Genomic DNA, 288,358 nt, shown 5'->3' with positions numbered 1-288,358 from the left:
GTGGCTAATATCTCACTTGCAATTTTCAAGGTTGAGGGTGGAACAAATGCCAATTGTAGAAGAAAGGCAAACAAAGGCTTCATATAGCAGCTAATGTGTGAGGCGCCTATCAAACAATGTCCTTAGTTACATCTCCCAAGTGATAAGCTTGGGTACCATTGGAAAATTTGTGCATGAAATGAGTAATAATAGATAATCCTTATTATACAAACGGAATTACAATATGCGAGGGCTCATCATCTTGGGAGGAAGAAGAGTGACCAAAAGCCTCTTTTGATTGGCTTGCGGCCGGACGAAATTCTGGTCCGGGTGCTGGATCTCAGAGGGGTTAGGTAGAATCGCAGGAGTCCACTCTGTTCGGGAGAGATCTTCACCGTTCTTGAGAAGTAACGGGCCGCGTCAGCCCCGCTCCGCCCATCGGGCGGTATTGCTCTGCCGGACAGCGCCGTCGGTTTGGCCTTGTTGATCGGACCAGGACTGTAGTAGGGCTCCCATATTCGATATTCCGGCAGTTTCTGTTGATGACGACGCCCGAGATTTGCCGGAATGGAGGTGGAGTTGCAGCTGAGAGATCGCCAATAGGATACTGTTGTGTTGCCGGCATCGAGGTGGGCTGTCGGAAGAAATTCTGTTGTCGTGATGGCTTCCGGAAGGTCATCCGCTGTGATTCGGGTTGCCTGCTCCTGGGCTGTCGGCTGACGAAGATTTGGTGTTCCTCGGGCTGCCGGACGAAGCTCTTTTTCCGCTGCTCCAGTGCGATCATCATTGCATGTTTGAGAACTGGACGGAATCATCGCCGGCTGTTCTTCCGACGGCAAAGCGGGCGGGAACTCGAACGCTAGCGCGCGAGCGGTTAGGTTGAATTTCCGTTCGGATCTTGAATCCACAACAGAGAGCCCATGATCAGTAGGCCATTGTGGTGTTGGCGGCCTGATTGAGGCCGCGTTAATCTCTTTGCTTCTCCACCTCCTTTCATGGCCTCTAATTTCACTTGCATTAGCAGCTCTAATCTCGCCTGGAAACACACTTGTTACTTCACCAGCTGCAACCCGTGATGTCGTCGTGATGCCAGGTGAGTTGCCACGGCCACCGTTAATCCCACGCCTCTCTCTCCTTTTCTTGCATAATAGGGAGTTAAACGTCCACAATGAATGCTTAATCCTCTGCGGCAGAGCTGGACACACTGAAGAAGAAGACGAAGAAACACATCCATAGGTATAATTAATAGGTGTGTTGCTCTTTTGCTCGATTGATTGCCTGGAAACTGATCTCCTAGACTCGTCAATTTTATTAAAGCCTACCCTCCCTTCCCCATGCGCTACATTAGTGTTACTATTAGCCTCCTCTTTGAGGTTTTTAAATTTCTCTTGATCATCTATGGCAAAAAGAGCACGCAATGTCACCTTCTTTGCACAAACCTGCCCTTCTTTTATAGTACTAAGTCCATAAGCTGTCTCACTAAAAAGCTCTCTTCTTTCACAGAGTGACTTGCTTCTCCACTTCGTAGGCTTTTCTGCATATCCTCCAGCAATAATCTCTTTATCACTGCTAATCCCCTGATCATTGCTAATGTCCAACTCAACATTAATCTCATGCTTCTTTGCAGATTCTTCAGCAGCAATAGCCTCGTCATTAATGCTAATGCCCTCATCAATCTTTTGGTTAGTAGAGGGTTGGGGCTCTTCCCCAGCTTCATCTTTCTCGACCTGTAGAGAGGAGATTGTGCTTGCAAAATGGCCTACATCTGCAGGGGAGGTCTCTGGAGAATCTGAAGAGCCCACATATGTAGAAGTGAGAGAGGCAAGTTTGTCTTTCAAGCAAGAGCCACACACACCCACAACTCTCTCGAGGGGATGCTTGGGACATGGCGAAGGTAGGATAGTCATTCGGGTGTGGCCCAAAATCCTCTTCTTTTTCTTGTCTTTGTGCTACATATTGTTGTATGACCATTTCCTTGTTTGCTGGTAAAACAATTCTATTCAAACTAAAGCTAGAAGAAGAGCATTTAAAACAAGCAAAGAAAGCAAGGGTCTAGAGAGGATCAAGGCATAATTCAACATAGAATGGACCTTTTACTTAGCTGCAAGACGAGACCACCACCCACCACCAGCACTTCTTCTTTGTGGGGAATGAACGCGTCTTCTAGCCATCATCATCACTGAAGTGAAATTATGAAGAAAATGCAGTTGATTTTTGCTTGCTAAACACACGGGGGGAGGGGGGGGGCTAACAACAACCAAAAAAGAAAAGGAAAGAAGAAGAGAGTAAATAATCTCCATTCCCCTAGGATAGATAGATAGCTAACTCAAGCGCGCACACAGCACTAGAGCACATTGTAACTTGTAACGCGTTACGCAAAGCGTCCTTGCCTTGCCTTGGACGGCAGTTCAGTGCATTACAGTGACTGACTTACATACTACAACCTACATGTTGGAGAAGGGTAGGGGGGCTACTACTAACCTACTTCATGTAGCTCGATATATATATATATATATAAAACTTTGGGCGAATTTCAATTACCCCACCGTAACCGGGGGTGTCAATTGAGGTTAAAACTTAGTCAAAGGAAATTTCAAAGGACGCCGGCAAAGGCAGGATGGATAATAGATAGATAGTCAAGCAAGACTCGAGACGGCAAGCTAATAATAAGTGTGTGTTTTCTTTCCATGACAGGGAAAGGACAAAGAGACGGTAAGGGGGCCAAGAAGAAGAAAAATCATGAGTGTTGCCATCATCCATGGAGGCTTTTTTCTTTAGTGAGGAAAAAGACCACCCACCCGCAAAGTGCACGCACACGCTCACCGGGCCCCTAGACTTCATCCTCATATATATATAGAGTATAATAATAATATTTTTACTACTTATTTTTATTTTATGGCAAGAAGCAAGCGGGAAAATGAAGGCGTTTGAAATTGGGGGCCGATTTCGGCCGTGCAACGGCGTGCAATTTGTGTGGAGAAGAAGAGACGAGACGCAAACTTCAAAGTTTCAAAGTCCTTTTTGGTTTTGCTAACCTCCGCGATCTCTATCAAATCCATCGGATTTCAAGTTTGAACCAAATGCTCTCTTTTTGATTCTTTTTGTGAGGGGCCTTACACAGACTATTGCCCATTGCCGTCACTTCCTAAGGCTCCAAAATTCAAAATTGATTGCCACCCGCGAGTCGCTTGTCCTTTTCACATTACGCACTCAGCCTTCTTGGCACTCTTATAGTTAACTTAACTCTAGGGATTTAGGCCTCAAATCGGAGCCCATTTCACCGGTTTGTCTCAACAATACTAGAATCCATTTTTAAGGTACACTAAAGCGTCCCCACACACTTTTCCAAGACTACCATTCAAGTCAATGATGAATCCTACCCCACAAATCTTGTGTTTCCCTCCCCCTCCGGCCCCCCCTCCCTCTATATCTAATTTAATCATTAATATGGCATAGAGTTTTTCTAAAGAGACCACAAATCCCCCCCCCCTCTCTCTCTCTCTCTAATTTAATTATTAATATGGCATAGAGTTTTTCTAAAGAGACCACCAATCTTGTGTTTTCCCCTCTGTCTCTAATTTAATCATTAATATGGCGTAGAGTTTTTCTAAAGAGATTGTAAGGTATATATTTTTCTCCTTTTTAAAAGAAGCTTAATTCAAAATTAGGGAGACTTGGAATACCTATCATAACAAAAAAAAGGTATAAATAGTGGTCATATATTGCTTGTAAACATTCATGAATTTTAGAGCTAGAGGTCCCTTTTGTCTTAGGCTTAAATATTGTTTAAAAAATATTATAAGATAGCACTATGATCCTTCCCAAAATCAAGATTTGTAGGTAGTTCTTTAAACTTTGACTTTTAGGTTAAGTGATAGGATTCGTTGGTGACCATGGCGTGTATGATGACGGTTTCAAAACCTACTTGTCAAAGGAAAATTTTGAAAAGTATTAACAAAAATTTACATCAAACTTTATGGTTTACATTGACAATCCATGACCATGTATGTCTTATTCTAGAAATGAAAGATCAAGACATATAAGCATGAAAGGAGAAACTAGAAAAGAGTCCTACCCTTTACTCATTGTCTCCATATAACAAATAGAACTTACTATCTTGAACTTTGTTTTTATGTATCAACATTATGAGGCATATAGTCATCAAACCTAGACTCTCACAAAAGTCAATAAAGGCTACTTAAACATCCACTCATCTAACATAAAATACCAAGATAGTGTTATGAATAAGTCATGAAATGTAGCATAGCATTAATTAAGCATTTAAGTTGTAAAATAGCAATATCAATCCCCCTTTCTTCCACTTCTCTCCCCCTTCCCTCAAGTGTTCATACAAGCATACTTACTACCTTTAGCACCACCTTTGCATGTGGTTAAATTTATGGAAGTTGGAAACCAAATATTTTGGCGTGCATTAAAGCAATACCAATCCTTGAATGGATAACTTTTTTTTGCACTTAAAATTGTTAGTCATAGCCTTTATGGGGATTACCATTATTTTATTTTGGGATATTTTATTTATATCATTTACTAGGATTAATGTGTTTAATCAGTTGTGTATATTGGTATGATATAGTCAAAATTAATGTTTAATTAACTGTGTTGTGCAGGTGATAATTGATAATTGAGTGGTAGATTATGTGTTAATCTCACAGGCAGAACATGTGTTGGACCACTATGAGATATTTTGGAAGACATGCAAATACCTGTCATGGCTTTTTTCTAAGAAGTGCCATGTGGTAATGTATGGCACTCGTATGAGTAACAACATGCTAAAGTGTCAACAGATGGGTGGTTAGTTTATGGGTGAAGTTGCAAACAACATGTATTTTTGAATGCATTTAGAGCACTTAATTGCATTTTCTTTCAAAGGAAGGGCAAAGAAAGGCATACCTTGTTTTATGTGGTTTCTAACTATTGTCTTATGCTTTGCAAGAATGTTTCACTTGCCACCATGAGGAGCTGAATGAGATAGAGAGACTTGGGATTTGCATATAGAGTTTATTAGAAATGGATTATCTTAGCATGCTAGAAAGCAAGAAAAAGATTACACTAATGATAATGCTAATGAAAAAAGTGAAGCATAATGACAAGGCAAGAGGTTAAAGGCTATCCATTAGATAGAGTGTCATTTCATAGGCTTAAGTACATCTCTATTAGCCATTAAACATGGCCCATAATCTTGATTAAGTATCCCCCCTAATCATTTTTTTATCTGAGCACCATTTCTCTTGAAGTGAGTACCTTTTTGGCATCCTTTCACACTTCTTTTCTAGGCGCCTACTTTTGGCCTCCACATGTGCCATTACACATTTTCCTTATCCTTTGGGTTCCCTTTGAACCATAGTCTATGACTTATGGAACTCTTATAAATTTGGGAGAAGCATGTATCACTCCCCCTTGCTTCAAAGATTTACCCGCCGACGTCACTTACTATTTTAACACTCCCCCCCTCAAGTGATGAACTAATATCACCATACATACACTAGACCTATACTCTTAGTTTGCTAGAGTGGTCACATCATAAGTGCCTCATGGGCTCCAATGGTTTCTTAGAGCATGTAGTTTACACAAGGGTAGGAATACAATAATAAGTGGGTATAACACAAGGTGACAAGGGTGACCTCTTCCACCAACTAGAGGAGTATTTCTGATGATTGACTTTCTTGGGAAGCCCCTTCATTTGGCTCTTTTTTCGTCATGATGTTTCTTTGCAATGGGATTCCATTAGATAGAGTGTCTTTTATAGGCTTTATATCTCCATTATCCATTAAACATGATCGATAAGCTTGATTAAGCATCCCCTAATCTTTTTTAGATTTAAGCACCATCTCCCTTGAAGTGAGCCCCCTTTTGGCATCCTTTCCCACTTCTTCTAGGTGCCTACTTTTGGCCTTCATCACAAGGGTTGGCCATTCCACATTTTCATCAACCTTTGGGATCCCTTTGACCCTTTGAACCATAGTCAATGACTTATGCAACACTTTTACAAATGTTTGAGGGGCACATATCACTCCCCCTTGCTCCAAAGATTTACCCCACATCACTAATGTGTAAAATAGCACTTTTAACATCATACTTATCACTACAACTAATATTCAATTGAAATTTATGAATATTCTCCACTCTCATTTCATCACTTTCTATCTCATTCTCAATCCCATAATTCAAAATTGATAATGCGTCCTCGTCCATGTTATCCAAAATAGCATTACCATCATCTAAGTGAAGGCCTGAATCTATCGAGGATCAAGATTTTGCTCTAGTGACATAATGTGAAGTTTGAATACATTTACTAAATAAGGTGTATTTATTGTAAGTGAAAAATCATATACTATAATATCAACATCATCAAGAATAAGAATTGGTGTTATCTTTTCTTGTAGACTCTACCTTCTATTTGACCTTTCATCTTTGATTATATTTACCTTTCATCTCTGTCTGTATTTACCTTTAGATGCATAAGGTGTTCATCTTCAATTGTATTTACCTCCTCTTTGAGCTTTTATCTCTAATTATTTTACCTTTTAATGCATTATGTGTTCCATACCAACATTACCCCTTGAAAAATTAACTACATTAGCAATCCAAAATAGATATCCCAAAGGATCATCATGTGCCAATGTTATAAATAAGTGAATGTTCCTTTATACGTAGAGTGTTTCCTCTCCATATCTTCTTTAACTACTCTCTTTACATCTCCTTTAACTATTATCTACATGCTTTTAATCTTCTCTCAAGATACATTTCTTGAGGATTGACTTAAATAATCCTTTCTATCTCATCTAGAATTAAAACATCATCTTCATCCTATGGTTCTTGTGCATTTAAAGGTGGCCAAGCAAAAGTAATTTATAGACATCACCACTAACATGGTTTCACCCACTCGACCTATCATAAGGCGCTTTGTCATCTTATTCACTCGAATGGGCATGTATCTTTTGTAAGACGGCATTGGAACATATAAAGCAACCTTACCATGTGTTTAATATCAAGTAGGGAAAGTCTACAGAGTCCATGTACATACTTGCTTAAGACTAGTAATAGAGGTCATACCATTTTTAAGTTTGTTGGCCAGCCTAGTGTAAAACTACTCACTTGTATTATAAGTCATTTTTAAAGTTTAGCTAGCCTAGTGTCATTTGTAAAGTTTGGCCGGCCTAATGTAAAAACTACTCACTTGTATTATAAGTCATTTTAACAAATAAGCAATACACAACAACCATTCCCTTATAATAGCTTACTTATTATGTCCCTTCTTTCCTCTTCTTACTTGCATGTATGTTATTTAATCCCTCATGTTTGATGGATGCTTGCTAGATAGGATTGGTTTTAGGTTATCTTATTGCATTAGATTCCTCTTTATTACCCACATTTGTGAGAGAGAACCATAGTAAAGGACTATCTCTTGTTACCTCTGTCTAGGAATTGAGAGATCTCCCTTTATATTATATTGCCCTATGTTTAGGCGAAGCTCTAGTGAAGGAGCGAGACTGGGACGACCAAGAACCTCAAGGTTCATTCACACCAGAACCGATCAAACTGTATGAAACATCATACAATCTAACCTCATAATAAGGCAAGAGATCCTATACCCAAAACCTGAGGGTTTCGCATAACCACCTCCTTACATTCCCCTACCACGTGAATACACAAAAGACATGATAAGAATGGCCTTCAAAATGGTAAGGGGGGTTGTGATAATATAGGACCTAAAGGCTCATAGTTGAACAAAAGCAAGCCAATTCCCATCTCAAGGATGATGACAAAATTTGAGGAATTGGAGATCCCATTCAGTATCTAGAGAAGTGTGATCAAATTAGTGAGACCATGGGATGGATTAATGATCCCACCAAGATCTATTCATACAAACTTTGAATGGAAGGCAAAGTAGACTAGTGGCTTAGATCATTAAACACACTTGAAAGGGCCAACTATATGAGGTCTTGAGACACACTTTCATTGGAGGATTCATTGTAGGATTCTTGCCCATTATTGGAGCTAGATGGAGCCCCATCTATAACCTCAATTCAAGATACTCTCTAGACCCTCTAAGTGATCTTTAAGACTCTCATTTTTATGATCAAAGACCCTAATAGAAAGATGGGGTTATACCCTTAGAAATATCTAATTGTTGATAAAGACCCTAGAACCAAGTAGCTCCATATGAGATGCAGCACAGACTGGATGACTATCACTCGTTTTATGATTATCCCCTTAAGATCAAGAGGCTTCATGAGACCATTAGGTCTAGGCACTACATCTTCAATGAGTGCTGCACTTAAACCAAGATATAGGGGATGCATCACCCAAAGCCTCATCAATCAAGGGAGCTTAACTGGTACCACCTAGAGTCCTATTCAAGGACATGAGCATGGATGAGTTGGTGGATAATAATCTACTAAATCATTTAGGCCAGCCTCTCCAGCAACTTAAGCATGATGACACCCACACTTATTCCCACAAAGAGATATGGTTTGGTGCACAATCTGTCATTTTAAACATACAAGTATGAAGTGTCCAATGTTGAGGCCTAAATAGCAACAATTTTGTGCTTATTGCCGATGCCATGGAAACCATGACATAGCTCATTATTGGTGCCAAGAATACCTAGTGTGGTGGACTCTGGCACCACCAAAGATGCTCCCCACACTAAGGCAACCATTGGCCTTGCCACCCCACCGGGGTCATCAACAGTTCGAGTTTTGAGCTTCAAGCTTTTGAGCAAGTGACGTCAATTTGTGCAGATTTCAACACACAATGACATCACACAAGAGAGCAAGACAATATGGTTTTTCTACCGCAAAACTCTCTAACCATACCACTTATGAAAGATAACAAGTTGTAGTAATACACAATGACATCGCATATAAGAGAGCATGATGATATGGTTTTTTCACAAAACTATCTCACCATACCACTTAAGAGATAACAAGTTATGGCAATCTAGTTATTCAACACAAAACTATCAAACTAGGTTGCCACCAAATAGGTGTGATAACCTAGTTATTAAAGATAAAACAATTAAACCAGTGACATTTGATTGAAAATCAACCATTCGATGACATAATCTCTTTCTTAGTCAATGCAATCAACGTGTGATAAAACAATTAAACCAGTGACATTTGATTGAAAATCAACCATTCGATGACATAATCTCTTTCTCAGTCAATGCAATCAACATTAGTAATAGTTTAATCCACTAGATGACTATCACACGTTATCTCAAAAGTACTCATACTTTTCTTTCCCAAAACAATTAAAGTAGTGTGGCAAGTTGGCTATTGGATTGAAAATCAATCATTCATGATAACATAGTCTCTTGCCTACCTAGCAAGAGTAATCAACTAGAGCAGTCATTGAATCCACAAGAGAAAACCATCCAATTAAAAAATATTGAATAAACCACAACAGGTATCTATTATGAATAACGAGAAATTTATCTACCATAGGACACTACCTCATCAAAAAGTAATTTATCAACCAGAGTAAAATAGAGTCTCATAGGGTAGAACCATCTAGTATGTAGTATTGTATCATCCATCATGTGCCTCATCATCCAATAGAGGGCACAGTCTCATCAAAATATGGAATGACCAAATAATTATCATAACTAAAGAGTAATGCATCTACTAGGAGACACTGCCTCATCACAAACTTAATGTTTCAACTAGAGTATAATAGAGTCTCATAGGGTAGAACTATATAAATTGCAGTATTGTATCATCCATTGTGTGCCTCATCATCCAATAGAGGACATTGCCACATCAAAATATGGAGTGACCAAACAAGTAACATAAATAAAGAGAAATGTATCTTAGAGGACACTCCCTCATCTCAAAAACCAATGTAAGAAACTAGAGTAAAAGAGAGTCTCCCAGTGCAAAAACATCTAGTAGGCAACACTATATCATGCCTCATGTGCCTCATTCTCTACCACTAGAGGGAACCGCCTCTTCTATTGCATACTGCTATAGACGGAATGACATATGGCATGTGTGCTAGCCTATAAGCAACCACCTCTGCATACATAGGTAATAACATACATTAAAGATATTTCAAACCATTTTCTTTCTAAATTTATGCCAACCACGCTATGTTGTGTAAACACCATATTCAGCCCCATTTTCTTTCTAAATTTATGCCAAGCTATGTTATGTAAACACCAAATTGATATTCAACCCCATTAATATTAAGCATGTGCAACCAAGTATCAAATGGTAAACATTGCCACAATGTCGCTTTTGCAATTATATGTGCTCTTGGAAACCATTGCCATAGTATCACTTGAGAGAATTTGTTGATGAAGAGAATAATTGGTGCCGATCTCCCAGCCATGCCTTCCGACCCCTTTACCAAGTTTGAAAATCCAAGGCAATATTGGGGCCATTTCTTCACTTTTGGGTACCTAATCCTCCACCTTACTGCTTTCCCACAACACTTCGGTAAGGTGGATTCAAGATGCACTCCCCATTGGCCTCTCCTGTGAATGCCAAGGTCATCCTCTTCCTATTCTAGATTTCTAAGAAAGAAAGAGAGTTGATTATAATGTAAATTTTAATAAAAATTACGTCGTAAGAGAGAAAGCACTTACACATAGGCATGAACTCATGCTAGCTCTCTTTTTACAATGGGGCTGGCCGCCCATTTAACAATTGGGGGCCTAAAATTGGTTCTCTAGCTCTATGTACACCTTGGCTTATTGCTCATGGCCGACGTTACACATGTCGTAAGCTCGATCATTCCATACATCTTTTACATAAAGTGCTCAGCGCGGTTTTGCATAAAAATGGATTACATGAAGCGTAACCATGCTTAAAATAATGTTAACCATTGTGGTTAACATACCCCCTCCCTAATTCAGGTATGTCTTCAAAATTGGCAAGAAATCTCAGTGGTAGTAGAGGGATGTACCACGATTTGAGATATTGGGAGGATCGATGGAAGGCCTTGTAGCTTATCCTGAATTTGGTCTCCATCATGTCTTCTAAGGTTTGGAGATGCCAAGCAAGAATCCACTAGATGCGCTTGTAGTAGCCAAAAAGCTACATACTTGAGAGTGGGGCCTTTATTGAGGTTGAAAGTGAGGCCTTGGGATCCATCATGGTAATGGTGCCATTGGGGGAACTCCGCCAAAAGGGTGGTGATGAGGTTAAAGAAGCAGATTGTGGCAACTCGCAGGATCCGACACTGATCGTATTTAGTGATGAAAGCATGCATTTGGGCCAACATACTTTCCTTCGTGCATGAGTTCTGGGGATGGAGGAGGGGTGAACCATGGTGGGAAGTTGAACTATAGCTTAGGTTTTCTTTCTGTTCGGTATAGAACAGGTCTCAAGCCCAGCAACGACGACGATGGATGGGGAGGTAAGCCGGGTTGATGCAGAGATTACAGGGGGCTTTGCAGTACTTAGCCCAGATGTGTGGCTTGAGTAGGAAGGGTCACCCCACGAAACCAGCTGCTTGCCCATCAGATCGAACGTGATGGGTTGAGTATCAGAGTGGGGCTTGTTTTTGTAGCCACCGCGTTATTGGTTGTGGATGCTGGCACTACCATGCACCTTGCTTGGCATCAATGTAGAGCCGGAGGACATGAATGTCCATGCAGTCTGTTATTTGCGAGTGGCACCTATTGGAGTTGTCGGCCTAGCAGGATGCATATTGCCTGCTCGAATTTGGTGTGGTCCAAGGGATTGTGCACCGTTTGAGGGGATTTATGGGGGGATCCACCTCCTCATGCTCCTGTGGGGGTTGGGGTGGGTTTTCTCCCTCCTCTAGGGGGGTGGGTGAAGGGAGTTAGGCGGGTTGGGGTTATGGGGGCAGAGTAGTTTTGGAGGTAGAGGGGGTGGGGCCGAGCGAGGCATTGAGGAGAGGAGATGGGCATGCCAATTTTGGGGGTGCAATAATGGGGGCTTGCCCAATCTTAGATGGAGGGAGGAGGGGGTGACGGTGGTGTTGGCAAAGGGGGTGGTGAGGGAACATGAGGAGGGGTTGTATGAGGTGAGGGAAAGAGGGGTAGGGTGGTGGGTGAAGAGGATGGAGAAGGGAAGTTGGTGCCCGAGGAGCTTGGAGGGTGGGGGTGCAAGAAGGTGTTAGTGGGCACACCAGTGGGGGGGTGCTAGGTGGTGGTTGAGAATTGGAGCCAGGATGGGAGTGGGAGTGTGGGTAAGGTGTAGAGTGGTGTGGGGGAGATTGGGAGGCAGGGGGATCATTGCCTTCATCACCGCCGTTGTTGTTGTCTCATGGAAAGGGTCTCACGTCGAGCATTTGGAAAAGAAGAAGGCTTTGGCCTCTCTCACCCCATTTCAATGGTGATGTTGTGGGGAAAGGCAATATGGGAGTCATCAAAATGGAGGATGACGGTGGCAGCGATGACCTCCAGTTGGTAGTAGACGTGATGGTAGAGAACATGCTCTATCTCATGAGATGAATCCGCCATCTATGAGTCACAATCGATTTCTTCCTGGACCATCTTGGAGTACTTGGGGTTCATAGGGTATGCTCTCTACTTCACTGGCCTGCTTCTTATACCGATTTGGGATGGTGTGTTTAACCACTTCAGGAGGTACACCCTTCATATCCGTATATTGCTAGGCAAAGCAATCCTGAAATTCTGTGAGAGGAGGTCAGTAAGGTCTTTCACTTCTTCTGCAGTGAGGTCTTCCCCAATGTAGATGGGCCTTAGATCTTCCCTTGGGCCTACCAAGTTGATCTCCTTAACTTTGGCCGGGGCAACTTCCCATCATGGGTTCTTTGGGCCTTTTTGTATTGTACAAAACAGTCTCCCACCTTGTAGACTTTGAAGTGTTCGGGGACTTGTTTGTTCTCCTTAGCTTTAGTGCTTTCCTCATCCAATCTTTTTTTGGCTTCCCACTCGGCTACTAGTGCCAAATTCTTTGTTTCGTGCTTTTGGCATGAAGCAGCAAAGCTTTTGGGCTTCGGATTGGGAATCAGCTGAGTCTATTTTTTTTGTTTGTTTGTGGTTATGATGTGAACTGGAATCTAAGGGGGTGCACTACTAAGAAACCCTTGTATCACGTGCCTTCAAAAGGTATTAAAAAAAACCATTTATCTGTGAATTTTTCATGAATAAAATGACCACTTTTTCTTTTTGGACTTACGGGTTTTTTTTAAATCGATAAAAAAACCCCTTTTGTAAATGTATTTCTATAAATTTACCTTAAAATTGTGAATTAAAAAACCCCTTCATTTGAACTCACGTGGTATACTTACATATTTTTAGGTGAACCCCCCCAAGACCGGAATGGGGAACTCCATGGAGCTCCTTTTGCTAGACTTGACACAAGTAGGAATGTGCATTAATAGCTTCCACATATCTCATCCAATGCTCTTTTGATTCTATTGGGAAGATGTAAGCCTCCTTTCTTGTGAAGCCATTTGTTTTATGGGTCTTGTGGGTGCGTTTTCTCATAATAGTCTTTCCTCTTTGATGCTCACAGGTTCGTGGCTTCTTGTAGCATTGGGCATACATGCTACGCTGAGCATGTAGAGGGATGTGATCTCTTGCCCATCATCCGTTGTAAATCTTGTACCTGTGTGTTTTGGAAGTGTGTCCATGGTAATAAAAGGATGTGCATCCAATTCTTAAAGTCTTCTGGCTTCGGGAGAGGTGTGAATTCTATGATATCCTGTTCATCATCCAACATCTTATGGCACGTTTGGCATAAGTGTACTATCGTGGATCTCTCAATATTCATCGAATCTTCTACCAAGGGTCCCCCACTCATTGGATGAATCTTCCAAGTGTGTAGGCTAACCTTTAGCGTTTGGTCCTTTTTTTGAATGTAAATGTGATCTGTGTCCTAGTTATGGATCCTCCTTGTTTCTCTCAAAAACAGTCCTCCTAAGATGCAATTATAGGAAACCGGCTATTGGCCATAGTTCATCACCACAAAGGTGTGTCGAAAATTGGTTCCGAGTATGTTGAGCTTCAAATCATGCAGACCTATAGGCTTTGCGATGGATCCATCAATCAATAAGTTTCACAATCAATGCGATTTCATCCATAAGAGGTTTTCCCCATTTTTCCTAGCATTTTTTAATAATAATGCTTACTCCTGCCCCATTTTCTAGGATGGCAGTGACTTGGAGTTCATCAAAAGTTAGGGGCAGTGCTGCATTGAGTTCATCTCCTTCAAAATACTAACCTAACTTATTTACTCAAACCATAGGAGCACTAGTAATTCCGTCTAATTCTATGGCTCCTTCCTTATCAGTCTCGTTGGAACTTCCCAGTTCCATCTGTTCTTCCATTCCTGCTCCAAGCCTTCCTTCCATCTAATCCTTCAAATCCTTCCATAATCTCGGGCTACCTTGGAGTAAGGTGCCAATGGGAATCTAGACTTGTGAAGAAAGAAAGGAGGAGAGACCTATAATATCTTTCAGAATGGGTGTAAGTTCATGAATCTAGTTATCCCTATTCATGCTTAGGCTTTTCAAGGTATAGGGTATAGGGATATGGAGTTTAGTGTCCGACCTTCTTGGGTGGTCATCCCTCAAATTCTTAAGATATGTAGCAATAGAGTCCACCTATTGTTGAGAGATTGTCGTAGCATTTTGGTCTACCTCTCGGGGGAGAATCTCAGGGAGTGCTTGGTGGTAGGGATCTCTATTAAGCTCTTGGGTTTTCTTGGTTGGTTGTAAGTTAGGCATAGAGGAACTTCCAACATCTTGAATTGCTTAAGGTTTCTCCTCCAATCGAGCTTGACAATCATTGACCAACTCCTCCAATCGAGCTTGACAATCATTGACCAACTCTTGAGTGGCCTTTAGCCTTCCCTTCTCCTCATTAGAAACCATACCAGAAGTGTCATCAAGTCGAGAAATGAGAAGTGAGCTCATCTCACAAGCTCATAGCGAGAGGTCTACACCAATTGACACCCCATTGAAAGAAGGTATTCTGCCACCACCTAGCCTTGCCTTCCCATGCAATGATGAAGTTATTGATGCTAACGAGGACATGGCAAATGAGATGTGGGCAGCAGTTCATGAGAAAGTTAATGAGAACATGTCCTCTAGTAGTTCACCTCCATTCTCTGAGGTGGATTTTACCAGGGGCACAGAAAACAATTCTAGATGCCCAGGAGGAAGTTTAAACAATTGTTTCTCCTAGAAGTAAGCATACAATGAAAACCTTACCATCATATTTGGGAGAATATGAGAACTGTTCTCAAACCTTGAGGATACCCTCCATGCATAGAAGGTTGACAAAGGAGATGGATATGGGTATCGTGCAAGCTATTTTGTCAGCACCAGTGGCTTGAACCTTACCTTTGCTTGATTTGATAAAGCTTCGACCTGAGTTGTGGAATAATATTTCCACATGTTTGTCAGAGCAGGTATTGCTACAAAAGGGTCACCATCATTGTACTATACACCCTGAGACAAAGCATGTTTTGCCAGTTCCTATCAACAAAGTAGGAAAATTTTGTGAGGACGATCAAGGAAATGCTACCCTCCCATTAGAAGTGCGAAAAGTAGCTTCAACTGCAATACTTGATAGTGGTGCAGGAGTGGGCATTGTGACAAGGTCCATTTGGGAAAAGTGGGGCAAACCAGCTATTAGGAGTACCAGGATGTGCTTGCAGCTAGCAGATGGAAGCTTAGAACATCCCCTTGGGCTGCTTGAGAACATATTGGTCACCACATGTGGGATTGAATATGAGCACACCTTTGCAGTAGTGGATTTTGGAAAACATCCAAACTATGAAGTGATATTGGGTAGACCATTCATGCGACAATTTCAAATGATTCAAGATTGGGGATACAATTATTTATACCTCCGACATGATTCTGTCATCACAAGGGTAAACCTAAGGAATCACTCCTATCGTGATGTAACAAGATCTCCAATAGATGAGTTTTATTCTGCTTCATCTGAGGGCTCAAGAGTTACATTGTCAGATGGGCAAGAAGATCTGTGGATGTGTGGAGCCTCATGTAGGGATTTCAACACAGAGAGACTTAAGGGTAATCGAAGTGTATCAAACGAGGCATACATTCCACAACCCTTCCCTGAGCATTTAATTGATCCACTAGAATGGAGTCATGTCCTTGCAACATTATCGACATGTGCTTTACCTAAGACAATTCAATTTTGTGACTCAGATGGATATGACATTATTCCTATACGAATGGTACAACCATGTGACCTTCTAGATGATTTGTACTATGGGGATGCATCCACAACAGCACTTCATGTAGAGGAAGTCTCAGTGGAGGATTTAACACTCGAATCTGCTAATGATGCTGATAAGAAAGATGGATGGGACTCTAATTTTGATAATAATGTGATAATCCCTGAGGAAGAGTTAGGAAAGGCACGCCTACTCTTGAGAGGAAGGGAGGTTCAAGTAGAGATTCCTCGAAACTGACCTAAACGTGAATGCTGTAAGAGCCATAAAAGAATCCGTAAACAAGATGAGAGGGAACGATGTGAGAGACTACAAAAAGAAAAGGAGGAGTCTAAGAATGAACTCTCTAGACCACCACCTCATTTCTCAGGAAAGAACGGATATCTATACTATGTCCAAGCACAAGATAGTATCAAAGACCAAGTAAAATGATCAGATGGATTCCAAGCAGGAGAAAAGCTAAAAACTGTTAGCAAAAATCGTAAAAAAAACGAAGAAACAAAAACCAAAACTCAAGTCTAAAACCGATTCAAAAGAGAGTGTCAGAAGTGCAAAGACAATGGTTGAACAAAAAAATCCGATGGAAGATGGCAAAGGAGAGCTCAAAACCACATGGTCTTCAATGAGTGACGACTCAAGTGGACAAGAACAAGGTCTCAATGTTCCCCCCAACTTCACACAGTACACTCTTCAAGATCGGAAGATTGTTCTTCAACAACCCATGCGGAAAAAGCCAAGCGTGCCAGGGATTTCATATGATGGTCCAGAAGATGCAAAAAAGATTGATATTGCTAAGCCAGGAGAAGAGCCTCGCTATGTGTGGATTGCCATAGACTTGTCCTTAGATGAGGAGAAGTTATTAATTCAAACAATAAAGGAGTATCGCGATGTTTTTGCTTGGAGTTATAAAGACCTCAAAGGAGTTGATCCAAGCATATGTCAGCATACAATTCCATTGCGAGAGGATGCAAAGCCTTCCAAGCAACGTCCTTATACTTACAATGAGAATTTTGCACGAAAGATAAAAGAAGAAATAGACAAGCTCTTAGAGGCAGAATTATGGAAAACTTTGAGTATGTGTAAACCTCAAGAAGGTAAATGCAGCTACTGTACGTGATCATTACCCACTTCCAATCACGGATCATGTTCTGGAACGAGTTGCAGGAAAAAAGGCATATAGTTTCTTGGATGGATTCTCCGGTTACAATCAAGTGTCAATTGATCCAAAGGATCAACACAAGACAGCCTTTGCTACTGAAGATGGCATCTTTGCCTATCGTGTTATGCCATTTGGTCTAACAAATGCACCAGCAACCTTTCAGCGGTTAATGAGTCATGTATTCAAGGAGTACCTTAGGCAATTTCTTGAGATCTTCATGGATGATTTATGTGTTCACTCACAAGAGCGTGATGATCACATAGAACACCTCAGACTTGTGTTTCAAAAGTGTCAACTTTATCGTATATGCTTGAATCCTGACAAGTGCAAATTCATGGTAAGACAAGGGAAAATTTTGGGCCATATTGTTTCTCGCAATGGGATTTCAACAGATATGGATAAAATTGATGTCATTGTCTCATTACCTCGGCCTATCAACCCTAAAGGGGTACAAACATTCATGGGACATTGTGGCTATTATCGTCGATTCATCTACATGTACGCTGTCCTAGCCAGACCATTATATGCTCTTCTTGTAAAGTTTAATTGGACTGATGAGTGTGAGGAATCCTTTGAAAAGTTGAAGCAAGCATTAGTGACTGCACCCATCTTACGAGCACCAGATTGGAACCAAATCTTTCATGTCCATATTGATGCTTCAAACTTTGCAATTGGATGTATTTTGGCTCAATCGGGAGAACATAATAAGGATTTTCCAATCTCATATGCTAGTCAACAGTTGAACAATGCTGAGAAGAATTATACCACAATAGAAAGAGAAGGTTTGTCCATGATATATGCAGTGAAAAAGTTTTGCCATTACCTTTTGGCAAACAAATTCATATTTTTTGTGAACCATCAAGCATTGCTATATTTGGTGAATAAGCCTTGTGCAACTGGAAGGATTGTGAGGTGGTTTATCATCCTACTTGAGTTTGATTTTGAAGTGGCAGTCCGAAAAGGAACAACTCATCTTAGGGCAGATCATTTGTCTCGAATCACCTCTGGCGAAGCTCCTGTGGGTGTGGATGATGATATGTTAGATTCAACACTTTTCCTTGTAGAGACAGCTCCTAGATGGTCTGAGTCCATCTTAGAAATTTTGACAAGTGGGCAGATACAACTAGCGGGTCCTAATGTGGACCTATGGCAACCATTGAAGTTAATCTCAGGGAGATTATATCGTCAAGGTAATGATGGAGTGTTGGACTTATACCTAACCCTGATCAATATGAGGAGATCTTGGAATGGGCACATGCGGGTATCGGTGGAATCCATGCATCAGCTACTACTTGTGTGCGACATATATCTCAGGATGGGCAATGGTGGCCTACCATGCATGCGGATGCTGAAAAATTTGTTTGTAACTGTGCTTCATGTCAAATTCAACAGCCAATTCATAATGTCACATTATTCCAAATTTCAACTACACCAAGTTGGAGTAAGTATATTGTGGACTACCTTCAGCATCCGGATCAAAAAATTTCTAAACATCGAAAGTGTGCTATTAAAGCAGCGGCCAACTATCTGCTGATAGAGAACCAACTCTACAGGAGGGGCAAGGATGGCAACTTACGCATGTGTGTATGTGAAGCTGACTATTTGAAAATCTTGACTCATGCACATGCAGGTGTCGGGGGTGGACACTTTTCGGGCAATACCACAGCTAAGTTGATTAGGTGGTCTGGGCTTTGGTGGCCAACCTTACAAATGGATACCAAAGAATATGTAAAACGTTGTGACGATTGTCAAAGGACTAAACCTCCCATTACTAAGGACAATATGCCATTGCGGCCTATGTTAAGCACACGTGCTTTTGCAAAATGGGGTATTGATTTTGTCGGTCCCATTAAACCTCCCGCTCGTCACACGCATGCAGAATATATTATAGTCGCAACTAACTATTTGACCAAATGGGTAGAGGCAAAGGCTACAGTCAAAAATGATGCCAGAACCACAGCCAAGTTCTTGTATGAGTACGTGTTTACACGCTATGGATTACCCATTGAAATCGTTAGATATTGAGGTGTGCACTTTGTGAATGAGGTCATAGAGTTTTTGCTTCAAGAATTTATGGTAATTCACAAGCGTTCTGCACCCTATCATCCCCAGACCAATGGACAAGCTGAGAGTACTAACAAGATTCTCTGCACAGCACTCACAAAGATTGTTGAGGGACATAGGACTGATTGGGAGCAAAAGTTGCACTCAGTTCTTTGGGCATATAGGACAGCCTATAAAACATCTGTGGGCACAACCCCATTTGAGCTTGCTTTTGGGCTAGATGCAATTCTTCCCATTGAATTTCTTGTACCTACTCTACGAGTTGCCAAACAATTGGATTGGACTGGTCATGAGCTTTCACAACGCATTGACGAATTGGAAAAGCTTGATGAGACCCGCTTATTGGCGGTAATGGGGATGTATGCCGAGAAGAGGAGACAAAAGCAATGGTATGATAGAAATGTAACAACTGGCCGATTCAAAAAAGGAGACCTTGTGCTCTTGTACACACTTAAGAAGCATAAGAGAAAGCTCAAGAAACGTGGTCTAGGACTGTTTGTGATTAGTGGTGCAGTGCGTTTAGAGACACTAGAAGGTGAGCAAATGCCTAACTTCATTAATGGAAGTCGTCTCAAGAAATACAATGAACCATTAACTGAAGCCATGCTTCAACAAATGCATGCTGCACAAACACGGAAAGAAGCACTTGACCTACTTAAACGTCAGGCTCAAGAAGAGGCTAAAGCTAGAGTTGCAAAAGCCAAGGAGCGTCACAAGGCTTCTATGTTGGCCCTACAGTTGGCTACTGATGAACCATATGTCGATCCTTTCAATATTCAAGTGTGCCTTCATCTTCATGAGACTACCTACTTTTTCTCTGCCTTAATTGACTCTGGTGCAGATTATAATGTTCTCTCGTTTGACACATGGAAAGCCTTAGGACAACCAACACTTGTGCACATTCCTGTTGACTTACGAAGCTTCTCAAGTGAAGATAACCCTATAGAGGGAAAATGTGTCATTATGATGTCCATTCAGGATCACCAGATGTCAGTGCCCTTTTATGTGGCAAGTAAGTCCAAGGCAGTGGTAGAGGCTGTTCTCGGTCGATCATGGTTGAGTGCTACCAATTGCTCATTAGATTGGAAGAATAGAGAATACAAATTGCAAATTGATTCTGGTTGCGTATTGGGATCTGCTACTCCACGAGCTTTATCATGTCAAAAGGGTGGTGTTTCTACCCTACACAACCCACTTTCAAAATCTGCTCTTGAAGCTCCAACACAAATGATGTGGATAATTGATGAGTACTCAAGTGAGGGCCATGGCTGGCATGTTCCAACTACTCTAGTCGCTGCTCAAAGAAGGCCAGGCAAGAAGGGATTATCTATTTGGCTACCCAAAGATGCGTACAAATTGGTACCATCTAGCCTAGTTGCTAAGCCTACTAAAAAACACATCTTTTCCAAGCATAAACCTCAGATTGTTACTCGTTGGGTCCCAAAGCATGTTCTTAAAGCACAAGGCTATTATGAGGGTGCAACAGCAATTTGGCTTCCTAAATGCCATGGTTTGCTAAGGAAAAAAGAGTGTATCAATAAGATTCCAAAAGCCACCCTCGGTTTTCCATATCAGTGGGTGCAAAAGAAATCAACACAATCTCTTCAAGATAGGATAGGTGGCTGTGATAGCACCTACAAATCTACTTGTGTTGACCTTCCCAAAACATGTATTGAATCACCAGTTGTCCCAATTACTCCTTGTTACACAATTCCACCATCAACTTGTGTACCTAAGACAAGTCCAAATGAGTCTCCTTTGAGCATAGATTCTAGCACTTCAATGCCTAAATCCTCTTATCTTGCTCAAATTCCTCGACAATTGCTAAAATTCCCACCTCTTAAGAAGGACATACCCAAAACCAAAGATAAGGCATTAACACTACAATTGAAGCTTTTTGGTAGATCAATGTTTGAATAGTGTGGTTCCTTATGCCTTTAGAGGATTGTGTTCTTTGAGATGATCTTATCTAAAATGTTTTTGATTGGGATTGTAATGATGGATATGAGTGTTCTAAATTTCATTGTTCTACGTCCAGATAACTCCTGATGGATATTTGGCGAGATACATGTCCACCATGCATTGACCCTGATAGTACTCGACCTGATCATCGCGGGGGTTATAGTGCTCCTCCTTTTCAAACTCATTCTAGGTACTTCTATGCTCCCTTAGGTGAAAATTGATGTGGGCATCACTTTGTCACATTATTCTATCAACAGCATCACCCATTTCCACATTGTCAAGAGTGTGCACGACTCGTATTAGGAGAAGCTTCACACATTTGTTGGATATGCCGCTCTTACTTTAGATGATATGGCACGGGCTTAATGAAACAAATTGTGGGAATTACACCCCAATGCCATAATCTTCTTAATGTGAGAATACCAGAGAGAGGACCAAATCAACGTAGATTACCTGAGGAGGTTCAAGCACAACAATGGAGGGATACATGCTTAAATGACTTGCAACCACCTATCTTGCAAGCCCTCCTTCCCCAAGCCTCAACATGTCAATATTGGATCAATATGAGTACCTATATTGCGCAGTTCCAAAATCGAAATTGTCTGCTTAACCTTCCCATAGAACCAATGCCATATTTTAGCGAGGAAGCACTTCTTCCTCTACCACCTTCTCCAGAGGCCGATTTTTGTGAAGGGTTGTCCCTGCATCCTGAGGAAATTGATACCATCTTTCCAGCAGACGTGGACACGGATCCACCACCAGCGCAAGGGTAAGCTCAGTGACTCCACAATAAGATCAACAAGCCAGGGCACTTTTCTCCCATTGGGTTTTTCCCCTCGGCTATATTCGGTGATTGGCACCAATAACAAATTTTATTCCTTTCTTTTCTTTTCTTGTTTGTTAATAAATATTTTGCAGAGATCTCAGCTAAACAAGAGCATCAACCACGCCCCAATAGTCCACCTACCGTGCACACAAATTAGGAAGGGGGGAGACATGCAATGCCTATAAGAAGCAAAAAGAAGCAATTAGCACCAGCAATGAATCAATGCAAACACACAACATCAACGAGCACTACAACAGGTGTATTCAAATCATAATCTTTTGTTCTTTATGTGCTTTTATCTTTTGGATACATTGTTTGCATGTTCACACACAGTTGGCTGGTTTAAGTTTTAGATTAGTTGTTAAAATATGGTGAGTGAATTCTAGATTCTTAGAGGACTTAGTAGAAGATATTTCTATTTAAAGACAGTGTAGGATATATACCAATGGAGTATGCCAAGTTCTTATGCTTTCAAGGTATATTAGTTATCCCTAGTGGTAGCTATCTCTTAGGTATGGGCTAGATGCTAGGATAAATAAAGAAATTTACAAAAAATATGCCCTAAAAAATATATACAAGTGAATCGAGACATGACGTGTCTACAGCCATGTGGAATGATTGGTAGGACCTGGGGTTGTCTTCGCACCTTGGGGCCGATGCCTTAGTTTCCATGAGGTGAACACTGACGTCTAAAAGCTTCAAAAAAAGACCTTCAAGGAATCTATCGCCTTGATAGATGTTGGTAGGACTCTGGGGTACATTATGGGCCCTCGAGACCGATGCCCTCATCTTCATGGGGTACTCCTTATGACAAAAAGAAAGAAAAGGGTCTGTCGCCTTTGAGATACTTAGCAGCCTTTAGATTCTCTTGGCGGAGGTCTCTTGGCCATTGCTTGGGTCTCATTGGGATCGAACCTTCATCTTTATCATCTTTTACACACACAAAGAAAAAATAAAAATAAAAACAGGAGAAAAGAAGAAGAGGTCCAATCACCTTTGCTCATATTTGGGAGTAGGTTTGCTACTTAGGAATAACTTAAATACTTGTAGGACATTGAGACTCCGGTCATAACCTGTGGTGTGCAAGCACACTTGCCTTTGCATAGCACTATCTACCACTTAGTCTCACTTTGACTAGTCTTTACTCACCTATTTTAGCACTCTTTAAAACTCTAATCAGCCTTTCACTTGTATGTTCATGTGTGAAATTGTCATTGCTGGTTTTTTTTCTTTCCTTTTCTTTTCTTTTTTTCAATAAAAGGCTTTACTTGTATCCATTGTTTTTTGCAGCTCTTGCTTCAACCGCGCTCGAGGACGTGCACAAAATAGGAAGGGGGGAGTGTTGCGTGACGAGTGAAGATCAATGCAAGGATGCAACAAAAAGACACTTAGGGCTCTTGTAAAGAGTTCCAAGTTTTAGATGAGTGTGGGAGTGGGCTTGACAATAATCCCACATGGAAACTTTTGGGAGTTTTAGAGTTTTTGTATAAAAAGTGGCTCATTTGAGAGCTTAGGGACACATTGGGCAAACTCATGTTTGAGCTCTCTTGAGACTAGCTCTCCCTCTTTTCCCATAGAGGTGCAAGCTCTTCTCTCTCCCCATCTACATTGTTGTAAGTTCTATTTTTTGTTAATTCAATGCAATGAGTTGATATTTGTCTCTCTTCTCATGTCAATTCTCTAGTGTGCATGTTTCTTATTGATAGCTTCAAGGATTGTGTGCATGCTAGGGAAATGAGTATTTGAGAATGAAGAATGCTTTGATCTTGTGTATGTAATAGCTAAGCTTTCTTCTTGTTTGGATGCATGGATGAGTGGAATGTGGAGTTGAGTGAGCAATAGCAAGATTGAGCTTGTGTGTGTGTTAAGTCTATGTTAATAGTAGTAGTATTCATAGCATTCTCTCCATCAAATGGATAAGCTTTTGTGCACCGGTACGGGTTGAATCCCTAGATCCGAAAGGGATGCAAATCCCATTGGATTGAGCTACATGTGGATCATACTACTCTTGCTACAAGTGAGAGAGTTTTCCGTCTCTCCAAAGACAATGACTTGAGCGTCTGTTTGAATGGGCTTGGAAAAGAATATAAGCCATTCAAGACCTCTATTACTGTAAAAGAGAATGTTCCTAGCTTTGAGGATTTGATGTCTGTTAATCATAGAAGAGAAGTCTTTGGGTAAAGACTCTCCCTCCCAAGAAGGAACATTTCAAAACAGGCCTTCTACTTAAATTCAGGTAGAGGTAGAGGTCGCAAAATTGAGGCCAAGGTGGTGGTGGTAGCTAGTTTAGAAATCATAATTATGGATAGTAGTGTAGTCTAACGATTCGCCACCAGCAAAGCAACAAACACACACAAAAGTGGAATGGACTAGTCTCAAGGAAGGGGGAGCCAGAGAGGCTGAGGCAATTGACAAAGACAACAACAATCGAGATTAGGTTCAAAAGATTATTTTTATTATGGAAAACCAGGTCACTTTGTAATAGAATGTCACAAGAAGAAGAGTGATATAAAAAATGAAAAGTTGCAACAAAATAATTGTGCATCTTCAAGGCAAGTAGGCTGAAGATACATGTGAGCATTTTATTGGTATGCATCACATGTTGAATTCAATGATGCAGATTTATTCATAAATGGTGATGATGTATTATGATATGTGGATTCGAAAGCCTCTAGCCACATAACTTATCATGGTGAAGTGGTTTAGAGATGTCAAAAATCTAGAAAAAAATGGTTATGTAGAGACAAGGTGTAACATGGCTCATCCAATTTCTCACATTGTGAATCTGCCCTTAGCTATGCAGGATGGCAAAATGAGGAGGCACTTGGCTGATGTACTTTATGTTCCTAATAAAACAAAGAATTCGGTTTCTATTGGGCAAATGATTGAGCAAGGTTTGTAGATACGCTTTAACCTTGAGGGATACTATGTTGAGAACTTCAACAAACAAATATCGCTTGGTTGTAAAGGGAAAAAGTGTGGGCAGAATGTTTACTTTGGATGTAAGCATGCCTAAGGTGAAAGCTGTCATGTTTGTACAAGATGCATGTGTTATGGCCGATATATATATCTAGCACAAATGTATTGGTCATGTGAATGCGAAACCAATTGAAGTCTACGTAGAATTCAAAAATTGTTACAAGTTTGCCAAAGTTTAAGGTGGATGGAATGCATAAACTATATGAAGCATGTTAGTTTGGAAAGCAAACAAAGAATGTATTTCCACATGATAGGAATGTAAGTAAGAGAGTACTCAATGTGGTGCACTCAGATGTATGGGGGCCGACAAAGACAACATCAATGGAAGGATGTCGTAACTATGTATCTTTCATTAATAACTACATAAGGAAGGTGTAGATCTATTTTATGAAAGAGAAAAGGAAAGGGTTTACTCACTTTCAGAATTTTGGAATGTTGGCTAAAAAGCAAACATGTTTGCAGGTTAAGTGCCTAAGGTGAGATGGAGGGGGAGAGTACTTCTCCAATGAGTTCAATGAGTGCAGGTACACTCTGTAGCAAAATGGTGTTGCTGAGAGGAAGAATAGACACTTTGTAGAGGTTTCTCATGCATTGATGTTGAGAAGAGCATGCCTTACCATTATGGGCTAATAGAAGTTATTTTTCAATTGCAATTTACATTACGAACAGAACCCCCATGGTATGACTCCCCAAAGGAGAATTATGCTAGTAGAAAAGTAGATTTGTCACACTTGAAAGTGTTTTGATACATTGCATATGTACATATTTTTGATGAGCTATGTAGGAAGCTGCATTTACAAGTTGAAAAATGTGTGTTCATTGGTTACTCCCTTGAGAAAAAGGGGTACATATGTTATAACCCTATCACACGCAAGATGAGGTGAGAATGGATGTTGTCTTTGATGAGATGTTACTATGAAAGATTTGATTAGGGCTGATGCACAAGAGCAGGTGGTTACGTAGAATATAGGTTAGGAAAATCACAATCATTGAGTGGATCGAGAGAGTTCTCTAGCAATGTGTCTATTTGATAGACCATGGAGTGGCAGTAGGCTGTATCAAAAAACCAGTCCTACAAGTTCAGTAGCAAGTACGCATCACATAAAGGTAAAGAGAAGGTTGATGAGTCTCTTGGTATGCCTAACATTTCAGAGTAAGGCATTCATATGTTGATGGAGAGTCTAGTGGCTCAGAGCAGAGTCTTGATGAGGAGTTTAGGATTCTAGCTACTCTCAAGACATTTGGTGCAAGGAGGCTCAGGCAGCTACAAGGACACAAAGTACAAATCCAGGACAATGCAGGTCTGGTAGGGTCAAAAACCCTATTCAAAGATTGACATATGATGGTTATGTAGCTCAATATTATGCACACATGACAAAGGTTGTGCAGGAGGTTGAACCCTCATGTTTTGAGTATGCTATTGGGCATGTACATTGGGAGAAGGCCATGGATGAAAATAAGACATGTTTTAAGGATGTTGTTGGATGTGTACCATAGAAGAAAGCCATTGGATGTAAATAAGACATGGGAATTAGTGCCTTTACCTAAGGGTAAAAAGGCTATTAGATATAAGTGGGCCTATAAAGTGAAGCACAACTCATATACTTGGTACAAGGCGAGGTTGGTTGCCAAAGGTTATGCTCAAATCTACGACATTGATTATGAGGAGACATTCAGCCCCATTGCTAAGATGGCAACCATGAGAGCTGCTATGGTAGTGGTGGTTGCATCAAAAGGTTGGGTTTGGCATAAGATGGATGTAAAGAATGTGTTCTTGCATGGGGAGTTGCAAGAAGAAGTATATTTGGTCTAGCCAACCTGGTTATGAGAATTTGAGTCACCTAGATTATGTGTGCAAGATATGTAAAGCCTTGTATGGGTTGAAGCACGCACCAAGAGCATGGCATGATAAGATTGCACAGTATCTTGTCATCATTAGCTTTCATATGGCAGGATGTTGATTATTCATTCTATGTGCAAAAGAGCGATAAGGGGATTGTGGTGATCACCATCTATGTGGATGATTTGATTGTTGGGGATGACAATGAAGAGGCGTTCTTACATGGTGGGTTGCACAAGAAGAAGTATATTTGGTCTAGCCTTCTGGTTATGAGGATTTGAGTTACCCAGATTATGTGTGTAGGTTATGTAAAGCCTTGTATAGCTTTAAGTAGGCACTGAGAGCATGACATGATAAGATTGCACAATCTTATCATAATTGGCTTAGTAGTCTAGCTATAGAAAATCCATCATATCAGTACCAAATGTGCCAGTGGTGTAAAGGTGGAACATTCACCCACCAGGCAGATCACATGAGTGTCATCTCATGTTGAGATTGATAGCTCAACACTCCCTTTCAAGCTCAACATCTCGAAGACATTTGGATGTAAGGGGACCAAAAAAATTTGGGGAGTAGAAAGAGCTTGAGCTCTTAAAAGTACACACACACCAATAATGGATAAGACACACATAGAGATGGAAGGTTGAAATCTTCTTCTTGTTACTCTCAAAAGAGGTCTACAAAAGATAAGTGAAAAGTGACATAAGTACTAGAGTACTACTATAGTACTATGTACAAGCGGTCCATAATGTGAACATGTTAAGTAGGTGAGCTGGCTAGATAAGTATGCCATAACTTGGCTGGACTAGGTAGGTGTAGTAGTCTAGCTATATCCATTGTATCAGCTAAGTAGGTGAGCTAGCTAGGTAAGTATGCCATAACTTGGCTGGACTAGGTAGGTGTAGTAGTCCAAATGTGCCAATGGTGTAAAGGTGGAACAATCACCCAGGCATGTCACATGAGTGTCAGCTTGTGTTGAGCTTGACATATCAACACTCCCCCTCAAGCTCAACATCTCCCAGACTCCACGCATAGTGTGGAATCTACAAAGCTTCTCTTCTCCCAAGGCCTTGGTGAAAATGTCTACCTGCTCCTTTGTGCTAACGTACTTGAGATCAACATCTTCTGCCAAGACCTCCTCTCTGATGAAGTGATAATAGATCTCTATGTGTTTGGTCCATGCATGAAACATTGGGTTCCTAGCCAATTGTATTTTACTAAGGTTCATTAATAGACGACAACACCTGCCTGTCCACCACATGTAGCCCCAAATCTCTAAATAGCTTACGTAACCAAGCTACCTCACTTGTTGCCATTTGCAGCACCCCTATACTCTACCTTTGTACTTGACAAGACAACTATCGACTACTTCTTGTTTGCTACTTCATATAAGAGCACCACTTTCAAAGAAAAACATAAACCCGCTAGTAGATTTTCTGTCTATAGGCCAATCTACATGAGTGTATCCATACACCAGTAACTATATACCAACTAGAAGAGGCCATAATCCAATGTAGACCTCATGTAACTTAGTGTGTGCCTCACACTATCCAAATGTGTCTTTTGAAGAAACTACACAAATTGGCTCTCCAACCCAACTATGTAGTTCATATTTGGCCTGGTGATCATCATGTCAAGCTGCCCCATTATCTTCTTGTACATAGTGGCATTCTCCAAAATCTCATGTGCATTTACACACAGCTTGCCATTCTAAATCCAATGGTACCAAAATGGGCTTATAGCCATCTATACCATATTCAGGCAACATATCCAATGCATAGTTTCTATGATAGCCATATGCCCTCAAGCATCCTGATGACCTCAATGCCAAGAAAGTATCGTAGCTCACCCAAAACCTTTATGTCAAACTTCTTCTTGAGGAGACCCTTTACATTCTGAACTTCCTCTTCATTTTGTCACCCCCAACAATCAAGTAATCCACATAGATAGTGATGACCACAATCCCCTTATCACCCTTTTTCACATAGAGTGAATGATTAGCATCGTCCACTCCTACCCACACCTACCCACTCCTCTTAGCGTGTTCATATTATGAACTGCTTGTATATACTCTATTATTATGTGTTAGTCACTTTTTCTTCTTTATAGGCCTCTTTTGTTGTGTGAAGAAGAAGAATTTTCAGCCTTTCAACTTGTGTGTTCTCTTCTAGGGCTTGTGTGAGTGTGTGTGTGTGTGTGCTTGCAAGAGGTCAAGCTCTTTTCTCCCCTGCATCTTTTCATGGTATCAGGTTCATGCGCTAAGGGCTGAGTGGCCAAGCAAGACAAGAACAAGAGGAAGCGGTATGAGGGTAAGAGCTTCCTTTACTCTTCCCCCTTTGCGTTGGCTACTACACCCTTGTCGGAAACTCTTCGGGAGGCACTGGCAACAAACGAACTCCAATTGAGGAGCTTTCTTCGCAGGAGCAGAGCTATAGGGCAATTTTACTTTTCATTGGACCAAAATTTTTAGGTCAAAATCATGTTTCGGGCGCATCTGGACCTCCTTTTTCAGTTCGCAGAGGCGTCATGGGCACTATGGGAAAGTTTCGATTCTTCACAGAACTCTGTTTTTGGAACTGCAGGAAGGGCGATTGGTTATGCAGACACTGTGTGTACTGCAAAGAGGTCTTAAAGTTACCATTGGGTGTATGTATGTAAATTGAGGTCACTGGTTGTGATAGTTTGGGTGCAGTATAGTACCGCTGCAGAGAATACAACAGTTTGTGCAAGTCAAACAAGAGTGCTATTTTTGGTAAATTTATGTTGTAGACAAGATGTCAAATGATGGAATAAACTTGATTGTTGCTATAGAGAAGCTTCACAAGAACAACTTCCATGCTTAGAGGTTTAGATCGACAAATTTCCTAATGGGAAAAGGTTACTGGGACTACATTGAAGGTGAACATGAGGAGACACCTGAGATACCAGACATTAATCCAACTATTGTAGATGTAAAATAATTCAAGGATTAGAATCAAGGAGCAAGAGAAGTTATGTATTAGCTTTCTATCAGCATACAGGACACTATGATTAGGCATATACAAGTTGCCAAGTCATCTGAGGAGGCATGGGATACCTTGGTGAAGCTGTATGAAACTAACACCAAGGCACGAAAGATTCAGTTTTTGATGAAGAATGAGCTTCATACTGTGGAGAAGAAAATTATGTATGTGAATGATTATGCCTTGAAGATCAAGGGCATTGTGGAATCCCTTACATCAACTGGTGTTTTTGTTGATGATGATAATAAGGTTGAAGTGTGTCTACGTGGTCTTGGGCCATAATACAATGCATTCAAGATGTCTATTCAAACTCGAGAGAACATTCCCAACTTCGCAGATTTAGTGTCAATGATGCTAATCATTGAAGGGAAGAATTTGGCTGAAGATCAATAGTCTTCACACGAAACAAAAACTGTTTCGAGTAGCATACCTTCTACACAAGTTCAGGTAGAGAAAGAGGTAGAGGTCGTGGATGTGGCCAAGGTGCTGGCCAAACAGGTAATTAGAATTATGGTCAGCAGAGCAGCAAACAGTCCCAGGATTCACAAACAACAACACACAGGTAAAAGAGGCCAGTTTAGAGGTAGGGGAGTTAAAGAGTTCGTGGTAATTGGCAAAGGTAGCATAATGATACAAAAGGTTGTTTTTATTGTGGTAAGCATGGACATGTGTAGACAGATTGCTATAAGAAGCAGAGTGACATGCGAAATGGAAAAGTGCAACAAAACAACTAGCAGAAATAATGAGGATAATGACAGGTTGTTTGTTATGCAACATGTGGTTAATGCTGTGTCTGGAAATGATGTAGATGCATGTAAGGATGATGTATGGTATGTTGATTCAGGTGCTTCGAACCACATGACAAGTCATGGTGTTAGATTACCGTAGCACCACTACAGGCGCTACCACAGGAGGGGACGGCCTCTGGCTCACCACACCCAGTCGTCACAGAGAAGAATGAGGATTGCCCCTCATCCCCCAGGCTATATAGTGTGTAGCTTGCCGTCCGCACTAGCCTGGCCACCCATGACTCTGCATGGGCGTCCTCTCCACTAAACCTCGGATGGCCACGTCCTCGGCCATCCGGTCTACCCCGCCGTCGGTCATCACAGGCGTTACAGCCTACCTGACATTACTCCCCCCTTAAGAAGAGTTTTTGTCCTCGAAAACAAACTGGGGAAACCTCTTGGAAATTACACTACAGCGTTTCCAAGTAGCTGTCTCCTCCTCATCCCTGTCTGTCCATTTAACAAGTACCTCTTGGTACACTTTATGCCGGGTTTGTCTGTCACACGATACCCTATAATCTTTTCAGGTTCATGTGGTATCTTTTGTGGCTCTATCAAGTCCACCAAAATCTCTGGAGAAACTTCATTCTCTAACCCGTGAACTGATTTCTTCAGTTTACTGACATGGAAGACATGATGGACTTGAGAACTCTCTGGTAACTCAAGTTTATATGCTACGTCCCCAATCTTCTTAAGGATTTTAAAAGGACCACAATATCTCGGAGAAAGTTTATCACACTTTCGCGTTTTCATGGTTTCTGACTGCACAGGAACCTTGAGGAATACAAAGTCACCTTCTGCAAAGGTCACCTTTCTACGTCCTTTATCCGCATAAGTTTTAGCGCGATCCTGAGCGCTACAAATGCTCTCACGTGCGGCTCTGAGCATATCATTCATATCTTCAAGGAAATCCTTGACAGATTGAATCTTCTCCTTTTCTAGGCCTATAGCCATCGGAGATCTCGGCTGGAATCCATACATTAACATGAATGGTGTAAATCCAGTCTCGCTGAGTGTTTGGAGCTGTTATAGGCAAACTCCATTAAGGGCAAGTACTCTTCCCAAATTAGATTGCTTCTTATTACTAACATAAGAATGCAACATATCCTCTAGAATTTGGTTAACTCTTTCAGTTTGACCATCAAACTTTGGATGATCTGCCGTACTCATACTCAGAGTAGTATCCAACTTTTTGAAGACTTCCCTCCAAAAATGACTATCTCTATCCGACACTATATCTGCGGGCAGGTCATATAGCTTGTAGAGATGTTCAATAAAGAGTTTTGCCAACTCTGGCGTTTTAACAGTTTTCTTTACCATTTTAGTTAACCTGTCCACTACCACCCACACCGAGTCATTCCCTCGACTCGTCTTGGGTAAACCGGTAATGAAATCCATGGAAATGCTTTCCCATTTCCCCTGAGGAATCTCCAGCAGATGGAGTAGTCCTCCAACCTTAAGACGTTCGTGTTTATTCACCTGGCACTTATTGCATTTCAGCACATAAGTCTGGATGTCCTTAAACAAACTAGGCCAATAAAACTGTCTTTTTACTAGTAGTGCATAGGTCTTCTGAATCTCCCGGGATGACCCGCACTTGGACTATCATGACTTTCTTTAAGAATTCGGGCCCGAAAGTCACCAATAATTAGTACACATACTCTGCCCTTGTAGAGTAAGTACCCATCGTCAATGGAGTAATTCGCATATTTCTCCCCCTGACGAAGTTTATCACCCCCCTTTGAAGCAGTGGCAGTCAAAGGTGATGAAGGGCCTACGTCAGAGCTCTCCGGCTCCAAACTATACCTAGAAGACACGGCTAGTCTCTCCGGACTAACTCTCGCTTCCCTTCCCGTTGCACCTTCGGCTAGTCTCTCCGGACTAGCAATCCATGCCAACGAGGGAGGTGGTCGCGTCTGTGAAGAAGTGCGTACGCGTACAGCGCGCCAGACCTCTGTAAAATATGGATCGTGCTCCCATAAACCACATAGTGACTCCAAGAAATCATTCTTGAAGACTGTGAAACTAAGTTCATTAATCTGTGGCATGCGACTAAGTGCATCTGCCACCATGTTATACTTACCTTTTTGGTAACGTATCTGAAGGTCAAACTCCTGTAGAATCTCCGCCCCCACCGACCTTTTCTACCCTTCAGTTCACTTTGACTTGAAAGCCATTTCAGACTTTCATGGTCTGTCCGGACCTCAAAAGAAGCACCATATAAATAGTGTCTCCACTTTTTCAATGCATGAACGATCGCTAGTAACTCTCGCTCGTAAGTCGAGTAGTAACTCTCGCTCGTAACCGAGTAGTGACGCTGCGCACAATCTAACTTTTTACTCTCAAATGCAATTGGGCGTCCCCTTTGCATAAGTACGGCCCCAATGGCCTCATTTACTAGCGTCTATTTCCAAGACAAACGGCTCATTTGGATCGACAATAGTCAAAACAGGTGCAGCTGCTATGGTCACCTTGAGCTTATCAAAGCTCTTCTGTTGGGCTCCCCCCAACTAATGTTTTTAGTTTTTGACCGTAACTAGTCAGTCAACGGGACTAGTCCTTCACATACTGTCGGTAGAACCCCAACATGCAAAGAAAAATCTGCAGTTCCTCGAGATTCTTCGGTGCTGGCCATTTAAGAATAGCCTCTACTTTTTTTGGCTTCATCCGCGTACCATCGGCGGATATAATATGGCCAAGGTAGTGAATTTCTATTTCAAAAAATTCACATTTGCTCTTCTTTGCAAATAGTTTGTGCTCTCGCAACAACTCAAACACTAGACGCAAATGCTCTATGTGTTCTTTTTGTGTCTTACTGTACACAAGAATATCATCTAGGAAAACTACTACGAATTTTCCCAGATATGGACGTAAAATACTGTCCATCAGCGTCATAAACATCGCTGGAGCATTGGTTAGCCCAAATGGCATAACCAAAAATTCAAAATGCCCAAAACGGGTCCTGAATACTATCTTCCCAACATCTTCTACTTTAATTCTAACCTGATGATACCCTGATCTCAGGTCTACTTCTTTAAAGTATCTCGATCCATAGAGTTGATCAAACAACTCATCCATGCGTGGCATCAGATATTTATTCTTAATCGTTATCTGATTAAGAGCCCTATAGTCTATGCACATCCACATAGATCCGTCTTTCTTCTTTACTAGAAGAATAGGCGATGCCCACGGACTTGAACTAGGCCGAATGAAGCCTTTGTTCAAATATTCTGTCAATTGTTTTTCCACCTCCTGTGCCTCGGAGTGGCTTAATCTATAAGCACATTTGCTTATAGGTTTTGATCCTAGCATAACTTTGATGCCATGGTCTACTTCTCTAGATGGTGGTAAGCCATCTGGCAAATCATTAGAAAAACATCCTGAAATTCCTCTAATAAATTCATTAAAGTATCTATGTACTTTTTCTTTAATGTGTCTTTCACCTTGGATTTTTTCTTGTTTGAATCGCATGCATGCCAACAAGGTTTTCAAATAGTGGGTCTCGTCCAAGGCTATTTTGTTTTCCTTGTTTGTCTACGCAAACATCATTTACAGTTTCATCCATGGAAATAGAATTTAAAAGAGGGTAACAAGCATATACCTCTGCTATCTGGCCTCTACGGACCGCTGTGGCACAGCTCCATGGAGGAAATAAGTGGTATGGCGGGGACAGTACGGTCGCCCTCCTGCAGGGTAATGACTCTACCTCCATGCTCAAAGCGTAGCATATTATGTAGGTAACTCCGAGCTAGACTAGGGCCCAAGCCATACAGCCACTCCATGCCTAGATATACGTCTACTCTGGCTAAGTGCATGACCTGAAAGTCAAGCGGAGCCTCGTAGTCCTGCATAGATAATGGGACTCCCAATACTACGGTATTCCATACCGTTTTGTCATACCCATTGGCTAGGCCAACAGTATACTCATGATCGCTCTGGGTCTCAATCAACCCCAACTTCTTGACTAATGAGTAGTTCAAGAAGTTGTGGCTAGCTCCATCATCGAGATAAAAACTGTGACTCTACGGCCACCTATGGTGCCATACATGCGTACCATGTCATGCGGACCTACAGTAGGCTGCCACATCGTTGGTGTCACCGAACAAGCGTGATGCTCATCATGATCGCTCTGGGTCTCAATCAACCCCAACTTCTTGACCAATGAGTAGTTCAAGAAGTTGTGGCTAGCTCCATCATCGAGATAAAAACTGTGACTCTACAGCCACCTATGGTGCCATACATGCGTACCATGTCATGCGGACCTACAGTAGGCTGCCACATCGTTGGTGTCACCGAACAAGCGTGATGCTCATCATAATGACACACTGTCACCTCTCTGAACTCTGCGGATCTGAGAGGGAGTCTCTGCACTGTATGCAACTACCTAGAGGATTTACCATCTCTTTTGGGCTCGTTGTCGCTTGTGCTGGCTTTAAGCTTTGGACACTCAGCCTTCGTGTGCCCTACATCGTTGCAATTAAAGCAGCGATTTTCCTTTTACGCTTTAATATACTCCTCTTTTTTTTGAACTTCGCTGTCTCTTTTCTTCCTGGATGGTCATGGTTTTTTAGACCAATGACCATTATGTCCTCCCTGGTCCATCCTATCCCCCTGCTTATCACTGCGAAACCCTTTTCTTTTAAGGCCTGACCTCCTCTTCTCACTGCCCTCGGCCCTGCTCGAACCACCACGCGCACTATGGCATTTGATGTCATCAAATGCCATCAAATATCTGCGCATACTTAATTGCCTTTACGAAGTCTTTAGGCTGTAAGGGCTCTACGTACTCAAGGTAATCATCTTTGAGGCCTCTTTTATAGCCTCGCAATGTCTGGAATGCATCGATTCCCTTTAGCTTGAGTACTATCTCCCTATAGTCTGAGATGTACTGAGTCAGGGATTGTTCTCCATCGAGTACTTGTCCCATAACTCCCAGCTTCTCTCCGCCTCATTAACAGGCAAAAACTCTTTTCGAACATCGTTTCAAACTCCGTCCAAGTGGCAGGACAAGTTGTCAAACTCATCCACCACTTGTACGCTTTGCCGGTTAATGAGAGGCTAGTCTCTACGGGCTGCACCTGGCTAGGCTGTTGTCGCAGCGCATGCAAGTCTGACCACTTCACTAGAAACATGTTGACCGAGTCCTTGTTTCTCTCCTTTTCCTCGCCACCAAAACTAGGTGGCTTCAAGTCTTTCAATAATGACGAAGCTGTCTCTACGGATGGCCCCACAGGCGCATCGGCCTGTACTCCTGCAACCACTGGCGAGGCTACGCTCACCCGTGCCGCAGGAGCTCATCTATCACGAGGAGTCGCTAGAAACATGTTGACCGAGTCCTTGTTTCTCTCCTTTTCTTCGCCACCAAAACTAGGCGGCTTCAAGTCTTTCAATAATGACGAAGCTGTCTCTACGGACGGCCCCGCAAGCGCATCGGCCTGTACTCCTGCAACCACTAGTGAGGCTAATCTCACCCGTGCCACAGGAGCTTGTCTATCATGAGGAGTCGGAGTACTAGCCGAGGCGGCTGTCAGTGCGTCTAACCGTGTGGAGATGCTCTGTAGCATCGTGGCTAAGTCAGCTTGGACTTTACCCATATTGTTCAGTTTTGCATTAAGATATTTAAAAAGTCCACTAGAGAGCTCCGTCTCTGTCAGGACGTCAGCAGGTCCAATAGGTCATAATCGTCGTCGTCATATTCCAAGAGGTCCTCCTCTGTCCCCTTGGCGACGTCGGTGTTCATATCATCTGGCTCATCGGCCAGAAAGGGGTCATCTGCTACTGCGGCCGCTCTGCGGGCTCGCTGGGTCCTAAGGCGGGGTCAACAGACGAGGAGGGTGCTGGCGGATCACGCATGATCGACGAGCGCACTCCGGACCGGACGACGGGCGTATGCGGCATGACAATTCGGTCGGGGTCAAACCCGCGACTTGAGGACAAGAGACCTGAAAACCTTAGAGAAGTAGAAGGCGGTGGGGACACACTACGCCTAGCAGACATATTTTAATTCTTGCACAAAGAAAAATACTAGAACTCAAAAATTACAAAAACGCTAATAAAATGAGCAGTGGTGGAGAGAGAATAGTCACCCCCCTTACGGTCACCTGCAACAACTGTCATCGACTGCCGATTTGTGTTGCGTTGCGAGCCTCTACAAGCGTCGCTACTCCGGGATGCTCCGATCCCAGAGAAAGGTGCTTGCAACTCATAAAAAAATTTAATCCTCGCGGGAACCTGTGCCTGAACCACCGTGGATTATCCCTCGCCGGGATTATCCCTCCACTGCCGGGAGAGAGGTGTTCGTTTGATTTTTTTTAATAAAAATAAAAATTAAAAAAATTAAAATTAAAATTAAAATTAAAATTAGATGGCCGCCTGTGGGGGCTGGCTGCCGGCTGCGCTGGCCTGGCTAGCTGCCTGTGGGCTGGCCACCACCGGCCTAGCTAGCCGCCTGTGGGCTGGCCGTCGGCAGCACTAGGTAGGCCTCCCACTGGGCAGGCCGTCGGTTCCCTCCACACACCAGACAGCACCAGACAGCTGCCTCTCTCTCTTCATAGCCGACCTCTCTCTCTACACCAGACGAAAGCTCCAGCCACCTCTCTCTCTTCACAGCCGACTTCTCTCTCTACACCAGACGAAAAACTCTTCTTTCGCAGACAAGCTTCAAAGCAAAAAAAAAAACGAAATTGCTTACCTGCAATGGAGCGCTTGGGTGTGTGCAACGGAGAGAGAGAGAGAGAGAGAGAGAGAGAGAGAGAGAGAGAGAGAGAGAATCCTTCCAGCTATGGCCGCCTCCCTCCACACAGTCGATTGTGGAGATAAGGATAAGATTTTTATTGAGTGGTTAAAAAACCATTGAGTGGGCTCCGGTCCCCGGTCACGCACGGACCCTGACCAAATGAAACCGACGCTCTGATACCAATGTTAGATTACCGTAGCACCACTACGGCGGGCGCACAGGAGGGGACGGCATCTGGCTCACCACCCAGCCACATAGAGAGAAGAATGAGGATTGCCCCTCATCCCCCAGGCTATATAGTGTGTGGCCTGCCGTCCACACTAGCCTGGCCGCCCATGACTCCGCATGGGCGTCCTCTCCCACTGAACCCCGGATGGCCACGTCCTCGGCCATCCGGTCTGCCGTCGTCGTCGGTCACAGGTGTTACAGCCTACGTGACACATGGTGAGTGGTTCAAGGAATTGAAGAGTCTTGAAAGACTAGGTTTTGTTCAAATAGGGGATGATATTGCTCATCCTATTGCCCATGTTGTAGATGTGCCATTGTCTATGTAGGATGGTAAGGTGAAGTACCTTGCAGATATACTTCATGTTCCAAACATTACAAAGAATCTGGTTTATGTTGGCCAGATGATTGAGAAGGGTTTGCAAGTCCGGTTTAACCATGATGGTTGTTATGTAGAAGACTTTATAGATAAGTACAGGTTGATTACAAAAGGTAACAGATTGGGCATAATGTTTACATTGAGAATGTAAATATGCTTGAAGTGACTGCTATAATGTTTGTAAAAATGGTTCAGGAGTTGTTGTAGATATAGACATTTGGCATAAGAGAATTGGGCATATAAATGTGCAAAGAATGAAGTCTTTGCAGACTAAAGAAATTGTGATAGGGCTACCTAAGTTTAAGGTTGAAGGTATGCAGAAAGTATGTGACGCATGTCAATTTGTAAAGCAAACAAAGCATGCATTTCCACATGACAGAAATGTGAGCAGGAATGTACTAGATATTGTACCTTCACAGATGTATGGGGTCCTGCAAAGACTATGTCTATGGGTGGCTGCAGGTACTACGTAACATTCATTGATGACCACACGAGGAAAGTGTGGGTGTATTTAATGAAGGTGAAGAGTAAAGTGTTCACTCATTTTTAGAATTTTAGAGTGATGGTTGAAAAACAAACAAGAAAGCATGTGAAGTGCCTAAGGTCAGATGGAGGGGGAGAATACTTCTCCAATGAATTCTTTGAATTCTTGCAAAAGAATGGCATTCATAGACAATTTACATGTAGATACACTCCGTATAGCAAAATGGAATTACTGAGCAAAAAAACAGGCACATTGTAGAGATAGCATGGGCATTGATGGTAGAGAAGAATATGTCATATAGCTATTGGGTTGAGGTTGTATCTGCAATAGTTTATATCATGAACATGACTCCTACTGCAGCCATACATGATGTAACACCAGAGGAGAAGTTTACTAACAGGAAACCTGATTTATCTCACTTGAAAGTTTTTGGATGTATTGCATATGTGCATGTTCCAAACGAGTTACGTACCAATTTGGATCCAAAGGTAGAGAAATGTGTGTTTATTGGGTATTCCCTTGAAAAAAAGGGATATAGATGCTATAATCCTCTTACATGTGAATTGAGGGTAAGCAGGGATGTTGTATTGGATGAGATGAATAGCTGGTATGCTACTAAAAAAGATGCTGTTGTTGGGGCTAATGTAAGTTGTTGGGGCTAATGTAAGTGGAAATGTGGTTGCACAGAATGCAAGTTAGCAATCACAATCATTGAGTGGACCAGGAGAGTCCTCATCCAACGGTTCTGTTGATAGACCATGGAGTGGCAGGCTACGTCATGATACCAGTCCTGGAAATGTTGTTGGTACATCACATAAAGGCAAAGAGAAAGTGGTTGAGCCCCTTTGTATGCCTGATATTTTTGCAAGGCATTCTCTTGTTGATGGACAGTCTAGTGGCTCAGAGATGAGGAGCTTGGGATTCCAACAATGAGGACACCTGTTGTGAAGAAGGCTATGAAAGCCATGAATGCAAAGTTACAAAGATCTGGAAGAGTCAAAAACCCTGTGCAGAGGTTGACTTATGATGGTTATGTGGCACATCACTATTATGCTTATATGGTAAAAGTTGTGCAGGTTGTAGAACCCACATGTTTTGATGTGGCTATTAGAAATGTGTATTGGGAGAAAGCTATGGATGAGAAGATGGATGCATTGTATGGAAATGAGACTTGGGATTTGGTGTTATTGCCTAAAGGCAAGAAAGCTATTGGCTGTAAGTGGGTGTATAAGGTGAAACATAACAGTGATGGTAGCATAAACAGGTACAAGGCTAGATTGGTAGCCAAAGGATATGCGCAGACACATGGGATTGATTATGAGGAGACATTTGCCCCAATTGCAAAATGGCAACTGTGAGAGCCGTCATTGTGGTGGCTGTAGCTAAAGGTTGGTTTTTACATCAGATGGATGTAAAAAATATGTTCTTGCATGGTGACTTACAAGAAGAAGTGTATATGGATTAGCCACCTAGTTTTGAGGATACAGGTCACCCAGACTATGTATGTAAGCTTCGTAAGGCTTTGTATGGGTTGAAGCAAGCTCCACGATGTTGAAATCCATGGATCAAGCTCTCCTACAAACAAAACATCTACCCAATCAAGCATAATCCTACATTAATGACAATCTTAATCTAAGGGATAGAAATGAAGAAAACTCATCATGAGTGTGTGCAAATTAAGGTTTAGACTCAAGTTCAGTTAAGTTACAAGATGGAAACTTGTACTCATAAAAAGACTTGAGATGTTGTGTTTGTTTCCATTGCTTGAAATGTCCTTTTATATGAGGAGAGTAAGGTTATCATATATTGTGACAATCTTAGTAGTATACAATTGGCCAAGAACCCAGCTTTCCATGCGTGGAAACACATTGAGGTATATTACCACTTTATCAGGGAGAGAGTCTTGGTAGTAGGCAACATCGACTTGGCCTATGTTAGTACACAGGATCAGGTTGTTGACATCTTCATGAAGACCTTGGGAGCTGAGAAGCTTCGCACATTTTGAGATATGCTTGGAGTTCATGAACTGGAGTTGAGCTTGAGGGGGAGTGTTGAGATGTCAAGCTCAACACGAGCTGACACTTGTGCATGATCGTTTGGCATTTACATCACTGGTGGGTTTGGTAGCTGTCACCGACATATCTTTGGCCACAGATTCTATAGCTGGACTACACCGAGTAGTCCACACCTATCCACTCCTCTTAGCGTGTTCACATTATGGACCGCTTGTATATACTCATGCGTGTTAGTCACTTTTTCTTCTTTGTAGACCTCTTTTGTTATGTGAAGAAGAAGAAGAATTTTTAGCCTCTCACCTGGTGTATTCTCTTCTAGGGTTTGTGTGAGTGTGTGTGTGCTTTGCAAGAGCTCAAGCTCTCTTCTCCCCTACATCTTTTCATGTTTTGGGTGCTTTTTCGTAGTTGAATAGTCGCCAACCATGGAGAGATTGGATGTTACATAAGCAGGATGATCTTATGCTTGTGTCCACGAGTGTGTTGTGTTACCTTCTTGTGGAGGATAATAGGTGGGTTGCAGAGAAGGCTAATAAAGAATCTCTCTCTATCTCTGTCTCTCTGTCTCTCTCTCTCTCTCTCACACACACACACACACACACACACACAATGTTTTGGGGAGGGGAGATACCCCAAGAATTTATTCACTTACATAATGCTTTGGGAAGGTTGACTCCAGTAGGTCGTAGATTCGATCTAAACAATGAAGTTGTATCGGTGGCAAGATGCTTTCTCTCTGTTGGTTTGTAGAGTCCCAATAGGTTGCATGGGGTTGGTGAAATTGTGCCTTTGTGGAATAACAAAGTTATATCGGTGGCGGGATGCTTTCTCTCTATTGGTTTGTAGAGTCCCAACAGGTTGCATGGGGTTGGTGAAATTGTGCCTCTGTGGAATAATTACAACATTGGAGAAGAGCAAAGTATATGGGGGATTGCTAAAATAGGCTGATTTGTAAACAACGGTTATGCCCTCATTATAAGTAGCTTATACTTTGCCACTTATTTTGTCAACAGTAATAGTCATTTAAATGGATGAGATCTTATAATGATGCACATATTGAGGTACGAAATCGAGGTTGGCATAATCCACATATGCCATGTAGGTTGGTTTTCTATGTGTAGTCTCGAATCTCAAAAATTACCGCAATAATAGTTTTGATTTAAAGCATCTTTATGTTTTTTTGCATTTTGCAAGCTTACAATCTCATACTATCCTTCTTTATGACAGATCCCTCGGTACCGTCTTATGCATACCCTGAGCTAGATTATTGGAAGGATGAAGGTGGAGCAGGGGACTGGGAAATAGACAGTTGTGGAGAAGCATATAGAGGTGGGTGTTTCATTCCTATGTTTGATAGATAGGTGTAGTTTGGAATCTTGGTGGTAGCTTATAACTTTCCTACGTGCATTTACAACATGGAAAAGCTTTTTAGAAGAAGCTGGGGTAAACCGTTTCGAGAGATGTGGTGCTAGACCTCTTTGCTTGTAGACTGCACGAAAGTTACGGAGATCTATGGAGAGACTTAGTCTATGTGGAACTAGCTTACTCTGTTAATGAGGTTTTAGTGCCATTGAGCAAATTGTAATGGATATAATGATGAACAGATGAAGCTCTTTTACTATATTCTTCTTGTGTTCAATGTGTAATATCAAATTGTAAAACATATAATCAACACAAAATTATGTTGGGGCCTCTCTTGTTCTCTCTCTCAATGGTTGCTAATATCCTCTTTGTGATGGAAATACTCTAAGGAGAGTTTTGAGCAATGACAATGAGTAAGAGGGAGTGATAGAGAGGGGGCGGTTGTGTGTGTGTGTGAGAGAGAGAGAGAGAGAGAGAAAGAGAAAGAGAGAGATAGAGAGGGGGCGGTTGTGTGTGTGTGTGAGAGACAGAGAGAGAGAAAGAGAGAGAGAGAGAAGAAAAAGAAGAAGAAGACGAGGAAAGCACTCTAAGGAGAGTTTTGTGTTTGCATAAAGGCAATCGGTAAAAGGGAGAGATAGAGAGAGGGGGGAGAGGGGGGAGAGAAAGAGAGAGAGCACATAAGGGGAGAGAGAGAGGAGATAGATAGATAGAGAGAGCATTGAGGGGTTGGGCAAACCGAGCTGGACTAGGTTGCCAATATAGCTGAGTATCCCTATACTCCAAGGTCTCTTGCAACCTATTATACTCTTTTGTTTCTAACACTAACACTAACGCTAACGCTAACGCTAACGCTAACGCTAACGCTAACGCTAACGCTAACGCTAACGCTAACGCTAACGCTAACGCTACTTTTTGAGAAAAATACACTATTTTTGTAATTTTTTTTTCAATCGGTTCAATCCCTTTTCCTTACAATCTCAATTTGCCATTTTTAATTTCAAGCTGAGGCACACCTGTCTGAAACATTGCTTCTATCCCTCTATCATGCTCATGGTAGTTGAAAGCACATATTAGGTGAAGTTCTCATAGAGGGAGCATCATTTAAACAACCCCCCCTGTTGCAAAGCATTAATAAATGTAGCTGAAGCACGAAAACGACCTAGAAAGGCCCCAAGGCTTTGTTTTCAAAGCAAAAACTCAACTCCGCCAAGTTTAGCAGAGTTGCAAACTCGAAGCTTTGTTACCTTCGAGCAATAAGGGCGTGGTTAATGTGGGAACTCTTCCTTATGTGGGCTACCGTAATCTTGATGAGGTTTGAAAGGAAACCAAACCTCACATGGATGAGAAAAGAATCTTGAGATAATGTCAAAAAAAAGAAATGGCCCATAGAAGAAGACGTCAAAGTCCATTTTAATTTTCAAAAGGAACGCACCTTTGAAAATAAGCCTAATAAGGTTTGGTTGATTAATCTGCGCATTGATTTTCACACATTTGAGAGAACACGTGAAGGGTCAAGAGTCAAAATAAGAAAATGAGAAGCGCCGTCGCGGAGTCGGTCAAGAAAACTGTGGCCCTCTTCGTTGAGATAAATATGTACTGTCTGTTTTTCACAGCAAACCTTCGCTTTGTATGCGAAAACACACACACTCTCTCTCTCTCTCTCTCTCTTCTCACATCGCAGAGTACTTCTCTCTCTCTTTGGAGCCCCATCCCATCCCTCACTCCACCCCACCCCAAAACAGAAGAAACCTTCCTCCAGAGTACTTCTCTCTCTCTCTTTGCATCCCATCCCATCCCATCTCATCCCATCCCTCACTCCACCCCACCCCACCCGAAAACAGATCTCTCTGTCTCCCCCATACCGTAGTAGTTTGTTTGTGTAGATCCATGGCTAACGCAACCCCTATGGCTTCAACAAGCTCTGCAGTCCCTCATGCCTTTTCTGCGCACCCTCAACGTGTGACACTTCGGAACCAAATGGCCCCTCTATTGCCACTTACGAAAAAGCCCTTTCCTACTAAGCTCCACACCTTACTAGTCCCTAATCGCATAATGAGGCGGCCACGCTGTGCGCACATCGAAACCTCCAAGAACACATCATTACCTCGAACATCACACAGATCCAGCAAAGCTGCAGGTGTAACTGAGAACTCTAAAGTTTTATTTTTGATGGGGCGGCTTTGATTTCTTCTGATGTGCAAACATATATTGTGTAGGAAATTAATATCCATGTGTGTGTGTGCGCGCGCGCGCTCTTTTTGATTTTTCATGTAAGTAAAATGCCTCTTGTTTAACCAGGGGGTGTGCAAGAGATGTGTGTGTATGAAATCAATGAGGGGGACCGCAACAGCCCTGCGTACTTGCCTTTCAGCTTGAAGGTTGACTTCAGCAGAGGCCTGCCTGCTGGAGCTTTGGGCGATCTTGTTCCTTTCACAAACAAGGTACACACCCACACATCTTCTTCTTCTTCTTCTTTTTTAAAAGAAGAAGATTTGAGCTTAATCTTTGGATAATGTAGCATTATGCGGTCCACATTTTCAAGAAGAAAGAAATTTGTTGGTTTTCATAAATCAGATCTACGATGGCTCCCTGCAAATGAGGCTTGGTATCACTGCGGGGATATGTATACTCATCAAATACTATCCAGAAAAGAAGGGGCATCGCTACGAGGCTTCTTATAGCTTCCATTTCGGTGATTACGGCCACATCTCGGTGCAGGTCGGTCGGATATCCTACAAAACATGCATGCAACTGTGTAAATAAAGTGGTCCAAGAGTACTTGTGTTAAATGCTCAGCATTCATGATTTTACTCACAAGGTGGCTGGCTCTTACACAGGGTTCTTACCTAACCTTTGAAGACTCCTTCCTGGCAGTCACGGGAGGTTCAGGCATTTTTACTGGGGTCTATGGGACAGTGAAGCTTCACCAAATCACCTATCCTACCAAGGTTTTCTACACTTTCTATTTGCAAGGCATTGATGAATTGCCTGAGGAGCTCACACGTACACCTGTCCCTCCAACCCCCTCAGCGAAGCCCTCCTCTGCAGCAGCACGTGCAAGACCAGGCTCTGCTCTACCTAATTACACGGATTAAACCCAGGTTAAGTACTCATCATCATGTGGGATTTTTTCAAAGCCAACGATGCTGATGGGGGTTGTTGAGAGTTGAGACTTCAGATGGCACCAACCCTCTTTTGGGTTATTGTGTTCTAAATTATTAAAGCTTTTTTATTTGTCATTCATTTTGTTAAAGTGGCCATTGGCAAAATTGTGATGGCACAGATTAGAGGCTTGCCCTAGGCCATGGCCTTTTTTTTTTTTTTTTTTGGGGAAGAGACTCTGAAAGAGTATGTGTATATATTTCTAAATAAATTTTGTACTGGTAAATGCCTAGGTCTCTCTTATATCCTTATGTTTGGAACCATTTAAAGCTACCTTAGAGGATTCCTCGGGAAGCTAGTGCTCAGGTGTTAGGGCCTTTGGGCACTCCAACTCAATCCCTCCACCTCAATGTTTAGGGTGGTGGCATCCAGGATTGGAAGTGGATAAATATTGGGTGCGCTGTCATGCGGAATATGGCTTTAGGCTTTTTCAAGGTAAGGTCTTCATGGAAAAAGGTCATGGTGATGCATTGGAAGTAATCAGAGATTAAGGACTTTGTGCGATTAATATGATTAATGATACATTGGAAGTGATTAGAGATGAGGGGCTTTGTGCAGTTAATATGATGTTATAGAAAAGATAGTGTTGGTGATGTAAAAGTAGGAGAATAAAATAAGTAATAGGATACTTTTCTACAGCTTAAATTGGTACTTGCTCCAACCTTTTTCTCGATCTCCTTAGTTCTCTCTGGTGCCTTGCTTAGTGTTATGGTAGTTAGCTCCTCTTTGAATTGGGCAATCTGTTCATCTATCTCTTTATGTGTTTTCTAAGCCACTTCATGTTTTTTCTAGGCCACTTCATCCCTTTGAGTACATTCCTTCAGGTGGCTAGCTACTTGCTCTCTTATTGTTGAAGCTCTATTGCACTCTTGGAAAGTTGTTGCTTGAGTTTCTCAATCTCATGTTAATGTCGTACTACCTCACGATCCTTGTTTAGCTTTTATAGACTTGTGTTTTCATGGTGGAATCAATATCCATGTTAAAAAGCATATGAGCTTAGGATATATGGGTCACAAAGGCCATGGGGCATGGATAAATGGTGTGGATATAGAGCAAAAGGCCACAAGGTTGACAATTAATAATGAAGTGTGAAATAGAGCTCTAGCATATAAGACAACTATGAGCTTAGTCATGCATCTAATATTTACTAATCAAACATTAATCATCTTCTTACTTCAAGTAAGCTTCCATGGTGGTACTCCTTCATAAGAGCAAGCATGTGGTACTCCATGCGTGAGAAGAATGTGGGCGAGAGGATGGCTTGAGTCCCTTGCAAGCAAACACACATACACAAGAGTAGACAAGTACTTATGAGAGATAGATGGTTGAATTTTTTTCTATTCTCTTTTATTCTCTACAACTATATCATAAAAGATAAGAGTACACTATAAGGGAAAGTACTCTTCTACTATAACTTACAAAGGTCATTTCATAGTATGAATCCGACTACATGAGTTGGTGCTATAACTATGCCATAACTATAGGACACAAAGTGGTTGTCACACAGCCTGTAAACCATTGACAGCATGTTATCCATAATCTCACCAACCTTGCTAGTGGTGTGAATGGTGAAGAAGCTAGCATTCAAGCAGATCATGAATGTCCATAGCACTAGTTGAGCTCGATACTTGAACACTCTCCCTCGAGCTTAGCTCTACATTTTACACTCCAAGTAAGCTTCTAAACTTGTGGAGCTTCTTTATATGCAATGGCTTCTTGAAGATGTTAGTCACTTGATTCTTTGTGTTGACATATATCGATCTCTCTTGGTCTAGATCCTTCTTTGTGACAAATAGATAATGTACCTGAATGTGCTTCGTCCTAGTACGATAGATTGGGTTACTGGCCAATTATATGTATAAACTGACTCACAAGTCCAACAACATAGCTCAAATTGGCCAAGAAAACTTCCTTGAAGAGAACAAATCCATGGAGTTAACATATTGGAGGTCCTAGTTATGTGGTTGTACCTTGAACATCCTTTCAAACAATGGATACATAAATGCTAATCAAAGATCTTGGGGGTTATAGAGGACCTTCCACCAATGATAGAGATTTCAATAGCATGGAGATGAAGAACAACCAAAGCGGGTGGCTTAGATACCTCTGTAATTCTTATTGCTAGGCTACGTACTATACTTGACGAGGTTTTAACCTCATAAATAAGTGAGATTTAATCACACAAGATAAACATACACAAAATATCAAAAATCACTTTAAGTATCCAAGCTTAAATTACACAAGAAAAAGTGAGAAACCCTTTTTTTTTAACAAGCATGAAAGATAAGCTTTTTTATAAGCTTGTAGTTTACATATGGGAGCTATAAACCTATATGAATCAAGATTAATAAAAACAAGAAAAAACCTAAGCTAACACTACACAAGAAATCCCATCACTAATGGGGTAGACAAAACATGTGGAGTAGATGCTCACAAGGGAGGGTACAATTTTGCATAGATTTTCACTAGGTTTGGGAAGGAATAAAAAATTAACTATGCTTGGCAAAAGGTTAACAACATGCATGGGGAGTGATTAGTACAAACATTAGGAGAAGCCAATGCACCTTACCTTCTTGAGGGATTTGGTGAAGGGTTGGGTTTGGACTAAGTCTCCCAAGGAAGTTAACTAGGAGAGCTTGATTATGCATAGGCTTTAAGCTAGGGATTTAGTCCAACGTTAATTTATTAGAAAATATTAAATGACTGGTCACATCAGTGAAGTAGGAACCTTATTTAGGGCATGTGCAGGGGCTCAACTATAAAAGGGACTCATGGACCTTCATTTGTATCTTTTGATCATTTGACATTTGAATGAACCTTGGAGTCTTGAGCTACCACTTTGGCTTATGGAAGGCTATTTCCATTCTCATGGTGGGAGATTTAATCACTTAGGCATTATGTGTGATATGTGTGTGATTCTTAATTGCATGCTAATCTATATAATGATTTATCCCATATCTTAGCTTCTTAATATTGCTTAATCTTACATTAGTGATTCTCCATTTCAATTGGTATCAGAGCTTTGATTTTGATTTTCGGAGCTTTCTTATGCATTTGGGCAAGAAATTTGTAAGAAAATAGGTATCTACATGTGATTTTTGGGGAATTCACTTTCCATAGAAAGGGGACGTTACTTGCATGCATGAACCTCATAAAAACCCCCTATTTAAGTTTCTTTTAAATAAAAATATACCCCTTTCTAAGCATATGAGTTCCAATTATGAACTTCAATTTAAGATTTAAAAATCAAATATCAGATATTGATGTTATACATGTGACACATTGCATCCCTTGTAAGTAGCATGGATGTAAGTTCTAGAAGCACAAAGACCTACATGTACGCTCCAAAAATTGTTCCATTTGTGGTTAGCTTAAAAGAGTAGTAAACTAATAAAGTTTTCAAACTACACCACTAGATCACATATTGTAAACTACAAGAAGAAACGAACCTCTACTTTCATTTTCCCTTACTCCCTTGTTCCCCCCCGGCCACCATAAATCCCCCTCACCCCTATCTTATAAGCTTAAGTCTCCCCTTCCAAAAACCCTTTCCCTTACACTCAAGTGATACCATAAGATATGGCTTGTGCAGGATATGATTTTGGTAGTTTCTTGGTTTCTTGCATCCCTTCTTCCTACATTTTCTTGGTTTTCTTGATGTTGATGGGAGAAGATGGTGGAATTGCAAGATTTTTGTTCACTTGTGAGGTTTTCAAAGGTTTTGGAGCAAACTTCGAGCACTGGACCAATTTTGGGTAAAATTTTGGTCAAGACTTGGGGAAAAATTTGTTGCTCACGTTTTCCCTCTTCTACGTCTTTTTGTTGATGTTTTCCCATGGCTATTTCTCACCACTCTTGCCTCTATAGCTTGACTTTACTTAGGGAAAGGATTGGGGAGTGGAAGACCTACACATAAATTAGCATACGTGCAAGAGAAGGGTGCCAATTTTGAGGCTGCGAATGTTGTGCACGTTTTTTGTGGAGAAGAGGCAACAATTTGATGATTTTCGTGCTCCAAAACAAGTGATAGTTGCTACTAATCAAGTCATTGAAAACTTTGGAGGAGTTTTGAAGCTTCTTGCGTGAGATTTGAGCCTCTTTCTTGAGATTTCATACACACACACACACACACACACACACACACACACACACACACACAAAGGCACTGGGCAAGAGAAACCGTAGAGAGAAAGAAGGATGGTTCAATCGAGGCAACAAAATAGGCACGTAGATTGGCTTTCGTAGAGCTAATACAAGGTAGTTAGGGTCATGGAAGGAAGCAATTTAGGTGACGAGTAGGCCTGTAGAGACTTTGGCACACAATAAGCGTCGTCGAAAATTATCAGTAGGTACAGTCAAGCTCACGAATACTGCCTCGTTGGAGACGTAGGGCTATGATAACTGTGCAACACACACACAGGCGACCTTTGTCTCCGCATACTCATATATGGTCGGGGCAAATAATTGAGCCTTCATAGATTGTGCGTCATTTGGGATATTCGTTGGCATGGAACACTACTGCTAATGCACAAGCAGACTTGATATTATAGTGAATAAGAGGAAAATTGTACCTTTGGAAGCTTGCCACTTGGCCTCTGCATGTGCGCTTGAGAATAGTGTAATACATACTCATTGCATATATTCAGTTTTTTTACCTCTTCTATTTTGGTCGTGGGATCAGATTGATGCCTTTATGTCAGAAATATTAAAGTTCTTTTGGAAATAAAAACATCATAAGAAATCACTCAGGCTATTGTCAATGGCAAATCAATGTACTAGTACCCCATATGCATGGTGGACTAAACATCCTCAACATACATATACATGTCCTTGCATGGAAAGCTACTCTATTGTCAGATTTCGTAGCACATCGGTAGCCTTAGTCATGGATGGTAGCGGCCATATGTGTTAGGATGAGATCCTCGGGCTTTGGTGAGATTGGACTACTACACACTAGGAGGTGGTGTTTGGTCATTTTGTTGGAAAGATACATGGCTACCTATACAACACGCACCTTATTCAAGACTAGAAAAAAGTATTGCAGCATGTAACATGGTGCAAGGGAATTTGCTGAGGGCTAAAAGCATACGTTGGACTGCGGCTCTTGTTTGCCCATTGGCTTTCACGCAGCCAAGAAAAGCTTTCTTCTTGGCAAAAAAGGGCATAATTGAGATCCATGATGTGGTGGACTAGGCTGGAAACATTAAGTCCTTCCCTATGGCTCGATGTAGCTTTGGATTGGGTATGCATTATAGACCTTTGTGGCATGAGATATGCGAGTTGTTGTCCCCCTTTATGCACCAATACCGCCACTTCATATGCATGATCGCCTGGCTGACTGGAAAGTCTTAGGGGTGCATTTGGATGCTATATCAACTAAGAATTTATATGTGAGGCTGCAGCCACCACCATGGATTACGTCTATATATAATGATATGTGGCACTTACAAAAACCATTACTATGGTGGAGGAAATGTTTAAGACGGATCTAGAGGACCATCTTGCCATTGAAATAACGCATGTTCCTTTGGAGATGCATGCTTGGAGTTCACCCAATGGGTGTGCTTCTACACTCCCAGCATATTTGTGCCTCATTATGCCCCCACTGTGGTGTGCAGATTGAGACAGTGTTGCACCTTCTTTGGACCTGTCCAAATTCCAGACTACTTCTGGATAGAGTTTTAGCTTACTTGAACATTAGATTTCCCACACACCTTTTTGGAAAACAGTTATGGATAATTTGGAGTGCCGATAGTTATGCTCTGGACTTATGCGATGTTCTTCTCTTGGGTACGGCTCTGGCCTTATGCTATGTTCTTCTCTTGGGTACGGTTCTGGGCTTTCTGGATAATTTGGAGCAGCCAGAACTGATTGATGTTCGGACAGCATATGTTGGACACCTTCTCCTCCTTCAGGCTCTTCTTGCAAGATAGACACTGCATTGTTGTTATGCGAGCCAGTATGTTGACTTGTAGACTTTCTCACTTTTCTTTGACTATTTCTGAGGAACTCTAGTATGGGTCCTTTTTTTCGGAATTGCCATTGTGTACAGTGCATATTCCTTCATGGGTTTTCACCTCGTAGTGAGGTTTCCCAATAATAATATATCATTACTAAAAAAAAAGGTGTGTGTGTGTGTGTGTGTGTGTGTGTGTGTGTGTGTGTGGAGGCTAGAGAGTATGAGGCATGATGATGGGTTAGGAGTGACTTATGTTGCAAGATGATCATAAATGCCACCCTTGTTGCATTCTTGATAAGAAATTAGGGTTTCTTGGCTACTTTGGATTTGGGATTTCTTGCCAAAATTAGGATTTTCACTTAAAAATTTTGAGATCCATGGTGCTATTTCTCCTCTACCCTCTCATATCATTGATTTGCAATAATGATCATAATTTTAGGGTTTCTTTTGAGAGAAGTAGGGTTTTGGGAATTGCCTTTAAAATAAGGGCTTATGGGGTGATTTCTTGAGTTTTCAATCTATAATCCTTCTCCCCTTGATCACTTATATTTAATCATGCATTTTTTTATCAATTCGGCCAAGGGCATTAGGGTTTTGGGAGAAAACTGGGTTTAGGAAAAAATTCTTGCTATCAGGGATTCTCATCATTCCCTTGCATATTGCTTGCATTACCTTGAACCTCTACCTGCTCTTTATCATTCCCATACATTTTTGTAATCATTTTAACTTACACAAAGAGGAGAAGAGTATGCAATCATTGATGCAACTCGCGGGGCACCAAAGAAAACTCCCTTCGCCACATGTTTTTTGAGGATGGATACTATCCACTTAGCCACATCTTAGGCTAAAGGTATCTTGTCATAGGAAAACAAAATGACTACATTTTGCACATATTGCTTCATTGTGTCCACCATGAGATCCTATGGTGGAATCTAAAATTTGAGGTTTGGCAAGGGAGCCTCCCATGTCTTCCTTGCTTGATCAAATTCTTCTGACAAACTCTCGAACATCGACCATGTTAATCTACCCGATTCCCCATCTCTTTCTTGCATTTGTAGGAGAAAATCTGCTTCGAAGAAGAAGTAGACATAAAAGGGAGACTGCTCACACAGTATACATAAAAGAAGTAGACATAAAAGGGAGACTGCTCACACAGTATATACACACACATACAATCTCTCTCACACCCAACTCTCTCTCTCTCTCTCTCTCTCACACACACACACACACACACACACATACACACACACAGAGGCACTGGTGGGTAGGAGAAAACACAGAAGACCATATTAGGGAGTTTGGGAAAATCACATTACTTTGGGAATTTTCTTTTCAATCTAATTTTTGGTGTATCTTGAGTATACAAATTCCAAATTTGTCAAAGAATGTGGATTTAGAACCTACTCTTCAAGAGCTTTCCAATGATATCACATGAGGGGATTTTTGACAAAATCTTAAAAGGATTTACCGTGCCCCCCAGTTTTTGATCTTGCAAAATGGGAATTGGGATTTTCCCAAACTCCCTAATATGTTCTTACAGAGAGGAAGAAGGATGGGTTAATCGAGGCAACAAAATAGGCCTGTAGATTGGCATCCGTAGAGCTGATGCAGGGTAGTCAGGGTCACAGAAGGAAGCAATTTAGGCGACAAGTAGGCATGCAGAGACTTTGGCAATAATAGATACATGCAACAAGTGTCGTCAAAAATTCCCAGCAAGTACAATCAGGCTCATGAAGAATACCGCCTCTCGCTGAAGATATAGGGGCTATGATGAGCGCGTAGTAGCACACACACGTGACCTCTCTCTCCACATGCTCATATATGGTCGGGGTAAATAATTGAGCCTTCACAGATTGTGCATCATTTGGGATATCCGTTTGGCAAGGGACACTACTGCTAATACATAAGCAGATTGGATATTACAACAAATAAACAGGAAATTGTATCTTTGGAAGCTTGCCACTTGGCCTCTGCATGTGCACTTGAGAATAGTGCAATCCATACTCATTGCATATATTCAGTTCTTTTTACCTCTTCTATTTTGGTCGCGGGATTGGATTGATACCTTTATGTTAGAAATATTAGAGATCTTTTGGAAATCAAAACACCATAAGAAAGCACTTATGCTATTGTCAATGGCAAACCTATGCACTCCCCGTATGCATGATCCTCAACATACATATACATGTCCTTGCACAGAAAGTTACTCTGTTGTTGTCAGATTTTGTAGCGCATCAACAGCCTCAATCATGGATGCTAGATGCGTGTTAGGATGAGATCCTCGGACTTTGGTGATTGGACTACTACACACTGGGAGGTGGTGTTTGGTTGTTTTGTTGGAAAGATACCTGGCTGCCCATACAACACACACCTTATTCAAGACTGGAAAAAAGTATTGTAGCATGTGACATGGTGCAAGGGAATTTGCTAAGGGGTGAAAGAATACGTTGGACTGAAGCTCTTGTTCGCCCATTGGCTTTCATGAAGCCAAGATAAGCTTTCTTCTTAGCAAAAAAGAGCATAATTGAGATCCATTATGTGGTGCACCAGGTTGGAAACATTAAGTTCTTCCCTATGGCTCGACGTAGCTTTGGATTGGGTATGCATTATAGATCTTTATGGCATGAGATATGTGACTTGCAGTCCCCCTTTGCACTAATATCGCCGCTTCATATGCATGATGGCCTCGCTATAACTGGAAAGTCTTGGGCGAGCCTTTGGATGCTATATCGGCTAAGAGTTTATATGTGAGGCTACAACCACCGCCATGGATTACGTCTATATGTAATGATCTGTGACACCAAACCATTACTATGGTGGAGGAAATGTTTAAGAGGGATCTAGAGGAGCGTCTTGCCATTGAAAGAATGCATGTTCCTTTAGAGATGCATGTTCCTTTAGAGATGCATATGTGGAGTTCTCCTAGTGGGTGTGCTTCTACACTCCCAGCATATTTGTGCCTCGTCATGCCTCATTGCGGTGTGTAGGCTAAGATGGTGTTACACCTTATTTGGACCTATCCACATTCTAGACTGCTCCTGGATAGAGTTTTAGCTTGCTTGCACATTAGATTTCCCACACACTTTTTTGGGAAATAGTTTTGGATAGTTGGAGTGCTGATAGTTGCGCTCCGACCTTATGCTGCGTTTTTCTTATAGATACAGTTCTAAGCTATGTGGAGAATTTGGAGCAACTGGAACCGATTCATGTTCGGACAACATATGTCGGACACCTTCTCCTCCTTCAGGCTCTCCTTGTAACGACAAACACTACATTATTGTTATGGGAGCCATGATGTTAATTTGTAGACTTTTTCACTTTTCTTTGAGTGTTTATGATGAGGAACTCTAGTATGGGTCCTTTTTGGACTCGTCGCCATTGTACAATGCATATTCCTTCGTGGGTTTTCACCTCGCACTAAGGTTTTCCAATAGTAATATACCATTACTAGAGAGAGAGAGAGAGAGAGAGAGAGAGAGAGAGAGAGAGAGAGAGAGAGAGAGAGAGAGAGAGAGAGGAGCTTTTTTCAGTCCTCATGAATGAAGTAATCACATGATTTTATTTTATTTTTCAAGCAATGAAAATTGTTTTCCCATTCTATGTAGGTTATCTAACTATTTCTTATTTGTGTGACAATTGTGAAGCATTATCTTTGCATACTTTATTAATATTCTATGGTCTTACTTGCAAGAATTGATAGTTACGACAAAATGTGTACAAGGGAACCACAAACACTTTGAAATTGTAAATATCAATTTTTGAATGTTTCAACATCATCACCAACCATCATTACCTTTTCACGTAATGAATATGATGTAATTTTAGGAGCAAGCAATTCACTGAGGTGCTAAAGGGCAACATGAGTTAGGAAATGTTGGCTTGTACTCTTGTCCTTAGAAGTTTGCGTGAATTGAAAACGTGAAACTCTCTTAATGCCAAACTTGTGGAAGTGGTCCAAGAGACCTTAGTGCTTGTGCCTTTCCTTCACGTTCACTACATTTTAAGGTGTCATGTTGTTGGTGGGGTTTTGTATTTGTTTACCCAACCACGGGTGGGGTGTGCGCGCGCACACACACACATTGACAATCAATTCAGTCTTCTACATGGTGCATGGCATGTACAAAAAGCACACTACTTCAGAAGCCGTGATTGAGGGGGAAAAGTTAAGCATCTAAGGGACCCCTAATTCGAGTCTCAATTCACATCCAAACTGTTTTTTTTTTTTTGACTCAAACAAGGCACCTTAAAGTTGAGTGCTTGTTAGCCTCACTTTCCCTGAAGAACGCAATTAGCATTACAAGTATGGTTTCCCTGAAGCGAATCCATTAATTGGCACCAAAGCGCTCTCTCTCTCTCTCTCTCTCTCTCTGTGCCTGTGTTTTTTTTTTTAACAAAGCACCGTTAAATGATAAATCCTTTTGCACGTTCTTTGTTGCAAATGGACTGGGAGAATTTAGCTCCATTTTGAACCTGTAAAAGCCCCCACCATCTCTACATAAAGGCGTCAAGAAATCAAAGAGAAACACTTCTAACCTTACGATAAATGAAGATGTGGCCTGTTTTTTAGAGGTAAAAATGGAAGGTTTGCGTCGATTATAAACACGTTGCTTTTTTCATGAAGCTCTTTAGAGATGTGCACTCTGCTAAGGTTAAAAAGGAATCAAATTATCTCAATGGAGAACGTGGGTTCTTCAACAGGTGAACAGGGAGTCGATGAAGATTTGGCCCCTTCAGAGTAAAAATTAGATTGGAGTACGTGGGTGGCAATGTGGGGTTCTTTAGGAACAGTCAAAATGGATTCGGGTTCTTTCGCGTGAATTCAATACGAGCTGAGCTCAAGCTGGCAATGGGTTCTTCAGCAGGGATAACAATGAAGTCGATAGAATATGTGGGTTCTTCAGCAGCAGAGGTGACAGAAGTGGTGGGTTCTTCATCTAAGGTGATAGTGGAGGCAAGAAAAAAGTGGTTCTCTTCATCCAAGGTTGTAATGGAGGCAGGAAAAGATGCAGATTCTTCACCAAAGGGGGTGACCGAGGTAAGAAAAGATGAGGGCTCGGTGAATATGGAGGCAGGACAAGATGTGGATTCATCATCAAAGGTTACAATGGAAGCAGGAAAAGATGTGGGTTCTTCATCAAAGGTGGCAATGGAGGAAAGTGAAGATGTGGGTTCTTCATCATCAAACGTGAAAATGGAGGCAAGACTGGATTCATCAATTAAGGTCGGAATGGATGCAAGACGAGATGTGGGTTCTTCATCAAAGATATTGACAATGGGGGGGGCAAGTACAGATGTGGGTTTTTCGACAGTAAAGGAGACAAGGGAGGCACTGGGTTCTCCATCAAAGGTGACAAGATCAACAGACGCGAGGTGTATGGGGGCAAGTATAAAAGTGGGCTGTTTATCAAAGAAGATCATCATGGAGCCCTCTTTGTATGACAATCTCCCAAGTGAACTGAGAGAGGAGATTCTAGCAAGGGTTTCTTGCGTGACCCAATTGTTCCGGCTGCGCCTGGTTTGCAAGGCATGGAATTCCCTCATAAGTTCACAAACCTTCGCCAAGCTGCAATGGCAAACAAGCTCACCAGAGCCATGGCTAATTGTAGAAAGGAGGGGCGATCAGAAGCTCTGCCTGTGTGACCGCTCGATGCAGCGATGGATTCTCCCGCCATTTCCATTTTTGAAAGAATTCCAATGTGAATTCTCCACTTGCAAAAGCCATGGAGGTCTTGTGTGCTGCATAGCCAGCCGGCGGGCCAAGCGAGGACCCAAAACAGTTCTGGTCTTCAACCCCCTCACAGGGGCTTACAAACTCCTCCCCACCCCTCCATACCCAGGCCTTTGGTCAAGACCCACCACCTTGGACCTAGCCTTGTGGAGGAGCAAAGACAATGGACAACACTTCAAGGTTGCCGTCTGTGATACACCCATGAGAGATGTTAGGGTCTTTGACTCAAGACGAGGGTATTGGAAAGAGGGTAGTAGGCCCCCTGATGTAGGTGATTTCAAACCACGCTTTGAAGGGTACAGGAACACGTCCAAGGAGAAGCTATACTGGTACGATGTAGAAGGGAATGCCTGGTTAGAAACTACTCTCCCATCCCTCCAGCCCATTGGCCTCACATGCCCTTCAGTCTTTAAAGGAGATGATGGCAGGATAATGCTGGCTGCAGTCTTGGCCATGGTGGATAGTGGGCGCCAAGCTTCTGTTCAAGGGTTTGGGGTTTGGGGTTTGAGAAAACAACATGGCCATAGCCCCGATCAGCAGCAACAACAAGAAGAGAAAGAGAAACATGTTGAGGCAGGTTGCTCAATGATGACCAACAGCAGGCACAATCATCATCAGGAGCAAAACGTACTTGTTGTTGGAGACAGAAAACAAGTGGGCCTTAAAGAAGCCAAGATCAAGCAATTAGAAGACAAAGGAAAACTTACTACTACCCTCCATCATCAAGAAGAAGAACCCAATGCAAAGCTTACCCTCCAAAGAGAGAAAGGAGGCACTTCATGGAATTCCCCTAGCCCTAGTAATAAAGTTCTACCTTCATCACGTTACTTTAAACGTGATCATCACCATTATCAACCCCTTGTCCTTTCTTCCCAACAAGAACCACCATCCCACACTCTACCACCCCAACAAATTCTCCCCAAGGAGAAAGTCCCCATTTGGATTGAGATCTCTAGAACTCCCCCTCACTTTCTTCGGGGCCCACGTGGTGTGCTCCATCGCCTCAGCGATTCCACCCTCATCTGCCACCACAATTATGTTTGCTTGACTGGCCTCCTCAGGTTTTCTATTTCTCCTTGGAATTGCTTCTACCCATGGCTTCTTGTCTTCAACCCCACACATGGTCGATGGAAGTGGTCATCACATCCCCTTGGTGATAAGACATGGGCAAAATGTAAAGTTGTCTGTGTTTTGGAGCCCAATCTTCAATCCATTTGATTGTTTTCATTCTCCAAAGATAGTATGCATTAAGTCTTTCTTCTATCTTGCTTTGTGTATGTGTGTTTAGAATTGTAGCTATTGACAATTGTAGCTTCTATCTTAGAGTGGATAAAGCTTTGTGTATGTGTGTTTAGAATTGTAGCTATTGACAATGTTCACCAACATTATAATAACCATGCAAGAACCTTAATATACAAGTTTTGAAGTTTGAAACTTAAAAATATAAAAATGATGCATTTCATTTTTACGATTTTCAAGGCCACATGTATAGTTTTTTGAACCTTGAGGCATAACTAGTACACATAAGGATGGTACTTTTTTGTTTGACTGGTTTTTATTGAATGTAAAAATAGGTGCAATTATTTATTGAACCTTTAGGCATAACTAGTACACATGGGAATGATACTTTTTTATTTAATTGATATTGATTGTAAAATCAAGTTGAATTATTTTTTGAACCTTAAGGCATAAGTAGTACACATGGGGATGGTACTTTTATGTTTAATTTACTATTGATTGTAAAATCATATTTAACTATTTCCTTTAGAGAATTTTGGTATCCCAAATTGTGTAAGAAAACACAATAGCAGAAACATGATCTTCACAATACAAAGCATAGAAGTTTTAATGGTAATTTAGACACACATGGTGCTCTAGCAAATCTTTCCCAAGGGCCTTTGTGAAAATATATGCATAATTCTTTATCATTGGGCAGTAGACAAGCTCCACCTCTCCATCCATGATAAGCTCCTGCACATAATAATACTATATCTTAATGTGCTTTGTGGGAGGATGAAACATCGAGTTCATCATACAACTCTAATTGTCACACAACAATAATGTTGCTCCATTTTGAGCAACACCTATGTCTCCTAAAATCCTTCTCAACCAAACTGCTTCACATGAACTAAAGCATGTTGCCTTGTACTCAACCTTTGTAGAAGAAAGTGTCTTTCTTGCAAATATATGATGTAATTCTAAACCAATAGGAAAACATTAATTAGATATACATTTTCTACTATCACAATCTCATGCCCAATTTGAGTCACAAAATCTGGCCAAGGTATTACTTGATGTCATACCCAATGGTACCTTTGATGTACTTTAACACCACTTACATCCTTGCCTTCCACTAGTAGTTCTCTAAGTGCTGATTTGAGAACTTAATAAGGATATCAACTACAAAGCTAGTGATGTCAGGTCGTGTACTACACAAAAAGATCAAACTCCCACCATCTTCCTTTACTCCTTCATATCCACAAATGAAGAAGCATATTTCAAAGAAAGCTTTACATTAACCTCCATTGGTGCAACCACTCATGCCAAATGTATTTAGAATTTCTCCTACATACTTTTAGTGAGAAATCAAGATTATATTTGACTCTTTCTAGAACTCAATCTCTAAATAAAAATGCATAAGCCCAAGGTATGCCATTTCAATCTTTGAACTCAACATCTCTTGTATCACTCCCAAGCCCCAACCCTAAGCACACCACACATGCTAGATTAGAGTTGCAAGAAAGAGGGAGAGAGAGAACACTCCACTTCTATTGCACAAATGGGAGAATCCCTTACAAACAATAGAAATTGGCTTTTATAGTTCCAAACCTTTTCCCACTAGGCCACCTGGGAGTAAGTGACTTGGGACACCCAAAACATAGTTACAAGGCTTTTCTCTATAGTTTAGCCAACTGACCAAGGTCCTCTTGTCTGTCCATCGAAGTTCTATAATTGGGAGCATCATTAGGGTGTTTCCCTCATCAAATGACATGATTTACAATATATAGTGTTAGCGTCCCCATTACATAAGTGTGCGGACATAGTTGTCGTAAGAATGTGTTAACCAATATGTGGTTAACATACTCCCCTTCCCAAAGTCAATCGCATTCTCGTGATCGGTGAGAGGTTGTCGACGCACAGTAGGAAGTGTCGCACTTGGTTGGTGCTCCTGTCTCTTCGAAAATGAGATGGGGTGGGGGAGTTAGCAAGGTGGAAAGAAGTCAGCCATGCCTGCTCACTTCCAATTTGAGAATCTCTCCAAATCTAATCCATTAATGGGAGTAATGGGCATTAAAAGATCATAAATGTTGTGTAGCTGACTGTATCAGGAGAATATTGAGAATCGGCTATTAGAGATACACCATTTCGGTGCTATTAAGACACATGTCTGCTAGTTTATGAGTGAACACCCTTTCCTTCACAAATGAACAACCGTTCCTCCATGAGTGAATGTTGTACCTAAGACTAGCCCACGACCATTCCTCCTTTGTCCATGCTATTCACGCCTGCACTTTTTTCAAATCGAATGTACGTTCCTTTGTGGAAGAATTCCCATTCCTCAAACTATCCCCAACGAATGTATCCTTCCAGAGACTAAAGAGCATCCGTCCCTGAGGGAACGTCCTTTCCTCAATCTACCTACATTCGAACCGTCACTTATGAACACTCGTTCCTTAGCAAGAGAACATATGTTCCTAAAATCCTATCCATAATCGTACCCCCATGTTAAAGAAGAACAGTCACATCACAGTTCTTGTTAAGCCATGCTCGTACCCACACAGAGAGGAACGTCCGTTCCTTTGAGAATGAACGATCGTTCCTAACTTCTAGAGGGCAAAAATCTCCCTATTCTAGAGTGTTATTCTACACCACTCAACACATTCATGAACGTATGCTCAAAGGAACATCCGTTCCTCTGAGAATGAACGATCGTTCCTAACTTCTAGAGGGCAAAAATCTCCCTATTCTAAAGTGTGATTCTACACCTTCACTCAACACATTCATGCACGTATGCTTAGGGAAATTGGTGTAAAACAACCCATTATTTGACAATATTGAACGCTCCTATGCACAATCTCTTGCTACATCTGATGCATTGGTTAGCACTGTGTGGAGCCAAACATTATTGGTCTTCAATAGCACCAATGAAAGTGAAGAGCACCCAAGCACAGGATGAACCACCCCTGACTTAGAGGTAGGTAGATTGATTACCTAGTGTTTAAACAAACCATTATCTCAAGAGCAATTCCCAGGATCCCTCGCACATTCACAGAGGAGTCTTGCTTCAAGATTAAGGAACTTTATCTTGCAAAAAATACAATAAAAAGAGTATCATTCCCGAATTATAACAACACAATCAAAAAATAATCAAATCCAAAATATAATCATACCCAAAGTAAGGATATTTAAATAGCTTTATCAAGCTGGCTTTTTTTTTTGTAGTATATCAAGAATGATCCAATTACTACAAAGAGAATGTGGCCACAATATACAGAATCTGGCAAGGAATAACGCACAAAAACTCTCAAGAATGAGTGCGATGACCGCCTAAAAGTTATGTAGACACTACCGGGACCAATAGTTATGATGACATTAATCGGCCACCCAAAAGTTATGTAGACACTACTAGGCCACCCAAGAGTTATGATGACCCTACATTCCTATCTCTTTCACCTCATCTTCCTCTTTGTACTGTTGTGCTCCCTTCTCAAGCAACTCTCTCCTCCATATATCGTAGCATTCAGGCACTCTCTCCTCCAAAGAGGACATCCGGGCTCTTCCAAAAGGTATTTTTTGAACCTCCCCTTTTCATTTAAATCACCTATTGTTGTGAAAAAATCAAAAGATCCTTGCATGCGCTAAACCTTCCCTTTGCTTGTGCGGAATCGACCCGGATTCTCCCCTTTGCATGCACTGAATCGCACCCAGATTTGGCATGGTTAGAAGCAATTTCTACTACATATTTGTTGCTCTTCAATTTAACAAAAGGGGCTAGAAGCAACCCACGCCAAAAGGGGCAGGAAGAAGCAGCCTGCGTGTCGACACGCAGGCCGCTTCCACCAGCCCTGTTTTTTAAAATGTTTGTTAAATTGTTTCTACAAATATATCTTGCCTTGTGTATAAACAACATGTCTTAATGCAAATGATGGGGTTCAAGGATGCAAATGTTTGTTAAATTGTTTCTCCAAATATATCTTGCATTGTGTATAAACAACATGTCTTAATGCAAATCATGGGGTTCAAGGATGCACATCATGGGGTTCAAGGTAGCATGTCTATATCCATGGTAGCCAAGCCATGTGTAGGCCAATAGTTCAACCAACTGAGATGATGATCCCTCTTGGACTATATAGACATGCTTGGTTGACCCTCTACATCACTATCTTCAAAACACGCTTCAAATAGTACATACCAATGGTGTGGCCTTGGCCTACACAAGGCTTTGGGGAGGTATGTACTATTTGAAGCATGTTTTGAAGATAGTGATGTAGAGGGTCAATCAAGCATGTCTATATAGTCCAAGAGGGATTGGTTGAACTATTTCCAATTGATTGAAGGAGATGTTTATGGACTGTTATCTACTCCTATAGCAAGATATAGTTCCACATGATTATGGAAGGTTTGCATGAGGCAAGCTAACATACCCTAAAGATTCATTGGTAGTAGGTAACACATTATTGGATATGGGCTCACAAAGTTTCACAATGCCATTCTACAAGATCTTATAGTTCATTGTACAACATGTGCAAGCACAATCAAGTGCAAAATGCATTTGATACAAGTGCTTTCAAGTTCTCATAGTTTTAAGCATCTCCAATGGTAGGGGAGATCTACCATCTATGTGAATTATATAGAGTGGGAAACATGGGGATCTATATCTACGGGTCAATTTTTGGTAGTGGCTTTTAAACAAAATTGGTAGAAGCTAATGTTTGACTCCTTGTAGAACTTTTGAGCAGCAAAAGAGATCCACATGGTATCCCTTCCTTGTCTATGTCCATGGGTAGCCCATCCATGTGTAGGCCAAGGCCATAACCAATGGGAAGCAGCCTGCGTCGACACAGGCTACTTCCCAATGTTGTGACCATGGCCTATACATGGCTTGGCTACCATGGATATAGACATGCACAGAGACATGCACCAATACATTTTGTGTGGTAGAAGATACATGCACATAGACATACATGCAAAATGTCTAAGGAAGAATACTATCTAAGCAAGAGTTTTAGCTTGTTTCTCGATGATGAGGGTTTCTATGTGCAAGAATTGTAATTGAGTTAAAGTTTATTTATTGATATGAACTTTGGGAAGCATGTCTATATCCAATGATAGCCTAGCCATCTGAAGGCCAAGGCGAAAAACATTGGGACGCAGCCTGCATCGATGTCGGCTACTTACCAATGGTTGTGGCCTTGGCCTTCAGATGGCTTGGCGTCCCAAAGTTTATTTATTGATATGAACTTTGGGAAGCATGTCTATATCCAATGATAGCCTAGCCATCTGAAGGCCAAGGCCAAAAACATTGGGACGCAGCCTGCATCGATGCGGGCTGCTTACCAATGGTTGTGGCCTTGGCCTTCAGATGGCTTGGCAACCCAAAAAGAAGCTGCAGATGTGAAGTCATGAATGGGATGGGCAGGCTTGCTGGATGGCAAGGAGGATTTGATTAGAGGCATGCTTATGCCACCAGATGTGAAGTCATGGATGGCTTTGCTAGGATTAGTCCATTTTATAGCAAGTCTTGGCTAGATGCTAAGCAAGGAGAAGAAGCAACATGTTTCTCGATTCAAGTTTCAAAAATAGAAGGACAAAAAATATGGTGGTTATGTAACAGATTGGGTTATGCATGACTTGACTTGGTTTACTGGCAACAGTGCCATGTTTTTAAAGGAATATTGGTCTAATGTATCCACAGTGTTGAAGGACTAATTAGACCGATTAATTACATGATTGCTAGGTGTACTCACTATCTATTTGGGGAGTGTATTCTTATTCAATTCAAAAAAAGCATGCTAGTATTTTTCATGTATTTTTATCACTAAGCAAGGAATGCTCAACTCTCAAGTTCTTTGTCTCTCGAGCAGGTCGTGGTACTCTAAGGTGGTTGATTGTTTTGATGGGCATGACCAGAAAAAAGGGTGGCCAAGCTATGTGTAGGCCAATGGTAAATCCAAGGGTAGCCTCTGTAGGCCATGGCCAAAACCATTAGGAAGTAGCCACGTCGACGCGGGCTACTTCCCAATGGTTGTGGCCCTACCCTTCATATGGCTTGGCTACCTAGAAAGAAGATGCAGCTATGTTATCCAAAGGCCAAGGAGGCTCACTGCTTGCAAGAAGAGAGGATACCTAGGTGAACTAATGTGATTTGGTGAGAGACTAGCTTCTTTTCTTCTCTCTATGCATGGATCTTCTCAATGTGCCTCCTACCCTTATTGGAGGCATGGCACCATGCATTTTGGGGGTGCCAATATAAATGCGCTGTGAGAGATGTGGCTTTGTGTTGCATATATAAGTCTTTTCTCCTTCTCTCTACTTCTCAATGTCTTTATTGTGCATGCGATTAGCATTAAGCTTTGTAGCATATTGTTAATCATCATCTATTAGCCATGCCATGTGTAGGCCAAGGATAAATCCAAGGGTAGCTAGGCCATCTGTGTGCCAAGGCCAAAACCAATGTAAAGCAGTCGGCGGCGCGGGCTTCTTCCTAATGGTTGTGGCATTGGCCTTCAGATGGCTGGGTTCTACAAAATCAAAGAGCATGCCACCATGTATACATACATTACACAAGGCTGGGGTTACGTCTCGATGGTAGTTCTGCGGGGTGGTTCCAATTTGTGGTAGACAAACTTCATTATTTTAATGTTATGGCATTGGAGTATGATCATCATCTTTGTGCAAGAGCCTTGGCTGCATGGCATCATAAGGACCAATGAAGCAACAAATGGCTTGTCTCATTCATGGATTTAGGTTGGTAATCATGGTTGTCTTAAGCTTTGATTATTCCCTAATGCATGCTAACTTGAAGTGTTATGTCATGAGCTTTTTTATTGTATGGATTCTCTTAGGAGTTCTTATGTTGTAGTTCCTCCGGCTATTCATAAGTTGAAAGAGGCTTCTAGAGATGGCAGTGGAATGGATGAAGCAGGGGGAAGAGCAATTGGATGAGACTCAAATTGCAATAGAGGCTTCCCTTTAAATCGTAACATATGTATCCACCTCTGAGAATGAGCCAGGGGCCTATGAGGAAGGTTACATGACCATGATTTGTGGTGAGGACATCATAAGGAGGACAAAGATTATGAGCTCTACAGTTTGTCCAACTATCCCTTTATGTCGCTTGATTCTACATGCCAAAGTCCGTTTATGTCGCTTGATTCTACATGCCAAAGTCGCTTGATAATGTTTCTTCTCTAAAGGCATGGATTCTCTTAGGAGTTCTTATGTTGTAGTTCCTCCGGCTATTCATAAGTTGAAAGAGGCTTCTAGAGATGGCAGTGGAATGGATGAAGCAGGGGGAAGAGCAATTGGATGAGACTCAAATTGCAATAGAGGCTTCCCTTCAAATCGTAACATATGTATCCACCTCTGAGAATGAGCCAGGGGCCTATGAGGAAGGTTACATGACCATGATTTGTGGTGAGGACATCATAAGGAGGACAAAGATTATGAGCTCTACAGTTTGTCCAACTATCCCTTTATGTCGCTTGATTCTACATGCCAAAGTCCGTGGATTGCGGGATAATGTTTCTTCTCTAAAGGCAACCTTTCAACATGAGGGTTACATGGAGGAGAAAGGGTTTTTTATAGTGTCCTTGTGTACATCACTTAGGGACATTGAGCAGAGTTGGGATGAGTAGTGGAGGGCTTTCAATACAGAGTTTGAAAATGACATTGCACATAGTGAGGAGCTGAAAATCTTATCCAAACACATGTTTTATGTTTGGGAGGGAAATCATAGGACAGTGGCATGCTCATCAATCATAAAAGAAAAGTTCTCTGACACAAAGAGTGGACATGTGAGAGTGTTTTGCACAGTCATTGATCCTAGGAAGGTCAGTGAGATTGCTTTATTAATAGGACTTCAAAGAATGAATATGTAAGTCTCTTGGCACAATATTTTTTGTTATGTAATATTTTTAGAGTTTAGTGTGTCATTGGGATTCTTGTTAAAAATTTAGCCTTCCTTTTTGTTTTTATATTTAGTCTCTCGGTGCATGCCCTTGTGGTTCCCTCACTCAAAGACGAGATTGTCAACATTGCAAATATTTGCTCGGCTAACTCTCAAGATTTTTTGAGAGAGCTTCCCGACTTGAATGTGAAGACAATAGATGCCATCCATTGGATAAACACCAAGGGAGTCAAGCCATGGTTCCCCTTGACACGGGGATACCTTGGAAAGCTTGTTTATAATGTAGGTTTCCATGCACATGTTGGATAGCTAATGTAGTGTTGTTCTTTTTTAAAAGTGTACATAATGTGGTCTGTGTAGGTGCAATTTCAAAATGCATTGGAGAAGAGGCTTGGTCCTCTCAAAGGTCAATTGTCCAATGAGGAGTTTGCTAAGTTGGAGAAGAAAGAAATTGAAAACCTTACTCGCGAAAGTATTCCCGCAGAATAGGCAAGGTATAGAATTGGTGTATTCATTGGCTTCTACCATGCAATGTATGTCTTAAAAGTATTCGGACAGAATAGGAAAGGTATAGCATTGGTGTATTCATTGGCTTTTACCCTAGAGTTCAAGATTGTTTTGGCCTTGGAAGATCTTGAATATTTTGGATCCAAAGTTAGGTGATGAATGGAAGAAGGTAGTACTCTCTTTGAAATGGAGTGAAGATAGTTTTGTTTCATTGGGGAAGCTTAATTTACTTGCTTTGTGTGATGTGTGCACGAATGTGAGGTTGCGATGGATTTCACTTTTTGAAGCAAACAAGACTACAAAAGCTATGTTTGCTCTTCTCAAAGGTGACCACGAGTACAGAATGTGATCTTCCAACTTTAATGGCTATATGAATGGTATCTTTTCATGAATGCGTCTTGGCTTCGTGTGTTTTTTGGTGTGGTGTCCTCAAGTGGCTCCTAAGGGAGCTCCTTCTAGACAAAATCTAGAAACGTGCTCTTGATATTTGGCGGACTATGTGTCCATACTGGAGGGCATTGTGTTGCCATCCGATTTTACCATACAGGATTACTATAAGAAAGTGAAGATAGAGGCAAGGAGATACATATTTCTGTTGGTGAGAAAGACTGAGGTGAACTTGGAGATTTGGCGACAGATTGTGGTCTTCCATCACTCTACATATGGTTACATTGAAAGAGAGGGCAGCATGATAAAGGTAATGTGACTTGCCCTTTGTCAGTTGTGTCAATGTTTCTATAGTGTTAAGTAATTGGACTCTATTGCATGGTTGAGTTTATACTTGTTTCTTTATTTGAAAACGTGGTTCCGTACTTCTATGATGTGTTTGCACCCACTTTCGCTTCAGCCACAACAGACCATTGTTTGAGGCTTTGCGCATGGGAGCCATGGACTCATGTGTTATGTATTACCTGCGAGTGAGTGAGCGCACTGTCAGTGGTGGAGGATTGGAGCTCCGAGGTGGGTTAGAGATGAGGAATAGATTTCTGTCATGCTTCTTAGAGCTGCTATGTCATCCACACAGGGTATTGTCTTGGAGCTAGGGTGTGGCACAGCACCCACTCTAAAGGCATGCTTCCAATCAGGGAGATCATGTGTTTCATTGAACATAGATGATGACATCATCTCTAGACATGTAGATCCATACTTGCACAGCTACACGGGTGCACGTTCTTCTTCGAGGATGATAGTGGATGAGCACTTGGAGGATGAGGTCGATGCTCATGTAGGGGTGAACCCCTATGATGACTAGTAAGCTTTGACAGTCCCTATCTGACTTCTTTTGCTCCTTTTTGCTACATTTGATGTGGTTCTTTTCTACTAGACTGACATTCCCATCATATCGAGTGTTCCTTGTTCACTGTATGTGAAAATGGGTGACTATTTTTATCTTGGGTATTTGTCTTGTCCATAGCACATGTAGTTTGGACACCGGCACTTAATTTCATGTTTGAATTCACCATGTCCTTTCTATCACTCTCTATTTGGTTGATGAGTTGAAATGTGGATATCAAATATATCCTTAACATTTTGGGGTTCAATGCAGGCTTTGTATTTTTGACACGTGTGCTTTTGTTGTCTCGCTGTAGTGCATTGCCTTCTTATGCGGAGGCTGAGGCTAAAAGAATGGTTTCTAACAAGAAGTATGAAAGGATGACACAAGCACGTCATCAACACTCGTGCTTTTATGTGGATGATAAGTGTGAGGAGGGTTAGATAGTGTGCTAACAACCATCCACTCCATCCTCTCGAATGATGTGTTTGTTATCTTTGATGTCATGATATTTACACTTTGAATTCTATTTGGTTTTTTTGGTTCGTGGCTATGATGAGAGTGACGAGGGTTGGATTGTGTGCTAACAACCATCCTCTCGAATGATGCGTTTACTATCATTGATGTTATGCCATGAACACTTTGATTTCCATTTGGTTTTTATTTGGTTCATGGCTCTCACATGTACTGGTAGATTGTTGATATGAGTCAGTGCTTGAAAAACACATGCTTGTAGGGTGAGAAAGGGTTGATTGCTTCGTCCTACATGTAAAGAGCTACTATAAAAAGAAGAATGATGTCAAAAGTGTAAAGATTTAGTAAGGCAACTATGCATCATCAAGTAAACATGGTGAGAGGTCCCATTGTAATTATTTATGGCATGATGCCTGAATGAACTGTACAGTCATAAAACTAGATATGTCTCACTTGAAATTAAGGCAACCATGCATGTTTTTTATGAAGTGAGAACAAAGTTGGATTCAAAGGCAGAGAAATACTTCTTCATTGGTTATGCTTTGGAGCAAAAAAGTTATAGATACAATAACCCTACCACTCATGAGATGCAAGTAAGCAAAGATGTTATCTTTGATAAGACGAGTAGCTATTATGCACCAGTGAAGGTAACTGAAGATATAAATGTGAAGTAATAATGATGTCCATATGTAAAGCAACAATCTCACATATGCTTAGTGGATGTGGAGAGTCCTCTAGCAGTGGATCCAATGTTAGTCCATGGTCATGCAAGTTGAGCACAGATGCAAGGAATGTAGATGCATCATCTCGTGGTACTATGTACTGGTACACATATCACGCAAAAGGAAGGAAAAGATAGATCAATCTTTGTGTCTGATCTATTAGTTGAGTCTCTCTTATGTGGATGGTGACACTAGTGGCTCTGAGCAGATCCTTGATGAGGGGCTTGGCATTTACTCTTGGTGCACAAAGAACCAGGGATGAGAAAACGGCAGCATTGGATACAAATACAAGATGAAAATTAGTGCCTTTGCCCAAGGATAAGAAGGCAATTGAATTTTAGTGGGTATATAAGGTGAGCATAAATCAAACGGATCTATAAACAGGTATAAGGCAAGACTAGTTACCAAGGGTTATGAACATACATATGAAATTAACTATGAGGAAATATTTAGCCTGATTGTCACAATGGTAATTATGAGCACTTTCATTGCTATGACTACACGAAAGGATTGGTCTTTCTATCAGATAAATGTAAAGAATGCATTCGGTGGTTTGCAAGAAGTTTACATGATGCAACCACCAGGTTATGAGAGCGATGTACATCCAAATTGTGTATGTAGGTTATGAAAAGTTTTGTATGGCTTGTTGCACGCACCCAAAGCATGGTCAAAACAGATCAGGAAGTATCTTGTTACCATTGGATTTCAGATATCCAATGTAGATTTTTCACTTTATGTGAAAAAGGCAGATGGAGGGATCATGATGTTAGTCACTTATGTGGATGACTTGATTATCACTGGTGATAGTGATGGTAACATATATATGTCACGAAGCTTTTGAAGCAAAAGTTCGAGATGAAATATTTGAGAGAGCTGCGCTTTTTTCTTGGTATAGAGGTGGTGAGATCACATGTTAGCACTTTGTTATTACAAAGACAATATCGATTGGACATGTTATCCAAGTATGGTATGTCAAAATGTAAGCCTATTTTAGTGCTATTGGAGCAGACTACTAAGCTTTCCGTAGAACCCACTATGTATAGATGCATAGTGGATAGCGTGATCTATATAATCATTACTAAGCCAATTTAGGTATACTCTTGGCCATTCTATAGTTGTAATCATGGATCCAGGGCAAGTGGGAAAAGTCCTTTGGTATCTCTTCTGGTATTATTTCCTAGGCCTCAAACAATAAATCAGCATGTAGAGGGTCATGCACCCATGATGGAGTGGTTCTCTAATTTATGCAGGCAAGTCCTCTCTGCCTTCATGTAATTTTATTCCCAATGTTGGCCATGGTATGGCCTCGAAACTATGGTCATGGAGGTCTAGAAACTTTGTCTCATTAGGCTCGCCCTCTTGATTTAAGGCTTGAGTCTTTTGGGTTGCTCATCACAGTGGTGGTCCCTAAGGGTGGTTCCATGTCATTTTCATCCAAACCCATGATGGTGTTTCTAGCCTCCTTGTTTTCCCCTTCCCTTGGTCTTGTAGGATTGGAGCCGTATGAAATTGCCCATCCATTTTTCTAGTTCTTTAATGTATTCATAGGCCTCGTCACCCTCCATTCGGTCAAAGGTGGGATAGGCCACTTATAGAATTGTGAAAAACATTGCCATCTTTTGCTCTTCTATCTAGGCCATGGTACAATGGTGAGAATCACCACATCAATTAGGTCATATTTGGTGGCCCAACGGGATGGATCTTAAGGCTTTATAGGTAGCTCTCATGTTGGCTAGGCCCTCCTTGTTTGTGGATATGTGTCTCTGCATGGTCTAACATAGCATCATTCATTATGGCGGGCTTTGTAAATTGATCCGCATTTAAAATGAACTGCTCTACTTCCTCCTCTGCACATGGGTTTCTTAGGATTACACACCATGCCTGATAGTTTGATATACCATGGGATGGATGTACTAATAATGTCAGCAAGGTTTTCAAGGTAGATATCTCCCTTGAATATCATCATATTTACAAATTTCATGTAGTTTGTGAGCACTCTCTTGTAAAGTTTCATGAACAAAGTAGATTTAAAGGCTAGTGATGATACATAAACATTAGGGGCCTATAAAGTAAAATGGAGGTATTATGCAGCAGAGTTGTGGAGCTATAGCACTAGGTTAGGTTATTGAACAACCACCTCCCAAAATCAGTTGATCCTTCTTAACCTCCGCCCCTGTTGTTAACTCTGTGGATTCTAGGATAGTAGATATTTTTGTAGTCTCTTTGGTGGCTAGCTCTTGCAAGCTTTTGATAACATCATCCCTTTTGTAAGCTTAGCTACATACAAGGTGTTGGTAGCTTGTTTGTTGGCCTCTAGGCGGCTAACTTTATCCTGCTATATTCGTAGACACTCTCTGTCCCTTTCTACTTGGAGTGCCCCAAGTGTCTTAATCTTTTTTATTAATGTGGCTTGATTGGCCATAAGATGCATCATCACTCTATCTAGCTCGACACTCTATCTAGCTATGTCATCACTCTATCTAGCTCAACAATAGACTACAACCTTTCCTCTGAGTGCATTCTTTCCATATCCATGATAGTGGCCTTGAGAGCCTCTTTTGAGTTCACCGCTTCTTCTATCTATGCTTCCCATAGTTTGCAAAAGTGAGATTTTCCCTTCTCTGCATCTACCACCTTTTGTGCACGGGATTGGTGAAGGTGGGCTAGCTAGGCCGTAAATGCTAGACCAACTCAACCGCTTGGATGTTTGATTGTCAAGTGGTTAAATCTTAGCTTGCACAACTGCCTTGCTCGCATTTACGTTTTTTATAACAAAATCTATAAGCACTTTAGTAGCATTTGGTGATAGAAGTCCCATGGGTTGTGGCATTTTCTGCTCTCTTTTATAACAAAATCTACAAGAACTTTAGTATCATTTGGTGATAGAAGTCCCATGGGTTGTGGCATTTTCTACTCTCTTTGTGATGCCCATGTATATGTGTTGTTCTTGGTGCTTGTACATAGGAGTCTTTGCACATGTGCCAATGGTGGGCAGGGCCATCAGCCTCCTTTTCCTTACCCTTGTCTATTGATTGTGGTCATGGGGATGGGGTTCTCTCTTTTCCTACCTCTGATTTAGCATCATTTGGTGATAGAAGTCCCATGGGTTATGGCATTGTTGCACTCTTTGTGATGCTCATATATATGTGTTATGCTTGGTGTTTGTACACAGGAGTTTCTGTATGTATGCCAGTGGTGGTGGGGCCTTCTGTCTCCTATTCCTTACCCTTTTCTATTGGCTAAAGTCATGGGGGGATGGGGTTCTCTCTTTGACTACCTCTGATTTAGAGGTCTTAATTATGTCTATGCCATGTGATGGCTGCCTTTTGTGAACTTAATCTTTGGTCAAACCAAATCAAACCCTATCCTTGATAATGATTTTTAACGTTCCTTGACTCATGTTCTCTATTGTTGGTGATGTCCCCCTTTTGTGGACTTTATCTTTGGCAAAACCATATCAAGCCTTGTCTTTGATAATAGCCCTGGGCCTTAGGGAGCGTTCTATCCTTAGGTGGTTGGACCAATTCTGCCAATGTTTCTCCCTTGCTTTGGGATCCATACCAGCTTGTTGGATGCTATCCTTTTTATAGGTTAGTATACTGGCCTGTGAGATGATCCACGCCCATCTTGGCTGGTTTACTCTGGCTTTTGGAGAGGCATGGGGTACATATGTTAGGGTGCATCTACTGGAATTGTTGGAACTTTTGGTACCCTGTGGTTCCTCCTTGGTTTAGGCTTGGGCTTCTCTACTTTAGGTTTGGCTTTTGGCTTGCTGGGGTAGAGTTGGGAGAAGGGTTGGGTTTACTTCAATGAGGTTTAGAGTTTTTGAATAGTCAAACTTACCGGCTCTATCGGACTTGCTTATAATAGAGCGATCAATTTTTGGGTCTCTAAAGAGATTTGTTCTGGTTCCCCTTTTGCAAGGACACCCACCATTTTTTTTCGAACTTCAGAGTTGTGGTCCTTATCCTCCAATGAATGTTGCAATCATGTTAGTAATCCATTCTCTTCTAAGGATGATTTCTTCTGGTGCATACTTCCTATAATCATGAGAAAGAAACTACCTTTGAGATAAGAGTTCATGTGGAACTTAAGTTTTACAACACCTTCACATTCATTGTATAGTCTTGAGACAATTTCCACTAAGGCCTTTGTGGGATCAAGGAATAGTTTGCCTAAGGTTTCTCATAGGACATAAGGACATAAGGTTTCTTCCCACTTCTCATAGGACACAAGGTTTCTTCCCACTCCAATATCTAATAGAGGAAGCTTGGCTATATACTCTTTGTAGTGGTCGAGAAGTCCATACAAAGCCTTGTGGGCTTCACATCTTCTTCTCCATCGTTAGCGTTTACCTTAGCTATGTGGGCTTCACATCTTCTTCTCCATCGTTAGCATTTACCTTAGCCTTGTGGGCTTCACATCTTCTTCTCCATCGTTAGCGTTTACCTTAGCTATGTGGACATGTGCCTCTCCTCAAGTTAGCTTTCTCCTCACGAGTGTGGGCTTCTCGTCAAGCCTCTTTCTTTCTTTTTGATGTCCTCAGCTAGATGGATGCCTTCAAGCTATTCATTGGAGAGAGGTCCATAAAACTTCCTAAGTTTACTCCCGTACAAGAATCCTTCCATTTGGATTCCATCCAATGTTTCTAGGCAGATGGTTCCTTGTCGCAAAATCAATTCATAGATCCTAAAAGGAACCATCCCTCCAAGTTTGAGTTTTTGTTTTGTGTTTCTTGATGTTATAGAGTAGGACCAAATCCCCTACTTTGAACCTCTTCATCTTTATGTTCAAATTGACCTATCTTAAGGTTATAGAGTAGGACCAAATCCCCTACTTTGAACCTCTTGGTCTTTATGTTCAAATTGAGCCATCTTTTTCTCCTTTTCTTTTCGGCATACATGCCCACTACTGAGGGCAGCCTAGCCTTATCTGGCTTTTCAAGTTTTATGAGTCATTCAGAAAACTCATTGGTTGGTCCACTCCATCTATTTAGCTTCTCTAAAGTTGGGATCATGAACTCTAGAAGGTGAACTTCATCTAGTTCAAAGACTAAGTTATTAGGTGTATTTCCTATTGACATTTTATAGGCAGTTCAATATGCCCATAGTGTTTATAAAAGCTTTTATTCCCAATCTATCCTAGAAGCTTTAGTTGTTCGAGAGCACTACGTATAAGATGTTATTTGTGCTCTTATCTTGTCTGTTTATCTTTGTAGGATAATAAGGGGATGACTTACAGCGAGAACAACCATAATTATGAGTCCTAGGGGATATCCAAAGTTGGTGATGACATATTATCCTGGTGCGTAAGCCTTGAATATTACCCTAGCCTCAACCTATTTAGTTACGTATAATCTTTTCCGAGTGGTGATTTCATCTTCAAAGTGACCTCCAATGACTCTAGCATGAGCTTGTTCAAGAATATCTATGTACTGATCCTCCCTCACACACACATTCTTAAGACATCGTTCTTTCCTTTTTTGTAAAGTCACCTTGAGATGAGCATATGGGGTGTGGTATTGACCAATTGTCTCTTTCTTTTTAAGGAAAGTAACTCCTCCAATGGGAATCTGTGGTTTAAGCATTGAGTTATTTCATAACTCCATCTTGGCACTAAACTTATTTGGAACACTGAAGTTCTTGGAAGGTCATCTTCCACTCCTATTGGTGGTTCTTCACTCAAAATTATTGACAGATGGTTGGTCTTGACATGCATAGATCCCTTCCATAATGAGATAGTAAAATTACACAGGATACACCTGGCTCCTATGGTCCCTCCCTTTTTGGTCTTGGGGTACATACCTCATGGTTTTCAATCTTGTAGTTCTTAAAATGTGAGGAAACTTGTCTCCACTCCTCTTCTTAATCAATCTTGGGGTACATACCTCATGATTTTCAACCTTGTAGTTCCTGAAATGTGAGGGAACTTATGTTCGGTCCTCTTCTCGAAGGGTCCAACAAAATCTAACCCCCATTTAGCAAATTGTCTAACGGACAAAATAGGTTATAAAGGGATTCTATCACTTTGTTGAGGTATTGTGAAGCATTGACACACATCACATCATTTGACACATTCCATGGCATCGCCAAAGAGCGGCCTCTTGAGAATCTTCCCTCTTGTATGGCCTTATTTCATCTTCTCTGTCATCATAGTATACACCTAGTTCCTATGGTCTCTCCCTTTTTGGTCTTGGGGTATATACCTTATAGTTTTCAATCTTATAGTTCTTGAGATGCGAGGGAACTTGTCTCTGGTCCTCTTCTTGAAATATCCTCTTGATCACTCTCCTCATCAAAACTAGCCTCTTGATCAATCTTCTCAAAAATTATCTTTGGTCCTCTTCTTAATCACTCTCCTCAAATCTAGCCTCTTGAGAATTGTAAACCACAATGGTTAACATATTACACCTACTATTTTTTATGAAAGCATGATGGCACTTCATGTAATTCATTTTATGTAAAACCGCGCTAAGCACTTCATGTAAAAAGATATGGGATGACCAAGCTTGCAACATGTGTAATGCAGGCCATGAGCTACACCTAGGTCTACATAGAGCTAGAGAGCCAATTTTGGGCCCCCAATTGTTAATGGAGGCGGCTGGCCATTGTAAAAAGTGAGCTCTTTTATATAAGTGACTTAATGAAATATGAAAAGAATACCATCCCATTATCACATTTGAGTCTTCTTCTTCTTCCCTCTTGCTCCCTTGTGTGGTTATGTGCTGAGCTTATGTGTTGATGCATGCTTGCTTGCTTGATTGCAAGTGCGTGCTTGTAGGTGATGCTCTCTATCTTGTCTCCATCCCCTTCTTCTCTATATATTGCTTTCTCCATCCTTGCAAATATGAAGGCATTGAGATAGGAGTTGAGCTTTCCATACCTCCTTCTCTCATTGCTCTCTACCTAGCACATGGACTTGGGTGACACAAGTGGTGGTGGAGTAAGCCTCTAGTGGCTCCATATAGAGGAGTTAACCCTCAAAAGGTTGGATGACCTCTCTTCTCTCCTTCTCCCCTCTCATGTAAGGTGAATGTTCACTTAGGTGAACATCTTTGGCACCGCTGCCTAGGATAGTCGTTAGCTTAGTGTCCTTCACAATATTTTCCTAAGTTAGAGAGTTATCTTGCCTAGATGGAATGCAAATCCACTAGTTGTATAAGCTTAGTATGAGTTTCTTGTTTGATTTGTGTTTCTATTTGTTTTTTTTCTTAACAATGGAGTTGCAATAGAGCATTGGGAGTGATAGGAGCTTCATAGGTTACATCGAAGGTGGAAGCAACAAGTGCGTGCTCTAATTTTGCCATTGATTTTTGGTTTTTTCTTTAAGTAGATAGAATAATTACATGTTAGCTTAATTACACCATTAATACTAAGATATTAGGTTAAACTAGGCATTCCTAGCATCATTAGATAGCTTAGGACTAGCACCTATGCATAAAAAGAAAACCTCAAAAATCATCACCAACGGAAAAAACCCAAAAAAAGGAGAAAACTAGGCGCAACTCACTCTCGAGTTGCATTTCTAAGAAGTGAATTCACGTTCCTTCATTGACCATGCACATTTACTTCCAGTTTGAGAATCTCTCCAAATCTAATCTATAAATGGGAGTAATGGGCATTAAAAGAGAATAAATGTTGTGCAGCTAACTCTGTCCGGATAATATTGAGAGGCGGCTATCAAAGATACGTCATTTTGGTGCTATTAAGAACCTTTTTGCCAGTCTGTGAGTGAATGCCCATTTCTTCACAAATGAACGACCGTTCCTCTCCATGAGTGAACGACTGTACATTTCGGTGCTATTAAGAACATGTCTACCAATTTGTGAGTGAACGTCCGTTCCTTCACAAAATGAATGACCATTCCTCCATGAGTGAATGGCTGTACTTGAGACCACCCATGAATGTTCCTCCTTTGTCCATGCTATCCACATCCACACTTTCTCCAAATCAAACGTATGTTCCTCTATGGAAGAATTCCCATTCCTCAAACTATCTCCATGGCCGCATCCTTCCAGACTAATGATTGTCCATTCCTCCCCAAGGGAACGCCTGTTCCCTAGTCTATCTACATCCAAACCGTCACTTGGTGAATGTTTGTTCCTTAGCAAGAGAGTGTTCATTCCCAAAATCCTATCCATGACTGTACCCCCATGTTTGAGAAGAGGAACGGTTTTCATAGCTCTTGTTCCTTAGCAAGAGAGTGTTCATTCCCAAAATCCTATCCATGACCGTACCCCCATGTTTGAGAAGAGGAACGGTTTTCATAGCTCTTGTTAAGCCACACCCATACCTACAGAGAGGAATGTTCATTGCTCTGAGAATGAACTATCGTTCCTAACTTCTTCCAGAGTGCAAAAATATCCCTATTTTAGAGTGTGATCCTTCACCTTTACTCAACACATTCATGCACCTATGCTTAGGGAAATTGGTGTAAAACAACCCATTATTTGATGATACCAAAGCCTCCTACATATGCAATCTCTTGCTATATTTGACCCATTGGTCAACACTGTGGAGCCAGACAATATTGGTCTTTGATAGCACCAGTGAAAGTTAAGAGCACCCAAGCATGGGACAAACCACCCTTGACTTAGAGGTAGGTGGATTGATTACCCAGTGTATGGATAGACAATTGTCTCAAGAGCAAGCCCCAGGATCCCCTACACATTCATAGAGGAGTCTTGCTTCTTCAAGACTAAGGAACTTTATCCTAGGAAACATGCAACTAGAAGGGCCTCATCCTTCGAAAACAACCATGGACCATCAACCTGAGAGAACTATCACACCCCCGAGGGATCCAAGACCGAAGGTGGGACAAGGCCCAAATAAGCTAATCCAAACTGATGCAACAGTTTGGGGAGCTATGTTGACTACCTTGCTAGTAGATTCATTTCAAGAACCTAGACTAGTGCCAAGCCTAGGTCAAGAACCAGCTAACCCAGGCCCTAAAACCTCCTACTAAGGGGGGGAGAGGTTCCACCCAGAGCACCCCAACCAACATACATCACCCATGTATAGTAACTACCCACCTCAAGGAATGTGCCCTGGATACTATATGGATCCCTATGGAGTGCACAATAGCCCATCACTGAGGCATGATCCATAGATGGGATATTACCCTCCAAGATTAGCTTTCCCACCTCTTGTACCTCCACCTGTTTCAGCTCCAACTTCTGCCTATTGTTTGCAGGGTTGACAACTGAAATGTTGAGTTTAGCCATGAAAATAGGGAGGAAACATGTTCAAATTGCCTCAGCCTGATGATGTCAAATTTGTCACTTCGGTGGTTCCGTCATGTGTTGAGCTAAGCATGATAACCTTAGACAAACGAATTAAGAATATGACCTTAGATGAGCTAAGTATTGTGCTTCTAGAAAAAATAGAGTTAAGGAGTGTGATGCCCACCATTAACCAACATCTATATTGTAATGAAGGAATTTTAGTGAGCACATACACATGGGGGATGGGCCTAGGCACATGGGGCTTAGGGACATTTGCACATATGTTGTGTAGGCCATATGGGGGCCTTGGGACTATAAGAGACACCAACCCTAGGATATTGTACCTTTTTGAGATATTCCCATTTTGATTATCTTCTTACCTAGAGCAAGCTTCCATGACTGATTCATGGCAGTCCTTCCATGTTTAGGTGCTACTCCCTATGTGATAAGTGGGACATGTGTGTACTCCATACTAATGAGTGCAACCCCTAGATCTCATTGCATTGATATTAGAGCCTTTGACTTAGATCTTGATGCTTTGATTAAAATATTAATCATTTTTAGATTATTCTTAATCTAATTTTTAGAATACATTTCCTTGATCATGTTTTTTGATGATCATTTTAAATTAATGTTAATCTAATTTTTTAAAATGTATTTTCTTGATCATAATTAGTGATAATCATTTTTAGATTACTGTTAATTTAATTTTTTAAATGTAATTTTTAAATTATGTGATTAGTGTTAATGATTCTCAAATCAAAGATTTCTATAGTTTTCTTGAATTTCTTGAATTTCTTGAAAATTTTCTTGATTTTCTTGAATTTAAAAAAAATTTACATGCATCAGAGTCTATTTTCATCAAATCTTCACACAAATTCTAGTTCCTTGGTATCATTTGCAAGATACTTTGTATTCTTTGCATTCTTGGAGAGATTCTTGATTGTTGTGTAGTTTTGGTGAAAGATTCATCAAGAAAGATAATGATCATCAAAGATATTAAAGACAGATTACAAATATAGCAGAAAAACCAGGGCTACCTCCTTCAAAGCCATTGAAGCTCAAGCTTCAAAATCAATTTTTTTCTTGCTCTAATCCTCTCCTCTTTACTCTAATCACCTACGTGATCTTGTGAGGGCTTGTTGCTGATCCTAGTTTTGATTTTGAAGCAGTGGCCAACCACATGAGGCATTCATAAGTCTCATTCATCAAAACGTCATCAAGCTTCCTCATCATCTTCAAGTTCACAAAGCTCTTCAAAGTGTGCTTATGAGCACTAATAGTGTTGATTAACACTAATGAGGCTTTTAATCCAGCAAAAGGGAGTTATTCCAAAGTGTTTTTAAACACTAAGAGTGTTCTTAAACACTAATGGTGAATCTAATCACCAATACAAGTGTCATTAGATGCTAGAAATGTGCTCTTAAGTACTAATTATATTTTTAAACACTAATGGTGATCTTAATCACCAAACAAAGTGTTGCTTAACACTAATGTAGTCTTAACCATCAAAGAAGGAGGTCTTTAACACTAAGGAGGCTCTTCTTCATCAACATTGGAGACCGGGCATACACCATAAGTGCCACATTATAAGTCTTCATCATCAACCCGCTTCTATGCTTACCTTGGCAATCTTTCAAGGAGAAATGGTGCAACCATAAGCCGTTGTCTTCATCCCATAAGCCAAAGAGGTTGAAGTTTTTTGGTTTTTCATCAACAAACTTACTTTTTTTGAGTGGTTTAAAGTTGGGCACATGTACACTAAGTGCTCATCTTTAATGGTTTTGTGTATCACCCTTGAGGCTCTTGTTTGTAAGAGGCATAGGCATGTCATAAGCCATATGCTCTCATTTCCCAAGCCCAAGGCATGTTATTCCGCTACATATTCAATATTTTCATCTTCTAAGATGAGTTGTAAGGTTGAGCATAGCATCACTAAGTGCTCTACCTTGTTGTTTATCATGATTTTAAGCATCTCTTGGCATTGTCTTTGTAAGAGGCATAGGCAACATTATGAGCCATGCCCTCACCTCCTTGAGCCAAGAATGATATACCTTATTGGTTTGAGCATTTACCTCAACCACTTACTCACTTTCATTAAGCTTGTACCTTCAAACCTTAATGGGTATCATGTAACCAACATGCACAAAAGCTTTTGTTGTAATTATGGAGTAGACACTGCCCTTGACCAATCCATAAGACAAGTGGTAAGACCCCCCCTTTCCCTTTCCCATATAAATCTACTTCATAACCATTACTCTAAGAAGGAAGGCCCTCATTGCCCATGGAGGAGGTATGGTATGCAGAGAAGCATCAAGCATGTTGAAAGGAACATCTATGTGCAAACCACTTAAGCAAGGGTGGCACCCTTGTTTTGATCATTGTGTGAGAATGGTCAAGGTGGAAAGCATGTGAAAACAATGGCATGTATGTCCAAAGCATGTCAACTACAAGAAGTCAAGCAAGCACAAAGAGTGGGGTGCACCATCAATAAGGTGTACATCTTCATCGACATCAAATAAAGACTTAGATGGCATCATTGTTTTAGTCTCTAAGGCTCTAGAAACATAGTTGTAAGTCCTAGATAAACCACACCACCTATATTCCTAACCTTATACGCCGCCTAATGTTATAAAGGTATCCTATGTCCAATACCACCTATTCCAATCTCTTTCACTAGGACATTAAGGCTGCATTCTTGAATGGTGATTTACATGAGGAGGTTTATGTATCGCAACCTCCTGGTTTTGCTCTGTGAAAGGAGAAAAGTCTAAAGTATGCAAGTTGAAAAAGGCTCTTTATGGCCTTAAGCAGGCTCCTAGAACATGGTACGAGAAGATTCATGCATACTTGGTTGTAAATAATTTTTACAACAGTCCAACAGAGAGTACCCTCTATGTGAAGAGAAGTAAGGACACATTTTTGGTCATCGTTCTATACGTTGATGACATGCTGCTCACGGGACCCGATATAGATCAAATTTCGGCCTTTAAGGTTGATTTGCAGTCATCGTTTGAGATGTCAGATTTGGGGCCCTTGCATTACTATTTGGGGATTTAGTTTATGCAATGCAATGATGACATTGTTATGCTGCAGTCTAAATATATACAGAAGCTATTGAAGAGGTTTAATCTTAAAGATTGTAAACCTGTGGCTACACCTATGGAGATAGGTACTCGACTTAATCTTCAAGATGCAGGAGACTCTTTTGATGTTAGTTTATATCAGCAAGCTGTTGGATCCCTTCTTTATGTGTGTAACACGAGGCCAAATATATAGTATGCGGTCTCACAGTTGAGTAGATTTATGCATAGCCCAATTACAAAGCATTGGCAGGCTGTTAAGTGGGGTTTTCACTATTTACAGGGCACTTAGTATTTTGGATTATTTTATCCAAAGGGGGGTGAGTCACAGCTGCATGCTTTCAATGATTCAAATTGGGCTCGATGTTATGACACACAAGTGTCCACTAGTGGGTTTTGCTTTCGCCTTGGTGATTCATGTATATCATGGCTCAGCAAAGAAGCAGCCTACAGTGGCCACTTCTAGCTGCTGTGAAGCTAAGTACAGGGTAGCTTTTACAGCTATAGTTAAGTGTGTGTAGCTCAGACGTCTTATGTGGCTGATTTGGGTGTTGGAGAGTGATCTAGCACTATGATTTTCACTGACAGCCAAACCGCATTAGCAGTTTTGCAAGGAAACCAGTGTTTCATGCTCTCACTAAATAACCACATTGAGGTGCATTACCAATATGTCAAGGAAAGACTCTCTGCAGTAGAGATTAGCTTGGTCTATGTGCCTACACATGACAACATGGTAGATTTATTCACGAAGGCTCGAAGCTTTTCATAAAGCTTTGGGCTTACTGCCTTTTCAGGATTGATTGGCCATACCCTGTACATGTTCACATCATCACTCTATGGGGGATTTGTAGCATTATATGGAAGTGATGTGTGTGAACACACTAAGGACGGTGCCGGGGCACTTTTTCCCTCACTAGGAGTTTTTTCCCCCGTCTTCATATGGCGCCGAGGCACAACATTGTGTATGTATTCCATGTAGGCGAGCTATATGCATATCATGATTACCAAATGTTTAGCTTGGATATGAGCAGGCATAATTATCATGCTATTTTGATGAGCGCAAGACTATGCACATGCATGCATCCTTATATCCCTTTTTGTATAGGATCAGATGAGGAGCTATGGTGCCTACATGGATTTCATTGGTAATTTTGGGACCCTTTGCACATACTAGCACTTTTGGGAGGAGTGGTGTGCATGCAAGTATGGGTTTGATCATTATCATTCTACCAAGGAATGCCATGTAGGCAAGCTATATGCATATCATGATTATCAAATGTTTAGACTCGGATGAGTAGACAAAATTATCATGCGATTTTGATGAGTGCAAGGCTATGCACATACATGCATCCTTATATCCCTTTGTATGGGATTAGATAAGGAGCTATGGTGCCTACTTATATTTCATTGGTAAATTTGGAACCCTTCGCACATACTAGCACTTTTGGGAGGAGTGGTGTGCATGCAAGTATGAGTTTGATCCTTATCATTCTGCCAAGGATAATGATGATGTTCGTGATGGGGCCATGGATGATTATATGGGTGATGATGATCATGGTGGTCACATTCAGGCGATACATTTAATGATTTATAGCATGACAAGATTCGATCCTTGGAGGACACATATCAAGCATGCTTACACTTTGGCCACTATCATAGTGGTATTCACATGGGCCTTGATAGCTTCGACTCACCCATGACATGGACTAGCCATTTTCTCATTGACTCTCATTTACCTAGACGGACTCATTCATTGTATTATGATGGGGATGATGAGGATTATGTTGTATTACACACGCACACACATGATGACATTGATGCATCACACACATGCACATGATGATAGTAATATATGTGCACATGATGCCACTAACACATATGCACATGATGATGATGCATGTGATAGTGATGTGTGTGAGTCAGATCATGTGGGCTTGATCTCGAGGGTAGAGATGGCAACGAGCATACCAACAAGCATCGACATTTCTATGCTTATCATCTTTCTTATGGATCATGTGGACACTCTAGTTGATCATGGTGACATTCTAGAGGATAGTGTGCATTTGTTAATGTCATATCCATTAGCACACTTACGAGTGACAAAGATACCTACGAGCATAGACCTAAGTTCCTAGTGTTAGATGCATCAGGCTATTCTTCTAGGGTTCCTATTTGTGGAGATATCATTGGCATGACCACTACTCCTAGTATTTATAGCATTCCTAGCAGCGTTCATATGGATGGAGTTCATGTATTTGAGCAGTCAAGGATATTACATAAGAATAGTGATGATTTCATTGATGTGAGACATCGTAGTAGGATTTTTCATATTGATCATATCCATAGTAGATCATATGGCATAGATCTGAAAGATTTGCATTTGATCTAGAAATCTCCTTAGATCCTATACTATTGGAGATAGATTTATCATGGGATGTAGGTCACATAAGGACATCATTGATGGAGATAGACCATGTTTATGAGGATGACCTTGGAGGCCTTGGAGATGCCATAGATGATGATTTAGGAGATGATGCCACTTATCTTTCATGTGAGGATACCTCTTCATTTTTTAGTGAGATGACTATGATGATGCTGATGATTATATTGATATCATGGATCATCATACACACATAGAGGGTCTTGCACATGAGGATGATAGCATGGGTTCCCATTTAATCCTATATGAGGCCGGCCTCAAGATGAGTTCATTTGGCTCCCATGGGTGCCTACATGATCCTATGTTCTTCGGAGCTGGGATATTCATCTTTGGGTGCATCTATGCCACTTGAGATGTATGGTGGATGATTATGTGGCATGACACTCAAATGCACCTACGACACACCTTTTTCTTGGCCTACATGGTGATTCTTTTGCACCAAGACCATTCCACATTCCGACCATGAGTGATGGTTACATTCGGTGGACACCATGAATGTCAGATTTAAAGTATAGTCATGAGGATGGGCTTTCCCTTAGACCCAGGAGCTACTACATTGACATTGGAGGTCTGTGATGTGCACCATATCTATTCATTTGACCTAAGAGGATTGACCAGCCGTGTCACCGACATTGACTCTCTACATTTTCCATTCAATCCAGGTGGTTTAAGGGCTATTTCTTTGGAGTCTACATAGCTAGAATTTCTCTTTTATCCAGGCAGATGCGGTTGTATGGATTACCTCATCTTCGGCACTCATATCTTTTCCATTTAATCCTAAATGGCACTTAGATAGCTTCACCCATCAACCATGATTTCCTATCTTTTCCATTCAGCCCTGGAGGATACACGGTTAGCATCATCATCAACAAGAGTCCCTCGTCCTTTCCATTTGAGCCTGGGAGTCATTTGACCATTGTATTCATATTTGGGTCTTTCGCTGACACCGACACTATGCCATGGGCATAACTTTTGACTTTTGTATATATCCTTTCTATTTCATTTTTGCACGACCACCCTTTCATTTCGAGGACAAAATCATTATAGGAGCTGATGGCTTGTAATGAAGGGATTTTATTGAGCACATACATATGAGGGATGGTCCTAGGCACATCGGGCTTAGGGGAATTTGCACATATGTTTTGTAGGGCATATGGGGGCCTTGGGACTATAAAAGGCACCAGCCCTAGGATATTATACCTTTTTGACATATTATCATTTTGGTTATCTTCTTACCTAGAGCAAGATTCCATGGTTAATTCATGGCAGTCCTTCCATGTTTAGGTGCTACTCCCTATGATGAGTGGGACATGTGTGTACTCACTACTAATGAGTGCAACCCCTAGGTCCTCTTCATTGCATGTACCCCAAATGAGAGTTAGTATGTTATTCGATATGTCGACAAAATCACACGAGCACTGAGTGTCCTTGGTTGAGGTCTCGCTCCTCCCTGAAATACTATGTACATTGTATGCAACATGCAAACCATGATACCAACACAAATCATGGAGGAGTTAGATAACACATGGGAAGTAATCCTGAAATATTTTTTGATGCAAGGAAACACACCAATACTAGTGTTCTAGAGCGCATCACAATGGAAGGGCAAGGATATTATTACTAGTGTTCTGGAGCGCATCACAATGGAAGGGCAAGGATATTAATGCCACAAGAAGGAGAGGGCCCACTAGCAATGTTATCACCACCAAGGACCTCGCCCTATGGTTGTGTCCTCACAAGGTCAATACAAAAAACTTGCTAACTACGTAAGGAAGTACACACCCAAGGTTGAGTTGTGTGAAATGTACAATTGATCACCTAATTAAGGACTATCCTTTTATAGAAGCATAGGGGAGATTTTGACAATGACCAATAAACGAGACTCTAAATGATTGGGGTGCGATCAAGGGTGGTGGTGACATAACTTAACATCATGACACGTGCGCAAGCATGAAAGACCCCAAGAAATGACAGAGAATCTCTAGCTAAGTTATCTACTCACAACAAGGAGAAGAAGAAGGACCAAGAAAGTGCGACAAGGAGGCTTTTTTGTTGTGATACCAGGTATAGTTCTAATGAGGGAACAATTGATATTGCATCCATCACATTGAGTCAATCTAAGGGAATGTGTTGGACAGGAAGAAAGGAAGTGGTGACACAACAAGAAGCCAAACTAGCCATTAAACCCAAAACACCAAGAGGGGTAGGTGAGTACCCAAATACTAAGAAGGAGATAGAGAAACTATAGGCCACATGAGCCCTAGTTTATGAAAACCAAAAGAAGTTTGAGGTATGGTTACAAGGTGGCCGGGCCGCTGAAAAAAACGATGAAACACTACATGGAAATCAAAGCAAATGAACGTCCCAGAGCCTGTGAGCGAACACAGTGAGACCAACCCTAAAGAATGAAGAACGAATTGTTCTCAATGATGTTTGAAGAAAGAGGAGACTATCCTCTATATAACTCAATAAATCCTAACCCCGAGCCTTATGATTATGATGTTGGTCGAGTCCAAACTCCCAGAGATATGGCAGGACTAACAATGTAGAACTCTACAAAAATAAAAATGCCAATTGAAGCCTAGTTTAAGGGAAAGCCCCAACTATGGGCTTATTTGAAAGAATAGGTGGAACGTAGAATGCAACCCAATCCACTAACCAAGGGAGAATTACCCTTGCCTATTGAGGAATATTTAAAATTGGTTGAAGGAAAGGAGGACCTACCAAATTAGCTCAAATTCCAATCAACCAAATGAGAAAATATTATGAGAGTGATAACATGAATGTAACACTTCTAATGGTGCATAAGGGTTATCAAGCTCTTTTACGATCCTTGATGGTGGAGAAAGAGTGAGCATCAACATAAAAAAAGTTGAGAAAAGTGGAAAAAACCATCCCTAGTGTGTGTGAAAATGGCAAACGGTACCATATTGTAACCTATGGGGATCTTGCAGAAGCTGAAGATGAAAGTCTTCTCATTTCACTACTACCATATGTTTGTAGTCATGAACTTTTTTGGACACATGAATTCATATGATGTGATACTAGGGAAACCTTTTGTAAAGAGTGCTAAGCTAGTTCACAAACTGGGCTACGAATCACATGTATCTACCAAAGGACTCACAAATCCTGAAGGTAGACGTGCAAACATGGAAAGCTCATTCCATGGCAGGAGGATTGTTTGGAAATGATTCTATTACCATGGAAAAAATAGCCTTAATACAATTATGTGCAACCAATGGACAATCAAGAGAATCACAAGAAGAGGAAATCTTGTATACCCTGCTTTCCGAATGACGATTTTTGTAAAAATTGGATGCATGTAATGGCAACAATTGATGTCATGGGAAAGACTGGGATAAAGTATGTGGAGCAAGATTGGGAGAATGAAATGACAATCACCACAATGTGCATGATGAAACCATCCGTGTTGATGGATGAATCATGGGGGAAGATTTTAGGAAGAGCAAGATTTTGAAAATGATAGTAGGAAAGAGACTTTGGATTCAGTTCCAAGGTTGAGGTTTCGAAAATAGATGAAGAAGAAGTAATATTGTGCTAAACCCAGTGACATTCTTAGAAGAAAACCCATAGATTCTCAATGGCTAAGATATGTCAAAGCCATGGAAATTCATGATGAGAAGTTCTCTAAGAATTGGGGAGAAGAGTTAAGCCCAAATAATGCTACATGAACCTCAAGAAACAACAATGAGCCAAGAAGCACCCAAGATCATGAGATTAGAAAGGAGAAAAAGAAACAAGGAATTGGTGGATGAGGCTAAATGGGAAGCAAAAAAGGCATTGGAAAAAAAGGAGGAGAATGAGAAGGAACCTCACTTATTACGAAAGGTACAAAATCATTTCAAAACCGTTAATTTTGATGAATGGACCATAGTTCCCTTGAGAGCGTAACGCTCAAAAGGTGAACAAAAAGGAGTTTCATATGATGGATCTACAAAGGTAAAATAGGTAGATATGCAGAGGCTCGTGAAGGATCGAAAGCTTATAGTTTCCAAGACAGATTCTTGGGATAAAATCAGGTGTCCATTTCCTCAACTAACCGACACAAAAAGTGGGAACCAAAGTCATGCTTTTCGGGCTAACCAATGCTCCTACAACATTCCAAAGGTTGACAAGTACAGCTTTCAAAGACTACTTGCAAAAGTGGTTGGAAGTGTTCATCATCGATGATCTTTGTGCACATTCGCAAATGGATGGAGCATTTAATATAGCTTGCCTTGAAAGGTGTCATTTATATCATAGATCTTTGAAGAAATGCCAATTTCAGGTAAAGCATGGAGTTATATTGGGGACAAACTTTTCAAAAATAAAGTTTCCACCACTAATGATAGTAAGGTAAAACTCATATTGGAGTTGTCACCACCTAACAATTACAAAGGGGTGCAACAGTTTATGGATCATGTAGGCTATTACCAGAGATTCATTATGCTCTACATTGATATAGCCAGACCACTATAAAAACTTTGGATTGTCCTCAAATGGACTCAGGAATGTCAACACGCTTATTACGATGAATTGAAGAGGGAATTAGCCAATGCACCTATCTTGAGACTACCAAATTAGGACCTCATATTCCACTTGCACATTCATGTCTCAAACTTTGCAATTGGGTGTATTTTGGCACAACTAGGGGAGCATAAACTAGACTATCCAATATGCTTTACAAGTCAATAGGTAAATGAAGCTAAGATGAACTACAACATAATGGAGAGGGAAGGATTAGCCATGGTATATGCGGTTAAGAAGTATAGACTATCTACTAGCTAATAAGTTTGTATTCTTTTTTGAATCATTAATCATTAAACTTGCTTGATAGGGTAGATTACCCACTATTTGTTGTTTTGTTGATGGAGTTTGACTTTATTATCATGATGAGAAAAAAGGTTTACAACACGTATTAGCAGTTCACATGTCAAGAATACCCAATGGAGAACTTGCCACCACTAGAGTTGATGATGAACTACCAGATGCTGCACTATTTAAGTTAGATTCGGTACATGAATAGAGTGAAGAGATCTCATAATATCTTGACTTTATATTCCCATAGGATAAGATATTGAACAAGGATAAGATGTGATGGCTCATTAATCTCACAGCACCTTACCAATTGATAGTAGGTCAACTATACAAGCTAGGCAAGGATCATATGCTTAGATGGTGTGTCAGGGAGGATGAGTTCCTGGCCATTCTTGAAGAGGGTCATAGTGGAATTTCTAGTTTACGAGCAAAGTATCTACTCATAAGATCTTGTAAAGTAACTACTTGTTGTAAGATCTTGCAAGCCGGGTGGAATTGCTCGTGGACATTTCACGAGCAAAGTAACTACTCGTAAGATCTTGCAAGCCAAGTTATGGTGGCCAACTATGTTTAGTGATGCCATGGAATTCGTTAAACATTATGGTAAATGCCAATGCTTCAACGTTCCTCATGGACAACATATAGGATGCATTTAGTTCTGATCATTGTGCAACAACCTTTGAAAAATGGGAAATAGACTTTGTTGGAACCATTTGCCTAGCTGCATGTTCACCTCATGTATAGGGTCAGTTCTTCCAAAAGAAAGAAACTGAAATATCAAGGGCTAGGGCCATTTAGGGTTCCAAAGTTCACCTCACAAGGTGCAACTTACGTCAAAACCCCATTGAAATAAAGCTGTAAGGCTACATAAATGGTAGCAAGCTAAAAAATATATTATGGACCCTTAACCTAAGATATATTGGACCACTTTACAAAAAAAGAAACAAGAAAAACTAAAACAAGAGTGACTCAAGAAAGAAGCACAAGAGGAGGCTAAGGCAAGGGATGCCAAAGCCAAGGAAACACAAAATGGGCTAACACTAAGGGTGGACATGTCTACTCTAACCTTGATAGAAGAGGATATCCTTGAGATTGAAGCAGCTTATCTCAAAGTTGGACTCTCTATTAAGGGAACAACCACAATTACATTGCTATGATTGACTGAGGACAAGGTCATAACTTTCTTTCATATGAAACATGGGTGAAGCTTACCAAAACAAGAGCTAGAGTTTATTGTAGCCAAAGTCAAAAGTGTGCATGTAGGAATAATAAGAGCCTTGGGAAGTTTGAAAGTTAATATTTCCACCAGAAATAACCTTTGGCTATGTAAGATTTTTAATACCTGCTGAGTAGGGGTCTTGGAAGAAGAGATGCTTCTTGGATGGAGTTGGATTTTAGCAACACAAACTATGAAGTGGATTGGGAGAAAACAATGACACAATTGTCATTTGGAGGATCCAAATATACATTACCATTATGGAGTTCACTAGACTCCAAGAAAAATGTGAAGATTGAAGAGACAAAGCCACGAAGGAAGATATTGTGTCTTCACACTCCAAAAACACCACAAGTTACCCAAAGAAAGGATGCTAGTATATCATACAAAGGAAAGACTCCCACTCCACAATAAACCTTTAAAAGCTAGAAGCCTCCTATTCACAAATATTAGGTGCCCAAATGACTGTTGATGGAGGCACAAGGGTACTATGAAGGAAACACAAAGATTTGGGTACCTAGCAAAGGGGCTATAAAGGAAAGTCATATGTGCAATAACCTTGCCACCATCGACTACCAAAAACTATGACTAATGTGCTAAAACTAACTAGCAAAACTAGGAAACAATAGAGAAAGAATAAATGGGTCATGTCAAGAAATTAGCTACTCAAAGCCAAGTAACCAAGATGTGGGTGCCAAAATAGTTACCAAGTTAAAAACTTGACCTCACTAATCCTGGCTAGGAGGTCAAGGGGCTAGGTTGGAATGGCAACGCAAAATAGGTGCCCACTGTGACTGGAAAGCCACAAGAAACTTGCCAACCCAATATCACACCCAATGCCAATCAACAAAGGGTAAAACATGAGAATTACATGATTCATTACCCCAAGGGAAAAGCTGTTATAGTAGACACACAAGAACACTTTAATAAATTTCATCTAGATATGCTTGGGTTTAGCCATTAAGAGTTAGGCCAGCTCTAGGAAAGCAAAGAACAAAGAAGTTGCAGTACTAACACTATCTCCAACAAGGTGGACTAACATGCTAACTGAGTTCTAAGACTATTAACAGCCCTCTGGAAGCCCATTTAAAATTGGGACAAATTCATCAGTGTGATTTTGCACCCATGATCCTTAGCCCCACAGAATCACGTCACATCAAATTTGGCAAAAAAACATATTGAAAGTCATATCTAGGGCCCCACAATTCATAATCAGCCCCTTTGAGACTTCATAAGCCCCTAAATATCAATTCCTATTATTGTGATTTTTTAGGAACCATGGTTGTGATTTCTAACCCTGCAAAATCACGACAATCAAAGTGAGTCAAATTGAGCCAGAACTGTAAATCTTGAGCCCCGATTGTGTGATGTGATTGCATGTGCTTGAATTTCACCTATTAATGCATTTTGTCTGATTTGCTTCTCACCGTGATCATGAAAATGGTCAGTGTGATCACGATGTACATACCCAAGCTATCACGTCACTCATTAATTAATGCCCATCCCACCACCAGCATGTGTGTGTGTGAAAGGTAAAAACCACAATAGATGAAACCCTAACTTTTTGAAAAATGCAACTCTCATCTCTTCTCCTCCCATGAATGCTTCCCACCATCCATGTAATCACCAAAAATGGGTAGGCATAGCCTAGGCACACCCCTCTATCATCTTAGCAAACAAACAAATCATCACTTCCAAAAGCGTGATTATATAAACAACATGATCATGATGCCATGTCATCGTGATTGCATAATCATGACACCCAAACTTTACAAAACCCTAAAATTACCTCACCAAAGTGAAATTGAAGATGCTAATAGCCCTTTTAAGTGTGAAATTGAAGATGCTAAGAGCCCTTTTAAGTGTGAAAATCCACTAAAATCACATCATGATTTTTACCCTGTACAACCATGCTCATGATTACTGACATCACTAATCATGGAAACACGTCAATAAGAACGTCTGTAGAATCACACGAGTATGTAGCGTGACTACAAAATCATAGCTATAGCATCAAACACAAAAACATCAAATTCAAAGAACATAAGCCCTTCAATTGCCTTTGGTGCATGAATAAAGAAAAATCAAGCCATGTGTCACCCGTGATTCTCCACCTAAGAAATCATGGTCGAGATTACCACGTCACCAATCATAGTGCCACATCATCTTTGTAGAATTAGACCGTGATTCTTAGTCCTACAAAATCACACCATTTGCCTAGTGTAATAACTGTATAATCACGAGTAATGCATCATTATGAAAACATCAATTTTATAGTCCTTAACCCTCCCTAAGTGTTCTACTGCACAAAGAAAAAACCATCATGTGCATAACGTAATTTTGCAACATATAGAATCACAGTTGACTAACACAATCTAGATTTATTAAAAATCATCATTCAGAGTCTCTATACACATCTTTATTGATACCTAAATCAGAGCCTAACACCAAGAGCCTTAAGTAATAATAAGAGAACACTAACAACAAAGGAAGAAGGTGCTCCTAACATCCCTTTAGCTGATAAGTCCTCTTTTTTTAGTGTCATGCCAGGCAAAGAGTTGAACCCAGACCCCTTTATGAAGACTCGGGTCCACTGACCTTCGGTAGAGAAGAAAGGACCTCAAAGAAGAAAAGCAAGGGCAATGCAACCAAGCTAATGCACCAGAAAGCTAGCTACCTCTGCCCACTAAATGCCAGGGGACAATACTCAGCCACATAGAGAAAGTGGACAACAAAAAGGTTTATTTTCAATACCATTTCCCAAAGTGCATGAATTTGGTCAATGATGACGAAGTGAAGGAGAACTTGGAACAGACAGGGCTAGGGAGTTTTGTAGAAGCATACCAATACAATGTCAACAAGTTATGTGCAGAGTTCTTGGCATCCTACTAGCAAGGTATAAAAAGACGAACAATAACTTACCTCGGCGGGCTTAAAAATTTGGTTTTGATCTCACCAAAATTGTATCAGAGCGACGGGTCCAAAAAGTTGGTTCTGGTATAAGAGAAACCCTACAAAATTGCCAAGTGGAGCAAAACCAACACCTAAATTGATTTCTTAGAGATCTATCTGGCTGGTGATAAGGTGAAAAAAAATGGAGCCGAATTCTCATTTCTTAGGGACCTAAAGCTGAGAAAGCCTGCTTTCGGTAGCATCAATGATTATGCAAGTAAAGCCCACCCGATAGATATAACATAGTGGATATATGACTGAGCCAACATGCTGGACAAGGACTTTACCCATTATCTAAGTAAGCACATCACCACGATAGTGAACCCTTATATTATGACCAAGGTACTTAGCCATGCAACAGGGATCCCCTTTTCGGAGACACAACTCAAGGAGGCTGGAGATTTTCTAGTGGTGGACACAACGGCCTTGCAGAGGGGAATAGAAGAACACTCGATAATGTTAGTAGAGACCACAAAGACCTAAGGGGCCCAGGATGAGCCCCACAAATAAGGAACAAGTAAAGATGAAAGGGTAGAAGCTAAGAGTGTGAATACCACCACAAGGAGGCCCCTACCCTTTTCTACAACAACCAGTAGCACCAAAAGTAGAAGGGGAGGAGTATGCATGTGACAAAGTACCAGGAACCCACCACTACACCATGAAACTACAAAAGAACCTAGCACAACAGAGCTACTAGAATTTATGGCTCTGTTGTACCAACAAGCATGGTGCCAATCGTGGAATTAGAGCTCTTGAGAGGGGTGTTGAGCCCTTTAAGGGGGAAAGCCAACTAATGCCCAAGGTACAAGGCAAGGCAGTTCCTCAAGAATTTACCACAGCAAAGCTCTTGAACTAGTGAACTGCTTAAGAATTGACTAGGGAAGGTTTTGAACTAGCAAGATTGCTTGCCAAAATATCTCTTCCCACACCCATGACCATTTTAAGTGTGGTAAGCTCTACCCTGCAGTAGTGGAGAATGGCGGAAAATCCCTTGACCACATTGCCAATCCAAACCATAGTAGAAGCTGGACCCTCCACCTCTTGGAAGCACAATCGAAATGAAAGCATTCAAGTGAGCTCTCAAGATGAGGCTAAGCTAGAAGTGAAGATGCAAAGGTAGGAGGAAGAAGAAAAATAAGAGGAAGCATACAAGCCCCTTTGAGTCCAACTCCAGGAGATGGATAAGTCCCCCAGAATGGCAGCTATGGATGAATTAGAAAAGGATATTTTGCCAACACCCAAAGTATAATAAAGTAGAAGAATTCCTGAACCAGCCCGACAAACATGACTATGAAATGGAGGCCTATGTCTCTGACTTGAGCATCCTCTCGGCCTAAATCATGGAACACAATTATCATATGCAGGCCTCCGCCAACAAAATACTCGAGGTATGCTAGAATCCTGGACAAGGAGAAGAGAAGGCCAAAGAATAGGAGGACAAAGTAAAGCAAGAAACTAAGTATAAGAATAAGGACCTTGGAGGAAAACAACAAGGATCTAAACACAAAGATCAAAGACCTCATCAAGTAGTTGGAAGAGCAAAAACAAGAGATCTTGAAAGAAAAGGAGCATCATCGACGACGATAGCTGTTTGCTGCATGTTAAGGTCAAAAGCATCAAAGAGATGCATGAGGCTGAAGTAAAAGATTTAATAGTCAAAGATGAAACAGATCTGCTTTACGACGGTAAAGAACCAACTCAATAACAAAGAAGACAACTGAAGAGCCCTTCAAAAAAGGCTAGAGGAGGAAGAGAAAGAGCTACAAGCCACAAAGTCCAACTTGAAGGCTTAGATTGTAGCTTTAGAAGGCCAGTGAGCACAAGCCAAAGAGATCTACGAGCTAAGCGCATCAATTATGATATCTAAGTCAATGATCTCAAGGAATCATTGCAGCTTTCAAAATAGAAAAGGTGAGTATTCTCCAATGCCACTAGAAGGTGATTGCTCACTTGAATGAACAAATCATAGATGCTCACACGATAACTATGGAACTCCAAATAGAAGTTGACATCCTAGAAAAGGAGAAAGAAGACTTAACCACTAAGAACATTCAACTCACCGAAGCTAGACAAAAGCGAGAGGAAGAAGTGGCCAAGGCTCTGACTTCACAACAGTAGCTCAGCCCTGAAGCGAGCCCACTAAAGCCGAAGACAACACATATAGTAAGCTACTAGAAAGGGTAGCTCCTCTAGCTTATCTTCCAGTGATTCCTCAGGCCCCCTCTCAAACCTTCACTATGTTTTTTGTTTTACTAGCACTCTCACTCTGTCAATATAATCTAAATCTCAACGAGAAACTAACACAGGGGATCTTGCATTAATAAACAAAATACAACTAGATATGTAGACCCTAAAATTATTATGTCTAATCTAGAGCTAACAAAGGGGTACTTAATCTATATATGTACCCAGCATCCCATTGTTTTTTATGGGAATAGAGGTAATATAGGGACACTTAATTTATATATATCCCTTGCATCCCATTGTTCTTAATTTCAAATCATGGTGTAGAATACTACTTAATTCCACTTACTTTACTGGTGAGGAGCTAATAGAGTTCATGATTCCCACCCCACTAACATTGATTCTTATATAGCCTTCCTCCCTAAAATACAAAAAAGCCTAGATTGGATGCTAACACATGGGTGGGTGGGGGCCTCGGACACTCATTAGCATTTACTTTTGCATAATAGCCATACTTATCATCCCTATGGTATTCTAAAGCTTTTTGATATCTATATATTCTAATAAGAACACTTGTTTATGATTTTGATAAAATGCGCATTCCCCGAGGAAGAGAATCTACATGCACTTCATGATTTCTTTATCTCTAAAAACCCTCCACCACCATCTAATGAAGGGGATAAAGATAAGCATGAAGAAGATGAGGACCCCACCTACCCTATGTCTAGTCTCATCACATCATACTTATGATAATAAAAAAGGAATTTTTCCTTCCATATCTTTTGATTTCACAACTAACCCATTGGATGGCCACCAAACCTTCTACTCAACACCATCAAAAGGAGCTAATAGACTAAAGCAAAGATCGAATCTTGGATCTACCCCAATAGGGGGACTATGAGCACATAATCAAAACGGGTAATCCTTTGCTCAAGCCTCATCTCATCATCCCTCTTACAAATAACACCCTTTAGTCCCCAACAACACCGAGGCCTATGAAAATGCCCCACAAAGCAGCACATCTGCCATATCCATTTATAGGAAGTAGGTTGAGGAAGTGGAACTTGACACTGCACCAACGAGAGGCATTATGGAAAAATATAGCAAGAAGCTATTGGCTTGCAAACCCATGGCTTGCCAACTCGTTAGAAATCCAAGTTGTACATTCATGATTACATAGGCTTACATGATGCTAATTGGCCAAGTACTAACCAAAATCTTTGGTATCTAGCCAGCCTAGAGGGTGCCCATCCTCGCCATCAAACAATATACTAACATCTACAGAGTGTCAACATGAACCTCAGAATTGATCCCTTCTACATGCCAATAAGAAGAAGATTTATTGTCAGAGAATTCAAGGAAAGTAGAACCTCGGACTCTAATTTCATTTATAACTTTTCTTAATTTGAGCATAATAGGTTTGACACTCTAAACAAGAAAAGACAGTTTATCCTCACAATAGTACATGCATGGAGGACCATCCCCAATCCTACCATAGTCGATACTGTCAGGTTTTTCAAGCTTATCATTCTTCTGATTGCAACACATAGGATGACTACATGCACAGCTACAACCAAGAAGGCATGAAGTTTGATCTCAACACAGGGCCCTTAGATAATGGGATCATGTACAATTATCATAGGCTATGATGTCTTTCGGCGTACATGCATACAACTTTTAAAGACATGATCGACACAAAATTCTAGAAGAAGACACTTCACTTTCTTAAAAAAAACCCTTCAACTCCTCCAGACAAGAAAGAGCCGCTACTACAAAGAATACCTAGGGGAGCATGCCCTACGGTAATAGAGTTTGAGTATGAAATCTGCATCAAGCAAGGAGATGTTAATCCCATTTTGAGGTTAACTTAGCACCTCTCTGCTACATATGAGAGAGAGCATAATAAGTGTCATGAAACGGTACTATGAGGGTTGTAATTATGAGAACGGCCGGCCATGCCACCCAGGCCCAAGTAGCCTTTGTAATAATTTAGTTCATCTCTTTGTAAGTTTTGGGCGCCCAAGTGAATAAGGGCTAGTTGTATAAATACCAATTTCTTATAATGCAAAGACACAACCCCCTTTGTGCCAATTGAGTCATGTGCTTATGTCCTATGGTGTGTGTGAGAGAGAGTTGAGAGGAGAGAGTGCTCTATTCTTGGTGCATGTTCCTCTTGTGCTTGTGTCTATGAGTGCAAGAGTAGAGAGGGGTGATAGTCCTTGTATGGATAAAGGCAACATCTTCATGTGATAGCAGGCAAAGGAGTGTGGAGCTACTAACCACTAGTGTGTCTTGGAGTCTTCAAGAGATACGAGCTTGGACTCAGCAAGTTCTCCATGACACGTTAAGGTAAGCATTGTCTAGTGCATTTGAGGAGGGATAACAACAATGAAAATAGACAGTTAGATATTGCTTTTAAGGAGAGATATGAGTAAGTCCTCTTACATGAATAAGCATGAAGTCATGCTTCTTGCAACAAGGAGAGGTATGACTGAGTCCTCTTACATGAATAAGCATGAACTTTTGCTTCTTGCATCATTTCCTTTTACATTTATTGCTCTCCTTTCTTCTTCCATCACCAATGCTTCATATCTTCATGTGAAATTCCTTTGATGGCTATGCCTTCAAGAATGCCTCTTACAAGGCATATGCAAACCAAATGGAGAGGCAAAACACTTGCAAATGCTTGATGATCCTTGAAAATGCTTACAAATGCTTGTATCTTTGCAAAATCTCAGAAAGCCCCTTCCTAGGGTTTATGCAAGAAAGAAGGAAAAAATAAGAAATGGCTTAAATGTTTGCAAAGCTTCCAAGATATTACGAAAACACTTGAATCAAGCAAACCTTGCTGAATCTTGAAAAATCTTCATGCCTCTTGCTATGGTTTGAGCAAGAAGCCATGAGGAGCATAGATTTTTGTCATCACTTATGTGTGCAAGTAAGATCAAGAAAAATACTTAGAAGCTCTAATTTCATGCAAGAAACCAAATCAAATCCATTTAAGCTTGTAGGGAGCCCAAACACTCTCACCAACTTATTTGAAGCCTTCTTGCGCAACAAATGGAAGTTTCTTATCTCTCTCACACCTCCATGAAAGCACATGATTTTTGCACTTTTTAGGTTGCATGGAGGTTGCTTAATTAAAAAATCATTGCTATGAGAAGATCTCATAGTTAGCTTGTCTTCTAGGGTTTGGATCTTCCACAAAATACCCCAAAGAAGGTCAAGATAGCCACACTAATGCTTGTGAAAGGTTGAAGGGAGGACAAGGTTTGAAAATGTCCAAAAATTTTCATACATTTCAAAAATTAGGAAAAATGAAAGAATGAGAAATTAGCCAGAGATGAATCAAAGACACAAGCTCTGATATACCATTGGAAGGAACGAGAGAGGGAGATTGAATGAATGAAGTCATTTGCATGGAGTTCCACATGGACATGGTTACCATTGAAGCTTTCTCTTGGCAACTTACTTTTTAAAAGTGCCCATTGCCCATATATTATGTCTATGTACATAAAACTAGTCCATAATCATGGGCCCCATGGATCCTATCTACATATTCATGGAAACCACATTGCAAGCTTAAGGGATTTTATGAATTTTGAAGAAATGAAAAGGCAAATCAACTTAAAATTCCATGAAACTTCTTGAAAATGTTTGTTTAGCACGCATCTACCTATGACAAAAGTTTTGGAAAAATAATAATGTAAATAGTGAATTTATAATTTTGAAGATTACTAAAAGTAACATGAAAATAGCAAGGAGACGTGTATAAAAAAGTATATCTTTAGTTGATAGAAAGATACATGCCAATGGCCTAAATACATATAGAACTAATTCCATAAGCCAGAAAAGCTTGAGTTTGTTTCAAATGCAACTCAACTAAATTTTACTTATTAAAAACCTACATTCAATTAATCTTTGTCACTTTGGTATCTCTTGTGCTACTACTTGTTCAACATGTGTAAAAAATTGTGTCTTCATTCATTGGCATATCTTTTACTTTTTCTAGATTTGTTATTTTGTTGACTTACTAACAACATTGACACGCTTCATTTGTACCGTGCCTTCATTCCATGGTACTTACTCTACATGTTTAACTAATAATAATATTCACATCTAGCAATAATGGTCTACGTTTGTACCAATTTTACATCAATATTCCTCAATCCTAGATGATGTAGGTATAATACACATGTATGAGTGTGTTGGTTATAAATGGTGTGATACTAACAATGTTTATATGAAAGTAGGAAATGCACATAAGATAAGAGCCTTAGCACTCACTATATGTGGGTTTTGTTGATATTAATATGTGATTGAAAAAATTGATGAAAATAATGTATATGAAAGGAAAATACAACCTCTACAAGGGAACCGTTACCAAGTATGATTAATGTATTATTTTACTCTAAAAAAACAACACTCATTTTTGTAATGTGATGTTTAAATAAAAGAAAATATCACATGCATGTTAAGTTATGATGGGTATACACCTATTTATACATTACAAAACAACATGATAAAATTTGATTAATGTCATTTCAACCTTCAAGTTATGTGTTTTTTCTACAATATGATAATTTCCTTGCTTTAACAAGAAAGATGACCTTTTCTCAGTCATTCCAATGCCACAAAAACTGGATAATTAATGTCCCTCGACTTTCCTTGTTAACGCTACAACAAAAGAACTCATTAGATACATTCTATCATTAAGAAAATGTAAATACAAAATTTCAACACATATCGAACAAAAAAATCCTTTCAAAAGACACTCATAAATTCGACGCATGTCCATGGAGGTATCAACTTTTTAGCTTGTGATAATATTAACGTATTTGTTCTAAGGAGTCATCCTATGCGAGTAATCATCCAATTTTGTTAGCCGGCTGGTAGGGTAATCCTGCCTACCCCTAGAATGCTTTTTTTTTAATAAAGTTATGAGATATATATATATATCTCTGCGAAAAACCATTTTGGCCTTTCGTGGTTATGGAGAAATTTAGGTCGAAAAACCATTTTGGCCTTTCGTGGTTATGAATATCTTGAGAAATTTAGGTCGAAAAGATGTAAACATTAATTAGGAGGCACTATACACTAGGACTAGGACGGACAATCTTACCACCACCAGTCTTGGTTCATTTTTAGGCAACCACTAGTACAAGAGCATGTTCTCTCCTCCACATGAGTCGAGAGCCTAGACCTCCACACGCAACAAAAAGCGTCCAGAGAGAGTCTAACGCAAGAAAGCACGTGTCCCACCAAATCACTGCAGGATACCTCACCCGTCATATAGACAAGACCCCCAGGCAAGGTGAGAGTATGATGAGCACAAACGTGCCCAGCTAAGGAACCAGAAAAATCACACCTCGAATGCAAAGGGTCAGGAAACACACAAACATCTTCGTAAGCATTTTCTAGCATGCGCCTACAAGCAATACCAGCTTTCCAAACAAGGCTGTGAACTGCGAGAAATGACCCTTCCAAACAAGCTGTAAAAGCAATCCAGTACATGTAGTGCATGCTCATCGGCATGATTCTCTCAGTTATGTGAGCTAGCATGAATTGATGAGATAGCCCACTTTGATTCCTGAAATAGGTGACTATTGGTGCAATTTGCAAAGCCTTGGCCTCATTTACACGTGCACCCACCCCATCCATGCCCCCCCACCCCTCTCTCTGTGTGTGTGCGTGCGCACGCAGTCAGAGACTCACCTATGCTAGATATTCTGGATGGGGATGAGGATAATGATACCACACCCACATAAGCCCTCCTTTTCTTGTACCAACTTGGGGATGTGCCTCACATGTATTGTCATTGTACTCAACTACCTACCTTAGTGACAACATGCTCATGTTGTTGATGATGATGATGAGATAGACCATCAGCTAGTCCATCTTCTTGTACAAGTTTTTTTCAGTTTTGTTACTCCCTTTCCATGGCTCTACCACATGAAACCACTTTTTGTCTTATAGAGCCATTGGGTCTTTTGGGGACATTTAATGTAACTCTCTCTCTCTCTCTCTCTCTCTCTCTCTCTCCACATTGTATCAATGTAGCATTGTACCACTTGGGCACTTATTACAGGGGTGTTTTTTTCTTTTAACTCTACTTGGGTTTTTCATGGTGTTCGTTGCATTCATGCACACTTTTGGTCTCATAGACCCTTTGATCATTTGTAGACGTCATGTAATTTTCCTTGAGGAAGAGGCTTGGGGATGTTTTTTAATTAGCTTTTAGAAAGCTAAAGTTGGCTGGAGAGACCAAGGCTATTTAAGCCTTATGCTTTATTTGTAAAGGGAAGAGAATTGAGCTTGTATTGAAGAAGCATGGAAAGAAAAGGACTCAATTTTTTTTTAAACAATGCTTAAGAAAAGCTTTGTTTTTTCTTTAATGATGGATGTGCGTACATACGCTTGAGAGAGAGAGGGGGAGCTTGAATCGGGATGTGCCTACTCAAAAGAGAGAGAGAGAGAGAGAGAGAGAGAGAGATTTGATGCACTATGCACAATGGGAAGAGCATCATCGTCACCATCATCAACATTGTCGTCAGTGGGTGAGTGCAACGAGTAGGGTGTAGCAAGGGAGAGAGCAATTTATCACGATAGCAAAAGCCTCTCCTAATGCGCACTTCGTGCCTGGCTTCTTGGCTAGTGAGTCTATACAATCTATGCTGAAGGACGCGATCCAAAGTAAGGGTAGAGCATAACAGTAGCTCGTGAAAAACTCAGAGTCGCATGAGCACCGTCGTCGCCATCGTAATAGTCTCCCATAACCTAGAAGTCAAGCTACAATAGGCATCTCTCTCGCTCGATATATTACCAAAAATAACATCGGTCCTCTTGAGTTGGCACAATGATTGATCAAGGTGACTCGGGACTCCAATCTTCGGATGAATAGGTGCTAAAAGTGTGCGCAACACGATCGAGCTACTCCAATGATCTGAGGTACCCTAGTACTTTCAATGACAGGGATCTACTTGAGACATCTGAAAAAAGAAACTGTATAAGTTTCCATTCCTTTTTTAAATCTCGCCAGTTTAAACAATCATAATAACTAAATCTATATACTACTCACTGTAATCTCTCAAAAAAAAAAACGTAAGCTCTAATACTAGCTGCGAGGACCCCTAGCTCGTGTTGCATTCTACCAACATTAATACCTCTCTCTCTCTCTCTGTGTACATGCGCGCGTGCGCGTCTGTGTGTGTGTGTGAGAGAGAGAGGTATTAACGTCGGTAGAATACAACACGAGAGCTAGGGGTCCTCACACACGCGCACGCGTGTGAGAGAGAGAGAGGTCACATTTTCTTTCAACAAATGGTCACTACTACACTAGCAAACCTTGACTACACTGTGGCACAATGAATTTTATGTGACATACCAAACGGGTTCACGAAAAAAATTAAGTGTTTTACAAAGCTAGTAATGTGACTAGTTTCAAGTAACCACTCTCACAAACATGCAAATGATGCATTGAGAGATCACTGCTACTGTTCAACAAGGCCATTAATAGCTAAACAGCTTACATCTGCACTTAGATGTATTGTCAAAACTATGAAGCTTTGTTGTTGACCTCCTGTATTGTGGCATGAGTAGTGTTTCAAACAAAGTAAAAATGTTACAAGCATGGTTGCAACTTGCGAAATGAATCAGCCCCATGTACTTCTGTACTTGCTGCAACAAGTCACAAAACAAGTGTCCTCCCGAAAATTGATGAGCGGAAGGTCCCTTGTACAAGACAGCAGAATGCACACAATTATTGTACAAAGAATGATCAGATACATTTCATCTTTTTTTTTCAACTTCTTCTCCCACCCTCAACCTGAGGAAGAGATTCAGGCTATGGAGTAGGGTAAATTACAAGCAAGCTTTTGAGCCACAGATAATTTACAACCAGTGCCTTACAGACACTGCAACGAATTAATCCCAATGAGGTGTCAAGAGAAAATTGGAGCAGATCAATATGGCCGTGAAGTTCTACGATTATCAGCCCGAGAAGAGGCAGCATACAGGTGGTCTTCTTCAATCCTTTCTATTGTTGACTCTGCTTCCGATAGCTCTCTAGCCCTACCCTCCAGCAGCTCATCACATAAAGCCAAAAGGCGATCAGCTAAAGGTGGAATTCCTGGATTCCGAATCTCGTTATAGATATATGCATTCTGTGCTATCTGCAACACATCTTTGCGAAACTGGTTCCGGCTCTTGTACACCATCTTACGTGCCCTCTCTCTTATTGTTGACAGGTCCATTGGAGTTTTGATTACATCCAGATAGTCAGGTGCATCTTTTTTTGTCACCGGCTTCTGGAACCAAAAAGCAGGTTCTCCACTTTTCCTCAAGATATCAACAATATTCTCAAGAATATTTGCAAGTAGTACCTGTTACAATCCCACAGAGGTTCTCACATATTGTATACTTGGACATGAAACTGAATAGCAATAGCTTCATTCGAACTTGAACAATGGATTCAAAAAATTGAAAGAAACTACAAAAGAACTCAAACAACCAAGCAAAAACACTATAGTTTGCATTATGGTACAGCCAGATTTTTGAAAGGAAGAATCAGGCAACCTTACGATATTGAAAATCCTCAAGCAAAATAAGAGCCTGTGTTTCCTTTGTGCCATACTGATCAGCATAAAATGTATTCTTTGAAAGAGAGATTAGTATGTATGATATTATACTGAAATAGGAGCTACACTACAAGGCAAGATCTTGCCAGGACTGCAAAGACCAGTAGAAAACCTCCCAAAAGAGGGCAATGGAGACAATAAGTGTGTATCTTAGCGGTGTGGGTTTGTGATCGGGAAGCGGGAGGCCCCTAGTTCAAATGCTTGCAGGCTCCCTGGTGGCATCCGGGCCATTTGTGGCCATCCTCGTGTGGGAGACCAAGCCGCCTTTGGGTGGGCACTCAAGTTGCTACTACAGAAGGATCTACTTTGAGAAAAAAAAAGGGGGGGCAATGACATGATGAAAGCAGGAATCGCTGATAAAACCTGTACATAGCCAGCAAAACAGATGACAATATCAGGAGGAACACTCAGCCTCCCAGAAACGAATCCTAGGAGAAAACCCGTGCTCACGTAAAACAGCACATAAATCTCTAAGTACAGAAGAGTTTACTCGGTCTTAAATCAGCAGCAACTCCAAAGAGGACAGACCAGGAAGCCACACTTCTCACAACCCACCTGAATGACCTTCAAGAGGAGACTTCTAAAGAGCCGCTTTCACCTCCAAAAAAGAAGCCAGGCAGCAGGCCCCCCTGCTAAATCATCAGCAGGCATACACCTTGGCCAAGTAACTGAGACCATAACATTCCAAGCCCAGAGGGCCACCCACTAAAAGATTTAGCAGGGCAGAGACCAGATTTTGGTGGTGACTCCATCCTTTTTTTTAAGGCTCACCAAAAGAATGTTATGAGGACTCTGGCCATCATACAGTGCTTTGCTGATATTTTAGGGTCAAGATGCATTTTGGCCATGTCTAGGATGATAAGCCTCTCTGAGGAGGACAACTTTTATCTTTCCACATGGGGGTGTGAGGTGGCGAACAAGGGTTGTGTTTAGGCATCTAGGATGCCCCATAGGGGTAGGGACTCCTAACAGACAACTAATGGATTGGGTGTTGCTCAAGGTGGATATAATGTAGAAGAAGTGGAGCAATGCTATTCTTCCTTTACATGTTAGGATAACTCTGATCAATTCCATTTTTTTCTTTTATATCTGCACTTTTTCAGCCCCCTGATTGACAGAGAAAAGGCATTTGCTCAAGTTGCTCAAGAAAAGGCACTTGCTCAAGTTGTTGAGGCCATACTGTGGAGAAATAAGGCTCAAGAGTCAACAGAGACCCTCACAATGGTTGGCCTGGAAGAAGATAAGTACACCCAAATCTCAAGGGAGGCTGGGGGTGTTGGACATTCAAAGTCATGCTAGGGCCAGAACAGCCACAGAATTTGGAAGGTCTTCAGAAACAACCATGGGCTTTGATGTTCAAGAAAATGGCTTGGCAATCCCACGTAATGCTGAATATGGTGTCTGGAAGGGTATGTCTTGGTCGGATAAGATGCAGGGGTTGAGTCAATTTTACCTAATTCAACACCTAATTGTTGAAATTTCTTACAAGGACTCCTCTCTTCAATTTCTCAAATTTAAAAATCTCAGTTTCATACTCTCGACCTCAATGTTCAAAACACCGTTTTGCCCAAATTTGACTTCTTGGTCAATTTCACCTAGTTTCACATCCAATTGTTGAAATTTCCTATAAGTGCTCCACTAGCCTTCAATTTCTCATTTTTTTCACAATTCATAAATCCCAATTTCATACTTTAGCCTCAATTGCACCTAATTTCACACCCAATTGTTGAAATTTTCACCTTTTCTCCAATTTATAAATCCCAAGTTCATACATTCAACCTCAATCACATCTATTTTAACAACCAATTGTTGAAATTTGATATGTTTTTCTTCATTTCTCACTTTTCCCAAGAGTAAAAGCAACCCAAGAGTAAAAGCAACCAACACACGACGATGCATCTTGTGTTTACAAGATACAATAAAGCCAGATGATGGCCTACAAAGAAATACACTTCTTAGCCAAAAGATAATGATGATATTTCTTCACACCATAAACCATGCCCAATCCTTCCCTTTCCGTGATGGTATAACTTTCAGCATCATTGAGTTGCCTACTGGCAAAACAAACAGGGTAATTCAATTTGTACTCCTTTGGTTGTGCCAACACACATCCAATTGCAAAATTGGAAGCATTAATGCGTACATGAAAGATCAAGTCCCAATCGCGTGGTCTCAAGATAGGTGCACTTGCCAATGCATTCTAAGTTCATCATATGCTTTTGACATTCTTCCGTCCATTCAAAGACTATTAATAGTCGATATAATGGCCTTATAATTTTGGCATAGAATATAATGAACCTTCAATAATTCCCGATGTTGATTTGACAGTGTCACTTCGAAAACTCTCCGTTTCGCCCATTGAGATGAAATGAAATGAAATGTGTCAAAACAACAAAACACACAAAACATTTCTTGTGACTATGATTCGTAGTGGGCAAGTGAGACTCCTCTCAGCAAACCTCTAGTATGAGATGTGGATAAGCAATTGAAAAGCACGTTGGGAGGCCTCTCTACCTCATAATCACAAGGTTAAGATATTTCTATGGAGTCCTGATGGGAGCATTTCCCTTGGGGTTCAAGATTGTTAGGTTAGGGTTGCACAGAAATGAGGCACAAAGAGAAGTACAGCAGCAAACACTCTCAAGAGAGTGATGGTGATTGATGCTCACACAAAGAAAATGGGATACAATGAGTGGAGCAAGAGGGTTGACTCCACAATATCAAAATACAAATGTGGCGTCCTTTCACACCTAATATCCAAGGGGAAAAACCCAAAGGGGGAAAAGTGCCCTTGGTAAGCCCATGTTCACATGTGGCACTACTCATAGCATATGTGGCATAACTCATAGCACATATGCCAATAAATCCCTCCTTTCATGGCAAGGTGAACCTGTACAAGGTCGGCAGCATATCACTCTCTGTAGGAGAGTAAGCCTAAAGCTTTGCGAAAAGCTTCAAACTTCTCTCGAGGCAATGCCTTCGTAAACAAATCTGCAACATTGTCCTGTGTAGAGTAGTAAGATAATGAGATCTTCCCTGCATGAATCCTCTCCATGACATAGTGATAATAAATCTCTATGTGCTTAGTACGTACATGAAACACTGGGTTTCGTGCCACGGCTATAGCACTTTGATTGTCAGTGAGTATGGTGGTAGGTGTCTGCTGACACTCACGAAGATCAGTCACTCATCAATCTCCTCAGCCATACACAATCTACTTTGGCTGTAAAGGTTGCCCTATACTTAGCCTCACAAATAGTTGTGGCAATAGCGGGCTACTTTTTGCTCAGCCATGATATGCATGAATGCCCCAAAAAGAAATAATTCCTACTGGTGGATTGCCGTGTATCATAGTCACTAGACCAATCGGACTCACTGTAAGCATGTAATTGCAAACTACCCCCCCTGGGATATACCAACGCAAGCCTCAAGATAGCGGGGGATCCGCTTCACTGCTTGCCAATGCTTTGTACCTGGGCTGTGCATAAATTTGCTACACTGGGAAACCCCACACTCAATATCTGAGCGTGTGTTGTATAAGTATATGAGGCAGTCCACTGCTTGGCTGTAAACACTCATATCAAAAGGCTCTCCAACATCATACATGCTCAATTTCAAACCCGGCTCCATCGGAGTAGAGATGGGCTTACAATCTTGAAACCTGAATTTGTGCAACAACTTTTGAATGTACTTTGATTGGTGTACAAAAATCCCAACATCTATCTGCAAAAATTGTATGCCCAAATAATAATGCAACAATCCCAAATCAGTCATCTCAAATGACATTTGCAATTCAGCTTTGAATAATGAAATTTTATCCATGTCATTCCCAGTTAGCAACATGTCATCCACATAAAGAATGAGCATAATCAAAGTGCCATGATCCTCTTTCACATAGAGGGTGCTCTCCGTTGGACTATTGTGAAATCCCTGCGTGGTCAAATAAGTATGTATCTTCTCATACCAAGCTCGAGAAGCTTGTTTGAGACCATAAAGTGCTTTTCGAAGCTTGCATACTTTGTTTCCATGACCATGCATCACAAAACCAATGGGCTGATTTACATACACTTCATGCAAATCCTCATTGAGAAAAGCTAATTTTATGTCCAACTGATGCACTTGTCATCCATGATGGGCAGCCAATGCAACAACACATCTTGCTGTGGCCATACGAGAAGTCGGTGCGAAAGTCTCATCATAATCAATGCCTTTTTGCTAAGCATATCCTTTAGCCACTAGTCTGGCCTTGTACCTGTCAATGGTACCATTAGACTTTCTTTTCAACTTGTAAACCCACTTTGTGTCAATGGGCTTCTTGCCAGCAGGCAAGTCTACTAAATCCCATGTGCTGTTTTTATGGATAGAATCAATGTCATTTTGCATGGCTTGAATCCAATGCTCATCCTCACGAGCCTCTTCAAATGAATATTGCTCATCTGCATCACAAAGTGTACTCATGCAAGCAACATCTGCCTGTTCTCTTGCATTACGTGAACCAGCCCATGTCCTGCTACCAAGTGGAGCTGAAAGTTTGCTCTCCTGTAAAGTACGGAGTAGCCAACAAAGCACAACTCTAGCCTCTTCCGTTGCTGTCCGCTCTTGCTCCACTGCCTCCATTTTGAGGTGTAATGAGCTCATTCATGGGCTGATTTTGAGCATCCAAATGCTGTCCATTAGGCAAAGTTGATGGTTGCACTGTTGAGCCATCAATTCCCAACGGAAGAAGTCCTTCAAACATGTTATGTGGGCTCGAAGGTGGCTATCCAAAAAATTCAACCAATGGCTAGTCTGAATTTTCAGCAAATACAACAACTCTGCTGTCCAAAATCCTTTGTGTGGAATGATTAAAGAGACGGTAGCCTTTACTGCCACTACTGTAACCCACAAATATGCACTTAGATGCTTTGTCATCAAGCTAACCTCTCAACTGCTAAGGTACATGTGCATATGCTATACATCCAAAAACTCTAAAGTGTTCAACTTCAGGTTTCCTTTCGTGCCAGGCCTCATATGGTGTTATGATTTTCAATATATATATATACCTAGATGAATCTAGGAACATGCCCAAATTCACCTTTTAAGAACGTGCATGTTATATACTCATGGTAGTCATCCACAAGACTATATAACTATCAACTCCATTATGCATAGTATGGACTAGATATTACAGCATCCCCACTAACGTCATCAGTGCCCAATAGTGGGTGTAGAACTCTGTATCAAGATATGCTCTCACACACGCACTCCACACACACACACATAAGCTTATATTCACACACACACATAAGCTTATATTCACACACACACTTTTTTTTTTTTTGTGGAATCATAAGTATATTAGATTTACAAGATGACTATCCAAAGTAGATAGTCTCAAAGTACATCAACTGAAGATGTCAATATAAGACAAATATACATCATGATCTATTTGGTCAACCTGCATGCAATCGAAGAAAGATTGATGCAGGGAGTACCGAAAGAAAGAAAAAGCAGAAAAAGCCGCATCACCGAAAACTCCATGGTTGCGAACTTTCCATAGTGTCCATAAAGCCCAGTAGCGCACCCATGAAAAGAAAAGAGTGAATTCTGGTCTGGGCAAATGAAGACCAAATAGCCAGAAAAACTTTCCAAATTTCATATTTGGAAATCTAGCCCGTAGAAGGTGGATGATAGGAAGAAAAAACTCACGAGAAGAAGGACAGTTCCAGAAAATATGAATGACTGTCTCCTTGGAAGCAGAGCGTCTATGGCAAGTGGATGAGGATATATGTCTGCGTGCCAGAAATTGTCCCGAGGGAATAACAGCCAAAAGAACGCGCCACAAAAAAAGCTGTTGTCGAAGAGGAAGCTTCGAATGCCAAAGAGATCGCAATCGTCTTTTCCACCACAAAGACGACCGATGCATATGCCAAAAGAGATTTGCCCTTTCAGAAACCCAAGGCAATGGCAACAAATGTTTATACAGACCAGCAACTGTAATATCAGATAGCCTCAAGGGATGGCATGAAGAATCAAAAGAGGAGATAGTCCAATCCTGTAGGCGATCTCGAATTTCCAACAGTGGAATCGGCAAAAAAGGCTGAAGCATCTGAATTATATCACGCCAAAGACAACGATAGTGAGGTCCCAAGCCATAATGTGTAGCAGCCTGTGGAAAAGAAAGAGGGGAGCCATCAGGATGGATGATATCTCCCACAGAGGTAACACCCTTTGAGTGGAGAAAATATGAACGCCGGGGTTCTTGCACCGCCAGGGGAACTGAAAATGCTTTGGACCAATGGATGCTCTCAGCGCGGAGAGAGTTGCCTTGTAAGGAGTCACGACCATTCCATTTTAAATTTGAAAGGACAAGCTTCCAATCAGCAAGTAAGCCAGAAATGAGAGGACAGCCCTTAATTTTGCCAGTAATGTAACCAAGAATAAATTCCCAATGAGTAAGTTGCCAATGGCCAAAAGCCGAAGTCGTCAGATGAAGTAATAAATGACGGATCATCGCTGTCCAAGGCTGAGTGTCTTCCAGAAATTGAAGCATCAGTTTACCTCTGTGGGCAAGAATATGCACCTGTAAATTAAGGATATTCAAGCCTCCATGCATTTTAGGGGTACACAAACGATTTGCCGAAAGCAAACGTACACTCTTTTTCCCCTGCTTCGATCTCCAGAATATCTCCAAGATGGTGGACATAAAGAATTTCAGCTCCCCTTGAGAAAACCTGATGAGAGGAAGGTAGAACTGAATATAAGCAACCAAGATGGATTGGAGAATCCGTAAACGAACATGCAAAGGCCATGTTGCAAGTTTCCAGTATTCCAACTTTTTCTTGAGCTTTGCCAAGACCCAATCTGTTTGTTGACGGCGAGTGACTGTCCATCCCAAAGGATATCCCAAATGCCGAATCAAATGAGTGGAGTGAACTATTTCCCCTGGCCAGAGCAAATTATGCCACTGTTTTGAATGCAAAGGCAGCAATTTAGATTTCTGAAAATTGATTTGTAGGCCAGCCGCAAGTGCAAACAAAGAAAGAGCCTGCATCAAAGTAGAGAGATCCTGATGTGTATTGCGAGGAAGAAAAAAAGAATCGTCAGCATAAGCTTGAGCAACCAACTGACGTCTATTCTGAATGTCCAATCCATGAAGACTGCCAGTATCAACCAAATGATCCATATAAAGAAGCATGGGATGTGTCGCTATAGCATACAAAAGAGCACTTAAAGGGCATCCCTGCCTAACTGAACGATGCAAAGTCCATGATTCTGAGAGATCTCCTGACAATATACAAGCCGCCTGACTATCAGCATAAAGCCAGTAAATGATATTCTGCATTTTTTCTCCAAATCCCAGAGCACGCATGGTTTCTTGAATGAACCCCCATTTAATAGTATCAAAAGCCTTAGCAATATCCACTTGCAATAATAAGACATCCTGCTGCGTGTATTTGGCATATTCAATGCCGATATAAGCATTTGCAATGTTATCTGTAATGTGCCTGCGAGGAATAAATCCATACTGTGCAGAATGAAGTCCATCATTCAAGTAACCCTTAATGCGATCGACAACCATTTTACTGATAATCTTGTATATCACCGGCATAAGAGTAATTGGTCTCCAGTCTGCCAAAGACTGACATAAGTGTTTTTTAGGCAACAGCTTCACTAATCCTTTTTTCCAGGAAGCTGGCATTTGCCTTGTCTCCCAGGCAATGTTTACCATACGCAGCAAAGGTAATTTGAGGGTGTCCCAATATGCAAGAAAAAATTCAACTGTAAGGCCATCCCATCCTGGAGCTTTCCATCGGCCACAAGACCTGATTGCATCAGACAGTTCTTGTTCAGAGAATTTTGTTTCTAGTTGTTGCGCTTGAGTAGCAGAAAGGATGGGGGATACATGCTGTAATAACTGATGACGTGCATCATACACTTCCATGGCGTGAGAATCATCCTCATCAAATTGAGAGGAGAAATGCGCAACACAAGTCGCAGCCAATTGTACTCGGGTGGAGGTCCACGTGTCATCTGAAATTAAAGTGCGACATATAGATGCAGCTTGTTTTCTGGAATGTAAACTCTTGAAAATTTTTTTGGAAGAGCAGCCTTTGTCCAAAAGCGCCTTTTGTCGTGCCCGCATCTCCCATTTGACAAGCTTTCGATGATCATTTACCTGAATATCGTGACGAGCTTGACATAAAGAAGTGGCTTCAGCCAAAAAAAGAGAGCGAAGATCACTAAGCTCAATTAACGATTGGCATGTTTGCTTAGCATATGCAACAGTCTGTCTCCAACCTTTCAGATACTGTTTACCATAATCACGGATGACTGATTGCATGCGAGCAATAAAAGCTGTCCATGCATAATCCAAGTCAATGAAAGATTGAGGAAAGAGTGGCTGACAGGCCTCAAGTATCAGTGCTTTGAATGCATCATGCTCCAAGTAACTATTATTGATGATAAGCAACCTTCGAAGTGGCAATCTGTCATCGGGCATGTCATGCAGATGAACTCTAAGCCATAAGGGTACATGATCTGAATATGTAAATGTATAATCTAGCCACAATTTGGTTGTGAGAGTATCATAATGAAACGGATCAAGCTGATACCATCGATCCAATCGAGCTTTGTAAGTGGATTGAGCATTATGTTGGAAGGTATACCCAGGCATCAGAGACTGAGATTCTTTCCAAATATCAATCAGATTAAGCGTTGCTACAAAATCTGCCCACGAAGACCTCTCAGTAGCAAGCATATGTGTACGACCGGATGTATTATCACCAGGTTGAGGGGCATTATTGAAATCTCCACATATGAATGCTTTCTGTCTCCAAGGGTACAATTTCATTTGTTGCCATATCTGTCCTCTAGCCTGAGAGGATTGAGGTGCATATATCGATGCAAATTCAAAGATTTCACCCTGAATAAAGCACTGCATAACCATCCATCTGCCTTGGAAGTCATTAAATGCCATGACTGGCTGCAAATGATGTTTCACAAGAAAAAGTACACCCGAAAAGGCATGGTGGCCTGCATAAAAAATATCATAACCAGCATAATGGCCTTGCTGTCCAGCATAGTGATGTTGATTGTGTTCCTGAAGAGCAACGATATCTGGCTGCATATACTTCAAATATGCCCAAACCATCTTCCACTTTTTAGGGTCACACAAACCCTGTACATTGAGAGTCAAAACTGTGATATATGACATCATATTTATAGTGTATGTACAGCATGAACAAAAAAAGTAGCTCAAGCTTGCATTTCCTCCACAGGGTCTGCACCTCGATCAGGAGGAGGAATATCTATGAGACGGGTGGCTAGCAAGCTAGCAGCCTCTTCTTCGGGAAACAGAGTACGACCTGCAGCTACAGTAGCCCAGGTGATGCCAATTCCAGAATTTTCTTCCGGGGTATGTCCACTGGAGGAGGCTCCATTCCAAGTTCTAGAAGGTAAAGGACGCCTGGGGATAATTGTCCTGCGTGGTGGCTGAGAGGTTTCTTGAAGTATCTTTTCTTTTCCTTTTGGTGAAGAAGTAGAGGGATTAGCCACAGCTACATTCATATCAGAAGAGACTGGCACTTTGCCTTTTTCTTGAGGCATAACAGGAGTCTTCATACTTTTGTTTTTAATCCCTGAAGGACCAGGAGTGTCCTTATTTTGCATTGGGATGGGCAAGGCATCAGGCGGCATCTTATGGAGGACCAGAGGGCATTGAGATGCCATATGTCCAAACTTTTTGCACTCAAAGCATGCACCTGCAAAAAGACCCCATTTGAGTCTGAAAAATGCACTCCCCATGGAAACGTTATTTATGGTAACAGCATAAGATTCCGGAGTGGGCTGATCTGTGTCCCATAAAATACAGAATCGATTTGAGTTGCCATTTGGTCTAGGAGGGCATACAACCTTTCCTAGAGATGCTGCAATTTTAGGTAACAAGGAGGCCAAACATTGGGGGAAGTCCACCACTTCTACCCAAACAGGACAGCGATGCTTAATCAAAGCCTGATAGTCTCTGGTGGGGGACCATGGCAATACATGAACCATCTGTTGTCCATAGAAGAGAGGGGAGTGCTCTAAAAGCGTTTGTTTATGGTGCTCATCCACCATAATGACCTCAAAGAAACCTCTTGCCACATAGTGGACTTTGCGAACAAAACAACCACCCAATGTCCGTGTTAACCAATTCTTGACATCAGCAGCAACGGGCATCCTGCCTGGAAAAAAGATAATCATAGCATGCTTCGCATATTCTCGAATGGGATCTATGATTTCATCCACATCCACTGCAAGCCCCACCATAGGAACAGGATCTTTCCAATTCTTGCGTGTATCCTGAAATCCTTCATGCATTACCTCATAAATCAACCCAGCCTCGGGCGTCTCATGCACAGGGTCATTCTGATCCACAGCCTGCTTTTGTTTTTTATGAGCATAGTATTTTGTAGGAGAAGCCATGATGTTCTCTCTCTCTCTCAGAGATCACACACACACTTTTTTTTTTTGGAATGAGATCACACACACACACACACACACACACACATACACACACACAGGGATGTACAGTGAAGGACAGGAGAAGCTGCAGATCACAGGGGACGCTAGACACAGGATACAGGCGCACACATCAAACGCAGAGAATGTAGAAGAACAAGTTGTTGGTCGCAGCTTGGCAGGACGCAAGCACAGAAACGTGCATGTCACAGAGGCGCACAAGTGTGCAGGTCACACAGTTCTGAAGGAGCGCACACACACACACACAGACACGCACACACACAGGCAGTCCTATACACGTACGTAGGTCGCAGAAGACAGGAAGAAGAGCAGATCGATGATGATAAGACAGCGCAACTGGGAACAAGAGAAGGGAGCGAAGAGAGCTGCAGGGCCAAGTAGCACACATTATTGCCTCCATCCAAAATTTGTGAGGCAAGCCTTTGCCTTTAACCATGCATCTAGCCATTTCCATCAAAGACCTGTTCTTTGTCTCAGCAACACTATTTTTCTGCCATAAAAGCTTTGAAAGCAATGGACATGTATTCCCCCCATCGATCTATAACGAGGGTCTGCAATTTGCAACCTGTTTGATGCAGATCGATGGGGGGAATACATGTCCATTGCTTTCAAAGAGATACACCCAAGTAAATCTAGAGTAGTCATCGATAAAGGTTACAAAGTATGATGCTTTCCAAAAGATGGTGTCTGCATAGGACCATCACTGTGCACAAGCTGTAATTTCCGGACAACCATTGTTGATCCATCTTTTGCGAATGCATTTCTGTGCATCTTACCCAATATGCACCTTTCACATATATGTTTTGGTGGTAGTTCTACATGAGGCATATCCTGTACCATGTTATGCCTTTGCAATAGCATCAAATTGCCATAATTCACATGCCCAAACCTAGCATGCCACAATTCTGCCTCATGCATGGCAAGTGTAAGAGTGGTGACCACATGAGCATCATACTCTCTCTTGTCAAACCTGTCAAGCTAATATAACCCATGATACAATGTGCCGTAAGTGACCAATGCATAGCTTCACGATCTTTCATTGTGCATCTGTCGTCCTCAAAGTTCCCTGCATATTCTCTTTTAGCAAAAGAGGAGACGGACAACAAGTTCTTCTTAATCCCTGGCGCGTACAATACATCTGGAAGACATAATTCTACACTATCTCCTGTTGTGAGGATCACCTCACCAACACCCTAAACTGGATAAGAAGAATTGTTTGCACATGTTACCCACTTGCCTTTAGGGACAGCCATAAGCTTCTTAAACAAATCCCTCCGTGAGGTGATGTGTTTAGAAGCACCACTGTCAAAGCACCATGTGTCGTGTCTTACACTGAGAAACATATGCTCCAATGATGCATCATAATTGCAAGTAAGGAAAGTCCACTCATCCTGCACAAGATTTATTGATGCATCATCTTTCCCTGCAGGTGATAAACAAGAATCTACAACCATGCCGCTTTCTTTTTCTTCTCCTTTGCAAGCCTCTTTCTGCACTCATTCAAGTAATGACCTGGCTTCTTGCAGTAGTGACATTTGGCCTTTTTCTTGGGCTTGCCTGCATCATTTTTAGCCTTTTGTGAGAACACTGTCTCAAATCAGCCTTTCGCTGAAAACTGTGTTTGGCTCTTCCCTTGCCCTTGTCTTGGGCAACAAGGCCCCATCACTACCACGCATGCTGGAAGATTTGTTCTTCCGATTCTGCTCCTCATGTAGTAACAAACGAACCAACTCTTCAAACAAGATTGGTTCCGCATAGATAGAGAGAGCAATGTGTGGAAGTTCAAGCAGGTTTTTAGCAAAGATGATAGTGTCTTGGAAACCAGCTCCTTTTCAGAAATGACCTCATCAATATTGAGCAGCTGCTCCCGAAGATCCTGGATCGTCGTAAAATGATCAGCCATACTATCACCATCATTAATGTTCAAGTTCTCAAGCTCTTTCTTCATAAATGCAACCCTGGCCTCATTCTTTGCCTGATACATGGTTTCCAGTACATCCCAAGCTTGTCGTGAGGTCTTGCAAGACCGAATATGCGGTATGATTGATCGCTTTACTTACAAAGCAATCAAAGCCATCTCTTCTGCTCCTGTGAGGGAGGAGTGGGTACTACTGCTTGTTGAGCACCACGGCCAGGCGTGTTAGGTGCTATGTCAACACGACGTACATCTTCACCTGACACAACCCCATAATCATTTGGTCACAAGAAGATTTCGGACCATGAAACTCCAGAGGGAGTAATTACTGCCATCCAATTTGTCCTCTTGGGACAAAACCTCAAATATATCGATGTATTTCCAGCCATTTGCTGAAATCTCTTTACCAAGAGATGTGCAAACATATGCAACCAAATATGCTATAAAAAGCACCTGCAGGCAAAATTCCAAACGCACCGGACTGCAATGCCAGGCGACCACAAAGTCCTAGGCAAATGTTTTTTCCCAAATACAAGGCAGCAGATAAGCAATGCTTAAAATCCCAAATTTCTGAACACCAATGGGCTGATTTGTGTCAATTGCACATAATTGACAAAAGCCCCAAAAATCTGTGTACCAATGAGTTTTACTTTTGTGATTAAGTACTGATTTTATGAAAACCCCAAATATATACCTGTCCTGTAACTACAATTGGGCAATCAAGTACAAATTTTCTCAAAATCCCCAAATTTTCTGTGAATCTTGCACCAAAATGTTGCCCTGCCATGCTGCTTGCACCTGATTTTTGCAATGAAGCAAGAAATGCACAAAAACCCCTTGAACCAAATTAAAAAGCAGTTACCTGGCCGGAACCCTGATTTTGCTGACGTTGCAAGCGGCGATGGCGTTGCAGGTGAACTGTTGGAGCTACAAAGTAGCGGCCGGACACAAGCGCAAAGGCAGTAGATGTGCTGCATGTGCCGGTGGGAGTTGCAGTAGGCGACGACCGGCTACACAATAGACAGTGAGAATGCTGGTGCGAAGACAGCTAGGCGACCACATGGGCGCGAAGATAATTGGGCAACAACGACCGGACGGCACAGTGGGAAGCCCTTCGGCGACGGAGCTATCGGTGAAGAACGCCGAACGGAACGAGCTCGATGAAAAGGACGACGAAGCTATCACCGGACGGATGTCTACTAGACGTATCGACCCAAGATTTCGCAAAAATGGATACCTGCCCCATAGGTCAAAGTGTGGCCGGGCTTAGCCAGCAGCCGCCCGCTATGGTGCATGCTCAGCCGGATGGTGGGGCAGTGGTGGAGCCCTCCCCACTAGTGCCGCCCGAGCTAGTGGCTGAAACGGGCGGCGAAACGCCAAGTGGGTGGAGCACGAGTGGCAAGGAGCGTAGATGGAAATCCACACGCGACGGACGGAAATCTATGTAGAAGGGGGAACCCTACTCTAATACCACTGTTAGGTTAGGGTTGCACAGAAATGAGGCACACAGAGAAGTACAGCAGCAAACACTCTCAAGAGAGAGATGGTGATTGATGCTCACACACAGAAGATAGAATACAATGAGTGGAGCCAAAGGGTTGACTCCACAATATCAAAATACAAATGTGATGTCCTTTCACACCTAATGTCCAAGGGGAAAAACCCACACGGAGAAAAGTGCCCTTGGTTAGCCCATGTTCACATGTGGCACTACTCATAGCATATGTGGCATAACTCATAGCACATATGCCGATAAAGATGCTTGAAAAGGAATATAGAGATGTCCAAGATGCAAGGATAGGGTGCAGGACTCTTGGCATGCCGTTTGGGTGCACCTTACAATTAGGTGTATGTGGATTGATATGACCAAGTGGATCATGGGGCTGTATGAATACAAGGATGCCGGGTGCCCGGCCTTCTCAGCCATGGCTACTCCTCATAATGGGAGCCGTACAAACATGAGCTAGCACTTGCTTCGACAATACAATACAAGGAATGGAGCATTGATATCCAACAAGGCAAGGAGAAAATGGATCAGCCCATGAGCACTCAGGATGTGTCACGCGATAGTGTGAACATTGGAGACATGTCTAGTGGCTTCGATCACGATTTGAATGAAGAGTTTGGAATATATCTTCCATTTACATGCTAGGTGTAAGGAAGAGAAGGGTCACTCATACTCCACGGAGTGACCAAACAGGTGCAAGGAGATCTTTGAGAGTGAGATACCTAGTGCATAGAAATATATATGGTCTTAGAGCCATGCCAACCGCCATCACTCACACAAACACACATCTCCTCTCACCTCTCTCTCTCTCCTCATGCATGCACAAGAGCAAAGAGCAAGAAGAAGGCAAGAGCTCAATTAGCACAAAAGCGGGATTGTGTCTTTGCATTATGAGAAATTTTCTTATATACAACTCGCCCTTATTCACTTGGACACCCAAAACTTATGAAACTAGCTAATTAAGTTTGACCATGACCAGATTTTCTCTCTTTGAAATTTTATATCATTCTAATAATCTCTTTATATGTAAAGAGTATCTCATCTTTAACAAATCCATGTCAGTTACTATAGCTGATAAATCACTTCTAGGAACAACTTCAACCATCTTATTAACATCATTGACGATGATGTTGTACAACCTTGGCTTCATCTCATCACTTTTGTTATATGTATATTTACTACGGAGTTGGCATGTCTTCACTTGCTTGGTCCTCTCTAGGTGTACCCTTGAGCAAGAATGGCTCTTTATTCACACAGCGGCGGCGAATGGAGAACTATCCCAAAGCCAAGAGCCATGCTAAGAGATGGCACAAACGCACCCCGATGTCCTCGTCTCATTAGCTCTTGGGCAAGGCCTTGGGTCATCTTGAGGAGAGTAATACTGAAACCAAACGAGAACCCGGATGCAATGGACAGACACTTCAGATGCAAACAAACATATGAAAACACAACGGAAATAACCATAAACAATATCAAAACACAGCACTGAGCCAGAACGGCCAACCCCCCATAGGAACTGCTTTATTCCAATGAATAAAGATTACAACCGAACCAAGGTGCAGGTGCAATCAGCACCGGATTTTTCCACATATATCCTGGGCAGCTTTCCACAAAGCACACATGAGACTATGTTCAAGTTTTCTTCACAAAGCTAAAAGCCCCAGTCTTCTGCTATGTGCTCAGGCCAGATCTGCTCCGCATAAAACAGTCGTACCACATGTCCTGAATCTGCACCATAAAGCAGTCCATGAAATCTCCAGGATAGCTATGTCACTGAGCCAATCCAGTCCATGGAAAACAGCTCTATAAAAGTCCCATACACAACCATAAACAACCGCAAATCTGCCCCACAGCACCCCACTTTTTACAGCCTGTTCTGAGGGGTAGGAGATAGGAGAAACACTCTGTAGCCAGCTGGTACAGACCACCAAAGAGAGAGCAACCCGACTAGAGTACAGGTGTATCAGCTGCTGTACGGTCTGTTCCGTACAAAAGAGCCCAGAAGACAGCTCGCTGCTGTACAGCCAATATTGAGAGAGAGAACACAGCTGTACGACCGGTTTTGGAGAGCAGCCAGTAGAGAAAAAACTCGCAGTTATACGACCAGCCTGAGAACACCATCCCCTCCAAAAGAGCAGCCCCTTCCCCTTTAAGCTGAGTCGGCTCGCTCTAAAAATATGGTTAACGCTTTTCCATTTTTTCCAAAAGTAGCTTTGCTTGCTAAAAATATCCAAGTTTTGGCTTTCTTTAGCCAAAAACTCTATAAATGACTAAACTTGCCATCTTTAGTGTCCAAACTAAAAAAATATCTCATAAAAGATGGGCGTCTGGCTTTTGACTTTTTGGGCCACAAGCTGTCCTGCATGTCCATAAATCCACGCCCAAATAATAATATGTCCGGCCAAACTTTAATGATGTATGAACCTCTTGACTTATAAACCTTATAAGTCACATCAGCAAATAAAATCCCATGTTGGTCATGCTCTGCAGCCAACACTTCAGGCCAAAATATGCCAGTGAATGCTTTAGCTTTCTTTTGTGGAAAATCCCCATTCACACCTTGGTTCCAAACAGTGTGAAACACTGTTCAAGATTGGTGAGGGACCAAATTGGTGACAAATACTCGTTTTGGTATGATCAAAATTACATCTTTGGAAAGTGTGGTGCACGAAGAACCTAATCTTTGATGAATCTAACACTCAAGGGGTGGACTCTAACCACGTTGAAATTTTTTGAAAGGCTAACATGCAGTTTTTGGTGCAAATAAATGGATGAACCTCGGTGGGGTTGCCATTCTATTGGGTAAACAATACGATTAGAATTGTGACTTGTATTGTACATGATAGGGGATCCACCCAGAATAAGCTTCAAGTGTTGATGTCATACAACCTCATAGGGGAAATGGGTAAATTAGTGAAATCTTATGCCTGCAATCACAACATGCCTTTATGGATTCAAGATGGGTGGCTTGCTCTTCATTGGAGACCACTTATATATAGATAGGCCTGGATGCCATTTGGGAATGCTAGTTTTGGTCTTGGCAAGCTGGTCCTTTTGGGAGGGATCGACTTTTGAACTGTAAGTACTTTGTTTTGGAATATTCTTCACCTCTTTGCTCGTAGCTACTTGGGGAAGGTTTTTACTATGTGCTCTCTCATGGCCTGTTATATATGTCTATTCAGCTCAGTTTGCTACAAAGCTACCATGCCTGGTAGCTCATGTAGATATAGCGTTGTGGCATGCTCGCTACGGGCACTTGAACTATGCTTCGCTTCAGCAGCTATCTTCTCAGCAGATGGTCAAGGGTCTTCTGGCTGAAACCCTCCCACTCCACTTGTGGCAAGCAACATAGAAAGCCTTTCCCTCACGAGGCTACTCATCGGGCTTCTCACATCCTGCAACTATACATATGGACTTGTGCATGCGGTCCCATGCAGACTACTACCTCCAAATATCTACAGCAACTCTTGGAGACATTTGGGATGACAAAGTGTTGTCCTCTTTCCTGTCCGATGGATCCTAACTCCAAGCTTTCCCGAGAGGATTGTACTCCCATCTTTGAGGACCGTATGCAGTACCGGAGGCTTGTGGGTTCTCTTATTCACTTGACTTACACCAGGCCCGATATTTCTTACAGTGTCAACATTCTCACTCAGTTTTCTTCCACTCCTCGACATTCTCATTCGTAGGCCGCTCTCAGGGTTCTCCGATACTTATCTGGTACCTTGGACCATGGTCTCTCTTTCAGAGAAGGCACTAAGCTTGTAGGATACTCTTATGCTCATTGGGTAGGTGACCAACATACCAGGCAATCCACTTCTGGTTATTCCTTCACTTTAGGTTCCGACCACATTTCCTGGCGATCCAAGAAGCAGGATAGAGTTTCAATTTCTTCTACTAAGGCTAAGTACGGAGCCTATTTGGATACTTCTTGTGAGCTGTTATAGTTGATGCAGATGTTGAGTAATCTTGATGTTCTTTCAAACTCCTCTATTTGCATTCTTACAGGCAGCCAAAGTGCCTTGGCGTTGGCTCAAACTTCATCTTCTCATCACAGGACCAAACACATTGAGGTCTATTTTCACTTTGTTCGTGAGCTGGTCGATGACGGCATCATTTCTCTAGAGTATTGTCCCTCTCACAGACAACCTAGCTAACCTCTTCCTTGAGATTCTATTGATCAACTCCTGACCCATATGGGAGTTGGTCCACCATGTTGGAGCTAAGAGGAGGTGTTGGGCTATGTTCATCTCCAACATTTATCCCATTTATTGCACCATTTACGTAGCATATTTACTTGCTGTGTTTTACTCAATCATGGACATTTCTCCACATTTTTTAGGCACTTTTCCCTAGTCATAGGTATTTTTCACCAATTGTGGGTTTCTTCTATTGGTTGACTTAGCTATTTGTGCCACATATAAGAACAAACTTTTTGCCTTTTAATTCATTCATCACTTCGCTCAAATGTTGGATCATTGTTGGCTACTCCAAGTCTAAACCTCTGCTTTCGCTTGTTGCCTTCAGCCATTTTCTCAAGTGGAAGGACACTCTCTAGCGGTGATAACCCATGTCCAACTTGTGTGAGGCTAGGTCAAGTTGAGGCCGATAATCTTTTGCTAAGAGAGATTTAAGCATGGGGAGTCTACATTGTACCCAAAAGGGAGGCGACGGTCCATTTGAAGACCATGCATGTCAAACCAACTGCCGATCTATTAGTACCAAGGCCTACCGTGGCCCTCCAACACAAGTTGCCTAGAAGACTCGAATGCCATCCTCAGCAAGGCAAAATGTCCTTCGACACATATTTACAGAGGTTTTAGGAATTGCATTCTCGAGCAAGGCACATGCATGCTACTAGCAGATTCTTTATCCGTGGACTTGCCCAAGATCACAACTCCGGGTGAGAAATAATCATAGCGGGATGCTTCATGATGCCATCAAGTATGCTAGAATTTATGAGACCATGGCTAGACAGAATTAGAAACAGGTATCTCAAAAATCTCACACTCTAGGCAGTTCCGAGAAATGTTCCCAACGTAAACGTAATTTTAGGTTTGGGAAAACTTCAAAGAATAAAAATGTTACGACCCTGTGTTTTTCTCTGGACAATATGCAGGTGTGCACGGGGACATGGTGGACAGTGTGAATGGCATCAGGTTGGAGTGAAAAAGGAAGCCCATGTGTGGACAACCCCAAGTGTGAAGGGGCAAAAAGATTTTAACTTAAAAGGTTTCAAAAACCTTTAAAAAATCATTATAATGCCCTTCATGAAAGAAAACGTGGCCCTTATGCTATTTTGGGGCCACGTGTGTGCTTTTCTGAAGAAGAGGGGCTGGCGGGCAGAACAGAGGCGCCTATCTTTTGATGAGTGTGTGCTTTTTCGCTGAGGAGGGGCTGTCCGGCAGGGTACACAAGAGAGCACGTTGTACTCTCTCTCTCTCCCAGGTGTCTGTGAAGGGCAGGGCAGGAGTCAGAGGCATGCTGAACTGCAAGTACAAGTCGGCTGCGTGGAGGATGCACGTGGGCTGAACTGCAGGTACAAGTCGGCTGCGTGGAGGAGAAGACAGTCGGGCAAGGACTGAACAGAGCGTGGGTCTCTCCTCCCTCCTGGTGAAAAGCTGCGCAGGCAGTTACAGGGCTGCTGGAGGCGGATAGAGCTGGCGCAGAGACTCTCGGCATGGACTCCACGTGGATGGACTGTAGAGGTGCTGGACTGAACAGGGCATGAGAGGCTCTCTTGGAAAGAGGGGACTGCAGGAGAAACAGGGGCGTACATGTGGGGACAGCCAGTACTACTTTTTTTCTCTCTCTCTCTCTCTCTCTCTCTCTCTCTCTCTCTCTCTCTCTCTCTCAATCTCCCTCTGCTGAAAAGTAGATAGGGGCTGGTTTCTTTGGACACAAAGGTGGACAAGGGCTGGTTATTCATGAACATAGACATCATGTCGATGGCGTTCAACTGATGGAACTTTCAGCTTCTCTTTGCTTTGGGTTCAGGAATGTTTTGAGGACAATTTATGGGCTGTTTTTGTTTGGCTGCAAATTCAGCTATGTACTTGGGTTTTTGGCTACAAGTACAGGTCACTTGGTTATGTTTCTTGGCATGGGAGTGATGCAAGCTCGCATGGCTGCATGCTCATGGAGCAGATTGTTTTCTTCCTGCTAGAAAGGAACAGTGGGACCTACAGTTATGGGCATCTCTATGTTGCCAAATATTTCATGAGGGAACAGGTAACTAGATGTATGGAAACATGACAGAAGTTTCAAAGGGAAACAGGCCTAAGGGTTTCATGTGGAAACAGGTCGTAGGTTTCTCGAGGAAACATGTTTTTGGGTTTCTCCAAGAGATAGGTCACATGCAAGCAGAAGGTACAGGAATGGACACATGTTTGGTACAGCCTTGCTACTGATTGGACAGGGGACAGGGAATCCATGACAGAGATGGATAGTACCCTTGGAAGGTAGAGAGGGTTTGTACAGGTGTGTCGACTGTATGGTATGCTGTGTTGTGATACTCTTTTGAGAGACAGTTTGGGAGTCTGTGTTGTGATGCAGAAGCACTGGATGTGTCAGGGTGTGATGTTGTTCATAGTGTGAGAGGCTATGGATGGTTGTGGCAGCCCTGATCATGGGAGAAAGCTTCTGTATGTAGACTCAATGTGAGAGAGTCTTTTGATATGAACAATGGCTGGACTTGTTTGTGGATGCCGTGTGGATTTGAAGCCATGATGCAGGTTCTTTGCAGGCTTCAAGAGTTCTACTGTGACGGCTGAGTTCCCAGCCTTATATTGTAGAAAAGCTCTTATATTCAATTAAAGAAATACCGCAAGGGGCGCCACTGCGTTTTGGGGCCAATCGGTGTCCGTGTACTGTTTGCAGGAGCACTCTAGCTCCCCCTGTTTGTTTTCTTTTTCTAGGTCCTCAATGGCGTTGAAGTGTTTTATGTGCGAGTGTTTGTTTCACCGCCCGTCAGGCCGGTTTCAAGGTTCCGTTGCCGGGACACATCGTCGACTTTCTCAAGGAGGCGAGTCCGTGGTTGCTTTGGTCGGGACAATCGCCAACTTTCCTAAGGGGGCGAGCTCATGGTTATCTCATGAGAGTCACATCAAAAGCTTCAACATGAGGAAAGTGAAAAGGAAACAGTTTGTCACCGGTGGTATCTTCATAGAGGCTTCATGGGTTCGGAAGACAGTTTCTTTCTATGTTTAGCAGTGGTGATCTACTATGCTTCATCGAGGACTTGTGCTTACCACTTGGGTGGAGTGCAAGCAGGTTTTGGGTGCCTGAGGATGTATCAGATGAGGCTCAGATGGAAGTGGAGGAACTTGACGAGGTTCTTATTCCTGAGCATATACTGGCACATAAGGAAAGAAAGGTAAGGGGTAAGGTTTCCCGTCGCTATCCTGTGAAGTTCAAGAGCTGTTCACTGATGGATACGAAGTGGATGGAGGAGGTTCACTAATCGATGCAAAGTGGATGGAGGAGGGTGACTTAGCAGATTCACCTCAGGAGTTGCAGCTTTATCTTGATGCCTTTGAGTTGGAGTCGACTCTTGTTACGGCTCATTCAGGTTCAACAGAGCATGGGTCTGGAGCATTACCTGATGCCCAAGAGGGGGGTAGCACCTCCGCTCTCTTGTTACAGACAGGCTCATTTGTTATCTAGGAGTCGCTTGGTGACATCTTTGTATTCACCCGAAGGTACTAAGGCTGACAGTACATCTGCTTATGGGACTTCTATGATCTTGTGTTCTAGACACATGAGATGATGGTTGAGTATGGTTCACAGTCGCGCGCACCTGGAACTCTAACTGCAACTATGGATAACTCTATGGAGGGCATAAGTCTTGCGAGCAGTCCTAGAGTTGGTTTGGTTCATGGAAATAGGGATCGAACTCTATTTGTGCATGTATGCATACACTTTTTGAGGTAGAGGTATTTTTGTATTCTGGTGCCATTGGATCCTGGTATCATTGAGAATACATTGGGAAAATACTCTGCATTGTGTCATATGCTGCATGTATGTTGGTATGATACATCAAGTACTTTATTATGTGCATGGATGCACCACTGGGTGTGACTCCTGCGGGATGACCATGAAACATATGTGGGAAAGTACTTACTGGATGTAGTGTTTGGATGCATTGAGTGCTTGCATATGCTCATGTTGTATCATCAGTCGCGTGGGTCCTGCGGGATGCCCATGGGCGTAAGGCTTGCGAGCGGAGTAGGTAGAGCATCTTGAGGAGCATATTGTTTGCCAATGCATATATGTGTCATGCATATGTTTGTCATATGTAGAATGATGCATGGTTTTGTTTTTGGCTAACACAGTTAACGTGTTTCCATTTGGTTTTAGACTTTTGCTGTAGGTTCTGAAGGAACAAGCAAGAGGTGTTTGTCACTTTGGCGTGACAGTGTGGCTTATTGTGCAAGATGATTATTTTATCACCCAGATGCATTGGAAGGCCATTGCTTTTGTCATATGGGGAGTCTTTGCTCATAAGATGTTTTACTGTGCCACTGAGTGCAATCGAGGACGCTTGCCATTTTTCAAGAGGGGGGTATGTTACGACCCTGTGTTATTCTCTGGACAATATGCAGGTGTGCACGGGGACATGGTGGACAGTGTGAATGGCATCAGGTTGGAGTGAAAAAGGAAGCCCATGTGTGGACAACCCCAAGTGTGAAGGGGGCAAAAAGATTTTAACTTAAAAGGTTTCAAAAACCTTTAAAAAATCATTATAATGCCCTTCATGAAAGAAAACGTGGCCCTTATGCTATTTTGGGGCCACGTGTGTGCTTTTCTGAAGAAGAGGGGCTGGCGGGCAGAATAGAGGCGCCTATCTTTTGATGAGTGTGTGCTTTTTCACTGAGGAGGGGCTGTTCGGCAGGGTACACGAGAGCACGTTGTACTCTCTCTCTCTCCCAGGTGTCTGTGAAGGGCATGTACTCTCTCTCTCCCAGGTGTCTGTGAAGGGCAGGGCAGGAGTCAGAGGCATGCTGAACTGCAGGTACAAGTCGGCTGCGTGGAGGATGCACGTGGGCTGAACTGCAGGTACAAGTCGGCTGCGTGGAGGAGAAGACAGTCGGGCAAGGACTGAACAGAGCGTGGGTCTCTCCTCCCTCCTGGTGAAAAGCTGCGCAGGCAGTTATAGGGCTGCTGGAGGCGGATAGAGCTGGCGCAGAGACTGTCGGCATGGACTCCACGTGGATGGACTGCAGAGGTGCTGGACTGAACAGGGCATGAGAGGCTCTCTTGGAAAGACGGGACTGCAGGAGAAACAGGGGCGTACATGTGGGGACAGCCAATACTGCTTTTTCTCTCTCTCTCTCTCTCTCTCTTTCTCTCTCCCTCTGCTGAAAAGTAGATAGGGGCTGGTTTCTTTGGACACAAAGGTGGACAAGGGCTGGTTATTCATGAACATAGACATCATGTCGATGGCGTTCAACTGATGGAACTTTCAGCTTCTCTTTGCTTTGGGTTCAGGAATGTTTTGAGGACAGTTTATGGGCTGTTTTTGTTTGGCTGCAAATTCAGCTATGTACTTGGGTTTTTGGCTGCAAGTACAGGTCACTTGGTTATGTTTCTTGGCATGGGAGTGATGCAAGCTCGCATGGCTGCATGCTCATGGAGCAGATTGTTTTCTTCCTCCTAGAAAGGAACAGTGGGACCTACAGTTATGGGCATCTCTATGTTGCCAAATGTTTCATGAGGGAACAGGTAACTAGATGTATGGAAACAGGACAGAAGTTTCAAAGGGAAACAAGCCTAAGGGTTTCATGTGGAAACAGGTCATAGGTTTCTCGAGGAAACATGTTTTTGGGTTTCTCCAGGAGATAGGTCACATGCAGGCAGAAGGTACAGGAATGGACACATGTTTGGTACAGCCTTGCTACTGATTGGACAGGGGACAGGGAATCCATGACAGAGATGGATAGTACCCTTGGAAGGTAGAGAGGGTTTGTACAGGTGTGTCGACTGTATGGTATGCTGTGCTGTGATACTCTTTTGAGAGACAGTTTGGGAGTCTGTGTTGTGATGCAGAAGCACTGGATGTGTCAGGGTGTGATGCTGTTCATAGTGTGAGAGGCTATGGATGGTTGTGGCAGCCCTGATCATGGGAGAAAGCTTCTGTATGCAGACTCAATGTGAGAGAGTCTTTTGATATGAACAATGGCTGGACTTGTTTGTGGATGCCGTGTGGATTTCAAGCCATGATGCAGGTTCTTTGCAGGCTTCAGGAGTTCTACTGTGACGGCTGAGTTCCCAACCTTATATTGTAATCAAAGCTCTTATATTCAATTAAAGAAATACCGCAAGGGGCGCCACTGCGTTTTGGGGCCAATAGGTGTCCGTGTACTGTTTGCAGGAGCACTCTAGCTCCTCCTGTTTGTTTTCTTTTTCTAGGTCCTCAATGGCGTTGAAGTGTTTTATGTGCGAGTGTTTGTTTCACCGCCCGTCAGGCCGGTTTCAAAAAATCAAACCCAGGCTTTGGGTAATTCCAATCCAAAGAAAGAGAAGAAACCCCATCAAGGTCTTCGAGCCTTCCGAGATGCTTGTGTTTCATTTGCGGCTAGAGGGCCATATGAGAGCAAACTGTCCGCAGGTGAAGAAAGCACACCCAGGGCCACTCACGTGACTCTGAAGTAAAAGGTAACCCTAGAATCTCTTCCATTGATACTACAATTCTAGATCACAGTGCCTGCATGGTGTGTAACTTCAACATGTTGGTCTTCGGTCCCAATAATCTTAACGGATGTATGGATTGCTATTGGGGAAAACTATGCACATCTTGTTTTACCCTGGTACTACTCACGACTTTGTTAATGCCGAACTTGTGTGGTAGTTGAGAGAGGAGACGCAGCCAAGTGATCATGTTTACGTGTGAACTTGGCGGCGGGACATGGGCAGATTTGGGACCAGTGAGTTTCTCAGTTGTCAATCTCCATCCAAGATTCTACAGAGGCCCTAGATTTCTTCATTATGGATCTAGATAGGGTTGATGTTATTCTAGGAAAGGAATGGTTTTATAGCCATGATGTTCATGTCGATTGGAAGGGTCATACTTTGTCCTTTGTTATCGAGGGTCTCCCTATTTGTCTTAAGATCTAGTGCAGACGTGGACTTGCTTCATGCAGCCGAGGCCGGTAGCAGTCTCGAGGTCCGTGAGGGTAGTTCCGTGGCGGTATGGGACGTCACGGAGTAGAGACACTTTGGTGCGTCTTGTTAGTTAGCTCAGCTCGTGGCTCGGTGGGGACAACCAAGACTTGTGGGTTTTACCTACGGCTGTCATGGTTGGGTGGTGAGTCAAGCCTACACCCCCTTCACAATGGTATCAGAGCATGCAAGTTGGTAGGTAGAGAAGAAAGAGGTATTAGTTTGAGATGACTATTGTTTTTCATGTATACTGCTGTTTTATTTTCAGAATCAAGCGTATGATTTTTATTTGCATCGTTGGATCCCAGGTCGGGATGTGGTCTCTACAGTCAGCTGCTGTGAATCAACCAACGAGCGATTGACAGAAAGCTTGTTGGCTGTGTTAATCAAGAAGCGAGAGAGAGGGAGAGAGTGCTTGTCGGCTGTGTAGGCACTGCACGTGAACAACCGGTAGCCAAGCCTGTCGGCTGAGTGGTAGGCGAGCAATCTAGCAGTGTCGCTGCTGTTTGTAGGTGTCGGTGAAGACATTCCCTACAGTTGACGGGTGATGGCAACCAGCACATGACGTTTTTTTTTTAGCCCACGATTTTTTTTAGCGAAACGCTGCTTTCCATTTTTTTTTAAAGAGCTTTACCTTTTTTTTAATTACAAAAACGTAGCAACAATAAATATATATATATATATATATATATATATATTTTAAACGGCAGATTAGCGTGGGTTTTTAAAAAAAACGAGTAGCTTTTATGCGCGACTTTTAAAAGCCTTATGTGTGGCTTTTCTAAAAGTCATCTCATATGGTAAAACAAAAAACACAAAAGCCACACATAAAAACACATGCTTTTGGGGAGGCCTATAAAATAGGCCTAAAGTGGGCTTCTAGCCGCCACACATCTCCTTGAGCTCCCTAGCACCATTTCTTGCTTCCAACCAAGATTTTCTCACTTTCCCTCTTCGAGATGTCAACCCAAGAATCGGAGATGGAACCCGTTCCCGAACATGAAGACCAGCCCTGCCGTTCATCAAGGCCGCCGATGGCGATCTTTTCGAAGATTCTGTGACTAATCTGATTTTCAGGAGTTTAAAGTTACTTTCGAGGCTTCTTTCACGGAGCGTTAGGCACAGGTCACCGCATAGATACAGGCTTTACAGAATTCCATCTCTTTGTTGACCACTACCCTGTCTACTCTCTCAGGCATGGACACCTTGGCATCTGCTTTAGGTCCCAACATTACTTCGGAACAGTTTGGGGGAGAGCAAAAGCAACGTACCAAGGAGATTGTGGACGCGAGGCTAGATAAGTAGCAGGTCCACTTCCAGTTTCATCCATATGGCAAGACAAAAAAGATTCAATTGGCAGCAGGTTTCCTCTCGAGCAAAGCTTTGCTCTAGTGGAAAGAACTAAGACCTAATCCAACAACTTGGGCACAGTTCGAAGAAGTCTTCAAGAAAGAATTCCTCAAGAAGGAGGATGACTACGATATAGTTGCTCAGTTTGCCAGTTTGACCATGACCTCGCAGAACCTCACTTATGAGGTCTACCTCCAGAAATTTAGAGACTTGCAGAGGAAAGCTACAAAGATGGATTCTACTACTCTTTTGGGTTTCTTCATAGTAGGTTTACCTGACTCGTACCGTTTACAGGTCAAAAATAACAAGTGCAAAACTTTGGACGAGGCCATTCACTCTGCGCGGATTTATGATGATACGATGGTCTCTTCCAAAACCAAACCGGTAACCGAGCAGGGGAACAAGCACAAAAGAAATTTCTTCATGCCGATGGTTAGCACGAAAGAAGAAAAGTCTTCGGACCAACCTTCGAAGAATTCTACTACGACTCCAGCGAAGAAAAACCGCCTCCTCAAGGCTTGGAAACTCAAGGAGGAGGGACGTTGCTTCATCTGCGAAGAAAAAGGACACATGCATAACGAGTGCCCGAAGAAGAAGGGTTCTAAGCCCAACGCAAGATCCAAGACAAAGGCAACCAACCAGTTGTCTTTGACAGGTACTTCAGTCACTGTACTTTCTCGCCCTAGTTCGTGTTCTGATTGTCTGTTCAACTCTAAGATTTTCAATGTGGAGGCAGTGGGCAAGAGTCAAGACTCAGACACCTGAGCACTGATAGGGGAGGTGACCAGTAGGGTTCGCAGATTTGAGGTCTGTCTTCTTCATTTCCTCTCTATAATTCGACAAACGTATCACAAGCTCTCTGACAGAGGCTCTTTCCCTTTCCCCCCTCCCCCAAAGGGGGAGGAGCAGAAAGTATGGCTCTGCAAGAGGCGCTGAGGGATGGTATCGTACACAGCATTCAGATCCCAAGTTCTCCTGAGAAAGCTCAGGGATTCAGCTCCATTGCCTCTGCTTCTTTTGCCCCCAACCTCCTATTTCAGACTGTGCCCTTCCTTCAACATGGCGCCCTGCTCAATGGTGGCCCTTTGCCAACAGCTATTCAACAAGGTGCTGCCATACAGAGGCCCATGCCTATGTCCTATGCAACGATGGCCAGTCTCCCTCCGGCCAGTGTGGTGAGCACAGGGTTTCTTTCAAAATGCTGCTCAGACACCTCCTCGACCTCTCGACATGACATTGATGTCACTGCATGCACAAGGTATCTCCTCACAGAGTCATCGTCCTCTTTTCGCTTCCAATTTTTTGCATTTAGAGAATCATGCTGTAGAAAATTCTTTTGGTAACCCTGAGACTATTCCTGAGAGAGAAGGGAAAGGTATCGAAAATCCCAACCAACAGTTCATTCCCAATCCTTCCCCTTTATCTGAGAACAGAGATCCAGAAGGCCTCAAAACTACTGAAGAAGATTTAGAGAAGGCAGTAGGAATGGGTAGTGAAGAGAAGGGTGTCACCATACCTGTTAGTGAGCTTGAGCTCTGGCATACTCAATTACAGGAAAGGGTTGTCATAGGTCTGTGTCATGGAGTGAGACCTTCTTTAGGGACTTTAAAGTCTTGGATTTCTCAGCAATGGGAGAACAAGAATATCAAAGTGCTTCACGTGCAATACCTACCCAACAACTACTATCTGTTTTTCTTTTTGAGAACTCTACTGCTGCTCTGCAGATTGTTAGTCATGGGCAATGGCTAATAAGAAATACTCCCCTTTCTGTTTTTAATTGGTTTCCTGGTTTTAACCCAAAAGGTCCTAGACCTACAAAGGTACCTGTTTGGGTAGACTTCCCAGATCTCCCCATAGGCCTTTATCCTTGGTTGAAAAACATAGGAGCTTATGTGGGCAAAGTGCTTGGACAGAGGACCAGAGGAGGGATCAACACTAAATGGGATCCCCAACTCCTAATAGAAGTGGATGTTAGCTCTCATCTGAAAACTTATGTTCCTGTAAAAGACTCCTCAGGTAAATCTCTTCATCTTCAAAGAGTTCTCTACAAAAATTTACCCAATGCTTGCTTCCAATGTATGAAACAAGGTCATTTCATAAAAGACTGCCCTGATTTAAAGCCTCCATCCCCCCAGGAAGTTCCTGTCCAAAACAAAACTGATGATTTTCAGCCAATCAGAAAAAAAAAAAGCTTCTGTCAAAGCTAATAAGGGAACAAAGCCCTCTACCTCCAGGAACAGGAATACATATAGCCCCCTATTGGAAAATGTTTTTGATCCTTTCAATTATGATTTAATTGCTTCTCCTAAATGTAACACAGAGAAGGTCCATGAAGAAGTAAAAGTCCCAGATCAGGAAGAGAAGAAGACTTCAGAGCAGGAAGCTGGGGGTCCTCAACCTGACCCTTCAGCCAAAAAGCCCCCTCAAAGCCCCATGGATAGGACCAGGGGCATGTCTTCAGACTCCTCTTCAGATTCAGAGGGTGATTCAATTCCCAACACACAAGGCTCTCAAGCACCCCTCCAAGATGATATCATCTTTGCTGCTCAACTAGAAGATCAAGACAAGATTCTAAAAGAGATGGACAGCCCAAGGGATAGCCCATCTGTTGACATCCTCATGACTCAGGCTGAGGAGGAGAGCCTTCCTTCAGCAACCTCATCTAAATCCAAAAGGAAGAAGGAACCTTCCAAAGATCCCACAAGGCTATCTGTCTCTCTGGCTAAACCCTCCAAAAGCAGTAAAAAATGAAGACACCTCCATTCAGAGGCTACACTTTGAACTGCAAAGGGCTAACAGATCCCATCAGAGCCCATATCATAAAAAATTGGTTAAAAGACTCGAACTCTAAGCCTGACTTCATGTGTCTGCAGGAACTGAAAGTGTCTGGTCAATCTCTTCTTTCTAACCTCTTGAGAATTGGTGCCGGTTATAAATGATATCACACTGATCATCAAAGTGGTAAAGGTGGGGCTGCTATAGGAATAGCAGAGAAATATAGCAGTCTTGTTACTAATGTTCATAAAGGTTCCAATGACAGCTCGATAGCAATAACATTAGATAGCCCTTTTAATTTCACTGTGGTTTCAATATATGCTTCCAACTCTTTGACTGACAGGGCTTCAACTTGGGATGAATTGTCAAAACTGCCTAACCCATGCATATCTGCAGGAGATTTTAACATGGTTGAAATTTTGGAAGACAAATGGAATAAGTTGGGGCAAACAATCAATGGCAGTGAGAAGCAAGCATGGGACAAAATGCTTTTTGAGCTTAACATGTTGGATGTTTCTCAGAATACTAGTTTCACATGGTCAAACAAGCAGCAAGGCAATTGTTTCAGGGCAGCCAGGCAAGACAGGTTTTACATGAATGCTGATCTTCTGCAGGAATACTGGCAGGTAAATTGTCAGAAGGATTGCTCTCTGATCATTTCCCTGTTACTATTGAGTTGCACAAAGATGAATGCTCATATAAGGCAGGTTGGCCACATATGGATCAGTCCCTTCTGTCTATTGGTACTGTTCAGCAAAAAGTAAAAGAAGCTTTTGCCTGTTCTTTTGGTATGTATGCATCTACTTTCAAAGCCTGGGACCAAGCTGTTAAGGAAACTCAAAAAATCCTAACAAATTTTAAGAAGAAAGCTAGAGAGATTAGGACATGCAGAAGGATGATGATATCATCTCAAATCTCTGACCTAGAGTCTAAAAATGATCCTGGTAGTCCTCCTTCCTTCGCTCTATTGGAACTTAAAAATAAGCTCAGACAGGAAGAACTTCTAGCTGCTAAGGCCTCCCTGCTTTGGACTAGAGAATTTTGGGCTGGAAAACTTGATAAACCTAATACAAACATGTTTAATTTGCTGAGAAAAAAGAAAATCAGGGATTTCATTCCCTTTCTGAAAGATTCTTCTCGCAGACTTGTGAGCTCTCATAAAGATAATCTAAAAGTGGTTGAGGACTTCTATTCTGGCATTTTTTCTTCTCCCCCTCAAAGAGGGGCTGATCAGACTCAAGCAAGGGCTCTTATTGCATTGAAAAGGAAGAAATTGCTTTCTCCCTCTCTTGCTAAAATATTGGATCAGCCCCTTACAGAGGGGGAGTTGAGAGACACTATCTCCTCTTTGAAAGTTGGTAAATCACCTAGTCTCTTGATGGATTGCCCAATGAGTTCTTTCAGGTTTATCAAGAATTTCTTATCCCTCATCTTCTTAAAGTCTAGCAGGAGGCCTTAAAGCTAGGAGCCCTCCCTACTTCTGTTAACACTGGTGTGGTTAAACTGATACATAAAAGGGGGGAGGAGGAGGACCTAGGTAACTGGAGACCAATAACTTGTCTGACTTCTGCATATAAAATCTTATCTCTCTCTCTAGCTAGAATCAGTCCTATTATGAAAGACATTATCCTGCCTGAGCAAAAAGGATTTATAAAAGGTAGATTTATTCTTGATGCAATTATCAGTTTGTGGGAAGCAATTGAGCATGCAGATGAAACTGATCATATATTTATGTTCTTCAAGATTGATTATGACAAGGCTTATGACAGGATGGAATGGGACTTCATCTTTCAGTCCTTACATGATGTTGGTTTTGGGAAACTCTTCATAAAATTCATTTCAGTTCTATTTGGTAATGCACATGCAAGGATTGCTTTGAATGGGGAACTCACTCATGCTTTTCCTCTTAGGAAATCTATCAGACAGGGTTGTCCTATTGCTCCTCTGTTATATGCTATTTGCTCAGATGCATTGGGATGGCTTGTACAGGATGCCATAGCACAAGGTAAGATCACAGGAATAAAAATCCCAGGGGCTTGCAAGGACCTATGTATACAGAAGTTTGCTGATGACACAAATGCTCTGATGAAAAATGATGTTTAGTCTGTAGAAACTTTTTGGCAATGTCTGGATATTTTCTGTCTGGCTAGTGGGTCAGTCATTAATCATGTCAAAACTGGTTTTTATGCCTCAGATGGTGATGTCCCACAGATTATTTTATCAGCTGGCTGCAAAAAAATAGAACCTGGACACATCTTTAGACTGCTGGGCATTCCTATGGGCTTCAGAGTCACCCTTAATCAGAGATGGGACTGCCTGCCAGTGAGTCGTGAAGTTTGCTCTGTCTTCTGACGAGTTTTGTTGCGTGTGAACAAGTGGTAAGTGTATTGCACATGTTGGTGTAATACTTTATTCTCTGGGTACTTAATAAATTGAGGCAGAAGATGTTCAAGTGGCAAAAGCATCAAACCTCACTGTCCTCTAGGTCTTTTGTGCTTGATCGTTATTTGATGTCTTCTCTGATTTATTTCCTTTCTTGTTGGCAACCTGCTAAATATCAGATTAAAAAAGCATTTGCAATGTTCAGATCATTTCTATGGGGTGGTGATCTTGACCATCCCAGAATACCAAAAGTCAGCTGGGACACTTGTTGTCAGCCCAAGATAAAAGGGGGGCTAGGTTTGCTCAACGTGGATAGGAGAGCAACCAAAATGGCCAGCAAATGGATTAAAAGGGCAGTAGATTCAGATGACTTTTGGGCACTTCTGCTAAAGAGAGATATTCACAAGTTCAAGCTAAAATCCTACAAAGCTTGGACCAACTTGACACTGAGAGATTTGCTTCTCTCACCTGCTCCTTTTGTCCTTGTTGGCTCCAAGCTAACTTGCAGATTTTGGAATGCCTCGATAGAGGTGAAGTCCAACTGGGTACTTACAAAGGATCTGAAGACTAACCCTCATTTTTTCTTGAATGACTCTCCATGGTTTGGTTTTTTTGCAATTCATTGTAAACTCCCTCTGAAAAGGAAAGCTCACAAGTGTTATAAAGCTGAAATACTCTCCTGGGGATGCTTCTTCAAGATTCAGAGAATCAAGGAAGCTGCTGATCTTCAGCTGGACTTCAACATCAGTCTTGCTGATGCTAAATGGTGCATAAAAAGATAGCAGAAAGTGCTGAGCAGGTTCCATATACCTCCCAGAGGTTCTCAGATCAAAAGTACTACAAGCATGGTTGCTCAAGCAATCTTCTCTCAATTTCAGGTCAAAGGTGGAGTGTGTGAAGATTTAAAGCGAAAACTTAACCAGAAATCGAGGGTCAATTGGAGCTCCAGACAGTGGACATATAGATTTAAATGTTTGTGGGCATTTCCAGTTTCCAGCAAACATAGCTTCTTGTTGTGGAGCATTATACATCATGGAGTTTGGACTAGCTCCAAGGCTCTCAAGTGTGGGATAGGGGATGGAAAATGTGTAAGATGTAAAGGTCCAACAAAGCATATCTTTCATCTGTTCTTCAACTGCAAAGAGAATGAACAGGTAATTCAGCTTTTACAGCAAGCAGTTCAGCCTAAAGATGCATACAAAATAGGAATTCAAGAGTTTCTGCTAGGTAACTGCAAGCATCTTGACATTCCCCTTTGGAACATTTGGAGTGGTGTTGCCATGTGGTTCATATGGCAAAATAGCAATGCAAGTTTATTTGATGGAAACCTCTTTCCTCTCCAACTGTTGAAGTCTGACTTGAAGATTTCAAGAGAGCTGCTGTGTTTGAAAATGAAAGAAGCTCAGGACCCCCTGGCTACCCAATCTCAGCTTCAGAAAAATACCAGATGGCAAAAATGGAGTTCCATCCTTCCATTGTTCTACTCAAGAACTAGGCTCAAGATGTATCTCAATATCCTTATGTTGTAATCTCTTTTGTCTGTTGAGACTGTCCCTCCCTCTTCTTGAGGGACCATTGTAGCTGGTTCAGTTTTCTCTTTAATTCAATTACACTTTCTCAAAAAAAAAAAAACTCTAAGATTTTTAGCTTGCACAATTTTCTCCGAGTTCATGGAGAAGTGAATGGCCATAGAATCCACATTCTTCTGGACCCCGGAAGCTCACACAACTTTGTTAATTACAAACTTGTGCAGAAATTGGGTCTGGGCACAACGTCTAGCGATCATTCCTACGAGGTACGCCTACCTGCGGGTCGACAAGTGTGGGATCGAAAGGTGGAGAAGCTACCGATCCAGATTCAGAACTACGAAGATATTCTGGAGTGCTATGTTATGCACCTAGAGCATGTAGACTTGCTATTCGGGATTAAGTGGTTTAAGATTCTTCAGGTCCAGACAGATTAGTCTAGTCATACTTTTTCTTTTGAACATAGGAACACCCAGTATTGTATCCTAGTTGATTGTACACATCCCTCTCAAGAACCTCTTGTAAATACCGTTGATTTTGGAAATATAATGGATTCTTCTTTGTATATTGCTTTCCACTGTGTCTTGATTCCACTTTCTTCATTTCTCATACCTACTATGGATGTCGATGAATTAAGTGTGTTTAAAAGCAAAGAATTAAAGAAGTTACTTGACTCGTTTCAAGATGTATTTCCTAAGGACCTGCCATCTGGCTTACCACCCGAAAGGGCAATGGATCATCGTCTTGATCTAGTCCCTAGTGCTCAACCTATTAGCATTCCGTCTTACAGGATGAGCCAGGTTGAGGAAAATGAGTTAGCAAAACAACTCGCAGATTATTTGAGGATGCGCCAGATCCGTCCAAGTAAATCACCCTGGGATGCGCCTGTGTTACTTAGGAGAAAGAAGGACAACACTTGGCGAATGTGTGTAGATTACAAGAGACTGAACAAAGTGACAATCAAGAACCACTACCCTCTCCCTAGATTAGATGACCTAATTGACCGTTTAGTGGGAGCAAAGTATTTCACAAAGATAGATTTATGTACTAGCTATCACCATATACATATTCATGAAAGGCACGTCAAAAGAACTGCCTTTCGGACTAGGTATAGCCATTACGAGTTTCTCGTATTACCTTTTGGGTTAACCAATGCTCCAACCACTTTCCAGCAAATGATGAACGATCTTTTTCGTGAACATTTGGGAAAGTTCGTGGTCGTGTTCTTGGACGATATTTTGGTATATAGTCGTACTCTTGAGGATCATGTTAGACACCTCACGATTGTCTTGACTATTTTAAGACATAATCGACTGTAAGCTAAATTAAGTAAATGTGAGTTTTTTACGACCGAAATCATTTACTTGGGACACAAGATCACAAGAGACAGGTTGAGCATTGACTATGACCTAGTTCAGAAGGTTTTGGCTTAGCCAATACTCCAGACAGTGAGACAACTTCGTTTCTTTCTCGGTTTTGTTGTTTTTCTTCGGAAATCTGTGTGGGAGTACTCTCAGCTCACACTACCGATGACCGACTTGTTGAAAGATCCTGGACGTAATTCGAATCAGCCTATCCCTAGAAATAACGATTTGGATATGGCCTTCAAACTTTTAAAAGATAAGTCAAGGAAGCCCCTACCTTAGCACTACCCGATCCTCGTCGGCCATATGTTCTTGAGACTGACGCGAGCGACTATGCGATCGGGGCTGCTCTATTCCAAGATGGTAGACCTGTTGCTTTCGAGAGTCAAAAGCTAGATGACACTCAATCTCATTGGCCAACCCTTGAGAAGGAGCTTTATGCTGTCATTTACGCTCTCAAGGTTTGGAGGCATTATTTATATGGCTCGAAGTTTGTGGTATTCACTGATCGTCAGTCAATCAAGTATGTGTGTGATGCGGATGATTTGAGAGCACGAAAAGCTAGATGGATAGAGTTAATGCAAGATTTTGATTTTGAAATACGCTATCGAAACGGGTCCATAAATAGTGTAGCAGATGCGCTTATTCAAATGAGAGGTGAATACTTTGTCGTTCACCGAGATTTCTGTTGATTTATTTCATTGAGAGGGCTTTCTAGGACTGATAGTTATTTTGGTCCATATTGGCACAGGATCCAAGACGAGAGCTCATTGATTGAGCAAGACTCAGTGATTGAGCAACCTACCATTCAGGATGCGGGAGGCCAGTAGATGATTCAGAATGGTTTACTATTCCGTAATGACAAAATTTATGTACCACAAGTCTCGAACGTTAGGTCCAAGATTCTTAAGAAGTGTCACGACCCCCCTTCTGCTGGACACCTCGGGATACACAGGACATTAGCTTTAGTGAAACACACCTTCTATTGGCCAAAGATGAAAGGTTATGTAGAAGAGTATGTCCTCAAGTATCAGGTTTGTCAAGCAAATAAAGTTGAACGCTTTAGACCAGCTGGGATGTTGCATCCTTTGCAAATCCCAGGTAATAAGGAAAAAAGTATTTCCATGGATTTTATTACTGGATTGCCAAGAACACGTCAAGGCCATGATTCTATTTGGGTTGTGGTAGACCGCTTGACAAAAATGGCTAGATTTTTACCTACACGGAAAACTGTTACAACTACGCAATTAGCAAGGCAGTTTATCGAGCTGTAAACAACTGACTTACAATTGAGTTTACAACTGACTTATAGAGGCTTGTTTTTTAGAAGTTGGAAACAACTTTGAATCTGAGTTCCTCAGATCATCCTCAATCTGATGGCCAGACTGAAAGGGTAAATCAGACTCTGGAGGACATGCTTCGTGCATGTCTCCAAAAGACAAGGTTCATGGGAAGATTATCTTCCTATGATAGAATTTGCATATAACAGTACTAAGCATACAAGTACAGATTTTAGTCCTTTTATCCTTGTGTACCGATTTCAACCTAGATCACCTATTACCGTGGGATTGTCAAGACTTCAGCATGATGCAGTGCGTAGTTTTTTGTAAGATATACAAGAAATGTTACAAGTTGCGAAAGAATCTATTAGAAGTGTTCAAGACAGAGACAGATTTTATTCTAATAGACATCATTCACCCAAAGAGTTCTCTGAAGAAACGATGGTGTATTTGCGAGTTCCAAAAGATTCTGAGACTTCACGGACGTGAACAATACCGTGGACGATTTCGGGTTACACGCCGGATTGGTTCAGTTACATATGAATTGGACTTGTCTTCTCATATGAAAGTTCATCCCGTATTTCATGTCAGTAGACTTAAGGAAGTACTCGGTGGAACAGACCAGTTAGTTACTCCTAAAGAAATCATAGATGTCGAGGATATGACATTTGTACCACACGACCCGGAAAAGATTCTTGGATTTCATGAAAGACGATTGCGACATACGCTACTCACGGAATACAAGATCAAGTGGAAGGATCGTGTTGAGGACAACACTACATGGGGGACATTGACTACCCTTCAGAGGGACTACCCTACGTTTTTACTAAGCTCACAAGTGAGCTCTTAGAGGAAGGGGAGTATGTCATGTGCACAAGGTGTATCTACCGTGTGCAACACCCACACAAGACTAGCTTCGAGGCTTGGGGAAGCTTGGATCTAGGCAGGCTAATTGGCGAGCTGGACTAGGGATAGTAGACTGACGGGCAGGCACCAAAGTGTGGACAGGAGGGCGCCCAAGTGTGGACACCCGATGACCGGCCAAGAGCCTATAAAAGGGTGGCCAAGGTTAGTCAGTTGTTCATAGGGTCTCGCGAGTCTTTGCGAGAGCTCTATGGTCAGGAGCCTGGATCTAGTACAGACGTGCACTTGCTTCATGTGGCCGAGGCTGGCAGCAGCCTCGAGGCCTACGAGGGTAGCTCCGTGGCAGTATGGGATGTCACAGGGTAGAGACTGGTCAGTGCGTCTTGTTAGCTAGCTCAGCTCGTGGCTCGGTGGGGACAGCCAAGACTTGTGGGTTTTACCTACGGCTGTCATGGTTGGGTGGTGAGTCAAGCTTGCAACCCCTTCACGGTGTTTGGCTTTGTTTTACAGGTTTCGAGTCGTGTTTCAAGAGCGCTCTACGAGGAGATCCATGGGGATTTGACACTTAGAGGCTAATAAGCATGGCTCAAAGGTTCATGTAGCATGGCTCAGTGCAAAAGCCTCTCAGGTAATATCTTGCTTAAAGAGACAAAAGACAACACACATCAGCACAACAAAGCATTTCTAAGTAGGGATAAGAGAACATGAAGCCTTTTATAAAAATAAGGCTTACAAAAACCCTACACAAATTTATTTATCATATTTTGGTAGACATCCCACGCAGAGAACCCTTTGACTCATACAAAGTAGAGAAACTAAAAAACCAATCATAACCTTCCTCTTTAAAAGAAAGATTGTCCATCATAGTAGTTGCATGTTCCATAGTTGTGGATGCCTTTGCTTCCTCTTCTTCTTCTTCACCCACTAAGGTTGCATGCACCTTTTCTTGTTCCTTAGACATCTTCTTGAAGCATAGGCCTGCTATGTGTCCAAGCTTCTTGCAAAAGTTACATTTGACAACCCTTTTGCCTTTTCCTTTTAGGAACATGGCTTTGTCAAGGTCAAATGCTCTGTCTTGCTGTTCTTTGCAACGACGATCTTCATCTATCAAAGTTGCAATCTTGTCATCAAAAGAAGTCTATCTATTCACCCTAAGATAAGTTAGGTTGTCAGCATATTTTGTCAAATCTTCAATGTTGCACAAAAGGGCATCTTTCTTGCCGTCTTCATCTGGCTCGGCATTCAGGCTAGCTAATTGTTGAATGAGAGAGCCCAAATTGTTCAAATGTTCTCTCAAATTAATAGATTCACTCATTTTTTAGCCAAAGAACCTTTGTTTGAGAAAAACCCATACTTACGGAAGTGGCGAGCGGCAGCGTTGTCGTTGCAAAGTAGTTGCAGAGGACGGCAAAAACGCTAGCGGCGGTGGTCCTCTGGACACTTGCGAACGATGGCAGCGCCACTAGGGGGTTGGGCTGAGGTAGTGTACCCAGCACTAGCACCGCCTGAAGAAGCCAGCGGCTCTAGCGCGGCAGCGCTTTCACAAGGACAAAAGGAAGAACACCTTGCTCTGATACCATCTGTGGTATCTTAGGGTTAAGAGAAGAGAGCTATGGAGGATGATGAACCTCCATGGTGTATGTCCAGACAAGAGAGGGAGTAATGTAACAAATTGAAATCAGATGATTGCACCAGTACAATGTGATGCTTGTATTAATCGATTTGAAGTTTACAAGGTGCAATGCTTTTACAGGCAAAATGGCATATCTTTCTTGACACACTATTCAATGTCTATACCTAGTGACATCAGTGCTTACACACAAACACTTAAGTGGCTATAAGCCCTTGTTCACACACACTTGCACACATTCACCTTTAAGAGGTATTCACATACATACTCATAGGGACTCTTCACACACTCAAGCTCCAAATATCCAAAAGGCCAAGAACAGGTTACAGATGGCTAGGGTTCATTATTAGTGATAATCCATGGTTACTTTTAATTTTTAGATGGATTGTTATTTATGGCAGCAATGGTCATTATATAAATGACTTATGGGTTATTGTAATTCATTCAGTCATAGAGTTGGCCGATGGTCTATGCATGGACCAGACTCCTGCCATGGACATGGTGGTTCATTGGCAGTCCTGCCGAAGGTCCCTTAGAACAGGCTATGGTGGTATGCCACGCCAAGGCTGGCTGGCTTAGCGTGTGAGGAATAGACCCCTAGCGCCCTGGCAAGGGGGAGAGTCCTGATGGAATCTACGGTTGGGAGATGAGTTTGCCTTCACCCTTCTATATTTACTAACCTTGTGTGTTAGCTTGTGTATCAGGTGGTCCTATGGGGGCTTCACACTAGACCTCATCCTGCTAGCGCCCTTAACCCACATGTGAGCCCTCAAGGTCCCACACCCTAGCTAAGCCCTAGCTCTAACCTGGTTTAGTCCATGTTCGGGAGAACAGCCTGTTAGCTCACGTACAGTGGGATCCCTGAGAGTGGCAGTGAGAGACCCATTGATTCAGGATCCCAAGGATTCCATCCCATTGATTACTCCACCTGGCTAGGCCGTGGAATCCTTCTCCGCGGCAACGCAGCACCATTGGCAATCCCTGGAAGTCTCAGCTACTTTCATCGACGATTTCTGGTGGAGACTCTGGAGCAGCCACCGTACTCAAAAGATCTCCTTCTTTCTCTGGCTCTTAGCCCTTCGGAGCCTAGCTGTACCACATGGTTGGCAATCACGGGCACACCAACGAGCTATTGCTGCTGTAGCAGCCCTGAGGAGAGCCAAAGACATTGCTTGTGGGACTGCTTTTCTTTTTTCTTTTGTTCTTATGAGGAGAGCCAAAGACTACTGCTGATGTGGCAGCCCTGATGAAAGCCAAAGTCATCTTCACCTAACATGTTCATGGTCTGCAGCCCATAGGACAGGAGAGATGCGATATGGTTTCAAATCTTGGAATCAGGTTGACTCATGCACTCTGGAGTACCATTGATCTCATGGCGCGCTACCTTGGATGCCAAGTATGCATCAACATCACCCCTACGCAGCAGACTGTCGCTCACCTCCTGAGCATTCGGAGGAAGCTTTTCTACTGCAGCTTCCGGCTCGTCTCTCGCTTTCTGGCTGTGTTGTTGTGGCCAACCAAGTCTTGTTGTCTACTATGTAGTACACTTGCTGAACTTTCTCTCGCCCATGTATTGCCTAGATTCAGAGGCTTATCCATTACTTCTTGCAAGCCAGCAGTGATGTGCGCGCAGCCACGACCAAGGTGGCTTGGCCCATTATTGTCCAAACCCTCCAACAAAGGGGAGGTAGGCGTCACTAATCCTGCAACACAAAGCACCAACCTTTTCTGAAAGTTGATTATTTGTGGCCTCCAGCCAGAACTGTGGAAGGATTTTCTGCCACACCCCCACACCCCCTCCTCTCTCTATCCACAAGCTTAGCACCTCCTTTGGGGATAAGTTTGTGGCTAGCTTCTTTCGAGCCTGGCAGACACTTCAACCAACCCTTTTCCAGTCTCCCCAAGGAAATTGGTCCACCTCGTGTGCTTCTCCCATGCACTATCCAACCTCCCTGCAGGTAGCCTTCTAAATGTGCAAGAGCAATAACTTCTCATGCACTGTCCAACCTCTGTGCAGGTGGGACATATCCTGACTCCGGCATGTTCTGAAGCAGCACCGCTGAGCAACTCCCTCACTGATCATAATGACAAAAACCATGTCGTTCCCCTCATATCTGAGCTGTGGGCCCAACTGTGTCAATCAAATGATAGTTCCAAACGAAATGTAAGCATCATTCCTCATACTTCCAAGGAATCCTTTGTGCTTCTCTGCACTTCCATAAGCAATGGTAGACTGTCACTGAAGCTCCTGCACATCTCAGGCATGCTGGGCTAACAGCCGCGACTGATCTCCAGTGGTTGGTGGCGAGACCACCAAGTAGAGAAACCCCAATAAAGGAGGATACCTCCGTCCACCCGTAAGAATGCCACAACCTCCTCCAAAAAGTCCTTTGAATGTCAGGTGTGATACCATAAGCCGGCCAATGAGGTCTAAGAGTAGGAACTCTCTGAATATGTCCCAAGACAAGATTCCTGGCGTTCCACAATAGGTTTAAGAAAGCTTCTTCTCTACAATTGTCCATTTGAAATGAGCTTTCTTCTTGGTCAGATCATGCTATCATGAGGCCACATGTGCAAAATGCTGAATGAACCTCTTGTAGTATGAGCAAAAACCAAGAACATTGCAAGCTTCAAGGATTTCAACTTCAGTCATTACTATATACGCTTAACCTTTATCGGATCCATGTGTATGCCATCTTTGTATATATTGTGTCCCAAATAGTGAATCTTCCCAGTGCCCACGTTGACCTAACCCTATAATTCTCAGCCACCACCCATCAGTAGCATAAAGCTAACCATTGCTTTCCATCCATTCTTTTGTGCTTCGATTGTACGACTTTATGCAAGTGTAGAATTGTTTTCATTGCATAGTTGCATTTTCTTAGATAGCCCATCTGTCCATTCCAAAACCTACACCCTTCACATAGTTTTAATAGTTTGCCATCAAAGAACTTCCAAGATTATCAAGACAGAGCTTATTTATATAAGAAAACTCATAAATACATAAAAAACAGAGAAAAATTTTATTCACATTTAAAGCTCCTTGCACACAAAGATCTACTGATAAGGATGCGCTTTTTAACAATCCACAAAGATAGGTATACTGCACCTCTCCACCTTTCCGCCTTCTAGGCTGATGGGAACACTGTGTAATGCATCCCTCATAAATACATCAAAAACTTAGAACACTGTTATTAAGATTTAAGCTGTGTACACACAAGAAGATTTACTGATAAGGATGAGTTTTTTAACATCACAGACAGATAGGTATACCGCACCTCTCCACCCTTCCGCCTTTTAGGCTGATGGGAGTACTCTGGAACACTGTGTAATACATCCCTCTCAACAGAGACTCGTCTTTTTGCACTCATGCTTCTTTTGGGCTCCAAGGACCTCCTGTCTCTTGTTGGAGCTCTTTTTCCTTGCAATATCCCATTATCTTTTCTTGCCTTATGTTTCTCTCTTTCTGCACACTCTCTGGCTTCCTGTTGTCGCCTCTCCATTTCTTTTCGTTGGCTTTCCTTTCTTAGCATTTCCTTGTGCCATTCCTCCTCCCTCTTCTTTTCTAGCAACCGTCTTTGTGCTTCTGCCTCCTCTTCCAGTTCTCTCTGCTTCTCGATTCTTATCCTCTCTCTTTCCTCCTCCTCTCTTCTGATTCGTCTTTCCTCCTTTTCTCTTGCTTTTCGCCTTTCTTTTTCTTCTTTCATTCTTTTCTTCTCCCTTCGCCTTCTGATTTCTTCAATCCTCTCTTTCTCCAACCTCTCTTCCTCTGATTCTGTGTGAAAAACCCACTCCTCTTTTTGTGTTCTCACTGGCACTTCTTTTGCAGCCCCAGCTTCTAGCTCATGCCTTCTTTGGTTCCTAGCATACTCTCTTCTTAGTGTTTCCTGCTTTTCTGAATCCACAGGTGATTCATTGTGATTAGCCACATGTGACCCTCTGACCCCAATTCCTTCGTTTTGATACTGACAATTGTCATACGGATTGGGCCTTTTCTGAACTTTTATCTTCTTTACAAGATTTGCACCTCCCTTGGTCACCTTTGACGCATCTCCTGTTAAAACTCCAATGTGGCCTTCTTGCACGGGAGGAGTTGCACTACTCTCCATCACTTTGCTTGCACTTGGTACTGCAACGTCTACATTCCCAGCAAATGGAAGCTTAATTTTTAAGCAAGGAATCTTCGGTGGCACAGAAATGTTTGCAGGCAAAAGAGGTTGCTCCTTCTCTTGCACTGGACCACTTGCACTTTTCAATGTAATCTTAATGCCTTGCCGAACAGGTGGCTCAGTAATATCAATGTTTTCAATTTTGTGAATGTTTGCCTTTCCTTCCTCCAAGTACATCGGGCACACCTTCTTATTGGTCCGCATGTGCCCCAACTGCACAAAAGTAAAATATCAACAGTTTAAAATCACCTTTTAAAAAAAGGAAGATGAGACTGCTGTACCTTCTTTACAAGCTAACCAAGGTCCTGTTCTACAAAATAGTCAACCTCACAAGACATAAAGAACACAACGCTTTAAAAAACAGGTTATACTTCAGATGAATCCTACAGGTGTAACCAATATGAAATCCTTCCTGAGCTTTTACCTGCTTACAAGCGCCACAAACTAGTTGCACAACATCTCTGCCGCCTTCGCCCTTTGTTGCTTTCTTTGGCTGCAAATGAACCATCCAATAAGCCAAATAATTAAAAACAACCAGAAACACAAGACCTCTAAAAAAGTGCTGCTATCAATATATACTCATGCAAAGAGTTTGCCCTTGTGCTAGCAGGGACTCCTCCAATTAATACTCTGGGAATCATTACACTTCACAAACTGAGGGTGATGAGATGCCTTCATAGAGTAGACAACCTGAATGGCAAAGTTCTATTGCCTTAATCTCATCTCATACTTCACTCATTATATTACTGTATGTTTTCAATCCTTCATTCATAATGACTCTCTTCTCTAAGATACCAGATGCCTTCAGAAAAACCTTCTTTGAACCAGGAGTTCTTAGACCACGTAAGGTTTAGGAATATCATAACTTTTGGAGGATATAAAAAAAAAGATGGTAACTGTACTACTTCCATACTTGTCATATCTAGACTCTAGAGTAAGTTGAGTGGGGATTCTATCGTAGCTTGTGTTTCAGAAAAAGGAACAGGCTGAGTTTTGTATCATTACTGTGAAAGCCTCTCTCTAAAGCCAATGGTATTTTGCCTCCCTGAAGACATTGCCAGAGACATTGCTAGCGCACGCACGCACACACACACAAGGAAAATTCAGGTTATTTCCCAAACTTAACAAAAACCAAAACCAAAGTGCAATCTTCACTTCATGAAAGTCTACTCCCTAGTGCAGGAATGCATGTGTGTGCAGTAAAGGAACGAACAAAACCTTCTTTCCGTCTTTCACAAACCCTGTCTGCTTCACTTTTTTGGACAAAAGAGGCCCCTTCTTCTCCTTGGTCAAACTGCCATTCTGAGCAGCACTTTTCCTAGCCAGATACTGTGCCACCTATATCACACAAAAAAACTTCGGTAAAAAGCAAAGAATAGACAATGCATGCAGCACTTTGCATTCTCGAAAACAAAATATCACCTCCTTGGGATCTGTGATTAGAATTTCTTTCGACGTGTATGTACCATCTGGTTTCTTTGTACGGATGATGCGTTTGATGATTTTCTTCTTTCTGCTTCCGTTTAACTTGGTTGCATCTTGTGCATCCTTGTCATGTTTCTTAACTGGATCTTCATTGTCCTTCTCACTGCTCTCAGTCTTCTTTTTCTTTTTTACATCCTCCACTTCATCATCTGTCATAGTGTTTCTAGCACATTTAAAAACACTGAAGCACAAGATGAACTATTATCACTTGATATATTAGAGAAGTATGCGCACACCTTCCATCAGCATCCGCCGAAGTTCTGCTGCTTCAGCCTCCTCATCTTCTATATCCTCCTCTCGCTGAGCCTCCAAGGCTCGCCGCCGAGCACCAGTCCCTCTAATTCCATCTTTTTTACTCTTTGCACTGGCTGCTTCCTCAGTTTCCCCTTCTTCTGCTTCCAAGAGATTTTCCAGATCGCCCGCGAATGAATCTAAGTCCTCGTTTGCTTCACCTTCACTTTCAGAAATTTCTCCATCAACGATCGTAGAGAGACTCTGAACTTGTCGATCCCATATCTCTTGGCATTTCTCTCGAGTTTGCTGCTGCAGCTGGAGAAAAGACATCCTCTGGCCACGTGCAAACTTATTAAGTGCAGAAGCACCCAGCTTCACTCCCGAGGCAGCCTGTTCACTAGAAAGCTTTCTCACCAATGCAATACGGTGCCAGCGCGTCAATTTCTCAATTTGGCTCTCAGGAACATTGAACTTTAACAAGACCTGTAAAACAGCATCAGCCATAGTTATAAGATCGAGGCCTAAACAACTACCTTCACCGACTAATCCGCACATAACTAGAAACGTGTACAGACCTCACGAGCTGCATCCATACTAAGGCGACGCAGATCAGCATCTGTGCCAGTCACTGCCCCTCCACCCCGTGCTGCAGCTGCCTTCTTCTCTACAAGGGCACTAGAGCCAGGTGGTTTTGGAGCAACTCTTAGGTAGCTGAAACCAAGACCTCTTCCTGATGGATCACCTGCTCCCGTGATCTCAAGCCTTTCAAGACTTCCACGCCCCTGAAAGAAAAACAGTTACGCATCCCCTTTACACTTTAAAAAACAATGGGTAAATGTGAACAATTAAATGAAGTAATTTACCTGCATAGTAGCAGCCACAAAGTTGCAGCTTAGATTCCATGGTGTGATTTGTAGTTCTCTCTCTAAGTGCGATGCTGCAGCAAGCACAAGAGCTTCATCGGGTAGCTGATTCATTGCAGCACTAAGTCCAGAGGGCTGTGTAAGTATGCTGACTCCCATTCTCTTAAGGTGATATAACCCAGCTTGCATGCTTTCATATGTGCATACCTAATACTCAAATGAGGAACATGTAGATCTGTGAAGAACCTTTAATTTGACAGGGAAACACAAGAAGTAAAAGCCAAACAAACAAGAGTATCACTGTGTAACCCGCCACACAACATACTATGTTAGCCATAATTCACACCCAAACGACTGAAAAGTGCTTACATTTTCAGGAGTCACCATCCTTCGCAGCTCCTCTTCTGATGGAATTCTGAAATTCTGTTTTATAATCCACCACATCTCACCCCCTGAAGCTCTCTGCAAGCCATTCAAAAACTTCTCAAATTCATGGCTTTTAAATTTGTCCAACCTCACCATATTGAAGAAAAGTATTCAGCTTTTCCAGAGAGGTTTGTCAATGCAAACACATGCTCCAAACTCAAACCTGCTATCGTTTGCTGAGTTATTCATCAAATGAAAAAAGAAAAAAGGTTCAACGGTCTTGTATAAGATCCGAGGGAAACTCCACTGCCTCTACCGAGAGGGGTTATGTCCACTGTTCAGGATCATTGACTTTCCCGATAAGCACTGCCTAGGACTTTACATCATGAAGTTCAGCAGGTCACTCTTCAGAGCGAGCAGAGACCAGCCCTGGGACACCTCTCAGCGGACCATAACTAGCTTCTTCCAGACGCAGGATGGCAGGACGAGCAGCGACCTAGAGAGGTACATGAGCCCACAGATCCACACCCGAGGTCTAGCCGCTCCCATGTCCCACCTCAACTCACTGGGGTCACCCTCTTGGACCACACTCAACACCAGCGATAGCACACTCAATATCCATGGTCCACACAGCAGCTCCAGATTGGGGAGGTTCTCCAACGATATAGAGATACTACCCCACTGAGGGTGGACTTGGCAAGTCTTTCTTTCTTTTTCTGTGTAGCATAATCGGCAGATCCTCTCCTCTTTGGGTCTCTATATGAGCTTCCTAGCTTTGAAGACGCGCTCAGCTCTACCTGTCTCCACTCTAAGGCGGAAGAATGAAACCCGTATCTGGCCAATCGCAATCTGCATGGCATGGGACATGTGAACACTCAGGTAGCCTGGCTGCTGGGATGAATCCATCCTCAGTGAGCGTGAGGAAGTTATCTCTGTAGAAGAGCATCTTAGCAAGCCTCAGGTACCTGTGGGGACCCATGTGACTGTGCGATGGAGGTATGTGACTGTCTGGAAGAGTGCATCCACTACCATACGGGCTGCAGCAAACTCTGTCTGGATAATCTGGTGTGGGACTGATGGTTTGCTGTGGATCATACAGGAGAACATCATGACCTGGGGCCTGTCAACTCGCTGCCAATCCTCATCGGATAAATCTGGCCCCAGAAGGCTGCTCCATACATCAAGCCTGGTGTGACAAGGGTGTCAAAAAGCCAACCCTTCGTCCTAGGCTGCTGGAATAATCTGGTGTGACAAGAATTCTACTAACGTCTACAAAAAACCAAAGGGTCTATGAGACCAGAAATGTTATAATATATCCATGGAGTTACTAAATCGCGGAAAAAACATAAAAAACCAACTGGAACTGATATAATAATATAACATGATGGGATCAATGTGGACTCTCAGCATCAGTGGCTGCATAGGGGCTCTCAAGGTCCACTGCTTCTACAGGGGCACTCCTCTGTCTCTGTAAGATCTCTCAGATCTGTAGCTATCGATTACAGCATCTCCTCAGTACCAGTGGGTCTTGGGCGTCTGGCTCACTGCTCCTGGACTGTTGTGTCTAAGAGAGAGAGAGAGAGAAAGAGAAAGAGAGAGTTCTGGCTTTCACAAAAAATGAATTTTTCTACACAGACAACAAAGCACAAAAGTACGCATTTATTCTGACAGTGTTGACCATCACCTGTAAATCTGCACAATGCCTCAAACGCTTTCTTAAAAAACCCTCACTGAGAGATGGAAACTGTGCTGTGACTTCATCAGCTCGCAGACGAGTCAAAGAACCTGGTTTATCATTACTCCGAAATTCACGATACATGTATGTCAACAACCTGCTGTGGAGGTAGCTCTGGACTGTTTTAGAGCTTGGAGTAAGTACTTCCATATGTGGCTCCTGGAAATAGGATCATGAAAATGACATCATGTTGTATCCAAAAACCATCACTGTTCTCTGTAAATAATTTTGACATCGAAAGCAAGACTTTAGCCAAACAATAAGAAAAGAACTAGTAGAGTTTTAATGGACACAGAATTTTTCATGCAAACAAGTATAATTTTCACCGACCTTCAACCAACCAACTGAACACAAATAGCACTTAATAAAATTCTTGCTTTGAATGCATTGCAGCCTAGCCTGTATATGGTCTCATGGATGATACCTCTCTCTCTCTCTCTCTCTCTCTCTCTCTCTCTCTCTCTCATCAATCTTGCGATTGAGCTTGGGTGGTCCAGACGCCCACGACTACGGAGGAGGGCATCCCAACATAGACAGAGGTTGCAGCGGCGGATTCGGATTATTCTTGCGAGACATGCGGGACACCCAGTCAGGGTGCTGACCACAGAGGATATTGAGGAGATCCGCCAGTGTCCGATGCGGCACATATTATGAGATGGAGGATATTGAGGAGATCCGCCAGTGTCCGATGCAGCACATATTATGAGATGGAGGCACCTCCCGTCCCACATGATATTGTATCCCCTCACTGTACTCCACTCACCTCCATAGCGTAACCCCCCCCCCTCACTATATTCACACCCTATAAGGGTTTCTGTTTACCTTCCAGTTCCAGTTTCATTTTCTAGGTGCCAGTAGTATCATCTTTATTTTTTCATTTTCTGGTTTTTTATCCAGACATTGTATCAGATCCACCATGATGTAACTTTTTGGTCTCATACGTCATTATGGCCTTTTGAAGACGTTAATATAACATTTCATTTCTCTCTCTCTCTCTCTCTCTCTCTCTCTCTCTCTCTCTCTCTCTCTCTCTCACATTAAAAAAGAGTGAATTTTTAATGACTGAAATTCACTATCCTCGCCATATTGTTTCCAAACGATGGGGTTCAAATGGACCCTCCTAAGATTCAAACTATTGTTGAATGGCATGTACTAACTTTTGTGCATGAAGTCAAAAGCTTTCTTGGCTTATGTTCATACTATCTCAGATTCATTAAACACTTTTCTCTTTTAGCTAGTCCTTTGCATGATCTCACCCATGGTTGTTAGAGGCATCAGAGGCGTTTGGTACGAGGCGGGTATGGTACGCGCCTCGAAAGACTCGTATTTTTTAGAGACGTTAGAGGCGTGTTAGAGGCGTCTGTTATATATAGTGATAGATAGATATATAGTATCTATCTATCACTATATGTGTATGTATGAGCCTTGAGGGAAGGAGAGAGAGGGTGTGTATGAGAGAGGGAGAGCGAGTGTGTGTGTGAAAGAAAGAAAGCTGTATTAAACAAATGCAAAAGACCAAAATGACCTATGAGACCAAAATAGTCCATCCTCATCATCTAGATACATCATCAAGATTCAAGGGTACAAAGTAAAATGAAATGAGCCAGTAGAGTATAGAGATAGCTCCAAAAGTGGGTATAAAAAACATAGTGTGTTTGAAGTTTGAACTTTGAACTTTGGGTCTTGAGAAAGGCTTAAGGGAGGGAGGGAGAGAATGTATGAGAGAGGGCCTTGGGCCCTTAAAGCCACCGTCTAAAGACTCAAACCAACCAAAAAAACAAAGTAAAATATATATATATATATATATATTTTGTGGACGCCTCGATCAAGCAGTCGTACGCCTCGAACTGTTAGAGGCGCACCTCGTAACAACTATGATCTCACCAAAAAGAAGATTACCTTTGTATGGGGTGATAGGCAATAGGATGCCAGAAGTCATGGGCCAGTACTCATTGTACTAGATTTGCACAAACCTTTTATTGTGGAATGTGATGCACGGGATGATTGCGTAGAAGCTGTGTTGAATCGAGAAGGCCATGGAGTGGCTTTTGAGAGCCGAAGGTTGCAACATGCAAAATTGCATAGTGCTATTTATGCGAAGGAACTAATGGCCGTGATACATGCTCTCACCATATGGAAGCACTATCTTTAAGGTGCTGAATTTATGGTAAAAACTGATCATCAAAGTCTCGGGCACTTTCTCAAACAAAGAAAACTTTCAGAGAAACAAATGCGCTCGGCAAATTTTCTTTCCATGTTTCATTTTAAGATTTTATACCCACCTGGAAAGAAGAATTCAATGGCCGATGCTTTATATTGTAGGTCTAAAGTGAATCCAATCATTACTGCCTACCGTCACGACTTCTCTTCTATGCTTTGATATGTATGTTTCTAATGCCAATTTCAAAGATGTATGGGCTGATTTGCAAGCTGGAAAATCAGTCCATCCTTAATTAAAGATGACTTTTTGTATAGACATCAAGCCATATGCATAGCCAAGCAGCTTCGTCACAAAGTTATGGATGAAGCTCATGCACCTCCTTATGCAGGGTATAGAGGTATTCTCCCTGCTAACAAGCTTTGGAAAGGTACTTTTATCAGCCTTGTTTAAGGGCTTATATAGAGCAGTTTGTTCGTAAATGTGTCATATGTCAAAACGTTAAGTATCAAATGCATAAGACGCCTGGTCTACTTCAGCCTTTTCCCATTCCTCAAGAACCTTGGCATAGCATAGCAATGGATTTTATCACATATCTACCCACAGGTAGATCTGCATTTGGTAATGATGCTATTTGGACTATAATTGATCGCTTCAGTAACTAGGCTCATTTTATTCCACTGAGGAAGACCATCAAGCTAGACCACATGGCTCGACCTTTCTCTTGCATATCTTTAAGCATCATGGTATGCCCAAATCTATTGTTGGTGATAGGGATCCCAAGACCACGAGCTTTTTTTGGAAAGCTCTTTTTGACAACATGGGCACTAAACTAAATATCTCCTCTCCTTCTCATCAACAAACTAATGGGCAAAGCGAGATAGCAAATTCAGTGGTGCTAGACTTGCTCAAGTACTATGTTTTTGAACAGAAAACAGCATGGGAAAAGTATTTCCCCCTAGTCGAGTTTGCATACAATAACACTAGGCATTCTTCGACCGGCAAGGCGCCGTTTGAAGTCATCTATGGTAAAGTCTTTCCAACCATCCTTCGCACTAAACTGAATTTCTCCTCTGCTTATCATCCACAAACTAATGGGTGAGATAGCAAATTCAGTGGTGCTAGGCTTGCTCAAGTACTATGTTTCTGAATAGAAAACAGCATGGGAAAAGTATTTCCCCCTAGTCCAGTTTGCATACAAAAACACTGTGCATTCTTCAACCGACAAGGTGCCGGTTGAAGTCATAGTCAAAAGGTTAAGTATCAAATGCATAAGACACCTGGTCTACTTCAGGCTTTGCCCATTCCCCAAGAACCTTGGCATAGCACAGCAATGGATTTTATCACAGGTCTACCTAGAGGTAGATCTGCATATGGTTATGATGCTATTTGGACTATAACTGAACGCTTCAGTAACCAAGCTCATTTTATTCCAGCGAGGAAGACCACATGGCTTGACCTTTCTCTTTCATATCTTTAAGCATCATAGTATGCCCAAATTTATTGTTGGTGACAGGAATCCCAAGACCACGAGCTTATTTTGGAAAGCTCTTTTTGACAACATGAACACTAAATTGAATTTCTCTTGTGCTTATCATCCACAAACTAATGGGCACAGCGAGATAGCAAGTTCACTGGTACTAGACTTGCTCAAGTACTATGTTTTTGAACAGAAAACATGATGGGAAAAGTATTTCCCCCTAGTCGAGTTTGCATACAATAACACTGTGACCAGCAAGGCGCCGTTTGAAGTCATTTATGGTAAAGTCATACTTCCAGCCATCCTTCGCACTAAGGATGAGCTACTGATCAGTATGTCAGAGAATCGGATACTACTTATGCACATGTATGGGCAGCCATACAGCGCTCTCAAGATAAGCATAAGAAAGCTGCTGACAAGCATAGGCTCAAAATGGATATTAAGGAGAAGATTGGGTCCTCCTTAAATTTGAGAAGGCATGTGTCCACAAGAGACCGAGGCAAGAAGGCAAGGCTATCAAGCTTGCTAACAAGTATTATGGTCCATTTCAAGTTACTCAAAAGATTAATGATGTGGCTTTTCGGTTGGCTTTACCCAACCATTGGAAGATGCACAATGCTTTCCATATCAGTTTATTAAAGCCATTCGCTCGAACACCACCCTCTGAACCAATGATAGAAGACCCACCAGAAGTGGATGAATTGGAGAAGGTGCTTCAACCATAATACATTTTTTTTCATCAAGAGCACAAAATCAGAGGAAAGCTGATCCAAAAGTACTTGGTTAAGTACAAGAACTATTCTCCTATGGATTATAGGTGGATGGACGAGCAGGACCTAAAAGAATATCCCGATCTCCTCAACAATTACTTGGAAGCTTTTCAATTGAGGACAATTGTTTAGAAGCCGGCGGGAATGTAGCTGCCTCCTAATTTTTCGAGATTATATTGTAAAAGAGTGGTTAAGAATGCATGTGAGCTAGGGATGCTCAAAGCTAAGAGTTGATTCAAAAATCATAATGAATATAAATGCTACAAAATGATCAAATATACAATATGTGGGCAAATAGAACTTAATATTTAGTTCATAGGCAAGTGCTTTTTTATAGATTAATACCACCTAGTGGTTTCATCAACCAAGAGGTTTTACTCAAAACTAGGTGCTAAGGAAGCTTCACCCACAAGCTAAAGGATTGGATCCCTTTCACATGTACAAGGTCCATTTGGCTCCATCCTACTAGGGATGTGTTTGGTGCATATTCTGAAAATTGTGTGAATGCTGAAAACGCAAGGTACTGTAGTGGTGGCTGAGTGCGGAAGATGCCGCGTTTTTGATGAAGATGGGCTGAATACTCAATCGTAGATGCTCCTTGGACTAAAGGATGAAACGCTTGAGTCCAATGATGATGATATGAATGAGCGAATGCAATGATTGCTATTTATATGCACATGCTCCTGGTCGGCTGGCTGAAAGCTGGCCGACTGCATCATGTCTTGCATAAAATAGATAATGTTGATAATAATATGGTTAAAAATGCAAGATAAATGTTATAAAATGTGGAAAAAATACTGGATGATATTCTGAGTGTTCTGCAATGATCTAGATGGTCTATATGCATATTGGATGAATGATATGCAAAATGCAAACATGATCTGATGCAAACCCTAAGGCTTCTATGACTTCTATATGCATGAATGATTCTCTCCAAGTGGGTTAAGGGACTTTGATTGACTGACTGACTCTCTAAGGCTGAGGAATAACCTGTGTAGCTCCTGCCTAGCATATGCTGGACTGAGGATGACAATGGGGTCACGACGTACGACAAATATCAAGTCCTAAAGGGTTCTACTGTTATACAATGTTGCACTGATGATGAGCCATCTTGTCACCATGCACTACAGTGCAGAGTGCATATGACTTTCCCTCCTGCTTAGCTTGGCGGCAGGTTCATGGCTTCCAAGTAGTCCGCCAACAACTGGGGATACTCTTGAAAGAACTCTTCGTCTAACCAAACTGCTTCGTGGGTACCTCAATCTCTGAACTTTGTATAGAACTTGAAGTCTTCGGCCGGAACCATGCTTCCAACGATGAAGAAGGATCTACTCAAGCTCAATGACTTCTGATTCGCCTACTACGTTTGGCTACTGTTCATTTGAAACATCAAACACTTATGGTCCAACATATGGTTTTAGCCAAGAAACATGAAAAACATCATGCATCGTCTAACTATTAGGCAACTTCAACTTCATGAAGACATCACTTATCTTTTTAATAATAGGAAAGGGTCCAAAACTATGGAAAGAAAGCTTGGGACAGCATTTGCCAACTTGTTTCAATCTCTGTTTCATGATGCGCAAATAGACCCACTCCCCTTCCTTGCAATGGACATCTCGTCTAGACTTATTTGCCTATCTACTATAAGCTTCCTGAGTTTTGATCAAGCGGTCTTTAACTGACTCAATGATTTCGAAAAATGCTTCCGTCGTTTTGTTAGCCTCAAGAGATGGAGACACCATTCTCGTCAAAAGAGAAGACAAACAACAACCAAAGGTTGCCTCATACGGAGTCCGTCCAACACTAGATGAATGAGTATCGTTCAAGATGGCTAAAATACTCAATCAGAAAAACCAAACTTAAAGCTCCTACATTGAGCTCCAAATAAAGTATCCAATTGATCCCACGAAGCCTTGGAAGATTCACACCCATCAACATGGTGAATGTATGTGTCATCCAACTCAAGAGTTATGATGGCTCTTGCTTTGTCATCTCTGATCTCTCATGTCGGAATAGTAGCTTGGTCCCTTGGCTTCTTCTCCTTTCCACTTGTACCATAGGCCTTTCTTCATGAGAATGAGATTGATGCAAGTTTGCCAAGTGTGAAAGTTTTTCCCTTTGAAGCAGAAGGTAGTATCGTACGAGGCGATTAGGATTGAGAGTGTTGAAAAACACACTTGATAGCAAATATTAAAGAAGATTTGACTCAGCCTTGAGTCACCTTGAAGGTTAAAGCTCTTGACGAAGAAGGGATTTGGGGTAGAAGCCCTTGACAAGCTTGGAAGGCACTTTGGGATGCTTTGTAAGGATTTGTTTGGCCTTGCGAGAGAGGCTAACACAAACATTAGTACTGAGCAAGTGCTAATTAGAGAGGGAGTAAGCTTGATTAGTCAAAAGATAGAGAAATTGGTGACAATTAATCACTAATTGGAAGATTATGAGGTTGTGGCTATGGCAGTGCAGTATAAAGCCCTGTTGAGAGGCTTTGTTCTCCTCAATGGAAAGGCTATTGGGCAAGCCCTCTAAGGGGAAGCTAGAGCACATAAGGACGCATCCAGGCAATGGCGATGGCGGCCTATAGGCGCAATAATGGCTGTACGACCAAAAAAACATACGTTTTTGGGGAAGAAGACAATGGTGCGGTAATGACGAGCAAATTAGAGCAATCAACAGTGCAACGCAAGTCGCCTTGAGGTGTAGAAGAGGCCCACAAAAGGATTTCAGCTCTAGTGGAGCAAGTGGGGAGCAATCACTCCTCCACCAAGGGAGTATTGCTGGAATTTTGGAGCTTTGTGGAGAAAAGGTGAAAAATTCTGTAAATGAAATCACCTACCTAAAAAACGTTTTTCCCTCATAACTTGGCTCTAGATACCACAAAAAAAAGAGTGGTTAAGAATGCATGTGAACTAGAGAGTCTCAAAGCTAAGAGTTGATTCAAAAATCATAATGAATATAAATGCTAGAAAATGATCAGATACACAAGATGTGGGCAAATAGAACCTAATATTTAGTTCATAGGCAAGTGTCCTTTTATAGATTTTTACAAACCAAATATCACCTAGTGGTTTCATCAACCAAGAGGTTTTCCTCAAAACTAGGTGCTAAGGAAGCCTCACCCACAAGCTAAAGGATTTGATTCCTTTCACATGTACAAGGCCCATTCGGCCCATCCTACTAGGGATGTGTTTGCTGCATGTTTCAACATATATCATTAATCTTTTTACATGCATGCACATGGGTGTACGACACCACATGTAACCATGGCATGTCTTGGCCATGCTTCCCTAGAGATTGCTAGGTGCATCTTGGAGACCCTGGCCATGAAGGAGCATGTGAAAGCAGCTATAGGAATTGGATGGATCTTGAAGAGCCAAATGACATAGTTTGTAAGGATTTCAAGTACATGTGAATAGATGGGGTTTCTTCCAAAATATGTATTAAGATGCATACATTGTGTGAATGGTTTATTTTAATTTGTGTGTATTGCTTTCTATGCCTGGACAATGCGTGGATTTCATCACATGTGGGGTCCATGGATCCGAGGATGCCTGGATTGCACTCATGGGCTAGTGTGATGCACAAATTGTCTTCTGGTCACCTGTAGTGTGTGCATTTGTGCAAAAGAAACAGGTATTTGAAGGCCAATGAAGAATTATAAGCAAAGGTTTTCACATTCATTAATAATGAGGCCAGGCATTCACACTCATTAAAATGAGGTCGGGCACCTTTGTTGAAGTGTGGGGCCCTTCATGAAGCTCGTCGCCCTCTTCTATGAAGCATATGAGCCATCAAAAGAACTTGTGGAGATAAAGGAGGAGCTATCCACTCTCTACTTTCAGGGTTATCCACTCTTTGCTCATGTATGTGCATGCCTACTTACATGCATGCGTCACATGCAAAGCCACCTACATCCATCCATGTCACATGCAGGCCCACCTACATACATGCATGCTACATGCAAAGTTACCTACATGGATGCATGTCACATGCAAAGCCCACCTACATGCATGCATGCTACATGCAAAGCTACCGACATGCATGCATGTTGCTGCGACATGCAAAGCTACCTACATGTATGCATGCTCCTATATGCATGCCAACATGCAAAGCCACATTCATGCATGCATGTCATATACAAGCCTACCTACCTGCATGCATGCTACATGCAGCCATGCAAGTTCATGCAAGCCAATGCAACCAGCCAAGCAATGCAAGCTGATGCAACCTCACCTTTCTCATCCACCAGCATGTAAAACTATCTACCCCACCCAAGTCATTAAAAGAGCACCTACCAGCCAAGAGAAACTCAATTCATTTCATCTTTCATCACACCTACTTGATGCCTAGAGCTGAACGCCCCACTTCAGTCCTCTCCTAGCACTTCTCTCAGCTAGGCGACTTGTTTTCAGCCCCCTCCTCGCATAGCTACTACTATACGACCTGTTTTTAGCCCCCTCCTAGCATAGGTACTGCTGTACAGCCTGTTTTCAGCCCCCTCTTGACGTAGCTACTGCTGTACAACCTGTTTTTAGCCCTTGTCAGGAAGCCCAAAGCTGTGTGGGAGAATTAGAGTTGTACAACCAGCAATTCCAGCCATTTCTCTACACATTCGCTATGCCTGAGAGCTCTCTATTGCTGCCAAACTGCTGCTGAACCTGATTTGTGCCTCCTTCTGGCATGAAACCACAAGAGAAGGGTATTATCGAAGCCCGGAGGTGAAGAAGAAGAAGTCTTGTACCTGTTGGTGGTGTTTTCTGTGAGGAATCAAGCGGGAAGACTCTTGGGAAGTGTTGGGCACTTGCCTAAGGAGGTAATCAGCTATTGGATAGTTGGATCTTGGAAAGCTAGGCTTCCATCTCTTGAAGATCGTTGGGCAATCTTTCAAGGAGGTGGTGGGCACCTTGTTGCTTGTGGTAGCTGGGCTACTTGCAAGCCAGCTGATTGATTGATTTGTTTTCATTCAAACTTTTTGGAAGAAATGGTAGTGCATGGCTAGGTCAAGTACCCATTCAATGTAATAGTATAAGAATACTCCCTTAAGGCAATAGAACTTACCTCAAGGGGGGGGGGGGGGGGGGGGGGGTTGTGGGGGGGGGCGTGCAGCCCATCTTCTAGTCCCTACTATTGTGTCATCACTACAGTTTTGTGAAGAGTTTTTGTGTGGATGCCTTGCTGTATTATATCAGAGATGTATTTCTTGATTGATAGCTATGTATATGGTAGCTTAACCATGCCAATGAAGAATTTAGTGTAAGCATGCTTCATCGTGTGACACTTGTCATTGTGGGTGAGAAAGAACCAGGCTGTAGTACGAGAGCACATGTGCGGGCGTGGTCTCAGAATGACAGTTTAGAGTTCTCTCTACCTCACAGAGTTGAGGGATTGGTTGTGAACGAACCTACATCGACACTTCTGTTTGGTGACATGTTTTCATACAAGTTTGTTTATGGAAACTCTCGCTTAAAATCCCCTGGAATCTTTGTTCAAAAGAAAATACTCCAATCATGTACTTCGGTATTGAGGGGAGGTTGCCCCTCTCCAGCCCCAATGGTGGTGTCATTGTGCCATTCAATTTTCAGCATTGTCTATTGTCTTGTGCAGTTCATTTTCCAATAGGTGTTTTAAGTGTTGATCTATTTACAAGACGCTTCCCAAACAGTGTTCACACCTACCAGGCGAGTTTCATGTCTCACATCACACGCCCCACATCATCTATCCTCTTCACCACTCCCAATGTCAAAAGATCTCTATTAAAGCTGCTTAATGGAATGAGATCAAATCCCCGCTAGTGCACCCCTCGGTGCGTGTCCTTGGCAACAGCAAGATACTGCCTGTAGGCGGGCACTCACCTGGTGCACACAGGCGGAGAAAAACAGCTACTATCGGAAGATCTATTTAAGGATCTACTTTTTTTTTTTAGGGGGGCGGGCAAGGGGGGGGGGGCTACATAATGGAAGGGCAAAAGATCATGAAGATCTACGTGTTGACCATTTCGCACATGGGCGGCTCTGTGCTCTTCTGTGTGTTCCCAGACAATCTCATAGATGACTCCTCTGGGTTAGGTGGAATGTGGAGCCTTAGTTGTATCATATATTAGCTCCCATTCTCACAAAACTATCTAACAGAGCCCTTTGTGAAGGCTTCCCCCCCACTTGGACCCCCAATAGATAAATTGTACTACCTTTTTGGTCTCGTAGACCCTCTGGATCTTTTGAAAACGTTAATCTCTTCTCTCTCTCTCTCTCTCTCTCTCTCTCTCTCTCTCTCTGTGCGCAAGAAAGCAAGAAAGAAAGATATATTAAGCGTCTACTAAACACCAGATGGGCCTATGAGACCAACATGATAAAAAAATGTCCATGGCATATCTCATCGTGGAACAGAAAATAAAATATAGCAAATCAAAACTCTTTTATAACTGTCCCATCATGGAATACCACGAGCATGAGACATGAAACACGAGAGAAATAGAGAGAGAGACTTATAAACATCTGTGGTCAGGTAAAATGGCACATGGACCAATTACGATACAATATGTGGGAGTACAATGGTGGGAAATGCATAGAACATACCCTCAATCCAGCAATGAACTGAAGAGAGAGAGAGAGAGAGAGAGCACCTGCTGGCCAATGACATAACTGCCATCAATTCTTCTCAAAGAAAGCTTCCCTTTTGCTGAACGCACAAGAAGAAAGTCTGTATGCTGTACTTTGTGATGAAAAGCAGGAGCTCGAAACATGTTCGTCTCAAGGCATGTTTGTGTGTCACCAGGCCTTATGTCACCTAGAAAAGGGGAATCTTCCATAGGCTCTAGTGCCACTGGAATACCTACCGAAGAACCTCTGTCATTCCGTAGTGTTGCTGCAGTGGAGTCTGTAGGAGAGACTTTTCGGTAATAAGTACACAACCTTGCTCCCATCCCCACATTATTGAGCAAAAGAGGTCGTTCCTCACAATACCTGCAAATACATGCAATACATCAGCTACATAGCTACATGTTCAGACAAAGAAACCGTCAACTTGCAATCAAAAAAAATCTTCTCATTTTTCCATCCACAGTTTTCACTAATCACTATTCATTTCAGTACTTTAACCTAAATTGAACAAGGATGCCAGAAGTTACCCTAATGAGTCTGGGACTACAAGGATACCTGACGACCAGGGACATGTGGTCGCTAATGGTCACCATCTCATAATCTAGGACAAACTTGTGGGACACAAAAATGCAGAAATGATCTTACTCACAGTAGAGGGGAGCGGAGGGGAAGGGGGCCGATCGAAGAAGATGACCCATACCTCACCTTTATACCACTTTTTGAAATCCCAAATCAAGGCACTACAACAGCAAAACAAGCTACACAACAACAATGTTTTACATAACCTTCTGTCTATTTCTCTCCATGCTATACACCACCTTGCATACTTGGAAGATATTGACCATGAGGAAGTCCAAAAATCCTTCCCTTGTATTTCTCTCCATGCTATACAGCACCACAGGGAGAAGAGAATGTAGTAATGAAGACGGGGAAGGCCAAAGCGAGGGGGAGGATGGGGGGGCTGGGGGAGCAATGGGAGAAGGCGCAGGTGGATAGGGGGGGTGTTGGGCAGAGGGTGAAGGGAGGGTGTAATTCACCACATTGGGTGTGAGCACGTATTGGACACCATCTCGAAATAACAATCACTTAAACACTTCATAAAATGGAAACAGCACAAAACATATACAAAGCTGAAAATAAAATATGCTCAAAGACACCACATTGGACCGGAACCCGGGCCGACCCCTTCCCCCTCAATAGTAAGTATATTATTGGAGTATTTTATTTGTACAATGTTCCATGGGCTATGCTTGCCGACTTTGCCATAAACAAAAGATGAATACAAAATTACAAATACCAAACAATGTTGTCAGTGATGATTCACATGTAGACCTTTCCCAACAACTCCCCACCTATCACTGGAGTTTAGCAATCTTGAAACTAGTGTTCCGGATCCACACGTGTCACCAGTGTGCCCGTACTAGCGCTTGGATTGCATCCTTGTGGCGGTGATGGGAATGTTGAAAACGAAGAATTGGCACCGGTGATCGCTCCAGGGCTCAAACAAAGCAACAACTGAGTTGTAGAAGAATTTTTGTCGCATAAACATCAATGGAGTGGTCAGGGGCGGCGCCCCCACTGGCACAAACAGGTACTTTGGATGCCTGGAGCATCCCTAAATCAACACGACCAATCCTCGGAAGGACTTCACAAGCTCAAAACAGGCTTTCCAGCAGCAGGGGCAGATCAAGGGCAGCACATAGAGGCCACATAGCAGCAAATTGCTCCACCTATTGATGACATGGTGCCCGTACAAGCCACCCAGGTGAAGTAGCCACAAAACTAGCATGGAGGGGTGTCGCAGGGTGCCCTTCTGATGAGGATCGCAAATATATGCTCAGTTTTGCAAATGGTTGAGTATAGCCTCCTCTATAAGAAAAAACGATGCAGAGCTTGTGTGCAAGAAGATGACGATTTTGCTTACAAGGGTAGAAGAATGAGTCATGCATGAGTTTTTTAGTTGTCCATACCAACTGCTAAATGGGTGGTCACCCCTCACTTCTGGGGTGACCACCAAGTTGGTCCCCGAGCACTTTAATAAGTTGTCCACTCAATTTTTAATAAGTGTGATGAACCTGCAAAGGTTATAAACATTACAAAGCATTTTAATAAATTAATACAAGGGTTTTGGGTGCACTTACCACCTGTTCTCACACACCACAAAACATGTCAAAATGCAAGACAATTGCACAGTTCACGGGTAGGCATCCCAAGCCCATCAACTGGACATTCATAGCAGCCAAACACACGAAAACAGTTCACACGAAACATGCACACATGTATGCAAGTGCACTTTGTTATGAACAAATCTCCCAGTCATGGAACAAGTACACCACTAGCATTTCTGTACACAAGTCTAGCACGCGCGGAACTCGGATCCCGAGCACTCAAATCCACACACTCGCCACAAATAAGCACAAAGAACTAGGATCCGAGACACTAGAATACACACACTGGCCACAAACGGGCACAAGAAACTGGACGAGACCATGCAAGTGGCAAAACGGTGACAACGGGCAGCAAGCGTATGGGGTGAACCTCTACCTCCGAAACTATCCACAAGTACTGCGATCTCATCGATGTATAGGCCAAAGAGTATAGGTGAGAGTGAGCATGAGAGAGAGAGAGAGAGAGAGAGAGAGCTATTGGCTCAGATAGCATTGCCCATATTGCTATATGTTGACGACATTGTCTTGATCACAGATTCAGCCGAGGGTTTACAGAAACACTTAAATGCATTGGACAGATTTTGCCGGGAGAGAGACCTTACGGTCAAGTTGGGAAAAATCAAGGTTATGGTCTTCAACACATCTTATGCAATCGCCTCACGATTTTCTTTCATATACAAAGATGCCCCAATGGAGATTGTGCAGAAGTATGTGTATCTAGGAGTCACTTTTACAGGCCCTTTGTTCTACATAACCACAGCTGCCACTGACCAACTTGCGAGGGGGCATGCCTCCCTAGCCCGTATGGAGAGACAATGTTTCCAGGCACATTTCCAAGAACCTCGCACTAAGTGCTAGCTCTTTGATACTCTAGTACGACCAGCAGCTATGTATGGTGCAGCCTTTTGGGGGCCAGGCCTAGGGAAGGATCAGTGGAGGAGCATAGAGAGGCTACAAGTGATGATGTTGTCACACATGATCAAGAGTAAGCCATCTGTACCACATGACATTCTACATGCAGAGTTTCGAGTGGCCACACTGGTTACAGATGCCCTTTTTCAGACTGTCACTTATATCCAGCATGTATACACACTTGAGAAACATCACGTCCCACGACTAGCACTAGAGTCCTCTATGCAATTATATTGTGAGGGAGAAGGAGCGATTGAGACGAGCTGGACTGCCCTCCTCCTCAACAACACGGCCACCACCATTACCGACACATGCATGGTACTATGAGGTAATCGAGTGGTTTCATGCACATGGCATACGGATGGATTGTCTCCCCCCGTTTCAGTATAGCCTCGATTCCCCCAACCTTGATCTCTCAAGACAGGAGATCAACCGGATCATGCGGTTAGATCTACTCGGGCTACACATACACCAGACATGGGTGTTTCCGTCAGAGATTGATAAGAAGTGTGAGTTCTACAAAGATCACTTCTTGAGACCCTCCGAGGATGGATTCTTTGAGATCCCGGGGTACATATAGATACACATGTCACATGCTATGCGTATCATAATCGGCCAGCTCACGGTATCGTCCCATCGCCTCAAAGTAGAGACTTGTAGAGATGAGGATATCCCACATGAGGAGAGGGCATGCACACTATGCACCACATGTGCAATAGAGGATGAGGCCCATTATATGTTCAGTTGCTCGGCTTACTACGAGATACGGGGAAGATTCCATTGCCTCTTCCGAGAGGGATTCGGAGCACTCACACGAGTGATATAGTTTGAGGATCAAAGGTGCTTGGGCATGTACTTGATGAAGCTCAGACGACACAGGGATGTAGTGTTGAGGCAGCATGCTATCCCCGGCTCCAACAGGACACCTCATAGAGAGCCATCACAGATTTCTTTGCGGTACACACCTCCACATCGAAATCCATTGCCCACAATAGTTCCTCTACTATGACATCGGAGCCCACCACCCATACCCACACTCCAGCTCCACGCCCCAGATGAGTTCTCAATGCGAGAGCTCGATCCATTCTGTGAGCCAAACGTCCCCAACCCAAAGATTCAAGTCCCTCCACCACAAAGAGAGAGATTTGTGTGGTTCTCCGCCGACATGACACGTTCCCATCATAGAGGCCTAACATTCACTCCACCATCAGATCGTTTCTGGAGGCGGGTATCGTCATTAGCTGATCACAGCATATCTGACTCTACACGATCATCTCTTGATCACATGTACTGTCAGATGTTTTCATTTTACTTTTTCTTTTAGTTTTCCATTGCTCAATATATCCATGGTACCATTGTATTACTTTTGGTCTCATAGGCCCTTGGGGTCTTCTGTAAAAGTCATTAAACCCCTTGAAGTGCCAATTTTGGGTCAAGCATGGTGTGATACTGGGACACATAGTCTGCACGTGAAGCTGCACATGTTAAAGATCATGTTGGAAATTTCCTTATGATATTACTCCTGTAGCTTAAATTTGGATGATTCATGATGTGCTCTTCTCCATGACTCTAGCAAATGGATTAGACTAGTGGTATAGCTAATTTTCCACCAACAATTTTTTTTTTTTTGGCCTTTCCACAATAGCAGTTCTTTATCACACCAACTTCTAGAGCCAAGGAACTACGATGACCTCATCACCCAAGAGCTTAATCAACTTATCATGAAGGTAGGTGAGTCTATGGCCCACCACATGGGCAAAGGTGCTCGTGGCATAGCTACCTCAAGACCTCAGCACTACAAACAATAATGGGTACTCTGGCCCCTCGTACCAAAAATGGAGTAAAAGATGAGAGAGACTTTTCCTCCCTAAGGTACTCTACAAGAGAAGAGAAGAGAAATGTTTGCTTTCCAAGGTACCCTACAAGAGAGGTGAAGGCCACCCAACGAGAGAATTCTCAACTCATGGCGGAGCAAAGTAAAGTATGGTGGCTTGGCCTCCAATCATCCCCAACATTTCTTTCATTACCGTGGAATGCTATTTGCTGACTTGGTGGTGTGGCGTGTGAACAGGTGGTAAGTATTTTCATTTTGGTCTTTTTAAAAGGTAAAATCCATAAACTATGGTTAACTTTAATGTTTATAAGCTAATGTGTTCACACACATTTAAATTTAGGCTGCACATTTACTTTCTAGTGTGGGTGCCTATAAACTAACCTTTGATTAGAGTTTAATAATTCTAAAAGCAACTATTGCATGGAAGATTAGTACATATTTCCCACGTGGGTGGTGGCTCAATTTCTCTCTCCATCGCCTGGTACCCGCCTGCTGCCCACGCCTACTGATGCTGCTGCTGTACCTGTCTGCAGTGCTGCCCACACCTGTTGTACCTGCAGTTGTACTTGCCTGCAAGGCTGCCCACGCCTACTGTGCAATACCCACCTATTTACTGCATGTGTACTTGTTGTACCACCTGACCAGAACCTGCTGTACCTGCAACTCTTGGCTGCCCATGTGTACCTGCTGGCTGCCCACGTGTACCTGACCAGTACCTGCTGTACCTGCAACTGTTGGCTGCCCACGTGTACCTGCTAGCTGTCCATATGTACCTGTTGTACCTGACTGTACCTGCCTACTAAACTCACTGTACCAACTAGCTGTACAAACAGTACCTGCTGTACCTGCACCATAGTAGCAAGGGAACGCCGTTTCCACCCCTTGGGAACGGTGGAACGCATTCCCCCAAGGTTGAGATGCCTAAACCGGGTGGAACGTGCATAGGGGAATGATTTGGCATGGGAACGGCCAGGGGAACGTGGGGGAACGGTTACATGGAACGTTTGGCTGCCGTTCCCCCTTTGGAGAACGTTTTTGATGTTTGGCCAAGAAAAAAAAAAGAGAAAAAGTGTACCTGTTGTTGCGAGCCACCTATGGATATCCTTGAAAGACGTACCCTATTGTCGCCTGCCCGTGCGGCGTGCGTACTTGACAGCTCTGAGTCACGAGTGGGCTCCTCTCTCGAGTCTCTTTAGACTTGGACTCCTACTTTCCAAGGCAAGGCAGCAAGGCTACTTACTTTTCCCTCTCTCTTTCTCTCTCATTCCCTCTTACCGTTCCCCCTCGTTCTCGTTTCCCTTGTGGCCCGTTCCCATTCCCCTGATGGGGCTTTCGTTTCGTTCCCGTTCTGTTGCTACTATGACCTGCACACATGTGAAGTTCTTGACGTGCTTGATTGTACCTGCTACAAATTGTACCGGTTGTATCTGGATTGTACTCACCATAACAAGTGCTCTCATATTTTTCTCATTTGAATAAATTTGAAATTTGCAAATTTAAATTCAGAGAATGCTTTAAGTTGTGTAGTGCAGGAGCATGGCATGTATATGCTGACCATGTTCAGGAAATTCTTCCTGGTGTGGCTAGTATATTTCCTTGTGTGGTGTTGTCAACCGCGCTCTCAGAGCTTCTAAGAGCCAATGAAGGTTAGACTCACTAGGGAATTTGGGAACAAAGCTCATTGGGGAGAACTAGGCCACGTTCCCTCCGCGGTGTACTCCTTGGCCTGCGTTAGTACGAGCGTGCCTGTTGGTGCACGGTCCCGGAAGACCAATGAAAGGCAGGTGTCCACCCAGTGAAGGTGGGAATGAGCCTGTGATTTGGGGCTACTCCGACCACACCTCTTCAACGACTTGAACCAGTTTATTTGGTTGTTTTCACTCCCTTGTGGAGAAATCTGGCCTATCGGGCCTGTGACACTTGTACAAATATAAATACTCCAAGAAATACAAAAAGTATTGAGGGGGGGGGGGGGGGGGGGGGGGGGGGCCTTTCCGACCCCAGTGCCATTTGTATTTTCAGTATTTCCAATATTTGTGTTGCTGATGTTGTTTCCATTGTTTAATAATAGTTAAATTAAGTGTTCTAAATATGTGTATATTGTCTTCCGATCTGTAGGCCTCCTATAGGGAGCGGTCACAGCACCGGTGGCCCTTGTTGCTGCTTTTTGCCACGCTACGCCCTGCTGTGCACGCATGTGCCCTTGCAAGCTCCAAGGCAGCAACTAGGGGGAAATAGACACAATGACTCTACAGGATCTGGAGGCATACATCAAGATAGCGGAGGACAACACCAAGAAGTTGTTGGGCGAACAGAAGAAGGTGCTTGACAGGGTCCTGAACCAACATGAAAAACAATTGGAAGGCCCCCGCAAGGAGATACAGGGAAAGAACAACAAGATTGAAGAATTGGCAGCACAGGTGAAAGCTACGAGTGATAAGCTACAGGAAGAACTGCAGACCACTAAGAAAGATCAGGTGGAGGTGGTGAAGAAGCACAAACCCCCACAGAGCATCATACATGAGACTCTCGGGGAGGAGAAACGCAGGAAGGATAGGGCCATCCATGTGCGAGTACGGGGGCTACAGGCGGGGGCTTCCCCCAAGGAGGATGCCATGACGCTTTGCCAGATGCTAGGAGTGGATGGGATCACCCCCCCCTTTGCAGATACATGGAGGGCAGGCAAGGATATGACACGAGAGCGGACCCTCATCATTAGATTCCCTAATGCCACCAGCAGACAAGTCTTCTTAGACAAGCAGGCTGCCCTCAAGGGCACACAGGTGTACATGGGAGATGATCTCACCCCAGCACAGGGCACACTGGCATGAGGCAATGGTGACAATTCATGAGGCCCGTAGTGCAGGCAAGTGGGCTATCTACAGAGATGGTAGGGTCATTATCACTGAGCGCCATCCCAAATAGGGACGCGGGGTCTATGAGACCAAACACCTAAGGTTGGCAGTATGGAACTACAATGGCATGTTGTGGTTAAATCCAGGAGGCGTAAGCGAGATTCTCACAGGCAAGGATGTCATTTTCTATACCGAGACTCATCAAAGCCCTGAGAGAGACTTACCATACATAGCCGGGTATGAGTGGGAGTCAGCTTTCCGAGGCGAGACCCGCACATCACGAGGAGTACGTGGCTCTAGAGGGGTAGCTATCCTGTTTAGATCCCATCTTCGCGACAGATTCTCAGCATCATCCAGAAGGATGAAGATGCACGGTATCTTTGGGTGTGGCTGCAGCTTAGTAGTGACAGAGTCATCCACATTGCTATGTGTTATTTTGCACCACGCCACTCCCCTTATGCCAAACAGCATGGCTAGTCACCGTCCTTACGCCACTCAACATTGCACGGGGATATTATGGAGTTCTCACAGCTGGGGGAAGTCCTGTTGCTCGGGGATTTCAACGCCAGGACAGGAAGTCAGCAAGTCCCACTACTCGATCTGGATGACCCTATCAAACTACAGGAGCTGGACATCACTCACACAGGGCTACAGAGATCATCACAGGACCGTGAGAAGGTCACGGTGTATGGGAGATATTTCTTAGAGCTAGGAGTTGCACATGGTCTCGTTATCTATAACGGGATGTCTCGATGGCCCTCCTCCGAGGCCCTCGCCTCCTTCCCTCACTCAGGAGGTACTAGCACAATGGACTACCTTCTGGGATCTCTAGCTTTGCCACACCTTCTCCCCGACCTCTCCATCCCGCCACCCCCCTTTGAGGCTAACCATGCCTACGTCTCTTTCACTCTTACCTGCACACCACCCGCCCCTCCGCCACCACCCCCCATCTCACATTACACTCAGATCCTTTTTGATCACGAGCTTGACCTTGTTTACTCCAACCACATCTACCGCCAACTCTAGGATGTGGAGCCTCTGGTGTCCATACTTTACACGTCACTGACTCATATAGTGCAAGAATCCCCCAAGTGAGTTCGTGCGGAACTCCTATGCCACACAATCACCTTAACAATCTGGCCCATGGCATTGTGTATCAAAAGCCTTGCGGAAATCCACAAGGCAGCATTAAATCCTCCTCCCCTGTGCTCTCCCCTCCTCAATGATGGCCCTGAGGGTGAAAATGTGATCCATTGTCGAGAAGCCTCTACGGAAACCTGCCTGCCCAGGCACTCTAAGTCCCTTCTCCTCTGCCCAACTACAAAGCTCATGCCCAAGGATAGAGGCATAAAAGTGTGGCCAATCATGATAGTACGATAATTAGTGGGAATCATGGGGTCACCGGATTTCAGTACGGGCACAATAGTGTTAGTGCTCCAACTCACAGGGAAGCCCTCACACCTAGCTCTGTTAAACATATGCATCAATAAGGGAGCCAGCATATCTCTAGCATAAGACAAATGCTCTGCAACAAGGCCATCATGATCAGGGGCCTTCCCTGCATGCAGTCTATCAATAGCATCATGAATCATGCTCAACCTGAAGAAGGTGGAAATCTGTGGACGGGGCTTGGGGGGATCTGGAAGAGCAGGCTGCTCTGGGATCTGATAGCAGGTAGTAGCTACGTGACTCTAGGTGGCCGTTGAGGTGATGGGCATGGGTGGGCTATGCTCTTGAAAAAGTCTCCAAGCCTCCCTAGAATCCCGTCCTAAAAGGAGCTGGTATAGCTCTCGCTCTAGGTGGGAAAGGAAAGCTCGTTTGTTGCGCCTTGTACGACGGCGGAAGAAGATCCCTGCTTGTCGCTGAGTGGTGGATCCCAAAGCAACCTCCCTCTGTAGTCTAGCTCTCGCCTCACGGCACTCGTCTTCATACCAGCTAGTTTGGGGTATACTCCCCAATGGTGGTCTCCTCATCCCCAATGAGTGCGGAAAAGCAGCGGCTGCAGAAAAGTGGAGTGAGTCTGCAAGCTGCCTAGTGAGCTCCTCTAGTGATGCATGAGGGTCTGCCGTGGCTAGAGACTGAAAAATCTTTGAGGTATAGACATGGGCAGTGTCTCTGGTGAAATGGTATCTTGGGTACCGTGTACCGCCCCGGGTATGAGGTTGAGTGGTATAGTGACAATCCGTATTGAAGGAGATGTATGCATGATCTGCAGTTACTCGAATTGGGCGAGGTTAAACAGTAAGTCCCTGGATGCGGGGTATGAGCGATAAAGGGGCAAGAACATAGTCTACCGCGCTCGTGCATGGCGAAGAGGGTAGCAAGTGAAGGCTCCCAAGTCCAGCCATCTAGTGATGCCATTGAGTATGGCTAAAACCATGTGCTCCGCCTAGCTTTAGGAGATACTCCCCATACTCTGTGCAAGCTGCAGTGTCCTGCGATGTCCTCTCAATACCAAGGTCCTCTGTGGCAAGCTCTCTGAACATATCCTCTGCCATATCGAAAAGAGGGGCCTGTCTACTGGCTGTGTGGGCATTGAAGTCTCCCATGAGTAGGATGTCGCCTACGGCAGAGAACTCCAGAATATCATCATGTAATACTAAATAGGGGGACCGCCCATGAGTGGAAAATCTTGAAGTGCAGAAGGTGCAAAATAGCAGATGGCAATATAGAGATCTCTGGGACCCTCCATCCTTACCCTGATCCACATATATTGGGCCTCCTCGTCCCTACACATCACCTGTATGATGGGGCTCAACTCCTCTGTGAAGAGCACTGCCACTCCCCCAGATCCTCGGGTGCCACCAACTGTGTGCAGGCATGGGCAGAAGGCGGACTCGCATCTGTAACCAGTTACCACTGGCAGCCTGCTGTTCTGGCACTGGCGCGTCTCAGCATAAAAGATAATATCCCTTCCTTTGAAGGTGTCCTCGAACATACCTGCATCTAATCTCAGTGCTCCACTGCAGTTCCATACTGCGAATTGTAATAGAGTTTCATAGGTCTCGCACCGTCATTGGGTGCGTCTCTCCTGTACGACCACCCGTCCTCCTCTGTAGAAGGCAAGTTTCCCCTTTTCTGTCACTTCTTTTATCTGGGGCATACATTCCTGCATATGGGTCAGTTGGTTCAAAGTGAGGTCATCTCCTAGGAAGACCCTCTTCCCTTTAAGGGTCGGTCTCTTAGCCAAAAATTCCTGGTGGGATTCAAGAGCAGGAAAGCGCAAGATGAGTGCCCTCTTCTTTCCTGATCACTGGGCCCTATTTCGTGTGGCTGTCTGTCAGACATCTTCTTTCCTAATCTCCATGCAGCTTTGTGGTGTGGTGTGTCAATGCCCATCATTTTACATAGTTCCTTAGTATCCTGCTCTGGGTTCTCTGTTTCTTTGAGCCCAGTAACCCGTACATGCAGAGCACGTAACTTCCTGCGTTTTTCCTCCTTGAGTGTGTCATTTATGACAACAGAGGGTGGGGGTGGAGCTTTCTGCTTCTTAATGACCTCAACCGGCATTCTCTTCTACACGTTTCTTGGCTGCCTCATTCCAGGCCCTCATCTCAGTTTCTACATGTGTTTTCAGCATTTGAATCTCATTTTTGAGCTCTGGCATATCCTTGATTTCCCCTTCCTCTTTCGTGACTGACTCAATTTGTACCCTGCATTCCATCACCTCTTTGTGGAGTTCCTCTATAACAGCATCTGTCTCTTTAATACATTCTTTGATGCATGCATCTATCTGTGTTTTCCATACCTCCTGCATGCTTACTTTCCATTCTTCAAATTTCTTTTGCATTTCCTCATAGACCATCGTCTGCATTTTTGCATTCATGTCTGCATAGATTTTGTCCCCATTGAGCAATGCATCCATTTGTTTCTGCACATTTACAATTTCCTCATCCTGAATTTTACATACATCTTTGATAGCCATCAGACTGTTTTTAACATGTGCATCTGTCATTTCGTTAACATTACACCATATTGCATTAAATTTGCCACTTCGTTCCCCATGTGTGCTGACCTTGTCCCCTTGCATCACATACACAGCACTAGCATAAGAGTCGTTCTGTGTTGCAGGTGAGGGAACATCGCGAGGGGGTGGGGTGGGCTGAGGGAGCAGCGCGAGGGGGTGGGCTGTTCACAATGGGCTGAAGTGGGCTGGAGCTGGCCAGCAATGTGCAGGTGAGCAGCAGGGCAGCGGGCTGGAGAGAGAGAGAGAGAGAGAAAGAAAGAAAGAAATAAAGCTGTATTAGCGTCTACTAGAGGCCGAACTCGACCTATGAGACAAATCAATGTACAACTGTCAATGTCTTCTGGATGTCCAAAAAAAACAGGACAAAATGAACATGAAATAAAGTATGAAAGTACTGCGCTAGTGGGGGGGTGTGATGGATGGAGCACTACTGCTAGAGGCTCAGTATGCAACCTATATGCGTAGGGTATACAAGAATGCAATGCAGATCTGTCTAGCTCCAACCACTACCATAATGGGGGTGTAATATGTGATACATAGGCGATGGCGAGGCAAAAATACCTTGGAGCATGATCTCCGGGTGTGAGTGTAAGTGAGCATGATCTCCCTCTAATGTAGTCTGGGAGTCTGAGAGAGAAAGAGAGAGAGAGAGAGAGAGAGAGAGAGAGGATATGTTGCTGCCTTGGGGGCTTGAGCGAGGAAGGGTGGGTGGGTCCGTGGGTGGGAAAACGGCTGTGAAGGTGGCTGAAGGTCATGCCGTATCCAGAACAGGGGTGGTGAAGAGAGAGAAGATGGCGGGACTGCACAACGGCGGTGAAGGTGGCTGAAGGTGGCTGAAGGTCACGCCATAGCCAGAACAGGGGCAGTGAAGAGAGAAAATGGCGGGACTGCACAGGGCAGCGAAGTCACCTGCGTGAAGCACGAACAGTAGTGGGGCGGCGAAGGTGGCTGAAGGTCACGCCATAGCCAGAATAGTGGCGGTGAAGAGAGAGAAGATGGCGGGACTGCACAGGGCGGTTGGGCGAAGCGCGAACAATAGTGGGGCAGTGAAGGTGGGTGGCTGAAGGTCATGCCATAGCCAGAACAGGGGCGACGAGAGAGAGAAAGAAAGAAAGAAAGATATATTAAGCGTCTACTAAAGACCCAATGGGCCAATGAGACCAAAGTGATACAATAATGTCCATGGCATATCTCATCATGCAATGGAAAATAAAACAGAAAGAAAACATAAATGTAGCTATCTCACTTGGGTGATACAAAACTGTCCATGGAAATTCATCATGGAAATAGCAGCATCAGCTCCGAGTAGATGGTATACCACTCTCCAAAATATTAATTATGGGGCTAATGAGTATGGCCGAGAGGTCTCCCTTAGCCATGTCACCTGGAAAGGTAGCTCGATGGCGGTGGAGCATGTCATGGATCTTGAGCTGATGAGGTGATCGTGGCCGACAGGGGGGCCGGGGGTGCCGGGCACGCTGGAGTGCGGAGGCTCAGTCCTAGGTAACTCCTCTCAGGCAAGGTAGGTCCGGAGCAGCTCGTGGAGGGTCCACAAGATCCACTATATGTCCTGCGATAACCCATACAGTCTAAACAATTGCTCGATAAACTGTCGTGCTAATTGCGTAGCTGTAATAGTCTTCCGGGTTGGTAAAAATCTAGCCATTTTTGTCAAGCGATCTACCACAACCCAAATAGAATCGTGGCCTTGATGTGTTCTTGGCAATCCAGTAATAAAATCCATGGAAATACTTTCCCATTTATTACCTGGGATTTGCAAAGGATGCAACAACCCAGCCTGTCTAAAGCGTTCAGCTTTATTTGCTTGACAAATTTGACTTTTGAGAACATAATCTTCTACATACCCTTTCATCTTTGGCCAATAAAAAGTGTTTTTCACTAACGATAGTGTCCTGTGTACCCCAGGGTGTCCAGCAGAAGGGACGTCGTGACACTCCTTAAGAATCTTGGACCTAATGTCCGGGATCTGTGGTACACAAATTTTGTCATTACGGAATAGTAAACCATTCCGAATCATCCACTGGCCTCCTGCAACCTGAATGGTAGGCTGTTCAGTCATCAAGTCTTGGTCAATCAATGAGCTCCCGTCCTGGATCTTCTACCAAAATGGACCAAAATAACTATCAGTCCTGCAAAGCCCTCTCAATGACTGAAATAAGTCAGTAGAAATCTCGGTGAATGACAAAGTATTCACCTCTCTAATTCGACTAAGCGCATCTGCAACACTATTCATGGACCTTTTTCGATAATGAATCTTAAAATCAAAATCTTGCATTAACTCAGCCCAAATACTTGATTGACTGATGATCAGTCAATACCACAAACTTGGAGCCATATAAATAATGTCTCCAAACCTTGAGAGCGTGAATCACAGCATAAAGCTCCTTCTCTCAAGGATTGGCCAACGAGATTGAGTGTCGTCTTACTTTTTACTTTCAAAAGCAACAGGTCTACCATCTTGAAATAAAGCAGCCCCGATGGCATAGTCACTGGCATCAGTTTCAAGAACATAAGGCCGACTAGGATCAGGTAATGCTAAGATAGGTGCTTCCTTGACTTTATCTTTCAAAAGTTTGAAGGCCATATCCAGATCGTTATTCCAAGTGATAGGCTAATTTGACTTACGTCCACGACCTTTCAACAAGTCGGTTATCGGTAGTGTGAGCTGAGAGTACTCCCGTACAGATTTCCGAAGAAAAACAACAAAACCGAGAAAAGAACAAAGTTGTTTCACTGTTCGCAGTATAGGCCAGTCCAGAACCTTCTGAACTCTGTCATAGTCAATGCTCGACCCATCTCTAGTGATCTTGTGTCCCAAGTAAATGATGTCTGTCATAAAAAACTCACATTTACTTAACTTAGCATATAGTTGATTCTATCTTAAAATAGATAAGACAATCATGAGGTGTCTATTATGATCCTCAAGAGTACGACTATATATCAAAATATCATCCAGGAACACAACCACAAATTTCCCCAAATGTTCACGAAAAAGATTATTCATCATTTGCTCGAAAGTGACTGGAGCATTGGTTAACCCAAAAGGCAATACGAGAAACTCGTAATGGCCATACCTAGTCCGAAAGACGGTTCTTTCGACATGCCTTTCATGAATACGTATTTGGTGATAGCCAGTACGTAAATCTATCTTCGTGAAATATTTCGCTCCTGCTAACCGGTCAATCAGGTCATCTGATCTAGGGAGAGAATAACGGTTCTTAATTGTTAGCTTATTCAATCTCTTGTAATCTATACACATTCTCCAGGTGTTGTCCTTCTTTCTCCTAAGCAACACAGGTGCACCCCAAGGTAATTTACTTGGACGGACCTGGCCCATCCTCAAATAATCTTCGAGTTGTTTAGCCAACTCATCTTCCTTAGCTTGGCTCAATCCTGTAAGGTGGAATGCTAACAGGATGAGCACCAGGGATCAGGTCAATACGATGATCTACTGCCCTTTCAGGTGGTAGGCCCGATGAGTTCCTTAGGAAATACATCTTGAAATGAATCAAGTATCTTGTGTAATTCTTTGCTTTCAAATACACTTAATTCATTGACATCCATAGAAGGTATGAGAAATGAAGAAAGTGGAATCAATACACAATGGAAAGCAGTATACAAAGAAGAATCCATTATATTTCCAAGATCAACTGTATTTACAAGAGGTCCCTGAGAGGGATGTATACAATCACTAAGTTGTGTGAGCTGCCAGGGTCTAGAAGAATGTGGATTCTATGGCCATTCACTTCTCCATAAACTCGGAGAAGATCATGCAAGCCAAAAACTTTAGAGTTGAACAAACAATCAGAACATGTACTCTCTTTTGCTTCGGGCACTCGTTATGCATGTGTCCTTTTTCTTCGCAGATGAAACAACGTCCCTCCTTCTTGAGCTTCAAAGCTCTAAGGAGACGTTTCTTCTTCGCTGGTGTCGAACTTGAATTCTTCGAAGGTTGGTCCAAAGACTTTCCTTCAGTTGTGTTAGCCATTGGTGCGGAAAATTTTCTTTTATGCTTGTTCCCCTGCTCGGTAACGGGTTTAGACTTGGAAGAGACCATTGTATCATCATAGATACGAGCGGAATGAATGGCCTCGTCCAAAGTTTTGCATTTGTTATTTTTAACCTGTAAACGGTATGAGTCGGGTAAACCGGCTACGAAAAACCCCAAAAGAGTTGTGGGATCCATCTTCGTAGCTTTCATCTACAAGTCCCTAAATTTCTGGAGGTAGACCTCATAAGTGAGGTGCTGCGAGGTCATGGTCAAAGCTGTAAACCGGGCAACAACATCATAATCATCCTCTTTCTTGAAGAGAGCTAGGGGAGAGAAAATTCAATCTTGCACAAGAAAAGTGCTAGAGAACTTGAGAGCTTGAGAGCTTGAGAACTTGAGAGATGTGTGGCAAGAAGCCCGTTTAAGGGGTTTATATGGTCTCTAAACACTTTAATAAGGTTTAATCCATTAAAAAAAACGAAAGCAAGCGTACGTTTTGTAAATTTTTTTTTTAAAAAAAAACCAAAAGCTCAATTCGGCGCTGCTTTTATGTTTTTTTTTTTTCTGCGTCCACCTGAATTCAGCGCCACTCGTTGCCTGTGCCTACGCACGTGCTTTCCGCCTGTGCATAGGAGTGGCCGCCTGTGCACGACTGTCTTCGGTTGCTTGCGCCTGCTTGCCCACGCTGACCACGTCGACAGTCCATGTGCACTTGCGCCGTCTGGCTAGCGTTGTCATCTGCGTACTGGAGATAACCGCCTATACGCCTGCGCCCACAGCCCGTGTGCAAGACCCGGACAACAGTACCCTACGCAGACAACAACCTACGATCCTTTCTCTCACTCTCTCTCTCTTTCTCTTACAACAATAGCCGACTGGCTTTTTTGCTTTCTCTCTCTCAACAGTTCATATGACTGCAAAAACGCATCCAGCCTTCTTCTTGCTAACAAATCAACCCTGCTAAACCATCTCCAATCTATCACCACCCTCCTTGGGAATCGAATATATCAAGCCCTCTGAGAGCCTCTCTGGCATGGCACCTGTGAGCATAATCTCATTGAAGGCAACGCCAAGGCCACCTTCGATGAGGTCCCAATGGCGAAGAAAGAAAGAAGCAGGAAGCCCATCCGCCCTCGGGTATTTGCCCCTTAGTAATGCCTCCGCCAGCTCCTCTGCAGTGAAAGGGGTCAATAAGAAAGACCGAAGGGAGGGAGGAACCACCTCTCTTGTGTGTCTCCAGACTCTCTCGCGCGCACCAGTGAGAAGAGACCGGAAGAAATCTGTGGCGATGGCTCTCACCTGCAGGGGATCGAAAACAATAACTCCATCCTAGCCACGTAGCCTGCGAATGCCGTCTCTCCTCCTGTGCCGACCTATCACGCGGTTGCAGTGGGACCCTGGAGAGTGGATGTGGCATGATCCCACAGATCGGGTGGAGACTCTAGATGCCCCTCTTTGCATATACAACGAGCTTCAGCCGCAAGATCCAGATGTTAGAGATAGATGGCACACCAGCACAACAGCAATCTCAAGGCCTATCACAGCGCTTCCTTTCAGATTTCTAGAATAGGCTTTGGGACAGCTTTCGGCCGAGGAAGATCACTCTCTTCCTCTGGTTGATGGCGCACAGGAGTCTGGCAGTGGGTACCTGCCTGGCAATCGGAGGGCGGCCAGCAGCTTGCTTGAGGTGCGGCCACCTCCAGGAGTCTCAGCAACATTGCCTTTGGGATTGCCCGAAGGCTCAACAGATTTGGCAGTAGATTCTCCGCATCTTTGCTATGGACAGAGCATCGACCCAGATTATCACTTGCGGTACTGTCGCTTGGGCCACCGAGGCTGAATGGTCAGGACTTGCGAGGAGGATGGGGGAGGCCATGCCCTTCAGGTCTCCCACCATCATATTGCAGTAGTACCAGTCACAGCCGCACTTGCAGGAGTTTGGCGTCCAAGCTCATGCTAGCGCTAGGAGATTTGCAGTAGCATAGGAACCTGGCACATCTGGCGTGCTAGATGTAGCGAGGCCATCGAGGGTACCCACACTCCGCCGGTTGAGACCATCAGGAGCACATGGCTCGACATCATTCACACCCTCCGCGGTCAGTGGGGGAAGCTACAGGGAGGTTCTGACCACATGATGAGGAAGCGACGGGAAGCCTTCTTGAGACTTTGGAGGCCTAGCCCTTTCCTTCACAGATAGAGGCGGTGACCCCATTTGGCACTATAGACCACTTGTGTGGTTGTTCCCCCTCCCCCCCCCCCCCACCCCCCTTATGAGATAGCCTTCTCCTCATAGAGCGGCCAGCCGGAGGAGACGCATCTCTCCCCCTTATGATCACTTGTTTCCCACCCTTATATGAGGCGAGTTTGTATTTAGCCCTTTGTGGTTGTACTTAGCCATTTGTGGCTGTTTTCTCTTTAACTAATTGAAGGATCTTTTTCCCGGAAAAAAAAAAATATACAACCACGAAGGGCTATAGATACAAACTCGCATCCATGTATGGGGTGGGGATCAAAGAATCAAACGTGCCATATACTTGTTAAAACTATGGATCAAGCTCTCCTACTATCAAAACATCTATCTAATCAAGCCTAATCCTATACTAATTGAACATGATTAATGTGATTAATGCAAGGTGATCCAACGGAGATTTCACCGTCTCATCAGAGAGGGTTTCGGACCCTTCTCCAAAGTGATGGACTTCATTGACCAGAGATGCCTCGGACTTTTCTTATTGGAGCTATGCCGACACAGTGAGGTGCTTCTACACAGCAATAGACCCATGATCACAGGACCAGTACAGAGACATTTGACCGACTATTTCAATATTACTTTGCAGGTCACCACTCAACCCCAAACTCCCTTAGCATCTCCTCCGAGAGCCGCCTCTCAAGGAGTGACACGTGATCGGGCGCTACAGTTTAGTGGAGCCAGATGCCCGAGGCCTAGAAGACCCAGCAAGAGATCTCGTATGCACCAGAGGATATAGCTGATCATAGCCAGGCACCAGCAGAGGCCTACCAGGCACTTTACCTCGGATGAGATTGTATCGGACCTTTGATTGCACCCCTCTTTATATTATCTTTCTTGTTCCACACACACTGTGTATCGGACCTTTGATTGCAACCTTTGTCTCATAGGTCTTTCTGGCCTTTTTGAAGACGTTAATATGGCATCTCATTTCATTTCTCCCTCTCTCGACTAGAAAACATACACAACTTTGTGGTCAAGGACTAGGCAAAGGTATGAATTCATCCTTGCGTGATGGAGGAAGGGTGGGTGTAGCCAATTGGCTTGGAAAGGGAAGCCACATATACTCACATATATAAATGCTACCCTATGTGCCCCCTCCGTCCACAAACTGGCCGGCCTGTAGCACCCCCTGGTGGAGCTGATGTGGATGGCCACCTATTGTGTGTTGTCCTGCAGCTTGAATAGGACTGCGTTTTTGTTAGATATGGCCATCCTTCTGATGAATTTTCTCCTGTGGATGGCCGCCTGCTGGGTGCTGTCCTGCAGCCTGAATAGGGCTGCATTATTGCTGAATCAGGTCACCCTTATGCTCTCCGAGATCTGGCCTTTGAGTGCCCACCTATATGTTGGCCCAGGAGGAGAGCTTAAGCTACACAGTTAGGGTTGACACAGCAACACCCCACATTCACTGTGAAGCAAGTATACCCAGTACACTCAACATGATGGTGAGAGATATACAGAATAGGATTGCACTAGAATGCACGGAGCTTGTATGTCAACTCCATAATATCATATACCTAGACGAATCCAAAAACATGCCCAAATTCACCTTTTAGGAACGTGCATGTTATATACTCATGGTAGTCAACCCACAAGACTATATAAATATCAACTCCATTATGCATAGTATGGACTAGATACTACGACATCCCCACTAACGTCATCAGTGCCCAATAGTGGTTGTAGAACTCTATATCAAGATATGCTCTCACACACGCACTTCACACACACACACGCACACACACACACACACACACATAAGAGCATATATTCACACAAAGCCCTTCGTACTGAGTTTCTGTCAAACCTTTATCATAATACAAATAAAGTAGATGGTGTCCTTTCACACCAGATCTCCAAGGGGAAAAACCCAAAGGGAAAAAGTGCCCTTGGTTAGCCCATGTTCACATGTGGCACTACTCATACCATATACAATAAATCCCCTCTCTAGTGGTAATGTTAACCTTTACAAGGTCGGTAGCAGATCACTCTCTATAGAAGAGTAAGCCCAAAGCTTTGTGGAAAGCTTCTAGCTTCTCTCGAGGTAACACCTTCGTGAACAGATATGCAACATTGTCCTGTGTAGAGCAATAAGATAATGTGATCTCCCTAACATAATGATAATGAATCTCGATGTGCTTAGTACGTGCATGAAACATTGGGTTTCGTGCCACAGCTATAGCACTGTGACTGCCAGTGAGAATGGTAATGTTGACACTCACAAAGATCAACCATCAATCTCCTCAGCCATACACAATCTATCGTGGCTATAAAGAAAGTAGATGTGGCAACAGTGGGTTGCTTTTTGCTCAGCACGAATGCCCCAAAAAGAAACAATTCCCACTAGTGGATTGACGTGTATCATAGTCACCAGCCCAGTCTAAGTCACTGTAAGCACGTCTTTTAGCAAAACAGGAGACGGACACCAAGTTCTTCTTAATCCCAAGCACATACAATACATCTGGGAGACATAAGTCTCCACCGTCCACGTGTTACCCGTTCGCCTTCAAGGGCAACCATAAATTCCTTTTCGAGGTAATGTTTCTAGAAGCACCACTATCAAAGTACCATGTGTCTAGTATTTCATTGACACTAACAGACATATGCTCTAATGATGCATCATAACTGCAAGTAAGTTAAATCCACTCATCCTGCACAAGATTTACTGACGCATCATCTTTCATTGCAGGATGATGAAGAATCTATAGCCATGCCGCTTTCCTTCTTCTCCTTTGCAAGCCGCTTTCTGCACTCATATAAATAGTGACCTGGCTTTTTGCAATAGTGACACTTGCCCTTTTTCTTTGGCTTGCCTGCATCATTTTTAGCCTTCTGTGAAGACTATCCCAATAAAATTGGCTTTGGCTTTTACTTTGCCCTTGCCTTGGACAAGGGAAGCCCCATCACTACCACGCATGGCAGAAGATTTGTTCTTCCGATTCTACTCCTCCTGTAGCAACAAACCAACCAGGTCTTCAAACAAGATAGGTTCGGGGTTTCCCCGCATAGATAGAGTGAGCGATGTGTGGAAGTTCAGGTAAGTTTCTGGCAGTGATGATAGTGTCCTAGAGACCAACGCCTTTTCAGGAATGACCTCATAAATGTTCAGCAATTGCTCTCGAAGATCTTGGATCTTCGAAAGATGATCAGCCATGCTGTCCCCATCTTCAATGGACACATTTTCCAACTCCCTTTTAAGAAAGGCAACTCTGGCCTCATTCTTAGCCTAATACATAGTCTCTAATACAACCCAAGCTCGCCATGAGGTCCTGATATGGGGTATGATTGATAGCTTTACTGACAAAGCAATCAAAGCCATCGCTTGGGCATCACGAGTATCCCATCTCTTCTGCTCCTCTAAGGGAGGAGCAGGTACTGCAACTTTCTGAGCACCACGGCCAAATGTGTTAGGTGCTATGTCTATAGGGCGTACATCTTCACCTGATACATAATTCCATAAACCTTTGGCCACAGAAGGTTTCGGACCATGAAACTCCACAAGAAGTAGTTACTATCATCCAATTTGTCCTCTTAGGACAAAACCCCAATTGTATCCCCAGCTGTAATTCTGAAATCTCTCCGCTAAGAAATATGCAAACAGTTGCAACCAAGTACGTTGTAAAAAGCACCTGCATGCAAAAACCAATGCACCAAAGTGCTATGCTAGGCAATCACAAGTTCCTACTAAGAAAACTTTCTCCCCAAATACAAGGCTACAATAAATGTTTGTAGTGTCCTAACACACAAGTAATGCAAATCTCTACACAATCAATGCATAAACATCCAAACAAGGCCTGTAGAATGGAAAGCCCCAATTTTTTGTGCACCAGTGAGCTCTATGATGTGCCACTTGTACACAGATGTGAAAAGGCCCAAATATGTGTGTTCCCTGCAAGTTCAATTGTGCAATTAAACCCCCAAATTTTTGTTAAAAAAAAGCAAGCAGAATTTCGCAATTAAGCATGAATTTTGCAATTAAAAGCCCCCAAAGTGTGAATTATGCAGTGAAGCATGCAATACACTGAAACCCCCAAATTGTGTAAAGCCTTCACCTTCAATTTCTGCAATTAAGCGAAAATTCTGCAATTGTGTGCATGAAATTGTCCTGTTTGCCTTGAATTATGCAATTAAGCATGAGAAAGGACCAAATTCCAAACACTTCTGAATTCCAGAATTTTACCTCTCCTTGAAGGGAAGCGACAAGGCTGCTGACGTTTGCAGCAGAAGTGGGTGCTACGTGAGAAGGTTCCCTAAGATGAAAGCGTCGAGCTTGGGAACAATGAAGACACCAGGCAGCTGATGTACGACAGGCAGTGGCCTGGAGGTTGTACGACAAGCACGAAGGCGACCGATGGGAGAGGCGTGCATGAGTGGCAATCGACTGGCGATTACGAATGGCAGTCCACTAGCAAACAGTCAGCTGAAAGCTGGACAGCGAGCACGACGAAACCATGTGAAGGAGCCGGGGTCGGGCTGTGAAATCACCGGACGGAAGACACCCCACAAAACACGAAAATCTCCCCTCTGCCACGTCCAGCATAAAGTGCACAAAGCTCCACCCACTGTGCTACGAGCGCTGCCCTTGGGCCGGCGGGCGGACGCAGACCTCCCTACAATAGCACCGTCGGGTTGGCAGCCGAAATGGGCGTTGGGCGGCGAGCTACGCAGCAGTGGTGCCGGGTAGGGCGGCAAAGGCAGCGTCAGAGGGAAAGGACAGAAACGGTCCAACCGCCGGCGGTCGTGTGCAGAAGGACGGAAAGGCGCCCAGCTGTCGTACGTGATGCAACGCCGACAAACGAACCACAAACTGAACAACCAGCTGCTGGTGAAAAAGCAAGCTCTAATACCACTGTTGGCCAAAGAGGAGAGCTAAAGCTTCACAGTTAGGGTTGGCACAGCAGCACACTCACACACACAATGAAGCAAGTACACTCAAGATGATGGTGAGACACACAAAGAATAGGATTGCATTGGAATGTATGGAGCTTGTAGGTCAACTCCATAATCTCATAATACAAATAAAGTGGATGGTGTCCTTTCACACCAAATCTCCAAGGGGAAAAAACCAAAGGGAAAAAGTGCCCTTGGTTAGCCCATGTTCACATGTGGCACTACTCATACCATATATGCCAATACACTGGACCCCCCTAATGTGCCTTCTTCCACACCTATCTAGCTGCGTTTGAAGCACCATCATACCTTCCTTGCTTGCTTGCTATGTATGCCCTCTACTTGGTGCCTTTGGCCCTCTTTCTTCCCCTTTGGCTGAGCGCCCCTTTAACACACAAGGACTATCTGTTTTACTGAATTTGCAAAACGCAGCCTTGATGAAAAATATGCAAACTAAGTCAAAATGTTGATGACGATGGGGTTCTTTGTTTGTGATGGCTCTCCACGCCCTTACGAAAGGAAAAATAGTGCAGCCTATTTTCCATCAAAACCTGACCAATGTAACATGGGTGCTTGTGGAAGTGTGTTTACGAATTGATTGATTACGATTTGCACCTAATCAAAGACTTAAACTCTTCACAAACTGGTTCTTCTTAATGCTCAATACACAGTAGAGAGACAGGACCTAATCTGCCATGTATTACTAACATGAAGCATGTACATTACTCAATGGTAGCACTGCTCCTAAGATCTCAATGACTCGATGATGACTGATTGATCAATGAATGAATATGACTCAAGCCTAGACTCCTATTTATAGTGTCTTATGTTGGTGAGTTGGCTACCCTAATAATATGTGTGTTTACACAATAACCCAATAACCTTGCCTCCTAGTGCTTTTGTATTCCACCAATCACAACCTCATATGAGCCATTGCCGCCCATATCATATCAGAAGCTCCTTTGTGACAGCAAAATAGCAATGGCGGCAGAAAGAAAGAGTGTGAGGGTGAAAGATAAGGGTGGGATGCGCAGCAAGCAGGGAGAGGCGATTGGAAGAATCAAAAGTAAGTGGCCTGTAAGATGGCTGGCAGAAATGGAAATGATGACCGGCACCTGTGCGCACAGCGTGAATGCCAAGAGCACGTTCAGGTCATGGCAAGAGTGGTGCACAGTAAAACAATGGAGGGGCACCAGGCCATGGCGAGACAAAGTGCGCAGCAATGCAATGGAAAAGGGGCACATGTGTGCGCGATTGAAAAGGGACACCAATGTGTGTACACATCCAAATAGCAGGCCATGGTAGAGAGAAAGAAGGAAAGAAAGTTATATTTACGCCTTACAAAAGGCCCGAAGGGCCTATGAGACAAAAGATGATTACAAGTATCCGTGGAATATCATCGTCATGGAAAACTGAAACAAAACTGAAAGTGAAACTGGAAACCTAGTAAATGAAACTAAGTGCTAGGTAAATGCACAGAACAAACGAGGGAGAACACTATAAAGTATACAAGAATGATTATAATGCACTCTATCCCGAATATATGGAGAGGAGGGATCCATGGAGGAGATCCATCATTGGGCATGAGAGAGAGAGAGAAAGAAAGAAAGAAAGTAATATTAACGTCTACAGAAGACCCAAGGGCCTGCCTAAGGGACCAAAAGTAATACAATGGTACCATGGATATACTGAGCCATGGAAAACTGAAAGAAAAAGTGAAATGAAAACATCTGACAGTACATGTGATCAACAGATGATCCTGTGTAGAGTGGGATATGCTGTGATCAGCTAATGACGATACCCGCGAATTTCAAGCCTCTGTGATGGGAAAGAGAGATGGGGAAAGGATATAACATACTCAACTTTTTGCTTTTTTTGAGCTGTTCCACAAGCAAATATTCAACAGCACTTAAGACCTACCTTTTACAAAGGCAGGCCAAAAAGCATCGTATTTTGATGTTCGGTAGACTTATCACAAGCGAACCATTTACACCACGTGACATCATTCTTGCAGACATTGACATTGTATTTCAGACAGTTTCCTTGCGTGTCATAGACTGCCCCATTACAAGATGGTTCTTCACGATTTTCACACACATGACGAATAGCTATCGAAGCCTCACCGTAAGCACATATTAGGTTCAGTGAAGCCAACCTTAAGATTAAACACCATAAAGTGTACAGATAGCATTCAGTTCAGAATTTTGACATCGTTATTGGATCCCAGAACTCTACACTTACTCTGCAACAAACACATGCCCATCTTTTACAGACAGATCTGACTTTCTTTTGAAAGCTCCTGGGGGACGAGTTGGCTTGGTTTCCCCTGGCAGCCTTTGTGCCTTTGGCCATGGATGGACTTTGGTTCGTACAAGGTGGAGGACAGAATTAGGTTTCACTTCTTGCTGTGCCAGATTAATGCCATCTTCAAGCTCCTTGCCACAGTAGAATATTTTGGTTTTTTCTGATGTTCTCAGGTCTGAAAATCAAATAGAACATAAAAGTATTAAGATTTTCGACATTCAGAGCAAGCACACATCAGGTCAGGCAATTGTCACACAAGTTACCTCCAAACTTTTTGGTCGATTTTACTTTCACAGATTCCAGAGATTCAGATGCGTCAACATTTAGTTTGCTCCCTTTTCCTCCCATGGTCTTCAGTATCACTTTCATAGGTCCTGCTACAGATAGTTTCCCTTGTTCCTTTGCAGCAACCTCATTGTGGTGTGGATACCAAACTGCCTTTGGCCTATGAAAATTTGCAAGATCTTTACTGCAAAGCAAGCAAATCCTATAAGAGCACCATAATTTATAAGCCAAAGAACAGATTCTGCATACAAATGAAAAAGATGCAAAATGCATTGCATGCATGCAAACAAAAGAAAAGAAAAACTTACTTGGTCAACTTTGGCTTCATGGTCTGCAACTTTGTTGCAGGAGTAGAGTGCATGACTTTGATCCCATGCACAGTCCGTTTTTTCAAGCTTGATTTCTGTTGTTGAGGATTTTTCTTGTTCATGTAGTATTTATCATTAGAGATATTGAAACCTGCAAGTGAAGTGAAGCATAAATGATGGGTATCTCCACTTTCAATGGTACTGTTTCGCAGGCGAGGAGTAACCACCATTGCTGCTGCATGAGCCCTCAGATGATGTCTGTCTTTACCTTCCGGTATCTCAAACACCATCTGGTCATCCTGTAAATTGAAGATCACCTTTGAGTTCTGCAGCTTTGCAGACAATACATTCTCATCATCCCAAATAACGTGATCTAACCAACTTCCATATAGAAGCTCGGAATTCTGTAGATTTCTCTGAAAATTACCAGACACTTTTCCAACCGTATCTTCTTGTGCTTTCACTCCCATTACATTGTCAACTTCCTTCAAAACTGGAAGTGTTTCTAGCCTTAACAGCTGCGGGTGCCTTATTGTAGGTGTACTGTCAAAACATGGCTTGTGGCAAAAAGATTCAATGACAACAGGCCTAGAAACCTGCCACATCATGTTGCGTTTTGAGACCTCACACATAGGATTCTCTACAGAAGCTTGCCAGCACTCATCCCTCTCTCTCATGCAGAATGCATCTTCTTCCCTTGTGTCTACATCCATCTCCTCAACGGAGCCCGAGGTATCATTGGCATTGTCTACCGGATCTTCTCTCACTTGCTGTGAATATCCTTCATCCCACACAATAGCTGCCTCCCAATCCTCCTGGTGAATTAGTTGAAGGTTGGGAGATGGCACATGTATTCTTTCCAGGATTGTGTACCAATCACCTTGGTCCTCTTTCATGGGTTGCGCACTTTCAAAAGCATACTTTTTCTGTCTCATTTGATTGAAGTCCTTGGATGAATCCCTGATATCCTCATCACCTTCAATCCCTTCAGAATCAGCAAAATCTTTGAACACCTCATCAAAGGTATCCTTCCTTGCCGAGCCAAACTTCAGCAATACATGTTCATCTTCTTCCAAGGACTCAGCATGGCTGAGTAAAGGTTTTCCTGTCCGCAATGGAAAAAAAAGCAATTGGTGTCTCAGCAATATGGTCACTTCCATTTACAATTTTCAGACCCAAACAGAAAAATAATTGAAAATCACAGAACTGCCTAAAACAACTTGGGCTAGCACTCCAGCAAACCTATTGAATGTAGGCATTCCCCATCAGCTGGAATGGCAGTAAGAATACATAAAGTCATCACTACAGCTGCTCAAACATATTTCATAAATGTAAATACAGGCCATCCCCAGGGAATAACAAATAGCCTAAAACAACTTGGGCTAGCACTCCAGCAAACCTATTGAATGTAGGCATTCCCCATCAGCTGGAATGGCAGTAAGAATACACAAAGTCATCACTACAGGTGCTCAAACATATTTCATAAATGTAAAGACAGGCCATCCCAAGGGAATAACAAATAGTCAATCAAACGGCATGCCATCTTTCATAAAGAAAACAAATTTTACCTCCAAAATTTCCTCTAAGACCTTTCTTTTCCCAGCAGAAAATCCTTCTATCACTAGGAAGGAGTTGCCAGCAGGCTTCTTGCATTTTAACTCATTGCCACCATGGGCAGAGGGGGAAAGGGAAGTAAATAGACTGCTCATCAACTCCTACTGAGCCCAAATCTTATTCAAGGTACCCAAGCTTGTTATGTTCAGTATTTGAGCATTATCCTTGTGGAATTCACACCGCGAACATCCTAACTCATGATGAGATGGACTTCCTACGAGGTATGATGATGAGCATGGCCTTTGGATACAGAAGGTGGCAGACATGAACTCAGTCAGGTGCTCAAAACTTTTCAGAAAAGCCACAGACCCCTCTCCCTTAAAGGAGGTTGGCATCACATGGGTTCCCAAGGGCACTACATGGTAATATCTAGCTTGACCAAGTCACTGAAATGCGGCACTTTGACATAGAGGAAAAATGAATGCAACTGCCACAGCATGTCTTCTCAAGCCATTACACCTGTGAGGAACCTAGCTTGACACCTGGCCACTTTGGCCCTTGCTTTGTGATAGAAGCAGTTCCCTGTTTGCTATTGTCAAAAATTTTGCCATAAATTAATTCCCGTCTTCTGTATCAACTGCCATACAGTCTTCTTCACCCTTTTCAAACCCCTGTTTAACCTACAACCTGCAGCCACTTTTGACCATACATAATGACAAACCATCTTCCCTGCCTCTCATTCCTGGTTACTTGATAGGGCTCCATTCTTGTTGATAATTTCATCACTGACCTTTCTAGAGAAGTAATGATGCAGAAAAAGCTCTTGAACTACCAAAAAGATACCCATCTAAAAGAATAGACACAGACATTCTATATATATATCAGCATTACTCTGAAAAGGGTATCATTTGCTATTGAATAGGAAGTTTCACCTTTAGGAAGGAAATCCTTCTGATGCCTTTTGTCCTTCCTACAAACCAAGGGAAGTTCATGTTGACCAAAGAGCTCAGAAAACCTGAGAACTTCTTTGCCATCTTCCTCGTACAGCACAGGCCAATCAAGATTGGATGGAATTTTATAAGCACCAACCTCCTGTAAAATACAAAAGCATCAAGCATTAAAAACTTGCCCTTGACCTCACTGAGCACTATTTCAGGTATGGCATTGCAACTGTCAAAAGCAAGACAAGAACTCAAAATCCTAGTAGTACTTCAAAAACTAAGTCCACGCTTTGAAGCAAGAATTAAATTTGAGCTTGCACTTACTGCAGTCTGAATTTTGGGTCGGAAATTCTTTATCTCTTACGAATTTCTTAGCCAGATTCCTAAATATACTTTCCCTGCCTGAATGTAACCCATAGTCACAAGTGACGGGGGACGGGGGACGGAACGGGACTAAAAAAATACTTTTTTTTAAGTTTTTCTACTCCACTTATTCTACTTTGGAAGTAGATCAAAATGAGCACAAATTTACACTAAAATGGTAAGCTTTTGAGTCATATTAAGAAAATACGCCGATCAAAGAGTGAAGGCGTTGACGGTTGATTGTATTAATAATTGAGTAGATACAAAATGAGTCATGACTCAAGAGTCGGGACTAAGCCTTAAGGAGGCACAATACATGGAAGGACTCAAATGAGTCAATGACAAAAAGTGCTAAAGCCTAGAGGCTAGAGCTAAGTAGTAAGGCCCATGAATCATGATCCACGAATGATCATCCACGTGAAGTGCTCGCCTCATGGTCATGGGTAGCTTGTGCCTAAGGAGCATCAAGCTCATCCTCACTCTCATCCTCATTGGCATGCTGCTGCTGCTGCTACACCTCACCTTCTTGTTGCTCTTCTTGTTGACTCATCTCCCACTCGGTGAAGGGATCTGTCTTCTTGGTCACGCTCTTGCAAAGCATTCGCAAGTTCGCGCTGACGAAGACAAGGTCATTGGCACGTTCTATCCCCAGCCGGTTCCTCTTCCTAGAGGCAATGTGGTTGTAGGTGCTCCAAAGTTGCTCCAAGAAAGAGGAGCTAACGGCCTGGCTAAGTATGCGGATGGCCAATTGCTGTAGCTCCGATCCATCCGAACCAAAGTCCTCCCATCATAGAGTAGCACCAACTTTGGATCGGTCGATATGTGCAACATGACAGCCATAGGAGCCATGAAATGACCTATACATGGAAAGCCGGTCCCTAATCTTGCGCCCAACCGATGCATTAGGCACAAGACGGTCCAAGATGATCCTCCATCCAGCCCTCACCTCCCAGTTGCTCTCCTGCTTGTTGCCTTGGAATTCTGGGTCCACCACATAAGCTGCTGCATGCAATGGAGAGTAGTAGGAATTCCACCTTCCTAGACACAAGGCTTGGATCTCCTCGTATTTGTCTTCGTCAAGCACGAAGTCTTTCAACTTCTCTATCATGCGATCCATGGCCTCGTAGACCTTGCCTATGCATGGTTGCATAGCGTCTATAATCCTCAATAGGTGGACTGTGGGCCCCACCATAGCATCCGTGGTCTTCACACTCTCCCACCAAGAGGCATCATCCACCCGTAACCTACACTCTTGGCGAGTGTTTGTATGGGACTCTTGCATGTTGACAACTCGTCGCTAAGGAAAAGGCCTCTCAAAGCACCGCTACAATCCTTCAACCGGCCCAACATGAGAAAGTTGTAGGCAAACCGGATGTCGGAATATTTGAGGAGAGAGAGAGAGGACCTCTTGTTGAACTCATGCCGAAGCATAGTCACAAGGGAACGGGAACGTTTTGGGGAACGGATGACTGTTTGGAACGGGAACGAAAAGCTTGAATAAAAGGGAACGGAATCGGGAACGCCACATCATTGCATAAATGTGTTTATAAATTTACTTTATATATCTGTAAATGCTTTGGAAAGAGGCATAGTAAAGAAAGAACCTCAAACCATCTCAGTAGTGGCCATGATAATGCATAGATGTGTTCTACATGATACATAGTTCACTTATATTTCTTACATGGTCTGCGGTGCCATTTTGGAACGGGAACGGGAACGGCTATCTCTATGGAACGCGTTCCCCCGTTCCAAGAGCTTGGAACGGCGTTCCCTTGTGACTGTGTGCCGAAGTCTTTGGTGGTTGACAAAGAAGACCATGGTGTTGGCCTCCTCAATGAGCGGGCTGATCCATGGCAATGCCCCTATGTCCTTGAGGAGGTTTATGCAATGAGCCATACAAAAGGACACCGTGACATGTCCATACATACCTTGGAGGATAGCTCCCGCCGCCCTATTGGAAGGCTCGGGGCCATAGTTGTCACGGTATGAAAATACAACACTGTACGATACGATACCATACAGGAATTTTTGGTACGATATGAAATTTTCGGATACCGTACGATAAAATACGGTTTTTTTTTAACACTTACAACAAACTATAGAGCTTCAAGCTTGAATGTGAGGGAAGGTTGGGGGGAGAGGAGTCTACAGTGCTTGAGGAACCAGAACATAGAGATGTATCTCAAGATGTCTCTCTCCCAGTTGGATCACCCAATTGTCTCCAAAAAAGAACCTGCATAGGTAATGCAATACCAAACGTCTCCGAGTGTAGCATTTATGACTAAGGGACCGTCCTTGCACAAATATAAGCAGTGCACCTAGGGTGATAGGTTTAGAGACTCCTCTCTAGATCAAAATGGCCATGTCCAAATCTTCTCCCTCGTACATAACTTGAGGATCTAACTGTCTAGCCTACCTATACCAGGGATCTCCAAGTGATGTAGCAAGATTCTCTCATCCTACCAATCAAGTGTACACTACCAGTCTACCTTGCCAGATTTTTTAGGTCTCTCAGCAACCCCATATGGAATAGTGAGCGAACACAAAAGTTGCGAAGTATTGCGGGCATTTGGGATCTTCGTTAAGCAGGATTTTTATTTTTTTTTTAAGCATTTGGAATTTTTTTCTCAAGGTGATGGGGGACAAAAAAAAAACTCGTTTCGTATGATATCATACGGTACCATGCCGTACGAACCATACGGTACGAATGGGTTCATATCGGTACGAGAAACAACTATGCTCGGGGCCAATGATCTCCATGGTGGTAGCCCACTCCGCCGCAAGCACATCCGCGCTCTTCCCAGTGCCGGATGCATCATGAGATGAGATGAAGTACATCTCATCCGCGGGAATATGCAACCACGCAATGAATACTCCTCTTGCGGGTGTCGCTCCATCCATCCATCCACAATGAGGGAGGGGCATTGCCGCTTTGTGTTGTCGGCCGCTTGCTCTATAATGCACTTCTCCTTCTTGAGCAATGTAGTGCGCAAGCTCTCAGATGAGAGGGGGGTATAGGTTGAGCCATACTCCCCAATCTTCTTAACCATGGCCTTGAAGTATTCGACCTATTCAAGAAAGCAATTTACTAATGAGAAGAGGACTAGGGTGATGAAAACATGAATGATGAATTGGCAATGATCGATTGCAATTACCTAGCCGCTTGAAAGGCAATGTGGTCGAGGAAGAAGAAGCGGGCCACCGCCATATCCGCCTCCTCCTTCAACTTGGGGTTCCAATTCTCCCCAAGTGTAGATTGTCACCGTGGACCACGCAAGGGTTGAGAGACCGTGGAGATGGAGGGTGCTGGCTTCATGGATGGAGCAACATTCCGACTCGATGGTGAAGGTGATGGCGTGCATGATCCCCATCCACCACATGACTCCATCGTAGAGGCTTGAGTTCCTCTCCCCATCGTCACGGGATCCATGGCCACTCGTGGTGTCCTTATTGCCGCTTCGACCGCCTCGTAGACAGCAATCTTGTCAAGAAGTTCTCGTCTCTTTTCAAGCGTGACATTCGTGCAAAACCGCACCTCATGCCCACTCTCATGCGACAGGTGCGCTCACACTTTGTCGGCGCCACCCGTTCGCGGGTACGGGCAAAGCTTGCATGCCCATGGCCGAGAACCGCCTCCATGAGCGGATGGGGTGTAGTTAACCTCCTCAGACCATGTCCATCCCGTCGTCCTCCTACAGGAAGCCCCGGCACGTGAGGAGGATGTCATGGTTGAAGATGGCTTGAGCCGAGAGAGAGAGAGAGAGAGAGAGAGATGAAATGAAATGAAATGATATATTAACGTCTTCAGAAGGCCAAAATGACCTATGAGAGAGAGAGAGAGAGAGAAAGAGGCTGGAGCGAGAAATGATATATTAACGTCTTCAGAAGGCCAAAATGACCTATGAGACCAAAAAGGTTACAACAATTGGTGGATCTGATACAATGTCTGTGTAAGAAAAGCTAAAAACAACTAACTGAAACTGAAATAACTATGAGGAAAAGTACGGTACTAGGAGCTCCTAATGGATAACATCTCGGAGGAAAACTCCAGCAACAAAGGTAAGCATCATACACATCACTATCCAAAGATGTCTCTCATCGGTCGATGGCGGATATCCTCAATGTCCTCCATGGTGAGTACTCTGACTGGACGTCTCCCATGCCGTGCTAGTATGGTCCTGATCCTCTGTTGTAGTCTCCGTCGGTGTCGAGATGGGCCTCTCATCTTGGGGCGCCTGGACCGCCCCAGCTCTATAGCCCGATCAATCAGTGTACCTCTAGTGCGGCTATACTCTGGGGCTAGCTGCAATGCCTGCTGGCTTGACTGCTCAATCTCTGGTCAAAAGAAGCCTGTAATCTGCCTCTGTAGGTGTCTCTCCCTCTCTGATCCCCTCCCTCTCAAGAGACCTAGAGGCTTGAGGGAGAGAGTCTAGACGGTAGAGACTAGATAGTAGAGCTAAGAGAGTAGACTCTAGACTCTAGAGTCTAGAGACTAGAGTGGTTGAGCCTTGTGTGAGAGGCTTGGAAGTTGGAAGAGGCTTGAGAGAGAGAGAGACTAGAGAGAGTAAATACTAGAGACTAGTCAATAGAGTGTGGTTTGCCGCTTGAAGCTTGAGGCTTGAGCAATGAGCAAAGTGCCAAAGACTCAAGAGACTTGAAAGTTGCTTGAAGGGGTGTGTGTGAGGAAGTGTGTGTGTGCTTGTTCTTATATAGATAGGCAAGAGAAAGCGGCAAGGGCCAAGCCTCAAAGGCCAAGGCAAGTGCCAAGGCCCAAGAGGAGAAGGCGTCCCCAAACGGCCACCTAAACGGTCGAAAAACGGCCAGAAAATGGACCGTTGCAAGGCGCAACGGTGTCCCCCACAAGGGCCGCCCCCCACACTATCCCCAGCCAGTAACCGTCCCTGTCCCCCGTCCCTTGTAAGGGATGCCTCCAGGGGGACGTCCGTCTGTCCCCTTCCGTCCCCGTTGCTGCGCGTCCCAAGCTCCCCTCCCCTGTGACTATGATGTAGCCCTTTTCTTGTGTCATCTAGCCTCTTGAATAAAGCCTCTCGAATGAAGGGTGAAGATATGGTCTAAAGTACAGTGAAATTGTGTATAACACAACACCTCCCCCCCTCCCCCAAAAAAAAAAAAAAAAAAAAAACTACAATGTCTAACCATGAATTGCCCAACCATGATGGTGCAATATTTTTGTGTAATCATTCTCATACCTACATTGATTTTCCAGAATGTCCTGCTCTTCCCTCACACTATTGAGATAGCAAAAGATAAATGGATGGCACCCTCAGCACACTCAAGAGTCAGGACTTGAAAGGTCATGAACACCAACAACAAGGGTGCTGGAGAGCTACATCCATTCAGCATCTTAGGGGCTCTCGCATACATATTGATCAAATTGATGCAGCTATTCCGTATGAGTGACTCTCTAGGACCTTTCATGGAGACTATCATCCGAGTTGGCTGGGACTCTTTTCGAGGATAGGCATACCTCTGCAGGTCATTGCTCTCCCAGGCAAGGAGGCATACCTCTGCATGTCATTGCTCTCTCGGGCCAGGAGGCTTCAGATTGCATCATCTACTCTATCATGCCTGGTGGGAGATTGAGGAGAGGTAGCATGGAGGGGATCATCCCAAATAGTAGGCTTAGTCCAGTGAGGATTGTTGGTTGTTCGAGAAAGCATTGATTCATTGACCCTTCTTCTCAGATAGTGATGCATGGTTCTTGGTGTTTGTGGCTATATGATGGTAGTCCTATCAGATATCTTTAGTGGGATCCAGGAGAGTGGGAGTGGATTGATGCTTTCGATCCATTAAATAGCCTTCCCTTTTTCAATTTCACGGTCCGGAATGCCAAGCTTCTCCTCACTCAACAAATGCATACGATCCCTACTCTCAGGCCTCATTGGGAGAGAGAGAATATCTCTCCAGTGATACAACGCAGATATTGACACAGGCTTTGGCATTCATACAAAAGGAGCCAGATCTCATTTCTTTTGGTTATTTTTACATGGTGGTCTCCCCACCAATCAGTGGAGATCAATTTTCGGTGTAACACCTACCTGCCCTAGATGTGCGGTAGATTTTGAGACTGTACAGCATTGTTTATGGGGATGCAGCATTGCACAGCAGATTTGGGTTTCTATAGCCCAACTTATGGGCAAATTGAGTGGCCGCGCCATGCACGTGACTTGGGGGATAGTTGCTTGGCTCTTCCAGTCCGGTCCACAGCCTTTTAACGAGGGCAGTGGTATAGACTCTACTATTTTCATTCATACAGATATTGCCCAGCATGGTTTATTTATTGCAAGATGTCCCTCACCTGATTATACACCCCTCTCAGACAGAGGATTGACACCAGTTGGGAGATTGTTGACAGTATTACAGCATGGCAGATCTGGAGAGCTAGATGCACGGAGGCTATTCAGGGTGTCCAAATTTTTGGATCTCAGTGCATTAGTAGTATATGGGGTGACATCATCCATATTCTCATGGCTACTTGGGCTCATATTCAAGGGTCCTCTCGTTCTGCGCAAGCAAAGCGCGTAATATTTATGAGGGAGTGGGACCATGGCACTTTCTTTTCCTCTAGTCCCACAGGTCTCTCATGACATCATGATGCTCCTCAGTGGATGAAATCACCTTACATATTGGGGTGATTCTATTCTTTTCCGGCTTACAGCCGTGATTTTTGTATGTCATTTTCATACTTGATAGAAGTCTCTTTCTTGAAAAAAAAAAAACTGGTCTATACACTTAAAGCATCAATTTCCATAGCCACAAATTCAACATAAATAGATTAGCCAAAGGTTATTCATCCTTACACTACCTAAAAAGAAAATGCTTGCAAGCCCATTGAGAAAGAGAAACTTACTTTGGCATATGCACACCATCACAGGGTGTGCATCAATCAGGTCAGGATATTCATTGCAGCCTAATTAGAGCAAAATGAAGATATTACAGCCAACTTTTTATCCCACCTTGACCACAAGAAACCTTCCATTCAAAAAGTAAAGTTTGACACCTAACCACCATACAGTGGTGTTGCTTTTCAGATAAACAAGAGTTTCACTATTGCCTTCTATACTACCACATCATAGGGTGGGCACACTAGCACTTGCAAGTTTTGTGACTCTCTCTAATCTGTAAATGTGTGTATATCCTTCACACCCATGCACACATGCACATCTAGAAGTTCCTGTGCTTTGGTGCAATTGAGGAACACAGAATTGTCATGAAATCGCAGTAAGCTTAAGTTAATAGCTGCAGAGTGCATATACGAGGGACCTAACTGTAGGGGAAAATATCCCATGTGATATAGAGACACAACAACCAGTTTAAAAAATATCCTTTGGGAAAACTGATCATGTATACACGTGCAGATTTATGTTAATCCCAGACAGCTAACTGTGTGCTTAATGAAAAAGGAAAATGGCATAACTGCCTTACCTTCACTGGAACACGAGTAACTACTTCAGCCGGACATTTTACTGAGAAGGCATCATGATCTGCAATGCCTCCAGTCAAGTCCGCTGTTGACCAGGGCAACGTCCTAGTTCCTACAGAGGAGAAGGAACAAATTACATTCTGACAACAAGCCTACCTTGGTACCATCTGGACATTATCAATACACTTAATCAATGCTGCTGTCTCCTGATAGTACAGCACCTTTCACCAACTCTTGTACGACAGTTTCTTGTGGATGCTCATCTTCTTCGTGATAGAATTCCTCCTTGCAAGACTTTTCTTCTTTGTCACGACCTTCCTCTTTGTCATAGTCTTCATCTTCATCATAGTTTTCATCCTCTCCGAGAGGTAATGATGATCCTGCCAAGGCAGCCTGAGCATAGAATGACTGATCTTGTGATATTGCCTCCTCATCTTGAGACTGCATTTGGACCTCTGGACCTTCATATTCTTCTTGTATATCTTCATAATCCACTGCATTATCAGCTTTCCTGCCATAATCTGCAAACAAAAGAAAAGTATGTGACTTAACCCACCTCCGTCCCATATTCATCTATGGCATTAGATAATCAAATTGATCAGATTCTGCGTGAACAAAAAAAGAAGTGTGACTCAACCCATTTCCCTCCCATATCCTGCAAACCTATTCTTAAACAGAAGTGGTTATGAAAGAGGCATGCATTATAATTTTTATTTACAAACATTCAACAAATCCATTCTTGGTCTAGCTGATTTTTAGGGAAGTCTTCTTTTGTGATACAGCCCCAAGTTTTCTTTCAAGTGACCTTTACCTTCTTGCTCCTCACTAACGTCTGAGAGAGCACCTGATTCCTGCCACCAATCAAAAATGAGATTTCTAGTCAAACCAAACACATTGAAAATTCCTTTAATCTTCTTCATTAAACTCATGCAAGTGCCAAAACATATGATTTAACCCTACATACCTTAATGTCAACCAATGATTCTTTGAACTGGCCAGCCAATGCAAACAAATGCTCTTTTGCATCCTGTTCAAACCAAAACAAAACTGATAAGCATATAAGGTTAAGTGGTGTTTCTAATAGGTGAGAGGACAGTCGGTTCTTCATAAATTATGTCTTCTAAGTTCCGTAACTGCATGCTGCTTGTTTGTTGACCAAGCCTTACCCAAATGTGAACCAGCTTACAAGAAAGAGCAACAAAAAAAGCTCACAAAAAGACCATTGGACAAGCAAAGAGAAAGATGTGCAGGAGAAAATAAAACTATACAGAAATAATAGCCAAACAGCGAAACACCAAGAAGATATAAAGACACTCCTCTCTTAAAGAGCTGCTCGTGCAATATGAGATGGTGAAGGGTCAACCCTCAGAGCATAAAACAGTTGTGAAACACACTGATTTGGCAATTACTCCGACACATGTTCAAAGTTTTGCAGGTGCTTTTCCGAGGGTGTCAACATGGAGTTTTTTTTTTCAAAAAAGGCACGGAGTTGCTTTTGCATGGGTAGCAGCTTTTTGTCTTAGCCAACCACATTCCTCCTGCTTGATGTGTTAGTCATAGACACTTCAACTTTTCAAGACATCAAATGCCAACTAATTGTGAATCCATGTTTGCCCATTTCATTGAGGATGGAAGGCATTAGTTGACCAGTAACATAGTCTTTTGATCCTACTGGTGTTGCAATGGTAAATTTTCTTAGCTTGCGACGGACAAAAACTGTGTAATCAAGTCTGTTAGGGACAATATCAAAATGTGAACCTGTACAAGGTTGGCAACAGATCACTCTCTGTAGGAGAGTAAGCCTAAAGCTTTCTCGAAAGCTTCAAACTTCTCTCAAGGCACTGAAGAGTAAGCCTAAAGCTTTGCGGAAAGCTTCAAACTTCTCTCAAGGCAACGCCTTCGTGAACAGATCTGCAACATTGTCCTGTGTAGAGTAGTAAGATAATGAGATCTCCCCTGCATGAATCCTCTCCCTGCTGACATAATGATAATGAATCTCTATGTGCTTAGTACGTGCATGAAACACTAGGTTTCGTGCCACGCCTATAGCACTCTAACTGTCAGTGGGTATGGTGGTGGGTGTCTACTAACACTCACGAAGATCAGTCTCATCAATCTCCTCAGCCATACACAATCTACTGTGGCTCTAAAGGCTGCCCTGTATTCAGCCTCACAAGTAAATGTGGCAACAATGGGCTGCTTTTTTCTCAACCATGATATACATGAATGCCCCAAAAAGAAACAATTCCCACTGGTGGATTGCCGTGTATCATAGTCACCAGCCCAATCGGAATCACTGTAAGCATGTAACTCCAAGCCCCACCCCCCCCCCCCCCCCCCGCGGCGGATATACCAATGCAAGATCCAAGGAGCCTTGAAGATAGCACAAGATCCGCTTCACTACTTGACAATGCTTTGTACCTGGGCTGTGCATAAATTTGCTACACTAAAAAACCCCAAACTGAATATCTGGACATGTGTTGCATAAGTATATGAGGGAGCAGACCATTCATGGGCCGGAGCTCGCTGCCTGGGAGGAACTAGTGCTACAGGTGAGAGGCCAGGATCCGTGGACTCTCCCGGAGTTTGGCAGGTTGCAGGGGGGTCTATCTTTCTCGCGCTCGGATAGACGGGCCACAGGAGTTAACCTTTCCCGCATCGACAGGTTTTACATTGATGAGTGGGCCTGTGATAGAGGTGGCACAGTGGGCATACTCGCAGGCTCCTCGTTTTCAGACCACTTTCCAGTGCTTCTCCAGATCGAGGACCCCACGAGAGGAGAGCAGGGCCAGAGCGTCCGGATTCCAGATTGTCTCATAGAGGAGCCCGAGGTTGCGATCAGAGTTGAGCAGGTCTGGCAGGAGCTGCAGTTCAGGAGAGGATCGGCAGCCAGCGATCTTGCCAGTGGCTTGCAGGAGATCAGCCAGATGCTCAGACAGGCTGCCTTGGACCGGCTGGAGGCCTTCAGAGAGCAGGAGAGGAGCCTACGGAGGAGTCTAGCGTCCCTCCAGAGACTCCAAGAGAGGGATCCTACGAGCCCTTGGATCTCAGAGCAAATGGAGTCAGCTCGCACTGAGATCAGATCCATCGAGGAGAGGAGGGTGGAGTTCCGATTCCATGCTCGGGCTTCTTTTTGGACACAGGCTGGAGACAGAGTGACTCGAGATTTCTTTGAGGCGACAGGGCCTCGCTTCACACGAGAGGGTCTCAGGCATCTTCGGCAGGCTGATGGCCAGGTTGTGGTGGATCCCCCCAGGGTTCGGGCTATAGCCACAGATTTTTACAGGGATCTTCTCTCTGCTGAGCCAGCAGATGACAGGGTGAGAGAGGCTCGGGAGGCAGTCTGGAGCTTCACGAGACCGGTTGTGCCGGCCCATTTGCAGCACTCCCTTCTCTCCCCCTTCTCGGATACGGAACTGGAGGAGGCTCTTCAGGCATTACCTCGGGGCAAATGCCCAGGAGAGGACGGTCTTTCGGTGGCCTTCTTCCAGAGGTACTGGGGCCTCTTACATAGGGGCTTCAGATTGGCATTCCAGGAGATTATGGAGTCAGGAGTCATGCCGGACAGCATGGCAGAGGGGTTGATCCACTTGATCCCCAAAGAGGGAGAAGACAGACTGGAGATTAGACAGTGGAGACCGATCACCTTGCTAGGCACGGCCTACAAGGTCCTAGCTAAGGCGATCAGCAGGCGGCTTCAGCCTCACCTTCCGGACATCATCCACTCCACGCAGACAGGCTTCATCCAGGATAGGAGCATTCTGGATAACATTTTCTCTTTCTGGGAGGCTACGGCTCTGGCTAGATTTCGACAGGAGGATCTGGCAGTGCTCCTTCTCGACTTCGAGAAGGCATATGATCGGGTGGACTGGGCCTTCTTGGAAGGCACTATGGAGAGGATGGGCTTCCCCCCTCAGTGGATCCGTGGGGTCTCTGCACTCTACACATCGGCTCATAGCCAGGTGCTGATACAGGGCGTGCGTGGAGAGAGGTTCCAGCTCTCGCGCTCGGTGCGGCAGGGGTGCCCCTTGGCGCCTTTTCTTTTTCTTTTTGTGGCGGAGGCCATGAGCACTTTTTTGACGGCACAGGATACAGGTTTGCGGGGCCTCTAGCTTCCCATCCGCACCTCGGAGGAGCTCCTAGACTCGGAGTTTGCGGATGACACTGCTGTCTATCTTCAGGGAGGTGAGGAGAACCTCCGCCGCTTCGCCTTAGCCATGGACAGGTTTTGCAGAGCTTCGGGCGCTCTGATCAACTGGCACAAGTCGTGTGGGTTGTGGGTCAGCTCTATGCCCCCCCCGACTTGGAGGCCAGTTGACGGTTTTCAGTGGCTGCCCCCCGGCACTACAGTGCGTTATTTGGGATGCTATGTGGGCATTGACATATCTCCGGAGCAGCAGATAGCCCCCCTTCTTCTGAGCATTCGGAAGAAGCTTCTGTATTGGAGTACCGCTCGTTTATCTCTGGCTGGCCGAGTAGTTGTGGCCAACCAGGTTCTGCTTGCTACTATGTGGTACATCACTTCTTGCTGGGCCTTCTCACGGGCGTGCATTGGCCAGGTGCAGAGGCTCATCAGGAACTTTCTTTGGTCCGGTGGCGACGGGCGGCCCGCCAGGGCCAAGGTGGCATGGGCGTGATCACTCAGCCGAGGGAGAGAGGCGGCCTGGGCATTGTTGATCCTATTTGCCAAAGCCGAGCATTGCTTGGCAAGTTGGTAGTTCGTGGCCTCCTGCCAGGCGCTGAGCCGTGGAAGGAGTTTCTTGTTTCCAAGATGCTCAGCCGCACCCCTTCTCTTAGCGGCCCCTGGACCCCCAGCATCAGGTGGATCTTTACAGAGCAGCGATCCAGAGGAGTGGGCCTTGGCTTCGAGGAGCGTTTTGCAGCTAGCCTTCTGAGGACCTGGGCGCATCTGAGGCCGTCACTCTTCCAGACTCCCCCGGGCACCGATGAGGAGCGCCTGAGGCAGCCTTTGATCTGGAACCCCTTGATTCGTCTCCCCAGTGGCCATATGGTTGGATCGCGGTCTCACGTGTCGTGGGGCCCGCTGAGCTCTGGCCCAGCCCAGTCCCTAGACGACTGGATAGGTTTTCAGCAGCTGCCTCTCAAGGCTCAGGAGAGGAGACTCAGTGGGATGAGGGGCAGAGAGTTGATGAGACAGGACATTGAGGCGGCCATCCCCCGGGAGTGGCGGACCCCAGTACAGGACCCTCCACCTCCACAGTGGATGGGTGTCTTTACTCGGCATGAGATCCTTCTAGCGGTCTGCGGCACAGCGGAGAGAGTCGCCCCACTCACTTTCGAGGTGGGAGAGGGTGGCCAGCTTCAGAGGACACGACTAGATTTGGATGGGCTCCAGGGATGTATTCTTCAGAGGGTGCGGGTGGTCGGCTTTCATCAGAGACAGTGGTATGTAGACCCCTCACCGGCCTCGATAGGGGAGGACTGTTCTTGGAGATTATGGGCTTGGGACAGCAGGCCTCTTATTCGCCTTCAGTGGGATCCAGGTGAGTGGTTTTGGCGAGATCCCTACTTGGCCCCTACCAGCCCAGGCATCCCCTTTTTTCAGTACACAGCGAGGCTGGGGCGGCGGATTCAGAGACACAGGATAGCGAGCACCCCGGCGGCGGCCGAGCATTGGCGGCGACAGGGGCTCTCCCCTGCCTTTCTTAGGGACTTCTGGCAGCGCCTTTGGGCCAGCTTCCGGCCCCGGAAGGTGACGCTGTTTCTCTGGCTCACAGCGCATAGAGGACTGGCTGTGGGGGCTTGGCTAGCTTTCGGCAGTCACCCAGCGTCCTGCCCTCGGTGCGGCCATGCACAGAAGTCGCAGCGGCACTGCTTATGGGATTGCCCACAGGCACAGCAGGTCTGGCAGCGCGCTCTCAGGATGGTTTTTGCAGGCTCACCAGGTGAGATGCTGGTGACGTGGGGTGCGGTGGCTTGGGCCACAGACAGAGGCCCGGCCCTTGGATATGAGGACGTCCCTGGCAGTGCGACCATCCAGGTCTCTGACAGGGCGATGGCGGTGGTTCCGACGCCAGACTTCTCTTCGGCAGCACCTCAAGAGGGGGTCGGGCACAGATGGGAGATGATCAGCAGCATGACGGCTTGGCACATTTGGAGAGCCCGATGCAGGGAGGCCATTGACCGCCAGGCGACTCCACCGGCGGAGGTCATACAGGCCCTCTGGGTGGACATCATTCACACCTTGAGAGGACACTGGGGGAAACTCCAGGGCGACTCGGATCGCATGAGAGGGCGCCGCAAGGCTTTCCTCCGCACTTGGCAGCCTGGCCCTTTCCTCACCGCGAGGGGCGAGGATGTCACTTGGCACTACAGGCCTCCAGTTTGGCTTTTCTCACCTCCCACATGTACTATTAGGTAGCCCCCCCCAGAGAGCGGCCAGCCACGGGGGTGGAGCTCAGGAGTTCACTGTGTTTTTTATCCCTCCTTGCGAGGTGAGCTTTGTAGCCTTATGGCGTTTTCTCATTAACTAATAGAAGGATCTTTTTTCCGGAAAAAAAAAAAGTATATGAGGGAGCCCACTACTTGGCTGTTATTAACACTCATTTCAAAAGGCTCTCCAACATCATACATGCTCAATTTCAGCCTTGTCTCTCCATCGGAGTAGAGATGGGCTTACGATCTTGAAACCCAAATTTGTGCAACATCTTTTGAATGTACTCTGATTGGTGTACATAAATCCCAACATCTGTTTGCACAAATTGTATGCCCAAATATTAATGCAACAATCCCAAATCTGTCCGCTCAAATGACATTTGCAATTCAGCTTTGAATGCTGAAATTTTCTCCATGTCATGTGCACACCCAATAGGTGTACAAGTGACATGGCATTCTTAGCATCCATAATAAGCATTAAGCAGGACATTTAAGCACTAATCTATTTTATCCAGGCATTTGCAGCATATATCCCAGCATGTGCAACATGTGTATGGGATTGTTTCACCACCAACATCAGCACATAAATCATCAAGAGCATTTAGGGCACATAAGCATCAAGTCGTGGACTATGGAGCTAGCCGACAGGGCCTGGTCAGCAACCGACAGCATTATTAGGGCATTTAATGAAGTCGTGAGGTCTCAGATGGCTGGCCGACGGCAATAGCCAGCAACCGACTAGCAGCATAACTCATATAAAAGGCAATGCATCATTCATTCGGAAGATCATCTCAGCATCGGGCATCTTCTCAGCGTTTCCTTCCTAGGGAGTGAGTGGAGTCAACAGTTCAGCATTCACCATTCAGCATCATGATCAGCATATTCAGCATTCATTTCAATCATCTCCTGCCTCCTACAGAGGAAAGCCAGCATTCCAAGGGTGGACCTTGGCATTGGAGAAGGGAATAGTCATTCAGCATCAGCATTCAGCATCTCTCTCTTCCCGAGCTAGATACTCATCTAGGACAAGCATAGATCTATTCATTGTAACTCATCCATTTAATATAGCTGCATTGCATTGCATTGACACCATTGTCTATCTCTCAAGTATAATTAAGTGAAGTTTAGTTAAGCCTAACATTGTTTTACTACGGTCAATCCATCGCATGTCACACTCTATATCAAACCCACTTAGCAACATGTCATCTACATAAAGAATAAGCATAATCAAAGTGCCATGATCCTCTTTCACATAGAGGGTGCTCTCTGTTGAACTATTGCGAAATCCCTGCGTGATCAAATAAGTATGTATCTTCTCATACCAAGCTCGAGGAGCTTGTTTGAGACCATTAAGTGCTTTTCGAAGTCTGCATACTTTGTTTTCATGACCATGCACCACAAAACCAATGGGCTGATTTACATAAACCTCTTCCTACAAATTCCCATTGAGAAAAGCTGATTTTATGTCCAACTAATGCACTTTCCATCCATGATGGGCAGCCAATGCAACAACAATTCTAACTGTGGCCATACGAGAAGTGGGTATGAAAGGCTCATCATAATCAATGCCCTTTTTCTAGGCATATCCTTTGGCCACTAGCCTAGCCTTGTATCTATCTCAATGGTACCATCAAACTTTCTTTTCAACTTGTATATCCACTTTGTGCCAATGGACTTCTTGTATATCCACTAGCCTAGCCTTGTATCTGTCTCAATGGTACCGTCAAACTTTCTTTTCAACTTGTATATCCACTTTGTGCCAATGGGCTTCTTGCCAGCAGGCAAGTCTACCAAATCCCATGTGTTGTTTTTATGGATAGAATCCATCTAATTTTGCATGGCTTTTAATTATGGCTCATCTGCATCATAGAGTTTACTCATGCAAGCAACATCTGCATGTTCTCTTGCATTACGTGAACCAGCCCGTGTCTTGCTACCAAGGGGAGCTAAAAGTTCTCTCTCTTGTAAAGTACTGAACAGCCAACGAGGCACAACTCTAGTCTCTTCCATTGCTATCCGCTCTTGCTCCACTGCTTCCTCGGCAATTTGAGGTGTAATGGGCTCATTTATGGGCTGATTTTGAGCACCCTAATGCTATCCATTAGGCAAAGTTAACGGTTGATTTTTTGTGCCATCAATTCCCAATGGGAGTACTCCTTCAAACATGTTAAGTGGGCCTAAAGGTGGCTGTCCAAAAAATTCAGCCAATGGCTAGTCTGAATTTTCAACAAACACAACATCGCTACTGTCCAAAATCCTGTGTGGAAGAATTAAAGAGACGGTAGCATTTACTACCACTGCTGTATTACCTCGCAATTAGTGAGGTAAATGTGCATAAGCTATACATCCAAAAACTCTAAAGTGTTCAACTTTAGGTTTCCTTTCATGCCAACCTCATATAGTTTTCAATGCTTTAGTAGGGCATCTATTCAACACATGTGTAGCACACATTATTGCCGCCATCCAAATTTTGTGAGGCAAGCCTATGCCTTTAACCATGCCTCTAGCCATTTCCAGCAAAGACATGTTCTTTCTCTCAGCAACACCATTTTGCTGAGGAGAATATGGCATCGTGCATTGATGCTTTATGCCTTTTTCTGCCATAAAAGCTTTGAAAGCAATAAACAAGTATTCCCCTCCTCGATTTGTATGGAGGGTCTACACTTTGCAACCTATTTGATTTTCAGCTTGTGCCACAAAATGCTGAAAACATGCAAATACATCATATTTTTCTTTCAAGGGATACACCCAAGCAAATCTGGAGTAGTCATCGATAAAGGTTACAAAGTATAGATGCTTTCCAAAAGATGGTGTCCGCATAGGACCATCACTGTGCACAAGCTGTAATTTCCGGACAGCCCTTGTTGATCCATCTTTTGCGAATGCATTTCTATGCATCTTCCCAATATGCACCCTTCACATACATGTTTTGGTGACAATTCTACATGAGGCATGTCTTGTACCATTTTATGCCTTTGCAATAGCATCAAACTACCATAATTTACATATCCAAACCTGGCATGCCACAATTCTGCCTCTTGCATGGCTGGTGTAAGAGTGGTAACCACATGAGCATCACGCTCTTTCTTGTCAAACCTGTCAAGCTAATATAACCCATGGTACAATGTGCCGGAAGTGACCAATGCATAGCCACCTTCACGGTCTTTCACTGTGCATCTATCGTCCTCAAAGTTCACGGCATATCCTCTTTTAGCAAAAGAGGAGACGATCAGCAAGTTCTTCTTAATCCCTAGTACATACAATACATCTGGAAGACATAAGTCTCCACCATCTACTATTGTGAGGATCACCTCACCAACACCCTAGACCGGATAAGAAGAATTGTTTGCACATGTTACGTGTTTGCCTTCAGGGGCAGCCATAAGCTTCTTAAACAAATTCCTGTGTGAGATAATGTGTTTAGATGCACCACTGTCAAAGTACAATGTGTTGTGTCTTTCATTGACACTGAGAGACATATGCTCTAATGATGCATCATAACTGCAAGTAAGAAAAGTCCACTCATCCTGCACAAGATTTACTGATGCATCATCTTTCGCTGCAGGTAATGAAGAATCTACAACCATGCCGCTTTTCTTTTTCTTCTCCTTTGCAAGCCTTTTTCTACACTCATTATTCAAATAGTGACCTCGCTTTTTGCAGCAGTGACATTTTTCCTTTTTCTTAGGCTTGCCTACATCATTTTAACCTTTTGTGAAGGCTGTCTGGAATCAACCTTTGGCTGAAAATTGCTTTTGGCTTTTCCCTTGCCCTTGTCTTGGGCAACAAAATCCCCATCCCTGCCACGTGTGATGGAAGATTTATTCTTCTGATTCTGCTCCTGCTGTAGTAACAAGCCAACCAACTCTTCAAACAAGATTGGTTACAAGTTTCCCCGCATAGATAGAGTGAGCTCCTTTTCAACAATGACCTCATCAATATTGAGCAACTACTCCCGAAGATCCTGGATCTTTGTAAGATGATCAGCCATACTATCACCATCATTCATGTCCAAGTTCTCAAATTCTTTCTTGAGATATGCAACCCTGGCCTCATTCTTTGCCTTACATCTCAAGCTCGCCGTGAGGTCCTACAAGACCGGATATGCGGTATGATTGATCGCTTTACTGACAAAGCAATCAAAGCCATCGCTTGGGCATTGTGAGTATCCCATCTCTTCTGCTCCTTTGAGGGAGGAGTAGGTACTACAGCTTGTTAAGCACCACGGCCAGGCGTGTTAGGTGCTATGTCAATAACAGAGCGTACATCTTCACCTGACACATAACCCCATAATCCTTTGGCCACAAGAAGGTTTCGGACCATGAAACTCCAGAGGAAGTAATTACTGCCATCCAATTTGTCCTCTTGGGACAAAACCCCAAATATATCGATCGTAGTTCCAGTCATTTGCTGAAATCTCTTTACCAAGAGACATGCAAGCACGTGCAACCAAATATGCTATAAAAAGTACATGCAGGCAAAATCCCAAACGCACCGGAGTACAATGTCAGGCAACCACAAGGTCTTGTGCAAATGTTTTGCCCCAAATGCAAGGCTGCAGATAATTGCAATGCTGAAAAACCCCAAATGTATGAGCACCAATGGACTGTTTTATGTGTCAATTGCCCATAATTCACAAAATTCCCAAAAATCTGTGTACCAATGAGCTTGAATTGTGTGATTAAGCACTAATTTTAGGAAAGCCTCAAATTTCTTTGTATCCTGTAGTTGCAATTGTCCAATTAAGCACTAATTTTTTAAAAATTCCCCAAATTCCATTGAACCCTGCATCAAAATGTTGCCATGTACTTTTCCCTGCACCTGATTTTTGCAATGAAGAAAGTATTTCACAAACCCCCGAATTCTACATAACCTGCACCTGCACTTTCAAATTTTGGAACCATAGTGCACTAATAATACCCAAATCAGTAGAACCTGAAATACCTTGACTACTAGAAAAGAGATGATGGCAGGCTACAGACAAGCAAGTACGGTGGCTCTCTGGTGAAGGCGGGCTGCAAGTACGACGACGGGGGCGGCTGCAGCTGCAGCTATTGCGAGATTCAGAGTCGTTGACGGCGTGAGCTGCAGAGCAGTTGGCCACGCGCGGCAACGATGAGGCTGCAGACGGTGACAGCGAGATGGCAAACAGGCGACGATTGGCAAGCTTCAAACGGCAACGATGATGACAAAACGGCGAAATCAACAAACGCAAGGGTCTCAAAAAACCTCAAATTTCCGGCCAGTGCCACATAAGCCACAAGTGTGGCTAAGCACCGCTAAGAAGTGCCCCCTTGTGGAGAGAACGCCGCCACTCGGCTGGGCGGCGGTGGTTCTCTGGGCACTAGCGCCACCTGCTTTGGAGGCGAAACGCAACTGGGCGGGTGGCGAAAAACAAGGACCGGGCGAATGCACAGAGGGTAGACGGAGCAGGTCACACAACCGACGAACAGACGGACAGATCGTAGTGCAAACGGACAGACGGATCATAATGCAGACGGACGGACGGATGTAGGGAATCGCCGGAAGGTGTCTGGCAAGCAACAGGCTCTAATGCCACTGTTAGGGTTAGAGTTCCACACAGAGACAGACACTCAGAAAAGCAACAGCAAGTTTCAAGAAGATGGTGATTGATGCTTACACAAAAAGGATTGCTTGTGTAGAGCTAGGGAGTTGACTCCATAATATCAAAATACAATAATAATGATGGTGTCCTTTCACACCAAATATCCAAGGGAAAAAACCCAAAGGGAGAAAAGTGCCCTTGGTTAGCCCATGTTCACATGCGGCACTACTGATAGCATATATGCCAATAAAGTCAGGCATAAAACCATGGATGGTAATATGTGGATGTTTCTGATAGTGTTACCAAGATGTACACAGTCAGCTACGCAACCAATTAGAGATGTACATGTGAATTACAAGCACCATGCAGATCAACAAAAAAAGGTTATATAGTAAAATATGGATGATTGAATGTTCTTCGTGTCACCATTTGGCCACCCAATTGATCCACCTGTGCTTTCTCATTATGTATGTGCATTGGACTAGCATCCATGGCAGTTGCATATGCCAGGGATTGATGCCACTCATGTGACACTGTGGACTTGGCTTTCCACGTTGGGACCTATATCTATGTGTACATGCTCGGAAATGCCCGGAGAACAAACGCTTCCATCGCGAAGACTTCCGCTGTCATCAAATCTACTTGCAATTGGTAACGTTTGATGTTTAAATATGGAAGCAAGTAGCAGAAGGGAGGAACAAGACTCCATGTTCACATACCCTGTGTAGTGTGCTCTTGTCCTACGTGCTCTCTTGTAAATTGTTGCTACCGTGTGTTGGTGGAACAATAGAGAGCATATAGTAGGAAACATGGGCACTTGAGAGAGCTCAGAGTAGTGCGAGTTGCAAGTCTACACCGACAACCACATTGTTTGCAATACTGTATTCATATGCATTGGTATGGAAATCTGGTCAAAAATGCCCATGAAACTATGTACTTCATTCTCCCAAGATCAATATACTTTATTTGAGAGAGGGGCCGGCTCGGCTCATTGTGCATCTCTTGTCAATTCAACAAATTACTTCTTGTGCTAAGAACACAATTATGAGGTAACTTTAACTCCATGTTCACATCATTGATTGTTTTGTTAATGAGAAAAGACCCTAGCTTTGCTTACTTCTTTCCAACCTCTTTCAATCTCTGTTTTGTAACACGAAGTGTAACTTGGTTGAACACAATGCTAATCAATACACTTAAATACACCAAGATTTAATGGACAACATGCTCAAAACATTGGACTTTCCTCCTACAACACTGCATTACGAGGAACAACCAAATTAATTGGACGATAGAGAAATTCTCGTCTTGTCGAAAATTGTCCGTACAGGTTGTTTAAGGATGAATCAGGAAAGTAGAACAAAAAATACATGGGATAGTTTATGCACAAGGTTTCAACAAGGCAATGTTGCTTAATAACTATTTGTCCTTGACTTTCTGATCATGTTGTCCACTTACATAGAAGACATGTATTAGGTGTGGTGTGTATGCTCTCCCGAGTGTGACATGGGCATGCTTCTATCCATTGGCTAGCTTAGAGGTCGAGTATGTGGACATCCTTCTCTTGAGTGTGACGTGGACATGCTTCTATCCATTGGCAAGCTTAGAGGTCGAACGTGGCCAGATTCATGTGTTTGTAAGGGCTATTGTGCCAGTTCATTGTAAATATTGTTAAGGCGCCCAATGAGCAGCCCAGTGTGGACAAAGTTATTGGGTTATTGTGTCAACACACCTAGTTAAACATTATTATTAGGTTTGGTAGAGTTGGTAGCCAATTCACCAACATTGGACACTATAATTAGGAGTCTAGCCCTTAGTCATATTCATTCATTGATCAGTCAGTCATCATTGAGTCATTGACAACACAAAAGCAATGCTACCATTGAGTACCTCTATTCCGCATTGTATATACTTCATGTTAGTAATACATGGTTAGTAATACATGGTAGATTAGGTCATCCCTCTCTACTATGTATTGAGCATGAAGAAGAAGCAATTTGTTGTGCATGGGTTACGTAGACGCTAATCACAATCAATCAATCATAAATATGCTTCCCTTGGATCACTTATACACACCTTACTATGGGCTTCCAAACAGCCATGTGGGCGACACACAAGTCAACACAGGCAGACAGTTGATCGTTGTGGCATTGGGATATTGGGAGAGTTGGATGCCGAGACACGGAACAAATGAGTAGTGAAAAGTAATGCACATGGGCCACAAAGGCGTTGGAATAAGTGCCATAGTAAACAATTGAATCAAAAGATTAAACCCTAAAAATGAGCCTAAGGGGCCTTTTTACAAGTGAAACATAGGGAAAAAGGGAAAAACAGTATGTAGAAGGTTTATAAATAGCCTTATTCTTCATTCTTGCAATTTGATCTTTCCTTCACCTAAGGCCAACCTTCGCCCATACCCGGAGAGGCCAAAAGGTGCAAATTTCAGCCCCAAAACTTCTGCAACAACTTTCTTCTTCCATCTTCAGCCAACGTTTGCAAACTCTTCTATTGGGCATCTTTCTCAAGCAAATTTTCCATCTCAACATGCATGATATCTTGCTTATTAATGTCCTCCACCATAGTAGCAACGAAATGCATTTCAGCTGGTATGAAATGGACTGAAACGTTTCGTAAACGTTTCCTTAAATGAAGTGCGTTTCTTATCCGATTTATTTTCCCAAAAAAAACCCTCTTATCGTTTGCACCGACTTTTCGTTTGTGGCACACATTTCGAGGAGCTTATCTGCGCATCCGTTCTGACTCTCGTTACTGTTGCTTGTGTACGGTTGGCCGACTAGTCAGGACTATTGTCCACCCTCACAAGTGAAGCTGCTGTTGTTTTCTAGCATTGAATCACTGTTTACATTGAATAATAATGAATCCAATGTGTTTTCTCATGAGTCGTGTTTTTCAAGTATTATGCTTCTTACTGAAATAGGCCAAGTCCTAAACACTTATTTCTTGTACTGTTGTACATTCTATATTTCATTTTTTTTTTGAAACGGAAAAAAAAAAAGTGTGTGTGTGTGTATATATATATATATATATAACAAAAATGCAATATATATATATACAAAAATGCTATATATATGTGTGTGTGTGTGTGTGTGTGTGTGTGTAACAAAAATGCAATATATGTGTGTGTGTGTGTGTGTGTGTGTGTGTGTGTGTGTGTATAACAAAAATGCAATATATATGTATATATGTGTGTGTGTGTGTGTGTGTGTGTGTGTATATATATATATATGTGTGTGTGTGTGTGTATATGTGTGTGTGTGTGTGTGTGTGTGTGTGTGTGTGTGTGTGTGTGTGTATATATATATATATATTGCATTTTTGCTTTATATATATATATATATATATTGCATTTTTGCTTTATATATATATATATTGTATTTTTGTTTGAAACTTTTTTTTGCCGTTTCAAAAAAATATGAAACTTCTAAAACATTTCTGAAACCCGTTTCAAATCAGGCGTTTCTGAAACTCTTGGTAACTATGTCCTCCACTTTCTCTTTACTGCGGAACGGTTATCCCTCAAAACACCTAGTCCCACAGTCATTCACTTTACCGCAGGACAGTTGTCCCTAATGTGCATAATCACCATGGAATACATTAGATACATTTTCAGCACAGTGTTTTTCACCTACATGGATTCCACAATGTACATCTTCACCTACATGGATTCCACGATGTACATCTTCAACAACTTGTTCTTCACGGGCTTGCCTTCTTGAGTATACATTCACTCCACTACCCATATGGCTGGCCATACTGCTTAAAACCACTAACAGTAAGTGTATGCAAGGTAGAATCATCTTCCACATAGAAAGAAGGAAGATCCTAAGCTCTGATACCAATGAAATTCCACCGGACGAGATTGACCACAATCTTGACACACGTTTAAACAATTAATACAGAAAATTAGGAATAGTAGAGCCAACAGCTTTAGGCTCAAACAGATCCATGGTGATGTGTGTAGTAGAGAGAGAGTGAGAGATGTAACAAAGCGAGGGAGAGTGATTGAACGACTCAAAGATACTTTGATTGATGTGTTAAAAGTAGCGTACAATGCTTTTATAGGCTTTAGAGCCTGATCTTTTCACACAACACACACTGGGGAAACGACACATCCTCTGACATCACTACTTATCACATACACACATAAACGGCTATAAGAGGTTGTTCACACACACCTACTCACATAAACGGCTATAAGAGGTTGTTCACACACAGTTACTCACATAAGTGAGTGTTTTCAGCCTTGATTCATCAGTCTACATCAGTATCCAGCATTCAATGCGTCATCCAGGCATACACCAGTCATCTGGTAAAGGTATTCTATCATTCATAAGCATTTACAACATTCTAACATAGCTTAGAACAGTCCACTACCTTCTTTTCTCAGCCTCAGGTGTGCAGCCCTTCCTCATGCCCTTGGGAAGAGTGCATACGCTCGAGATCAGTTCATTGAGGTGTTTCTACAACCGTGTACACTTCAGCCACGCTTCAGATACTCCGAGATCTTGCGTTTGGCTTATCTACAGTCCACAGTCATTCTCTCTAAAGTAATAAAGCAAATACTATCTCGTTATCAAGATAGGGGGCCCTTCAGTGGGTAATTCGGGACCCAATCTCGTGTACAGTTCTCATATCTAGTTTGAAGTATTAAAGTGGATTGCTAAACTCACGAAACTCAGGATACAGAAGACGGTGTGAGCATTTGTGTGACAGGATCCTTCCAATACAAAGACTTCCTCTGCATATCACATTGGTATTAGATTCAGATTGTCCACACGCACCGTATCCTAGCGTGGGGGCATCCTTGGATGGTTAGATTGCGTTTCGGCACGACCACCGACTTCAACATCATGTCTACAGAAGAGAGTACTCATCAGCCAGAAGACGTCTTCCCCGAAGGAGACCATGTTCTTCCGCCTACAGCAGACACCATAGCTCTTCTGAGAGCTCAGAACCAGCTGCTCATGGAGTGTCTCCAACTCTTGGAGGCAGCAACAGCACGTCCTTCTCCGCCTCCAGCAGCACCCGACTACATCTCCCTCTTCTTTCAGATCGAACAACAAAGGAGAGAGGATGAGGCCCGAAGGAAAGAAGAAAAATCAAAAAGACGGGACTATGAGGAAGCCCAACACAGAATCGACAAAGACTGGCGTCGGGCTGAACTCGCCGCTCGGGAACACCAACGTGAGCTTGATCGAGAACGTATGTTACTCGAGCACCAACGAGAAAAGGAGGCCATACACTTGAGGTATCAGCAGCTCTCCTCAGTCTCCCCAGTCATAGGTGTCACCAACCAGCAGTCCGCCGCAGCATCAACCACCGTCATTCGCAGTCAACCAAACTTCACTAAGTATAATGGTAAGTGTGATCATTCATCAGTTAATCAATTTATTCATCAGTTTAATGCTCATTTTCCATTAGCTGGGATCACAGAACCACAAGATAAAGTCCACTTAGCGGCTTCCCATCTCACTCGTGAGGCAGTCACTTGGTGGCAGCATTGGTCTAGTATTCATACAGATCAGGCCACAGATGTCACATCCTTTGACTGGGACATCTTTGTCCATGACCTGAAGACCAGATTTCTCCCGCCCCAGTACATGACCGGACTCACACAGAACGGATCCCCAGTGCTTCAGTTTTCCGGAAAGGTTATTACTCTACCACAGCAGTTAGGGCTATCTACGTAGGCCAAGATGGAGCAATTCATTTGTGGATTGGATCCTAACATTCGGTTCACAGTTTGTAACTTTGAACCTGTCACTAGCCTGGACATTTCCCAGTATGAAAGGGGTCTGGTGGACTCCAAGATGTCTAAATATTTGGAAAGTACAAGCTTTGGGAATGGGAGATTATCCTAGAATACAAAGGACCACACTCCTAAAATTTAGGAGAGTTGCTATTTTTGGCCCGACTCCGATGGAAATTCTGTTCGCGTCATTACATCTGGAATTGAGCAGATACCAAGAGTTGGCAAAGTGCCTATGACAGAATGTCTACCAGTTGGGATATTTTTAGAGATAAAGTTTATGGAAAGACCCATCTCTTAGATTGGGACATGTGGCAAGAAAGTGGACCAAAGTGAGACAAGTGGCCTGACACTTGTTAGAAAGTGGATCAAAGTGAGACAAGTGGCCTCACACTTGTCACTTCAGCCATTGTGTGGCTCTCCACTTGTCATTGTAGCCTTCTCTTGCCATTTTAGCTCATGGGAGGCCCAAATCTATAAATTGGAGCCCTCTCTCTTCATTAATGGAGGCTCTCTTGTTGCACACTAGCCTCTACCACCGTTACAGGCTACCCTAATGATGGCTACTCTCTCTCTCTCTCTCTCTCTTCAAGGCTGCCCATGAAGAATACCGATTGTTGGGGACCGTTTTGGAGGCTTCCATCGCGAAGAAATACTGAAGGCAAGGGTATTTAATAATTTATTATGATTTCTAGCCATTGTACTTGTTGTACCAACCTTTGTACCTGCTGTACTAGCCATTGTACCGGCTATACCAGCTTTTGTACTTGCTGTACCAACCAATGTACCTGTTGTACTAGTCACTGTACATGCTGTACCAACATTTATACTTACTGTACCTGCTATACCAACCACTGTACCGGTTGTACCAACCATTGTACCTGCTGTACCGGCTGAATGGAGTTGTACCAGCTCTATTGCATGAAGACCCGTGGTTTTTGGAAAAAAATCAGTACCCACACAGAGGTACATGGATTATATTATTGGCTCGGCATTTCTACAACCTATGTTCCGGCTTGGTTGCCTCGTGTTGGGCTGTGTTATGGCATTTGTATATGGATAATCCGGCATCTCCCATGGAGAGAGTAAGGCCCTCAAAGCTTGTACATGATATTATTCTCCTTGGGTAATAAAATACTCCAAGGGGAGGGGTCGGCCCATTCCGGCCTCTATGAGGTGTCACACGTGCAAGCTCCATTTTCAGCATTCGTGGATGTTTTATCCAGCTTTTATGTTTAAATGTTTTAATATGCATTGATGGTATCAACAAGTGTGTCAAAGGCCCTAGTCCCCCAGGCACCGCCGCGAGTTACATTGTTATCAGAGCATAGGCTTTCTTGGAAGCGGAGGCTTCCTTCTATCAATAAGCAAGAGAAAAGATCTCAAGTGGGGACCACACTTACCATCGTTGCTGTTAAGCATGGCCAGCCGCTAGCTTATGAAGCAAGAGCATAAGCAGTAGACAGCTTGTTGATCTAAGGATTTATGAATTCACAAAATTTATCTTAGGAGTATGGAGTTGGCTTTATGTGCACACGTTTAGCACTCTTTCCATATGGATATTGTGGATTATATTATCAAGCTTACAGGCAAGCTATATGGAGATATATCTCAGGATATCTTAAGGATATGGTGACGAGATATTTCTTTTGGCTTCATGATCAACCTGGCAAAGAAAAGCTAAGTATACTTTTTTTGCAAAGTTGTTTTGCTATTTACTATGAAGTGTTTTTGATGTTCACTAACCCTTGTATAGCCATGCAAGAAGAAAGGTGGTAGACGGGTTTACACCTGGTCTCCACACCCACATCTCTCAAAAGGCACAGCAGTTTTCTTTTCAAGTTCAAAAGGCCTCATTTCCAGCGAGATTTCATTGTCTCTCCTCTTTTGGGATGTGACATGATCTTAGAAATCCAGTGGTTTTGTCAGTATGAACCTATTCCCAATTGGGAGCAGGACACCTTTATCATCTCTAAAGGTTTTCCTGAGCCTGTCATGATTCGGAGAGATAGGAGCATTCTTCGCGTTCCTATGATTTCTCATCTCCAGGCCCGACAAGCTATCTGCGGGAGCAGAAGGAGCATTGATTTATGCTCAGACAGCTTCTATCTCATCGATAACCGTTGTCTCATCATCTTCAGTCCCTCAGTTGACAGATCTCCTTTCTCATTCAAACATTTTTAAGGATGATCTACCTACCTAGTAGTATCCCACAGTTAACAAAACCTCCTAGCAAGTTTCCCTCTCATCTTTCCAAGACTTTCAAGGGCAAGCTAGAACAGCAGTCAGTTCTCAAAGACTCAAGCATTTGAAACATACTCCTTATGGACAATTTTCACAGTCACCACAGACCACCAAGCACTTAAGTGGCTCCCGATGATGCCAAGTTCCGAGTGGAGTGCTCAGCACACTAGATATTACGACCTTGTGTTTTTCCCTCTGGACAACAAGCAGGTGAGCACGAGCACGGGCACGGGACGCACAGTGTGGACAGGCATCAGCTAAATGTGAAAAGGAAACCCATGTTGGTGGCCAGTCCAAGTGTGAAAGGGGACAAAAAGAAACTTTAAAAGTTATAAGGTTTTTTAAAACCTTTGATGATTTAAAGGCTTATTATTATCTTGAAAAGCATGCGTTTTGTTTAACCTTGGCTTTTGGCGTTTTTGAGAAAAAAAACGCATCTTTTGCTTTATAAAAGGGAAGGTGACGGAGATTCGAAGGAGCAAGGTGTGTGGAGTTCGCCGTATGGAATCAGCTCCGCTACGCATGGGCTATAGGCGGCGGGTGGCGCTATTGCACATATGGCTACCATGCAGGTGTCCGGGCAGCTACGCAAGAGCTACATGTTGTTGTTATTGCTGCGCCGCAAGAGTTGTGCGCATGGGCTGCTGACGGGTGCTGCAGCAGCGCATGGGTTGTTGTTGCTGCTGCGCAAGTGCTGATGCGCCCGGGCTACAAGTGGCGGGCACAGGAGTGCTATATGCACGGGCTGCCAGCATCGAACGACCAGATAGGTGGGCAGCCAGGCAAGCGATCAGTTAGGTGGACAGCCAGTTGGGCAGTCAGATGGACGCCAGGTGTGGGAAGCAGTGCAAAGGATGGGCACACAGTAGTGAATTTGGCTAGGTACTGGTGAACGTGGAGCAAGTTACTTGTATGTGATAGCCAGGCGGGTTTTCTTGCAGCATGGAGCAGACCGCATCGCTGAGGCATCTCCACAGCCAGACTAGACAGGTTAGACCAGCATGATGGAAGCTATGCCAAAAATACTGTTCTTTGTCCCCCGGGCAGGACTTGACCTCCGAGTCCTTTGCACTAAGCCATGTTTTATGAACCTCTTAGCCATGTTCATGAACCACTGAGCCAATTGCAAAGTCCGTGTTTGGTCTTTGGTTGTGTTGGAGTACAGGACTATTGAAGGTTATGCATGCAACTCCACCATAACCTTCAAAGAGGAGTTTGTTGGGTATTTTGGAGTTAGTTTGGAGTCTGGTCAAGTGTCCTTTGTGGTGTGAACACCCTCTTATTTAGGGTCAAAAGGTAAGGAATTGGTGCCTATCAAAGCATGTATTTGGGCGGATTCATTATCATATGATTATCATTTGAGTTGTGCAATCTTGCTCTCTCTTGGATTGAGTATCTCATCTCACTCTCCCTCTTACTCTCTCTCTATTGCTCATCCTTGTGCAACCACTGCCATGGCATAAGCCCTTCTTCTCTCTACACAATCCACCATGATGATGATCTTCCATCCTCCTGAGCCTTCCCTGGGATTCCTTGATTCCAACAAAAGGGACTCACATAGGGAGTGGGGGATAGAGGTGCAAGCATCCATTGAGGACTATAGAGTTCTTTGATTAGACTAGGCCTGATCTTAGTTTAGCTCAAAGCTATGCTTGCCATCTAGTGGTCGAGAAAAAGCTTGAGGAATGGACAAATTCAGTCTCATATGGGGTGCATTAAACAGTGATGTGTCAACGATAAAAACACAACTCAAAGGAAACCATAGCTAGGGTGTCAGGGCCAGGCTCATGGACCCAATCTTGTGTATTCAAGTATCAAGCTCTGGTTTTTGTCTAGTGATTAAGATGGGTAAATCAACTTCATGCCTACGCGTAATAAAATAATGTATGTGAGTTCCAATCGCTAGCTAAATTAAAACCCTACCGTCTGTGGGCGGCTCAAACAGATAAATTTAATGGTCGGCTCAAATAGGTACCCAGATATTCCACAAGCAAGAAGGACCCAATAGAGTAAGAGAGCATGCCTGGTCGAGGTACTCTTCATCCAAATCGCCCGAATCATCCACATTCCCGAACAAGAAGCCCAGCATTGGCCCGCCTCCTCCTTCGTCTTCTTCGCCATCCTCATCACCAGAGTGCCTGCTAAAATCGACCATGCCGATCGAGACGATCAGCTCATCACAAGCTTCTTCTTCTTCCTCTTCTCTCCACAGGCATGCCCGTCTCTTTCTCTCTCTGTGCTATCTATTTTCTGCTTCCTTCTTTCTCTCTGCCTGTCCTCTGCTTTTCATTGAATCGCCGCTCCGTAAGGAGGGTGGGGCGTTTCCGCTGACGTTTCAAAGGCCCAACGGTGTTGCAAGACTGAATGGAGTGAAGGCATGGAGGTATAAATACAAGTTGTGCCTATATGCTCATTAGTGACAATTTGAGTTTACATTTGGCTTTAGCTTTGTGTTTATTTCTTGTAAGGCAAATTACACGTTGGACTAGTAATTGAAAATATAAAATCACCCCTACTTGTGCAAGCTAGAGTGTTTAACTTCCTCCGCTAATGGACAAGAAATTGTATGTCAAGAAAGGCTATTTCAGATTTTGAAATAAGCATCATTTTATAATCTTACTTCATGATTTTGTTCAAGGTAGGTTGCTTCTATGATTTTGTTCAAGGTAGATGATCTTGTTCAAGGTAGGTTGATGCTATGATTTTGTTGCTTCTATTTGAGTAGTAAGTTTTTTAGGATGGTCCTCAATTTTGGGAGGTGGAGCATTGTTTCTTGCAAGACATTTGTCTTAAAACTATAATTTTTTAACATTATTTTGTGTCAAATCATCACTACAATGCAAATGTTGTAATTCAATACCACATAAACAATCTTTACAATTGTTAAGAACCATCGCTTTGAGAATTCATGTGTAAATTGCAAATATTTTGGATTGAGATACCCAACCTATAGGTTAAAGTGTCACTAACGACATCTAATGGCTATTACAACACTACAAAATGAAGCTTCACGAAGGATTAGGTGTAGCAAGTGCATTGCAAGATGGAAAGTTGCATGTGAGGACAATCATCCTACGTTTGGATTTTGTTTTTATTATAAATTAGTAAAACTTGTCAAGTATAACTTTATCTCAAATCCTATAACAACCCTAGCATGGATCAACCAAGGGAAAGCAATAGGTGGAGTTGTTAACCCCTGACTGCATTGGATCATGAATAGACGAGTTGGCAATGCACTTCAGGTGTGGTACATCTACGTCAACCATTTTTGCCATTTATCCTTGTATACTAGATGACCCAAAACGGATGTACCATGAGCCTTAGGTAATATAGGAGCTCATAGCTTCTAGTCCATTCACACACATCAAGTTGTCTATTTAGGCATGACAACATAAAGACCAAGGTGTCTTAGGGATGTCTCCTTCAACCCTTATGCATCATGGTATGGGGATATCAATCCACATTTGCTTTAGTATCACATGTTTGCCAAACCTTTCAAATCCATCTATAAACTCTTTGGTCACCTCCAAAAAAGCGGGTCTATGGTGAACTTGGCATATCCAAATAGGGTCATTCTTTATAAAATAGCTCTTATAAACATGAGCTAGATGGTATAGTATTCTAATATATATAAGAAGTGGAGCATTGATTGAGTACACATTTTTTTAGCGAGCAATTTCCTGCGCTGAGTGATTTTGTGGAATTGGTGCGAGCGGTTGAAATCATACCACATAGATAGCTTTAGCATTACTCTCTTAAACTCTCTCTCACTCTAGCATCTCTCTCTCTCTCTCTCTCTCTCTCTCTCTCTCTCTCTCTCACAGGTTATTGACACATGCACACACTAAGACATTGCAATCACACATGAGATATTGATAAAAGTCACTTCCATACATAAGACATTTAATTCAAAATCTATGTAAAATATCATTAAGTCTTTTTGGCAACCAATGACATGGCCATCTCCATGACTCATGGTCCATGTGGGGCACTAGCACTACTTGAAGCTTTATGATCTTGATGGTTAGTGTTGGGCCATGGAGCCCCTCCCCTCCCCCAAATTCGGATACTAAAATGAGTTGGTCATGCTAGGCTATGGTATACAATAAGGTTATGGCATCATTACCCTCTTCGTTTCTACTCCAGGTGTTATTGGATAGTAAGAAAGTTACCGAGTTGTATTGGTAGCTCCAGATGGTGGTGGATAATAAGAAAGGTGTCTAGGTGTAAAAGAAGCAGCACCATGTGGTACATATGTACCATGCCTTGGCAATAATTGATGTTGTCCATGCCAAGGTGCCTCCAATGAAGAAGAAGGTAGCATGCTTGCATGAATAATCTTTTTAGATTCTTTTCCTTTAAACAAATTGAAACCTAGGTCTATGGACACCTCTTGCAAATGAGCTAGCTCCTGATTATAGCACAACCAATCATTTTCTATGCTTATACAATGTCGGCGAAGCTCCTTGCACGCCTTAGTCATGACACCAGTCCCTACAAAGCAATCAAGGACTAGTTCCCCCTCTATTGTGAAATTACCAAGGAGCCACCTGCGAAAATGAAGAAGAACTAAAGATCAATCTCCATGATTATATTGAATCATTACCAACAAAAAGCTAGTAGTGTTCATTCTTAACCTTTGTAGTAAAAATGGGTCACTCAGTTGCACCCCGTAAAGGATGGTTATCTATCAAGATGAGTGACATGCTTCTCTTTTAGGTGGAGTGTCTCACTCAAAAGGTCAGTGAAGTGGGTAAACCCAGCGTCTATAGCTAATGCATCATTGCCATTCACTGATCTTTTGAGTGTCACAATCAAAAGGTTAGTGAAGTGTGCAAACCCAGAGTCTATAGTAGCTGATGCATCATTGTCATTCACTCTCATATCAGTTGGAGGTCGAATGCTTGTGTCGAACAAACACCCCAATAATCAATATTATTATTTACACACTCATGACATGTTGTTTGTTTGATTAATAAGTGATTTGGATTCTTCTTTTAATACCCCAATATTAAAAGTTCTGAAAGTGGTGATTCATACCTCTTTAGAATCTACCTTGTCAAAGCAATGGTAACTCTCCTAAAGTGCATTAAAGAGCTAGATGATATGCTCTTGTTGTCTCCACTACGTCACTAAAATAATCACCAATGTAAGTGGTAACAAAGATTTCATCCTCTCTTAAAAACTCAAGCACACATAAAGAGGGAGTAGAGGCACACATGTTCTAGCAAGGGAGTAGAGGATTGTCCCTCTCTATAGGCAACCTTCTTGGGAATCTACCCACACCATTGAGCATCCTCCCAAAGACGATGGTTGGCTTCCTATGTTTCTTGACTTGTTCAAGCTTCCAATAAAATTTGCCAACCTAGTGTAATGCCTGTGGGGGACAAGTCAGCATTAGAACGTACCTTGTTGCACCTTTTTTGCCATGGCCAGTAGGTTGTTTTAATCCTTCGGCTCCATACTAGGTTGATGTAAATCTACATCACATAATCACGTTAAAGGTGTTTTAAGTTATGCAAGGCATGCAATATATCACATGGAGCAAGGAGTGGGATTATACCTTTCTACAAGGCCTCCTCGTCGGGAGGTATATCTCATTGGCATAATCTAACCACCATGGGAACAAACCCTAAACCCTTTTTCTGACAAGTTCTTCTATCCAGCCTTCTGGATATATTCTCGTATCCTCGACCTCACTCAACACCGAGTCATTCGTGGGACAGAAGGTCAGGGAACGAAACTATGTCTTTCATCAATACCCACCACCTGGTAGTAAATAGGACAAATTAAACATATTCTTTTTAACATACCTATACATGATATGATGCACAAGCTCGTAGAATAAAGTATTTTTTTCTAAGCATACCTATATATGGTGCATCTTGTCATACACCCGAGGTGTGGCTAAGCCGATGCTATGTGACTGAGATCGCATTGCTTTGTGCCAAGACACAAATGCGGTGCCTAAGTGTTTTGCTTTGCAATTCTTCAAGTAATCTTTCAAGAGCATTATTTCCTTCAATTCTCCTTCCTTGTTGTGAAACTCTTATAAGATTGGCTTCTCTTCTTCCATTTTGCGCTTTAGATCAAGTGATGCACTTATTAAGTGATGCTAATACACGTGCTTGTTGAAGAATGCACGCAATGCAAGCTCCCCGCATTGTACACGTACAATCTTCATGGCATTCTCTCCTTTAGCAAGTATTTGAACCAACTTGCTCTTTCTACACAAATAGAGCAACCAAACATTACACTCTCATACATGCAAATACAATGTTTTACACACCACACTGGACTTACTCATTTAGAGGCAAGCTAGAGTGAGCTATAAGTTGCACCTTCTCTGTCGTGAATTGTTGTGCTACTTGTCATACCAATCCTAGTACTCGAATATAACATCAAAGAAGTCCCTTCCATTTGTTGGATTTGCAATGGCTGCAAAGTGTAGCCCTTTTTTGTGAAAATCAACTCAGTTTCCTTCAAGTAATTTTGGTACACTATCTTCTCAGCTTCAACGTGTTCCCCTTCCTTAGGCAATCCTCTTGTTTTCGTTTGGATTATCTTCTTGAAGTCATCCTGCAATTATAATTCAAGATGGAAAATTTTAAGAAAACTTGAGCTAAAGAAGCTACGTCTTTGACACAAATATTAGAGGCACGCACAAATATTACCTGGAAAATAATTTGCGAGACAATAGTGGCATTGGGACATTGAACCAACTTGGTTTGCCACCTTTTTAATTATTGTGGGCAACTATTGTGGTCGTCGACTTACGTTCCTCCTCCATTAACTTCTCTAGCAATGTCTCAATGTCTTGCCATAAAGGGAGGGCTATGTCTTCCAGAAATTCAAGACAGACACTCATGGCTCAATGCTTGTATGAGAACATCGCCAATTTGAGAACACTACTATAAGCACACCACCACATCAAGAACACCGCTAATTTGAGAACATCGCCGAGCACCCATTAGTTTTTAGCAATTGTAGCCACACGTGTCCTAGTCAACTAGTTGATGTGGTAATTAATTGCCATGTCATATTTCTTATGCTTGGCAATCACTTGTGCCACTTGGTATACACGATTGCTGATAAGAATTCTCTCTCTCTCTCTCTCTCTCTCTCTCTCTCTCTCTCTCTCTCTCTCTCTCTCTCTCTCAAACACACACACACACACACACATAGAAGCACATACACACACACACACACACACATAGAAGCACACACACACACACACACACACACACACACACACACACACACACACACACACATTCTGGATAGTTTCTATTTAGACCAACCTAAGTGTTTATGATATCAATGAAGATTTGGATTTTTTGGATTTCACTTCTAAATATATTTGATAAATCTAGAAGGTCTCAAGGCCTGGTATGGTTGTTACTACATCTATCCTAATGTTGGTGTAAAACGAATTAATATGGCACGAGTAATACTTATTTGCAATGCATACACAGGTACGTTTACACACACACACACACACACACACACACTTTTCTTGCATGGCTTAATTTTAGAGGCAAAATACCCTATTATTGCGTGTTGCATGGCAGGACCTCAAGATGGAGCTCTGTTATACGCTGGCACCCTTTAAGATATTGACCCTTTGTGAATCTAATTTGATGGATTCTCGATTATGGCATATGCATGCTAAAGGTATTTGATCCATTCTTAGTCAGAGATGCATGGTTTTTTTTCATAAACTGAATATCCATGCTAAAAACCTACATGTATAATCTTTGGTTATCATTTTAATTATGGTATGGCATAAAAACTGCACATGCATGCTATGGATGGATGATATTTAATCTCGACCTTCACAAAATATTGTGAATTATTGCAAACATACTATTCTATATTTTTATTGGTGTTGGGCTTTTCTGACAACTTTGTTGAGGAACCAATTAACCCCTAATTATGTAATTATTTTTAGATTACATAATTAAAATGGTTTGCACTTTGAATTAACCTTTTAGAGCTTTTTATTGGTGTTGGGCTTTTCTGACAACTTTGTTGAGGAACCAATTAACCCCTAATTATGTAATTATTTTTAGATTACATAATTAAAATGGTTTGCACTTTGAATTAACCTTTTAGAGCTTTTTTACGTCTTCTGATAAACTAATTTTTAGGCGTTATTAGTTATTGGAAAGGGTTAGAGAATGCTTGTACTGTCCGAATCTTAAATCGGGCTTGTTGTTTTGGATAATTCGTTTAAATTTTTATGTGCTAATTTTTTGCATGTCGCGGTTTCATGGATTAAAAATTTTACAAGTTTCTGTAGATATTACTGTATGCCTATACTAGTTAACACATATACATGTGTAACTGCCTATGGTAGCTGCTTTGTTGTTTCCCATTGACCAGACATTTTGATGTATTCTTTATTTTTGGAATTCATTTTTGAATCTCATCAGGCTTGATATAAGTAACTTTTGTTATTGTCTGTAGGGTCTACTGATTGTTGGTATGTATATACTTGTTTCCATTACATGATAAGAGATTGAATTGATATTATATGGATTATGGCTCCAAAATTGTTTGGGTCTATTGGCACTTTGTATTTTTATGCCGTCTGTGGTTACTTGCTTCTGGGGCTTATGCTAGTTTACTCGATAGGATGAATTATTATGCTTAACTAGAGTACTAGTGACTTGCATAAGTAGTATGGGCATGGGTATGAAGGCACATGTGTCTATCCACTTTGTGGATTGTTATGCATTTCTTATGGAAGATTACATTATAAGTCTACGGGTTATCTATCCGAATTTGGAATAGACTTGTGAGTGGATTATTCTAGGACTAATTGACCCAGCTTTAGCTTAAACTTTGGGGGTACTTAAGTGACATCTATAACACGTGGTAGGGCCTAAGACAGGTACCTGTAAAACACACACATGCTAACTATCTCTGTTTGTCTATATTAAATGGATGCAGGTAACAGGTTCTACCCTCTCAAATATCTCTAAGTCTAAGCTCTTTGACACATGGTGTACTACTTGAGATACTGTCTCTTAATAATGATAACATGATTATTGTAGCAATACTTTTTGCTTCGTAATCATGTTAAACATTTCATTTATCAAGACTTTTTAGGTTCTCAAAATCTTTAGGTTTGGCTGTGGATATGTTATTTGTATAAATAAAAAACACACACTCTAGCTGTAGTATATACCTTTTTTTCATAAAAAGGATATACAAAACCCCGGGCTTGAGATGTCTGACCTAGGAGTTGAGCTTCCCTCTTTATCATTATACTCTATTGCCGATAGTTTTTAAGCAGGTGGCTTAACATCTAGGTAGAGATTATGGCTTATAGCATTAATGCTTTGCTTTTGCTGGTTGAAGGAAGTCTTAATCTCATTACATTTCCACTTCAATCACTGATGGTTTTTTTTTTGTTATAGATTCTACCACTGCTCAGAGGGGTTGAAACACCCTTGGAACATACTCCTTCAAAAGCATGCCAACACGTTCTTTCTTGTATAAAGGATGAAGAAGCTCAAAATAAAATTTTGTCCTCCATTAATCCTGAGGCTTTCCCTTTAGGGTCCATCTTGCAGTTTCTTTCATTTAATGAATGGGTTCGGGTTTTGGAAACCCTGGACAAGAATCAGGTGGAAGGGAATCAAACCATCTATGACCTTCTTCACAAATTCCAATACTTACAAAGGGCTACCACTTGGATATCACAGCTTTTGCTGTGTGGCAGGTGTTGACATTTTCAATTTTCTAACAAAACAATGTGGGTTGGGGCCTTCCTTTCTTGCGGCTCCTTCCACTGCTAATGTTCCTTTGACAGGCAACATTTTTAATAGGGATCCTACTACTTTGGAAGCTATTAAATCATTCCAGACAGACATCTGCACCATGTCCAATTCCCAGTTACTAGAACTAGTTTCTAAAGTATTTAAAGTTTATCCATTCCTACCTATTCGTCAGGTGGAAGTAGAACTACTAGGGTTTCTCCCCGTCTTTGGACTTTAGCAAATCAGGGGTTTCTTGTGCCTGTCCAAGTAGAAACCTAGATTTACCTTGCTAATCTACCAGTATCCATCCTCGAAAAATGCTTGAAAACCATGCTATCAAAGGAGTTCAATATATGGAACGAGGAGAGTTACTGAAATCACCTTTTTCTATGAGTTTTTTGGATCCTTCTAAATGTTCATATTGGAAGCTCATGGTTGGCCCTCTATAAAATTCAACTTGAAAGAAATACTCAAGCTCAAAATAGAAGAAAGCTTATGCACGTGACGTAAGAATGGGTTAAATCTCCCCCACCATGAGAGTGGCTCACGTCCTCTTCATGTCCTCTTCATGGTGTATTTAAATATATTTCCTTGTACAAAAAGAAAGAGCCAAAAATACATGTAGCCAAAAATATGGATCTCCACTTTGGGCTTGCATAAGCCTAAATACAAAGTGTGAACACTCTAAGGTTCACTCATGAAATAGAACTAATGTATATCAAAATGTTACACACTAATGTGCACATAAAATATCATTGCCATTGCTGAATAAATAATTGCCACGCGTCATGCACTAGTAAATTTCCATCGAAGCAAGCCCAATGGATCTATGCACATCCGGCACACTAACTCTACCACCACTGATCTGCACTGACATTCACAATATAATCTCAAAATATGTGACAAGTTAGAGGTGATCAGTCTTACTTGCACATAAGATAAATATCCATTAAATAAATAAGATAAATATCCATTAAGTAAGACCAGTCTTACTTGCACATAAGATAAATATCCATTAAATAAATCCATAAATGCCAAATAATTTGAATAATTCTTCCAACATTCCTCCCTGGTGAAAAGCAACTGTCCTTAGTTGCTAAACATGCAATACCTCAAAGTCGGTACCTTTGTATATTTAAACAACTACGTGCAATACCTCAATTCGGTGACCTTTGCATGGAAAAATAACCATGTGTGATACCTCAAATCGGTGACCTTCACACATACCAATGCCAAATACCAAAATAAACTGCCAATCATGTGATACCTCAAATTGGTGACCTTCACATGACTACACCGGTCAAGTGTAAAATCCACTACAACTATCAGTGAAAAGAGTCAATCAGGGTAGAGTGTGTAGCAAGGGCATGGTCTAGAATCCACTCAGCTTCTTTTACAGGATTATTCTTGTACTTAACCAAATATCTAACATAAACATTGCCATTATGAGTTGTAGTTTGCTCATGATCAAGAATTGCTTCAGGAACTCAAATTTTTGTATCAGCCTCTAGGAGAGGTGGGTCATCATAAATGGGTGTAGAAGGTGGTGTACCTTTAAGTAGAGTAATGTGAAAGGAATTATGAATATTCCAATGGTCAGGAAGGGACAAATGATAAGCATTGTCATTGATCTTAGCAGTAATTTTAAAAGGCCCATAAAATCATGGAGATAATTTAATGGTTGGATTTTTCTCAATAGACTTTAATCTGCGCTTTTTTATTCGAAGCTAAACTAAATCATTTTCTTCAAAAGTCTTTGGTCTTCTATGCTTGTTAGCCTATCTAGTGTAAGCTTGTTGAGCCTTAAGAGTAGACTCACGAGCTTCAACCAAAATACGGTTATGAGTCGGCAAAATCATCGGCCAACCATTGGAACTTCATGAGAAAGTCTAGTAATTGGAGTTAGAAGTTTCTTACCATAGACAATCTCAAAAGGAGCTTTGCCAGTGTTTACACCTGTTATTATATGCAAATTGCAAAGAGATGCAAATACTGATCCCAATTCACAGGAGATGAGATAGTGTAAGACCTTAAAAGATCTAAAATAGTGTTGTTTATGGCCTCAATTTGTCCATTACTTTTTTCTGGATGATATGCAGTACTAAAATCAATCTTTGTGTCTAAGTTTGAAAACAATAACATCCAAAAATGATTACAAAAATGAGAATCACGATATGAAATAATGACTTTAGGTAAACCATGATTGGTGAAGACAGTTTTGATAAACAATTGTGAAGCATTCAATGTTTTACGACATGCAATGAAATAAGATTGCTTACTAAATCTATTTACAATTGTCCATATCATATCATTTCGAGAAGATGTGGTAGTAGGTAAACCAGTTATAAAGTCCATAGAAATTTCTTCCCATGGTGTCGCAGGAATAGGTAAAGGCATGAGTGGCTCATACTATTTTCCTTGGCGTCTTTTAACTCGTTGACATGTCACACATTCCGATACAAATGAAGAAACATCATGTTTTAATTGTGGCCATTAAAAATATTCTTCTATGATGCGAAGAGTAGTGAGAATGCCACGATGACCAACATATGGGGGACGATGCATCTCTTCAAGAATAAAAGATCTATAAGGAAGTGTAATGCATAAACGCTTTTCAAAGAAAAGGAAACCATCATTATATGCATAATCATGAAGAGGCAACCAATTATTAGTTTCTAACTTATGCCAAACATCAGAAAAATTAGGATCTGTAACATATGAGTCACCAATATCATGCAAAGAATGAATGTCAAGCACTGAAATGTTAGAAATAGAAGGTCGTCGACTAAGTGCATCAGCCACTACATTCTCTTTACTAGGTTGATATTGGATAAGAGGATGAAAGCCCTGAATAAAAGATGTCCATTTAATTCGGTGATCTGAGATAAGAGGTTGATTAAGAAGATATCTAATACATTGTTGGTCGGTCTTAATCATAAACTCAGAACCCATAAGATAATGTTCCCACATGTGTAAGGAATGGACAATGGCTAATAACTCCTTGTCATATGTATTGTACGATAGTTTAGAAGGCATTAATTTTCTACTCTCATAAGCTTAAGGATGTCCATCCTACATGAGGACTGCAGCGATTCCTAAGCCATTAGCATCAGTGAGACTACGAGGAAAAACGGTTGAGTAAAGTCGGGAAGTTGAAGGATAGGGGCATGAGTCAACAAATATTTTAGTCTATCAAATGATTTTTGTGGACTTTCACCCCATCAAAAACCTAGACCTTTCTTAAGCAACATTGTTAAAGGAAGTGCTATCAATGAGAAATTATGAAATACCAGCCAAACCAAGAAAGGATCTAACTTCTTTAACACATGTTGGAGTAGGCCAAGTCTCAATGACTTTTACCTTTTTTGGATCAACTTTGATACCTTCACTTGAAACAATGTGGCCTAAGTACTCAATTTCATCTTGGAAAAAGAGACTTTTATCCGGATTAGTATAAAGTTGCTTTTCTTTAAGAAGATTTAACACTGATGCAAGATGCTTTTCATATTCGGCATGATTCTTATTATTAAAGACAAGCAAATCATCAAAGAAAACAATGACACAATTCTGATGGTCAAGAAATATACGATTCATCACGCATGCAAAAGTAGCAAGTGCATTGGCTAGACCAAAAGGCATAACCAAAAATTCATATAATGACCAATTTGAGTACGAAAAGTAGTTTTATAAATGTCAGAACTAGTCATTTGAACTTGATGATATCCAAATTTCAATTCAATTTTACTAAAGACAGATGCATCTTTAAGCTTGTCTAGAAAATCATCGACACGAGGGATGGGATATCTATTCTTAACTGTGACCTTTATAATCAATACACATACGGTAAGTCTTATTTTTCTTTTCAACAAGAAGAACAGGTGCACCAAAAGTAGAACTACTAGGTCGAATAAGTTTCTTGTCTAATAATTCTCTAATTTGGTGTTCTATTTCTTTTTGTTGAAGAGGATTTTTATGATAAGGAGCTTTATGAGGTGGTTGGCTACCTGGAATAATCTATAATAGTATGGTCTTTAGGACGTGAAAAAGGTAAGGTAGGAGATAAATCGTCTACAAAACAATCCTAAAACCTAGCCAATGAATGCTTGCTGCTGTGAAGAAGTGAGATTATTTTCAGATGCTTGCACTTCATTAACTAAAATCATGTATGCACATGATTGCTTTCGAAGTGCACGTTTAGCTTGGGTATGGGATAATAATGGACACATCTCAAGAGAACGATCACCAACTAATTACATGAGAGTACCACTATGTATGAAATCCATAGTATGCATGGAATAATTAATATGTGGATTGAATTCATGTCTAAATGGCATACCAAGTATCATGTTACTAGAATGCAAAAGTTTCATTTTTGTTTATAAGGTCCAATTTGTATCTCAAGGTCATGTACTTCATGAGTTCCCGTGTAGCGTGTGCCTGGAAATGTAGATTTAACCTTATAACACGAAGGATGAGAGAAATAAAATCATGCGAACTACCATCATCATGCAAAATAGTGATATTGTTTCCATTAATAGATCCTTTTATACGAAGCAAAGAGTGAGGAGTGATTGAAGTACCTGCCGATTCGCTTTGCGTACCCACTTCCATCTTCCGTCCAATCTAGAGCCGTGGGTGCATTACTATTGTGACTATAATTGGGTTTGGGGTGCACATCGCTTGGGGTGGTAGCATTAAAATTGTTCTTTACATTTGAATTGGAAAAAGTGCGTGCATTGCTACTACCATTACCATTATTACCATTCTATGGATGTCGTTGTTGTGATGAAGGAGATTGATAAAATTGAGGGCGTCGAAAAGAAGATCTCAAACTTTGATTTCCCACACGAAAGAAGATTGTCGATTGGGTGGAGAAGCACACTGACCACTACGAGGTAATTGACGAGGCAAACCTTTCTTGCGTGCCTCAGTTTGTCCATTACTTTTTGGACTATATGCAAAACTATAATCAATCTTTGTGCCTAAGTTTGAAAATAATGCCATCCAAAAATGATTACAAAAACGAGAATCACGATATGAAATAATGACTTATCCATGATTTGTGACAGTTTTTGATAAACAATTGTGCAGCATGGGAAGCATTCAATGTTTTACGACATACAATGAAATAAGCTTGCTTACTAAACCTATCCACAATTGTCCATATCATATCATTTCGAGAAGATGTGGTAGGTAAACCAATTATAAAGTCCATAGAAATTTCTTCCCATGGTGTCGCAGGAATAGGTAAAGGCATGAGTAGCTCATACTATTTTCCTTGGCATCTTTAACTCGTTGACATGTCACACATTCCGATACAAATGAAGAAACATCATGTTTTAATTGTGGCCATTAAAAATATTCTTCTATGATGCGAAGAGTAGTGAGAATGCCACGATGACCAACATATGGGGGACGATGCATCTCTTCAAGAATAAAAGATCTATAAGGAAGTGTAATGCATAAACGCTTTTGAAAGAAAAGGAAACCATCATTATATGCATAATCATGAAGAGGCAACCAATTATTAGTTTCTAACTTATGCCAAACATAAAAAAAAATTGGGATTTGTAACATATGAGTCACCAATATCATGCAAAGAATGAATGTCAAGCACTGCAATGTTAGAAATAGAAGGTCGTCGACTAAGTGCATCAGCCACTACATTCTCTTTACAAGGTTGATATTGGATAAGAGGATGAAAGCTCTAAATAAAAGATGCCCATTTAATATGGCGGTTTGAGATAAGAAGATATCTAATACTTTGTTGGTCGGTCTTAATCATAAACTCACAACCCATAAGGCATGGACAACGGCTAATAACTCCTTGTCATATGTACTATACGATAGTTTAGAAGGTGTCAATTTTCTACTCTCTCATAAGCCAAAGGATGTCTATCCTACATGAGGACTGTACCGATTCTTGAGCCACTAGCATAAGTGACTACGACGAAGAACGATTGAGTAAAGTTAGGAAGTTGGAAGATAGGGGCATGAGTCAACAAATATTTTAGTCTATCAAATGATTTTTGTTGGCTTTCATTCACCCAAAAAAAAACTAGGCCTTTCTTAAGCAACATTGTTAAAGGAAGTGCTATGAGAAATTACGAACAAACTTCCTTTAAAAACCAGCCAAACGAAGAAAAGATCTAAATTCTTTAACACATGTTGGAGGCCAAGTCTAAATGACTTTTATCTTTTTTGGATCAGCTTTGATACCTTCACCTAAAACAATGTGGCCTAAGTACTCAATTTTATCTTGGAAAAAGAGAATTTTATCCGGATTAGCATAAAGTTGATTTTCTTTAAGAAGATTAAACACTAATGCAAGATGCTTTTCATTTTTGACAACATGATTCTTACTAAAGATAAGCAAATCATCAAAGAAAACAATGACACAATTTTGATGGTCAAGAAATATACGATTCATCATGCGTGCAAAAGTAGCAAGTGCATTGGTTAAACCGAAAGGCATAACCAAAAATTCATAATGACCAGTTTGAGTACGAAAAGTAGTTTTATAAATGTCAAAACTAGTCATTCGAACTTGATGATATCTAGATTTCAAATCAATTTTACTAAAGACAAATGCACCTTTAAGCTTGTCTAGAAAATCATCAACACGAGGGATGGGATATCTATTCTTAACTATGACCTTATTGAGAGCTCTATAATCAATACACATGCGGTACATCTTTTTTTTCTTTTTAACAAGAATAACAGGTGCACCAAAAGGAGAACTACCACGTCGAATAAGTTTCTTGTCTAATAATTCTCTAATTTGGCATTCTATTTCTTTTTGTTGAAGAGGATTTGTATGATAAAGAGCTCTATGAGGTGGTTGGCTACCTGGAATAATCTCTATAGTATGGTCTTCAGGGCGTGAAAGAGGTAAGGTAGGAGGTAAATCGTCTACAAAACAATCTTGAAACCTAGCCATGAATGCTTGTTGAGAAGGAGTGAGGTTATTTTCATATGCTTACACTTCATTAACTAAAATCATGTATGCACATGATTGCACATTTAGCTTGGGTATAGGATAATAATGGATACATCTCAAGAGAACGATCACCAACAACTAATTGCATGAGAGTACCACTATGTGTGAAATCCATAGTATGCATGGAATAATTAATATGTGGATTGAGTTCATGTCTAAATGGCATAGCAAGTATGATGTCACTAGAATGCAAAAGTTTTGTTTTTGTTTATAAGGTCCAATTTGTATCTCAAGGTCCGTACTTCATGAGTTCCCTTGTAGCGTGTTCCTTGAAATGTAGATTTAACCTTATAACACGAAGGATGAGTCTCTAAATGTAACCTACAAACTGCCTTTTCAAAAATAAAATCATACATACTACCATCATCATGCAAAATAGCAATATCGTTTTCATTTACGAAGCAAAGAGTGAGGAGTGATTAAGATACATGCTGCTGCTGATTGCGTACCCACTTCTTCATTATTGAGTAGATCTTCCATCTAATCTGGAACCGTATCACCATCACCATCATAGTATGTGTTGTCTTTAATATTGTGAAGTTGTGCCACACTTGAGTAGGACAAAAAGTAAACTTGTTGGCTCGATGTCCCACTTGATGACACTTGAAGCATGTAGGAATATTATTGCCTTGATGAGGTTGGGAAGGGCGAGGTGTGGGTGCATTACTATTGTGACTAGAATTGGATTTGGTGTGTACATTGCTCTTGGGGTGGTAGCATTAAAATTGTTCTTTACATTTGAATTGGAAAAAGTGCGTGCATTTCTACTACCATTACCAAAATTACCATTATTACCATTCCATGGACGCTGTTGTGATGAAGGAGATTGATAAAATTGAGGGCGTTGAAAAGAAGATCTTCAACCTTGATTCCCCAAACGAAAGAAGATTGTCGATTGGGTGGACAAGCATACTAACCACACTACAAGGGAATTGATGAGGTAAACCTTTCTTGCACTCAGAATCATGAGCAAGAGAGATTGCGTGATCAAGAGAAGTTGGCTTGAACATGTCCACATCCGCTTGAACAGTTGTCTCAAGACCACCTTTATACTTTTGTTGGAGTGACTGTTCAGGAACATCCTCAAGCATATGAAGCATAAGAAGTGATTGCCAAAATCTCTCCGTGTATTGAGAAAACACTATCACGATATGCCATGCAGATAAGATTCCATGCTCGATGAGTGTTAAGGTGGAATTGTGGAGGAAGAAAAGCAGACTTGAATTTGTTTTGGAATCGATCCCATGTGAGAGGCTTGGTAGGACCCATGCGAAGTGTGTTCCACCATAATGAAGCTCGATCACTCAAATGATTAGTAGCATACTTTATTTTATCTTCCTCAGAGAAGCATTCACGCGAGTAAAATAATCATCAAATGTACAAAAAGATATTTTTTTCCTTGCTTATTTCCTAACTAAATCTTGGAGTATGCCTCACCTATGGAAGTATTTCGAGCTGCCTTTGATTTGGTTTTAGGAAATCATGATATTTTACAAAATGACCAAATTGGATGGAGGTATACTGCATGTTTAAAGAAATTATTTTGCAGGTAGGATTTTTTATGAGAAGAAAAGACTCCTCCGTGTTTTTGTTCTGATTTTCTAACTTTTATAAAATAGTTTACTGAACTTGGTTCACATGTATGCACAGTAGATCTTAAAATTATTTTAGATTTGACTACTAGAAACCTTCTTGCAAAGGGATTAAATCACATCCCTACTGAACCTCTTAATCCATAGGTCATTGACCCTTATTACAGGAGTGTCACGCTCAACCTACTCCAATACAGTCTTTTTGGATGAGCCACTCTCCCGCCAGACCTACACATATATCCTCACCAAGCTCCCTCTTGCCAGCATCACCCTCATCCCCCACTTCTACTCCCAGGGCCTCATATCATTCACCCACCTCCATGACTTCTACGAGCTACCTCCCCACCCTCTCCATGCCATATTGATTAGCTGGAGTCACCTCCTTCACTTTGGCTTTCCCTCCAACCCTACTGATGTTATTGACCTCTCCGTTCCTGAGGGTCCGTGTCCATACATTTACCCCTCTCAAAGGACAACCGAAGCATTATAATATCTACATAGTAGGGGATGGCACATTGTCAATGAAGCCTACCACTCCCTCTACATTGATGCCCTTTCCCCTTATTTAACGGATGTCATGCGTGAGCAAATGGAGGTCATGGTAGCCACAGGAATATGCCAGTTTGATGACTCACATGTGGCATTCCCCATGGAATTCACCCTCGAGGAAGTGGCAAAGCTGAAGCATTTTTCCAATTGCATGGACCCACTGGTTTGGTAGAAGATGCTCATGACCATGATGTCCATGACGATGGTGATACGACACCAAGGCAGCCTCCCACCTCCACCCCCACCATCCTTAGAGAGAGAGAGAGAGAGAGAGAGAGAGAGAGAGAGAGAGAGAGAGAGAGAGAGAGAGAGAGAGAGTGGTTGTGTGTGTGGGTGGGTGTGAGATTTTTTTTAAAATGTTGAGTTTTTACACACCCACCCACACACACACACATTCACTTTGTGTGTGTGTGTGTGTGTGTGTGAGAGAGAGAGAGAGAGAGAGAGAGAGAGAGAGAGAGAGAGAGAGAGAGAGAGAGAGAGAGAGAGAGATCAATTTCACTTTGTGTGTGTGTGTGTGTGGGTGTGCGTGTGTATGTGTGTGTTGGTTGAGAGATCATCTACAATGCAGTCTAATGTACACATCAGATTGTGGCTATTCAAGCTACATGCTTAGAGACATTTTAACAGGTTGTGCTATGCTTTATATTCTCCATGCAAGCAACAATTCATATTTTTATATTGACCCTAAGGAGAGAGTGGTTGTGTGTGTGTGGGTGGATGTGAGATTTTTTTTAAATGTTTTATTAATACACACACCCACCCACACACACACATTCACTTTGTGAGTGTGTGTGGGTTTTCTAAAAACGATAAAAGTTTTTATAAAATGTTTTGTTAATTTGAAACAGCATGTGTGTGTGTGTGTGTTTATGAGAGAGAGAGAGAGAGAGAGAGAGAGAGAGAGAGAGAGAGAGAGAGAGAGAGGTTGTGTGTGTGTGTGTGGGTGGGGGTGCGGGTTTTTTTTTTAATGTTGAGTTTTTTTAGAAATGTTTTATTAATACACACACACACACACCCACACCCACACACACACATTCACTTTGTGTGTGTGTGTGTGAATGTGTGTTGGTTAAGAGATCATCTACAACGTGATTTAATGTACACATCAGAATGTGGCTATTGCAAGCTACATACTTAGAGACATTTTAAAAGGTTGTACTATGTGTGTGTGTATTTGAGAGAGAGAGAGAGAGAGAGAGAGAGAGAGAGAGAGAGAGAGAGAGAGAGAGAGAGAGAGAGAAATTTCACTTTGTGAGTAGGTGTGTGTGTGGTTTTTGTGGGTGTGCATGTGTATGTATGTGTTGGTTGAGAGATCATCTACAATGTGGTCTAATGGACACATCAAAATGTGGCTATTGCAAGCTACTTGCTTAGAGACATTTTAACAAGTTGTACTATGCTTTATATTCTCCATGCAAGCAACAATTAATATTTTTATAAGGAGTGTGGATACACTTGAGATTTTTTTAAAAAAATTTAAAAGTTTTCGTGCCTTTTTTTCAATTTGGATAGCGCGTGTGTGCGGGTGTGCGTGTTGGATTCTTAAAAATGTTGAAAGTTTTTTAAAATGTGTGTGTGTGTGTGTGTGTGTGTGTGTGTGTGCGTGTGTGTGTGTGAGTAAGAGAAAGGGAGGGTTATTTTTGCATGTCTTAAGTTTTTTTGTTCGTTTTGTTGAGAGGATTTTTGTGCATTAACTTTGTAGAATACATTGTGCCATATGTTTTGTATAGTAGGTTTATAAGAATCCAAGTTGCACTTACACCTAGGGAGAGTGGATTAGTAAGAGCAACTTCTTATGTACACACACACACACACACACACACACACACACACACACACCAAGAAAAAGGATGTGTACTTATGTCTTTAATTAAACACACAAAGGGTAAGCACCCAAATGTACAGTTCCAAACATCCATGTACACACACAATGTAATTGCATCATTATTTTTGACACCCATCGATGCATATAGTAGTTACATTTATGATTTATATACACACACACATACACACGCACACACACACACACACACACACACACACACACAGTATTCATGCATCTACTCACTTATATAATTGTATGTATGATTGATAGATGGAAGAGGTGACTTACATTTTTTTTGAGCACATGAGGAGCACTCTTTCCTTTGAGGAAAGCGTGAATTGGTTGCAGAGTTTGAGCGTCATTTTTTTCATAGTCCAAGTTGGTCTGGTGGGCCATGGCCAGTTTATGCTGTTAATTGGAAACGATGTTTTTCAAATTACTATACGATTAGATGCAAAAAAAATACATGAAAATATTACGCTCATGATTATTCAAGACAGCCTAGGCTTGATTGATCGTTTATGAAATAGACTATAATGTTCATGGTGATAGAGATCAAGTACGACAAGTATTTGATGAGGTTATTAAATGTATCCCAAAGCATAAGCTCCTTCGAAAATAAATATGGTTGTGTTTTTCTTTAGTGACCATTGGTGCTAGATTGCTTTTGGTATTTTCCATTCTTTCTTACTATCTCTAAATATAAAAAGACCATGATTGTTAATATTTATATATAGTTTGATTATGTTTCATGTAGAGACATGTCATTAAATATCTTGAAGTTGATCTATGACAATAACAAATTGTTGGATACGATCTTCTTTGAGGAGATGCCACAATTGGGCTTTTCTGGATACCACCGTAGCTACGTTCTTGGATTTGATGGGTGGGATGATAATCCTCGATATGTTTATATAGTCTTAGACCCTTATATGCTAGATGACAATCTAAAGCTCCTCTTAATCAAAGAGGCATTGGGATTATTAGATGGCTTTTACATTGTGGGTAGTAGATGTAGGTGCTCTGAGAGGAAAAGCGCTTCATTTTTAGGAAAATATTGAAGTGCATTCCGTTAAGGAAGTTGGTAAAGATAATGTAATAAGATTTAAGATTATTGATGGATGGGTTCTCTCTCTCTCTCTCTCTCTCTCTCTCTCTCTCTCTCTCTCTCTCTCTCTCCCCTTCTCTATGTTTGATTGTTTGTCTTTGTCTCTGCCTCTCTCTTTCATAGACACACACACACATGAAATACACCAATAGTTATTCTTGCTCTTTATTTTGTATTTGGTGTGAAATGTAGTTACGTCAGGGTGACAAAAATAGAGAGATCATAAGTTTGTTATTTTTTTGAGGCTTTGTATGTGATTGTGTAGAAACAAGCACAAGGATGATCGAATCAAAGTTGGTGCTTTCGAGTATAATTCTCTATTCAACTTGACGTTAGTTTTTTTGATGCCGTTTCTATTTTTGTGTTAATAAGGGATGCATAGATAAATGAATTTTTTTTGTCATATGTTTGGTTAGAGAGAGAGAGAGAGAGAGAGAGAGAGAGAGAGAGAGAGAGAGAGAGAGAGAGAGAGAGAGAGAGGACTGTGCATATCAAGATACTCTTTTTATCTCTTTCTATCTTATGATTGTTTTATTGTTGATAATTTGTATTGCAAATATTAGTATAATATTGATATGGTAGAAACCTTTCATTTTTTAGACTTTTGTCTTTGAGATTGTACAGAATATATAGAATATACAAACTATAGTAGCCCTGGAGATATATGCATGTAGTAGTCTTAAATATGTAGTCTTATACACGTTCTTAAAAAAGCAAAAAACCTTTTCATAGACAATTATATGTATCACTATGTACTTTTTTTTCTCACGGAGACATTTTCATGTTTATAGTGTTAGTATATATGTAGGTTACTAGGGTTAGTTATATGTTGGCAAAGATACATAGCGATAATTGTAGAGCCTTAAGATATTAATTTTTGATTTCAGCGAATGGAGATTCAAAATGATAACAGCTGCTCCAAAGTTGTAGTGGATGTGAATGATTCTTCAAATGAAGAAGTAGCTTTGTCTACCCCTCTTGAGGTGATGAATGTTCGAGCTGCTAAACACCTTGCCCGGTCAAGGTCTCCATCTAGACAAACAAGCTCTAAATGTTGTTAGGCAAAATTTTGAAAGGTGTTTTGGGCTTGTGTACATATGGGATGCATGGCATGCAAAAAAACTTTGCCTTGAACGCCCTGGCAGATGTACAGAGTGGATGGCTTTGTAGTGAGCTAGTACATGCATGTTTTTTTTGGGGAGCAGGTGCTTGAGATTTGAAGTTTTTTTTTGGGGAGCAAGTGCTTGAGATTTGAAGTTTTTTTTATTGTAGCAATGTGTATGGCCTTGAGGAAGGTTGGCCTCCAATGTGTAGAAAGCTTGCGGAAGGCTTTTGATGTTAGCTGCCTTTGGGCTTTAATTTATGTATGTTGGCAACAGGGTGATTTCATGCTTTTTTCTGAGCTTTTGGTAATGCCTCCACTTGAAAATATATGGGAACCCTGAATGTGATGATGGTTGGTCAGTCTGGGGCTAATTCAGGATGCAGAGATGGCACTCCATTTTTAGCAAGCATGTGATGATGATTGGCAGTGCATGGCACCGACTACAATAATCATGTTTTGGAAAATGATGGTGTAGCTAATGAAGAGTGGGTGGCAGCTCTAAAGGGTGTGCTGACGATGGCAAAAGGGCAGCTCTTGCATTCGTTTTGGAAAGTTGTGGGCATGAGCACTAAGGCCACTAATTGGGAAGTTGCCGTGGCCATCCTCCAGGCCCTTCGAGACGCAAACATGGCGAGTAAAAAATTAACTTCTAGGTCCCCACTACTCGGATGGCAACTGGGCAAAAGCACAACGGAGATACCAGTTTTTAAAAAAAGGGGGAATTAGGGGGAGTTTTTTTCTCTAGTTTTGAGTAGCTGGCGGTGGCTGGTAGCGAAGAAGAGGAGGGGGCGAAGTCGTCAACAGCAACAGTAAAGCCGTGGAAGGAAGGAACGCCGACTGAAGTTAAGTGTGGAAGGTGGCATCTAATGTAGCGAGTAGGTTTGGTTGGACGTGGCTGGCGAGGATAGAGAGAGCCTTTACGTGTACTGTGTGAAGGTGGCCGCCTCTGATAGCGGTGAGTCTTGGAGGTGCTGCTGTTGGGCGCAACAGCTAAAGCAAAGTAGAGTGAAGGAGAGAACACCAACTGCAGGGAAGCAAAGGGGGAACACGTGAGCAGCAGCGAAGCTGGGAGGAAAAAGACACCGACTGCTATGGGCAGAGAAAAGGAAGGGGAGAACGTCAGCAGAGAGCGTCAAAGGCAGCGAACCAGTGAAGGAAAAACGTGGCAACATCTATCTTTCCCGGGGTGTAAAAATGCTGCGAGCTGTGAATACAGAGGGGCTACACACATGGATAGAGTGTAGATGATGCGAGCTGAGGCATGGACTTCTTCTCATGATAGGGTCGACCCCACAGGATGGTGACAAGCAGGTGATGCTTGATGGTGCCGACCACAGAGATGCAGCAGGGAGTGATGTACCTAGTTGAGGATGCTGCCTCTGAGTGCAAAGATCATAGCTGAGGTGATGATATTTTGAGAGGAGGTGAGAGAGGGACTAGCCAAGATGAATAGGGGACAATCTTGTGAGTATACATTTTATGTGTTGATGTGAAGGTGTATGTGAGATGGTTGTGTGAAGGTGTATGTGAGATGGTTGTGTGAAGGTGTATGTGAGATGGTTGTGTGAGGAAAAGCTTTCGTGTCGGAAGAAGCTTGTATGAAGTGTTGGTTGGGAATTCAAGGATGAATGATACTGGTGATATATCTGGCTATGGTTATGTGTTGGTATCCTGTGTGTGTTGATTTGTAGGAGAAGGCGTGATTGACGTGTTTGGTGGTGTAGTCCACGGGTTTACACTCTCACAGTGCACTTTGTGCCAACCTTCGATTACCTCGTCATGCACACAGTGGAAGTGTATGTGTTTGCTGGGTGTTTACTTTGACTATGGTGCCCCTGTTTTGTGCTATTTCTCTGGTGTGGGTGGTGTGGTGAATTATGTGAGAAGTGTTCCAGCTAGTGTGCTGGTGGTGCCCCAGGCTCGTGGTGTTTTCCAAGGCTGTTGGATGGACAGCTATAGAGACAGGTGATTCCGTGTCCGAAATTTTCGACAGCTTTCTGGTGTCCCCACTGAGGAGAGCTCAGTATTTTTCTTCGTCTACAAGGGTGTATGCCCTAGAAGTTGAAGGTTTCAGGGAAGGTGTTTTTTCTTGTTTTTCTTGGGATTTGAGGTAAATCTTGGGGATCAAAATGATGTCGTATCTAGAGTTTTTTGGTGGTCCTAATGAAGATGTAGCAGATTTTCTTGAAAGAATGGAGGTTGCATGCATAAGTAACCATAGCAATGAGCCAGCACATGTATTGCGGTTGCTGAATATATGTTTGAAGGGAGATGTGAGAGCATGGTTCAAAACTTTTGAAGAGTCGTTAAGTGAAGAGTCGTTAAGGGATGCTGAGCCACGCATTCCAATGACCGAGGATGGATTAAAGACTGCACTTTTGAACAGATTCAAGAAGATCCTGACAGAGTTTGGCATGAAGTGCAGGGGTTGAAATAGGGTGAATTGGAGCCAATTGATGATTATGTGAAGAAATTCTCTTTGCTGTGGGAGACCTTGTGCAGGGCTTTGGGGGAGGATCAAGTACCTCCGGACATGATGAAGAAAGATCGTTTTGTTGTTGCAGGATTGAAAGGAAGCATTCGCTGGAAGGTTGAATTAAAGAAGCCCAAATCTTATGAGGATGCGGTGGAGATTGCCAAATCAAAGGATTGGAAGTTGCAACGGATGAACCAGCTGGGGATGGTTCCAGGAGAGCAGTGAGGCCTAAAACTAGAAGGGTAGAAGCGGTACCAATGAGAACTGTGCTGGAAAGAGTGCAACCCGACAGAAGCTCAAGTGAATAATGTCACAACACAAGGGACAAAGGTGGCACCCACAGCTGTTACAGCTTCTGATGAAGGACTTCAACAGGACATGAGGCAAATAGTGGATTGTATGAAGAATCTGAGTTTGAAAATGATAGGGAACAGAGGTGGTGGACGTGGCCGAGGCAGAGGTTATAATCAAGAAGGGGTTGAAGGTCAGACAGGCTATGGAAGTAGCCGTGGTTTTGGCAGGGGTAGACGGTTTATCCCTACATGTTGGAATTGTGGTGAATGGGGCATATAAGTCATGACTGTGATAAGCCTCAACGACTGGGGGGTGATATGTATCCCTTACCCTCTCAGATTCCCAATAGGACAAATGATTATGGAATTGAAATTAAAGGTGAAGCAGGGACCAGTGGGTTGACAAATGAGGAGAAGGGTAAAACTAAGGTGGTGGATGTGGTCACCCTTGAGAAAACAAAGGAGACAGAAGCTGATGTAATGCCTTTGGGGAAACGGATGCCACAAGAAAGGGAATGTAGGGATACTGCAAGGCCTAGCAAGAAGAAAGGTAAAGTGAAGGAAGGAGGGGATGTAAAGGTCAAGCAGAAGCGAAAGTCTCGTAGGAAGTTTCAAGTGACTGATTTTCCACTAGGGGTTGGGCAGGATAGCTACAATTTGCAGGAGGACATGGCTGGAAGGAAAGCTAATATTACTTTTGGGCAATTGATAGAATTAGCTCCCAAATTGAAATGTCAGTGGAAAAGACTTGTTTCTTATTGGCCTTGATAAAGGTGAGCATACAGGAACTGAGGTGGATGCTTTGACAATGGTGCCTGTTGAAGGGGAGTTTGTTTTACTTGTAGTGGTTGGCTTTGATGGTGATGTTTCTTATGTTAATGGACAAGAAAGTGTTATAGCACAACAGATCTTTCTTGATGAAGCTTTCATTAGTTATTACCCTCAGCAGGAATTGCTTCACTAGTTCTCCAATATTAGTGTTGACCATATCAGTGATTATGGAATTGAGATGAGGCAGGATTCTATGTATGTCAAGAGCTTTGTTTCCAAAAGTTCTCATGTTATATTGTGGAATGTAGGATGGCAAATTACGTCTTGGGAAGATGACAGTGTTTCTTCGAACACATGGAATAGAGATGTTTTGGTTACATTGTGTGATGCTCAAAGGATTGACGGAGGGAAACGTGGTCGTATGCTTTTTGCTGCTGATCATGAATGATTCAGCAGGCTAGGGGTTGGGTAAAGTATGTTAGGCGAAATTTTGAAAGGTGTTTTGGGCTTGTGTACATATGGGATGCATGGCATGCAAAAAAACTTTGCCCTGAACGCCCTGGCAGATATACAGAGTGGATGGCTTTGTAGTGAGCTAGTACATGCATGTTTTTTTTTGGGGAGCAGGTGCTTGAGATTTGAAGTTTTTTTTATTGTAGCAATGTGTATGGCCTTGAGGAAGGTTGGCCTCCAATGTGTAGAAAGCTTGCGGAAGGCTTTTGATGTTAGCTGCCTTTGGGCTTTAATTTATGTATGTTGGCAACAGGGTGATTTCATGCTTTTTTCTGAGCTTTTGGTAATGCCTCCACTTAAAAATATATGGGAACCCCGAATGTGATGATGGTTGGTCAGTCTGGGGCTAATTCAGGATGCAGAGATGGCGCTCCATTTTTAGCAAGCATGTGATGATGACCGGCAGTGCATGGCACTGACTGCAATAATCATGTTTTGGAAAATGATGGTGTAGCTAATGAAGAGTGGGTGGCAGCTCTAAAGGGTGTGCGACGATGGCAAAAGGGCAGCTCTTGCATTCATTTTGGAAAGTTGTGGATGTGAGCACTAAGGCCACTAATTGGGAAGTTACCATGGCCATCCTCTAGGCCCTTCGTCGAGATGCAAACATGGCGAGTAAAAAATTAACTTCTAGGTCCCCACTACTACTCGGATGGCAACTGGGCAAAAGCACAACGGAGATACCAGTTTTTTAAAAAAGGGGGAAGTAGGGGGAGTTTTTTTCTCTAGTTTTGAGTAGCTGGCGGTGGCTGGTAGCGAAGAAGAGGAGGGGGCAAAGTCGTCAACAGCAACTGTAAAGCCGTAGAAGGAAGGAACGTCGACTGAAGTTAAGTGTGGAAGGTGGCGTCTAATGTAGTGAGCAGGTTTTCTTGGACGCGGCTGATAGCGATGAGTCTTGAAGGTGCTACTGTTGGGCGCAACAGCTAAAGCAAAGTAGAGTGAAGCAAAGTAGTAGAGTGAAGGAGAGAACACCAACTGCAGAGAAGCAAAGGGGGAACACGTGAGCAGCGAAGCTGGGAGGAAAAAGACACCGACTACTCTGGGCAGAGAAAAGGAAGGGGAGAACGTCAGCAGAGCAGAAGGAGAGAGAGAGCGTCAAAGGCAGCGAACCAGTGAAGGAAAAAGGTGGCGGCATCTGTCTTTCCGGGGTGTAAAAATGCTGCGAGCTGTGAATACAGAGTACACACATGGATAGAGTGTAGATGATGCAAGCTGAGGTATGGACTTCTTCTCATGGTAGGGTCGACCACAGGATGGTGACAAGCATGTGATGCTTGATGGTGCCGACCACAGAGATGCAGCAGGGAGTGATGTACCTGGTTGAGGATGCCACCTCTGAGTGCAGAGCTCGTAGTAGCTGAGGTGATGATATTTTGAGAGGAGGTGAGAGAGGGACTAGCCAAGATGAATAGGGGACAGCCTTGTGAGTATACAATGTGTTGATGTGAAGGTGTATGTGAGATGGTTGTGTGAGGAAAAGCTTCTGTGTCAAAAGAAGCTTGTATGAAGTGTTGGTTGGGAATTCAAGGATGAATGATACTGGTGATATATCTGGCTATGGTTATGTGTTGGTATCCTGTGTGTGTTGATTTGTAGGAGAAGGCATGATTGTCGTGTTTGGTGGTGTAGTCCATGGGTTTACACTCTCACAATGCACTTTGTGTTAGCCTTCGATTACCTTGCACACAGTGGAAGTGTATGTGTTTTGCTGGGTGATTACTTTGACTATGGTGCCCCTGTTTTGTGCTATTTCTCTGGTGTGGGTGGTGTGGTGAATTGTGCGAGAAGTGTTCCAGCCAGTGTGCTGGTGGTGCCCCAGGCTCGTGGTGTTTTCCAAGGCTGTTGGATGGACAGCTATAGAGGCAGGTGATTTCGTGTCCGGAATTTTCGATGTCTACAAACTATTGCGGATAAATGCGAGTGCACTGAGAAAAATTTGCTTGCTTGCATTCCCTTTGGGATGAGATCCGTGGAAGTGGAAACCAAAGGGGAGATATGTTAAGAAATGAGTTGACTCATCATCTCCATCGCGTCCTTGACAGTAGTGGTTGTATGGAGGCAAACCAACTAGACATGATTTTTTTCATGGAGAACATGCATGTTGAAATTGGGGAACATCTAGGTGGAATGTAAAGAACAAGTCGATTCTCTAAAAGAGCAAGTGTATACATTAGGCTTGGAGGTATTGAGTCTAAATATATATGTTAATTGACTCAATGTAATTATGAAAAAAATGAGTCGTGTGTTAGAAACCAGGGTAGTTGCCTAGAGATTTTATGAGAGCAATGATGTTTTTTTGCTCAAGGGACAAATTGTATAGCAACTTTTAGATTTGGCTCTCCATTTTGGCGATATATATGAAATTTCTATTTTCTCAAATTCAATGCTTCTCTCTTCTATTTGTTCTTATGCTTTTATTATTTGTGTCTCAACATGTTTTGTGTTTCTGTTCTTTATCTCTTTCAAATCTCTCTCTCTCTCTCTTTATCTCACCCTCTCTCTCTCTCTCTCTCTCTCTCTCTCTCTCTATCTATCTATCAGTCATTGTCTCTCTCTCTTCTTCTCTCTGTTCTCTCTTTGAAGATGGATTGTCTTTGTTATCCTCCCTTATCTATGTGAAGATGGATTGTATATGTTGCACCTACTTATCTATTATAAACTTCTCTAAGAATTACATTACTGAGTCTATCCAGAGTAGGGTCACATATGATAATGGATGTTGAAGTAGAATAAATGTATATGTTGCACCTACTTATCTATTATAAACTTCTCTAAGAATTACATTGTTATGAGCTGAGTCTATCCGGAGTAGGGTCACATATGATAATGGATTTTGAAGTAGAATAAATGTAATAAGGTAGTATTATATTGTTATTTGAAGTTAAGAAAAATAGTATTCGTTATTTTGTGTTTCAAAGGAGATTGAAGATGGTTAGGAGCTGTACGTACTCGAGTTCAAACCAAGTTTGTCGGCTTTGAATTTTGGATGCAACACGCATGACTTGCTGTAATTGGTCATGGACAAGGGCTTGCATTCGAAAACAAAATGTTGCTAATCTAACGGATTACTTTAACATAAGTGGAATTGAAACATTTGGAAGGGTTGAAAAAGGGGAGTATAGAGAAACTCCATAGTGGAATCCACTTAGATTCAAGTAACAGACCAACTGCCAATGCTACGGTTCTTCAAGAACCTATCAATGAACATTAGAATGCTCAGACACATAGAGATATGGCACGAGGTCCTTTTTCATTTGATTTAAATGAGCTGCCTGTATGGATAATAATTTTCATTCTATAACTTGTGTCGTTGGTGATGTGAAAGATATTAAATCTGAATGCCACTCTATAAGGCAGGTGTTTTCTTTGCCTCGGAATGTTAAGCACCCAGTAACAATGAGGGTATATGCTAGAGATTGTACTCTTCACTCATTAGGAGCCCTTTTTTATAAGTGCCATTTTTGTGGTGCAATAATTTGGAAATGTGAGGCGTTAAGAAAGCTTGGACAATATGTGGGCAAACACTATTGTGGAAGTGGGAAGGTTACTACCTTTGGAAAATACACCTCTTGCAATGGTTGAGTTGTTACTTGGTAATGATAATGCAAGTAAGGAATACAAAAAGAATATACGCTCTTCTAATAATGCCTTGGCATTCGTTTCACTGGGTGCTCACTTGGATAGTAAGTTCACTAGTGGGGGAGGAGTATTCAATTTTTGAATCCATGGTACCACCTATCATCGTGTTGGTTTTGTAATACCTAATGAAACAAGAGATGTGGCTCCTAAATTTGCCCAGCTTTATATGTATGATACATAGCATGAATTAGAGAATAGACTTCATGGGATGCCCTCTTTAAATCATAACATTCTTGAAAGGTTGCAAACAATGATGTATGGACATAATCCATACACCCGTGCACTTCATTCAATGAGAGAAATGTTGCTGTTAAGTCCACATGCAGATTTGAGAATGGTCATCTCACTGAAGCACAATTAACCTCAAGGCAATACTTGGTTCCTACAGGAAGTGAGGTAGCGGCTATCATGCCGGGTCAAGGAGATGATTTTCATGTGGGATATAGAGACATTCAAATAATATCGCACATAGGTGATATAAAAAAATATCTAACTTGCATCACTCATATATGCCTATGTTATATGTTCTTCTATTTCCTCGAGGAGAGGATGGTTGGCATGTTGGAATTCCACTTAATGGTAGAAATAGAGAAGGTTCAAATGAGGAGACCTCTTACAACATTATGGAAAGCGGCTAGCTGATTTTGAAGGGTTACCTATTCCTGATAGATCAAATGGACAGAGTGCTTATAATTGTATAGAACATGAATTTGTCAAATGGACATTACAAATTGGAGATGGCTCTATAGAGGCTAGCTAAGCAATGAAGGCAGAGTGGTAATTCCGCCACAAATGTTGATCCATGGCAACTCTGTTTTGAGTTTGGTAGAATGGGTATACAAAGATCTTTAGAGAGTGGAGGATTATGCATGCTTCTTCAAAGACCATGCTATTCTTGCACCACTAAATCTAGAGGTTGATGAGATCAATGAACTAGCCTTGAGTGCGTTGCCTGGTCTTGAAAGAGAATACCTCAGTGCAGATTCGGTTGTTTCTTCCGAGAATGACGCAATATTGTATCCAATTGAGTACTTGAACAGTTTAAACTTAGGTGTGGTTACCCTTCTCACTACTTACTTCTAAAGATTAATGCTCCTATCATGCTACTTCGCAATTCGGACCCTCGACGCGGGGACTTTGTAATGGTACCAGATTGATATGCAAGCAATTTAACTCAAAGGTGATAGAAGCAGAAATCATTACAGGTACAAACATTGGAGACAGGGTCTTTATTCCCAGGATAACATTTATACCTACTATGCTTCAATTGCCTTTTGACAAGAGAAGGAGACAATTTCCTATCAGGTTAGCTTTTGGTATGTCAATAAATAAGTCCCAAGGACAAACGTTGAATGTATTGGGACTTTATCTGGCCACACAAGTATTTACACATGGGCAACTGTATGTTGCTATGTTACGTGTTAGGTCATCCGATGCAGTGGAAGTGTGTGTAAAGCATATTGTGGAATATGAAAGCAGCACATAAGGTCCAACGGAAGTCTTCACAACCAATGTTGTCTATAAGGAGGTTTTGCAAATGGCATGCAGAAGAATGTAAATGTAAATGGCAGCCTACAAATGTTAGAGACTGCATTTACACATATCTCTATACAATGAAGTAAGCATTTGAATGGAGAATGTTTGTAAAGATGTGAAATGTGCAATCTTTGTTTGCTTCTAGATTGTTTTTATATACATTACCATTATTTTATTCCTTGCTTGGCTCAAGCTACTGAACACACACACACACACACACACACACACACACACACACACACACAGATAGAGAGTGTTATATTTGATATTAGGGGTATATTGCTTAGGATAGATGTGGCAAGGAGATCATTTTTCGTTTGTTTATGGTGATGGACAAGATATTGAAGGTAATTTTTTAAAGGCTTATCTATTCACCCTCCTAGGACATGCATTTTTTTAAATATATGGAATTGGTTGGAATTAGGAAGTGCAACACAACATACACACCCATGCATGCCATCACTTGTGCAATGGGGGCTTGAACCCGTGCCCTTGGGACTCTTGGGAAACAATCTCTCTCCATTGTACTAATTGGAGGTCAACAAGGACAAGCCATCTATTTTATACATGCATGATTACTCTTGCCCATCAGGGGAGGACGGGTCATGCCACTAGTCATATTGAAAGATGCTGAGTTGATATCGTCTTCTTGCTTCTTAGCTAGACTTGCAAAACTAGTGGTTAATGCTACCACTAATGTTCATCTTTGCCTTAGTGAAGCGATAGACTATGGAAGCCACCATGGACATGACTGTGTGTTGTCTAGTGACTGTGAGAGCTGCAAGTATGTGGGGAGTTACATAGTGAAGGGCTACATTCAACATTATATTGTTTTCTACCAGTAGCTAGCAGAGCAAAAATTGCTTAAATTTTTAAAGTAAATCTGGGAGAAAAATGTTTTCACTTGCTAAGATTATGTTTGAAATGAATTCATTCGTCCGTGACATTAGAAAGTAATATGTGTGCCATTTTTATAAGTGACATGAAATTTGGTTGAACAAAAAAGGCCCACCAAACTTGTCTCTAATTACCATTGATTTTAGTAGATGGATGATTGGAGATCACTAGGGTCATCCATGTGATGGTCCCTGGTGCCTTCTAGTTCTAAATAGTGTTTTTCTAAGATTACAAATGTGAAAGTGGAGTCCTTGGAATTCCAAGGTAAGCATATAACAAATGAGTCTCTTTAGTCTTGTTTTCTCAAATCCATTGTTGTAGAATTGTTGTATTAATCTTCTTATGGCATCTGTGGCTTCCTTGTGATGATTTATCAAGTATAGACATGAGTGGAGTTGAGATAAGATGAATTTGTGAACCCATTTAGATGGTCTATTACTGCCACGATGGATGTATTTGATTGCTTTGAATGGATGTATTTGATTGCTTTGAATGGTAGATTTTCTCTTTTGCCAGAGAGTTTGAATTGAGTCATATAAGAATTAACTGTCAACTTAAAGCTCAGAAAAGTTGTATTTCTGCTTTGATGAAATGCCCATTAGTAAATATAAAGAAAGCGGTGCTGGAAAAATCTAGACCAATGAATTCCATTGGATAGATTATAAACAGTGATGGCATTGTAATATCAGTCGTGTGAAAGTAAACTGTCGGATTGGGTACATTGATAAGTAAGGTATCATCAAAGTATCTATAGCAACATAAAAAATGTTGAACATCACATCTTCCAATCTTCAAAGTATTGGGTACATTGATAAGTAAGATATCATCAAAGTATCTATAGCAAAATAAAAATATTTGGTACATTGATAAGTAAGATATCATCAAATGTTGGAGAATGCCACATCTCCCAATCTTGGCAAGCAAGATTCTTACAATAAGAATGCTCAAATTAAAGTAGGTAGAGATTGCACCATACATACAAAATCCATGGGAATTCCACAAGATTGCCTTCTGATTTAGTTTCCAAGTTTGATGTATACATTGTTAATGATCCATAGATTTGATTCAATGGAATCTTTGAGATATAATTTTAGTTCATTAAATGTATAATAATTGGCCCATGATCCTTTGTGGTGCATTTAGATGGGAGATTTTGAAATGTAATGTATTTCTTTTTCCCATGCTGAAATGCTAATGTAATAATGCTTTTGATGATCTGTCTCAACCCCTTTTTTGCCATGATGAGGTATATTCATAGCACTTTTTTAATATTAGCATACATGTGCTATATATTTTTGATGGTAGGTTGAGACTAAGTTTGAGAGAGGACTCAATATTCCAATATGTTTGGATTTTGATGTTATTGTTGAGAAAGACTTGTTGGTTAAACTCCCCACACATGGTTTTAATTGGTTCATTCCATGTCATTAAGATACTTGCTTAGAAAGTTGTGATTTCTAAAAAGATACATGAGGATGCATTGGTGAGCCACCTAGAATCATTTTTATTAGCCTTGAATATTCCCATTAGATATGGGAGTGTTGGATATTCATTTTTGTTGCTGTGAGTATATTGTTTTATCTCATAAGTGATTTTATTAACTCACTGTGATGTTGTTGCTGTGAGTATATTGTTTCAATAAGTGTGTGTGTGTGTGTGTGAGCCCTGGAGATACAGAGAGAGAAGTGAGGTGTGTGTGTGAGCCCTGGAGATACAAAGAGAGAAGTGAGGTGTGTGTGTGTGTGAGCCCTGGAGATACAGAGAGAGAAGTGAGGTGTGTGTTGGTGCGCGCGTGCATGTGTGAGAGATAGATGTGTGAGTGTGTTTTTGTGTGTGTGAGAGAGAGAGAGAGAGAGAGAGAGAGAGAGAGAGAGAGAGAGAGAGAGAGAGAGAGAGAAAGAGATAGAGAGAGAGAGGAGGGACGACATGGTAATCAAACGAATAATTACAAGAACATTCAAAAGAAAAATTAAAAGAATAATAAAACATAAAATTAAATGACTAAAAGAAAATATAATGTTTTTTTTTGGTAAAAATACACATTTAATTTTTTTAAACTATTTTTTACACCAAAGTTAAAATTGTTAACACTAACCCTAATATAAAATTGTTAACACTAACCCTAATATAAATGGTAGCATAAATGCTATTTGGTAATCATTTATTTAGGACCTCCTAATCAGTTTTGGTTCTTTCTCTTGTATTAGTGACTCCTCTCTCTCTCTCTCTCTCTCTCTCTCTCTCTCTCACACACACACACACACACACACACACACACACACACACACACACACACACACACGTGTACATCTTCACACCATTTCACTTGTGGAGGCCATGATTATTTCCCCCCACAGTGAAATAAGTGAGATGAGAGTGCCTTTGAGTAATGGCAAAGGCTTTGTGAACAAGGATTTTCTTATTTGAAAATGTTTAACATCATAGTTCACAAGCTAAGCCTTGCAAGCAAAGCGATGAAGCTACTCTAATTCATGCTGTGCCAAATGCTAAGCCTTAAAGAGGCGATGCAAAAACACCTTATCATGTCATAGTAACATGGGATCTACTTTCTTTACCAAAGATTGCAAGATTTGTAATCTACCTCCAAGATCTTTAACACTGTGCACTTGAAACTGCATAGTAAAGTGTATTCTAGAGTTGTATTCTACACACACTGCCTTGAATCTACACTAAGATTCTGCTTACTTCCTTGAAATTGCACCAAGATTCTATATAATAACCTTCTTCTTGCAGTATTTCTTCAAGAACTCAAAGATTCGGTAATCTAGGATTTCAATCTTGAAGAAATAAGGGCTCTAAGGATTAATCTTTGAAAAAGTATGCTCCCTAAGCAAGTTCTTAGCAAGATAATGCAAGAAATCTCTCAAAACTGGAGCTAAAATTTTTGTTAACCCTAGTTTCAAAAATCAATAAAAATTCAAGAAATCAAGATTAAGAAGATCATGAAATTCAAGAAATCAAGCAGTAAAGTGGATTAGGATTTCTAAAAATGATGATTAATACAAATTTAAAATTAATTAACATAAATTTTATTGTTAATCTTCTCAAATCAAGAAATTTAAAAATTAGAAAAGTGTGTAAAAATTAATTTTAAGAATGATTAACACTAATCATAATCAAGAAAATGCATTCTAAAAAATTAGATTAATAGTAATTAAAAAATGATTATCACTAATTATGATCAAGAAAATGCATTTTAAAAACTAGATTAAGAATAATTTGAAAATGATTAATCTTCTAATCAAAGCATCAAGATCTAAGCCAAGAGCTCTGATACCAATGAAAGAAAGTAACATCTACATTAGCCAAAATTAGCCCAATTAGCTAGGATCAGGATGTCTAATTAGCTAGAATTAGCTTGATTAGCCTGAATTAGCTAGGATTAGAGAGAAAGCTAGAGAAGATGTCTAAAGGTGTCTAAATTAGCTTGATTAGCCTGAATTAGCTAGGATTAGCCTGAATTAGCTAGGATTAGCTTGGATTAGAGAGAAAACTAGAGAAGATGTCTAAAGGTGTCTAATATCCAATGGTATTCAAAAGGTATCAAAAAGGGTAACATCATCCTAGGGCTAGCTAGTGCCTTTTATAGTCCCAAGGTCCTCATGCCCTAACACCACATGTGTAAATGCTCCTAAGCCCATGTGCCTAGGCCCATCGCCATGTACATATGCAAGCCTAAAATCCCTTTGTTATAGTGTATTTTTTTCTATTTTCTTTTTGTTTATTGGTTATTATGTATGTTATCTATTTTTATGTTTATCTTGTTTTTTCTTTCTGTCTCGCTTTCTTATTGCTTATTTATGTTTTGGTTTGTTGTTTATTTTTTTAATTTAATGTGTTAATGTATGTGTCTGTGTTGTTAGGTTTTACTTGTTTATGGGTGTGTGTGTTTTTTAAATTTTAAATGTGTTATGGGTGTGTGTGTTTAGTTGTCTTTATGTTATTTATTCATTTACACTTTTTTATAAATATGTTTTTGTGTGTATGTGGTACGTAACAAGGGCTGAAAAGGGGCAAATTTATTTTTTTTAAAAAAATAAAAAAAGAATCTTACATTTTGGTTTAATTTTTGACTCTGCTATGTTTGTTTGCAGGTGGTGGCAATGGTGTGGGCAACATTTGGGCATTGACAATGCGGTAGGGATGGGCTCCTATCCTTCTCCACCAAACAACAGGTGCGTCGAGCTGAGAAGGGTGATGGTTCCACGTGGCTTTAACAGGTTACCCTTGTACGTGCATCTGTAGCACACTAGGTGGCTAGGCACATCACTCCTCAGGCGACATTGGCAACAAATCATTAAAACCCCAGAGAGGTGGTGATAAGGGAGAGAGAGAGAGAGGGAGAAAGCATGTTGGGGTGGTTATACCTATAAGGGGTTGTTGGAAATAAGGGATGGTTTATATGGGGAGGGGTAAGGGTGGGAGAGACCAACCACACATTAAGAGACATTATGATCATCATCTTCCATATTCCAACCAAGAGAGGCATGAATGGGAAAATATTACATATGATGGTGTGCACAGTGTTTGGAGAAAAGCTACAAAGGGATAATCTTTTTCTTGGTAAGAAATATAAATAAGTATGGATCATTTTTAAAAAAATAAAGGAATTCAAAATGACATGGGGTATACCGATGGACCAATCATCAAATGGTGGTGGGTAGGCACATCACAAAGGGGTCTTACCATCGATCGTCTCATGGGCCCTTGGACCCTGTAGAGGGGTACCCCTCTATACTCCCCCACGAGGCACAAAGGGGTCTTACCATCGATCGTCATGGGCCCTTGGACCCTGTAGAGGGGTACCCCTCTATACTCCCCCACGAGGTACAAAGGGGTCTTACCATCGATCGTCATGGGCCCTTGGACCCTGTAGAGGGGTACCCCTCTATACTCCCCCACGAGGTACAAAGGGGTCTTACCATCGATCGTCATGGGCCCTTGGACCCTGTAGAGGGGTACCCCTCTATACTCCCCCACGAGGCACAAAGGGGTCTTACCATCATGCCCCCCCTCCCCGACCTCGCAAAGGGGGGGTCCCCTCAAGAGGCACCTCCCCCCCTCTGCACTCCTTTGTGAGGCACAAGGTGTCTTGTGGTTAATTGTGCATTCAACATAGGGTGTTTCGAGATGACCAATGAAAATAAAGTGTTTCGAGGTCATTAGCAAGGAATGGTCAGCCTCTAAATGGCCGAGGCAAGTTGTTCATGATAGTTTAGGGTCTTGGAATGGATTAATTTGTGGTGGTTGGAAGGATACCAAACTTAGTAGGAGTTTTAAACCATATGTAAAGTATATAGGACAAGGATGGCCACGTTATTTGAGTCTTGCAGATGAATGGGCAGCCTCCTATTGTTGAAATGAGCATTGGGAGTGCATCGGGATGCCTGAGGGGTGAAAACCTTGGTTTGGGACAAGATTATGTACCATTATGGGACACGATGTATTATACCTCATTAAAGAAAGATTAAGATTTTGCATTTGTATCAGGGCAAACGAGTGGCCTTTGAGTACCTCTAAAAAAGGTTAGTTATATCAATGTGAACACATGTATGAATTTGGAACAAGTTGTCCTTCTGGGTGAGGGTGAAAAAACATGTGCCGGACATATTGGTAAAATGTCAAGAGTACTTGGGCCGCCTTAGAAAGGCTACTCAGATGACCGTAGAGTACATCTATAAGGAATGTGACTAATGTGAACAATGAACGGTATTGTGGGAAGTGATCCTTCTTTGTCTTGGAATTAAGATTCTAGAATCTACACAGATTCTAAAATCTACATAGATTCTCACCTTCCCATTCTTTTTTGGTACTGCCATAATAGGTGAGATCCACTCACTATTAGCCACTGGATATATGAAACTTGCCTCTAGTAGCTTACGGAGTTTAGCTTTACCTAAGTTTGAGTAATTAGGGTTCATCCTCCTTTGTCTCTACCTTACCAGCTTGGTATTTACCTCTAAGTCAATATGGTGTTGATATATGTCCGAGGATATTCCTTTTAAATCTACACATGACCAAGCAAACACATCTAGGTTTCTTCTAAGCAAACACATCTAGGTTTCTTTCTAAGAGTTCCTTGAGGGCCTTGTTTTTCTTCTCGAGTTAGAGACTTACCCACACCTTGAGAAATATTTCTTGCCCATATTTGGTCTTCAAAGTTAGCTCTTGGTGCCCTTCCACTTCCTTGATAAAGGTACCTTTAACTGGTGATGAGTTCAATTCATACTCTTATTTCTTCCATCAAGTCTTGTTCTTCTTCTATATCTCTCACTTCTTGTGCTTTGGTGGATGATTCTTTTAATTTCAACTTAGGGGTAGGTTCTTCCCGTCCTTCTTGTGGAATTATTATATCTTCTTCATTTATAGTATGGGAGGAGGAATTCTTTTAACATGCATGGATCAAGCTCACTATGGCTATGGTGGAGCTGGTGGAAGAGGTAAATGCTTTGGTGGCTCAAAGTGTGAGGGGCTCATGGCATAGTGAGTACAGGGCTGATTAGGATAGATTAGATGAACTTGAAGCAAGGAGATCATAAAAGAGAAAAATCTACACAAAGCTTGAGTTGATTTCATTACATTAGGGAATTCCCCTTTTATACATAGCCATACACCCATTATCACATATGGGATAAACTGGACTCATCATCCACACTCCCTAGGTTTCTCATCTACTCCACATGCCCATACATACATGTGCCCAAACATGGTTGGGCACATGTTGGAAATATGGTTGGGACCATATTTCCAACACCCCCCCTTGGTGCCCAAACCGAGTCTCATCCAAAGTGAGTAGTGCACATAACATAGAGACATACATGTTTACCCCCACTTAGTGCCCACATGGGTCTCATCCTAAGGGTAAGAGTACATAGGTCTATAGTGTGAGTTCTCTCTGTCGCGTGAGCTTCTTTAGGCCAAGGCTATGTCTGAACCTTAGTGTATACTAAGGTTTAGGAATTAATTTATTAATGCCCAGTGGGGTTTAATAAATTAATGTAGGCCTCGCCTGAATATGGGGTATCGCTATGTACTGAAGGGGCACTGCTTATTTTTCTTTCCTCCCTCCCTCCTTCCCTCTCTCTCTCTCTCTCTCTCTCTCTCTCTCACACTCTCAAAAGTGCATCGGCAAAGGTGGCACCAAATTCAAATCATGATGGTAACCTCTTTTCAACATCACAGCTTACGATTTTTGCTCACAACATGGGCTATATGGGCCCTAAGTCTATAAAAAAGGGAAATGATGGAGGTGAACCTTTAACAAATTACTATTCACTCATTACCAAAAACATGTAAGGTTTTCTAGCAATATTAAACGTTGCATCTCTCTCTTGTTACCAAGCCATGCAGCTCTACGTATTCCATTACGCTCGATCAATATATTCAAGGCCATTGTTGCATTTTTCTTCTTCAGTAGTAAGCAGGATTTGTATCCACGTTGAGGATTGCGACTGGCTGCTGGAGGCAATGACGAGGATGAGCATCCATTTCGTTCTCAGGATCATCAAGTCAATTTCAACAATGCCATGAATAATTGGTGTCTAACAAGGTCAGGAAGAAGAAGAAGCAGAAGCAGATAAAGAATTGTGAGAGGAGAAAGAGAATCTTAGATTGCAACTCCAAGATGGTTAATGTAAATTCTTCTCCACATGAATCTTTAGCTTGCTTTTTAATGCTGGATTTGATATCCACATTGAAGATCACGACCGGGTCCTGGAGGCAATAACAAGAATGAGCATGCATTCGCTCTCAAGCTCATCAAATTGATTTCAACAACGCCATGAGTAATTAGTGTCCAACAAGGTCAGGAAGAAGATGTAGATAAAGAATTGTGAGAGGAGAAGGAGAATCTTAGACTGCAACTCCAAGATGGTTAATGTAAATTCTTCTTCACATGAATTTTTGGCTTGTTTTTTAAAAATAACAGAACTACGAATTTTGAGAGACACTAGATGCATTAGGCATTAATGAAGAGAAAGAGTACATTCCACCCACCTCGAGGACCTTATAGAACCATATCTTTATGCAAGATGTTTGTTGACATTAGTTTTTATTATGAAAAGGTCTTTGTTTTTTTCCCTAGAGAAAGAATGTTTTTAAATTGAATAAAAAGGAGTATATGGTTGTATCCATCTAAAACTAGAAGTATATCTATCGAACATGCATGCAAAGAGCACCCATGCATGGATGCTCACTCACTCAACTCTCTCTCTCTCTCTCTCTCTCTCTCTCTCTCTTAGGTCCTTGCAATAGTTTCCTATGAAACAAAAAACAAATTTTCTTCTTCTTCTTCTTCTTCTTCTCTCTCTCTCTCTCTCTCTCTCACACACACACACACACACACACACACACACACACACACACACATTCTCGAGATAGTTTCCTATGACAAAAAACAATTCTTCTTCTTCACCTCTACTCCTCTCTTTTTCTCTCTCCCTCACCCCCCCACAACCACACCCACCCTCTCTCAATGCTAGATAGGGTTTCCCTTGCCACGTGAACCCTATGTGCAAGACTATGTTAAGAAATTGTTATTTTTGTTAGAATATGTGTTGGTGAGCTCATAGCATAACTCTCCCCTCTGCCTATGATAGTTAAGGAGCCTAGGGAACCCAACATCTATACCTTTATCTCTCATATGCATGATAATCTATCTCTTTCCCTCTCTCACATCAAAACAATGATATGTGTCCCCCCTCCTCCCCTTTTTCTCTCTCTCATCCGTCTCATATAGAAAAGATAATGAATTCTCTCTCTCTCTCTCTCTCTCTCTCACACACACACACACACACACACACACACACACACACACACACGCATGCACACACACATGCACACACACACACACCCACCCACATGCACACACACACACACGCGCACACACACCCACACACACGCACACACATGGCACACACACACACAGCATGCACACACACACGCATGCACACACACACACGCACGCACACACCCAGGTGTACACACACAATGACATGGACTAACCATATAAGCTGATATTTTTGACAAATCATTATGTTGATTAACATGCAATTAGCAAGAAATCATTATGTTGATTAACATGCAATTAGCAAAAAATAATGCATAATGCTTAAGTTATTTTGTCTTTCCACCAAAGGATGAAAATTACCTTCCATAGGCCAAAGTATGGTAGCTCTAGGCTGGACAATGTAAATTCCAAAAGTCATATGATTAAAAGATACAAATGAAGATCCATAAGCCCCTTTTATAGTTGAGCCCATGCCCATGCCCTAACTAAAGTTCCTACGTTATTACAAACCATCCCTTCCCCAAAGATTTTGTCCTCAAAATCTTCTTTATGTATACCTGGGTACATCCTCCAATATACATCAGAGGATGGTAATTAACTCATATCATGATAATAGTGTCTCAAGTACACCTCAAGCCACTTGTTGTGGTACAGTCCATTTGTCCATCCGTTTGAGGATGATAAATTGTAGATGGAGTGATTTGTGTGACCATGTTCTCATATAAAGATCTCCAAGAAGTCCCCATGAACTTGGTGTCTCTATTATAAACTATGATGAGTGGCAACAAATGAAACTTGAATACATGCTCCATAAATTGTTTGGCAATTTGAGATGCTCCATATGTGACCTTGGAAGAAATAAAATGGGATGAATTGGTAAGCCAATCAACCACTACAAATATTTGGTCCCACTTATGGTTAGTCTTCTTGAGAAGACCCGTAATGAAATCCATTGATATGTGAGTCCACTTCCCATCTGAAATGGGTAAAGGATGAAGTAAACCATCTGGATAGCCATAGTCAATCCACTAATAGTTGAACAAGGGCAACTTCCTTTGAGGCTTGACCCATTGCGTCTTCCATATTTTCCATAGTGTCATGATCATTTATATCCCCACCATCCATTTCCTCAATGGCCAATGACAACTTCCTCGGTCTCCCTTTTGGCTTGTCGGCCACCATGAGAATACAATTTTTGGCTTGTCGGATGATAAAATAGAGTAGAGATGTAGGAATGAGGTGATCTAAGGCTTAGAAATCTCTTAAGATGCCCTATACTTCTATGGAAAAATAATGGAAACTAGATGTGTCGTAGTATTCTCTATTTTAGGGTTAACAAGGATATAGTTGAAAATGAAGATTTTCTCCTAAAATCCTCAAAACTTATCAGAATTAAAAGATTCTTGGCTCTTGAGAATGAATTCTCTAGGAGTGTACTAAACAATGGTATAAACGGTTAATGTGCAACCATTCTCTCTTTTGACTTTTAGGTCAAAGTCAACCCTAGAGATTTGACCATCCAAATGACATCATAATTGGATATACTTTGGTTTTTTGGAGAGCCCTAAGGTTTTACAATCATTCCACAATGTCAAATGCCCCAAACAACTTGCTGTTTTTGACGGGGCCAAAGATTTCCTTCTAGTGAAGTTTGGCAATTTGGAGAGTCAAATGGTGCTTAATTTGACAAGTTAACGGCTTGGTAGGAAGATCTAAGGAGTACTTTGAGAGTATCTAAATGCCCAAACCTCAATCCAATTTTTCACGGACTGATTTAGGGTTTTCAATTTCTATAAAAATTATCAAAGTGACTCCAAATGGCTTCCAATTGTCTTCCAATTGCACTACGTCATTCTCCCTTGCATCATAAGCATAATGAGAATTCCAAAGTACATCATAATCACCATATTTGACTTTAATCCCTTATGTGCATAGAATCTTGGGAAAATTTTGACATGGTCTCCTTTGCACTTGGAACTAAATCTCAATTTTCCTAATGCATCTAATCCAATATCCAATCAATCACTTGCACTTGTCCACATTACATACATCATTTGGCATCACTTAATGCAACTTTTTGACCAATCCAAGTGTCAATGTGTCCGTAAGATAGGCCCATGAAAGTGTTCTTTGAAGTCCTCAAGTGTCGAAGAAGCGCATTACTGCTTGCCATTCTCTTGGGCCAAGCACTTCCCACACCCTCCTACCAAGTTTACGTCCAAGGCAAGAGTTGGGACCAAGTCTTCATGCCAAAGTGCATAATCCCCTCCCGTACCACTTTACCAAAGCACTCACGGCACGGTCGGTTCAAGACATACTCCCGTTGGCCTCTCTGTCATATGCCAAGGTGCCCTCAAACATCACTAGTATTCTAGGATATGTAATGCATGAGTACAATGCGTAGTGTTGGCGTATATGAATCTCAAATGTAGATTGAGATGCTTACAATGAGTTGAGCATGAACTCATGCCACAATTTCATATCATTAACCAACTTAGCATGGACTCATGCTTCCTTCCACCATTGTTCATAGTAGCTCCCAAGCATCAAAACCACAACCAACAACCATAAATCATACCAAATATGAGCATATTGCCATCAATTCCTTTATGCATATAAGCCTGATAGCATCCCAAGGCATTAAATGAGTGTAGAAGCTTTGATGAATGCCCTCTCAACTCAATGAAATCACAATGGCATGTAGATGGCTCCATGAATGATTCCATAAGCATGTAAATGGCTTCAATATGCAATCCAAAGCATCAATGGTGCATCCATAGCATGTTTTGTAATTAAACACATCATTACTTATGCAATTGGCAATCCATAAGCTTGAAATTCCATCCAATGATGCCACAATAAGCCCACCAATCTTGGCCAAATGTTGAAAGTAAAAGCCTATGCAAGCATTATGGCATAAGCAATGCTTCCAATAGCCTCAATGAGTTCCCAATGGTGGCAAGAGAGAATGGTCAATTTTTGAGAAATTAGGGTTTCTTGAAGAAATCCCTAAATTCCATTGAATCTTGCAAGAAATCAAATAATGAATCAATATTTGGCAATAGCAACTCACCAATGGCCCTTAGGCATCACGAATGCTTGGATTTGATGAAGATTCACCCTCTCTCTATGTTGATTTGTGAAGCACTATTCTCTAGTTTGTCCACTTCAAGAGAGCTCCCAAATCTCCAAGATCTTCAAGAAATGCACCAAGAATGTTCCATTTAAATTGCCAAGACTATTTCTAAACTAAAGAGGCCATCAAATATTGAAAACTAGCAAGTGATTGAAGCAAAGCAACTTTCTCCCAAGCTGAAAATTGCCGCCAACCTTAATGGGGATTAGGAAAGGAAGCACACACATACCATGCTTCCAAGTGTGTCCTAGAGCTTATAGATGGTGAGCATGATGGATCTTAAACACCTTAGAAGCTTGAGATCACCATTTCTAGGGTTTCTTGAACACATGGGAAGCGAAAGAAAATCAGAGAATCCACATCTCAAAAATACCTCAAAATGGTGCTCTATATGTTGCTAAGAATGTCCCTGACCAAAACCCCAAGGTTATGTTTGCAAACGGCTACTATGTGTGATGAACCCTAACCATGGAAAGCTTGAAGAAAAGGGGAAGAGAGGGTTAAAAAAACAAAATTATCAAAAAATTAACACTAATCATTCCCACTTAGTTCAAATTTAGTCCATAGCCTTTTAAAAATTTGGTCTCATATTTGGTCCAAGAACCATAGTCTCACCAAAAATTGGCAAAAGTCAATGGAACCATAGATCAAAACACATGAGCTCTGATACTGATTGAAATGGAGTGACCATAATTTGAGATTTGGGACAAATCATTATGTTGATTAACATGCAATAATTGCATGTAGTAATGGAAGAGCACGCTCGTAGGAGGCTTTGAAAGAGAAGAGGGACATGCAAAGGAGGGGAAGAGTGCCTAAGAAACCAAATATGGATATGTTCAAGAGGAGACAGATGCATTCGAGGTGGCTATTTTTGAAGCATTAATTTAGACCAAGGTTACAACTTTACAAATAATAGATAAAATAATTAGGCCAATTAACTTACTATAGTATCATCAAGAGAGACACCTCTACTACTAATCAAGGACATAGATACACGATGTAGCCACACCACTAGTGAGAGAAGGTAGTGAGAGAGTGGCGGCTATAGTAAGTGAATGCTACTGGAGCATTGAATCATAGGATGTGGCTATAGCCACATGCATAGCCACATACTAAGATTTAAAAAACTTAGATTCTCTCGTGCCCACATATGCTCTATCTATTTTCTTGCCAATCTTAGTAGCTCTCCTCCCTTCCTAAAACTTGCATTGAAAAGACACATTTCTCTTCCTTCCATCTCCCTTACCTCAAGCAAGAAACTCATGCTCTCTTCTCTTTGTGTGCTTTCAACTCCCCTACCTCAAGCAAGAAACTCGTTTGCCCAAGGTAAGGTTTTCTCCTCTCTTTTCCTGTTCTTTTTTTTAATTTAATTAATTCATATGTATATGTAAGATTAGATTAGAAAGAGATGGTTAGACTTACCTACATATTTTGATTCTTGTCTTCTTCTTCTTCTTCTCACTTCTCTATCTCTAACAAGAGATTTACTCTATTTGTTTTAAGTAAACAGCTTATTAAATGTTTTTTTGATTAATTTTATTATTTTGCATGTTTAGGGTTTATGGTTAGCTTTATTTTGAGAAACCAATCAATAGATAAGGCTTTCTTTTTATTCATAATCATTTTTTATTCTTTCATCTCTTCGATTCTTTGCTTTTGTGCAGAACGGTTTTTACGCATAATGTTTAAACCTAATGCTTTTATGCTTACCTTTTTTTCTTGTTTTGTATTGTAGGTCTCTCCTTTTTTGAGCCTAACTCTTCTCAACTGCTTGAGGTAAGCTCTTATACACAAGCTCTTTTGCTATTTAGGTTTTTCTTGTTTGCACCCTTGGGTGCTAGGGTTAAGGGTTAGTTATGTGAACAAGATCTATGTATGCATAAAGCATGGTGATGGGGTTTAGGGTTAGTTATGTGAACAAGATCTATGTATGCATAAAGCATGGTGATGGGGTTTAGGGTTAGTTATGTGAACAAGCTCTATGCATGCGCATAAATCATGCTCTATTTTCTATGAATATTTCTCTCTTTATGCATGCATAGACTATGCATATTACTCTCTCTTTTTGCATGCATAGAGCATGCATAATCTATACATATTGCTCTCTTTATAGATGCATACACTCTATGCATATTGCTATCTTTATACATACATAGAGCATGCATACTCTATGCATGCTCTATACATAGAGCATGCTCTATGCATATTGGCATAGAATATGCATAATCTATGCATACCCTATGCAAGCATAAAAAGAGCAATATGCACCCTCTATGCATGCATAAAGAGAGAAATATGCATAAGCCTATGAGAAAATATGCATAGAGCATGCATACTCTAGGCATACATAGAGCATAGAGCATGCATACTCTATACATCCATAAAGCATACTCTCTGCTTTATGTTCATGCATAAAGCAAACTCTATGGTTTATGTTCTATGCATACATGCATGCATGCATGCATATAGTATGCATACTCTATACATGCTATGCATGTATAATCTATACATGTATAAAGAGAGTATTCTTTTTGCATGCATAGAGTATGATCTTTTTGCATGCATAGAGCATGCATGCTTTATGCTCTATGCATGCCTAGAGTATGCATAGAGCATGCATACTCTATGCATGCATAAAGCATGATCTGTGCTTTATGTTCTATGCATGCATGCGTGCATAGAGTATGCATAGTCTATGTATGCATACTCTATACATGTATACATGCTATGCATGTATACTCTATACATGTATAAAGAGAGCATACTTTTTTCATGCATAGAGTATGCATGCTTTATACTCTATCATGCCTAGAGTATGCATAGACTCAGTATGCATGCTCTATGTATATTTCTCATAGGCTTATGCATGTATATAGTATGCATGCATAAAGAATTCTCTCTTTATGCATGCATAAAGCATGCTCTCTTTATGTATGCATATTGCTTTTATGCATAGAGTATGCATGCTCTATACATATTGCTTTTATGCATAGAGTATGCATGCTCTATACATATTGCTCATCATAGGCTCTATGCATAGTCTTTATGCATAGAGTCTATTACAGTCTTTGTTAAAGCTTAGAAGACTATATAATTCTATATGCATAAGAATGTATGCATAGAGTCTATTATATAGTCCTATGCCTAAGACTCTATGCATAGAGTCTATTTTATAGTCTTATGCATAAGAGCCTTTTGCATAGTACTATGCATAGAACTCGTATATTACATAGTCTTATGCATAGAGTAAATGACGTATAGTCTTATGCATAAGAGTTTTAAGTATTTATATTTATACATGGATAGATGGAAACAACTTACAGTGTGATGTTACACATGAAGGAAGAGTAGATATCCTAGCAGTCTTTGTAAGTATATTGTCTCGAATTTTATCTTATTTTTTTAAGAAATATATATTACCTTATCACAAAGTAAAATAAATATTTATTTATTTGTATGTCTGTAGCTTGAAGCACTGAGCCACCCCTCATGTAGGATGAATATGATTTTGCATTATAGCGGGGTTTGGAAGCTCTCTTTGAAAGGGTACAAGAAGAAGGATGGATTATTATTTCTAGAGGCCATGCTTGGCAAGCATGGCAAGTAAGTACATTCTTAAACTCGTAACCTCTTTATTTTTTCTAAAATGTATTTCACTTACATTAGTTTTGTTGTGTTTTAGGATCATGTTACTACAAACCATGCCCATGTGCAACCGAAAAGTAATGAAATGTGAGAGTAGAGGCTAAAGCTACAAGAGGTGTGACAACAATCAGAATGTGTGAGTGTCTTTATGTATTTAGCAAAGATGATCATGAGCATAAGAGATGTGATTAATGATGTGGGAGTCACACTGTGACTATTGATCACGAGCATCTCTCAGGCGTGATTGGTGATGTGGCATCATGATTGGGGACGTAGCACCGTGATTGGGTAATGTGATTGGTGCCATAGCACCATGATTGGTGACATGGCACCGCGATTGGGTAATGTGATTGGTGCCATAGCACCATGATTGGTGACATGGCACCGTAATTGGGTGGCATGATTGGTGACATGGCATCGTTATTGGGTGGCATGATTGGTGATATGGCACTGTGATTGGGTGGCATGATCGATGACGTGGTAATCACGTGTCATGATTCCATCGACTGTAGAATCACGGTTGGAGTGTGATTTCCAAAGTTGTGAGGGCAGTGAGTTATTACAAAGCTGTAAGGGCACTGGTGAATGAATTACAACTCTCTGGATTCACAATAATGGCTGTTATTCAGTAAACTACAGAATCACAATGTGACATCTTTCATGCTTTCACCCTATTGTAGTATTAGAACATTGGAGAATGATCAATGGTGAAGGATTGGTGTGTTCATGAACAACTAAATTTTGTAATCACGATGGGTGACATGATCATGCAGAGATGACGTGGTAATCATGGTTGTGATTTAGCAACTGTGACATGGCATAAGAGATGTGATTAATGATGTGGCAGTCATGCCATGACTATTGATCACGGGAATCTCTCAGGCGTGATTGGTGATGTGGCATCGTGATTGGGGACGTGGCACCGTGATTGGGTAATGTGATTGGTGCCATAGCACCATGATTGGTGACATGGCACCACAATTGGGTAATGTGATTGGTGCCATAGCACCATGATTGGTGACATGGCACCACAATTGGGTAATGTGATTGGTGCCATAGCACCATGATTGGTGACATGGCATCGTAATTGGGTGGCATGATTGGTGACATGGCATTGTTATTGGGTGGCATGATTGGTGATATGGCACCGTGATTGGGTGGCATGACCGATGACGTGGTAATCACGCGTCATGATTCCATTGATTGTAGAATCACGGTTGGAGTGTGATTTCCTTGATTTACGAATAAGTGCTATTGGTATCTTGAATTTCATTGTTGAGGAGTTAATTTTTGTTTGTGACATGTTTCATGTGATGTGATTATGTACTCATGGGGGATGGGGCTGTGATTGTGACGTGATTGTGTAGTCATGTGACGTGATTATGTAGTCACGAGGGATTGGGGCCTTGATTGTGCAGTCTGCATAATCACAATTGAGTGAACCATTTTTTTTGAGATTTTGAAGTAAGTGGAGAGTTCTAAGAGATGTTTCATGGGTGTGTGCATTAAAATAAAGGAAAAAGTTAGAAAAGAAGAACATATAACATTTCTTATGTTGTTACCTACTACTGATGCTCGCCTGTTTGATGTCTCGCAATTTGACATATGCAAACAAGAGAATTTTTTTAAAAAAAAAGTAAAGAGGACTAGGTACATGACTTCCTACCTAGTGAGGGCTATGGCCAGTTTTACACAAAGGATGGGTAGACAATAATGCACGCACAAACGCAATCACAGGAAGATGAAAACTTGAAGAATAAGGAAAACAATGCAAATAAGAGAAGCACACATCTATTTCTATTTATAACTAGGGGGATCACAGTGGGTGGCTGGAGGTTAAATTCCTTGGACATGTGGCATCATTTTTTTCCTTGGAAAGCATGCCCTGATCATGCCAATAGTTGGCGTGATCACATCAACAATGTCCTCGTGAACAATGGTACAATCACGTCAGGTGAGAAGATGAGAAATCATGTGATCCCATCCTTACCAGTAGTCACAATACATCCCTAGGGCTCACAAAAGATTAATTTTGGCCCATTCTTTGTGGCATAATTCTACAGGTGTATGAATCACAACCGTGGTTCAACTAGAACCACGGTGATAAAACTGTGAGGTTATGGCCATGTTAGGGTCCAGATTGGATCATGATGCAATTTAGGAGTGATTTTAGACTTCCAAGATACCTTTGGGAAAAAGTTATGTGACATGATTCTATAGAATCACGGTGTGATTATAGAATATGAATTACGATCGTAGTTCAACTAGAATTGACGAGACTGTGAGCTTATGGCCATGTTAGGGTCTAGATTAAATCATGATGCAATTTAGGAGTGATTTTAGACTTCCAAGATAACTTTGGGAAAAATTTATGTGACGTGATTCTACAAAATCACGGTGGAGAATCTGAGGCTTTCTAGAGGGATGTTATTATTGTTAGATTGTTAGCAAATTAGTTCTCAGGGGCCTGTTCTATAGGATCATTGTGATTTACTAGCATGATGCTCCATGGGATAGGCCCAAGCATATCTGGATGAAGCTCTTGATGTAGAAGGGGCGTGTTGATGTAGAAGGGGCGTGTTGATGTAACATCTACAATTATTTTGTGGAACACAAAAACTCTTGCTCCTTCCATTGAATCAGCCAGTCCATAGAATTTATAGCAAGTTCTTTTGTGAACATGTCCTTTAAGGCATGTGTTCTTGTGTGTCTACTATGATAGCTTTACCCTTGGGGTAGGGAATTTTGCAATTCATCTCTTTTACCCCAATTTGGTTGGCATGTTTGGTGACGTTGAGTTGGGAAGGTTCTTGTGGCTTCTAAGTCACATTTTCAATAGGCACTAATTTTTTTTGCCATTCCCACCTAGTCTCAACCTTGTGGTCAGACGACAGACTTAGTTAGCTCAAGTTTTTGACTTGGTTTTCTTTTAGTCACCTATACCTGCTTTGTTACACTTGACTTAGAAAGGTGGTGTTCTTGACTAGGATCCTACCTTCCATTCCTTTTCCAACTTTTCCTAGCTGGTTTAGATGTGGTTGTTTGGGTGCTTTGGTGGTTAGATAACGAGGTGTTTGCACAGATGGCTTTACTTTAGGGCTTCATTGTTTGGGTACCCATACCTTTCTATTCCCTTCATAGTATCCCTTTGCATTTAGTTGTTGTTTGGGTACCCAAAAGTGATGAATGTGAGGCTTCTAATTCTTATAGGTGTGCTATGAAGTGGGGTTCTTGCTTCTGTCGTGACACACTGGCCTCTTTGTTCTGGGTATTTGTGGTGCTCCTGGTGTAAGAAGACATAGTAACATCTTAGGTGGTTGCAGCGGTTACTCAGATTTGAGATTGTTGCTGGAGTCTATGGCATTCCATAGTGTCAATGTATATCCACAGCCCTCGGATGACAAATGTGCAGTCGGTTGCTTCCAATTTACTTCGCAAAAAACCATAGCTGAGATCCAACTTTGTATGAGCAGCATTTCCTCTTCTAATGCACCTACATGCATGACAAAAACCTTACATGGCTAAGGATTATTTCTAGTGGAAACATTAACCTTTAAACTTCCCAAGACCCATAACACCATATTAGATAAAATGGGAAAATGTACATAGGTATAGAGATCCTTATTTGTAAGGTGATTGATAGATGATGTAGGAAGGTGGCATTGAGAAACACTATAGCAAGGAAGTGGTATTTGTCTCTTGCATAGACCTACATCAATTAGATTTAACATTGAGTAGCCATCACAATATCTCTTGAAGTCAAGGAAGTTGCATGTCCATAGTCTAGGAATGACTGTCTTCTTTTGATCCATCTTGTTGTGGAGATGATGCACAATTATTTGTTGGTTGTGCTTTTAAAAATGCATGCCATCCATAGTACAAGCTTCTACAAATTTGTTGTTGATTCATGTGAATGTCCTTTCTTCCGTGATCCTTGCTCTTTCTTGTAGACTTGGCTTGGCTCCCATTCTAGCCTTAAGGGAACTACACAAGATGTAGTTGGAGAACTCACTTGTCTTTATCAAGGCCATGTGTGGGGACTCTTTATTCCAAATTCTCCCAAAAGAAGACTTGGATAGATTTTTGTCATATCCCAATTGATCAAGTGTTGTGTTGATCTCATCTAATATGTCCACTTACTTATATGTTTCTAGTATCTTTAACCGAGTCTCCCTTGAACCATCCAGCATAGTTCTACTCTTATTAGGCATCTACTCTTAGTTCATGTCCACAGTCTTGAACTATTGCTCTAGCCATACCAGTATGCTCTAGGTTTTTTCTCATTATTCATGTGTTTCCATGCACATGTTGACGCACCAGCCTCAAACTTTTCTCTGTAGTGATAGAAGGATGTCTTTGGAATTCCATGCACTTCATACCATGCTCAACAATAGACAATCATCCCATTTAGCTTAAATTTATATTTAATCTTTTGAGTTTTTGAGTCTTGAAGCCAAGATACAGAGAATAAATCATATACATAGTTTGTACAGGTTTCTTGAGACTGCCCCCAAAACTCATGGCATATGCTCAGTACCATGTCGCGGTCCGCAATTTGACAACATTTACTCTGAAAACAATCAATAGTGGAAACCCTTTGCACTGATTCAACCTGACATAATCAATAGTGGAAACCTTTTGCACTGATTCCATCTGACACATAAAAACTCCAAGTTGGTGGTGCTCTCTCCTTTGGAATTCTATTTATGAAAGTGTAGATCCTTTGTTTGATGTTGGGCCAACATAAACCACTATTGGAAATGCATTACTAGTATGTTCTCCATCAACTTGCATGGCCTCAATGGCTACATAATGTTGTAATGGGCTATTGTCTAGCATTGTAGTTTGTTGAATGGGCCACGTAACTAAGCTAATGCTATCCACATCGGGTATAGTTCTTCTTGATGTACTCTCGTGTCTCCTTTTTAAATAGCCACACCCACACAATCCTCACCAAGTTGCTTAAAGTTGACACAGTTGTTTGGAAACACATACAAGATAATCCCCTTGTAAAGCATCTGAGTCTTGCTCTCAACCCCTTGTAGAGCATCTCAGTCTTGCTCTCATCCCATAAAAGGACCTTTGTGTTCTTCCAAGATTTGTAAAATTTTAGGTCATTTTCTAGAGATGTTAGTGGTATTGCATCTATAATTGGAGGTTCCATAAGATCCTTTTGTTCATCTTTACTTTCAAAAGGCCCTCCAAAGCTCGCAAAGTTACCAAAAGGCCTTGACAAAATCTTAGGCCACCGGATGGTACTCCAGATTACACCTCTTATAGCACGCTTGTATCCAATGTAGGAAAGGGAAGATGTGTCTCCTTCCCACACTCCTCCACAAGCACAGACAAATTCCCCTACCTAAGCTTTGTGCCACTGCAAAAACAAGTTGAATCTACTCTAGACACACATCCAATACCAACACATTTGTTTACTAGCATCATATAGACATTGACTCCAGGTTGAACATCCATCCCTGGTCATTTTAATGTAAGACTATCGTAAAACATTCTCTACATGTCCATGTGTAATATATCAATATTATGCCGCATGGTAGAATGGCCCATGGCAGTAGACACAGTGTGTTTTAGAAAGAAAGAAAGATTTTATTAACGTCTTCTAAAGGCCAAAAAACGGCTAAGACAAAACCTGTGTACATCATCATCATCATGTCTGAATGGACATCAAATGGATACAAAAGAAAAAAAAGTATAAAGTACTCTACAATGTGGAGATAAATCACATATAGGGCTCTGGTTAACTAATGTCGGGTGTGGGAGGGAGGGGGTAAATACTTCCAATAAAGCATCTAGCTCCAACCGGTGCCAATGTGACTGGGTGTAGGATGTCGTACCTCGGGTTAGGGGCAAGATATCTCCCGATTTGGGGTCTTACCTCTGTGCAATGCCTCCTCAAGATCTCATCAATCTATGTCTCTTGGATCGTAGCTCTCTCACTCGGGCTGATGTCACTCCTCTACTAATAGATGTAGAGATAGTGCGTCTTTGAGTGACCCGGGTTTGGACCGAAGGAGATGTGGAGGATGTCCCATCACTGAGTGGCTAGAAGAAAGTAGTGATCCGTGGCCGAGATGTAGTATCCCTCTCATGTGGGAGCTACTATAATAGCTGCTCTCTATGACGTTGTAACTCCATCAAAAATCCCCCCAAGCATCTCTGATCATGAAACTCCATAACTTTGCTGAGTGGACCGAATCCCTCCCTGAAGAGACAGTGGTATCTCCCCCGAATCTCATAGTATACTGGGCAATGGCAAACATAATGCTACTATGTCTCCCCCTCTATGTGGCACAATCTGCAACAATAGATACATGTCTCCCTCAGGGCTCATGTAGCTCTCTCTCCTTGCCTCTATCTTTAGAGTGTGTGAAGATACCCAAAGCTGCCCAATAGTAGTGCGCATGGCATGAGACATATATACATCCATGTAACTCGGCCTCTGCACAAACCCATCCTCTGTGAGCTGTAATAAGAAATGATCGTGGTAGTGCTACCTTTTTAATCCATGTATAATGTGTGTACAGCTGTATCAAATCCTGATGTATCTATCTATGGGCATGTGGCTAACCCGCTGAATAAATGTCACTGTCTGAAAGAGTGACTCCACTAGCATGGGCAAAGACACAAACTCTGCCACCCACAAACTCTGCCAAAATTGTCTCATGTGGCATTGAGGTTTTACTATGAATCATCCATGAGAACATAAGTATCTGTGGACACTCTAAACCTTTCCATCCACTTGCTGATAGTCCTAGAGCCTAGATGGGGGATGCATACATCAAGGATGGTATCTGTGGACACTCTAAACCTTTCCATCCACTCGCTTTGATAGTCCTAGAGCCTAGATGGGGGATGCATACATCAAGGATGGTATCATAAAGCCATCCTTTTGTATGGGGTTCTTGAAAATGCACCTGGTGAGACATTGCCTCTCAAGTAAAGCTAAAGCTGCATACCCTCTGGATACCCTATCCCTTGAACTACCTGTCTCTACATATGAAGTCACTACATCCACATGTCTTGGTATATGATGTGGGTGGTCTTTCGCCCCTGCTTCATGGTATTGAAAATTAGAACCTTGGTTTTACCAAGATTGACCTTCAAGCCCCTCTAATTACAAAACTTTTCCAAGGCATCCATGTGTCGTTCCCTACTGTGTATCCGAGAGACAAATACTACATCATCTACGTAAAGCATCAAAGCTACATATAGATCTGCCAAAGCATCATCTACGTAAAGCATCAAAGATGATGAACTGCCCGCCCCTCTACCCACAAAGTCTGCTAGTTCATCAATGTATGATCCAAACAGGGTGGGAGATAATAGACATCCTTGCTTAACACCAATAGTGCTAGTAATCTCCTTTGATAATCCACCTGGGCATTGCACATGACCCACAGCTCTCTCATACAAAGCAATAATCACCCATATCATCTCTGATGGTACCCTAAGTGTCTGCAATCTCTGCATAAGTTTGTCGCGAGGCATAGTCTCAAATGCCTTGGCGAAATCCACAAAGCAGCAATATAATCTACGTCTCTGTGCCTTCCCCTCCTCTATGAGGCTCCTGAGTGTGAAGATATGATTCAAGAGTGGAGTGGTTTCAGCAGAAACCAGCCTACCCAGTAGCTCTGAATCCAGAGATCTCGGCCAATTTATTGAGTTCATGCTCAATGACCAACCCATAAAGTTTGGCCAATGTGTGGCCTACCATCACAATCCTGTAGTAGTTACCCGGATCCATAGGGTCACCAGCCTTATGGATGGGGGAAATAGTGTGTAAAGTCCATGCGGGCGGGAACCCCTCTATGATAGCCCTGTTAAAGAGATGTGCTATAAATGGTGCCACCGTGTTGGCTGCATATGAAAAATGCTCACCTCTAAGGCCTGTGTGGTCCTTTGCGCATCTATGTTGGAGTTGGTGTATAGCACTCTCCGCCATATTTGCTGTATAGCACTCTCCACCATATTTGCTGTGTAAAGAAAGAAGAGTGAGTGGGTCGAGGCTTTGAAGGATAGGGTATAGGCAGCTAATCTGGCACATCATATAGTGACTGAGCATACGTATGCTAGATCTTGGGGTCAGAGATAGGGGTGTGTGAGCAGTGTTCCTCTAGCCTCCGCCAAGCCTCAGCTGAATCATTGCTCAAAAATAAGTGGTACATGTCCTAGTGTTTGGTTTCCTCGAACATGTGTTTTTTATGGTGAGTTATAGATTGGTTAAGTCTCTGTGCCTTGCGACATGAGATTTCACCTCTCTCTACCTCCCATTTGAGACGTGAATGAGTAGCCCGACACTCATCATCGTACCAACTATTTTGCGACATATTTCTAGTGTTATTCTTGGTGGTACTCCTACAAGAATGTGGGAAGCTCAATAGGACGGATGTATGTAATAAATCTGTAACTGTGTAGTAAGAGTGTCAAGAGGTGAGTGTGGGTCTAGATGAAGAAGGCCTCGATAGATAGAAGTACTATATAGATGATCACAATCATATGTGAAATATATAGTAGGGAGAAGTGATGTACTAGTAGTAGGTAAAGTGGTAGAACTAGAAGGATGTGCTCGTATGTATGTATGATCCACCCCAATAGGACAAGTAGGGATGGAAAAAGAGTCCATGAGACTCATGGTCTCTATGGGACCAAGAATGTAGTCAACAGTGCTCCTCCCTCCTCCATATGGAAAACAAGTGTAGGCTCCTGAGCCTGGCCACCTCTCGAGCCCATTATAAATAATGAGCCGATGATGCGCACCAAACACCAATAGTTGTCTCCCATGTTTTTTGGATCTCCCCTCGATCCTCTGAAGATCTCTATATCCCAAGGTCCTCCTCATCCAACCCCCTCAAATGTGGACCCTCCAGGTCCTGGCATTAAAGTCTCCCACTAGCAAAATATCCCCCCCTCCTCCTATACTCTGTGATCCCCTCCGCCAATGCTATGAATATCTCCCCCTCCTCTACTATAGCATCTTCATGCTCCTTTGCATCCTCCATCTGATCTCTATGACGCTTCCCCTGAGCAAAAAGTGAGCCATCTGGTGAGAAATAGCACACAACAATATATACCACCCTCGTATCCGTGAGTTGCACTCTGACCCACATGAACCGAGCCTCCTCATCTCGGCTCATCACTGTAACACGTGGCCAGATATCCTCCCTAAAAAGTACAGCCACTCCCCTTGATCCTTGAACACCTCCTGCCCATCTAGTTTGTCCTCTAAAGGCAGACTCCCATGTATAGCCTGTCACCCTTGGCAAACTCCTTTCTTGACTCTGGTGTGTCTGTGTGAGAAAAAAAATGTCCCGATCTCCTAGCACCTCCTCAAAATGCCTTGGATCTGACCACAGTGACCCATTACAATTCCACACTACCATTTGTACCTTTGTCTCATAGGCCGCGAGTCCCTATTCAATGATCTTGCCATCAATGTGATGACATGTCTGTTCACAATAGAAGGCTTTTTTTCCCACCATTCGTGCCGCCTTCACTTTGGGCATCTCTTGTTTGTGATGTGCCACTTGTGCCTTGGTAAGGTCATCATCTAAATAAATTCTATCCCCAAGTAAACCTCTAGCTACTACCCTTTTTTTCAAGAATATAACCCTTCTTGTGTCATCCTCAAACTGTAATATGAGAGGACGTGGACTAGAAGTGTCTCTGCCTACTCTCCAAGCTTTCTTGAAGGGTGTCTCACCTTCGTCGTATCCCAATTTCTTAGATAGCATTTTCCCATCCTCTTCTGGAGTAGAGCCTTCCCCTTTGGGCATGCCTACTATCACCCGTACGTTCAATTGGCATACCTCACGCATTCTCTCCTCCTCAAGGGTGACATTCATCAAAGCTGTTCGCCCTTTTCCTTTTCAGCCTCTTGCTGAATTTCCTGTTTCACCTTAGCTGTCTCCACCTTCACCACCTCAGCAAACCCTTCTTGAGCTCGGCCTTGATTTCTTCAATGTCAGGGCTAATCTCTCCATCTTCTCGTTCTTTAATCCCTTGCACCTTCTCCTTAAGTTGAGAGATCTCCATTTGCATGGTTGACCGTTCCTCTTGTAATGCTTTGATTTCATCTAAATACATGTCTTCTTGCCATACCAATATGGCCTTGATCACTTTCAACCCATCCTTTGATAAATCCCCTGGCACACTCTTCTCCTTTTGTCTTGAAATGTGTTTTTCCATCTTGTCTATGATGTCTGTCAGCTTTCCCTACAAGCCCTCCCATTTGGATGTTTGAGTAGGTGTAGGTGCCATTGTACTCCCAAAGAGGAGATGGATGATGGCGCTGGAAGCTCAGAGTGGTAGCTCTTCTGCAGAGCGCATGCGTGCGCGTGAGAGAGAGAGAGAGAGAGAGAGAGAGAGAGAGAGAGAGAGAGAGAGAGAGAGAGAGAGAGAGAGAGAGAGAGAGAGAGAGAGAGAGAGAGAGAGAGAGAGAGAGAGAGAGAGAGAGGGTTATGTTGCTGCCTCCTTGGGGGCCTAAGGAAGGGTGGGATACGGGGGGCGGAGAACCCCGGGTGCGTGTAGTGTGCAAGTGTGGAAGGGTGGGTGGGGGCCTAAGGAAGGGTGGGTGGGATACGGAGGGCGGAGAACCCCGGGTGTGTGTAGTGTGCAAGTGTGGAAGGGTGGGTGGGATACGGAGGGCCGAGAGGCCTGGGTGCGCGCAACACCCAAGTGCGGAAGGGTGGGTGGGGGCATGCAGCTAGAGGGTGCAGGCGTGTAGAGATAGAGGTGCGCGTAGAGAGAGAGGCCCGTAGAGAGAATGGCTACACTGTCATTCTACCATGCATAATGTGATTGAAACAATGGCCTTAGGGCCAATCTAAAGCACATTACGGATGGTAGAATGGCCCTAGTAAAGCACATCATGTATGGTAGAATGGCCCTAGGGCCATTCTCTACTCTCTCATGCCAACTATTGGTCTAATATTAGAATGGCTTTAGGGCCATTCTCTACATGTGAATGTATAAAATATCAAGATATTGAATGGACATAGGGCCATTCTTGCAAGCACAATGTGGTAAGAATGGCACAAGGTACATTCTAAGCACATCATGGATGGTAGAATGGCCCTAGGGCCATTCTATAGCACATTGTGCTTACAAGAATGACCCTAACGCCATTCTACCATTCATAATGTTGATGTTTTATGCATGCACATGTAGAGATTGGCCCTAAGACCATTTTCAAAATTCATTTTATCACAGTGGAGACAAGAGATTAGAGAATGGCCCTAGGGCCATCCTTGGAAGCACAATTTGCTTTAGAATGACCCTACGGCCATTCTACCGTCCACAATGTGCTTGAACAAATGGACCTAGGGCCATTATACAGAACATCATGAATGGTACAATGGCCTTAGGGTAAATCTCTTCAGCACATTGTGTATGGTAGAATGGCCCTAGGGCCACTCCAAAGCATATTGTTCCTACAAGATTGACCCTAGGACCATTCTAAGATTCACCAGATGTTGGCACAAGAGGGTAGAGAATGGCCCTAGGGGTCATTCTACAATCCACAATGTGATTTCTACCCTTTCGTGCCAATTGCTTTGGTGTATATTAGAATGCCTTTAGGGCCATTCTGCACATGTGCATCTATAAAATATCAAGGTTGAATGGACATAGGGCCATTATTGCAAGCACAATGTGGTAATAATGGCCTTAGGGTAGTTCTAAGCACATCCTGTATGGTAGAATGACCCTAGGGCCATTCTTCCAAGCACATTACATAGGTAGAATGCCTTTAGGGCCATTCTATAGCACATTGTGCTTGCAAGAATGATCTTAGGGCCATTCTCCACTCCCTTGTGTCAACTCCCTAGGGCCAATCTCTATATATGCATGCAAAATACATTAAGATTGTCTATGGAAGAATGGCCCTAGGGCCAATCTCTACACATGCATGCATAATACATTGTGCTTGAAAGATTAGTCCTAGGTCCATTCTAGCATCCATGATGGTGAATTTTAGGATGGCCCTAGGGTAAATCTCTACATGTGCATGCATAAAATATCAAGAGTGTGCATGGTGGCCCTTGGGCCATTCTTGCAAGCACAATGTGCTTAAGAATGGCCCTAGGGCCATTGTCCACACTCCCTTGTATCAACTATTGGTAAATTTTAGAATGGTTCTTGGGCCAATCTCTACATGTGCTTGCATAAAATATTAAAATAATAAGACTTGGAAGAATGGTCCTAGCTCCATTATCCACTCCCTTGTGTCAACTATATTGGTAAATTTTAGAATATTCCTTGCTCCATTATCCACTCCCTTGTGTCAACTATACTGTAAATTTTAGAATAGTCCTAGCTCCGTTATCCACTCCCTTGTGTCAACTATACTGGTAAATTTTAGAATAGTCCTTGGACCAATCTATTGATGTGCATGCCAATTCCTAGGGCCATTATATATTCCCTAATGTGAACTGATGGTGAATTATAGAATGGCCATAGGGCCATCCTTGTCAACTGTTGGTGAATTTGAGAATGGTTCTCGATCTAATCTCAACATGCATAAAATATTAAAATATTAAGAGTTGCAAGAAAGGTCCCAGCTCTATAATCCACTCCCTTGTGTCAAATCCCTAGGGGCATTCTCTCAAATGGATATATTATTTCTCCCCTTTACTGGTTTCTTCTCTAATGGTTGCTTAGATGTTGTTGCCTCAGCTTCAGTCTGAGGTTTTGGCTCTGAATCTTGCTATTTTGGAAGGGAGGGATTAGGGTACACCATCCTCATAGTTTGCTTCATACGAGCCATACTTGCCACGAAGCGATATTAAAAAACCAAATCAAGATGATAATCTAAATTGCGTCGACGACGGAATCATGTATGTCGTCCTGCATGGTGGAATGGCCTTAGGGCATTAATTCCAAGAACATTGTACTTGCAAGAATGTCCCTATGGCCATTCTAAAAAGCACACCATCCATGGTGTGCTTGGTAGAATGGACCTAGGGCCTATCTACCATCCATGGTGTGCTTTAAAATGGCCATTCTCTCAAATCACATTGTGCATGGTAGAATGGAATTTTGGCCCTTATCTCTACACATGCATGAAAAATACATTAAAATTTATCCATGGAAGAATGGCCTTATAGCCATTCTTGTCATCATAATGTGCTTAAAAGAATGGCCCTAGGGCCATTCTAAAGCACACCATCTATGGTGTGCCTGAGAGAATGACCCTAGGGCCAATCTACCATCCATGGTGTGTTTTAGAATGGCCCTAGGGCTATTCTCTCAAATAAAATTATGCATGGTAGAATGGCATTAGAATTATTCTCTCTACACATGCATGCAAAATATATCAAGATTGTGCCTTCTTCATGTTATTCTTGCATTATTACATCAACCCTTGCATTCTCTCCATCTCTTCTTTTGCATGAGGATTGACATCATCTCTTTGAAGATCATTGAAGTCACATGCACCTTATAACCATAAAGAGCTTCAAAGGGTGAATGCCAATGCTTGAATGAGTGGTATTGCTAGTAGCAAAATTTAGCCAAGTATAGCCATCTATCCCAAAAGGTCTAGGTGTCATGGAAATAATACCTCTAGTAGGTCCCCAACCACTTGTTGACTCTCTCTGCCGATTGGCCAACCACCATCAGTTTGAGGGTGCTATAGGTGGTGCTTGGAGTAAGCATGCTGCTCATACCTTTAGAAAAACTTTTTCAAAAAGAACCCATAAAGTTTGGATCTCTATCACTCATAATTTGTAGAGGCATCCCATGTATCTTGAACACATGTTCCATAAATTGAGTGGCCACTTGAGATGCTGAAAATTGGGTCTTTGTTGGAATAAAATGAGAGGCCTTAGTGAGTCTATCCACCACCACATAAATGGAATTCCATTCATGCCTTGTGAGAGGCAAGCTGGTGATGAAGTCCATGGTTATGTGACTCCATTTGTTTTGTGGAAAAGGTTAAGGTTGAAGAAACCCACTTGGCTCATGAGTAGAGTCCTACTCATATACATCCCTCCACAAACCCTTCCAATTAAATCTTTGCCTCACTTTATCATAGGTTTTGTAGAGTCCCAAATGCCCCAAAAGTGGAGAAGAATGCATCTCTTGCAACACTTTCTCCTTTTATGATGGGTTGGGTAACAAATACACCTTACCACAATACCATAGGAGTCCATTATGCACCTTATATTAAGGAAAATCTTCATTGTTACCTTGTTGTAATTTCTAAAAAAAGTGGGGTAGCCATATGATCAAGCAAGTATTCCTCTTGAATATCCAAAATCCAATCCTTGTACACCTCTGAGATGGAAGAAAGAGTGAATGCCCACATATACGAGAGAGAGCATTGGCCACCACACTATCTTTGCCCACCGTATAAGCTATCTTAAAGTCATAGCTTTGGAGAGTGGCTGAACTTCTTTGCTTGGGTTGAGACATGAAATACTTGAGAACCCTATGACCACTTCTCACCTTGAAATGACTCCCATAAATGTAGTGATGCCACTTCTTGATTGCATGTATGATGGCCAACATCTCTTGCACATAGACGGGCAAAGCCCTTTCCTTGTCGATGAGCTTCCTACTCTCATATATGCAACCACACCATGGTTTTAGTATAAAACATCCCCAATGTCACTCCCACGTGCATCTGCTCTTATGGTGAAAAGGAGGGAAAAATCAAGACACAGCATGATAGGGGCTAAAGTAAGGATTTCCTTAAGCTCTTGGAAGATCTTCTCCGCTATGGCATCCCAAAAGAAGGCCTCTTTCTTGTGCCTATCCGTGAGAGGAGCGGCAATGTGGATGCATAATGCTCAATGAACCTTCTACTATAAAAGGAAGAGAGCCCTAAGAATCCCCTTAATTGAGTGTTTTGGTTGGAGTAGGCCACTCTTTGACACATTGCACCTTCTTTGGGTCCACTTTAATGCTATCTTGACTCATAATCTCACAATGTGCCCCAAATACTCCGCCTCATGTTCCATAAAAGAACACTTACTCTCCTTGGTGTACAATTTATGCTTCCTCAAGGCCTCTAAGACTTGTCTCACATGCAAAAAATGATCTCCTTTGTTCTTGCTATAGATGAGGATATCATAAAAAACACCAATACCCATTTGTAAAGGAAAGGTTGAAGCACCTTGTTCATGGGTGCTTGAAAAGTGGTGGGTGGGTGCATTTGATAATCCAAAGGGCATAACCATGAAGTGAAAAAACCCTCTATTGATGTGAAAATCCATTTTGAACTCAACCCCTTCCCTCATTATTATTTGATGATACCCCAATTCAAGATTTATTTCAGTAAAGAACTTGGCTCCCTTAAGCTCATCAAGTAAATTATCAATCCTAAGGTATGGGATAGCAGTTCTTAATGGTAAGCTTGTTGAGGTCCCTATAGTCAATGCACATCTTATATGTGCCATCCTTCTCTTCGACCAATAGTACGGGAGAAACAAAAGGAGATTGGCTTGGTTGCACAAATTCCATGTCCAAGAGCTCTTGCACTTGCTTGGCAACCTCGTCAAACTTAGAAAGTCTATAAGGTGGCTTATCGACCAGTTTAGCATTTGGCTCAAGGTCCACAGCATGATCCCCTTCCTACTTTGGTGGTAAACTTAGGGGGCTGAAATACATCTTTGCACTTCTCCAAAACTTAGGGTTTAGCATTTGGCTCAAGTTCCACCGCATGATCCACTTCTTGCTTTGGTGGTAAACACTTAGGAGGCTGAAATACATCTTTATACTCCTACAAAACTTGAGCCATATCCTTGTCAAGGGGCTGTCCACCCTGATTTTAAGAATCCTTTCATATGAGTTGTAACACATAGATATAACCAAAATTCTTTATTTTCCTCTTTAATTTTTTGGATAGTGATGAGGGGGACAGCTTGGAAAATCCAATGCCATTGGGGTTTACAAGCTGTCCATCATGCCTAAACCTCATATACTTATGATCAAGATCCAATTAGAACTCACCCAAAGTACTCAACCAATCACATCCCAATATGACATCAATAGGTAGCCTACTCAGTCTCCCTTTTCAAGAGAACCTAGTACTTGAGTAAAGGCATGCTACTCAACAAAGATTGGTGGGATATATCAATGGGATAGCTAATCACATTTTAATGGATTCAGGGAGTACCCATATCTTTGTCAATTCCAAATCTCTTAACTTTCTCAAGCTTGGTTCGAGATGGAGCTTACCATAATCCTTGAAAGTACACGTGACTAATAAAAAAAATGAGGAAACTAGGATGGCATGCCATTTTACCAAGGTGGTTTCATCCTCTTCATACACTTGGGAAGATGATATAATGGTATTGAACATGGGTCTTATTGATATGATAATGGGGTGTGATTGGTTATCATCACTTGTGGCAACTTCCATATGAACCTTCACCAACAAGGGATCATGAGATTTGAACATCATGGACTTATTAGCAATAATTCAAAGGATCTCTCTTTTAATCACTCCAAAACAACTAAAAAGGGGACTCAAGACTCTTGGAACTATCTATGTGTTGCATTTACCCAAGGGATGGAAAAGAGTGGGGATACATCACATAGACAAAGACATCGCATCACTTCTTAAGGAGTTTAAAGACATTTTTCAAGTTCCAAAGAGTTTCCCACCCAAGAGGGAGATTTATCATGCCATTGTACTTGCACCAAATGCAAAGGCCCTCCCTATTGATTATCCAAGGTGGAAAGAGAAGAAGTGGCAAAACAAGTGTAAGATTTACTTTTCATAGGTCTTATTCAACCCTAACAATTTCCATTTGCTTCTCCTATTCTATTGGTGAAAAAAAAGGATGGGTCCTATTGACTATCATGACTTGAATAAGGTCACCAATACGTACCTTCACAATCTCTATTGGTGAAGAAGAAGGATGGGTCTTTTCATATGTGCATTGACTATCATGAGACTAATATAAGGTCAACATTAAGAATAGGTACCCTCAAAATCTCCATTTGCTTCTCTTATTCTATTGTTGGTGAAGAAGAAGGATGGGTCCTTTCAAATGTGCATTGACTATCGTGACTTGAATAAGGTCATAATCAAGAACAGGTACCTATTCTACGTATTGATGATCTCTTAGATGAGCTTAATGATACCATCAAATAAGGATGAAGGAGGGAAATGGAGAGAAGACTACATTTAGGACTAAAAGGGGATTGTTTCACTTTATGGTCATATCCTTTGGTCTAACAAATGCATCAACCACTTTCCAAGAATTGATGAATAGAGTATTAGCTCCTTTTCTATTCAAGTTTGTACTGGTGTTCTTTGATGACATATTGATATATAGCGAGAACAAGCAAGCAAGACACACAAGAGAGCAAGAGCACTCTATTAGTTGCATAAGAGAATAAATGGTGACAATACAAATTGACTCTTTTCTTGGCTCCCCAGCCTTCACACCTTGGTCGGCCATACTTTAAATATAGGTCCATGGCTTTCCAAGGCCGCCTAGGCTTGTGAAAACACTTAATCTAAGCATGCAATCTCCATAACTAATCCAATGACATGATAAGGATAATCGCACATGTAAAATATACAATATTAACATTTTTAATGTTAACGGCCAAATAAAGTGATGGTTGCCAATGGATGGAGTCGATGTTAGAGAGGTTTCCAATGAGGGTTAACATGCCTTCCTTCCTGATACACATTCCATCCTCGGAATATGTTGGCGAGAAGACACGTCGATGTCGTTCATAGGAAGGTGATGATAGTTAAAGACCAAGTGTTGGATACTAATGGAAAAACAAATAAACTAGTAAAGAGTTATTTGCAACAACAAGATGAACCATGGTTGTGCATGTATGTTGTTTTTTTCTTTTTTTAATGACTGGGTAAACCTCAAGTTGTGTTGCTATGAAGAGGAAAGGTAAGGCTAATTCAACTTAGAGGTTAGTAAGTCTATCTATACCTAAACTAGTCTTAGTCATATGCCTACATTTATGGTTCAGTCTCAAGTTACATAGACTTTAGTGGAAATTGCTAAATTGAAAGGTTCTTTTTTGGTTTAGTAATTATATTATAAGGGATAAGGCACCAACCCGAAGACTAAGGCAATGGTCAAGGGACTTGTGCTAAGAGTATTTAAGGACCAGTTTACTTCATATATATGTGTGTCCACTAGTATACTAGGTAACAATCTAAGTGTCTCCTCAGTGTGATATATATACGGTATACTAGGAAACGGTCTAAAGTGCCTCCTCATTGTGATATGGCATGGGTACTATGAGCTAAGTAGCTACCGTGAGCTAAGCTATCTAGGAAATCACCCAATTTGCTCCAGAAGGGACAAGGAGTCAAAAACATTACTTCAACAAATGATGGTGTAAGTCCATAAGTTCTTGCCCTCCTCCCTTTCTGTACAAGTTGTTCCTGTGGAGTTCTATCTTGATAGGGTCCTCCCACACTGGGTAATGTACACTCACGTGATTGTGTTGTTATGGTGTCTCTCCTACCAATGGACTGCAATAGTCCTATCCCATAGCACCTAAAATAAGTTCTATAGTGCCAACATAAGTAGGACACTATGTACCACATGCGATGCTTATAGGTAAACTATGGTGCAAGGGGATGGAACTGTAGGTAGAACAAGTCCACAAAGGTGGCTCCACAACATCTCTCCCTTAGTGGTGCATAAAAATAGCATGATTGGGTTTAGAAAGAAGGAATACTTAGTTGCCCTCGATAGAACCATTCCAGACAAGGTCTACGATAGGGTCACTCGTATCAATCCACGAAAAGTCCATGCTCACGGCCTGTAGTCATAGCAAAGTCGTACTTCTTTCTTTTGTTTTGGCATGTGCTCTTTCTTATTATCTTTTTTAATTTTAATTTTAATGGATAGTTAGATATTTAGTATGTGTATAGGTGCTATATTGATGTACATGTTGGCGCAAGCTATATTGTCATGGGATAGCTTTTTCCAATAGGATCCCTCTTGATATGGAAATGAACTTGGTTGGGGAGAAAAACGTGGAGGATAAAAGTAATGATATTAGCATAAGTCCTCCCTTCCTTGTTTCTATCATACCTTGACCTCGCGGAAGGTATTGTAGGTTTTTTGTAACCATCCCTTCTAGCTATGCTCCATTAGTGTTTGTGGGCTATAGGATCACTCTTTGTTACTTGTTGTGGCATGTCAATTTCCAATTTTAATGGCAATAAAGGGATCTCATAAGACCAGATGGAGCTTATGGGTTCTTGGAGAGGTGTTGACATGAACTCTCGTCTTTCACATTGTTCCACATCTGTCCACATTTCTTAATCCATATTCAATTCATATGTATACCCATTCTCATCCAATCACATCATTTCCCATCTCGTCACATCTTTCCTCATTTATTCTCATCACATCTCATCCACTCGCATCAACCCATATTCACATCCCATCACACTTCATTCATTTCTCTCAATTTACGTCACATCTCATCTCATTCATTTTACATCTCATCTCATTCATTCTTATCCCGATTCACATCACATCACATCTCATCCATTCACATCCTATATTATACATTTACATCCCGATTATATGACATCCCATCTCATTCATTCACATCCACATCCATTCTTCCACATACACATCCGCATGCATTCTTCCACATACACATCCACATCCATTCTTTCGCATACACACATGTTCTAGTAGGATCACTCCTACAAGGAAATGTGCATCTATGGAAGGTTTTAAAATATTGGATGAATTGTAAGCCAAAGTGGATAAGAAAGATAATAACAGTGATAATGAGACAAGCTTAGTATCATATATAAATTGGGACAATACTTTGAGAGTGATGACCTAAATACAATTTTACCGGTCATGTACGAAGAAAAACAAGAAACATCAATCCTAGATGGTGGCACTCATGTCATCATGTTGTCACTAAGAAACATTGAGAGTCTTGGGAAAATCCACCCCTCAACCACACAAAACTTACAAATGGGAACACTTCCATTTGCATGGGAATTCTCACTGGTGTTAAAATCAAAACCTTGAGAATGGACTTCAAACACACATTTACAGTTATGAATTTTGAAAGCCCGACCGTGATTGTATAACATGATTCTTGGATGTCCTTACATGCAACAAGTGCAATTAGTACATGATTGGGAGACCGAATAGATCTATTTACAAAAGGGTGATCACATAGTCATAGTGGATTTGAAGACATGGAAGACACATCCCCTCTCATGAAATATGGTTTTGATGAGTCAAACCAGCAATAAGATCCACTACAATCAAGATTTATCAAAACATGCAATAAATGTATGATGGACAAGAGTTCATGTGAGTTATAATTTGCATGCACTCTTGAACTTGATGATTTGGAGAATTGGATGCACATACTAAACAATGCCATGACCCCTGAGCATTGGTGAGCCATATTCCTTATCCCTTGAAAGGCACGGGATTTCAAGGGTATGAGAGATAGAATGATGGAAGATTTGGTAATTGGGATGATTTAAAATAAGAGTTTTTGACACACTTCTGAAGAGAAGAAGGTTTCATGGACAAGATAATGGATGAGTTCATGGACCTAGTATAGCTAGAAGAAGAAAGGGTGGAATCTTATGTCTTAAGAATGGCATCAATCTTAGAGAGATGGGGAAACCACAATCTTGACAAGAAGGAGAAAGGGTCTTATGTCTTAAAAATGAAATCAATCTTAAAGAGATGGGGAAACCACAATCTTGACAAGGGATTCTAAAAGGGAGTGTTCTTAAGAGAATTGGACCTAGTGATCAGGAAGTTTATAGAATTAGAAAGGCCTCGCACCCTATAGGAGGCAATGAATATGATGAAGTTGAAGACAAGAATCTCCCAATCAAGAGGAAAAGGATTGCTCTACTACAAGAAATTTTTTCTTTAAAGCACATGCATGAAAGAAGAAATTACAAGGAATAACAAAGGTTCAACTTGCTTAAATAAAATATGATAACACATGATGTTGGTCTTGAACCCCAAGACTTTAGCTCCAATTTTGTACCAAAATATTTCCATCTTAGTTATATAGGAAGAGCCCAAAACATAAATCAAAGGACTCAGGTGGAATGCTTTAGTGTGGGGATAAGGCCCATATATATCCAAGTTTTCTAAATCCCTGAAAGGTGTAAGGGTGAATTTTAAAATGGTCGTATGGCCAATCTCTGCATATGTATGGCAAGAATGGTCATAGGGCCAATCTCTCAAGTACAATGTGCTTTAGAATGGCCCTAGGGTGATTCTACCATACACAATGTGCTTGAAATATTGGACCTAGGTGAATTTTAGGATGGCCCTAGGGCCAATCTCTACAATTTCATGCATAAAATATCAAGATTGTGCATGGTAGAATGGCCCTTAGGCCATTCTTGCAAGCACGATGTGCTTTAAAATGGCCCTAGGACCATTCTACCTACATAATGTGCTTGAGAATGGCCCTAGGGCCATTCTCCACTCCATTGTGTCAACTGTTGGTAAATTTTATAATGGTCCTCAGGTCAATCTCAATATGTGCATGCATAAAATATTCAAATATTAAGACTTGCAAGAATGGTCCTAGCTCCATTATCCACTCCCTTGTGTCAACTCCCTAGGGCCATTCTCTCAAATGACATTGTGCACGGTGGAATGGCCTTAGGGCCATTCCAAAGCACATTGTGCTCGCAAGAATGGCCTTAGGACCATTCTTTAGAATGGTCCTAAAGCACAACATCCATGGTGTGCTTGGTAATGGACCTAGGGTCAATCTACCATCCATGGTGTGCTTTAGAATGGCCCTAGGGCCACTCTCTCAAATCACATTGTGCATGGTAGAATGGACTTTTGGCCATTCTCTCTTTACAAATGCATACAAAATACATCAAGATTGTCCATGGAAGAATGGCCCTAGGGCCATTCTTGTAATCATAATGTACTTTGAAAGAATTACCCTAGGGCCAGTTCTAAAGCACACCATCCATGGTGTTTTGGAGAGAATGGCCCTAGAGCCAACCTACCATCCATGGTGTGCTTTAGAATGGCCCTAGGACCATTCTCTCAAATCA

The 288,358-nt window shown here is 42.2% G+C and overlaps 4 protein-coding genes across 5 annotated transcripts; 2 read left to right on the top strand and 2 right to left on the bottom strand.

Moving 5' to 3' along the window:
• Positions 1 to 166: 166 nt before the first annotated feature.
• Positions 167 to 2,472, bottom strand: LOC147605806 (uncharacterized). Its single transcript, XM_086792685.1, has one exon. It carries the CDS (start codon positions 1,884 to 1,886, stop codon positions 237 to 239), a length of 1,650 nt encoding a protein of 549 aa, XP_086648811.1. The 5' UTR covers positions 1,887 to 2,472; the 3' UTR covers positions 167 to 236.
• A 41,110-nt stretch (positions 2,473 to 43,582) lies between these two features.
• On the top strand, positions 43,583 to 45,357 carry LOC147605805 (allene oxide cyclase 3, chloroplastic-like). Its single transcript, XM_086792485.1, has 4 exons — positions 43,583 to 44,106; positions 44,268 to 44,410; positions 44,544 to 44,687; positions 44,807 to 45,357. Exons 1-4 carry the CDS (start codon positions 43,599 to 43,601, stop codon positions 45,062 to 45,064), a joined length of 1,053 nt encoding a protein of 350 aa, XP_086648611.1. The 5' UTR covers positions 43,583 to 43,598; the 3' UTR covers positions 45,065 to 45,357.
• Positions 45,358 to 55,514: 10,157 nt separating this feature from the next.
• On the top strand, positions 55,515 to 58,059 carry LOC147605804 (uncharacterized). 2 transcript variants are annotated; one of them, XM_086792486.1, is made up of 2 exons: positions 55,515 to 55,659; positions 55,789 to 58,059. In XM_086792486.1, exon 2 carries the CDS (start codon positions 55,937 to 55,939, stop codon positions 58,034 to 58,036), a length of 2,100 nt encoding a protein of 699 aa, XP_086648612.1. In that variant the 5' UTR covers positions 55,515 to 55,659; positions 55,789 to 55,936; the 3' UTR covers positions 58,037 to 58,059. The 2 variants fall into 2 exon arrangements, with proteins under 2 accessions (XP_086648612.1, XP_086648613.1); XM_086792487.1 differs by having other exon boundaries at positions 55,515 to 55,672.
• Positions 58,060 to 102,614: 44,555 nt separating this feature from the next.
• LOC147605803 (transcription initiation factor TFIID subunit 1-like) lies at positions 102,615 to 220,054 on the bottom strand. The gene is made up of 20 exons (XM_086792979.1): positions 219,673 to 220,054; positions 198,641 to 198,703; positions 198,488 to 198,527; positions 197,898 to 198,197; positions 197,679 to 197,788; positions 189,861 to 190,020; positions 187,375 to 188,479; positions 187,045 to 187,250; positions 186,719 to 186,956; positions 161,612 to 161,951; positions 150,534 to 150,743; positions 148,853 to 148,945; positions 148,484 to 148,690; positions 148,196 to 148,402; positions 147,623 to 148,103; positions 147,324 to 147,535; positions 147,120 to 147,239; positions 146,326 to 146,394; positions 145,011 to 146,114; positions 102,615 to 103,221 (listed from the first exon to the last, which is right to left on the bottom strand). Exons 1-20 carry the CDS (start codon positions 219,802 to 219,804, stop codon positions 102,802 to 102,804), a joined length of 5,817 nt encoding a protein of 1,938 aa, XP_086649105.1. The 5' UTR covers positions 219,805 to 220,054; the 3' UTR covers positions 102,615 to 102,801.
• Between the last annotated feature and the right edge of the window lie 68,304 nt (positions 220,055 to 288,358).

The sequence above is a fragment of the Cibotium barometz genome, chromosome 58 (assembly GCF_041138505.1).
Source record: "Cibotium barometz isolate CiBa-2024 chromosome 58, ASM4113850v1, whole genome shotgun sequence".
Taxonomy (NCBI): domain Eukaryota; kingdom Viridiplantae; phylum Streptophyta; class Polypodiopsida; order Cyatheales; family Cibotiaceae; genus Cibotium; species Cibotium barometz.
Note: the sequence above shows the minus strand (reverse complement) of the source record. Positions and strands in the feature narration are given on the sequence as shown.

Bases quoted from the DNA above. Each gene is read 5' to 3' on its own strand.
- LOC147605806 (XM_086792685.1), bottom strand. From the start codon at position 1,886: ATGACTATCCTACCTTCGCCATGTCCCAAGCATCCCCTCGAGAGAGTT.
- LOC147605805 (XM_086792485.1), top strand. From the start codon at position 43,599: ATGCGAAAACACACACACTCTCTCTCTCTCTCTCTCTCTTCTCACATC. The intron at 44,107-44,267 runs GTGTAACTGAGA...TTGTTTAACCAG, and splicing joins CAGATCCAGCAAAGCTGCAG to GGGGTGTGCAAGAGATGTGT. The intron at 44,411-44,543 runs GTACACACCCAC...TTCATAAATCAG, and splicing joins TTGTTCCTTTCACAAACAAG to ATCTACGATGGCTCCCTGCA.
- LOC147605804 (XM_086792486.1), top strand. From the start codon at position 55,937: ATGGGTTCTTCAGCAGGGATAACAATGAAGTCGATAGAATATGTGGGT.
- LOC147605803 (XM_086792979.1), bottom strand. From the start codon at position 219,804: ATGGTCGATTTTAGCAGGCACTCTGGTGATGAGGATGGCGAAGAAGAC. The intron at 197,789-197,897 runs GTGCTGTACTAT...TCTCCTCTGTAG, and splicing joins CGTACAAGAGTTGGTGAAAG to GAACTAGGACGTTGCCCTGG. The intron at 103,222-145,010 runs GTGCGGTATACC...GGATTGTAACAG, and splicing joins AAAGGCGGAAGGGTGGAGAG to GTACTACTTGCAAATATTCT.